Below are 288,358 nucleotides of genomic sequence, written 5' to 3'. Positions count from 1 at the left end.
TCAAAAAACCGCCTGTAACTAGTATAAAGGTGATAGTTCTACTCTAAATAGCCAGAGATTTTACTGGGAAAGCATCCTTTGTGAAGTTATTGGTCAAAATAGAAAACGTGTACAGCAGGCGCTGGGAAGCGTTTTTAAGCAATAAAAAACTGCAAATGTGTGTAAAACTCCAACCAAAGCTTTGGGATTCAAAAAACTGCCTGTAACTAGTATAAAGGTGATAGTTCTACTCTAAATAGCCAGAGATTTTACTGGGAAAGCATCCTTTGTGAAGTTATTGGTTAAAATAGAAAACGTGTACAGCAGGCGCTGGGAAGCGTTTTTAAGCAATAAAAAACTGCAAATGTGTATAAAACTCCAACCAAAGCTTTGGGATTCAAATAACTTCCTGTAACTCGTGTAAAGGGGAGAGTTCTTCTCTAAATAGCAAGAGATTTTACTGGGAAAGCATCCTTTGTGAAGTTATTGGTCAAAATAGAAAACGTGTACAGCAGGCGCTGGGAAGCGTTTTTAAGCAATAAAAAACTGCAAATGTCTATAAAACTCCAACCAAAGCTTTGGGATTCAAATAACTTCCTGTAACTCGTATAAAGGGGAGAGTTCTTCTCTAAATAGCAAGAGATTTTACTGGGAAAGCATCCTTTGTGAAGTTATGAGTCAAAATAAAAAAAAGTGTACAGCAGGCGCTGGGAAGCATTTTTAAGCAATAAAAAACGGCAAATGTGTGTAAAACTCCAACCAAAGCTTTGGGATTCAAAAAGCTGCCTGTAACTAGTATAAAGGTGATAGTTCTACTCTAAATAGCCAGAGATTTTACTGGGAAAGCATCCTTTTTGAAGTTATCAGTCAAAATAGAATACTTGTACAGCAGGCGCTGGGAAGCGTTTTTAAGCAATAAAAAACTACAAATGTGTGTAAAACTCCAACCAAAGCTTTGGGATTCAAACCACTGCCTGTAATTAGTTTAGAGGGGAGATTTCTTCTCTAATAAGCAAGAGATTTTACTCGGAAAGCATCTTTTCTGAAGTTATGAGTCAAAATAAAAAAAAAGTGGACAGCAGGCGCTGGGAAGCATTTTTAAGCAATAAAAAACGGCAAATGTTTGTAAAACTCCAACCAAAGCTTTGGGATTCAAACCACTGCCTGTAACTAGTATAAAGGGGAGAGTTCTTCTCTAAATAGCAAGAGATTTTACTGGGAAAGCATCCTTTGTGAAGTTATGAGTCAAAATAGAAAAAGTGTACAGCAGGCGCTGGGAAACGTTTTTAAGCAATAAAAAACTGCAAATGTGTGTAAAACTCCAACCAAAGCTTTGGGTTTCAAATCACTTCCTTTAACTCGTATAAAGGGGAGAGTTCTACTCTAAATAGCAAGAGATTTTACTGGGAAAGCATCCTTTGTGAAGTTATGAGTCAAAATAAAAAAAAGTGTACAGCAGGCGCTGGGAAGCATTTTTAAGCAATAAAAAACGGCAAATGTGTGTAAAACTCCAACCAAAGCTTTGGGATTCAAAAAACCGCCTGTAACTAGTATAAAGGTGATAGTTCTACTCTAAATAGCCAGAGATTTTACTGGGAAAGCATCCTTTGTGAAGTTATTGGTCAAAATAGAAAACGTGTACAGCAGGCGCTGGGAAGCGTTTTTAAGCAATAAAAAATTGCAAATGTGTGTAAAACTCCAACCAAAGCTTTGGGATTCAAACGACTGCCTGTAACTAGAATAAAGGTGAGAGTTCTACTCTAAATAGCCAGAGATTTTTTTGGGAAAGCATCCTTTGTGAAGTTATTGGTCAAAATAGAGAACGTGTACAGCAGGCGCTGAAAAGCGTTTTTAAGCAATAAAAAACTGCAAATGTGTATAAAACTCCAACCAAAGCTTTGGGATTCAAATAACTTCCTGTAACTCGTATAAAGGGGAGAGTTCTTCTCTAAATAGCAAGAGATTTTACTGGGAAAGCATCCTTTGTGAAGTTATGAGTCAAAATAAAAAAACGTGTACAGCAGGCGCTGGGAAGCATTTTTAAGCAATAAAAAACGGCAAATGTGTGTAAAACTCCAACCAAAGCTTTGGGATTCAAAAAACTGCCTGTAACTAGTATAAAGGTGATAGTTCTACTCTAAATAGCCAGAGATTTTACTGGGAAAGCATCCTTTGTGAAGTTATTGGTCAAAATAGAAAACGTGTACAGCAGGCGCTGGGAAGCGTTTTTAAGCAATAAAAAACTGCAAATGTATGTAAAACTCCAATCAAAGCTTTGGGATTCAAAAAACTGCCTGTAACTAGTATAAAGGTGATAGTTCTACTCTAAATAGCCAGAGATTTTACTGGGAAAGCATCCTTTGTGAAGTTATTGGTCAAAATAGAAAACGTGTACAGCAGGCGCTGGGAAGCGTTTTTAAGCAATAAAAAACTGCAAATGTGTGTAAAACTCCAACCAAAGCTTTGGGATTCAAACCACTGCCTGGAATTAGTAGAGAGGGGAAATTTCTACTCTAATAAGAAAGAGATTTTACTGGGAAAGCATCTTGTGGGAAGTAATGGGTCAAAATAAAAAAAAAATGTACAGCAGGCACTGGGAAGCATTTTTAAGCAATAAAAAACGGCAAATGTGTGTAAAACTCCAACCAAAGCTTTGGGATTCAAACCACTGCCTGGAATTAGTAGAGAGGGGAAATTTCTACTCTAATAAGAAAGAGATTTTACTGGGAAAGCATCTTGTGTGAAGTTATGGGTCAAAATAAAAAAAAAATGTACAGCAGGCACTGGGAAGCATTTTTAAGCAATAAAAAACGGCAAATGTGTGTAAAACTCCAACCAAAGCTTTGGGATTCAAACCACTGCCTGTAACTAGTATAAAGGGGAGAGTTCTTCTCTAAATAGTAAGAGATTTTACTGGGAAAGCATCCTTTGTGAAGTTATGAGTGAAAATAGAAAAAGTGTACAGCAGGCGCTGGGAAGCGTTTTTAAGCAATAAAAAACTGCAAATGTGTGTAAAACTCCAACCAAAGCTTTGGAATTCAAACCACTGCCTGTAACTAGTATAAAGGGGAGAGTTCTACTCTAAATAGCAAGAGATTTTACTGGGAAAGCATCCTTTTTGAAGTTATCAGTCAAAATAGAATACTTGTACAGCAGGCGCTGGGAAGCGTTTTTAAGCAATAAAAAACTACAAATGTGTGTAAAACTCCAACCAAAGCTTTGGGATTCAAACCACTGCCTGTAATTAGTTTAGAGGGGAGATTTCTTCTCTAATAAGCAAGAGATTTTACTCGGAAAGCATCTTTTCTGAAGTTATGAGTCAAAATAAAAAAAAAGTGGACAGCAGGCGCTGGGAAGCATTTTTAAGCAATAAAAAACGGCAAATGTTTGTAAAACTCCAACCAAAGCTTTGGGATTCAAACCACTGCCTGTAACTAGTATAAAGGGGAGAGTTCTTCTCTAAATAGCAAGAGATTTTACTGGGAAAGCATCCTTTGTGAAGTTATGAGTCAAAATAGAAAAAGTGTACAGCAGGCGCTGGGAAACGTTTTTAAGCAATAAAAAACTGCAAATGTGTGTAAAACTCCAACCAAAGCTTTGGGTTTCAAATCACTTCCTTTAACTCGTATAAAGGGGAGAGTTCTACTCTAAATAGCAAGAGATTTTACTGGGAAAGCATCCTTTGTGAAGTTATGAGTCAAAATAAAAAAAAGTGTACAGCAGGCGATGGGAAGCATTTTTAAGCAATAAAAAACGGCAAATGTGTGTAAAACTCCAACCAAAGCTTTGGGATTCAAAAAACCGCCTGTAACTAGTATAAAGGTGATAGTTCTACTCTAAATAGCCAGAGATTTTACTGGGAAAGCATCCTTTGTGAAGTTATTGGTCAAAATAGAAAACGTGTACAGCAGGCGCTGGGAAGCGTTTTTAAGCAATAAAAAACTGCAAATGTGTGTAAAACTCCAACCAAAGCTTTGGGATTCAAAAAACTGCCTGTAACTAGTATAAAGGTGATAGTTCTACTCTAAATAGCCAGAGATTTTACTGGGAAAGCATCCTTTGTGAAGTTATTGGTTAAAATAGAAAACGTGTACAGCAGGCGCTGGGAAGCGTTTTTAAGCAATAAAAAACTGCAAATGTGTATAAAACTCCAACCAAAGCTTTGGGATTCAAATAACTTCCTGTAACTCGTATAAAGGGGAGAGTTCTTCTCTAAATAGCAAGAGATTTTACTGGGAAAGCATCCTTTGTGAAGTTATTGGTCAAAATAGAAAACGTGTACAGCAGGCGCTGGGAAGCGTTTTTAAGCAATAAAAAACTGCAAATGTCTATAAAACTCCAACCAAAGCTTTGGGATTCAAATAACTTCCTGTAACTCGTATAAAGGGGAGAGTTCTTCTCTAAATAGCAAGAGATTTTACTGGGAAAGCATCCTTTGTGAAGTTATGAGTCAAAATAAAAAAAAGTGTACAGCAGGCGCTGGGAAGCATTTTTAAGCAATAAAAAACGGCAAATGTGTGTAAAACTCCAACCAAAGCTTTGGGATTCAAAAAGCTGCCTGTAACTAGTATAAAGGTGATAGTTCTACTCTAAATAGCCAGAGATTTTACTGGGAAAGCATCCTTTTTGAAGTTATCAGTCAAAATAGAATACTTGTACAGCAGGCGCTGGGAAGCGTTTTTAAGCAATAAAAAACTACAAATGTGTGTAAAACTCCAACCAAAGCTTTGGGATTCAAACCACTGCCTGTAATTAGTTTAGAGGGGAGATTTCTTCTCTAATAAGCAAGAGATTTTACTCGGAAAGCATCTTTTCTGAAGTTATGAGTCAAAATAAAAAAAAAGTGGACAGCAGGCGCTGGGAAGCATTTTTAAGCAATAAAAAACGGCAAATGTTTGTAAAACTCCAACCAAAGCTTTGGGATTCAAACCACTGCCTGTAACTAGTATAAAGGGGAGAGTTCTTCTCTAAATAGCAAGAGATTTTACTGGGAAAGCATCCTTTGTGAAGTTATGAGTCAAAATAGAAAAAGTGTACAGCAGGCGCTGGGAAACGTTTTTAAGCAATAAAAAACTGCAAATGTGTGTAAAACTCCAACCAAAGCTTTGGGTTTCAAATCACTTCCTTTAACTCGTATAAAGGGGAGAGTTCTACTCTAAATAGCAAGAGATTTTACTGGGAAAGCATCCTTTGTGAAGTTATGAGTCAAAATAAAAAAAAGTGTACAGCAGGCGCTGGGAAGCATTTTTAAGCAATAAAAAACGGCAAATGTGTGTAAAACTCCAACCAAAGCTTTGGGATTCAAAAAACCGCCTGTAACTAGTATAAAGGTGATAGTTCTACTCTAAATAGCCAGAGATTTTACTGGGAAAGCATCCTTTGTGAAGTTATTGGTCAAAATAGAAAACGTGTACAGCAGGCGCTGGGAAGCGTTTTTAAGCAATAAAAAATTGCAAATGTGTGTAAAACTCCAACCAAAGCTTTGGGATTCAAACGACTGCCTGTAACTAGAATAAAGGTGAGAGTTCTACTCTAAATAGCCAGAGATTTTTTTGGGAAAGCATCCTTTGTGAAGTTATTGGTCAAAATAGAGAACGTGTACAGCAGGCGCTGAAAAGCGTTTTTAAGCAATAAAAAACTGCAAATGTGTATAAAACTCCAACCAAAGCTTTGGGATTCAAATAACTTCCTGTAACTCGTATAAAGGGGAGAGTTCTTCTCTAAATAGCAAGAGATTTTACTGGGAAAGCATCCTTTGTGAAGTTATGAGTCAAAATAAAAAAACGTGTACAGCAGGCGCTGGGAAGCATTTTTAAGCAATAAAAAACGGCAAATGTGTGTAAAACTCCAACCAAAGCTTTGGGATTCAAAAAACTGCCTGTAACTAGTATAAAGGTGATAGTTCTACTCTAAATAGCCAGAGATTTTACTGGGAAAGCATCCTTTGTGAAGTTATTGGTCAAAATAGAAAACGTGTACAGCAGGCGCTGGGAAGCGTTTTTAAGCAATAAAAAACTGCAAATGTATGTAAAACTCCAATCAAAGCTTTGGGATTCAAAAAACTGCCTGTAACTAGTATAAAGGTGATAGTTCTACTCTAAATAGCCAGAGATTTTACTGGGAAAGCATCCTTTGTGAAGTTATTGGTCAAAATAGAAAACGTGTACAGCAGGCGCTGGGAAGCGTTTTTAAGCAATAAAAAACTGCAAATGTGTGTAAAACTCCAACCAAAGCTTTGGGATTCAAACCACTGCCTGGAATTAGTAGAGAGGGGAAATTTCTACTCTAATAAGAAAGAGATTTTACTGGGAAAGCATCTTGTGGGAAGTAATGGGTCAAAATAAAAAAAAAATGTACAGCAGGCACTGGGAAGCATTTTTAAGCAATAAAAAACGGCAAATGTGTGTAAAACTCCAACCAAAGCTTTGGGATTCAAACCACTGCCTGGAATTAGTAGAGAGGGGAAATTTCTACTCTAATAAGAAAGAGATTTTACTGGGAAAGCATCTTGTGTGAAGTTATGGGTCAAAATAAAAAAAAAATGTACAGCAGGCACTGGGAAGCATTTTTAAGCAATAAAAAACGGCAAATGTGTGTAAAACTCCAACCAAAGCTTTGGGATTCAAACCACTGCCTGTAACTAGTATAAAGGGGAGAGTTCTTCTCTAAATAGTAAGAGATTTTACTGGGAAAGCATCCTTTGTGAAGTTATGAGTGAAAATAGAAAAAGTGTACAGCAGGCGCTGGGAAGCGTTTTTAAGCAATAAAAAACTGCAAATGTGTGTAAAACTCCAACCAAAGCTTTGGAATTCAAACCACTGCCTGTAACTAGTATAAAGGGGAGAGTTTTACTCTAAATAGCAAGAGATTTTACTGGGAAAGCATCCTTTTTGAAGTTATCAGTCAAAATAGAATACTTGTACAGCAGGCGCTGGGAAGCGTTTTTAAGCAATAAAAAACTACAAATGTGTGTAAAACTCCAACCAAAGCTTTGGGATTCAAACCACTGCCTGTAATTAGTTTAGAGGGGAGATTTCTTCTCTAATAAGCAAGAGATTTTACTCGGAAAGCATCTTTTCTGAAGTTATGAGTCAAAATAAAAAAAAAGTGGACAGCAGGCGCTGGGAAGCATTTTTAAGCAATAAAAAACGGCAAATGTTTGTAAAACTCCAACCAAAGCTTTGGGATTCAAACCACTGCCTGTAACTAGTATAAAGGGGAGAGTTCTTCTCTAAATAGCAAGAGATTTTACTGGGAAAGCATCCTTTGTGAAGTTATGAGTCAAAATAGAAAAAGTGTACAGCAGGCGCTGGGAAACGTTTTTAAGCAATAAAAAACTGCAAATGTGTGTAAAACTCCAACCAAAGCTTTGGGTTTCAAATCACTTCCTTTAACTCGTATAAAGGGGAGAGTTCTACTCTAAATAGCAAGAGATTTTACTGGGAAAGCATCCTTTGTGAAGTTATGAGTCAAAATAAAAAAAAGTGTACAGCAGGCGCTGGGAAGCCTTTTTAAGCAATAAAAAACAGCAAATGTGTGTAAAACTCCAACCAAAGCTTTGGGATTCAAACCACTGCCTGGAATTAGTAGAGAGGGGAAATTTCTACTCTAATAAGAAAGAGATTTTACTGGGAAAGCATCTTGTGTGAAGTTATGGGTCAAAATAAAAAAAAAATGTACAGCAGGCACTGGGAAGCATTTTTAAGCAATAAAAAACGGCAAATGTGTGTAAAACTCCAACCAAAGCTTTGGGATTCAAACCACTGCCTGTAACTAGTATAAAGGGGTGAGTTCTTCTCTAAATAGTAAGAGATTTTACTGGGAAAGCATCCTTTGTGAAGTTATGAGTCAAAATAGAAAAAGTGTACAGCAGGCGCTGGGAAACGTTTTTAAGCAATAAAAAACTGCAAATGTGTGTAAAACTCCAACCAAAGCTTTGGGATTCAAATCACTTCCTTTAACTCGTAGAAAGGGGAGAGTTCTACTCTAAATAGCAAGAGATTTTACTGGGAAAGCATCCTTTGTGAAGTTATGAGTCAAAATAAAAAAAAGTGTACAGCAGGCGCTGGGAAGCATTTTTAAGCAATAAAAAACGGCAAATGTGTGTAAAACTCCAACCAAAGCTTTGGGATTAAAACCACTGCCTGTAACTAGTATAGAGGGGAGATTTCTTATCTAATAAGCAAGAGATTTTACTATAAAAGCATCTTTTGTGAAGTTATGAGTCAAAATTAAAAAAAGTATTCAGCAGGTGCTGGGAAACATTTTTCAGCAATAAAAAACAGCAAATGTGTGTAAAACTACAACCAAAGCTTTGGGATTTAAACCAATGCCTGTAACTAGTATAAAGGGGAGAGTTGTACTCTAAATAGCAAGAGATTTTACTGGGGAGGCATCCTTTGTGAAGTTATGAGTGAAAATAGAAAAAGTGTACAGCAGGCGCTAGGAAGCGTTTTTAAGCAATAAAAAACGGCAAATGTGTGTAAAACTCCAACCAAAGCTTTGGGATTCAAACCACTGCCTGACTAGTGTAAAGGGGAGCGTTGCACTCTAAATAGCAAGAGATTTTACTGGGAAAGCATTCTTTGTGAAGTTATGAGTCAAAATAGAAAAAGTGTACAGCAGGCGCTGGGAAGTGTTTTTAAGCAATAAAAAACGGCAAATGTGTGTAAATCTCCAACCAAAGCTTTGGGCTTCAAACCACTGCCTGTAACTAGTATAAAGGGGAGAGTTCTTCTCTAAATAGTAAGAGATTTTACTGGGAAAGCATCCTTTGTGAAGTTATGAGTGAAAAGAGAAAAAGTGTACAGCAGGCGCTGGGAAGCGTTTTTAAGCAATAAAAAACTGCAAATGTGTGTAAAACTCCAACCAAAGCTTTGGAATTCAAACCACTGCCTGTAACTAGTATAAAGGGGAGAGTTCTACTCTAAATAGCAAGAGATTTTACTGGGAAAGCATCCTTTTTGAAGTTATGAGTCAAAATAGAAAAAGTGTACAGCAGGCGCTGGGAAGCGTTTTTAAGCAATAAAAAACTGCAAATGTGTGTAAAACTCCAACCAAAGCTTTGGGATTCAAACCACTGCCTGTAATTAGTTTAGAGGGGAGATTTCTTCTCTAATAAGCAAGAGATTTTACTCGGAAAGCATCTTTTCTGAAGTTATGAGTCAAAATAAAAAAAAAGTGGACAGCAGGCGCTGGGAAGCATTTTTAAGCAATTCAAAACGGCAAATGTGTGTAAAACTCCAACCAAAGCTTTGGGATTCAAACCATTGCCTGTAACTAGTATAAAGTGGAGAGTTCTTCTCTAAATAGCAAGAGATTTTACTGGGAAAGCATATTTTGTGATGTTATGAGTCAAAATTAAAAAAAGTGTACAGCAGGCGCTGGGAAGCATTTTTAAGCAATTAAAAACGGCAAATGTGTGTAAAACTCCAACCAAAGCTTTGGGATTCAAACCACTGCCTGTAACTTGGATAAAGGGAAGAGTTCTTCTATAAATAGCAAGAGATTTTATTGGGAAAGCATCTTTTGTGAAGTTATGAGTCAAAATAAAAAAAAGTGTGCAGCAGGCGCTGGAAGCATTTTTAAGCAATTAAAAACTGCAAATGTGTGTAAAACTCCAACCAAAGCTTTGGGATTCAAACCACTGCCTGTAACTTGGATAAAGGGAAGAGTTCTATAAATAGCAAGAGATTTTACTGGGCAAGCATCCTTTGTGAAGATATGAGTCAAAATAGAAAAAGTGTACAGCAGGCGCTGGGAAGCGTTTTTAAGCAATAAAAAAACGGCAAATGTGTGTAAAACTCCAACCAAAGCTTTGGGATTCAAACCACTGCCTGACTAGTGTAAAGGGGAGCGTTGCACTCTAAATAGCAAGAGATTTTACTGGGAAAGCATCCTTTGTGAAGTTATGAGTCAAAATAGAAAAAGTGTACAGCAGGCGCTGGGAAGCGTTTTTAAGCAATAAAAAACTGCAAATGTGTGTAAAACTCCAACCAAAGCTTTGGGATTCAAATAACTTCCTGTAACTCGTATAAAGGGGAGAGTTCTTCTCTAAATAGCAAGAGATTTTACTGGGAAAGCATCCTTTGTGAAGTTATGAGTCAAAATAGAAACCGTGTACAGCAGGCCCTGGGAAGCGTTTTTAAGCAATAAAAAACGGCAAGTGTGTGTAAAACTCCAACCAAAGCTTTGGGATTCAAACCACTGCCTGTAACTCGTATAATGGGGAAAGTTCTACTCCAAATACCAAGAGATTTTACTGGGAAAGCATCCTTTGTGAAGTTATGAATCAAAATAGAAAACGTGTACAGCAGCAGGAAAAAGTCCAGAGACTCCGGGGAGGCCTCCACTGAAAGCTGGATTGCCAATAATTGGGTGATTGAAGTTTCAGCCCACTATCCTGATATTAAGCACACAAAAGTCCTGCCAAAATCATATAGGTCGTCATGTTCCAATTTTGGCAGTAAAGGCCTACTACTGGAGCAAAACCAAGTGCTTTGACGCTCGCCGCTCGGCCCCATGACCTCCGAGAGGCGTAGGAGAAGCCTCCCCTGAAAGCTGGATTCCCACCGATCGTTTGTGTCAAATCTTAGCTCACTAGCTCTTAATTAAGTACCCTAAAATTCGTGCCAAATTCGCAGAGGTTGTCATGTTATAATTTAGGCAAGGAAGGCCTACTACTGGAGCAAAACTGAGTGCTTTGACGCTCGCCCCCACAACAGTCCAGAGACTCGGGGGAGGCCTCCACTGAAAGCTGGATTCCCAATAATTGGGTGATTGAAGTTTCAGCCCACTATCTTAATATTAAGCACACAAAAGTCCTGCCAAAATCATATAGGTCGTCTTTTTCCAATTTAAGCAATAAAGGCCAACTACTGGAGCAAAACCGAGTGCTTTGACACTCGCCGCTCGGCCCCACGACCTCCGAGAGACTTGGGAGAGGCTTCCCTTGAAAGCTGGATTCCCACCGATCGTTTGTTTCTAATCCTAGCTCACTAGCTCTAAATTACGCACCCTAAAAGTCGTGCCAAATTCACAGAGGTTGTCATGTAATAATTTAGGCAAGGAAGGCCTACTGACTGGATCGAAAACTGAGTGCTTTGACGCTCGCCACTCGGCCCCACGACCTCCGAGAGGGGTAGGAGAGGCCTCCCCTGAAAGCTGGATTCCCACCGATCGTTTGTGTCAAATCCTAGCTCACTACCTCTAAATTAAGCACCCTCAAGTTCGTGCCAAAGTCACAAAGGTCGTCATATTACAATATATGCAAGACAGGAACTACAAGACAGGGAGAGGCCTCCCCTGAAAGCTGAATTCTAAAAAAAACTATCTGATTCTACCCCAGACTTATACAATGTTTCAAATGGGCCAGTACGGAATCGCTTTCATCTGATTGGTCCGTAATCTGATGTCATCGTTGTTCTGCAGAATGATGACCATCTGATCTGGCTCCAGACGTCGCCTCCAGATGTCCCCTGCAGACTCCGGCCCACATTCCTGTATTCAATGTTTATTGTAGCTTCCCGCGGTTCCTTCCTTCCTTGACATCTGTTTCTTATTGTCTCCAAATACCCCCCGATGGGGGGGGCCTTCCTGCAATATACTCCTACCCCCATATCTGATTATACTCAATACTAAATTATAACATGACAACCTCTGTGAATTTGGCATGACTTTTAGGGCACTTAACTTTGAGCTAGTGCGCTAAGATTTGACCCAAACAATAGGCGGGAAGCCAGCTTTCAGGGGAAGCCTCTCCCAAGCCTCTCGGAGGTCGTGGGGCAGAACGTCGAGCGTCAAAGCACTCAGTTTCGCTCCAGTAGTAGGCCTTTCTTGCATATATTGTAATATGACTACCTTTGTGATTTTGGCACGAACTTGAGGGTGCTTAATTTAGAGCAAGAGAGCTAGGATTTGACAGAAACGATCTGTGGGAATCCAGCTTTCAGGGGAGGCCTCTCCTACAGCTCTCGGAGGTTGTGGGGCCGAGCGGCTAGCGTCAAAGCACTCGGTTTTGCTCCAGTAGTAGGCCTTTATTGCCGAAATTGGAACATGATGACCTATATGATTTTGGCAGGACTTTTGTGTGCTTTATTTCAGGATAGTGGACTGGAACTTCAATCACCCAATTATTGGCAATCCAGCTTTCAGTGGAGGCCTCCCCCGAGTCTCTGGACTGTTGTGGGGGCGAGCGGCGAGCTTCAAAGCACTCAGTTTCGCTCCAGTAGTTGGCCTTTCTTGCATATATTGTAATATGACGACCTTTGTGAATTTGGCACGAACTTGAGGGAGCTTAATTTAGAGGTAGTGAGCTAGGATTTGAAACAAACGATCGGTGGGAATCCAGCTTTCAGGGGAAGCCTCTCCCAAGCCTCTCGGAGGTCGTGGGGCAGAACGGCGAGCGTCAAAGCACTCAGTTTCGCTCCAGTAGTAGGCCTTTCTTGCATATATTGTAATATGACTACCTTTGTGATTTTGGCACGAACTTGAGGGTGCTTAATTTAGAGGTGGTGAGCTACGATTTGACCCAGACGATAGTTGGAAAGCCAGCTTTCAAGGGAAGCCTATCCCAAGCCTCTCGGAGGAAGTGGGGCAGAACGGCAAGCGTCAAAGCACTCAGTGTCGCTCCAGTAGTAGGCCTTTCTTGCATATATTGTAATATGACGACCTTTGTGATATTTGGCACGAACTTGAGGATGCTTAATTTAGAGGTAGTGAGCTAGGATTTGACACAAACGATCGGTGGGAATCCAGCTTTCAGGGGAGGCCTCTCCTACGCCTCTCGGAGGTCGTGGGGCCGTGCTGCGAGCGTCAAAGCACTCGGTTTTTCTCCAGTAGTAGGCCTTTATTGCCTAAATTGGAACATGACGACCTATATGATTTTGGCAGGACTTTTGTGTGCTTAATATCAGGATAGTGGGCTGAAACTTCAATCACCCAATTGTTGGGAATCCAGCTTTCAGTGGAGGCCTCCCCCGAGACTCTGGACTGTTTTGGGGGCCAGCGCGAGCGTCAAAGCACTCAGTGTCGCTCCAGTAGTAGACGTTTCTTGCCTAAATTATAACATGACAACCTCTGTGAATTTGGCACGACTTTTAGGGCACTTAACTTCAAGGTCGTGCACTAAGATTTGTCCCAAACAATAGGTGGGAAGCCAGCTTTTAGCGGAAGCCTCTCCCAAGCGTCTCGGAGGTCGTGGATCAGAACGGCGAGCATCAAAGCACTCAGTTTCGTGACAGTCGTTGGCCTTTCTTGCATATATTGTAATATGACGACCTTTGTGACTTTGGCACGAACTTGAGGGTGCTTAATTTAGAGGTAGTGAGCTAGGATTTGACACAAACGATTGGTGGGAATCCAGCTTTCAGGGGAGGTCTCTCCTACCCCTCTCGGAGGTCGTGGGGCCGAGTGGCGAGCGTCAAAGCACTCAGTTTCGCTCCAGTAGTAGGCCTTTTTTGCATATATTGTAATATGACGAACTTTGTGACTTTGGCACGACCTTTAGGTTGCTTAATTTAGAGCAAGTGAGCTAGGATTTGAAACAAACGATCGGTGGGAATCCAGCTTTCAGGGGAGGCCTCTCCTACACCTCTCGGAGGGCGTGGGGCCGAGCGGCGAGCGTCAAAGCGCTCGGTTTCGCTCCAGTAGTAGGCCTTTATTGCCGAAATTGGAACATGACGACCTATATGATTTTGGCAGGACTTTTGTGTGCTTTATTTCAGGATAGTGGGCTGAAACTTCAATCACCCAATTATTGGCAATCCAGCTTTCAGTGGAGGCCTCCCCCGAGTCTGTGGACTGTTGTGGGGGCGAGCGGCGAGCGTCAAAGCACTCAGTTTCGCTCCAGTAGTAGGCCTTTCTTGCATATATTGTAATATGACTACCTTTGTGATTTTGGCACGAACTTGAGGGAGCTTAATTTAGAGGTAGTGAGCTAGGATTTGAAACAAACGATCGGTGGGAATCCAGCTTTCAGGGGAAGCCTCTCCCAAGCCTCTCGGAGGTCGTGGGGCAGAACGGCGAGCGTCAAAGCACTCAGTTTCGCTCCAGTAGTAGGCCTTTCTTGCATATATTGTAATATGACTACCTTTGTGATTTTGGCACGAACTTGAGGGTGCTTAATTTAGAGGTGGTGAGCTACGATTTGACCCAGACGATAGTTGGAAAGCCAGCTTTCAAGGGAAGCCTATCCCAAGCCTCTCGGAGGAAGTGGGGCAGAACGGCAAGCGTCAAAGCACTCAGTGTCGCTCCAGTAGTAGGCCTTTCTTGCATATATTGTAATATGACGACCTTTGTGACTTTGGCACGAACTTGAGGGTGCTTAATTTAGAGTTAGTGAGCTAGTATTTGACACAAATGATCGGTGGGAATCCAGCTTTCAGGGGAGGCCTCTCCCACGCCTCTCGGAGGTCGTGGGGCCGAGCGGCGATTCCGTACTGGCCCATTTGAAACATTGTATAAGTCTGGGGTAGAATCAGATAGTTTTGGTTCGATGACTTTATCTGCTAAGAATAAGATGGGGGAGTTACAAACCCAGAGCTCTGCAAAATGTATAGACTCCTCTGTCAGGAATAAATTGGTTGGTTTTTATACATTGTTGTGAACGTAGTTCTTTCACGAAAACAAGCACGCTTGGAACCACGGGAGTAATAGGAGATTTTAAACACAGGTTCCTTCAAATGGTGACCCCGACGTGATCCTGGAAGAACATTAGATAAAAAGACAGAGGAGCGGACAGGAATTCAGTTGGACTGCAAATCTCTCCGGTGCACCGAAATAAAAAAGGTGAGCAGAAGCCTGTTTGATTATATCACGAATTCTGCACATTGGAAATGGCGAAATTTGGGAGACTTGTGGTAAAGTTGTTTTGTTGTCAATAGTTAATAAGACGTTGTGTTGTTAAAATTGCATAATTAAAAGTCAGAGTAACGGAGGACCTGACGTCAGGGTAACAAGGTACCTGACAGACTAGGATCAGAGAAAATCCTGGGAGTAGGGTAACAAGGTACCTACTTGTCCCGTCGTAGACTGACTTGAAATCGGACGCGGTTTCAAATTGTAATGTTTCGGTAGACGGGGATTTTGGGACCCCCAAAAACCGATTTAGAATAAGATGAGTGTGCCACCAAAACTCTGGGTTGGGAATTGGACAGTCGAGTGTTGAGGTAATGAATGTGATATGTATCGGAGTGATTACCAGAAGTCATTGGAGGATTTGTGGAATGAAATAGAAAGTCAGTTGTTAGCGGGCATTGAAAGGAAGACGCATAAAAAGAAACAAGTAGAATTTAAAAGTGTGTGGGCAATGTGGAAAAAGGAAAATAAGATAGAAAGGCAGAAATGTACATTGTTTCATGTAGCGGATGAGTTTCGGAAGGAAGCTAACACGAACGCCGCACTGCTAACGCTCGGGACTTTTCCAAGATGGCGCCTACCAGTGTGGTCACCTCGGTAACGCGCTCTCTAGTATTGTTTTTGTATTTGTGTTTTTCGTCGGTCTTTGGAGTCCGTACACGACTCACTTACAGAAGGGGAGACCTGCTAACCATCAAGGAGGCTACTCCGGACTTTCTGTCACCAACGTTCGCAAATCCGCTCAGTTTTTTCCCCGAGTTACTCACCGGAGCGGCATCCGCGGTTTTCGGCGCATGTAGACGGAAGCGGCGCCACAGAGGGAAACGGGCCGGCATTCAGGTGAAACTCCGCAAGAGAGGACACAGATTGGCGTTCCCGTCGATCCACCTCGCAAATGTACCCAACAAAATGGACGAGCTTCATCTTCTGTTAAAGACCAGTAAAGACTTCGGACGTTCCGCGGCCATGTGCTTCACGGAGACCTGGCTTTGCGACGCTGTACCGATGGTGCCGTTATGCTTCCCGGTTTCCACATTCATCGAGCGGACCGCGACATGGAATCATCGGGGAAAACAAATGGCGGCGGGATATGCCTCTATATCAACGAAAAATGGTGTACGGACGTCACGGTGCTCAGCACACACTGCAGCCCGCATTTGGAGTCGCTATTTTTAAACTGTAAACCATTCTACTCCCCACGTGAGTTCGCATCATTCATCCTGACTGCTGCCTACATCCCGCCTCAAGCTAACACGAACGCCGCACTGCTAACGCTCGCCGAACAAGTCAACGAAATTGAAAAAAAACACCCGGACTCACCCCTCATTATTCTCGGGGACTTTAACAAAGCCAAACTCAACCACGAACTCCCTAAATCCAAGCAGCACATCGACTGTCCTACCAGGGAAAATAATACTTTTGACCACTGCTACACTACGGTAAAAAACGCATACCGTGCTATTCCTCATGCAGCCCTGGGCTCGTCTGATCACTGATTAATTCGCTTAATAACGACGTACAGGCAAGAACTTAAATGCGCGAAGCCTAGAGTGAAAACAGTGAAAAAGTGGACAAATGAAGCCAAGATGGAACTTCAAAGCTGTTTAGACTGCACAGACTGGAGTGTCTTTGAAAATTCAGCTGGCAGCCTGGATGAATATACGGACACTGTCACATCCTATATCAGTTTCTGTGAAGAGGTTTGTGTACCAACAAAATCTTTTCGCACATTCAACAACAACAAGCCGTGGTTCACTGCTAAACTTAAGCAGCTTCGCCAAGCTAAGGAGGATGCATATCAGAGCGGGGACAGGGCCCTGTATAATCGAGCTAGAAACCAGCTGACTAAATAAATTAACATTGCAAAAAGGAACTATGCAGCAAAGTTGGAAAAACAGTTTAGCGCAAACGACTCTAAATCAGTCTGGCATGCATTCCAATCGCTGACTAATTACAAGCGACGATCCCCCCAAGCTGAGAACAATAGCACACTAGCCAATGACTTGAACACCTTCTACTGCAGATTTGAAAAGGACACTTTCACACCACACACCCACCCGGCCACACCCGCGACCACAATCACACCTCTGACTTCTGCGTTAACCATTCATGAACAGGATGTGAGACGCATCTTCAAACAACAAAAGATTAACAAAGCGACAGGCCCGGACCATGTGTCCCCATCCTGCCTCAAAGTCTGCGCGGACCAGCTCGCTCCAATCTTCACTCATATCTTCAATAGATCTCTGGAACTGTTCGAAGTTCCATCCTGTTTCAAACGCTCCACCATCATTCCAGTCCCCAAGAAACCTGCAATCTCGGGTCGCTTTGACATCTGTGGTCATGAAGTCCTTTGAACGTCTCGTGCTGGACCACCTCAAGAGTGTCACAGGTCCCCTGCTGGACCCGCTGCAGTTTGCCTACCAAGCAAACAGGTCTGCGGATGATGCAGTCAACATGGGACTGCACTTCATCCTAGAACACCTCGACAGTGCAGGGACCTACGCGAGGATCCTGTTCGTGGACTTCAGCTCAGCGTTCAACACCATCATCCCTGAACTCCTCTCATCCAAGCTTCTCCAGCTCAGCGTCTCACCTGCCATCTGCCAGTGGATTTACAGCTTTCTGACGGGAAGGACACAGCAGGTCAGGCTGGGGGAGGCCACCTCATCCACACGCAGCATCAGCACTGGGGCGCCCCAAGGTTGTGTCCTCTCTCCGCTGCTCTTCTCTCTCTACACAAACGACTGCACCTCAGCGAACCCGACTGTCAAACTCCTGAAGTTTGCAGATGACACCACTGTCATCGGCCTCATCAATGACGGTGACGAGTCTGCATATCGACAGGAAGTGGAGAGGCTGGAGCTGTGGTGCGGCCGACACAACCTGGAACTGAACACGCTCAAGACTGTAGAGATGATCGTGGACTTCAGGAGGCGTCCTTCGCCACAGCTGCCCCTCACGTTGTCCAGCCGCCTTGTGTCAACCGTCGAGACCTTCAAGTTCCTGGGAATTACAATCTCTCAGGACCTGAAGTGGGCGACTAACATCAACTCCGTCCTCAAAAAGGCCCAGCAGAGGATGTATTGAGAAAGCACGGCCTGCCACCAGAGCTGCTGAGACAGTTCTACACAGCGGTAGTCGAATCAGTCCTGTGTTCTTCCATCACAGTCTGGTTTGCTGCTGCTACAAAAAAGGACAAACTCCGACTGCAACGGTCAATCAAAACTGCTGAAAGGATTGTCGGTACCCCCCTACCCACCATTGAGGACTTGCACGCTGCCAGAACTAAGACAAGGGCGTGCAAAATCCTCTCGGACCCTCCGCACCCCGGTCACCAGCTCTTCCAGCTCCTTCCTTCAGGTAGGCACTACCGATCAATGCAAACTAGAACTAGTAGACATTCCAACAGCTTCTTCCCTCTTGCGATCAACTTCTTAAACACCTAACCTATAATTCCATTACAACAAGCTGGCAATTTTTTTGACTTGAGTTCGTTGTCACATTTCTGTGGGGCCAATTATGTATTACTCGTGCACTCGCTGTAGTTGTCTCGCCATGCTGCACTATTTGCATATACTGGCCACTCATGCCAGAGTAGCATTTGCTCCATTGCACACTGTTTGAGGAGTATCTGTAACATTTGCACAACCAACATTGTCCCAGATTATCGCACTACTCGTCACTTTAAACCGCATACACTCCTTGAAGTCTCAGCGCCCCTTGCACAATGGTCATTGCACCGGTCTATTGCAATATTAGTCATTCGAACTGCTCTAAGTGCTAGAGGACTCTGCATCTTTTTGCACAATTGTTTTTTGTCAATGTCTCTGTCTCCAAAGTGTTCTGTAAATTGACTGTCTGTTGTACTAGAGCGGCTCCAACTACCAGAGACAAATTCCTTGTGTATTTTGGACATACTTGGCAAATAAAGATGATTCTGATTCTGATTCTGAAGAAAGAGTAGTTATTCAGAAGGGAAAAGAAATGAAGGAGAAGTTGGATGCTGCAGGGTGGAGAGAGAAAATAGATTTGAATAAGAAAATAGAAGAGAATGAAAAATTGAGGAGAAAACATTTATGAGATTTGTCTGGTGTGCCCTGCCATGGCAGCTGTTCAGCAAAAAAAAGAGCGACAAATTCCCCCGCTGAATACAATTTACGGACCTTCCCGAAAACGGCCCCAGTGACGTCACTATAACCGGCATTGCCGGTCAAGGGAGCTGCTCAAATGGCAGACCAATTGTAGAGGGGAAATAAAACTCCTATCAATTCCGCACCAGCCCACATTCAAAAAGGTGGGTAAATATACGAAAAATTGTCTTTAAAAGATTTTGAGTTTTTTACAGAAACGGCTGCCCGGATTGGCTGCTGTTGGTGTAATTTGGATCCAGGGGCTGAAGAAGTTGACGGACAACATGAGCCTGGCGTGTGGTGACATAGTGAGATTGATACGCGCCTGTTGCATTTCGGTTCACCAATCAGATGATATTTTGACACGGCCGGGTCTGAATAATGTCGAACCTGAAATTTTATTTGCCCCTTTTGCTCCTATAGTGTTTGCAGTCATCCGCGAATTGTTCCCATCCTCTTCCCCAACGGTGCCGAAGCTTCCGGACTTCAAACCTCTCATGGATCCGAGTTCTCACTTCGAAAACTGCATAAGTATTTGGACAGATAAGACAGGGTCACATCCCTCCCGTTTAAGGGAGGCAAATGTTATTTTTAGAATTGCTTTGCTTGATACATTGCCAGATGAAGTTAGGACTGAACTTTTAAAGACCCTGACCTCATGAAAGGGGGAGATACCTTCTTTAATTGTCATTTGTCACACCATTTGAAAATCTTTGTCGACAGACAATACAAATCATCAGATGAGGTAAAGGACATGCAGGAACAACTTTTGAAGCTACAATTGGCCCAGGCCTGTAAAGTGGCCATTAAAAAAATAAAAAAATAACAAATAAAAATGGAAGCAGATGGAGCAGGGGTCAACGAGGAGACGAGGCAGGAGTAGTGACAGAGTACACCAACGGAGGCAGGGGAAGCGCTCGGCGACCTCCAACGGACCAAGCGTGCGTCAATGGTGGTCAGTATGGACACTGGTATCGCCAATGTACTGTTTACCCAATGATTCAACAGCGACCTCCAGTGGAACCCGGAGAGGCCACACCTCAAAGAGGAGGCTACAAAGCTCCACGAGGGAGAGGTGGGCGCGGACCGGCAACAGCATCCGCAGCAGGCTCCACAGCAACAAGAGCCATCTCGCCAGTACTACTGAGATGAGGACTGGTCCGAATGCCCAATGAGACCGGAGCCAGGGGACGGAGGAAAGACAGAGCCTCTGAACCCCGCTAAGGGAAGACAACCACCTGAATGAGCTGTGCAGGAGTGCCCATGAGTCTGCCGATTACGACACCATTATAGACAGAAATTGCTGGACAGACACATGAACATCAATTTGTCCTCATGAAAGGAGGGGCTCTCGTGAACCTGATGGGCAGAGATCTGCTTATCTAAACCAGGGCTACCATCCTTTGTAGCCCGGACGGACTGACGATATGAACTGAGAGTGGAAAATTGCTGCATGGAACTTCCGGAAGCGACCGCTGCAGAAACCAAGGAGGGAGGAGGCGTTTACTCAACCTTCCTGCGGTGGAAGCCATGGATCGACTCTCTTGCCCCCTATCGCCCTCCAATTGATCCCCTCCATCTCACACTGTTTTATGATAAAAATGACAATTTGATTTATAGGGAAGCTTTTGAGTCGATACAGGAAGAAAATTGGAGGCTCAATAGTACAGGTAAAACATAGGAAAACAAGGTGTGGCGGCTGCCTCCACCTTGGCGACAAAGCAGAGTGACTGGTTTATGATGAGCTTGACATCTTTTCCACACATTTCACTTGCACTAGCATTAAGTCATGAAGCCCGAGAACTGGGACCCATGGTGAGAAAATGCCATTTGGCAAATGATTGGCAACAAGGTCAAATACAATGTGTTGTACTCTCATAGTACTGAATGTTTTTGTATTCAAGGTACCATGGTGGACGGAGGGGTGTTGGAGCATGTGACTTTAGCGCGATTCCATGGCAGAGAGCTCTCGGACCATGAGGACGCCGCACAGCTGTTGAACTCGCTGCCGGACTCACTGTGGTCCGAGTGGCCTGCAGATGGGATCCGTGACTCCGGTAACATTCGAGGTGGACCCGACTGCTTTTGTTAACGTGCCATAGTATCCTTGTAAACAAGAGGCCATAGAAGATATCGCGGAAACCCAAATTCTGAAATCCAAACGCTTTGGTCCATAAATGATGTTATGAAACCCTCCGCTCAAGCTTCAGAACTGCTGGCCATGTGCAGGGCACTAGAGTTATCTGAAGGTCAGAGTGTTACTATTTATTCTGATTCGGCGTATGTGGTAGGATGTTTGTTTGTTGATCTGGCTGCATGGAGGCGACAGGGTTTTATTACGTCCACTGGTGACCCAGTGGCTCACGCAGAGCTGATTCAACGACTGAGTGAGGCTATTGATAGGCCAGTAGAGGTGGCTGTGGTCAAGTGTCCAGGACATGCGAAAGCAGGCCCTCTGGTAGCCCGGGGGAATGGCGCAGCAAATGCGGCGGCGAAAGAAATAGCAGGCTATCGAAAGGATGCTGAAGGTAACTATGTTGTTAAACGGGATCAGTTGATTGACTTTCTCTCTGCAGTGACAGTCGATGTGGTGCGCGACCTCCAGGAGGCGGCACCAGAGGAAGACAAGCGTAAGTGGCAAGAGACAGGTGCTGAGTATGATGACAAGGAGAAGCTGTGGTTTGGCCCGAAAAGAGGACCAAGGAGACTGGTGTTACCTGCAGGGAAGTTCATGGAGTTAATGGTTGAGGAAGCACACGCCCTGACACATGAAAGTTATGTGTCAATGCTGAACAAGCTGCGCTTTTGGTGGCACCCTGATCTTCTGCGTAAGGTAAAAGAGTTTTGTGTTTCTTGTGATATATGTCAGAATTTCAGTGTTGCCCCTACAAACAGAGGGGAATTGCAACGCACTGAGATGGGCCGATGCCCAAATGATGTAGTAGTTATGGACTTTACTGATATGTTATTCAAAGTCCAAGGAAAAAGGTACCTGTTAATGATTGTCGACACTTTTTCTGGATGGCCCAAAGGCTATCCTTGTGCAAAAGAAAACGTGCCGTCTGTCGACAAAGCGCTGGTTAACCATTATATTCCGACGTATGAGTTTCCACGAGTAATCAGATCGGACAAGTGATTCTACTTGTCCCAAACATGTCCTGCGCAGGCCTCTATTGTAAAAAAAAAACGTGGACTAAGTGTGAATGGTATAAATATTCTGTGCGATACATTTTATAAATTGTGTACACAATATAAAGTAAACCTTAGAACTTCGATGAATAAAATTATATGACTATATATGTAAAAAGTTATAAAGCACTTCAAAGGGTACCTATTATATTTATTAACTAAATAAATAAGGCATACATATTGTATGTATAAATAGGTATGCATATGATATTCTGGAAGATAAATTAAATAATAGATAAATGAAGACGTGTGCCCGGCGGATGTGGTCAAGCAAGAGTGGGATCGTGACTTTCTATTTCCGGGTCAGCAGAGCGGACCAGAGCGGCTCTGCGTGCCTGGGATAAAAGCCTGAAAACAGTAAGGGAGGTTTTTGGGGTAAGAAAACTCTTCAGAGTTTGAATAAATGACGTGCAAGTTGCTATCTGAGCTGGTGAATGGGATTTGATATATATTGCTTAGAGAGTGGCGGCACGGTTTATGACTGGTTAGAGCGTCAGCCTCACAGTTCTGAGGACTGGGGTTCAATCCCCGGCCCCGCCTGTGTGGAGTTTGCATGTTCTCCCCATGCCTGCGTGGGTTTTCTCCGGGCACTCCGGTTTCCTCCCACATCCCAAAAACATGCATTAATTGGAGACTCTAAATTGCCCTTAGGCATGACTGTGAGTGCGAATGGTTGTTTGTTTCTATGTGCCCTGCGATTGGCTGGCAACCAGTTCAGGGTGTACCCCGCCTCCTTCCCGATGATAGCTGGGATAGGCTCCAGCACGCCTGCGACCCGCGTGAGGAGAAGCGGCTCAGAAAATAGATGGATGCTTAAAGAGCACTTGAAGTGATAGAGGATTGAGAGAAGCACATTAACGCATACAATGGCTTTAATCTTATGCCGACGAAGAGGAGCTTTGACATAGGTTGCAAAGTAATGAAAAATGTGTTAACTTGTGTGTCAGAGGGAATCATTTTGTTTTTTTTACGGAGTGGCACACAAGTAAGTTGCAGGATGGTTGTGATTGGGAATATACAGGGAGGCTGTGATTTTTGTAAGTAGATATACATAGAAGTTCCTGTTTGTGGCAAACCGGATTAAGAAAATTATGCGAGGTACACCAGTCAACTAAAGACATCCTTACAATATTTAGTTGATACAGTATAGTGACTATTAATACAGCATAGCGAATGCAACTCTTTTCATCACAGAAGTGAAGGGTATGCCAGAGGTGTCAAGTTGAGTTGCTACTTATGGTACATACGTCATGAGACTGTGCCTAATTTGCATCATGTACGAGGGAAATGTGTGGAGTACATGTTTTTGAGAATGGCTAATATGGTATGAGGATTAATCTGTTTGATTGTCTCCCCAGATTCAGCACTAGAGCAGGGAGGACAAAGAGGATTTTTCCATCTGTCTGGCAAGGCAATTTTGAGGAGGTTTATTTATTTGCATTCTGTCTCCTAAGTCAGGATGATTACAACAATTTGTGGACAAGCGGAGAAGTACCTTTTGAGCAATAGGGTAATAGTGAAGCACCATATATAGATGAATAAATACAAGTTAAGTCTTATTGAGGAAATAGCTAACAGAATAATCTGGGATGTCCTTCTGAGACGCAGAGCTCTAAAATTCGCAGGAAATGGGCACCAAATGGTTTATGACAGGACACAGGCGTCCTCAGCTTGGGGGGGGGGGGGCAGCTTTACGACGGGAGTGTGTGAGTTTTACGAGTTTATGGTATTGCAAAGGCCAGGGAGATTTATAATAGGATCGTTTAATTAATGCAATAGATAGAAGCCTGGTCTGTCGTGGTGTAGGTGTTATGGTTCAACCAATAAGTGTGCTGTGTTCAGTTTTGTCTGTGTGGTGTATGTGAGAGGACATTCACTCCTGGGTCCAGGTTAATGTTATTGTCTGTGAAGTCTCGCTTGTCATGTCATGTTAATTGTTTATGTTTTGTGTTTAATGTTTGTGTTGTCTTAATTAAAAGCAGAAATGGAGCACTACTGAGCTGGCTGACAGGAGTAGTGAAGGATGTGATCATGTGAAAGAGACTATAGACCTTTAGTTACCAAGGACAGTGTGACTGACGAGAGAATACGGTCGACAGACTGCTGAATGACTGATTTGTTGAAATAACATTATTTTACAGGACGCCCAGGAGGATGGAGCTTGATAGTGTATTGCATGATGTTGGTGTGCTGACTTAACGCTGATTTTATGTGATTCTTGGTTTATTGACATTAACACTTTTGTGAGACAAATGAACAATTGGTTTGGGGAATAATATCAATGTTGGGTGACAATTGCCGACTTGTCCCTTCTCTGGAGTATGTATACAGGAATTATGTAGTCCATCCCTTTGGCACGGGTATCTTTTGCTGAGTTGTGATTAATTTATATAAGGGTTTGTTTGCAGGTCTGGTCAGGGGCCTCTCCGACGAAGGAGACGACCTGCTTGTTTGTGTATGGTGTTGTGTGTGGATACTGTGTTTTAGTGTTAAATTAGTCATTTAACAAAGGGGGAAAGGACGGTATACCAATTTGATTTGTGTAAGGTGGAAAATCGTGTACGCTGGGGCGACCCGGCGGGAGACGATATTTACTTGTGCGCTTTGAGTACAGGACATGGGGGAGCTGGCCGGTATCCAGTGAACCATAGGTTCAAAGCGAACGAGCAGGTGGATTTGTGTTACAGCTGGAAGCAGGTGATTATCCACTCGAAACCGGGATACTGGGAGCCGACGAAGAGGCTTGGAAGAGAACTCATTTGAAAGGTGGATTCACAACGATCGAATGTGTCGAACGTCAGCCCACTAGCTCAAACGTAAGGGGTCAAAAGTTCTGCCGAAATCACATAGGTCGTCATGTTACAATTGTCAATAAAGGCCTACTACTGGAGCGAAACTGGATTCTTTGACGGTCGCCGCTCGGCCCAACAACCGTCCAGTAACTTGGGGAAGACCTCCCCTGAAAGGTGGATTCACAACGATCGAGTGTGTTGAACGTCAGCCCACTAGCTCAAACGTAAGGGTTCAAAAGTTCTGCCGAAATCACATAGGTCGTCATATTACAATTGTCAATAAAGGCCTACTACTGGAGCGAAACAGAATTCTTTGACGCTCGCCTTTCGGCCGCATGACCTCCGAGAGGCTTGGAGGAGACCTCATCTGAAAGGTGGACTCACAACGATCGAGGGTGTCGAACGTCAGCCCACTAGCTCAAACTTAAGTGTTCAAAAGTCCTGCCGAAATCACATAGGTCGTCATGTTACAATTTAGTCAATAAAGGCCTACTACAGGAGCGAAAAGGAATGCTTTGACGATCGCCTTTCGGCCGCACGACCTCCGAGAGGCTTGGAGGAGACCTCATCTGAAAGGTGGATTCACAACGATCGAGTGTGTCGAACGTCAGTCCACTAGCTCAAACTTAAGGGTTCAAAAGTTCTGCCAAAATCACATAGCTTGTCATGTTACAATTAATCAATAAAGGCCTACTACTGGAGCGAAACGGAATGCTTTGACGGTCGCCACTCGGCCCAACAACCGTCCAGAAACTTGGGGAAGACCTCCCCTGAAAGGTGGATTCACAACGATCGAGTGTGTTCAGTGGAGCGAAACTGAATGCTTTGACAGTCGCCTTTCGGCGGCACGACCTCCGAGAGGCTTGGAAGAGACCTCATCTGAAAGGTGGAAACACAACGATCGAGTGTGTAGAACATCAGCCCACTAGCTCAAACGTAAGGGTTCAAAAGTTCTGCCGAAATCACATAGGTCGTCATGTTACAATGTAGTCAATAAAGGCCTACTACTGGAGCGAAACGGAATCCTTTGACGGTCGCCTTTCGGCGGCACGACCTCCGAGAGGCTTGGAAGAGACCTCATCTGAAAGGTGGAATCACAACGATCGAGTGTGTCGAACACCAGCCCACTAGCTCAAACGTCAGGGTTCAAAAGTTCTGCCGAAATCACATAGGTCGTCATGTTACAATTTAGTCGATAAAGGCCTACTACAGCAGCGAAACGGAATGCTTTCACGCTCGCCTTTCGGCCGCACGACCTCCGAGAGGCTTGGAAGAGACCTCATAAGAAAGGGGGATTCACAACGATCGAGTATGTCGAATGTAAGCCCACTAGCTCAGACTTAAGGGTTCAAAAGTTCTGCCGAAATCACATAGGTCGTCATGTTACAATTTAGTCAATAAAGGCCTACTACTGGAGCGAAACGGAATGCTTTGACGCTCCCCTTTCGGCGGCACGACCTCCGAGAGGCTTGGAAGAGACCTCCCTTGAAAGGGGGATTCACAACGATCAAGTGTGTCGAACGTCAGCCCACGAGCTCAAACTTAAGGGTTCAAAAGTCCTGCCGAAATCACATTGGTCGTCATGTTACAATTTAGTCAATAAAGGCCTACTACTGGAGCGAAACGGAATGCTTTGACGGTCGCCTTTTGGCGGCACCACCTCCGAGAGGCTTGGAAGAGACCTCATCTGAAAGGTGGAATCACAACGATCGAGTGTGTCGAACATCAGCCCACTAGCTCAAACGTAAGGGTTCAAAAGTTCTGCCGAAATCACATAGGTCGTCATGTTACAATTGTCAATAAAGGCCTACTACTGGAGCGAAACGGAATGCTTTGACGATCGCCTTTCGGCCGCACGACCTCCGAGAGGCTTGGAGGAGACCTCATCTGAAAGGTGAATTCAGAACGATAGAGTGTGTCGAACGTCAACCAAAAGGCTCAAACCTTAGGGTTCAAAAGTCCTGCCGAAATCACATAGGTCGTCATGTTACGATTTAGTCAATAAAGGCCTACTACTGGAGCGAAACGGAATGCTTTGACGCTCGCCTTTCGGCCGCACGACCTCCGAGAGGCTTGGAAGAGACCTCATAAGAAAGGGGGATGCACAACGATCAAGTGTGTCGAACGTCAGCCCACGAGCTCAAACCTAAGGGTTCAAAAGTTCTGCCGAAATCACATAGGTCGTCATGTTACAATTGTCAATAAAGGCCTTCTACTGGAGAGAAACGGAATGCTTTGACGCTCGCCTTTCGGCCGCACAACCTCTGAGAGGCTTGGGGGAGAACTCATCTGAAAGGTGGATTCACAACGATCGAGTGTGTCGAACGTCAGCCTACTAGCTGAAATCTAAGGGTTCAAAAGTCCTGCCGAAATCACATAGGTCTTCATGTTACAATTGTCAATAAAGGCCTACGACTGGAGCGAAACAGAATGCTTTGACGCTCGCCTTTCGGTGGCACGACCTCTGAGAGGCTTGGAAGAGACCTCATCTGAAAGGTGGATTCACAACGATCGAGTGTGTCGAACGTCAGCACACTAGCTCAAACGTAAGGGTTCAAAAGTTCTGCCGAAATCACATAGGTCGTCATGTTACAATTGTCAATAAAGGCCTACAACTGGAGCGAAACGGAATGCTTTGACGGTCGCCGCTCTGCCCCACAACCGTCCAGAGACTTGGGGAAGACCTCCCCTGAAAGGTGGATTCACAACAATCGAGTGTGTCGAACGTCAGCCCATTAGCTCAAACGTCAGGGTTCAAAGGTTCTGCCGAAATCACATAGGTCGTCATGTTAGAATTGTCAATAAAGGCCTACTACTGGAGCGAAAAGTAATGCTTTGACGCTCGCCTTTCGGGCGCACGACCTCTGAGAGGCTTGGAAGAGACCTCATCTGAAAGGTGGAATCACAACGATCGAGTGTGTCGAACATCAGCCCACTAGCTCAAACGTCAGGGTTCAAAAGTTCTGCCGAAATCACATAGGTCGTCATGTTACAATTTAGTCAATAAAGGCCTACTACTGGAGCGAAACGGAATCCTTTGACGGTCGCCTTTCGGCGGCACGACCTCCGAGAGGCTTGGAAGAGACCTCATCTGAAAGGTGGAATCACAACGATCGAGTGTGTCGAACATCAGCCCACTACCTCAAACGTCAGGGTTCAAAAGTTCTGCCGAAATTACATAGGTCGTCATGTTACAATTTAGTCGATAAAGGCCTACTACAGCAGCGAAACGGAATGCTTTGACGCTCGCCTTTCGGCCGCACGACCTCCGAGAGGCTTGGAAGAGACCTCATAAGAAAGGGAGATTCACAACGATCGAGTGTGTCGAATGTCAGCCCACTAGCTCAGACTTAAGGGTTCAAAAGTTCTGCCGAAATCACATAGGTCGTCATGTTACAATTTAGTCAATAAAGGCCTATTACTGGAGCGAAACGGAATGCTTTGACGCTCGCCTTTCGGCGGCACGACCTCCGAGAGGCTTGGAAGAGACCTCCCCTGAAAGGGGAATCACAACGATCAAGTGTGTCGAACGTCAGCCCACAAGCTCAAACCTAAGGGTTCAAAAGTTCTGCCGAAATCACATCGGTCGTCATGTTACAATTGTCAATAAAGGCCTTCTAGTGGAGCGAAACGGAATGCTTTGACGCTCGCCTTTCGGCCGCACAACCTCCGAGAGGCTTGGGGGAGAACTCATCTGAAAGGTGGATTCACAACGATCGAGTGTGTCGAACGTCAGCCTACTAGCTAAAATCTAAGGGTTCAAAAGTCCTGCCGAAATCACATAGGTCTTCATGTTACAATTTAGTCAATAAAGGCCTACAACTGGAGTGAAACGGAATGCTTTGACGCTCGCCTTTCGGTGGCACGACCTCCGAGAGGCTTGGAAGAGACCTCATCTGAAAGGTGGATTCACAACGATCGAGTGTGTCGAACGTCAGCCCACTAGCTCAAACGTCAGGGTTCAAAAGTTCTACCGAAATCACATAGGTCGTCATGTTACAATTGTCAATAAAGGCCTACAACTGGAGTGAAACGGAATGCTTTGACGGTCGCCGCTCTGCCCCACAACCGTCCAGAGACTTGGGGAAGACCTCCCCTGAAAGGTGGCATTCACAACAATCGAGTGTGTCAGCCCACTAGCTCAAACGTCAGGGTTCAAAAGTTCTGCCGAAATCACATAGGTCTTCATGTTACAATTTAGTCAATAAAGGCCTACGACTGGAGCGAAACGGAATGCTTTGACGCTCGCCTTTCGGTGGCACGACCTCCGAGAGGCTTGGAAGAGACCTCATCTGAAAGGTGGATTCACAACGATCGAGTGTGTCGAACGTCAGCCCACTAGCTCAAACGTCAGGGTTCAAAAGTTCTGCCGAAATCACATAGGTCGTCATGTTACAATTTAGTCAATAAAGGCCTATTACTGGAGCGAAACGGAATGCTTTGACGGTCGCCTTTTGGCGGCACCACCTCCGAGAGGCTTGGAAGAGACCTCATCTGAAAGGTGGATTCACAACGATCGAGTGTGTCGAATGTAAGCCCACTAGCTCAAACGTAAGGGTTAAAAAGTCCTGCCGAAATCACATAGGTCGTCATGTTACAATGTAGTCAATAAAGGCCTACTACTGGAGCGAAACGGAATCCTTTGACGGTCGCCTTTCGGCGGCACGACCTCCGAGAGGCTTGGAAGAGACCTCATCTGAAAGGTGGAATCACAACGATCGAGTGTGTCGAACATCAGCCCACTAGCTCAAACGTCAGGGTTCAAAAGTTCTGCCGAATTCACATAGGTCGTCATGTTACAATTTAGTCGATAAAGGCCTACTTCAGCAGCGAAACGGAATGCTTTGACGCTCGCCTTTCGGCCGCACGACCTCCGAGAGGCTTGGAAGAGACCTCATAAGAAAGGGGGATTCACAACGATCGAGTGTGTCGAATGTAAGCCCACTAGCTCAGACTTAAGGGTTCAAAAGTTCTGCCGAAATCACATAGGTCGTCATGTTACAATTTAGTCAATAAAGGCCTACTACTGGAGCGAAACGGAATGCTTTGACGCTCCCCTTTCGGCGGCACGACCTCCGAGAGGCTTGGAAGAGACCTCCCTTGAAAGGGGGATTCACAACGATCAAGTGTGTCGAACGTCAGCCCACGAGCTCAAACTTAAGGGTTCAAAAGTCCTGCCGAAATCACATTGGTCGTCATGTTACAATTTAGTCAATAAAGGCCTACTACTGGAGCGAAACTGAATGCTTTGACGGTCGCCTTTTGGCGGCACCACCTCCGAGAGGCTTGGAAGAGACCTCATCTGAAAGGTGGAATCACAACGATCAAGTGTTTCGAACATCAGCCCACTAGCTCAAACGTAAGGGTTCAAAAGTTCTGCCGAAATCACATAGGTCGTCATGTTACAATTGTCAATAAAGGCCTACTACTGGAGCGAAACGGAATGCTTTGACGATCGCCTTTCGGCCGCACGACCTCCGAGAGGCTTGGAGGAGACCTCATCTGAAAGGTGAATTCAGAACGATAGAGTGTGTCGAACGTCAGCCCAAAGGCTCAAACCTTAGGGTTCAAAAGTCCTGCCGAAATCACATAGGTCGTCATGTTACGATTTAGTCAATAAAGGCCTACTACTGGAGCGAAACGGAATGCTTTGACGCTCGCCTTTCGGCCGCACGACCTCCGAGAGGCTTGGAAGAGACCTCATAAGAAAGGGGGATGCACAACGATCAAGTGTGTCGAACGTCAGCCCACGAGCTCAAACCTAAGGGTTCAAAAGTTCTGCCGAAATCACATAGGTCGTCATGTTAAAATTGTCAATAAAGGCCTTCTACTGGAGCGAAACGGAATGCTTTGACGCTCGCCTTTCGGCCACACAACCTCTGAGAGGCTTGGGGGAGAAGTCATCTGAAAGGTGGATTCACAACGATCGAGTGTGTCGAACGTCAGCCTACTAGCTGAAATCTAAGGGTTCAAAAGTCCTGCCGAAATCACATAGGTCTTCATGTTACAATTGTCAATAAAGGCCTACGACTGGAGCGAAACAGAATGCTTTGACGCTCGCCTTTCGGTGGCACGACCTCTGAGAGGCTTGGAAGAGACCTCATCTGAAAGGTGGATTCACAACGATCGAGTGTGTCGAACGTCAGCACACTAGCTCAAACGTAAGGGTTCAAAAGTTCTGCCGAAATCACATTGGTCGTCATGTTACAATTGTCAATAAAGGCCTACAACTGGAGCGAAACGGAATGCTTTGACGGTCGCCGCTCTGCCCCACAACCGTCCAGAGACTTGGGGAAGACCTCCCCTGAAAGGTGGATTCACAACAATCGAGTGTGTCGAACGTCAGCCCATTAGCTCAAACGTCAGGGTTCAAAAGTTCTGCCGAAATCACATAGGTCGTCATGTTAGAATTTAGTCAATAAAGGCCTACTACTGGAGCGAAAAGTAATGCTTTGACGCTTGCCTTTCGGGCGCACGACCTCTGAGAGGCTTGGAAGAGACCTCATCTGAAAGGTGGATTCACAATGATCGAGTGTGTCGAATGTAAGCCCACTAGCTCAAACGTCAGGGTTCAAAAGTTCTGCCGAAATCACATAGGTCGTCATGTTACAATTTAGTCGATAAAGGCCTACTACAGCAGCGAAACGGAATGCTTTGACGCTCGCCTTTCGGCCGCACGACCTCCGAGAGGCTTGGAAGAGACCTCATAAGAAAGGGGGATTCACAACGATCGAGTGTGTCGAATGTCAGCCCACTAGCTCAAACTTAAGGGTTCAAAAGTTCTGCCGAAATCACATAGGTCGTCATGTTACAATTTAGTCAATAAAGGCCTACTACTGGAGCGAAACGGAATGCTTTGACGCTCGCCTTTCGGCCGCACGACCTCCGAGAGGCTTGGAAGAGACCTCATCTAAAAGGTGGATTCACCACGATCAAGTGTGTCGAATGTCAGCCTACTAGCTCAAACTTAAGGGTTCAAAAGTTCTGCCGAAATCACATAGGTCGTCATGTTACAATTTAGTCAATAAAGGCCTACTACTGGAGCGAAACGGAATGCTTCGACGCTCGTGTTTCGGCCGCACGAGCTCCGAGAAGCTTGGAAGAGACCTCATTTGTAAGGTGGATTCACAACGATCGAGTGTTTCGAATGTCAGCCTACTAGCTCAAACTTAAGGGTTCAAAAGTTCTGCCGAAATTACATAGGTCGTCATGTTACAATTTAGTCAATAAAGGCCTACTACTGGAGCGAAACGCAATGATTTGATGCTCGTGTTTCGGACGCATGACCTCCGACAGGCTGGGAAGAGACCTCATCTGAAAGGTGGATTCACAACGATCGAGTGTGTCGAACGTCAGCCCGCTAACTCAAACTTAAGGGTTCAAAAGTTCTGCCTAAATCACATAGGTCGTCATGTTACAATTTAGTCAATAAAGGCCTACTACTGGAGCGAAACTGAATACTTTGACAGTCGCCGCTCGGCCGCACGAAGTCCGAGAGGCTTGGAAGAGACCTCATCTGAAAGGTGGATTCGAAACGATCGAGTGTGTCTAATGTCAGCCTACTAGCTCAAACTTAAGGCTTCAAAAGTTCTGCCGAAATCACATAGGTTGTCATGTTACAATTTCGTCAATAAAGGCCTACTACTGGAGTGAAACGGAATGCTTCGACTCTCGTGTTTCGGCCGCACGACCTCCGAGAGGCTTGGAAGAGACCTCATCTGAAAGGTGGATTCACAACGATCGAGTGTGTCGAACGTCAGCCCACTCGCTCAAACTTAAGGTTTTAAAAGTTCTGCCGAAATCACATAGGTCGTCATGTTACAATTTAGTCAATAAAGGCCTATCACTGGAGCGAAACTGAATGCTTTGACGGTCGCCGCTCGGACGCACGTAGTCCGAGAGTCTTGGAAGAGACCTCATCTGAAAGGTGGATTCACAACGATCGAGTGTGTCGAACGTCAGCCCACTAACTCAAACTTAAGGGTTCAAAAGTTCTGCCGAAATCACATATGTCGTCATGTTGCAATTTAGTCAATAAAGGCCTACTACTGGAGCGAAACGGAATGCTTCGACGCTCGTGTTTCGGCCGCACGACCTCCGGGAGGCTTGGAAGAGACCTCATCTGAAAGGTGGATTCACAACGATCGAGTGTTTCGAACATCAGCCCACTAGCTCAAACTTAAGGGTTCAGAAGTTCTGCCGAAATCACATAGGTCGTCATGTTACAATTTAGTCAATAAAGGCCTACTACTGGAGCGAAACTGAATGCTTTGACGGTCGCCGCTCGGCCCCACAACCGTCCAGAGACTTGGAGGAGACTTCCCCTGAAAGGTGGATTCACAACGATCGAGTGTGTCGAACGTCAGCCCACTAGCTCAAACTTAAGGGTTCAAAGGTTATGCCGAAATCACATAGGTCGTCATGTTACAATTTAGTCAATAAAGGCCTACTCCTGGAGTGAAACGGAATGCTTTGACGCTCGCCTTTCGGCCGCACGACCTACGAGAGCCTTGGAAGAGACCTCATCTGAAAGTTGGATTCACAACGATTGAATGTGTCGAACGTCAGCGCACTAGCTCAAACCTAAGGGTTAAAAAGTTCTGCCGAAATCACATAGGTCGTCATGTTACAATTTAGTCAATAAAGGCCTAAAGTTGAAAAACAAACTTTGTCACTTCTGAATTCAAAAGTAGCTATCAATTTTTTGTGTATATGTAATAACATGAGGCAATCATACATTTATGTAGGTTCAGAGTCATAATGTGTAATGTAAATACATGCAAATGAATACACTGCATGTGGGAAATATGTCTTTTAATTGCAAAATATTAGTTAATACTTGATTGGAGTCAAAGAAATCATTTCTTACTTCAGATGCAAGACAACTAATTGTGTTCCTGAACGAATCATATTTATACCCTTAAAAAAAAAATCTGGGTGCAGCATTTCTGCACACAACTCTGCCTTGAAACACTGACTCTCAAAGTGTGGTATGAGTACCACTTGTGGTCTGCTGGCTCCCTCTAGTGGTACCCAAACAGATCACTGAATTCATTGTGATCACAGTGTGCATAAATGTTTCATGGGCTTCAACTTTTCTTTTTCTTTATCCAGTACAGTACATAAGTACAGTTCAGTTGTATTTCCCTTTTAGGTCCAATATTTTTGCCTTTAACCATTCAGAAATATTTGCTTTTAAACATTTAGGTGACATTTTTATTTAACTTGTACGTGCAATACATTTTAATGAAATCACTTAAGTAATTGTATTCCTCTATTTTAAAGCACAGTGTTAATGTTCAAACTCTGCATGTTACTGTGGCTAATGAAAAAAAAAATCTAATGTTTGGATGCCTCCGTGTTTTAATGTTGGTGATTGTGGTGGAACTTGGAGAGTTCAGTGTTTTTTTTTTAGGTATAACTTTGTGTACAAATTTGAGAATCACTGCCAAGTTAAACCGCAAAAAGATTTAAGTTGTAAACCACTGTAATATGTCTTTTCTCCTGCTCCAGGCTCAGCTTGAACACAAATGAGGTGCTTGAACGCATCATACAATTGCAATGTTACTTTCAACTGTAGCTTCAGTATTAAAACTCGGGATTGCTGCACACAACTATGCTTTAGTCATGTATAAAGCGCAGCAGGATTCCTGCAGTAAACGTCACAAAAGATGCAATTTTTTTAAGTATAAAGTAATATACATGGAATTTCTGCCTTAAAATATGAAAATACAGCATGGTTTCTGGAGTAAACTACATCGTAATAGTAGAAATATTTACACAAAAAAAGAATATGAATTTCCACTTTAAAATCTGGAAATAGAAGATTTTAGGAGAAAATATTATTTAAACAGGTTAAAATAAGAAAACTCGATAAATCAGACTAACTAGAATTACTGTACACAAAAAAGGACTTAATTTTGTGTTGCACATCATTCAAATTTGTTAAACTAACGTAATGTTCCCCTCTTTTCCTCAAAAACATCAAATAATAAAATGTTAGTTTAACACATCAAGACATTTAACCTCATGCTGTCTGCCTTAAAATATGAAAATACAGCATGTTTTCTGGAGAAAATTGTTATATATACAGTTTTAAGAAGCTGAATTCTTATGGGGAAACTTGATAAATGGGAAAAACTAGTATTTTAATGCATCTAAATAATGCAGTGAGATTCCACAAATCTTCCCGGAAAAAAGTTATTTTTCACCTAATTCAGGTGCATCTTGAATCTAATTGGTTACTTAAACATATCATTCCAAGATACAACTATAAAGTCAGGATTTCTGCCTTAGAATCTGCAAATACAGCATGATTTCTGTAGGAAATAGTTCCATACGCAGCTTTTAAGAAGCTGAGAAACTTGATAAATGGGGAAAAACTAGTATTACAGTCCATGTAAATCAATTCCATATATTACAAATCTTCACACGAGAAAGTGCTTTCTCACCAAATTCAGGTGCACATTGAATCTAATTGGTTACGTGAACGTATCATTCCACCAAACAACTATAAACTCATGATTTCTGGCTTAAAATGTTGAATACATTCAAATGACAAAACAAACGAACAAACAAACAAACACAAAAAAAAAAAAAAACCTGGCGTCACCATTATCTGCGCAATGGACAAATTGAACTATGGACCGTTTTGTTTAAGTTAAATTTCTTTCTATGTTCTTTTGCTGTTCTTTTTGACCAACTGGACCAATCATAACCTGTTTCACCAATAAGGTCTTCCCATTTAAAGCCTATAGTTGCATACCAGTCATATCTAAATCCCCAATTCTGCCCATTCTCTTGAGCGTCATTTGTGAGAGCCGCATATGGAATTATGATTAAAGCAGCTTGATTTTGGTGGGCACAAAATATTAAACCTTTTTGCCGCGTTTGGAGGCCATGCCCACAATTTTGATCATCAGCTGTACTCCTTTTGACACGAGTTAATGATTCAAAAATGTTTATTAGTGGGTTTGTCATATTGGTCCACTTGGTAGGTGATTTTCTATCAAAAAAATGGGTTTTATCATTGAGGGTGGGACGTCCCATGTACCACAAAAACAAAACCAACATCATAGTAGCCAAAGTTGCTACGTAACAACTTAGCGAATCTCATAACCAACGTGGGTGTGCCTTTCTGCTGAGTTCTCACTAAAAGGGTTGGTGTCTTTTTTCTTCACTGACCAGCAAGCGTTTTCAGAATCTACACATCTGCTCCCGCTCCGTTATCAGACTTTAGCTCACCTTCCCTATTTGAGTACTCAGCTGAAATGACTCTTTTACAGTGTGTTAAATGAACCCACGTGTTTCTTTCTGCTATTTTTTTAGGGCTGTAAAGTGTCAATCTATCTGTGCCACCATCCCTCCGGTTGAGACATGTGACACAGCATGGCTCAATATAGCAGCCCATTTTGAATAGGTTTTTTTTCTCTTTTTTTTTTTTTTTTCTGTGCTAATGTAATTTTCAATTTGTAGTTTTGCACTTTGTTTTTCACAATAATTACGGTCTTGTTGTGGAATACTCATATTGGCTATCAGTATAGATTGTACCATCTTTATTTTTCATTAGTTTGCATGCCTCGGTTAATGCTACTAATTCAGCAGCTTGTTCAGCCAATTCCTGTCAATCATGCTGCGTGCCTTCATCAAGTAAGGGTATTAGTGTGGCTGGATTTAAGGTTGTGCATCGCTCAACAGTCAAATGTGGTTGTGACAGCAAGATGGCAATGCAAGATAAATGTCTTGCCGGTGATAAAAACGCCATATTGGTTTGCAATAGGAGAGCAGACACTGTATGTGGGACCTTAAGGGTGAACTGCTCTCTAGTTGAAAAATAAGCTATTGGTCTTAGCTTATCACCGTATTGTTGTGTAAGTACGGAGGTCATGCAATAGCTTTTACAATCTACCATTTGAAGGAATGTTTTATCATTAAATTTGGAAGGCCTAGCGCAGCACTGGACACCAAATGTTGTTTAATGTCACAGAAGGCCTTTTCTGCCTCTGTACTCCATTAAACAGGTGATGTCATTTTAAGGTTGTTTTCATACATTAATTTTGACAATGGTGCAACAATTTCTGCATAGTTTGGAATCCATGCTCTACAATAATTTGTCAGACCTAAAAATGATTATTATATGTTTCTTCGTCTGTGGTTTAGGATTTTTTAAGACTATAGGTTTCCTGTCTTCTAATATAGTCCTTCCTCCTATACTTAAATTATGGCCTAGATATTTAACTTGTCTTTTACATCATTGCAATTGTAATAGAATGTACTTTCTCTGTTTTCCAGTGTTACATAGAGGTCCTCTCTTTTTAATTTATGTTTAATTCATGTTTGAGTACAAGTCCTAGTTGGAATAAGCCATCTCTTCCCAACAAATTCACAGGGCACTCCGGGACTTCGAAAATGGGCATTCTACAAGTTTTTCCCTGTGGGTCTCTAATCCACACAGGCTCAGGTTCCATGGCAAAAGTAATTTGTCCATTTGCAGATCTCACTATTGCCTTATGTCCCGATAATCTGGAACCTGGAATCTTTTCCCGACATGCAGTCCTACATGCTCCTGTTCGCAAAGAAATGTCATTTGTTTACCATTTACTGATAAAGTTATTTCAGGTTTTTCAGTGTCCAAACTCAGAATGTCCTGTAAATTAAAATCCACCTCCTCATTATCTGTAATGTTTACATAAGAAGATTTGTTGAGTTGGGAAGCAGGCTGGCTTAGTCATGCAGTAGTTTGTCCGTATTCTCTTTTATTTTTATTAGGGCAATCACGCGCAATGTGGCCTTTGTTTCCACAGCACCAACAGATGGTATTATCATAAGAATTTCGATTTCTATCATTTCTTACTCTCCAACGGCCTCTGCCGCGTCCCCTAAAATTATCTCTCTCTCTGCCTTGATAGTATATTTCTGCTCTTTCGTCGAGGAAGACATCTATTTTTTTTTTTCTTTTTGTCTAACACTCTTTCTGCGTGGAGGGCATGATTAACATATTCCTCCAGAGGGCCAGTTGCTAGGTTTATCCAATGTTTATCTACCCATCTGTTAATGTGTTCTTTCGAATTCGCATGTAAAGCATTTTTTAACTGTTGTTGATAAGGTGTGATGCCGGCTACGGCCTTTTTCACATCCTCATTAGTCCAGGTCCTATAGACCAAAATAGTTTTTTTTCTCTGGTCCTCTTGTATATTTGGATTTGCCACTTCAATTATCGGAAATGAATCCATGTCTCCCTCATCTGAGGTTATATTTGTTATTTTGGGAGTGGGAGAAAATGTTTCTCCCATAGTTTTAGACCAATTCATTTGTACCCCTCCCGATCGTAAAATTCGTTGTGTTTGTGCCTCTTGAGTTGGAGGATTTTCATGAGGTGGCAAAACCGGGTGCAAGGGTGCTGATGCTTTTGTTTCCTTATTTTTTTTACAACTTTCTTCAATTATCTTTTTCTCGCTAATTCTTATTATTGGTCCTGTCTCGTCATCTTCCTGTCTTTGAAACAACATATTTTTATGTCTACCTTCCTGCTCTTTTTGTTCATTTGTTAAGTGTTTCTTATTTTCCCTTCCTTTTTCTCTTTTAGACGCCATGTTTAACCAGAAGAGTAAGTCGTCAAATCCATCTTTTTGTATTTGTGATATATCATTTTTGTGTCGACACTTTATTTCGTTTTGAAGTTGAACTATTTTTTGCGAATTTAGCTGGCCAGCGAAACCGTATTTGGTTATCCACGTGTTTAAATGTTCTATTTTGGAATGGTTTTGTAGTTGAACATATTTCCAATCTTTACACGTTAGGCGCTGTTGGAAATTCAGCTACTGTGGGTCGAAGTCAAAGAAGAAGAAGAAGAGGTGGAAAGCGGGTTCTTCGGCAGAAAGAGAAGAGGAAAACACAGAGCCTAGAACTGAATGTGGGGACTTTGAATGTTGGGACTATGACGGGAAAATCTCGAGAGTTGGTTGACATGATGATTAGGAGAAAGGTTGATATATTGTGTGTCCAGGAGACCAGGTGGAAAGGCAGTAAGGCTAGAAGTTTAGGGGCAGGGTTTAAATTATTTTACCATGGTGTAGATGGGAAGAGAAATGGAGTCGGGGTTATTTTAAAAGAAGAGTTGGCTAAGAATGTCTTGGAGGTGAAAAGAGTATCAGATCGAGTGATGAGGCTGAAATTTGAAATTGAGGGTGTTATGTGTAATGTGATTAGTGGCTATGCCCCACAGGTAGGATGTGACCTAGAGGTGAAAGAGAAATTCTGGAAGGAGCTAGATGATGTAGTTCTGAGCATCCCAGACAGAGAGAGAGTCGTAATTGGTGCAGATTGTAATGGACATGTTGGTGAAGGTAATAAGGGTGATGAAGAAGTGATGGGTAAGTACGGTATCCAGGAAAGGAACTTGGAGGGACAGATGGTGGTAGACTTTGCAACAAGGATGCAAATGGCTGTAGTGAACACTTTTTTCCAGAAGAGGCACGAACATACGGTGACCTACAAGAGCGGAGGTAGAAGCACACAGGTGGATTACATCTTGTGCAGACGATGTAATCTGAAGGAGGTTACCAACTGTAAGGTAGTGGTAGGGGAGAGTGTGGCTAGACAGCATAGGATGGTGGTGTGTAAGATGACTCTGGTGGTGGGGAGGAAAATTAGGAAGACAAAGGCAGAGAAGAGAACCATGTGGTGGAAGCTGAGACAGGACGAGTGTTGTGCAGCTTTTCGGGAAGAGGTGATACAGGCTCTCGGTGGACGGGAAGAGCTTCCAGAAGACTGGACCACTGCAGCCAAGGTGATCAGAGAAGCAGGCAGGAGAGTACTTGGTGTATCTTCTGGCAGGAAAGGAGAGAAGGAGACTTGGTGGTGGAACCTCACAGTACAGGAAATCATACAAGGAAAACGGTTAGCTAAGAAGAAGTGGGACACTGAGAGGACCGAGGAGAGGCGAAAGGAATACATTGAGATGCGACACAGGGCAAAGGTAGAGGTGGCAAAGGCAAAACAAGAGGCATATGATGACATGTATGGCAGGTTGGACACTAAAGAAGGAGAAAAGGATCTATACAGGCTGGCCAGACAGAGGGATAGAGATGGGAAGGATGTGCAGCAGGTTAGGGTGATTAAGGATAGAGATGGAAATATGTTGACTGGTGCCAGCAGTGTGCTAGGTAGATGGAAAGAATACTTCGAGGAGTTGATGAATGAGGAAAATGATAGAGAAGGGAGAGTAGAAGAGGCAAGTGTGGTGGACCAGGAAGTGGCAATGATTAGTAAGGGGGAAGTTAGAAAGGCATTAAAGAGAATGAAAAATGGAAAGGCAGTTGGTCCTGATGACATTCCTGTGGAGGTATGGAAGCATCTAGGAGAGGTGGCTGTGGAGTTTTTGACCAGCTTGTTCAATAGAATTCTAGTGCGTGAGAAGATGCCTGAGGAATGGAGGAAAAGTGTACTGGTGCCCATTTTTAAGAACAAAGGTGATGTGCAGAGCTGTGGCAACTATAGAGGAATAAAGTTGATGAGCCACACAATGAAGTTATGTGAAAGAGTAGTGGAGGCTAGACTCAGGACAGAAGTGAGTATTTGCGAGCAACAGTATGGTTTCATGCCTAGAAAGAGTACCACAGATGCATTATTTGCCTTGAGGATGTTGATGGAAAAGTACAGAGAAGGTCAGAAGGAGCTACATTGTGTCTTTGTAGATCTAGAGAAAGCCTATGACAGAGTACCCAGAGAGGAACTGTGGTACTGCATGCGGAAGTCTGGAGTGGCAGAGAAGTATGTTAGAATAATACAGGACATGTACGAGGGCAGCAGAACAGCGGTGAGGTGTGCTGTCGGTGTGACAGAAGAATTTAAGGTGGACGTGGGACTGCATCAGGGATCAGCCCTGAGCCCCTTCCTTTTTGCAGTGGTGATGGATAGGCTGACAGATGAGGTTAGACTGGAATCCCCGTGGACCATGATGTTTGCAGATGACATTGTGATCTGCAGTGAAAGCAGGGAGCAGCTGGAGGAACAGTTAGAAAGATGGAGGCATGCACTGGAAAGAAGAGGAATGAAGATTAGCCGAATTAAAACAGAATATATGTGCATGAATGAGAGGGGTGGTGGGGGAAGAATGAGGCTACAGGGAGAAGAGATGGCAAGGGTAGAGGACTTTAAATACTTGGGGTCAACCGTCCAGAGCAATGGTGAGTGTGGTCAGGAAGTGAAGAAACGGGTCCAAGCAGGTTGGAACGGGTGGAGGAAGGTGTCAGGTGTGTTATGTGACAGAAGAGTCTCTGCTAGGATGAAGGGCAAAGTTTATAAAACAGTGGTGAGGCCAGCCATGATGTATGGATTAGAGACAGTGGCACTGAAGAGAAAACAGGAAGCAGAGCTGGAGGTGGCGGAAATGAAGATGTTGAGGTTCGCTCTCGGAGTGACCAGGTTGGATAAAATTAGAAATGAGCTCATCAGAGGGACAGCCAAGGTTCGATGTTTTGGAGACAAAGTTAGAGAGAGCAGACTTCAATGGTTTGGACACGTCCAGAGGAGAGAGAGTGAGTATATTGGTAGAAGGATGATGAGGATGGAGCTGCCAGGCAAGAGAGCTAGAGGAAGACCAAAGAGAAGGTTGATGGATGTCGTGAGGGAAGACATGATGGCAGTTGGTGTTCGAGAGGAGGATGCAGGAGATAGGCTCTCATGGAAAAGGATGACGCGCTGTGGCGACCCCTAACGGGACAAGCCGAAAGGAAAAGAAGAAGAGACACGTTAGGTCTATTTTTTGATCCGGTTTACTGTTATTTATTCCCATTTTTGTGAATTTGGAAGTCAGTTCATTTGCACCTAGAGTGACCTAAATACTGACTTTATTCAAAAATGACAGGGTGACAATAAATGTCTGAGTTCTGGCAATTCTCAAGCTTCTACCCCAATTGGGGCGGAGAATTCTTCCAAACCCAGTTGTCACTTACAATCCAGTCTTATACATTCATACGTTTACACATACACACGATATTAATAACGTTTTTATAAACACACGAAAACACGGAAACACGGAAACACAGAAACACAGAAATACGGAATTTAAGTACGTACAGGACCCCGCCATCCCCACGGATTTTATCGGACTCCGTCGTCCATCTGACCACTTGCCAGTGACTAGTATTACACAAGGTTTATTCTGCCGCAGACTTCTTCGTCGCGCAATTCACTCACTCTTTAATCCTTTTTTCCTAAAAATTTTTTTAAAAATTTAACTCACCACTCGTCTTCAATCCTGTGGATTGTCGTCAACCTTCAGATCCCAGTTGAGGAGAACGAAGACCAGTCCCGTAAAGGGTCTTACTTGCCATGGCCACGGTCTCTTAACTGGAAGTCGGCTCCACAACTGGAATCCTCGGGTGTGTTGACATCCGGCTCGAAGGACCAATTTATGTTAGATTTATCTTACCCAACATTATAATAGACACAAAAGGAATGAAGACGCTGGTTTCTTTTTCTCATGAGGAGGGCGTATGGGAGATTGTTCAGATCACAGTCTCTCAACACGCTCTAAACAATCCCCCCCCTCGCTCCTGCATTTATTTGAAATAGGAGGGATTTACAAATGATAATATTCTAAGTAATAAGACACAACACATAATATTGGACCAACACCTGTCACGACCCGACCACATCCGATCACGTCCTTGGTCCAGGCGCCCTTCCATGGATGATGCTGAGTCTTCTTTTTGAAGGCGAAACATCTAAAATTGTCCATTATACTAATGCAAGCTAAGCAAATAAATGATAACTTCTATAATATATTTAACAGTTAGCAATGCGGCGTTCGTGTTAGCTTGAGGCGTTATATAGACTCCAGCCAGTATGAATGATGCGAACTCACGTGGCGAGTAGAATGGTTTACAGTTTAAGAATTGAATATCTTCTACTGCAGATTTGAAAAGGACCGTTTCACACCACACACCCACCCGGCCGCACCCGCGACCACAATCACACCTCTGACCTCTGCGTTAACCATCCATGAACAGGATGTGAGATGCATCTTCAAACAACAAAAGATTAACAAAGCGGCAGGCCCGGAACACGTGTCCCCATCCTGCCTCAAAGTCTGCGCAGATCAGCTCGCTCCAGTCTTCACTCAGATCTTCAACAGATCTCTGGAAATGTGCGAAGTTCCATCCTGTTTCAAACGCTCCACCATCATTCCAGTCCCCAAGAAACCTGCAATCTCGGGTCTGAATGACTACAGGCCTGTCGCTTTGACATCTGTGGTCATGAAATCCTTTGAACGTCTCGTGCTGGACCACCTCAAGAGTGTCACAGGTCCCCTGCTGGACCCCCTGCAGTTTGCCTACCAAGCGAAATGATCTGTGGATGATGCAGTCAACATGGGACTGCACTTCATCCTAGAACACCTCGACAGTGCAGGGACCTACGCGAGGATCCTGTTCGTGGACTTCAGCTCAGCGTTCAACACCATCATCCCTGAACTCCTTTCATCCAAGCTTCTCCAGCTCAGCGTCTCACCTGCCATCTGCCAGTGGATTTACAGCTTTCTGACGGGCAGGACACAGTAGGTCAGGCTGGGGGAGGCCACCTCATCCACACGCAGCATCAGCACTGGGGCGCCCCAAGGTTGTGTCCTCTCTCCGCTGCTCTTCTCTCTCTACACGAACGACTGGACCTCAGCGAACCCGACTGTCAAACTCCTGAAGTTTGCAGATGACACCACTGTCATCGGCCTCATCAAGGACGGTGACGAGTCTGCATATCGACAGGAAGCGGAGCGGCTGGAGCTGTGGTGCGGCCGACACAACCTGGAGCTGAACACGCTCAAGACTGTAGAGATGATCGTGGACTTCAGGAGGCATCCTTCGCCACAGCTGCCCCTCACGTTGTCCAGCTGCCTTGTGTCAACCGTCGAGACCTTCAAGTTCCTGGGAATTACAATCTCCCAGGACCTGAAGTGGGCGACCAACATCAACTCCGTCCTCAAAAAGGCCCAGCAGAGGATGTACTTCCTGCGGCTTCTGAGAAAGCACGGCCTGCCACCGGAGCTGCTGAGACAGTTCTACACAGCGGTCATCGAATCAGTCCTGTGTTCTTCCATCACAATCTGGTTTGGTGCTGCTACAAAAAAGGACAAACTCCGACTGCAACGGACAATCAAAACTGCTGAAAGGATTGTCGGTACCCCCCTACCCACCCTTGAGGACTTGCACGCTGCCAGAATTAAGACAAGGGCGTGCAAAATCCTCTCGGACCCTCCCCACCCCGGTCACCAGCTCTTCCAGCTCCTTCCCTCAGGAAGGCGCTACCGATCAATGCAAACTAGAACTAGTAGACATTCCAACAGCTTCTTCCCTCTTGCAATCAACTTCTTAAACAGCTAACCTATAATTCCATTACAACAAGCTGGCAATTTTTTGACTTGAGTTCGTTGTCACATTTCTGTGGGGCCAATTATGTATTACTCGTGCACTCGCTGTAGTTGTCTCGCCATGCTGCACTATTTGCATATACTGCCCACTCATGCCAGATTAGCATCTGCTCCATTTGCACACTGATTGAGGAGTATCCGTAACATTTGCACAGCCATTGTCCCAGATTATCGCACTACTCGTCACTTTAAACCGCATACACTCCTTGAAGTCTCAGCGCCCTTTGCACAATGGTCATTGCACCGGACTATTGCGATATTAGTCATTCGAACTGTTCTAAGGGCTAGAGGACTCTGCATCTTTTTGCACAATTGTTTTTTGTCAATGTCTTTATGTCTCCAAAGTGTTCTGTAAATTGACTGTCTGTTGTACTAGAGCGGCTCCAACTACCGGAGACAAATTCCTTGTGTTTTGGACATACTTGGCAAATAAAGATGATTCTGATTCTGATAGGTCGTCATGTTACAATTTAGTCAATATAGGTCTACTACTGGAGCGAAACTGAATGCTTCGACGGTCGCCGCTCGACCGCACGACCTCCGAGAGGCTTGGACGAGACTTCATCTGAAAGGTGGATTTACAACGATCGAGTGTGTCGAATGTCAGCCTACTAGCTCAAACTTAAGGGTTCAAAAGTTCTGCCGAAATCACATAGGTCTTCATGTTACAATTTAGTCAATAAAGGCCTACGACTGGAGCGAAACTGAATGCTTTGACTATCACCGCTCGTCACCACAACCGTCCAGAGACTTGGGGGAGAACTCCCCTGAAAGGTGGATTCACAACGATCGAGTGTGTTTAACTGAAGCCCACTAGCTCAAACGTAAGAGTTCAAAAGTTCTTCCAAAATCACATAGGTCGTCATGTAACAATTTAATCAATAAAGGCCTACGACTGGAGCGAAAAGGAATGCTTTGACGCTCGTCTTTCGGCCGCAGGACGTCCGAGAGGCTTGGAAGAGACCTCATCTGAAAGGTGGATTCACAACAATCGAGTGTGTCGAACGTCAGCCCACTAGCTCAAACTTAAGGGTTCAAAAGTTCTGCCGAAATCACATAGGTCGTCATGTTACAATCTGGCACGAAACAGAGTGCTTTGACGCTCGCCGTTCAGCCCCACAACCGTCCAGAGACTCGGGAGACGCCTCCCATGAAATCTGGATTCCCACCGATCTTTTGTTTCAAATATTAGCCCACGAGGTCGTAATTAAGCACCCTAAAAGTCGCACCAAATTCACAGAGGTCCTCATGTTACAATTTAGGCATTAAAGGCCTACTCCTGGAGCGAAACTGAATGCTTTGACGGTCGCCTTTCGGCCCCACAACCGTCCAGAGACGCGGGAGAGGCCTCCCATGAAAGCTGGATTCCCACCGATCGTTTGTTTCCAATCTTAGCCCACGAAATTGAAATTAAGCACCCTAAAAGTCGCGCCAAATTCACAGAGGTCCTCATGTTACAATTTAGGCAATAAAGTCCTACTCCTGGAGCGAAACTGAATGTTTTGACGGTCGCCGCTCGGCCACACAACCGTCCAGAGACTCGGGGGAGGCCTCCCCTGAAATCTGGATTCCCACCGATCTGTTGTTTCAAATCTTAGCCCACTAGGTCGTAATTAAGCACCCTAAAAGTCGCGCCAAATTCACAGGGTTCCTCATGTTACAATTTAGGCAATAAAGGCCTACTCCTAGAGCGAAACTGAATGTTTGGATGGTAACCTTTCAGCCCCACAACTGTCCAGAGACGCGGGAGAGGCCTCCCATGAAATCTGGATTCCCACCGATCTTTTGTTTCACATCTTAGCCCACTAGGTCGTAATTAAGCACCCTAAAAGTCGCGCCAAATTCACAGAGGTCCTCGTGTTACAATTTAGCCAATAAAGGCCTACTCCTGGAGCGAAACTGAATGCTTTGACGGTCGCCTTTCGGCCCCACAACCGTCCAGAGACGCGGGAGAGGCCTCCCATGAAATCTGGATTCCCACCGATCTTTTGTTTCACATCTTAGCCAACTAGGTCGTAATTAAGCACCCTAAAAGTCGCGCCAAATTCACAGAGGTCCTCATGTTACAATTTAGGCAATAAAGGCCTACTCCTAGAGCGAAACTGAATGTTTGGATGGTCGCCTTTCGGCCCCACAACTGTCCAGAGACTAGGGAGAGGCCTCCCATGAAAGCTGGATTCCCACCGATCGTTTGTTTCCAATCTTAGCCCACTAGTTTTAAATTAAGCACTCTAAAAGTCGCGCCAAATTCACAGAGGTCCTCATGTTACAATTTAGGCAATAAAGGCCTACAACTGCAGCGAAACTGAATGCTTTGACGGTCGCCTTTCGGCCCCACAACCGTCCAGATACGCGGGAGAGGCCTCCCATGAAAGCTGGATTCCCACCGATCGTTTGTTTCCAATCTTAGCCCACGAAATTGAAATTAAGCACCCTAAAAGTCGCGCCAAATTCACAGAGGTCCTCATATTACAATTTAGGCAATAAAGGCCTACTCCTGGAGCGAAACTGAATGTTTGGACGGTCGCCTTTCGGCCCCACAACTGTCCAGAGACTCGGGAGAGACCTCCCATGAAAGCTGGATTCCCACCGATCGTTTGTTTCAAATCTTAGCCCACTAGTTCGAAATTAAGCACCCTAAAAGTCGCGCCAAATTCACAGAGGTCCTCATGTTACAATTTAGGCAATAAAGGCCTACTCCTGGAGCGAAACTGAATGTTTTGACGGTCGCCGCTCGGCCACACAACCGTCCAGAGACTCGGGGGAGGCCTCCCCTGAAATCTGGATTCCCACCGATCTTTTGTTTAGAATCTTAGCCCACTAGGTCGTAATTAAGCACCCTAAAAGTCGCGCCAAATTCACAGAGGTCCTCATGTTACAATTTAGGCAATAAAGGCCTACTCCTGGAGCGAAACTGAATGTTTGGACGGTCGCCTTTCGGCCCCACAACCGTCCAGAGACTCGGGAGAGGCCTCCCATGAAAGCTGGATTCCCACCGATCGTTGGTTTGACCTCCAGTCAAATAACTCCAAATCAAGCGACCAAAAGTCCTGCCAAAATCACATAGTTCGTCATGTTAGAATTTACACAATAAAGGCCTACTTCTGGCACGAAACAGAGTGCTTTGACGCTCGCCGCTCAGCCCCACAACCGTCCAGAGACTCGGGAGAGGCCTCCCATGAAATCTGGATTCCCACCGATCTTTTGTTTCAAATATTAGCCCACGAGGTTCGTAATTAAGCACCCTAAAAGTCGCGCCAAATTCACAGAGGTCCTCATGTTACAATTTAGGCAATAAAGGCCTACTACTGCAGCGAAACTGATTGTTTTGACGGTCGCCGCTCGGCCCAACAACCGTCCAGAGACTCGGGGTAGGACTCCCCTGAAATCTGGATTCCCACCGATCTATTGTTTCAAATCTTAGCCCACTAGGTCGTAATTAAGCACCCTAAAAGTCGCGCCAAATTCACAGAGGTCCTCATGTTACAATTTAGGCAATAAAGGCCTACTCCTGGAGCGAAACTGAATGTTTGGACGGTCGCCTTTCGGCCCCACAACCGTCCAGAGACTCGGGAGAGGCCTCCCATGAAAGCTGGATTCCCACCGATCGTTTGTTTCAAATCTTAGCCCACTAGTTCGAAATTAAGCACCCTAAAAGTCGCGCCAAATTCACAGAGGTCCTCATGTTACAATTTAGGCAATAAAGGCCTACTCCTGGAGCGAAACTGAATGCTTTGACGGTCGCCTCTCGGCCCCACAACCGTCCAGAGACTCGGGAGAGGCCTCCCATGAAAGCTGGATTCCCACCGATCGTTTGTTTCAAATCTTAGCCCACTAGTTCGAAATTAAGCACCCTAAAAGTCGCGCCAAATTCACAGAGGTCCTCATGTTACAATTTAGGCAATAAAGGCCTACTCCTGGAGCGAAACTGAATGTTTTGACGGTCGCCTGCTCGGCCACACAACCGTCCAGAGACTCGGGAGAGGCCTCACCTGAAATCTGGAATCCCACCGATCTTTTGTTTCAAATCTTAGCCCACTAGGTGGTAATTAAGCACCCTAAAAGTCGCGCCAAATTCACAGAGGTCCTCATGTTACAATTTAGGCAATAAAGGCCTACTCCTGGAGCGAAACTGAATGTTTGGACGGTCGCCGCTCGGCCACACAACCGTCCAGAGACTCGGGGGAGGCCTCCCCTGAAATCTGGATTCCCACCGATCTTTTGTTTAGAATCTTAGCCCACTAGGTCGTAATTAGGCACCCTAAAAGTCGCGCCAAATTCACAGAGGTCCTCATGTTACAATTTAGGCAATAAAGGCCTACTCCTGGAGCGAAACTGAATGTTTGGACGGTCGCCTTTCGGCCCCACAACCGTCCAGAGACTCGGGAGAGGCCTCCCATGAAAGCTGGATTCGCACCGATCGTTGGTTTGACCTCCAGTCAAATAACTCCAAATCAAGCGACCAAAAGTCCTGCCAAAATCACATAGGTCGTCATGTTAGAATTTAGGCAATAAAGGCCTACTTCTGGCAGCGAAACAGAGTGCTTTGACGGTCGCCGCTCGGCCCCACAACCGTCCAGAGACTCGGGAGAGGCCTCCCATGAAAGCTGGATTCCCACCGATCGTTTGTTTCAATATTAGCCCACGAGGTTGTAATTAAGCACCCTAAAAGTCGCGCCAAATTCACAGAGGTCCTCATGTTACAATTTAGGCAATAAAGGCCTACTACTGCAGCGAAACTGAATGTTTGGACGGTCGCCGCTCGGCCCACAACCGTCCAGAGACTCGGGGTAGGACTCCCCTGAAATCTGGATTCCCACCGATCTATTGTTTCAAATCTTAGCCCACTAGGTCGTAATTAAGCACCCTAAAAGTCGCGCCAAATTCACAGAGGTCCTCATGTTACAATTTAGGCAATAAAGGCCTACTCCTGGAGCGAAACTGAATGTTTGGACGGTCGCCTTTCGGCCCCACAACCGTCCAGAAACTCGGAAGAGGCCTCACATGAAAGCTGGATTCCCACCGATCGTTTGATTCCAATCGTAGCCCACTAGGTTTAAATTAAGCACCCTTAAAGTCGCGCCAAATTCACAAAGGTCCTCATGTTACAATTTAGGCAATAAAGGCCTACAACTGCAGCGAAACTGAATGCTTTGACGGTCGCCGCTCGGCCCCACAACCGTCCAGAGACGCGGGAGTGGCCTCCCATGAAAGCTGGATTCCCACCGATCGTTTGTTTCCAATCTTAGCCCACGAATTTGAAATTAAGCACCCTAAAAGTCGCGCCAAATTCACAGAGGTCCTCATGTTACAATTTAGGCAATAAAGGCCTACTCCTGGAGCAAAACTGAATGTTTGGACGGTCGCCTTTCGGCCCCACAACCGTCCAGAGACGCGGGAGAGGCCTCCCATGAAAGCTGGATTCCCACCGATCGTTTGTTTCCAATCTTAGCCCACGAAATTGAAATTAAGCACCCTAAAAGTCGCGCCAAATTCACAGAGGTCCTCATGTTACAATTTAGGCAATAAAGGCCTACTCCTGGAGCGAAACTGAATGTTTGGACGGTCGCCTTTCGGCCCCACAACCGTCCAGAGACTCGGGAGAGGCCTCCCATGAAAGCTGGATTCCCACCGATCGTTTGTTTCAAATCTTAGCCCACTAGTTCGAAATTAAGCACCCTAAAACTCGCGCCAAATTCACAGAGGTCCTCATGTTACAATTTAGGCAATAAAGGCCTACTCCTGGAGCGAAACTGAATGTTTTGACGGTCGCCGCTCGGCCACACAACCGTCCAGAGACTCGGGGGAGGCCTCCCCTGAAATCTGGATTCCCACCGATCTTTTGTTTCAAATCTTAGCCCACTAGGTCGTAATTAAGCACCCTAAAAGTCGCGCCAAATTCACAGAGGTCCTCATGTTACAATTTAGGCAATAAAGGCCTACTCCTGGAGCGAAACTGAATGTTTGGACGGTCGCCTTTCGGCCCCACAACCGTCCAGAGACTCGGGAGAGGCCTCCCATGAAAGCTGGATTCCCACCGATCGTTGGTTTGACCTCCAGTCAAATAACTCCAAATCAAGCGACCAAAAGTCCTGCCAAAATCACATAGTTCGTCATGTTAGAATTTACACAATAAAGGCCTACTTCTGGCACGAAACAGAGTGCTTTGACGCTCGCCGCTCAGCCCCACAACCGTCCAGAGACTCGGGAGAGGCCTCCCATGAAATCTGGATTCCCACCGATCTTTTGTTTCAAATATTAGCCCACGAGGTCGTAATTAAGCACCCTAAAAGTCGCGCCAAATTCACAGAGGTCCTCATGTTACAATTTAGGCAATAAAGGCCTACTACTGCAGCGAAACTGATTGTTTTGACGGTCGCCGCTCGGCCCAACAACCGTCCAGAGACTCGGGGTAGGACTCCCCTGAAATCTGGATTCCCACCGATCTATTGTTTCAAATCTTAGCCCACTAGGTCGTAATTAAGCACCCTAAAAGTCGCGCCAAATTCACAGGGGTCCTCATGTTACAATTTAGGCAATAAAGGCCTACTCCTGGAGCAAAACTGAATGTTTGGACGGTCGCCTTTCGGCCCCACAACCGTCCAGAGACGCGGGAGTGGCCTCCCATGAAAGCTGGATTCCCACCGATCGTTTGTTTCCAATCTTAGCCCACTAGTTGAAATTAAGCACCCTAAAAGTCGCGCCAAATTCACAGAGGTCCTCATGTTACAATTTAGGCAATAAAGGCCTACTCCTGGAGCGAAACTGAATGCTTTGACGGTCGCCTTTCGGCCCCACAACCGTCCAGAGACGCGGGAGAGGCCTCCCATGAAAGCTGGATTCCCACCGATCGTTTGTTTCCAATCTTAGCCCACGAAATTGAAATTAAGCACCCTAAAAGTCGCGCCAAATTCACAGAGGTCCTCATGTTACAATTTAGGCAATAAAGGCCTACTCCTGGAGCGAAACTGAATGCTTTGACGGTCGCCGCTCGGCCACACAACCGTCCAGAGACTCGGGGGAGGCCTCCCCTGAAATCTGGATTCCCACCGATCTTTTGTTTAGAATCTTAGCCCACTAGGTCGTAATTAAGCACCCTAAAAGTCGCGCCAAATTCACAGAGGTCCTCATGTTACAATTTAGGCAATAAAGGCCTACTCCTGGAGCGAAACTGAATGTTTGGACGGTCGCCTTTCGGCCCCACAACCGTCCAGAGACTCGGGAGAGGCCTCCCATGAAAGCTGGATTCCCACCGATCGTTGGTTTGACCTCCAGTCAAATAACTCCAAATCAAGCGACCAAAAGTCCTGCCAAAATCACATAGTTCGTCATGTTAGAATTTACACAATAAAGGCCTACTTCTGGCACGAAACAGAGTGCTTTGACGCTCGCCGCTCAGCCCCACAACCGTCCAGAGACTCGGGAGAGGCCTCCCATGAAATCTGGATTCCCACCGATCTTTTGTTTTCAAATATTAGCCCACAAGGTCGTAATTAAGCACCCTAAAAGTCGCGCCAAATTCACAGAGGTCCTCATGTTACAATTTAGGCAATAAAGGCCTACTACTGCAGCGAAACTGATTGTTTTGACGGTCGCCGCTCGGCCCAACAACCGTCCAGAGACTCGGGGTAGGACTCCCCTGAAATCTGGATTCCCACCGATCTATTGTTTCAAATCTTAGCCCACTAGGTCGTAATTAAGCACCCTAAAAGTCGCGCCAAATTCACAGAGGTCCTGATGTTACAATTTAGGCAATAAAGGCCTACTCCTGGAGCGAAACTGAATGTTTGGACGGTCGCCTTTCGGCCCCACAACCGTCCAGAGACTCGGGAGAGGCCTCCCATGAAAGCTGGATTCCCACCGATCGTTGGTTTGACCTCCAGTCAAATAACTCCAAATCAAGCGACCAAAAGTCCTGCCAAAATCACATAGTTCGTCATGTTAGAATTTACACAATAAAGGCCTACTTCTGGCACGAAACAGAGTGCTTTGACGCTCGCTGCTCAGCCCCACAACCGTCCAGAGACTCGGGAGAGGCCTCCCATGAAAGCTGGATTCCCACCGATCGTTTGTTTCCAATCTTAGCCCACGAATTTGAAATTAAGCACCCTAAAAGTCGCGCCAAATTCACAGAGGTCCTCATGTTACAATTTAGGCAATAAAGGCCTACTCCTGGAGCGAAACTGAATGTTTTGACGGTCGCCGCTCGGCCACACAACCGTCCAGAGACTCGGGGGAGGCCTCACCTGAAATCTGGAATCCCACCGATCTTTTGTTTCAAATCTTAGCCCACTAGGTGGTAATTAAGCACCCTAAAAGTCGCGCCAAATTCACAGAGGTCCTCATGTTACAATTTAGGCAATAAAGGCCTACTCCTGGAGCGAAACTGAATGTTTGGACGGTCGCCGCTCGGCCACACAACCGTCCAGAAACTCGGGGGAGGCCTCCCCTGAAATCTGGATTCCCACCGATCTTTTGTTTAGAATCTTAGCCCACTAGGTCGTAATTAGGCACCCTAAAAGTCGCGCCAAATTCACAGAGGTCCTCATGTTACAATTTAGGCAATAAAGGCCTACTCCTGGAGCGAAACTGAATGTTTGGACGGTCGCCTTTCGGCCCCACAACCGTCCAGAGACTCGGGAGAGGCCTCCCATGAAAGCTGGATTCCCACCGATCGTTGGTTTGACCTCCAGTCAAATAACTCCAAATCAAGCGACCAAAAGTCCTGCCAAAATCACATAGTTCGTCATGTTAGAATTTACACAATAAAGGCCTACTTCTGGCACGAAACAGAGTGCTTTGACGCTCGCCGCTCAGCCCCACAACCGTCCAGAGACTCGGGAGAGGCCTCCCATGAAATCTGGATTCCCACCGATCTTTTGTTTCAAATATTAGCCCACGAGGTCGTAATTAAGCACCCTAAAAGTCGCGCCAAATTCACAGAGGTCCTCATGTTACAATTTAGGCAATAAAGGCCTACTACTGCAGCGAAACTGATTGTTTGGACGGTCGCCGCTCGGCCCAACAACCGTCCAGAGACTCGGGGTAGGACTCCCCTGAAATCTGGATTCCCACCGATCTATTGTTTCAAATCTTAGCCCACTAGGTCGTAATTAAGCACCCTAAAAGTCGCGCCAAATTCACAGGGGTCCTCATGTTACAATTTAGGCAATAAAGGCCTACTCCTAGAGCGAAACTGAATGTTTGGATGGTCGCCTTTCGGCCCCACAACCGTCCAGAGACTCGGAGAGGCCTCACATGAAAGCTGGATTCCCACCGATCGTTTGTTTCCAATCGTAGCCCACTAGTTTTAAATTAAGCACCCTTAAAGTCGCGCCAAATTCACAAAGGTCCTCATGTTACAATTTAGGCAATAAAGGCCTACAACTGCAGCGAAACTGAATGCTCTTACGGTCGCCTTTCGGCCCCACAACCGTCCAGAAACTCGGAAGAGGCCTCACATGAAAGCTGGATTCCCACCGATCGTTTGTTTCCAATCTTAGCCCACGAATTTGAAATTAAGCACCCTAAAAGTCGCGCCAAATTCACAGAGGTCCTCATGTTACAATTTAGGCAATAAAGGCCTACTCCTGGAGCGAAACTGAATGCTTTGACGGTCGCCTTTCGGCCCCACAACCGTCCAGAGACGCGGGAGTGGCCTCCCATGAAAGCTGGATTCCCACCGATCGTTTGTTTCCAATCTTAGCCCACTAGTTCGAAATTAAGCACCCTAAAAGTCGCGCCAAATTCACAGAGGTCCTCATGTTACAATTTAGGCAATAAAGGCCTACTCCTGGAGCGAAACTGAATGTTTGGACGGTCGCCTTTCGGCCCCACAACTGTCCAGAGACTCGGGAGAGACCTCCCATGAAAGCTGGATTCCCACCGATCGTTTGTTTCAAATCTTAGCCCACTAGTTCAAAATTAAGCACCCTAAAACTCGCGCCAAATTCACAGAGGTCCTCATGTTACAATTTAGGCAATAAAGGCCTACTCCTGGAGCGAAACTGAATGTTTTGACGGTCGCCGCTCGGCCACACAACCGTCCAGAGACTCGGGGGAGGCCTCCCCTGAAATCTGGATTCCCACCGATCTTTTGTTTAGAATCTTAGCCCACTAGGTCGTAATTAAGCACCCTAAAAGTCGCGCCAAATTCACAGAGGTCCTCATGTTACAATTTAGGCAATAAAGGCCTACTCCTGGAGCGAAACTGAATGTTTGGACGGTCGCCTTTCGGCCCCACAACCGTCCAGAGACTCGGGAGAGGCCTCCCATGAAAGCTGGATTCCCACCGATCGTTGGTTTGACCTCCAGTCAAATAACTCCAAATCAAGCGACCAAAAGACCTGCCAAAATCACATAGTTCGTCATGTTAGAATTTACACAATAAAGGCCTACTTCTGGCACGAAACAGAGTGCTTTGACGCTCGCCGCTCAGCCCCACAACCGTCCAGAGACTCGGGGGAGGCCTCACCTGAAATCTGGAATCCCACCGATCTTTTGTTTCAAACCTTAGCCCACTAGGTGGTAATTAAGCACCCTTAAAGTCGCGCCAAATTCACAAAGGTCCTCATGTTACAATTTAGGCAATAAAGGCCTACGACTGCAGCGAATCTGATTGTTTTGACGGTGGCCGCTCGGCCCAACAACCGTCCAGAGACTCGGGGTAGGACTCCCCTGAAATCTGGATTCCCACCGATCTATTGTTTCAAACCTTAGCCCACTAGGTCGTAATTAAGCACCCTAAAAGTCGCGCCAAATTCACAGGGGTCCTCGATGTTACAATTTAGGCAATAAAGGCCTACTCCTGGAGCAAAACTGAATGTTTGGACGGTCGCCTTTCGGCCCCACAACCGTCCAGAGACTCGGGAGAGGCCTCCGATGAAAGCTGGATTCCCACCGATCGTTTGTTTCCAATCTTAGCCCACGAATTTGAAATTAAGCACCCTAAAAGTCCTGCCAAATTCACAGAGGTCCTCATGTTACAATTTAGGCAATAAAGGCCTACTCCTGGAGCGAAACTGAATGTTTTGACGGTCGCCGCTCGGCCACACAACCGTCCAGAGACTCGGGGGAGGCCTCCCCTGAAATCTGGATTCCCACCGATCTTTTGTTTCAAATCTTAGCCCACTAGGTCGTAATTAAGCACCCTAAAAGTCGCGCCAAATTCACAGAGGTCCTCATGTTACAATTTAGGCAATAAAGGCCTACTCCTGGAGCGAAACTGAATGTTTTGACGGTCGCCGCTCGGCCACACAACCGTCCAGAGACTCGGGGGAGGCCTCCCCTGAAATCTGGATTCCCACCGATCTTTTGTTTAGAATCTTAGCCCACTAGGTCGTAATTAAGCACCCTAAAAGTCGCGCCAAATTCACAGAGGTCCTCATGTTACAATTTAGGCAATAAAGGCCTACTCCTGGAGCGAAACTGAATGTTTGGACGGTCGCCTTTCGGCCCCACAACCGTCCAGAGACTCGGGAGAGGCCTCCCATGAAAGCTGGATTCCCACCGATCGTTGGTTTGACCTCCAGTCAAATAACTCCAAATCAAGCGACCAAAAGTCCTGCCAAAATCACATAGTTCGTCATGTTAGAATTTACACAATAAAGGCCTACTTCTGGCACGAAACAGAGTGCTTTGACGCTCGCTGCTCAGCCCCACAACCGTCCAGAGACTCGGGAGAGGCCTCCCATGAAATCTGGATTCCCACCGATCTTTTGTTTCAAATATTAGCCCACGAGGTCGTAATTAAGCACCCTAAAAGTCGCGCCAAATTCACAGAGGTCCTCATGTTACAATTTAGGCAATAAAGGCCTACTACTGCAGCGAAACTGATTGTTTTGACGGTCGCCGCTCGGCCCAACAACCGTCCAGAGACTCGGGGTAGGACTCCCCTGAAATCTGGATTCCCACCGAGCGTTTGTTTCAAATCTTAGCCCACTAGTTCGAAATTAAGCACCCTAAAACTCGCGCCAAATTCACAGAGGTGCTCATGTTACAATTTAGGCAATAAAGGCCTACTCCTGGAGCGAAACTGAATGCTTTGACGGTCGCCTTTCGGCCCCACAACCGTCCAGAGACGCGGGAGAGGCCTCCCATGAAAGCTGGATTCCCACCGATCGTTTGTTTCCAATATTAGCCCACGAAATTGAAATTAAGCACCCTAAAAGTCGCGCCAAATTCACAGAGGTCCTCATGTTACAATTTAGGCAATAAAGGCCTACTCCTGGAGCGAAACTGAATGTTTTGACGGTCGCCGCTCGGCCACACAACCGTCCAGAGACTCGGGGGAGGCCTCCCCTGAAATCTGGATTCCCACCGATCTGTTGTTTCAAATCTTAGCCCACTAGGTCGTAATTAAGCACTCTAAAAGTCGCGCCAAATTCACAGAGGTCCTGATGTTACAATTTAGGCAATAAAGGCCTCCTCCTGGAGCGAAACTGAATGTTTTGACGGTCGCCGCTCAGCCACACAACCGTCCAGAGACTCGGGGGAGGCCTCCCCTGAAATCTGGATTCCCACCGATCTTTTGTTTAGAATCTTAGCCCACGAGGTCGTAATTAAGCACCCTAAAAATTGCGCCAAATTCACAGAGGTGCTCATGTTACAATTTAGGCAATAAAGGCCTACTCCTGGAGCGAAACTGAGTGCTTTGACGGTCGCCTTTCGGCCCCACAACCGTCCAGAGACGCGGGAGAGGCCTCCCCTGAAATCTGGATTCCCACCGATCTTTTGTTTAGAATCTTAGCCCACTAGGTCGTAATTAAGCACCCTAAAAGTCGCGCCAAATTCACAGAGGTCCTCATGTTACAATTTAGGCAATAATACCTACTCCTGGAGCGAAACTGAATGTTTGGACGGTCGCCTTTCGGCCCCACAACTGTCCAGAGACTCGGGGTAGGCCTCCCATGAAAGCTGGATTCCCACCGATCGTTTGTTTCCAATCTTAGCCCACTAGTTTTAAATTAAGCACCCTTAAAGTCGCGCCAAATTCACAAAGGTCCTCATGTTACAATTTAGGCAATAAAGGCCTACAACTGCAGCGAAACTGAATGCTTTGACGGTCGCCGCTCGGCCCCACAACCGTCCAGAGACTCGGGGTAGGACTCCCCTGAAAGCTGATTTCCCAACGATCGTTTGTTTCAAACCGTAGCCCACTAGGTCGTAATTAAGCACCCCAAAAGTCGCGCCAAATTCACAGGGGTCCTCGTGTTACAATTTAGGCAATAAAGGCCTACTCCTGGAGCAAAACTGAATGTTTGGACGGTCGCCTTTCGGCCCCACAACCGTCCAGAAACTCGGAAGAGGCCTCAGATGAAAGCTGGATTCCCACCGATCGTTTGTTTCCAATCTTAGCCCACGAATTTGAAATTAAGCACCCTAAAAGTCGCGCCAAATTTACAGAGGTCCTCATGTTACAATTTAGGCAATAAAGGCCTACTCCTGGAGCGAAACTGAATGTTTTGACGGTCGCCGCTCGGCCACACAACCGTCCAGAGACTCGGGGGAGGCCTCACCTGAAATCTGGAATCCCACCGATCTTTTGTTTCAAATCTTAGCCCACTAGGTGGTAATTAAGCACCCTAAAAGTCGCGCCAAATTCACAGAGGTCCTCATGTTACAATTTAGGCAATAAAGGCCTACTCCTGGAGCGAAACTGAATGTTTGGACGGTCGCCGCTCGGCCACACAACCGTCCAGAAACTCGGGGGAGGCCTCCCCTGAAATCTGGATTCCCACCGATCTTTTGTTTAGAATCTTAGCCCACTAGGTCGTAATTAGGCACCCTAAAAGTCGCGCCAAATTCACAGAGGTCCTCATGTTACAATTTAGGCAATAAAGGCCTACTCCTGGAGCGAAACTGAATGTTTGGACGGTCGCCTTTCGGCCCCACAACCGTCCAGAGACTCGGGAGAGGCCTCCCATGAAAGCTGGATTCGCACCGATCGTTGGTTTGACCTCCAGTCAAATAACTCCAAATCAAGCGACCAAAAGTCCTGCCAAAATCACATAGTTCGTCATGTTAGAATTTACACAATAAAGGCCTACTTCTGGCACGAAACAGAGTGCTTTGACGCTCGCCGCTCAGCCCCACAACCGTCCAGAGACTCGGGAGAGGCCTCCCATGAAATCTGGATTCCCACCGATCTTTTGTTTCAAATATTAGCCCACGAGGTTGTAATTAAGCACCCTAAAAGTCGCGCCAAATTCACAGAGGTCCTCGGTTACAATTTAGGCAATAAAGGCCTACTACTGCAGCGAAACTGATTGTTTGGACGGTCGCCGCTCGGCCCAACAACCGTCCAGAGACTCGGGGTAGGACTCCCCTGAAATCTGGATTCCCACCGATCTATTGTTTCAAATCTTAGCCCACTAGGTCGTAATTAAGCACCCTAAAAGTCGCGCCAAATTCACAGGGGTCCTCATGTTACAATTTAGGCAATAAAGGCCTACTCCTAGAGCGAAACTGAATGTTTGGATGGTCGCCTTTCGGCCCCACAACCGTCCAGAGACTCGGGGGTGGCCTCCCATGAAAGCTGGATTCCCACCGATCGTTTGTTTCCAATCTTAGCCCACGAATTTGAAATTAAGCACCCTAAAAGTCGCGCCAAATTCACAGAGGTCCTCATGTTACAATTTAGGCAATAAAGGCCTACAACTGCAGCGAAACTGAATGCTTTGACGGTCGCCGCTCGGCCCCACAACCATCCAAAGACTCGGGGTAGGACTCCCCTGAAAGCTGGATTCCCACCGATCGTTTGTTTCAATCTTAGCCCACTAGGTCGTAATTAAGCACCCTAAAAGTCGCGCCAAATTCACAGAGGTCCTCATGTTACAATTTAGGCAATAAAGGCCTACTCCTGGAGCGAAACTGAATGTTTGGATGGTCGCCTTTCGGCCCCACAACTGTCCAGAGACTCGGGAGAGGCCTCCCATGAAAGCTGGATTCCCACCGATCGTTTGTTTCCAATCTTAGCCCACGAAATTGAAATTAAGCACCCTAAAAGTCGCGCCAAATTCACAGAGGTCCTCATGTTACAATTTAGGCAATAAAGGCCTACTCCTGGAGCGAAACTGAATGTTTGGACGGTCGCCTTTCGGCCCCACAACTGTCCAGAGACTCGGGAGAGACCTCCCATGAAAGCTGGATTCCCACCGATCGTTTGTTTCAAATCTTAGCCCACTAGGTCGTAATTAAGCACCCTAAAACTCGCGCCAAATTCACAGAGGTCCTCATGTTACAATTTAGGCAATAAAGGCCTACTCCTGGAGCGAAACTGAATGTTTTGACGGTCGCCGCTCGGCCACACAACCGTCCAGAGACTCGGGGGGGCCTCCCCTGAAATCTGGATTCCCACCGATCTTTTGTTTCAAATCTTAGCCCACTAGGTCGTAATTAAGCACCCTAAAAGTCGCGCCAAATTCACAGAGGTCCTCATGTTACAATTTAGGCAATAAAGGCCTACTCCTGGAGCGAAACTGAATGTTTTGACGGTCGCCGCTCCGCCTAACAACCGTCCAGAGACTCGGGGTAGGACTCCCCTGAAATCTGGATTCCCACCGATCGTTTGTTTCGAACCTTAGCCACAAGGTCGGAATTAAGCACCCTAAAATTAAGGCAATAAAGGCCTACTCCTGGAGCGAAACTGAAGTTTTGGACGGTCGCCTTTCAGACCCACAACCGTCCAGATACTCGGAAGAGGCCTCCCATGAAAGCTGGATTCCCACCGATCGTTGGTTTGACCTCCAGTCAAATAACTCCAAATCAAGCGACCAAAAGTCCTGCCAAAATCACATAGTTCGTCATGTTAGAATTTACACAATAAAGGCCTACTTCTGGCACGAAACAGAGTGCTTTGACGCTCGCCGCTCAGCCCCACAACCGTCCAGAGACTCGGGAGAGGCCTCCCATGAAATCTGGATTCCCACCGATCTTTTGTTTTCAAATATTAGCCCACAAGGTCGTAATTAAGCACCCTAAAAGTCGCGCCAAATTCACAGAGGTCCTCATGTTACAATTTAGGCAATAAAGGCCTACTCCTGGAGCGAAACTGAATGTTTTGACGGTCGCCGCTCGGCCACACAACCGTCCAGAGACTCGGGGGAGGCCTCCCCTGAAATCTGGATTCCCACCGATCTGTTGTTTCAAATCTTAGCCCACGAGGTCGTAATTAAGCACCCTAAAAGTCGCGCCAAATTCACAGAGGTGCTCATGTTACAATTTAGGCAATAAAGGCCTACTCCTGGAGCGAAACTGAATGCTTTGACGGTCGCCTTTCGGCCCCACAACCGTCCAGAGACGCGGGAGAGGCCTCCCCTGAAATCTGGATTCCCACCGATCTTTTGTTTAGAATCTTAGCCCACTAGGTCGTAATTAAGCACCCTAAAAGTCGCGCCAAATTCACAGAGGTCCTCATGTTACAATTTAGGCAATAATACCTACTCCTGGAGCGAAACTGAATGTTTGGACGGTCGCCTTTCGGCCCCACAACTGTCCAGAGACTCGGGGTAGGCCTCCCATGAAAGCTGGATTCCCACCGATCGTTTGTTTCCAATCTTAGCCCACTAGTTTTAAATTAAGCACCCTTAAAGTCGCGCCAAATTCACAAAGGTCCTCATGTTACAATTTAGGCAATAAAGGCCTACAACTGCAGCGAAACTGAATGCTTTGACGGTCGCCGCTCGGCCCCACAACCGTCCAGAGACTCGGGGTAGGACTCCCCTGAAAGCTGATTTCCCAACGATCGTTTGTTTCAAACCGTAGCCCACTAGGTCGTAATTAAGCACCCCAAAAGTCGCGCCAAATTCACAGGGGTCCTCGTGTTACAATTTAGGCAATAAAGGCCTACTCCTGGAGCAAAACTGAATGTTTGGACGGTCGCCTTTCGGCCCCACAACCGTCCAGAAACTCGGAAGAGGCCTCAGATGAAAGCTGGATTCCCACCGATCGTTTGTTTCCAATCTTAGCCCACGAATTTGAAATTAAGCACCCTAAAAGTCGCGCCAAATTTACAGAGGTCCTCATGTTACAATTTAGGCAATAAAGGCCTACTCCTGGAGCGAAACTGAATGTTTTGACGGTCGCCGCTCGGCCACACAACCGTCCAGAGACTCGGGGGAGGCCTCACCTGAAATCTGGAATCCCACCGATCTTTTGTTTCAAATCTTAGCCCACTAGGTGGTAATTAAGCACCCTAAAAGTCGCGCCAAATTCACAGAGGTCCTCATGTTACAATTTAGGCAATAAAGGCCTACTCCTGGAGCGAAACTGAATGTTTGGACGGTCGCCGCTCGGCCACACAACCGTCCAGAAACTCGGGGGAGGCCTCCCCTGAAATCTGGATTCCCACCGATCTTTTGTTTAGAATCTTAGCCCACTAGGTCGTAATTAGGCACCCTAAAAGTCGCGCCAAATTCACAGAGGTCCTCATGTTACAATTTAGGCAATAAAGGCCTACTCCTGGAGCGAAACTGAATGTTTGGACGGTCGCCTTTCGGCCCCACAACCGTCCAGAGACTCGGGAGAGGCCTCCCATGAAAGCTGGATTCGCACCGATCGTTGGTTTGACCTCCAGTCAAATAACTCCAAATCAAGCGACCAAAAGTCCTGCCAAAATCACATAGTTCGTCATGTTAGAATTTACACAATAAAGGCCTACTTCTGGCACGAAACAGAGTGCTTTGACGATCGCCGCTCAGCCCCACAACCGTCCAGAGACTCGGGAGAGGCCTCCCATGAAATCTGGATTCCCACCGATCTTTTGTTTCAAATATTAGCCCACGAGGTTGTAATTAAGCACCCTAAAAGTCGCGCCAAATTCACAGAGGTCCTCGGTTACAATTTAGGCAATAAAGGCCTACTACTGCAGCGAAACTGATTGTTTGGACGGTCGCCGCTCGGCCCAACAACCGTCCAGAGACTCGGGGTAGGACTCCCCTGAAATCTGGATTCCCACCGATCTATTGTTTCAAATCTTAGCCCACTAGGTCGTAATTAAGCACCCTAAAAGTCGCGCCAAATTCACAGGGGTCCTCATGTTACAATTTAGGCAATAAAGGCCTACTCCTAGAGCGAAACTGAATGTTTGGATGGTCGCCTTTCGGCCCCACAACCGTCCAGAAACTCGGAAGAGGCCTCACATGAAAGCTGGATTCCCACCGATCGTTTGTTTCCAATCGTAGCCCACTAGTTTTAAATTAAGCACCCTTAAAGTCGCGCCAAATTCACAAAGGTCCTCATGTTACAATTTAGGCAATAAAGGCCTACAACTGCAGCGAAACTGAATGCTTTGACGGTCGCCTTTCGGCCCCACAACCGTCCAGAGACTCGGGAGAGGCCTCCCATGAAAGCTGGATTCCCACCGATCGTTTGTTTCAATCTTAGCCCACGAATTTGAAATTAAGCACCCTAAAAGTCGCGCCAAATTCACAGAGGTCCTCATGTTACAATTTAGGCAATAAAGGCCTACTCCTGGAGCGAAACTGAATGCTTTGACGGTCGCCTTTCGGCCCCACAACCGTCCAGAGACGCGGGAGTGGCCTCCCATGAAAGCTGGATTCCCACCGATCGTTTGTTTCCAATCTTAGCCCACGAAATTGAAATTAAGCACCCTAAAAGTCGCGCCAAATTCACAGAGGTCCTCATGTTACAATTTAGGCAATAAAGGCCTAGTCCTGGAGCGAAACTTAATGTTTTGACGGTCGCCGCTCGGCCACACAACCGTCCAGAGACTCGGGGGGGCCTCCCCTGAAATCTGGATTCCCACCGATCTTTTGTTTCAAATCTTAGCCCACTAGGTCGTAATTAAGCACCCTAAAAGTCGCGCCAAATTCACAGAGGTCCTCATGTTACAATTTAGGCAATAAAGGCCTACTCCTGGAGCGAAACTGAATGTTTGGACGGTCGCCTTTCGGCCCCACAACCGTCCAGAGACTCGGGAGAGGCCTCCCATGAAAGCTGGATTCCCACCGATCGTTGGTTTGACCTCCAGTCAAATAACTCCAAATCAAGCGACCAAAAGTCCTGCCAAAATCACATAGTTCGTCATGTTAGAATTTACACAATAAAGGCCTACTTCTGGCACGAAACAGAGTGCTTTGACGCTCGCCGCTCAGCCCCACAACCGTCCAGAGACTCGGGAGAGGCCTCCCATGAAATCTGGATTCCCACCGATCTTTTGTTTCAAATATTAGCCCACGAGGTCGTAATTAAGCACCCTAAAAGTCGCGCCAAATTCACAGAGGTCCTCATGTTACAATTTAGGCAATAAAGGCCTACTACTGCAGCGAAACTGATTGTTTTGACGGTCGCCGCTCGGCCCAACAACCGTCCAGAGACTCGGGGTAGGACTCCCCTGAAATCTGGATTCCCACCGATCTATTGTTTCAAATCTTAGCCCACTAGGTCGTAATTAAGCACCCTAAAAGTCGCGCCAAATTCACAGGGGTCCTCATGTTACAATTTAGGCAATAAAGGCCTACTCCTAGAGCGAAACTGAATGTTTGGATGGTCGCCTTTCGGCCCCACAACTGTCCAGAGACTCGGGAGAGGCCTCCCATGAAAGCTGGATTCCCACCGATCGTTTGTTTCCAATCTTAGCCCACTAGTTTTAAATTAAGCACCCTTAAAGTCGCGCCAAATTCACAAAGGTCCTCATGTTACAATTTAGGCAATAAAGGCCTACAACTGCAGCGAAACTGAATGCTTTGACGGTCGCCGCTCGGCCCCACAACCGTCCAGAAGACTCGGGGAGGCCTCCCCTGAAAGCTGGATTCCCACCGATCGTTTGTTTCAATCTTAGCCCACTAGGTCGTAATTAAGCACCCTAAAAGTCGCGCCAAATTCACAGAGGTCCTCATGTTACAATTTAGGCAATAAAGGCCTACTCCTGGAGCGAAACTGAATGTTTGGACGGTCGCCTTTCGGCCCCACAACCGTCCAGAGACTCGGGAGAGGCCTCCCATGAAAGCTGGATTCCCACCGATCGTTGGTTTGACCTCCAGTCAAATAACTCCAAATCAAGCGACCAAAAGTCCTGCCAAAATCACATAGTTCGTCATGTTAGAATTTACACAATAAAGGCCTACTTCTGGCACGAAACAGAGTGCTTTGACGCTCGCTGCTCAGCCCCACAACCGTCCAGAGACTCGGGAGAGGCCTCCCATGAAATCTGGATTCCCACCGATCTTTTGTTTCAAATATTAGCCCACGAGGTCGTAATTAAGCACCCTAAAAGTCGCGCCAAATTCACAGAGGTCCTCATGTTACAATTTAGGCAATAAAGGCCTACTACTGCAGCGAAACTGATTGTTTTGACGGTCGCCGCTCGGCCCAACAACCGTCCAGAGACTCGGGGTAGGACTCCCCTGAAATCTGGATTCCCACCGAGCGTTTCGTTTCAAATCTTAGCCCACTAGTTCGAAATTAAGCACCCTAAAACTCGCGCCAAATTCACAGAGGTGCTCATGTTACAATTTAGGCAATAAAGGCCTACTCCTGGAGCGAAACTGAATGCTTTGACGGTCGCCTTTCGGCCCCACAACCGTCCAGAGACGCGGGAGAGGCCTCCCATGAAAGCTGGATTCCCACCGATCGTTTGTTTCCAATATTAGCCCACGAAATTGAAATTAAGCACCCTAAAAGTCGCGCCAAATTCACAGAGGTCCTCATGTTACAATTTAGGCAATAAAGGCCTACTCCTGGAGCGAAACTGAATGTTTTGACGGTCGCCGCTCGGCCACACAACCGTCCAGAGACTCGGGGGAGGCCTCCCCTGAAATCTGGATTCCCACCGATCTGTTGTTTCAAATCTTAGCCCACTAGGTCGTAATTAAGCACTCTAAAAGTCGCGCCAAATTCACAGAGGTCCTGATGTTACAATTTAGGCAATAAAGGCCTCCTCCTGGAGCGAAACTGAATGTTTTGACGGTCGCCGCTCAGCCACACAACCGTCCAGAGACTCGGGGGAGGCCTCCCCTGAAATCTGGATTCCCACCGATCTTTTGTTTAGAATCTTAGCCCACGAGGTCGTAATTAAGCACCCTAAAAGTCGCGCCAAATTCACAGAGGTGCTCATGTTACAATTTAGGCAATAAAGGCCTACTCCTGGAGCGAAACTGAATGCTTTGACGGTCGCCTTTCGGCCCCACAACCGTCCAGAGACGCGGGAGAGGCCTCCCCTGAAATCTGGATTCCCACCGATCTTTTGTTTAGAATCTTAGCCCACTAGGTCGTAATTAAGCACCCTAAAAGTCGCGCCAAATTCACAGAGGTCCTCATGTTACAATTTAGGCAATAATACCTACTCCTGGAGCGAAACTGAATGTTTGGACGGTCGCCTTTCGGCCCCACAACTGTCCAGAGACTCGGGGTAGGCCTCCCATGAAAGCTGGATTCCCACCGATCGTTTGTTTCCAATCTTAGCCCACTAGTTTTAAATTAAGCACCCTTAAAGTCGCGCCAAATTCACAAAGGTCCTCATGTTACAATTTAGGCAATAAAGGCCTACAACTGCAGCGAAACTGAATGCTTTGACGGTCGCCGCTCGGCCCCACAACCGTCCAGAGACTCGGGGTAGGACTCCCCTGAAAGCTGATTTCCCAACGATCGTTTGTTTCAAACCGTAGCCCACTAGGTCGTAATTAAGCACCCCAAAAGTCGCGCCAAATTCACAGGGGTCCTCGTGTTACAATTTAGGCAATAAAGGCCTACTCCTGGAGCAAAACTGAATGTTTGGACGGTCGCCTTTCGGCCCCACAACCGTCCAGAAACTCGGAAGAGGCCTCAGATGAAAGCTGGATTCCCACCGATCGTTTGTTTCCAATCTTAGCCCACGAATTTGAAATTAAGCACCCTAAAAGTCGCGCCAAATTCACAGAGGTCCTCATGTTACAATTTAGGCAATAAAGGCCTACTCCTGGAGCGAAACTGAATGTTTGGACGGTCGCCGCTCGGCCACACAACCGTCCAGAAACTCGGGGGAGGCCTCCCCTGAAATCTGGATTCCCACCGATCTTTTGTTTAGAATCTTAGCCCACTAGGTCGTAATTAGGCACCCTAAAAGTCGCGCCAAATTCACAGAGGTCCTCATGTTACAATTTAGGCAATAAAGGCCTACTCCTGGAGCGAAACTGAATGTTTGGACGGTCGCCTTTCGGCCCCACAACCGTCCAGAGACTCGGGAGAGGCCTCCCATGAAAGCTGGATTCGCACCGATCGTTGGTTTGACCTCCAGTCAAATAACTCCAAATCAAGCGACCAAAAGTCCTGCCAAAATCACATAGTTCGTCATGTTAGAATTTACACAATAAAGGCCTACTTCTGGCACGAAACAGAGTGCTTTGACGCTCGCCGCTCAGCCCCACAACCGTCCAGAGACTCGGGAGAGGCCTCCCATGAAATCTGGATTCCCACCGATCTTTTGTTTCAAATATTAGCCCACGAGGTTGTAATTAAGCACCCTAAAAGTCGCGCCAAATTCACAGAGGTCCTCGGTTACAATTTAGGCAATAAAGGCCTACTACTGCAGCGAAACTGATTGTTTGGACGGTCGCCGCTCGGCCCAACAACCGTCCAGAGACTCGGGGTAGGACTCCCCTGAAATCTGGATTCCCACCGATCTATTGTTTCAAATCTTAGCCCACTAGGTCGTAATTAAGCACCCTAAAAGTCGCGCCAAATTCACAGGGGTCCTCATGTTACAATTTAGGCAATAAAGGCCTACTCCTAGAGCGAAACTGAATGTTTGGATGGTCGCCTTTCGGCCCCACAACCGTCCAGAAACTCGGAAGAGGCCTCACATGAAAGCTGGATTCCCACCGATCGTTTGTTTCCAATCGTAGCCCACTAGTTTTAAATTAAGCACCCTTAAAGTCGCGCCAAATTCACAAAGGTCCTCATGTTACAATTTAGGCAATAAAGGCCTACAACTGCAGCGAAACTGAATGCTTTGACGGTCGCCTTTCGGCCCCACAACCGTCCAGAAACTCGGAAGAGGCCTCACATGAAAGCTGGATTCCCACCGATCGTTTGTTTCCAATCTTAGCCCACAAATTTGAAATTAAGCACCCTAAAAGTCGCGCCAAATTCACAGAGGTCCTCATGTTACAATTTAGGCAATAAAGGCCTACTCCTGGAGCGAAACTGAATGCTTTGACGGTCGCCTTTCGGCCCCACAACCGTCCAGAGACGCGGGAGTGGCCTCCCATGAAAGCTGGATTCCCACCGATCGTTTGTTTCCAATCTTAGCCCACGAAATTGAAATTAAGCACCCTAAAAGTCGCGCCAAATTCACAGAGGTCCTCATGTTACAATTTAGGCAATAAAGGCCTACTCCTGGAGCGAAACTGAATGTTTGGACGGTCGCCTTTCGGCCCCACAACTGTCCAGAGACTCGGGAGAGACCTCCCATGAAAGCTGGATTCCCACCGATCGTTTGTTTCAAATCTTAGCCCACTAGTTCGAAATTAAGCACCCTAAAACTCGCGCCAAATTCACAGAGGTCCTCATGTTACAATTTATGCAATAAAGGCCTAGTCCTGGAGCGAAACTTAATGTTTTGACGGTCGCCGCTCGGCCACACAACCGTCCAGAGACTCGGGGGGGCCTCCCCTGAAATCTGGATTGCCACCGATCTTTTGTTTCAAATCTTAGCCCACTAGGTCGTAATTAAGCACCCTAAAAGTCGCGCCAAATTCACAGAGGTCCTCATGTTACAATTTAGGCAATAATACCTACTCCTGGAGCGAAACTGAATGCTTTGACGGTCGCCTTTCGGCCCCACAACCGTCCAGAGACGCGGGAGAGGCCTCCCCTGAAATCTGGATTCCCACCGATCTTTTGTTTAGAATCTTAGCCCACTAGGTCGTAATTAAGCACCCTAAAAGTCGCGCCAAATTCACAGAGGTCCTCATGTTACAATTTAGGCAATAAAGCCTACTCCTGGAGCGAAACTGAATGTTTGGACGGTCGCCTTTCGGCCCCACAACTGTCCAGAGACTCGGGGTAGGCCTCCCATGAAAGCTGGATTCCCACCGATCGTTTGTTTCCAATCTTAGCCCACTAGTTTTAAATTAAGCACCCTTAAAGTCGCGCCAAATTCACAAAGGTCCTCATGTTACAATTTAGGCAATAAAGGCCTACAACTGCAGCGAAACTGAATGCTTTGACGGTCGCCGCTCGGCCCCACAACCGTCCAGAGACTCGGGGTAGGACTCCCCTGAAAGCTGATTTCCCAACGATCGTTTGTTTCAAACCGTAGCCCACTAGGTCGTAATTAAGCACCCCAAAAGTCGCGCCAAATTCACAGGGGTCCTCGTGTTACAATTTAGGCAATAAAGGCCTACTCCTGGAGCAAAACTGAATGTTTGGACGGTCGCCTTTCGGCCCCACAACCGTCCAGAAACTCGGAAGAGGCCTCAGATGAAAGCTGGATTCCCACCGATCGTTTGTTTCCAATCTTAGCCCACGAATTTGAAATTAAGCACCCTAAAAGTCGCGCCAAATTCACAGAGGTCCTCATGTTACAATTTAGGCAATAAAGGCCTACTCCTGGAGCGAAACTGAATGTTTGGACGGTCGCCGCTCGGCCACACAACCGTCCAGAAACTCGGGGGAGGCCTCCCCTGAAATCTGGATTCCCACCGATCTTTTGTTTAGAATCTTAGCCCACTAGGTCGTAATTAGGCACCCTAAAAGTCGCGCCAAATTCACAGAGGTCCTCATGTTACAATTTAGGCAATAAAGGCCTACTCCTGGAGCGAAACTGAATGTTTGGACGGTCGCCTTTCGGCCCCACAACCGTCCAGAGACTCGGGAGAGGCCTCCCATGAAAGCTGGATTCGCACCGATCGTTGGTTTTGACCTCCAGTCAAATAACTCCAAATCAAGCGACCAAAAGTCCTGCCAAAATCACATAGTTCGTCATGTTAGAATTTACACAATAAAGGCCTACTTCTGGCACGAAACAGAGTGCTTTGACGCTCGCCGCTCAGCCCCACAACCGTCCAGAGACTCGGGAGAGGCCTCCCATGAAATCTGGATTCCCACCGATCTTTTGTTTCAAATATTAGCCCACGAGGTTGTAATTAAGCACCCTAAAAGTCGCGCCAAATTCACAGAGGTCCTCATGTTACAATTTAGGCAATAAAGGCCTACTACTGCAGCGAAACTGATTGTTTTGACGGTCGCCGCTCGGCCCAACAACCGTCCAGAGACTCGGGGTAGGACTCCCCTGAAATCTGGATTCCCACCGATCTATTGTTTCAAATCTTAGCCCACTAGGTCGTAATTAAGCACCCTAAAAGTCGCGCCAAATTCACAGGGGTCCTCATGTTACAATTTAGGCAATAAAGGCCTACTCCTGGAGCGAAACTGAATGTTTGGACGGTCGCCTTTCGGCCCCACAACCGTCCAGAGACTCGGGAGAGGCCTCACATGAAAGCTGGATTCCCACCGATCGTTTGTTTCCAATCGTAGCCCACTAGTTTTAAATTAAGCACCCTTAAAGTCGCGCCAAATTCACAAAGGTCCTCATGTTACAATTTAGGCAATAAAGGCCTACAACTGCAGCGAAACTGAATGCTTTGACGGTCGCCTCTCGGCCCCACAACCGTCCAGAAACTCGGGAGAGGCCTCACCTGAAAGCTGGATTCCCACCGATCGTTTGTTTCCAATCTTAGCCCACAATTTGAAATTAAGCACCCTAAAAGTCGCGCCAAATTCACAGAGGTCCTCATGTTACAATTTAGGCAATAAAGGCCTACTCCTGGAGCGAAACTGAATGCTTTGACGGTCGCCTTTCGGCCCCACAACCGTCCAGAGACGCGGGAGTGGCCTCCCATGAAAGCTGGATTCCCACCGATCGTTTGTTTCCAATCTTAGCCCACGAAATTGAAATTAAGCACCCTAAAAGTCGCGCCAAATTCACAGAGGTCCTCATGTTACAATTTAGGCAATAAAGGCCTACTCCTGGAGCGAAACTGAATGTTTGGACGGTCGCCTTTCGGCCCCACAACTGTCCAGAGACTCGGGAGAGACCTCCCATGAAAGCTGGATTCCCACCGATCGTTTGTTTCAAATCTTAGCCCACTAGTTCGAAATTAAGCACCCTAAAACTCGCGCCAAATTCACAGAGGTCCTCATGTTACAATTTAGGCAATAAAGGCCTACTCCTGGAGCGAAACTGAATGTTTTGACGGTCGCCGCTCGGCCACACAACCGTCCAGAGACTCGGGGGGGCCTCCCCTGAAATCTGGATTCCCACCGATCTTTTGTTTCAAATCTTAGCCCACTAGGTCGTAATTAAGCACCCTAAAAGTCGCGCCAAATTCACAGAGGTCCTCATGTTACAATTTAGGCAATAAAGGCCTACTCCTGGAGCGAAACTGAATGTTTTGACGGTCGCCGCTCGGCCACACAACCGTCCAGAGACTCGGGGGAGGCCTCCCCTGAAATCTGGATTCCCACCGATCTTTTGTTTAGAATCTTAGCCCACTAGGTCGTAATTAAGCACCCTAAAAGTCGCGCCAAATTCACAGAGGTCCTCATGTTACAATTTAGGCAATAAAGGCCTACTCCTGGAGCGAAACTGAATGTTTGGACGGTCGCCTTTCGGCCCCACAACCGTCCAGAGACTCGGGAGAGGCCTCCCATGAAAGCTGGATTCCCACCGATCGTTGGTTTGACCTCCAGTCAAATAACTCCAAATCAAGCGACCAAAAGTCCTGCCAAAATCACATAGTTCGTCATGTTAGAATTTACACAATAAAGGCCTACTTCTGGCACGAAACAGAGTGCTTTGACGCTCGCCGCTCAGCCCCACAACCGTCCAGAGACTCGGGAGAGGCCTCCCATGAAATCTGGATTCCCACCGATCTTTTGTTTTCAAATATTAGCCCACAAGGTCGTAATTAAGCACCCTAAAAGTCGCGCCAAATTCACAGAGGTCCTCATGTTACAATTTAGGCAATAAAGGCCTACTCCTGGAGCGAAACTGAATGTTTTGACGGTCGCCGCTCGGCCACACAACCGTCCAGAGACTCGGGGAGGCCTCCCCTGAAATCTGGATTCCCACCGATCTTTTGTTTCAAATCTTAGCCCACTAGGTCGTAATTAAGCACCCTAAAAGTCGCGCCAAATTCACAGAGGTCCTCATGTTACAATTTAGGCAATAAAGGCCTACTCCTGGAGCGAAACTGAATGTTTTGACGGTCGCCGCTCGGCCACACAACCGTCCAGAGACTCGGGGGAGGCCTCCCCTGAAATCTGGATTCCCACCGATCTTTTGTTTAGAATCTTAGCCCACGAGGTCGTAATTAAGCACCCTAAAAGTCGCGCCAAATTCACAGAGGTCCTCATGTTACAATTTAGGCAATAAAGGCCTACTCCTGGAGCGAAACTGAATGTTTGGACGGTCGCCTTTCGGCCCCACAACCGTCCAGAGACTCGGGAGAGGCCTCCCATGAAAGCTGGATTCGCACCGATCGTTGGTTTTGACCTCCAGTCAAATAACTCCAAATCAAGCGACCAAAAGTCCTGCCAAAATCACATAGTTCGTCATGTTAGAATTTACACAATAAAGGCCTACTTCTGGCACGAAACAGAGTGCTTTGACGATCGCCGCTCAGCCCCACAACCATCCAGAGACTCGGGAGAGGCCTCCCATGAAATCTGGATTCCCACCGATCTTTTGTTTCAAATATTAGCCCACGAGGTTGTAATTAAGCACCCTAAAAGTCGCGCCAAATTCACAGAGGTCCTCGGTTACAATTTAGGCAATAAAGGCCGACTACTGCAGCGAAACTGATTGTTTGGACGGTCGCCGCTCGGTCCAACAACCGTCCAGAGACTCGGGGTAGGACTCCCCTGAAATCTGGATTCCCACCGATCTATTGTTTCAAATCTTAGCCCACTAGGTCGTAATTAAGCACCCTAAAAGTCGCGCCAAATTCACAGGGGTCCTCATGTTACAATTTAGGCAATAAAGGCCTACTCCTAGAGCGAAACTGAATGTTTGGATGGTCGCCTTTCGGCCCCACAACCGTCCAGAAACTCGGAAGAGGCCTCACATGAAAGCTGGATTCCCACCGATCGTTTGTTTCCAATCGTAGCCCACTAGTTTTAAATTAAGCACCCTTAAAGTCGCGCCAAATTCACAAAGGTCCTCATGTTACAATTTAGGCAATAAAGGCCTACAACTGCAGCGAAACTGAATGCTTTGACGGTCGCCTTTCGGCCCCACAACCGTCCAGAAACTCGGAAGAGGCCTCACATGAAAGCTGGATTCCCACCGATCGTTTGTTTCCAATCTTAGCCCACAAATTTGAAATTAAGCACCCTAAAAGTCGCGCCAAATTCACAGAGGTCCTCATGTTACAATTTAGGCAATAAAGGCCTACTCCTGGAGCGAAACTGAATGCTTTGACGGTCGCCTTTCGGCCCCACAACCGTCCAGAGACGCGGGAGTGGCCTCCCATGAAAGCTGGATTCCCACCGATCGTTTGTTTCCAATCTTAGCCCACGAAATTGAAATTAAGCACCCTAAAAGTCGCGCCAAATTCACAGAGGTCCTCATGTTACAATTTAGGCAATAAAGGCCTACTCCTGGAGCGAAACTGAATGTTTGGACGGTCGCCTTTCGGCCCCACAACTGTCCAGAGACTCGGGAGAGACCTCCCATGAAAGCTGGATTCCCACCGATCGTTTGTTTCAAATCTTAGCCCACTAGTTCGAAATTAAGCACCCTAAAACTCGCGCCAAATTCACAGAGGTCCTCATGTTACAATTTAGGCAATAAAGGCCTAGTCCTGGAGCGAAACTTAATGTTTTGACGGTCGCCGCTCGGCCACACAACCGTCCAGAGACTCGGGGGGGCCTCCCCTGAAATCTGGATTCCCACCGATCTTTTGTTTCAAATCTTAGCCCACTAGGTCGTAATTAAGCACCCTAAAAGTCGCGCCAAATTCACAGAGGTCCTCATGTTACAATTTAGGCAATAAAGGCCTACTCCTGGAGCGAAACTGAATGTTTTGACGGTCGCCGCTCGGCCACACAACCGTCCAGAGACTCGGGGGAGGCCTCCCCTGAAATCTGGATTCCCACCGATCTTTTGTTTAGAATCTTAGCCCACTAGGTCGTAATTAAGCACCCTAAAAGTCGCGCCAAATTCACAGAGGTCCTCATGTTACAATTTAGGCAATAAAGGCCTACTCCTGGAGCGAAACTGAATGTTTGGACGGTCGCCTTTCGGCCCCACAACCGTCCAGAGACTCGGGAGAGGCCTCCCATGAAAGCTGGATTCCCACCGATCGTTGGTTTGACCTCCAGTCAAATAACTCCAAATCAAGCGACCAAAAGTCCTGCCAAAATCACATAGTTCGTCATGTTAGAATTTACACAATAAAGGCCTACTTCTGGCACGAAACAGAGTGCTTTGACGCTCGCCGCTCAGCCCCACAACCGTCCAGAGACTCGGGAGAGGCCTCCCATGAAATCTGGATTCCCACCGATCTTTTGTTTTTCAAATATTAGCCCACAAGGTCGTAATTAAGCACCCTAAAAGTCGCGCCAAATTCACAGAGGTCCTCATGTTACAATTTAGGCAATAAAGGCCTACTCCTGGAGCGAAACTGAATGTTTTGACGGTCGCCGCTCGGCCACACAACCGTCCAGAGACTCGGGGGAGGCCTCCCCTGAAATCTGGATTCCCACCGATCTGTTGTTTCAAATCTTAGCCCACTAGGTCGTAATTAAGCACTCTAAAAGTCGCGCCAAATTCACAGAGGTCCTGATGTTACAATTTAGGCAATAAAGGCCTCCTCCTGGAGCGAAACTGAATGTTTTGACGGTCGCCGCTCAGCCACACAACCGTCCAGAGACTCGGGGGAGGCCTCCCCTGAAATCTGGATTCCCACCGATCTTTTGTTTAGAATCTTAGCCCACGAGGTCGTAATTAAGCACCCTAAAAGTCGCGCCAAATTCACAGAGGTGCTCATGTTACAATTTAGGCAATAAAGGCCTACTCCTGGAGCGAAACTGAATGCTTTGACGGTCGCCTTTCGGCCCCACAACCGTCCAGAGACGCGGGAGAGGCCTCCCCTGAAATCTGGATTCCCACCGATCTTTTGTTTAGAATCTTAGCCCACTAGGTCGTAATTAAGCACCCTAAAAGTCGCGCCAAATTCACAGAGGTCCTCATGTTACAATTTAGGCAATAATACCTACTCCTGGAGCGAAACTGAATGTTTGGACGGTCGCCTTTCGGCCCCACAACTGTCCAGAGACTCGGGGTAGGCCTCCCATGAAAGCTGGATTCCCACCGATCGTTTGTTTCCAATCTTAGCCCACTAGTTTTAAATTAAGCACCCTTAAAGTCGCGCCAAATTCACAAAGGTCCTCATGTTACAATTTAGGCAATAAAGGCCTACAACTGCAGCGAAACTGAATGCTTTGACGGTCGCCGCTCGGCCCCACAACCGTCCAGAGACTCGGGGTAGGACTCCCCTGAAAGCTGATTTCCCAACGATCGTTTGTTTCAAACCGTAGCCCACTAGGTCGTAATTAAGCACCCCAAAAGTCGCGCCAAATTCACAGGGGTCCTCGTGTTACAATTTAGGCAATAAAGGCCTACTCCTGGAGCAAAACTGAATGTTTGGACGGTCGCCTTTCGGCCCCACAACCGTCCAGAAACTCGGAAGAGGCCTCAGATGAAAGCTGGATTCCCACCGATCGTTTGTTTCCAATCTTAGCCCACGAATTTGAAATTAAGCACCCTAAAAGTCGCGCCAAATTTACAGAGGTCCTCATGTTACAATTTAGGCAATAAAGGCCTACTCCTGGAGCGAAACTGAATGTTTTGACGGTCGCCGCTCGGCCACACAACCGTCCAGAGACTCGGGGGAGGCCTCACCTGAAATCTGGAATCCCACCGATCTTTTGTTTCAAATCTTAGCCCACTAGGTGGTAATTAAGCACCCTAAAAGTCGCGCCAAATTCACAGAGGTCCTCATGTTACAATTTAGGCAATAAAGGCCTACTCCTGGAGCGAAACTGAATGTTTGGACGGTCGCCGCTCGGCCACACAACCGTCCAGAAACTCGGGGGAGGCCTCCCCTGAAATCTGGATTCCCACCGATCTTTTGTTTAGAATCTTAGCCCACTAGGTCGTAATTAGGCACCCTAAAAGTCGCGCCAAATTCACAGAGGTCCTCATGTTACAATTTAGGCAATAAAGGCCTACTCCTGGAGCGAAACTGAATGTTTGGACGGTCGCCTTTCGGCCCCACAACCGTCCAGAGACTCGGGAGAGGCCTCCCATGAAAGCTGGATTCGCACCGATCGTTGGTTTGACCTCCAGTCAAATAACTCCAAATCAAGCGACCAAAAGTCCTGCCAAAATCACATAGTTCGTCATGTTAGAATTTACACAATAAAGGCCTACTTCTGGCACGAAACAGAGTGCTTTGACGATCGCCGCTCAGCCCCACAACCGTCCAGAGACTCGGGAGAGGCCTCCCATGAAATCTGGATTCCCACCGATCTTTTGTTTCAAATATTAGCCCACGAGGTTGTAATTAAGCACCCTAAAAGTCGCGCCAAATTCACAGAGGTCCTCGGTTACAATTTAGGCAATAAAGGCCTACTACTGCAGCGAAACTGATTGTTTGGACGGTCGCCGCTCGGCCCAACAACCGTCCAGAGACTCGGGGTAGGACTCCCCTGAAATCTGGATTCCCACCGATCTATTGTTTCAAATCTTAGCCCACTAGGTCGTAATTAAGCACCCTAAAAGTCGCGCCAAATTCACAGGGGTCCTCATGTTACAATTTAGGCAATAAAGGCCTACTCCTAGAGCGAAACTGAATGTTTGGATGGTCGCCTTTCGGCCCCACAACCGTCCAGAAACTCGGAAGAGGCCTCACATGAAAGCTGGATTCCCACCGATCGTTTGTTTCCAATCGTAGCCCACTAGTTCTAAATTAAGCACCCTTAAAGTCGCGCCAAATTCACAAAGGTCCTCATGTTACAATTTAGGCAATAAAGGCCTACAACTGCAGCGAAACTGAATGCTTTGACGGTCGCCTTTCGGCCCCACAACCGTCCAGAAACTCGGAAGAGGCCTCACATGAAAGCTGGATTCCCACCGATCGTTTGTTTCCAATCTTAGCCCACAAATTTGAAATTAAGCACCCTAAAAGTCGCGCCAAATTCACAGAGGTCCTCATGTTACAATTTAGGCAATAAAGGCCTACTCTTGGAGCGAAACTGAATGCTTTGACGGTCGCCTTTCGGCCCCACAACTGTCCAGAGACTCGGGAGAGACCTCCCATGAAAGCTGGATTCCCACCGATCGTTTGTTTCAAATCTTAGCCCACTAGTTCGAAATTAAGCACCCTAAAACTCGCGCCAAATTCACAGAGGTCCTCATGTTACAATTTAGGCAATAAAGGCCTAGTCCTGGAGCGAAACTGAATGTTTTGACGGTCGCCGCTCGGCCACACAACCGTCCAGAGACTCGGGGGGGCCTCCCCTGAAATCTGGATTCCCACCGATCTTTTGTTTCAAAACTTAGCCCACTAGGTCGTAATTAAGCACCCTAAAAGTCGCGCCAAATTCACAGAGGTCCTCATGTTACAATTTAGGCAATAAAGGCCTACTCCTGGAGCGAAACTGAATGTTTTGACGGTCGCCGCTCGGCCACACAACCGTCCAGAGACTCGGGGGAGGCCTCCCCTGAAATCTGGATTCCCACCGATCTTTTGTTTAGAATCTTAGCCCACTAGGTCGTAATTAAGCACCCTAAAAGTCGCGCCAAATTCACAGAGGTCCTCATGTTACAATTTAGGCAATAAAGGCCTACTCCTGGAGCGAAACTGAATGTTTGGACGGTCGCCTTTCGGCCCCACAACCGTCCAGAGACTCGGGAGAGGCCTCCCATGAAAGCTGGATTCCCACCGATCGTTGGTTTGACCTCCAGTCAAATAACTCCAAATCAAGCGACCAAAAGTCCTGCCAAAATCACATAGTTCGTCATGTTAGAATTTACACAATAAAGGCCTACTTCTGGCACGAAACAGAGTGCTTTGACGCTCGCCGCTCAGCCCCACAACCGTCCAGAGACTCGGGAGAGGCCTCCCATGAAATCTGGATTCCCACCGATCTTTTGTTTTTCAAATATTAGCCCACAAGGTCGTAATTAAGCACCATAAAAGTCGCGCCAAATTCATAGAGGTCCTCATGTTACAATTTAGGCAATAAAGGGCTACTCCTGGAGCGAAACTGAATGTTTTGACGGTCGCCGCTCGGCCACACAACCGTCCAGAGACTCGGGGGAGGCCTCCCCTGAAATCTGGATTCCCACCGATCTGTTGTTTAAAAACTTAGCCCACTAGGTCGTAATTAAGCACTCTAAAAGTCGCGCCAAATTCACAGAGGTCCTGATGTTACAATTTAGGCAATAAAGGCCTCCTCCTGGAGCGAAACTGAATGTTTTGACGGTCGCCGCTCAGCCACACAACCGTCCAGAGACTCGGGGGAGGCCTCCCCTGAAATCTGGATTCCCACCGATCTTTTGTTTAGAATCTTAGCCCACGAGGTCGTAATTAAGCACCCTAAAAGTCGCGCCAAATTCACAGAGGTGCTCATGTTACAATTTAGGCAATAAAGGCCTACTCCTGGAGCGAAACTGAATGCTTTGACGGTCGCCTTTCGGCCCCACAACCGTCCAGAGACGCGGGAGAGGCCTCCCCTGAAATCTGGATTCCCACCGATCTTTTGTTTAGAATCTTAGCCCACTAGGTCGTAATTAAGCACCCTAAAAGTCGCGCCAAATTCACAGAGGTCCTCATGTTACAATTTAGGCAATAATACCTACTCCTGGAGCGAAACTGAATGTTTGGACGGTCGCCTTTCGGCCCCACAACTGTCCAGAGACTCGGGGTAGGCCTCCCATGAAAGCTGGATTCCCACCGATCGTTTGTTTCCAATCTTAGCCCACTAGTTTTAAATTAAGCACCCTTAAAGTCGCGCCAAATTCACAAAGGTCCTCATGTTACAATTTAGGCAATAAAGGCCTACAACTGCAGCGAAACTGAATGCTTTGACGGTCGCCGCTCGGCCCCACAACCGTCCAGAGACTCGGGGTAGGACTCCCCTGAAAGCTGATTTCCCAACGATCGTTTGTTTCAAACCGTAGCCCACTAGGTCGTAATTAAGCACCCCAAAAGTCGCGCCAAATTCACAGGGGTCCTCGTGTTACAATTTAGGCAATAAAGGCCTACTCCTGGAGCAAAACTGAATGTTTGGACGGTCGCCTTTCGGCCCCACAACCGTCCAGAAACTCGGAAGAGGCCTCAGATGAAAGCTGGATTCCCACCGATCGTTTGTTTCCAATCTTAGCCCACGAATTTGAAATTAAGCACCCTAAAAGTCGCGCCAAATTCACAGAGGTCCTCATGTTACAATTTAGGCAATAAAGGCCTACTCCTGGAGCGAAACTGAATGTTTTGACGGTCGCCGCTCGGCCACACAACCGTCCAGAGACTCGGGGGAGGCCTCCCCTGAAATCTGGATTCCCACCGATCTTTTGTTTAGAATCTTAGCCCACTAGGTCGTAATTAGGCACCCTAAAAGTCGCGCCAAATTCACAGAGGTCCTCATGTTACAATTTAGGCAATAAAGGCCTACTCCTGGAGCGAAACTGAATGTTTGGACGGTCGCCTTTCGGCCCCACAACCGTCCAGAGACTCGGGAGAGGCCTCCCATGAAAGCTGGATTCGCACCGATCGTTGGTTTGACCTCCAGTCAAATAACTCCAAATCAAGCGACCAAAAGTCCTGCCAAAATCACATAGTTCGTCATGTTAGAATTTACACAATAAAGGCCTACTTCTGGCACGAAACAGAGTGCTTTGACGCTCGCCGCTCAGCCCCACAACCGTCCAGAGACTCGGGAGAGGCCTCCCATGAAATCTGGATTCCCACCGATCTTTTGTTTCAAATATTAGCCCACGAGGTTGTAATTAAGCACCCTAAAAGTCGCGCCAAATTCACAGAGGTCCTCGGTTACAATTTAGGCAATAAAGGCCTACTACTGCAGCGAAACTGATTGTTTGGACGGTCGCCGCTCGGCCCAACAACCGTCCAGAGACTCGGGGTAGGACTCCCCTGAAATCTGGATTCCCACCGATCTATTGTTTCAAATCTTAGCCCACTAGGTCGTAATTAAGCACCCTAAAAGTCGCGCCAAATTCACAGGGGTCCTCATGTTACAATTTAGGCAATAAAGGCCTACTCCTAGAGCGAAACTGAATGTTTGGATGGTCGCCGTTCGGCCCCACAACCGTCCAGAGACTCGGGAGAGGCCTCACATGAAATCTGGAATCCCACCGATCGTTTGTTTCCAATCTTAGCCCACTAGTTTTAAATTAAGCACCCTTAAAGTCGCGCCAAATTCACAAAGGTCCTCATGTTACAATTTAGGCAATAAAGGCCTACAACTGCAGCGAAACTGAATGCTTTGACGGTCGCCGCTCGGCCCCACAACCGTCCAGAGACTCGGGGTAGGACTCCCCTGAAAGCTGATTTCCCAACGATCGTTTGTTTCAAACCGTAGCCCACTAGGTCGTAATTAAGCACCCTAAAAGTCGCGCCAAATTCACAGGGGTCCTCGTGTTACAATTTAGTAATAAAGGCCTACTCCTGGAGCGAAACTGAATGCTTTGACGGTCGCCTTTCGGCCCCACAACCGTCCAGAGACGCGGGAGAGGCCTCCCATAAAAGCTGGATTCCCACCGATCGTTTGTTTCCAATATTAGCCCACGAAATTGAAATTAAGCACCCTAAAAGTCGCGCCAAATTCACAGAGGTCCTCATGTTACAATTTAGGCAATAAAGGCCTACTCCTGGAGCGAAACTGAATGTTTGGACGGTCGCCGCTCGGCCACACAACCGTCCAGAGACTCGGGGGAGGCCTCCCCTGAAATCTGGATTCCCACCGATCTTTTGTTTAGAATCTTAGCCCACTAGGTCGTAATTAAGCACCCTAAAAGTCGCGCCAAATTCACAGAGGTCCTCATGTTACAATTTAGGCAATAAAGGCCTACTCCTGGAGCAAAACTGAATGTTTGGACGGTCGCCTTTCGGCCCCACAACCGTCCAGAGACTCGGGAGAGGCCTCCCATGAAAGCTGGATTCCCACCGATCGTTTGTTTCAAATCTTAGCCCACTAGTTCGAAATTAAGCACCCTAAAACTCGCGCCAAATTCACAGAGGTCCTCATGTTACAATTTAGGCAATAAAGGCCTACTCCTGGAGCGAAACTGAATGCTTTGACGGTCGCCTTTCGGCCCCACAACCGTCCAGAGACGCGGGAGAGGCCTCCCATGAAAGCTGGATTCCCACCGATCGTTTGTTTCAAATCTTAGCCCACTAGGTCGTAATTAGGCACCCTAAAAGTCGCGCCAAATTCACAGAGGTCCTCATGTTACAATTTAGGCAATAAAGGCCTACTCCTGGAGCGAAACTGAATGTTTGGACGGTCGCCTTTCGGCCCCACAACCGTCCAGAGACTCGGGAGAGGCCTCCCATGAAAGCTGGATTCGCACCGATCGTTGGTTTGACATCTTAGCCCACTAGACTCCAAATCAAGCGACCCTAAAAGTCCTGCCAAAATCACATAGTTCGTCATGTTAGAATTTACACAATAAAGGCCTACTCCTGGAGCGAAACTGAATGTTTTGACGGTCGCTGCTCGGCCACACAACCGTCCAGAGACTCGGGGGAGGCCTCCCCTGAAATCTGGATTCCCACCGATCTTTTGTTTAGAATCTTAGCCCACTAGGTCGTAATTAAGCACCCTAAAAGTCGCGCCAAATTCACAGAGGTCCTCATGTTACAATTTAGGCAATAAAGGCCTACTCCTGGAGCGAAACTGAATGTTTGGACGGTCGCCTTTCGGCCCCACAACCGTCCAGAGACTCGGGAGAGGCCTCCCATGAAAGCTGGATTCCCACCGATCGTTGGTTTGACCTCCAGTCAAATAACTCCAAATCAAGCGACCAAAAGTCCTGCCAAAATCACATAGTTCGTCATGTTAGAATTTACACAATAAAGGCCTACTTCTGGCACGAAACAGAGTGCTTTGACGCTCGCCGCTCAGCCCCACAACCGTCCAGATACTCGGGAGAGGCCTCCCATGAAATCTGGATTCCCACCGATCTTTTGTTTTTCAAATATTAGCCCACAAGGTCGTAATTAAGCACCCTAAAAGTCGCGCCAAATTCACAGAGGTCCTCATGTTACAATTTAGGCAATAAAGGCCTACTACTGCAGCGAAACTGATTGTTTTGACGGTCGCCGCTCGGCCCAACAACCGTCCAGAGACTCGGGGTAGGACTCCCCTGAAATCTGGATTCCCACCGATCTATTGTTTCAAATCTTAGCCCACTAGGTCGTAATTAAGCACCCTAAAAGTCGCGCCAAATTCACAGGGGTCCTCATGTTACAATTTAGGCAATAAAGGCCTACTCCTAGAGCGAAACTGAATGTTTGGATGGTCGCCTTTCGGCCCCACAACTGTCCAGAGACTCGGGAGAGGCCTCCCATGAAAGCTGGATTCCCACCGATCGTTTGTTTCCAATCTTAGCCCACTAGTTTTAAATTAAGCACCCTTAAAGTCGCGCCAAATTCACAAAGGTCCTCATGTTACAATTTAGGCAATAAAGGCCTACAACTGCAGCGAAACTGAATGCTTTGACGGTCGCCGCTCGGCCCCACAACCGTCCAAAGACTCGGGGTAGGACTCCCCTGAAAGCTGATTTCCCAACGATCGTTTGTTTCAAACCTTAGCCCACTAGGTCGTAATTAAGCACCCTAAAAGTCGCGCCAAATTCACAGGGGTCCTCATGTTACAATTTAGGCAATAAAGGCCTACTCCTGGAGCAAAACTGAATGTTTGGACGGTCGCCTTTCGGCCCCACAACCGTCCAGAAACTCGGAAGAGGCCTCACATGAAAGCTGGATTCCCACCGATCGTTTGTTTCCAATCTTAGCCCACAAATTTGAAATTAAGCACCCTAAAAGTCGCGCCAAATTCACAGAGGTCCTCATGTTACAATTTAGGCAATAAAGGCCTACTCCTGGAGCGAAACTGAATGCTTTGACGGTCGCCTTTCGGCCCCACAACCGTCCAGAGACGCGGGAGTGGCCTCCCATGAAAGCTGGATTCCCACCGATCGTTTGTTTCCAATCTTAGCCCACGAAATTGAAATTAAGCACCCTAAAAGTCGCGCCAAATTCACAGAGGTCCTCATGTTACAATTTAGGCAATAAAGGCCTACTCCTGGAGCGAAACTGAATGTTTGGACGGTCGCCTTTCGGCCCCACAACTGTCCAGAGACTCGGGAGAGACCTCCCATGAAAGCTGGATTCCCACCGATCGTTTGTTTCAAATCTTAGCCCACTAGTTCGAAATTAAGCACCCTAAAACTCGCGCCAAATTCACAGAGGTCCTCATGTTACAATTTAGGCAATAAAGGCCTAGTCCTGGAGCGAAACTGAATGTTTTGACGGTCGCCGCTCGGCCACACAACCGTCCAGAGACTCGGGGGGGCCTCCCCTGAAATCTGGATTCCCACCGATCTTTTGTTTCAAATCTTAGCCCACTAGGTCGTAATTAAGCACCCTAAAAGTCGCGCCAAATTCACAGAGGTCCTCATGTTACAATTTAGGCAATAAAGGCCTACTCCTGGAGCGAAACTGAATGTTTTGACGGTCGCCGCTCGGCCACACAACCGTCCAGAGACTCGGGGGAGGCCTCCCCTGAAATCTGGATTCCCACCGATCTTTTGTTTAGAATCTTAGCCCACTAGGTCGTAATTAAGCACCCTAAAAGTCGCGCCAAATTCACAGAGGTCCTCATGTTACAATTTAGGCAATAAAGGCCTACTCCTGGAGCGAAACTGAATGTTTGGACGGTCGCCTTTCGGCCCCACAACCGTCCAGAGACTCGGGAGAGGCCTCCCATGAAAGCTGGATTCCCACCGATCGTTGGTTTGACCTCCAGTCAAATAACTCCAAATCAAGCGACCAAAAGTCCTGCCAAAATCACATAGTTCGTCATGTTAGAATTTACACAATAAAGGCCTACTTCTGGCACGAAACAGAGTGCTTTGACGCTCGCCGCTCAGCCCCACAACCGTCCAGAGACTCGGGAGAGGCCTCCCATGAAATCTGGATTCCCACCGATCTTTTGTTTTTCAAATATTAGCCCACAAGGTCGTAATTAAGCACCCTAAAAGTCGCGCCAAATTCACAGAGGTCCTCATGTTACAATTTAGGCAATAAAGGCCTACTACTGCAGCGAAACTGATTGTTTTGACGGTCGCCGCTCGGCCCAACAACCGTCCAGAGACTCGGGGTAGGACTCCCCTGAAATCTGGATTCCCACCGATCTATTGTTTCAAATCTTAGCCCACTAGGTCGTAATTAAGCACCCTAAAAGTCGCGCCAAATTCACAGGGGTCCTCATGTTACAATTTAGGCAATAAAGGCCTACTCCTAGAGCGAAACTGAATGTTTGGATGGTCGCCGTTCGGCCCCACAACTGTCCAGAGACTCGGGAGAGGCCTCCCATGAAAGCTGGATTCCCACCAATCGTTTGTTTCAAACCTTAGCCCACTAGGTCGTAATTAAGCACCCTAAAAGTCGCGCCAAATTCACAGGGGTCCTCATGTTACAATTTAGGCAATAAAGGCCTACTCCTGGAGCAAAACTGAATGTTTGGACGGTCGCCTTTCGGCCCCACAACCGTCCAGAAACTCGGAAGAGGCCTCACATGAAAGCTGGATTCCCACCGATCGTTTGTTTCCAATCTTAGCCCACGAATTTGAAATTAAGCACCCTAAAAGTCGCGCCAAATTCACAGAGGTCCTCATGTTACAATTTAGGCAATAAAGGCCTACTCCTGGAGCGAAACTGAATGCTTTGACGGTCGCCTTTCGGCCCCACAACCGACCAGAGACGCGGGAGAGGCCTCCCATGAAAGCTGGATTCCCACCGATCGTTTGTTTCCAATCTTAGCCCACGAAATTGAAATTAAGCACCCAAAAAGTCGCGCCAAATTCACAGAGGTCCTCATGTTACAATTTAGGCAATAAAGGCCTACTCCTGGAGCGAAACTGAATGTTTGGACGGTCGCCGCTCGGCCACACAACCGTCCAGAGACTCGGGGGAGGCCTCCCCTGAAATCTGGATTCCCACCGATCGTTTGTTTCAAATCTTAGCCCACTAGTTCGAAATTGAGCACCCTAGAACTCGCGCCAAATTCACAGAGGTGCTCATGTTACAATTTAGGCAATAAAGGCCTACTCCTGGAGCGAAACTGAATGCTTTGACGGTCGCCGCTCGGACACACAACCGTCCAGAGACTCGGGGGAGGCCTCCCCTGAAATCTGGATTCCCACCGATCTGTTGTTTCAAATCTTAGCCCACTAGGTCGTAATTAAGCACTCTAAAAGGCGCGCCAAATTCACAGAGGTCCTCATGTTACAATTTAGGTAATAAAGGCCTACTCCTGGAGCGAAACTGAATGTTTTGACGGTCGCCTTTCGGCCCCACAACCGTCCAGAGACTCGGGAGAGGCCTCCCATGAAAGCTGGATTCCCACCGATCGTTGGTTTGACCTCCAGTCAAATAACTCCAAATCAAGCGACCAAAAGTCCTGCCAAAATCACATAGTTCGTCATGTTAGAATTTACACAATAAAGGCCTACTCCTGGAGCGAAACTGAATGTTTGGACGGTCGCCTTTCGGCCCCACAACTGTCCAGAGACTCGGGAGAGACCTCCCATGAAAGCTGGATTCCCACCGATCGTTTGTTTCAAATCTTAGCCCACTAGTTCAAAATTAAGCACCCTAAAACTCGCGCCAAATTCACAGAGGTCCTCATGTTAAAATTTAGGCAATAAAGGCCTACTCCTGGAGCGAAACTGAATGTTTTGACGGTCGCCGCTCAGCCCCACAACCGTCCAGATACTCGGGAGAGGCCTCCCATGAAATCTGGATTCCCACCGATCTTTTGTTTTTCAAATATTAGCCCACAAGGTCGTAATTAAGCACCCTAAAAGTCGCGCCAAATTCACAGAGGTCCTCATGTTACAATTTAGGCAATAAAGGCCTACTACTGCAGCGAAACTGATTGTTTTGACGGTCGCCGCTCGGCCCAACAACCGTCCAGAGACTCGGGGTAGGACTCCCCTGAAATCTGGATTCCCACCGATCTATTGTTTCAAATCTTAGCCCACTAGGTCGTAATTAAGCACCCTAAAAGTCGCGCCAAATTCACAGGGGTCCTCATGTTACAATTTAGGCAATAAAGGCCTACTCCTAGAGCGAAACTGAATGTTTGGATGGTCGCCTTTCGGCCCCACAACCGTCCAGAAACTCGGAAGAGGCCTCACATGAAAGCTGGATTCCCACCGATCGTTTGTTTCCAATCGTAGCCCACTAGTTTTAAATTAAGCACCCTTAAAGTCGCGCCAAATTCACAAAGGTCCTCATGTTACAATTTAGGCAATAAAGGCCTACAACTGCAGCGAAACTGAATGCTTTGACGGTCGGCGCTCGGCCCCACAACCGTCCAGAGACTCGGGGTAGGACTCCCCTGAAAGCTGATTTCCCAACGATCGTTTGTTTCAAACCTTAGCCCACAAATTTGAAATTAAGCACCCTAAAAGTCGCGTCAAATTCACAGAGGTCCTCATGTTACAATTTAGGCAATAAAGGCCTACTCCTGGAGCGAAACTGAATGTTTGGAAGGTCGCCTTTCGGCCCCACAACCGTCCAGAAACTCGGAAGAGGCCTCACATGAAAGCTGGATTCCCACCGATCGTTTGTTTCCAATCTTAGCCCACAAATTTGAAATTAAGCACCCTAAAAGTCGCGCCAAATTCACAGAGGTCCTCATGTTACAATTTAGGCAATAAAGGCCTACTCCTGGAGCGAAACTGAATGCTTTGACGGTCGCCTTTTGGCCCCACAACCGTCCAGAGACGCGGGAGTGGCCTCCCATGAAAGCTGGATTCCCACCGATCGTTTGTTTCCAATCTTAGCCCACGAAATTGAAATTAAGCACCCTAAAAGTCGCGCCAAATTCACAGAGGTCCTCATGTTACAATTTAGGCAATAAAGGCCTACTCCTGGAGCAAAACTGAATGTTTGGACGGTCGCCTTTCGGCCCCACAACCGTCCAGAAACTCGGAAGAGGCCTCACATGAAAGCTGGATTCCCACCGATCGTTTGTTTCCAATCTTAGCCCACGAATTTGAAATTAAGCACCCTAAAAGTCGCGCCAAATTCACAGAGGTCCTCATGTTACAATTTAGGCAATAAAGGCCTACTCCTGGAGCGAAACTGAATGCTTTGACGGTCGCCTTTCGGCCCCACAACCGTCCAGAGACGCGGGAGTGGCCTCCCATGAAAGCTGGATTCCCACCGATCGTTTGTTTCCAATTTTAGCCCACGAAATTGAAATTAAGCACCCTAAAAGTCGCGCCAAATTCACAGAGGTCCTCATGTTACAATTTAGGCAATAAAGGCCTACTCCTGGAGCGAAACTGAATGTTTTGACGGTCGCCGCTCGGCCACACAACCGTCCAGAGACTCGGGGGGGCCTCCCCTGAAATCTGGATTCCCACCGATCTTTTGTTTCAAATCTTAGCCCACTAGGTCGTAATTAAGCACCCTAAAAGTCGCGCCAAATTCACAGGGGTCCTCATGTTACAATTTAGGCAATAAAGGCCTACTCCTAGAGCGAAACTGAATGTTTGGATGGTCGCCTTTCGGCCCCACAACTGTCCAGAGACTCGGGAGAGGCCTCCCATGAAAGCTGGATTCCCACCGATCGTTTGTTTCCAATCTTAGCCCACGAAATTGAAATTAAGCACCCTAAAAGTCGCGACAAATTCACAGAGGTCCTCATGTTACAATTTAGGCAATAAAGGCCTACTCCTGGAGCGAAACTGAATGTTTGGACGGTCGCCGCTCGGCCACACAACCGTCCAGAGACTCGGGGGAGGCCTCCCCTGAAATCTGGATTCCCACCGATCTTTTGTTTAGAATCTTAGCCCACTAGGTCGTAATTAAGCACCCTAAAAGTCGCGCCAAATTCACAGAGGTCCTCATGTTACAATTTAGGCAATAAAGGCCTACTCCTGGAGCGAAACTGAATGTTTGGACGGTCGCCTTTCGGCCCCACAACCGTCCAGAGACTCGGGAGAGGCCTCCCATGAAAGCTGGATTCGCACCGATCGTTGGTTTGACCTCCAGTCAAATAACTCCAAATCAAGCGACCAAAAGTCCTGCCAAAATCACATAGTTCGTCATGTTAGAATTTACACAATAAAGGCCTACTTCTGGCACGAAACAGAGTGCTTTGACGCTCGCCGCTCAGCCCCACAACCGTCCAGAGACTCGGGAGAGGCCTCCCATGAAATCTGGATTCCCACCGATCTTTTGTTTCAAATATTAGCCCACGAGGTTGTAATTAAGCACCCTAAAAGTCGCGCCAAATTCACAGAGGTCCTCAGGTTACAATTTAGGCAATAAAGGCCTACTACTGCAGCGAAACTGATTGTTTGGACGGTCGCCGCTCGGCCCAACAACCGTCCAGAGACTCGGGGTAGGACTCCCCTGAAATCTGGATTCCCACCGATCTATTGTTTCAAATCTTAGCCCACTAGGTCGTAATTAAGCACCCTAAAAGTCGCGCCAAATTCACAGGGGTCCTCATGTTACAATTTAGGCAATAAAGGCCTACTCCTAGAGCGAAACTGAATGTTTGGATGGTCGCCTTTCGGCCCCACAACCGTCCAGAAACTCGGAAGAGGCCTCACATGAAAGCTGGATTCCCACCGATCGTTTGTTTCCAATCTTAGCCCACTAGTTTTAAATTAAGCACCCTTAAAGTCGCGCCAAATTCACAAAGGTCCTCATGTTACAATTTAGGCAATAAAGGCCTACAACTGCAGCGAAACTGAATGCTTTGACGGTCGCCGCTCGGCCCCACAACCGTCCAGAGACTCGGGGTAGGACTCCCCTGAAAGCTGATTTCCCAACGATCGTTTGTTTCAAACCTTAGCCCACTCTGTCGTAATTAAGCACCCTAATAGTCGCGCCAAATTCACAGGGGTCCTCATGTTACAATTTAGGCAATAAAGGCCTACTCCTGGAGCGAAACTGAATGCTTTGACGGTCGCCTTTCGGCCCCACAACCGACCAGAGACGCGGGAGAGGCCTCCCATGAAAGCTGGATTCCCACCGATCGTTTGTTTCCAATCTTAGCCCACGAAATTGAAATTAAGCACCCTAAAAGTCGCGCCAAATTCACAGAGGTCCTCATGTTACAATTTAGGCAATAAAGGCCTACTCCTGGAGCGAAACTGAATGTTTGGACGGTCGCCGCTCGGCCACACAACCGTCCAGAGACTCGGGGGAGGCCTCCCCTGAAATCTGGATTCCCACCGATCTTTTGTTTAGAATCTTAGCCCACTAGGTCGTAATTAAGCACCCTAAAAGTCGCGCCAAATTCACAGAGGTCCTCATGTTACAATTTAGGCAATAAAGGCCTACTCCTGGAGCGAAACTGAATGTTTGGACGGTAGCCTTTCGGCCCCACAACCGTCCAGAGACTCGGGAGAGGCCTCCCATGAAAGCTGGATTCCCACCGATCGTTTGTTTCAAATCTTAGCCCACTAGTTCGACATTAAGCACCCTAAAACTCGCGCCAAATTCACAGAGGTCCTCATGTTACAATTTAGGCAATAAAGGCCTACTCCTGGAGCGAAACTGAATGCTTTGACGGTCGCCTTTCGGCCCCACAACCGTCCAGAGACGCGGGAGAGGCCTCCCATGAGAGCTGGATTCCCACAGATCTTTTGTTTCAAATCTTAGCCCACTAAGTCGTAATTAAGCACCCTAAAAGTCGCGCCAAATTCACAGAGGTCCTCATGTTACAATTTAGGCAATAAAGGCTAACTCCTGGAGCGAAACTGAATGTTTTGACGGTCGCCGCTCGGCCACACAACCGTCCAGAGACTCGGGGGAGGCCTTCCCTGAAATCTGGATTCCCACCGATCGTTTGTTTCCAATCTTAGCCCACGAAATTGAAATTAAGCACCCTAAAAGTCGCGCCAAATTCACAGAGGTCCTCATGTTACAATTTAGGCAATAAAGGCCTACTCCTGGAGTGAAACTGAGTGTTTGGACGGTCGCCTTTCGGCCCCACAACCATCCAGAGACTCGGGGGAGGCCTCCCATAAAATCTGGATTCCCTCCGATCGTGTGTTTCAAATCTTAGCCCACTAGTTCGAAATTAAGCACCCTAAAACTCGCGCCAAATTCACAGGGGTCCTCATGTTACAATTTAGGCAATAAAGGCCTACTCCTGGAGCGAAACTGAATGTTTTGACGGTCGCCGCGCGGCCCCACAACCGTCCAGAGACTCGGGGGAGGCCTCCCCTGAAATCTGGATTCCCACCGGTCTTTTGTTTCAAATCTTAGCCCACTAGGTTGCAATTAAGCACCCTAAAAGTCATGCCAAATTCACAGAGGTCCTCATGTTACAATTTAGGCAATAATACCTACTCCTGGAGCGAAACTGAATGTTTGGACGGTCGCCTTTCGGCCCCACAACTGTCTAGAGACTCGGGAGAGGCCTCCCATGAAAGCTGGATTCCCACCGATCGTTTGTTTCCAATCTTAGCCCACTAGTTTTAAATTAAGCACCCTTAAAGTCGCGCCAAATTCACAAAGGTCCTCATGTTACAATTTAGGCAATAAAGGCCTACAACTGCAGCGAAACTAAATGCTTTGACGGTCGCCGCTCGGCCCCACAATGGTCCAGAGACTCGGGGTAGGACTCCCCTGAAAGCTGGATTCCCACCGATCGTTTGTTTCCAATCTTAGCCCACGAAATTGAAATTAAGCACCCTAAAAGTCGCGCCAAATTCACAGAGGTCCTCATGTTACAATTTAGGCAATAAAGGCCTACTCCTGTAGCGAAACTGAATGCTTTGACGGTCGCCTTTCGGCCCCACAACCGACCAGAGACGCGGGAGAGGCCTCCCATGAAAGCTGGATTCCCACCGATCGTTTGTTTCCAATCTTAGCCCACGAAATTGAAATTAAGCACCCTAAAAGTCGCGCCAAATTCACAGAGGTCCTCATGTTACAATTTAGGCAATAAAGGCCTACTACTGCAGCGAAACTGATTGTTTTGACGGTCGCCGCTCGGCCCAACAACCGTCCAGAGACTCGGGGTAGGACTCCCCTGAAATCTGGATTCCCACCGATCTATTGTTTCAAATCTTAGCCCACTAGGTCGTAATTAAGCACCCTAAAAGTCGCGCCAAATTCACAGGGGTCCTCATGTTACAATTTAGGCAATAAAGGCCTACTCCTAGAGCGAAACTGAATGTTTGGATGGTCGCCGTTCGGCCCCACAACTGTCCAGAGACTCGGGAGAGGCCTCCCATGAAAGCTGGATTCCCACCAATCGTTTGTTTCAAACCTTAGCCCACTAGGTCGTAATTAAGCACCCTAAAAGTCGCGCCAAATTCACAGGGGTCCTCATGTTACAATTTAGGCAATAAAGGCCTACTCCTGGAGCAAAACTGAATGTTTGGACGGTCGCCTTTCGGCCCCACAACCGTCCAGAAACTCGGAAGAGGCCTCACATGAAAGCTGGATTCCCACCGATCGTTTGTTTCCAATCTTAGCCCACGAATTTGAAATTAAGCACCCTAAAAGTCGCGCCAAATTCACAGAGGTCCTCATGTTACAATTTAGGCAATAAAGGCCTACTCCTGGAGCGAAACTGAATGCTTTGACGGTCGCCTTTCGGCCCCACAACCGACCAGAGACGCGGGAGAGGCCTCCCATGAAAGCTGGATTCCCACCGATCGTTTGTTTCCAATCTTAGCCCACGAAATTGAAATTAAGCACCCTAAAAGTCGCGCCAAATTCACAGAGGTCCTCATGTTACAATTTAGGCAATAAAGGCCTACTCCTGGAGCGAAACTGAATGTTTGGACGGTCGCCGCTCGGCCACACAACCGTCCAGAGACTCGGGGGAGGCCTCCCCTGAAATCTGGATTCCCACCGATCGTTTGTTTCAAATCTTAGCCCACTAGTTCGAAATTAAGCACCCTAAAACTCGCGCCAAATTCACAGAGGTGCTCATGTTACAATTTAGGCAATAAAGGCCTACTCCTGGAGCGAAACTGAATGCTTTGACGGTCGCCGCTCGGACACACAACCGTCCAGAGACTCGGGGGAGGCCTCCCCTGAAATCTGGATTCCCACCGATCTGTTGTTTCAAATCTTAGCCCACTAGGTCGTAATTAAGCACTCTAAAAGGCGCGCCAAATTCACAGAGGTCCTCATGTTACAATTTAGGCAATAAAGGCCTACTCCTGGAGCGAAACTGAATGTTTTGACGGTCGCCTTTCGGCCCCACAACCGTCCAGAGACTCGGGAGAGGCCTCCCATGAAAGCTGGATTCCCACCGATCGTTGGTTTGACCTCCAGTCAAATAACTCCAAATCAAGCGACCAAAAGTCCTGCCAAAATCACATAGTTCGTCATGTTAGAATTTACACAATAAAGGCCTACTCCTGGAGCGAAACTGAATGTTTGGACGGTCGCCTTTCGGCCCCACAACTGTCCAGAGACTCGGGAGAGACCTCCCATGAAAGCTGGATTCCCACCGATCGTTTGTTTCAAATCTTAGCCCACTAGTTCGAAATTAAGCACCCTAAAACTCGCGCCAAATTCACAGAGGTCCTCATGTTACAATTTAGGCAATAAAGGCCTACTCCTGGAGCGAAACTGAATGTTTTGACGGTCGCCGCTCGGCCACACAACCGTCCAGAGACTCGGGGGGGCCTCCCCTGAAATCTGGATTCCCACCGATCTTTTGTTTTTCAAATATTAGCCCACAAGGTCGTAATTAAGCACCCTAAAAGTCGCGCCAAATTCACAGAGGTCCTCATGTTACAATTTAGGCAATAAAGGCCTACTACTGCAGCGAAACTGATTGTTTTGACGGTCGCCGCTCGGCCCAACAACCGTCCAGAGACTCGGGGTAGGACTCCCCTGAAATCTGGATTCCCACCGATCTATTGTTTCAAATCTTAGCCCACTGGGTCGTAATTAAGCACCCTAAAAGTCGCGCCAAATTCACAGGGGTCCTCATGTTACAATTTAGGCAATAAAGGCCTACTCCTAGAGCGAAACTGAATGTTTGGATGGTCGCCTTTCGGCCCCACAACCGTCCAGAAACTCGGAAGAGGCCTCACATGAAAGCTGGATTCCCACCGATCGTTTGTTTCCAATCGTAGCCCACTAGTTTTAAATTAAGCACCCTTAAAGTCGCGCCAAATTCACAAAGGTCCTCATGTTACAATTTAGGCAATAAAGGCCTACAACTGCAGCGAAACTGAATGCTTTGACGGTCGGCGCTCGGCCCCACAACCGTCCAGAGACTCGGGGTAGGACTCCCCTGAAAGCTGATTTCCCAACGATCGTTTGTTTCAAACCTTAGCCCACAAATTTGAAATTAAGCACCCTAAAAGTCGCGCCAAATTCACAGAGGTCCTCATGTTACAATTTAGGCAATAAAGGCCTACTCCTGGAGCGAAACTGAATGTTTGGACGGTCGCCTTTCGGCCCCACAACCGTCCAGAAACTCGGAAGAGGCCTCACATGAAAGCTGGATTCCCACCGATCGTTTGTTTCCAATCTTAGCCCACAAATTTGAAATTAAGCACCCTAAAAGTCGCGCCAAATTCACAGAGGTCCTCATGTTACAATTTAGGCAATAAAGGCCTACTCCTGGAGCGAAACTGAATGCTTTGACGGTCGCCTTTTGGCCCCACAACCGTCCAGAGACGCGGGAGTGGCCTCCCATGAAAGCTGGATTCCCACCGATCGTTTGTTTCCAATCTTAGCCCACGAAATTGAAATTAAGCACCCTAAAAGTCGCGCCAAATTCACAGAGGTCCTCATGTTACAATTTAGGCAATAAAGGCCTACTCCTGGAGCAAAACTGAATGTTTGGACGGTCGCCTTTCGGCCCCACAACCGTCCAGAAACTCGGAAGAGGCCTCACATGAAAGCTGGATTCCCACCGATCGTTTGTTTCCAATCTTAGCCCACGAATTTGAAATTAAGCACCCTAAAAGTCGCGCCAAATTCACAGAGGTCCTCATGTTACAATTTAGGCAATAAAGGCCTACTCCTGGAGCGAAACTGAATGCTTTGACGGTCGCCTTTCGGCCCCACAACCGTCCAGAGACGCGGGAGTGGCCTCCCATGAAAGCTGGATTCCCACCGATCGTTTGTTTCCAATTTTAGCCCACGAAATTGAAATTAAGCACCCTAAAAGTCGCGCCAAATTCACAGAGGTCCTCATGTTACAATTTAGGCAATAAAGGCCTACTCCTGGAGCGAAACTGAATGTTTTGACGGTCGCCGCTCGGCCACACAACCGTCCAGAGACTCGGGGGGGCCTCCCCTGAAATCTGGATTCCCACCGATCTTTTGTTTCAAATCTTAGCCCACTAGGTCGTAATTAAGCACCCTAAAAGTCGTGCCAAATTCACAGGGGTCCTCATGTTACAATTTAGGCAATAAAGGCCTACTCCTAGAGCGAAACTGAATGTTTGGATGGTCGCCTTTCGGCCCCACAACTGTCCAGAGACTCGGGAGAGGCCTCCCATGAAAGCTGGATTCCCACCGATCATTTGGTTCCAATCTTAGCCCACGAAATTGAAATTAAGCACCCTAAAAGTCGCGACAAATTCACAGAGGTCCTCGTTACAATTTAGGCAATAAAGGCCTACTCCTGGAGCGAAACTGAATGTTTGGACGGTTGCCGCTCGGCCACACAACCGTCCAGAGACTCGGGGGGGCCTCCCCTGAAATCTGGATTCCCACCGATCTTTTGTTTAGAATCTTAGCCCACTAGGTCGTAATTAAGCACCCTAAAAGTCGCGCCAAATTCACAGAGGTCCTCATGTTACAATTTAGGCAATAAAGGCCTACTCCTGGAGCGAAACTGAATGTTTGGACGGTAGCCTTTCGGCCCCACAACCGTCCAGAGACTCGGGAGAGGCCTCCCATGAAAGCTGGATTCGCACCGATCGTTGGTTTGACCTCCAGTCAAATTACTCCAAATCAAGCGACCAAAAGTCCTGCCAAAATCACATAGTTCGTCATGTTAGAATTTACACAATAAAGGCCTACTTCTGGCACGAAACAGAGTGCTTTGACGATCGCCGCTCAGCCCCACAACCGTCCAGAGACTCGGGAGAGGCCTCCCATGAAATCTGGATTCCCACCGATCTTTTGTTTCAAATATTAGCCCACGAGGTTGTAATTAAGCACCCTAAAAGTCGCGCCAAATTCACAGAGGTCCTCGGTTACAATTTAGGCAATAAAGGCCTACTACTGCAGCGAAACTGATTGTTTGGACGGGCGCCGCTCGGCCCAACAACCGTCCAGAGACTCGGGGTAGGACTCCCCTGAAATCTGGATTCCCACCGATCTATTGTTTCAAATCTTAGCCCACTAGGTCGTAATTAAGCACCCTAAAAGTCGCGCCAAATTCACAGGGGTCCTCATGTTACAATTTAGGCAATAAAGGCCTACTCCTAGAGCGAAACTGAATGTTTGGATGGTCGCCTTTCGGCCCCACAACCGTCCAGAAACTCGGAAGAGGCCTCACATGAAAGCTGGATTCCCACCGATCGTTTGTTTCCAATCTTAGCCCACTAGTTTTAAATTAAGCACCCTTAAAGTCGTGCCAAATTCACAAAGGTCCTCATGTTACAATTTAGGCAATAAAGGCCGACAACTGCAGCGAAACTGAATGCTTTGACGGTCGCCGCTCGGCCCCACAACCGTCCAGAGACTCGGGGTAGGACTCCCCTGAAAGCTGATTTCCCAACGATCGTTTGTTTCAAACCTTAGCCCACTCTGTCGTAATTAAGCACCCTAATAGTCGCGCCAAATTCACAGGGGTCCTCATGTTACAATTTAGGCAATAAAGGCCTACTCCTGGAGCGAAACTGAATGCTTTGACGGTCGCCTTTCGGCCCCACAACCGACCAGAGACGCGGGAGAGGCCTCCCATGAAAGCTGGATTCCCACCGATCGTTTGTTTCCAATCTTAGCCCACGAAATTGAAATTAAGCACCCTAAAAGTCGCGCCAAATTCACAGAGGTCCTCATGTTACAATTTTGGCAATAAAGGCCTACTCCTGGAGCGAAACTGAATGTTTGGACGGTCGCCGCTCGGCCACACAACCGTCCAGAGACTCGGGGGAGGCCTCCCCTGAAATCTGGATTCCCACCGATCTTTTGTTTAGAATCTTAGCCCACTAGGTCGTAATTAAGCACCCTAAAAGTCGCGCCAAATTCACAGAGGTCCTCATGTTACAATTTAGGCAATAAAGGCCTACTCCTGGAGCAAAACTGAATGTTTGGACGGTAGCCTTTCGGCCCCACAACCGTCCAGAGACTCGGGAGAGGCCTCCCATGAAAGCTGGATTCCCACCGATCGTTTGTTTCAAATCTTAGCCCACTAGTTCGACATTAAGCACCCTAAAACTCGCGCCAAATTCACAGAGGTCCTCATGTTACAATTTAGGCAATAAAGGCCTACTCCTGGAGCGAAACTGAATGCTTTGATGGTCGCCTTTCGGCCCCACAACCGTCCAGAGACGCGGGAGAGGCCTCCCATGAGAGCTGGATTCCCACAGATCTTTTGTTTCAAATCTTAGCCCACTAAGTCGTAATTAAGCACCCTAAAAGTCGCGCCAAATTCACAGAGGTCCTCATGTTACAATTTAGGCAATAAAGGCTAACTCCTGGAGCGAAACTGAATGTTTTGACGGTCGCCGCTCGGCCACACAACCGTCCAGAGACTCGGGGGAGGCCTTCCCTGAAATCTGGATTCCCACCGATCGTTTGTTTCCAATCTTAGCCCACGAAATTGAAATTAAGCACCCTAAAAGTCGCGCCAAATTCACAGAGGTCCTCATGTTACAATTTAGGCAATAAAGGCCTACTCCTGGAGTGAAACTGAGTGTTTGGACGGTCGCCTTTCGGCCCCACAACCATCCAGAGACTCGGGGGAGGCCTCCCATAAAATCTGGATTCCCTCCGATCGTGTGTTTCAAATCTTAGCCCACTAGTTCGAAATTAAGCACCCTAAAACTCGCGCCAAATTCACAGGGGTCCTCATGTTACAATTTAGGCAATAAAGGCCTACTCCTGGAGCGAAACTGAATGTTTTGACGGTCGCCGCGCGGCCCCACAACCGTCCAGAGACTCGGGGGAGGCCTCCCCTGAAATCTGGATTCCCACCGGTCTTTTGTTTCAAATCTTAGCCCACTAGGTTGCAATTAAGCACCCTAAAAGTCGCGCCAAATTCACAGAGGTCCTCATGTTACAATTTAGGCAATAATACCTACTCCTGGAGCGAAACTGAATGTTTGGACGGTCGCCTTTCGGCCCCACAACTGTCCAGAGACTCGGGAGAGGCCTCCCATGAAAGCTGGATTCCCACCGATCGTTTGTTTCCAATCTTAGCCCACTAGTTTTAAATTAAGCACCCTTAAAGTCGCGCCAAATTCACAAAGGTCCTCATGTTACAATTTAGGCAATAAAGGCCTACAACTGCAGCGAAACTGAATGCTTTGACGGTCGCCGCTCGGCCCCACAATGGTCCAGAGACTCGGGGTAGGACTCCCCTGAAAGCTGGATTCCCACCGATCGTTTGTTTCCAATCTTAGCCCACGAAATTGAAATTAAGCACCCTAAAAGTCGCGCCAAATTCACAGAGGTCCTCATGTTACAATTTAGGCAATAAAGGCCTACTCCTGGAGCGAAACTGAATGCTTTGACGGTCGCCTTTCGGCCCCACAACCGACCAGAGACGCGGGAGAGGCCTCCCATGAAAGCTGGATTCCCACCGATCGTTTGTTTCCAATCTTAGCCCACGAAATTGAAATTAAGCACCCTAAAAGTCGCGCCAAATTCACAGAGGTCCTCATGTTACAATTTTGGCAATAAAGGCCTACTCCTGGAGCGAAACTGAATGTTTGGACGGTCGCCGCTCGGCCACACAACCGTCCAGAGACTCGGGGGAGGCCTCCCCTGAAATCTGGATTCCCACCGATCTTTTGTTTAGAATCTTAGCCCACTAGGTCGTAATTAAGCACCCTAAAAGTCGCGCCAAATTCACAGAGGTCCTCATGTTACAATTTAGGCAATAAAGGCCTACTCCTGGAGCGAAACTGAATGTTTGGACGGTAGCCTTTCGGCCCCACAACCGTCCAGAGACTCGGGAGAGGCCTCCCATGAAAGCTGGATTCCCACCGATCGTTTGTTTCAAATCTTAGCCCACTAGTTCGACATTAAGCACCCTAAAACTCGCGCCAAATTCACAGAGGTCCTCATGTTACAATTTAGGCAATAAAGGCCTACTCCTGGAGCGAAACTGAATGCTTTGATGGTCGCCTTTCGGCCCCACAACCGTCCAGAGACGCGGGAGAGGCCTCCCATGAGAGCTGGATTCCCACAGATCTTTTGTTTCAAATCTTAGCCCACTAAGTCGTAATTAAGCACCCTAAAAGTCGCGCCAAATTCACAGAGGTCCTCATGTTACAATTTAGGCAATAAAGGCTAACTCCTGGAGCGAAACTGAATGTTTTGACGGTCGCCGCTCGGCCACACAACCGTCCAGAGACTCGGGGGAGGCCTTCCCTGAAATCTGGATTCCCACCGATCGTTTGTTTCCAATCTTAGCCCACAAAATTGAAATTAAGCACCCTAAAAGTCGCGCCAAATTCACAGAGGTCCTCATGTTACAATTTAGGCAATAAAGGCCTACTCCTGGAGTGAAACTGAGTGTTTGGACGGTCGCCTTTCGGCCCCACAACCATCCAGAGACTCGGGGGAGGCCTCCCATAAAATCTGGATTCCCTCCGATCGTGTGTTTCAAATCTTAGCCCACTAGTTCGAAATTAAGCACCCTAAAAGTCGCGCCAAATTCACAGGGGTCCTCATGTTACAATTTAGGCAATAAAGGCCTACTCCTGGAGCGAAACTGAATGTTTTGACGGTCGCCGCGCGGCCCCACAACCGTCCAGAGACTCGGGGGAGGCCTCCCCTGAAATCTGGATTCCCACCGGTCTTTTGTTTCAAATCTTAGCCCACTAGGTTGCAATTAAGCACCCTAAAAGTCATGCCAAATTCACAGAGGTCCTCATGTTACAATTTAGGCAATAATACCTACTCCTGGAGCGAAACTGAATGTTTGGACGGTCGCCTTTCGGCCCCACAACTGTCTAGAGACTCGGGAGAGGCCTCCCATGAAAGCTGGATTCCCACCGATCGTTTGTTTCCAATCTTAGCCCACTAGTTTTAAATTAAGCACCCTTAAAGTCGCGCCAAATTCACAAACGTCCTCATGTTACAATTTAGGCAATAAAGGCCTACAACTGCAGCGAAACTGAATGCTTTGACGGTCGCCGCTCGGCCCCACAACCGTCCAGAGACTCGGGGTAGGACTCCCCTGAAAGCTGGATTCCCACCGATCGTTTGTTTCCAATCTTAGCCCACGAAATTGAAATTAAGCACCCTAAAAGTCGCGCCAAATTCACAGAGGTCCTCATGTTACAATTTAGGCAATAAAGGCCTACTCCTGGAGCGAAACTGAATGTTTGGACGGTCGCCTTTCGGCCCCACAACTGTCCAGAGACTCGGGAGAGACCTCCCATGAAAGCTGGATTCCCACCGATCGGTTGTTTTAAATCTTAGCCCACTAGTTCGAAATTAAGCACCCTAAAACTCGCGCCAAATTCACAGAGGTCCTCATGTTACAATTTAGGCAATAAAGGCCTACTCCTGGAGCGAAACTGAATGTTTGGACGGACGCCTTTCGGCCCCACAACTGTCCAGAGACTCGGGAGAGACCTCCCATGAAAGCTGGATTCCCACCGATCGTATGTTTCAAATTTTAGCCCACTAGTTCGAAATTAAGCACCCTAAAACTCGCGCCAAATTCACAGAGGTCCTCATGTTACAATTTAGGCAATAAAGGCCTACTCCTGGAGCGAAACTGAATGCTTTGACGGTCGCCTTTCGGCCCCACAACCGTCCAGAGACGCGGGAGAGGCCTCCCATGAAAGCTGGATTCCCACCGATCGTTTGTTTCCAATATTAGCCCACGAAATTGAAATTAAGCACCCTAAAAGTCGCGCCAAATTCACAGAGGTCCTCATGTTACAATTTAGGCAATAAAGGCCTACTCCTGGAGCGAAACTGAATGTTTTGACGGTCGCCGCTCGGCCACACAACCGTCCAGAGACTCGAGGGAGGCCTCCCCTGAAATCTGGATTCCCACCGATCTGTTGTTTCAAATCTTAGCCCACTAGGTCGTAATTAAGCACTCTAAAAGTCGCGCCAAATTCACAGAGGTCCTCATGTTACAATTTAGGCAATAAAGGCCTACTCCTGGAGCGAAACTGAATGTTTGGACGGTCGCCTTTCGGCCCCACAACCGTCCAGAGACTCGGGAGAGGCCTCCCATGAAAGCTGGATTCCCACCGATCGTTGGTTTGACCTCCAGTCAAATAACTCCAAATCAAGCGACCAAAAGTCCTGCCAAAATCACATAGTTCGTCATGTTAGAATTTACACAATAAAGGCCTACTTCTGGCACGAAACAGAGTGCTTTGACGCTCGCCGCTCAGCCCCACAACCGTCCAGAGACTCGGGAGAGGCCTCCCATGAAATCTGGATTCCCACCGACCTTTTGTTTCAAATATTAGCCCGCGAGGTCGTAATTAAGCACCCTAAAAGTCGCGCCAAATTCACAGAGGTCCTCATGTTACAATTTAGGCAATAAAGGCCAACTACTGCAGCGAAACTGAATTTTTTGACGGTCGCCGCTCGGCCCAACAACCGTCCAGAGACTCGGGGTAGGACTCCCCTGAAAACTGGATTCCCACCGATCTATTGTTTCAAATCTTAGCCCACTAGGTCGTAATTAAGCACCCTAAAAGTCGCGCCAAATTCACAGGGGTCCTCATGTTACAATTTAGGCAATAAAGGCAGACATCCCCTGAAAGGTGGATTCACAACGATCGAGTTTGTCGAACATCAGCCCACAAGCTCAAACTTAAGGGTTCAAAAGTTCTGCCGAAATCACATAGGTCGTCATGTTACAATTCAGTCAATAAAGGCCTACTACTGGAGCGAAACGGAATGCTTTGACGGTTGCCGCTCGGCCCCACAACCGTCCAGAGACCTGGGGAAGACCTCCCCTGAAAGGTGGATTCACAACGATCGAGTGTGTCGAACGTCAGCTCACTAGCTCAAACTTCTGGAAATGGGGAAATGGAGGAAGGCATAATAATTGCTGTGTCCCAGTGTCCAGAACTTTGGGCCAATAGAAATATACAGAGACGTCTCTGTGGGAGGCTTTCAAACTCCCTTTCAAAGCTCCCTGCTCAGCCTGAAATAGACCTCGAAGTGCTCTTCCTGGAACGAGAAAGCTGAAGAACAAGTTTAAACTCAGTTACTGCCGTGAAATTAGTGTGGGATATTCCCATTCCTTGTTTGCTGCTGCGTCACATCCTCCTCGTTAAAAGAAGCAAAGTTTGGAGGCTTTCTTTTCTCTTTTCCAAAGATGACAAATAATGTACATATTGTCAAGTTGCGGTCCACTAGTGGGAAAGCCTAACGACTTCCTTCTGGGCTGATGCAACACCACTTCCAAATATTGGATGGCCGCACCCCCGTTGCTCTCATCGTTGTCGTCCTTTCCATATGAGCAAGTGCAGTGTGAAAAGACCTTAACACCATCAAAGTTAGAGATGAGCTAACACTGACCCCCTATCCCCCCCCCCCCCCCCCCCCACACTCCTTTTACCACCTTCGTTCCAATGATGATGAGTAGATGCTGTCCATCTGGTCGGTTGGAGAAGAGGACTTGACAATGGACAACCTGGAGCCCCTGACACCTGAGTCACTACATTTCCCTCGAGTGAAGACTCCTCGGTGTCTACTTGCCACTCCTGGAATGGTTTATTCACCAAACAGGTGACTGCTTTTTCTCAATTCTGTCCACGCAATTCAGAAAGTGTTGTGTCGCTATAAAATGTTTCCACCTACTAATGGATGATTTAAAGGGGGACAGTTTAAGGGTTTATGACAATTGGCCAACCTCACCGACGTCACACAGTGTCACTACAATATGTACAATATTTTCTACACATTTTGTTTGCAAATTTCTGAATTTGCTTGAATATGTTTACAGTGTGTTTAAAAAGTGTTTTTAATAAGTTTGTGTTTCAAACATGATGGAGGAGGGCTAATACTTTTTTTAAATTATTAATTACGTGGTCTTTTGCAAATTTTTACCTATTGCAGGTGGGTCTGGAATGTATTCCCGCAATAAATGGGGATTCACAGTACAAGTGAAAACCCATTTACCATTTTTACAATTTTTCTGTCAAAATACACGAAGAATTACGTTAATATCCACTTGTCACAAGCTGGTCCAAATCATCACGCAAATACAAAGTACTGCATTTGTTACCATGATGACTGGGGCGGAGCTAGTGCATGGAACTAAGAAAATTGTAAACAGCGTTGCCAACTTTGGCTTTCCAACCTCGCGACATTTTTTCAATAAATTCACACTTGAAGGCACCCCAACTATTTGTATCCAAACAATAAAAAGTACATTTTCCATAGTTTTTCCGCTTTACTAAAATTGATCAAACCTTGAAACTGTTTTTATCAAGTGTCTATCAGTTTTGACTAGTCGGAAGCTGTAATGCAACAGAAATCTAAATGTATGTTCCATAGAACACCCTATTTACTTAGCATCTTCAGAAACCTCTATTTAGTATATCCCTGGCCAATCTGATCATATTACAATTTCTTGAGATAACAGAGTATTAGGATCCGACATTGGTCTCCTTATGTCCTTGTCTGTTTTGACAGTGTTGACTAATTCGATTTTCCCTCTTCCCTAGTTCAAAGAATGAGGACCTGTATGTCTTTCAACTCCAGAAAATGAAGAAACCAAATCAGGTCAACGGCTGCAAACAAGTTCCAGCGAAGGTACTATTGACACCCTAGTAATTCCTTGTCAGTCAATTTTAAGAAGCAGGTTAATTAATACTTTTTTAAATATCCCTTTCAGAGCTTCTCGCCCATACCAGCAGTCAAACGAACAACGGGAAAATTTGAAATCCCAGGTAGGTTTCACTTACAAGGTTCCCATGGAGGTGGATTGCTTCCAATCCAATTCAACTTTATTAACAAATGAATGAAAACAAATATTTCAAAATTAAAACAAATTTTTTTAATACTGTGTGTGTGCGTGCGTGCGCACATACAAGTGAATCAACTGTAAGTAAAGTGACCAGCAGAGAGACCTGTTTGGACGTACTAATAATATATTCTGGTGTGCCGACCTTGGTCACTGGGAGGTAGTACTGTACAGTATAATATAGTCATGTGGACAAACGAAGAAGAATAGACTTCTTCTGCTGTAATACTAACTCAATAAGTCGCTATAATACTCGTTGTTTTTTGAAGGGGTTGAAGAATATATGCCTTGTGATTATTATTTTATCTGCATGTGTTTAAATATCCGTTGCTTCAAGGGTTATAAAATTGTGACTGTTGGTGCTAACGTTAGCATGTCAATGGTGTTTTTCTTTTATTTTTAGTTTTTTCTTTACATCAAGCTGAAGGAACCTGTGTTTAAAATCTCCTATTACTCTCGTGGTTCCCAGCGTGCTCGTTTTCGTGAAAGAACTACGTTCATAACAATGTATTAAAAACCAACCAATTTATTCCTGACAGAGGAGTCTATACATTTTGCAGAGCTCTGGGTTCGTAACTATCCCTATCTTATCCTTAGCAGATAAGAGTAGTCGAACAAAAACTATCTGATTCTACCCCAGACTTATACAATGTTTCAAACGGGCCAGTATGGAATCGCTGTCGTCTGATTGGTCCGTGGTCTAATCTGACGTCATCGTTGTTCCGCAGAATGATGACCATTTGAGCTGGCTCCAGGTGTCGCCTCCAGACGGCGTCCCACATTCCTGAATTCAATGCCTATAGTGGCTCCCCGCAGTCCTCTTCTTCCTTGACATCTGTTCTTTATTGTCTCCAGACACACCCTGATGGGGGGGCTTTCCTGCAATAAACTCCTACCCCCTTATCTGATTATATTGCACTACACATCCTTGCTTACCTTCCAAACTAGTTACACCATGAAACTCTATATTATATTATATTACATATAGAATTACATATTAGAATATAAAGTGTTCTATATTTCCTTCAATGAGCTTTCTTTTTAAAACCAATATACACGTTGCAATCATATGTTCAGAACAAGTTGATGATACAATTTCAAAAAGTTACACATTGTACACAAACATTTTATCTTCATCAATAAGTGATTAATGAGTCTACTTAAGCTTTGGCTTTAAACTTCAAATGGATAACGTGGTTACCATGGTAACACGTTGGCCCAGCGCATCAGTGGACACAGGAGCAGGAACGCCACAGCCATGGATCACATCAATGGGCGTGCATTTTTAAATTACATATTTAATAGTTCACAAATAAAAATTCATATTCTTCACCTAATTTGACGTAAACGCGTATACACGCACATTTCCCCCATCAAGGAGTCTGTAAAGTGCAAGCCCAGACACAGTAAACTTGAAATGAACGCCACATTGCACACACCACTGGAGCGTGTCGCTCTACTTGGCACAACACCACAAAAGCCTGGAAGGCAAAAAGGCAGCAGCGCACACTGGATGCAGAAACAGCACCCGACTACAGTGGAGCTTGGCAATGCTCGACCGTGAGCGGAAATAAGCATGTTCCTGCATGCGCTATCATTTTGTATGCCCCTCACAGCAAGCATCTGCTTACACTAAACATGCTTACGCAAACGACGAATTTGCCCATTTGGCCAACTTGATTTCTTGATTGATCCTATCGTGTTTATGAACGCACGGGGGGGATGGTTGGGGGGACCTAGAGGGTGGTGGGGGATTGGACAGCAAACCCACGAGAGCAAGACGATAAGAACAATTGGGAACTACTGGCAAAGCAAACATTCACATTGGTGCATTACATCTAGAGTCAGATGATCATGAACCACCCCCTTGACCTCTTTAGTTGAGGTCACAACAAGCCAAACAAAGTAAAAACCACTTGAGCACCTTGCATGTGCACATCATTATCAGTATTATTATCAGTAGTATTATTAACAGCTCAACACACAAATACATTCAATGTTTTTCTTTTCTGTTCAACGTCCAAGATTTCTGCACATCGGCTTCTGGTGTCATTGAAGGTTGCAAGATGTAGAAACAAGGTGTCCCCGAAAAGTCTCATTTCAGTCTGAAGGCGGTTTCCATCGTGTTGTTTCTAAAAGATGGCTGTACTCTGCTACATGCAAGCAACGTGTAGACACTGTTTATGACAAAATGACATAATTGTAGGCTCTTTCATTAGCACAGCAGGCCAGTGGAGGAGCAATGCAAGTGACACCGCTTCGAAAAAAAAATGCACAGTAAGGAAACGCAAAACAGCTAATCCTTGCCGCCTACGCTACAGTCAGGACAGCGGGTGCCAGCAGATAAGAGGACGGCATCTCCTCACTCGCGGCGGTCAACGTTAGGGGCCGGAAAAGATCATCAGTTGCCTGCCGATTCTGCTTCAGGAGTCGTACACTTGACATCCCATGTTCCGAAAGCGGCACGACCACAAGCGATTACAAACTCCAAATGCGCGCTCATACAAAAACCACGCTGTATCCTATATGTTGGATATTGCCGTTGGGTGGAATACTTGCATGTCCAAAACCATTACCTTTCAGGAAAACAAAATGACTGTCTTTATTAACACTGCATCATCAAAGAGCAAGCAAGTTACAACGCTCAGTCATTTGTAAGAATAACAGACCCACGTGTGGACTGAACAACAGTATCAATTGGTGAAAAAATATGAAATTGAACAGATTTGGGTAAGTCACTGATGGTGTAGTGGTACACTTGCCTGACTTTGGTGCAGGCAGCGTGGGTTCAGTTCCCACTCAGTGACGGTGTGAATGTTTGTCCCTGTCTATATGTGCCCTGCAACTGACTGGCGACCAGTTCAGGGTGTAGTCTGCCTTTCACCCAAAGTCAGCTGGGATAGGCTCCGGCTGACTTTGGGTGTGTTTTATCGGCTGTTCCAACCTGAGAGCGAGTTGTTTGACTTCTGCTTGTGGAGCTTTTCCTTCTCCCTCTTCACCTTGGCATGATCTTAAGCTTTATGCTGCTTTTACTACTGGGACGCACCAACCCCTGGATGCACACACAATCACACGTGGCACAACGCACACAAGCACGCACGCCAGGGAGTTTCGCAATCCTTACCTCCTCAGCACAGTGCATTAGTGGACAGATCCAGTGGATGTCATCCAGCTTGTGGAGCTCAGCACTCAGGCTGTTCAGGGTTAAGTGGAGCCCCTCTTCCTCAGGGAACTCGGACTGAGGAGGATGAGAAGAAGGGTGCGTGAGAGATCAGATGGCCAAAAAGTGGCAGCAGCTAGTGGCGAGAGAGGTTACCAGATGTTTTCCATCCAGAAGCATGGTTGTCTCTGCCTGGAGAACTTTGCTGCTGTTGACAATTTCCACAGCTGTGCTGCGACTCCAAAACTGAAAATTAACAACACTGGTTTGAGTGATTTATCCAAAACCTACAAAACATGTATTTTTGGGAAATAAAGTCAAACATTTGGGGTTAGTCCTACATCAGAGTTGTGGCGCACTTTTCTTTTTAAATTCATGACATGTCAGGCCACATGTTCTCTGGACTACAGTAAAGTAGTCCTGTAACATTAGTCGAGCCCTGCACTCACTTTATCCGTGTACATCAGATATATGGTACAAAAATGGTATGAAATTCACAAAACACACCGCGCTGCAAAAGCTGTATCACGGGTACTTCATATTGATGCACTGTGGGATGGTTTGGGGTTGACACGTAACAGCGTCCTCGCACATCTCATGTACAAATGTGCATTGAGTGGGTCCAACGGGCCGTCTGTAGTCCCGTCTGGACCCATCTGCCTACACCTGGTGTCCCTACCTCAGGGCTGGACAGCTTGGCCTCGGTCAGCACCATGGCGCTGGCGTTGACAGCGTGTGCCAGCTCCTGCTCCACCAGCTTGTGGGTCTTAGCGGCCTCGCGGATCCTGGGGAGGAGTGAAAACAGGAAGGGATGATATATCAAGTGTTATAATAAAAACAATGGTATGTCAAGTTAGGACATCCTTCTGTTGGATATACATTGATTTATATGGACATTACAAAACATTTGGCCATTATGGGGTTAATTTCTACATTGAAACACTAAATGTTAGTGGTGTAAAAAGAAAAGAAAATACAATGACACCAGAGGTTATATAAGGATGTGCACTCAGTTTGGCTCAATTCGAGTTGGTTCACCAGAGTGCGAACATCGCGAACCTGGTGTGCTGTGACTGTGTGCCATTAGACCTGAGGAAGGCTCAGCGTTGGTGGAAGGACCGTGCACCCCCTCCCGATCCTGGAAGGGGGATTACGTGCCTGTGTCCGGGAGAGGGAGGGCTCGGTTCCCCTCACCTAACCCTTGTAGGTCAGGAGTTCATTCCCCCTAACCCTAACCTTTTCACATTTGGTTATATTGAAGCCATTTGCTAAAATCATTTAAGTTAATTTTTAATGGTTGTTTGTTTATATGTGCCCTGCAATTGGCTGGCGACCGGTTCAGGGTGTACCCCGGCTCTCACCCAAAGATAGCTGAGATAGGCTCCAGCACACCCGCAAACCTCATGAGTATAAGCAGTACAGAAAATTTATGGATGGATGGAAAAAGTTGATGCCACGACTCATCTTTCTTCAGTTAATGGCTGTATAATTAGATTGGGAGATCATCTTCAGATAGTAATGTCTACAAATTACATTGTGTTGGCAACCTCTCCTCTCAGATTTCATACGATCAAATGTCAGTTTCAGTCAACCCATAAAGCATTGCAAAATGGATACACCTCATTTTGTATTTACAGGAACCATGTCTGTTATCTGAAGGGAAAATAAGAAGTTCTTTGTCGTTTACTTGTTGATTATTGTCATACTATCGCAACTCCAACTACCGGAAACAAATTCCTTGGGTGTTTTTGACATACTTGGCAAGCACAGAGGATTCTGGTTCTGATACTGATGGTCGGCCTTTTTAAATCCATACAAGGCAAGGGGAAAACAGCCAGGGTACAGTATATGAAACATTTATATTACAGTACTTATATACATTCATTGCTGTTATAGCCTTTTTGGATTATTTAATGTAAAAAGGGGAGTTTGCAATAATCAAATTGCTAGCAAGATTTTAATTTAGCCTCACTTCACGCCCCCTGAGTCTGAACAAAGCCACGTCCCTCACTAACCCTAACGTGCACAAGACCGTACGAACGCGCATGGTAAACAAGCCGATGTGAGCCACGACTGCTCCATTGCTAGCATGACTTATTCATGATGGAGTGTTGTAAAACATTAAATGTTATCAATTTGATGTTGGATGTGTAGCATATATTGGTGTTGGATAAATTATAATTTATTTAAGGAATAAATTCATCGAAGGTGAACGATTCAATTTACGTTTTAACATCACAATCAAACTACTTTTGTCTCGTAAAGGGCACCATATATCTATTCTGTATGTGTACAATTGGGGAAAAGTGACAAAAAACCTCTTATAAGTCTCATAATCGGAAGTTTGCTACATTTAGGAAATAGGAATTCTACAAACCCAATTACAATGAAGTTGGGACGTTGTCCATCCATCCATCCATCGATTTTCCACCGCTTATCCGAGGTCGGGTCGCGGGGAGAATAGCTTTAGCAGGGACGCCCAGACTTCCCTCTCCCCAGCCACTTCATCCAGCTCTTCCGGGGGGATCCCGAGGCGTTACCTGGCCAGCCAAAAGACATAGTCTTTCCAGCATGTCCTGGGTCGTCCCTGAAGTCTCCTCCCGGTGGACATGCCCAGAACAGCTCACCAGGGAGGCGTCTGGGAGGCATCCAAATCAGCCACCTCATCTGGCTCCTCTCAATGTGGAGGAGAAGCAACTTTGAGATCCTCCCGGATGACCGAGCTTCTCACCCTATCTCTGATGGAGAGCCCTGATACCCTGCGGAGGAAACTCATTTTGGCCGCTTGTATCCGGGATCTTGTTCTTTCCGTCACAACCCACAGCTCGTGACCCTAGGTGACGGTAGGAACATAGATCAACCGGAAAAGTTGATCCTTCTTTACCACAACGGATCGATACAAAGTCCGCATCACTGCAGACGCTGCACCGATCCACCAGTCGATCTCCCATTCCATTCTTCCCTCACTCGTGAACAAGACCCCAAGATACTTCAACTCCTCCACTTAGGGCAGGATCTCATCAGAATCAGAATCAGAATCATCTTTATTTGCCAAGTATGTCCAAAAAACACACAGGGAATTTGTCTCCGGTAGTTGGAGCCGCTCTCGTACGACAACAGACAGTCAATTGACAGAGAACACTTTGAGACATAAAGACATTGACAAAAAAAAACAGTCAATGAGCAATAAAGGGTTAATAGTTATCTGGTAATGCCGGCACATTTTTTATTATTTTTTTTTACAATTGTGCAAAAAGATGCAGAGTCCTCTAGCACTTAGAGCAGTTCGAATGACTAATATTGCAATAGTCCGGTGCAATGACCATTGTGCAAAGGGCGCCGAGACTTCAAGGAATGTATGTGTCATGAACGGAACAGAGGATAGGACCCAAAAATGCACGACTCCAAAACAAATGGACTGTTTCAAAAAAGAGAGGTTTAATATACGGGCATAGGTCGGTACACAGGCAGGCAATCCAAAAAAGGCAACAGTATCCAAAAACATGAGGCAAAGAGGCGAGATCGATATTCGGAACAGGGTCTAATCTTACTGTGAGTCTGTGACGTGGAAACAAAGAATGCTGGAATGCGACGACAAGTTACAACGAACTGGCTACGCGAGAGAATGAGACACGAGGTGAAATGCAAGGGGTAATTAGGGTGAACGAGGCACAGGTGGTGAAGATGCTCTCAAGAGAAGGTGTGTGTGAAACAGGGAAGACAAAAACCGGAACCATGACAGTAAAGTGACAAGTAGTGCGATAATCTGGGACAATGTTGATTGTGCAAATGTTGCAAATACTCCTCAATCAGTGTGCAAATGGGGCAGATGCTATTCTGGCATGAGTGGCCAGTATTGGTCGACAACAGATATGCAAATAGTGCAGCGTGGCGAGACTACTACAGTGAGTGCACGAGTAATGTATAATTGGCCCCACAGAAATGTGACAACAAACTCGAGTCAAAAAATTGCCAGCATGTTGTAATGGAATTATAGGTTAGGTGTTTAAGAAGTTGATCGCAAGAGGGAAGAAGCTGTTGGAATGTCTTCTAGTTCTAGTTTGCATTGATCGGTAGCGCCTACCTGAGGGAAGGAGCTGGAAGAGCTGGTGACCGGGGCGCGGGGGGTCCGATAGGATTTTGCACGCCCTTGTCTTAGTTCTGGCAGCGTGCAAGTCCTCAATGGTGGGTAGGGGGGTACCGACAATCCTTTCAGCAGTTTTGATTGTCAGTTGCAGTCAAAGTTTGTCCTTTTTTGTAGCAGCACCAAACCAGACTGTGATGGAAGAACACAGGACTGATTCGATGACCGCTGTGTAGAACTGTCTCAGCAGCTCCGGTGGCAGGCCGTGCTTTCTCAGAAGCCGCAGGAAGTACATCCTCTGCTGGGCCTTTTTGAGGACGGAGTTGATGTTGGTCGCCCACTTCAGGTCCTGAGAGATTGTAATTCCCAGGAACTTGAAGGTCTCGACGGTTGACACAAGGCAGCTGGACAACGTGAGGGGCAGCTGTGGCGAAGGATGCCTCCTGAAGTCCACGATCATCTCTACAGTCTTGAGCGTGTTCAGCTCCAGGTTGTGTCGGCCGCACCACAGCTCCAGCCGCTCCGCTTCCTGTCGATATGCAGACTCGTCACCGTCCTTGATGAGGCCGATGACAGTGGTGTCATCTGCAAACTACAGGAGTTTGACAGTTGGGTTCGCTGAGGTGCAGTCGTTCGTGTAGAGAGAGAAGAGCAGCAGAGAGAGGACACAACCTTGGGGCGCCCCAGTGCTGATGCTGCGTGTGGATGAGGTGGCCTCCCCCAGCCTGACCTGCTGTGTCCTACCCGTCAGAAAGCTGTAAATCCACTGGCAGATGGCAGGTGAGACGCTGAGCTGGAGAAGCTTGGATGAAAGGAGTTCAGGGATGATGGTGTTGAACGCTGAGCTGAAGTCCACAAACAGGATCCTCGCGTAGGTCCCTGCATTGTCGAGGTGTTCTAGTCCCATGTTGACTGCATCATCCGCAGACCTGTTCGCTTGGTAGGCAAACTGCAGGGGGTCCAGCAGGGGACCTGTGACACTCTTGAGGTGGTCCAGCACGAGACGTTCAAAAGACTTCATGACCACAGATGTCAAAGCGACAGGCCTGTAGTCATTCAGACCCGAGATTGCAGGTTTCTTGGGGACTGGAATGATGGTGGAGCGTTTGAAACAGGATGGAACATCGCACATTTCCAGAGATCTCTTGAAGATCTGAGTGAAGACTGGAGCGAGCTGGTCCGCGCAGACTTTGAGGCAGGATGGGGACACATGGTCCGGGCCTGCCGCTTTGTTAATCTTTTGTTGTTTGAAGATGCGTCTCACATCCTGTTCATGGATGGTTAACGCAGAAGTCAGAGGTGTGATTGTGGTCGCGGGTGCGGCCGGGTGGGTGTGTGGTGTGAAACTGTCCTTTTCAAATCTGCAGTAGAAGGTATTCAAGTCGTTGGCTAGTGTGCTATTGTTCTCAGCTTGGGGGGATCGTCGCTTGTAATTAGTCAGCTGTTTTCAGCAAAGACCTGGCCATTTCTCTTACCCCCCACCGCCCTTACGACTGCACAATTAATCTTCTACCGGGGGTCCCTCTTCCCTCCAGCTGTCTCTTCAACCTTTTCCCCCCTGAGAAAAGAAAAAGCAATGGAGGACTATATCCATGACTCTCTCGGACTCATTCGACCTTCCTCATCTCCAGTAGGGGGTGGCTTCTTCTTTGTTGAGACAAAAGATACCACTCTCCGCCCATGCATAGATTACCGTGGACTCAATGACATCACCGTTAAAAATAAATCACCACTCCCCTTCATCAACCCCTCTTTTGAACCCCTCTGTGACACTCAGATATTCACCAAATCGGACCTACAAAATGCCTACCACCTCATCCGTATCCGAGAGGGGGATGAATGGAAAACCGCTTTCAATAACCCTCTCGGAGACTTTGAATACATGGTCATCCGTTCGGATTATCCAACGCCCCTGCAGCCTTCCAATACTTTACCGGTTTGTTTTTGTGTACTTGGAGGACATCCTCATTTTCTCTGTCTCCCCCGAATAACACCGCAGTCATGTAGGCCAAGTCCTCCAGCACCTCCTTGAAAACCGCCTGTATGTCAAACCTGAAAAATGCGACTTCCACCTCTCCTCCGTACATTTTTTAGGCTACATCATTGCCAAAAGACAGTTGCAACCAGACCCCGCCAAGATCCAAGCAATTATTGACTGGCCATTCCCACCACCCGGAAAGAACTCCAACGTTTCCTCGGATTCTACCGCCGCTTCATCGTTTATCATCTGGACTGATCAAAAGAACCTTTCCTACCTCCATTCCACCAAATGCCTTAAGCTCGCTGGGCCCTCTTCCTAAACCGATTCAATTTCAGCCTCTCCTTCCGACCTGGATCCCGCAACAGCAAAATAGGGTTAGATCAAATCAAGTTTGATGTAAAACCAGATTTCATTGTCAAGATGAGCATCCATCCATCCATCCATCCATCCATCCATCAATTTTCTGAGCCGTTGGTCCTTACTCGGGTCGCGGGCGTGTTGGAGCCTATCCCAGCTATCATCGGGCAGGAGGCGGGGTACACCATGAACGGGTTGCCAGCCAATCGCAGGGCACATACAAACAAACAATCATTCGCACTCACATTCACACCTATGGGCAATTTAGAGTTGTCAATTAACCTACCATGCATGTTTTTGGGATGTGGGAGGAAACCGGAGTGCCCGGAGAAAACCCACGCAGGCACGGGGAGAACATGCAAACTCCACACAGGCGGGGCCGGGAATTGAACCCCGCTCTAACCAGTCGACAACCGTGCCACCTCAAGATGAGGAACACATTTTTTATTTTATTTTGTTTTAAAATTCAGCTCATTGGCAGCATTTCGCAGCATTCACACTCAATTTGTTGCATGTTACAATTCCTACACTAGCTCCAGGTTATTTTGACTACTATTTATTGAAAAATAATTAGGCTGCTTAGCAACTATAGTACCTTTAGTCACTACCTGCTAAAAAAAAAAAGTGATAGGTTAAAAAGTAAAACCAGTCAGAGTGGATTTTGGGATTTTAAAATTGCATGAAATCCACAAGCTCCTCACTGAAGAGCTGAAAGACAATGTGTGTGTGTGTGTGTGTGTGTGCGCGCGCATGTGCGTGCACATGTGTGTTGGGGCCATGAAATCATGATACCAAAAAAGAAAGCAGAAACACAATGTGTACCAAAGTGGGTGAGGGTGGATTATTGGAGAGAGAGAGAGAGGGAACTGCTTTCTTCGGCTTGGATATTGGAGCATCAAAGCAAAGAGAGTAGGACGAAAAACTTTATCTGGATTTTACTTTGTTCTGGTAATATTTTATTCTCATTGGAAATTAACAGTGTGGAGTTACAAAGTCATACAGCTCTTCTATTTTTGGATCTCACTGCTGCTGTCAATGATCAGACCTAAAAATCATGGTTTTTTTTTCAAACAAAATTTTGGGACCAAAAGCTCTAATTGCTAAAGGAATTTCTGCATGCTGCAACAGTTGGAAACCAGCTAAAGCTTCATTATTAATTTAAACACTGTTGAACATTTGCTTGACTTTATTGTTATGTTTTTGTTTCACATTGTGTTCATACTTACTTACACATAGGACGAACATGTGGTCTTGCATAACTGACTTCTTCACCTATGAAACCACAAAGTCAGTGGTAGTCAAGAGCTGGACAATCGGCATCATCAACCGAGCCGTCCAACTCCTCATCTTCACTTATTTCATCGGGTGAGTAGATCTCTATTGCCAAACAAAACTTGTTAAATACCTTGCAATTATATTTCAAGCATTGAGGCTAAAGATGACAGAATCTTTAAACAATAGCCAGTTACATGCATACATATTTTTGGGGGGCAGGTGCTTAAGCCCAAAAAGGGCACCCATCTCCAAAATTATTCATACAACTTAGAAAAACGGTAGTATATATTTAACTTATTTGCAGTATTTCTATTAACACACCCAGCACAGTCAATAATACAATTAAGAAAGGAGCTAAAGGGAAACTATAGTGGATATAAAGCCTACACACGCACACACACACACACACACACACAATAATTGTTTTGTGAAATGTTTGTTTTGTTTTGCCTTTTCTTCTCTCCCATAGCCAACATCATTGTAAGCCATACAAGCAAGTAATTAATTCACATGCCTAATTATAAGTATATTTAACCTTTTATCAAAATTAAATAAAAGTTCTCTGAATTGACTAAATTCCAAATTGCTTTCAATAATTGAATTGACTTGACCATCACACACAGTCAAGGCTTCGCTATGCAGAAAAGGACCAACACAAAGCTATCAGATCACACTATTTTTGGTGTGAGCTGCCAACATAATGTCTTGCACCAAAACGTTGAACATTTGTCGGTAAAAACGGACTCCCGGTCCTGTTCCCCGAGTGCGACAAGCCCGAAGGGCACAGGTGACCCATTGCGTCAAATAAACATTAACAGTCACCAAATTACTCCAGCAACTTGACAAACAAAAGAGACAATAAGTCATTTCGGCCTCTTCTAGGTAATCTAACAGTTAATAACGTCGAACAATTTCACTTGACAACCACACTTGAACGTACGTTCCAATATGACGGACTCGTGGACACTGCAGCAGACATCACAGTCATGTCCGAGCACGTGTTTGACTTACTCCGTGACAAATTACAGGAGGAGACTCGGACACTCAACCTCCAACACTGTGAAATAACAATTCACCCATTTGCCTTAGCAAACACCCAATTAAACTCGCTTGTGTCATTACATTGGATAATTGTGTCCATCCATCCATCCATTTTCTGAGCCGCTTCTCCTCACTAGGGTCGCGGGCGTGCTGGAGCCTATTCCAAATGTCATCGGGCAGGAGGCGGGGTACACCCTGAACTGGTTGCCAGCCAATCGCAGGGAACATAGAAACAAACAACCATTCGCACTCACAGTCATGCCTACGGGCAATTTTAGAGTCTCCAATTAATGCATGTTTTTGGGATGTGGGAGGAAACCGGAGTGCCCGGAGAAAACCCACGCAAGCACAGGGAGAACATGCAAACTCCACACAGCCGGGGCCGGGGATTGAACCCGGGTCCTCAGAACTGTGAGGCTGACGCTCTAACCAGTCGTCCACCGTGCCGCCGATAATTGTGTCATGTTCCATAATTCATCCTGTGTTTGTGTCACCTGTCAAGTCAGTACCTTTGCTCATTGGACAAGATCTGCTAAGTCGTTTCATGCCATTGATTGACTATACTAGACGCGAGATTTGGTCACTGGTCCGGAGAGCCCTGCGAATGTCAAAATGCACCAGAGAAACCACCCAGTGCTACGCCCTGAGCCTCCTTGATGCACTGCCTCTACCAAAACCGCAGCCAGATGACATCCCTACAAAAGGGGGGTCCACACCGGTCATGCCGACAATGTCCACCAGTGGTCGCTCTCATGACACTGGCTCTTCCCTCAACATTTTGGGACCACAAGACTTTGTGGCGAGAAGCAGAATTGCTCCCTCTGAGTCACATATTGCGGGCCGTCCCAAAGCACTGGTCCACTTATTCAGATGTCACGCTAACCTTAATTGTGTCTTTGCTACTTTGGGCCGCTTCTTCAGTGGTCGCTAAGTCAGTTTGCTTCTTTCATTACTTGTACAGATTTATTGCTGCAACAGCAAACGTGGGTTTCGCCTCTCCTCAGAGACCTCAAACTTGACACACCCATCTTCGTTGGCGTGCTGGGTCCCAGCTTTTCTCTTCTCCTCTTCGTTGTTCGTGATGTTGACGTTGCCTGCTTTTCATTTGATCTTTCTGTGGCTTGCCGTGGCGGCCACTCTTTCAATCCTTCCTTCCTGCGCGCTGCGCAAGCTTAACTTTTGTCTCTCCTCGGTGTGGTGCCAACTCATTATTGCATTATTGTGGGCTTTTGTTATTGCGCCTCCGTGAAGCGCACTTCACAGCCATTTGTGGCCCCACGTAGCGAAAGGGGGGTCACACAAGCATCCGCCCACGATGCACCATGCACGAAACAAAGGATGGTCAACACAGTGAGACCGGAACGGTCAAGCAGGCCCAACTTCCGTGACAGCATCCTCGCTACGCCAAGAACTACACCAAGGCCGCCAACGCAGATGCTCAACCAAGGCACCAACAAAACCGAACGCGCTGCTCCGCCGCAAACCGATAACAAAACGACCGAAATAAAACGCATCCACAGTGCCCCCACCGGTGACCCTTGTAACCTTACTTCTATCGAGAGACGACTTCGAGAATTCCAGTCCAAAATCCCCACCACACGACAACACATGGCTAACGAAGTCACCAATTCCTGGTCACTGAGCAACACGCTCAGGGTAGCCATTTTAGTTCTCAACGTTTGCTGTGTAGCTTTAAACTCAACTAGACAGAACATAAGCAAACTACTGTCGGTGGTCCGAACTGAATATGCTCACACACAGATTGATAACATGTTGATGAACAACAGGCTATATGAAATTGCTCCTCTTCTAGACAACTTAGCAATAGATAAAATTCTCCCACATTTGGGACCCCTCGGCTTCATTAAAATTATTCGGTCTACGGCCCTGACAGGCCCCACTAGTTCGGCCCACCGCAGGTTTTTTCTTACAAGCTCCACAGCTCTGCATGTCAATCCTGAGTTCCGAGGAAAAACCTTCATTTTCGCTCGCTCAATCAGCAACGCCCTCAAAGATGCCACTTTGCATATTGAGGATGTCACTCAGTACCACGCAGTTACGACAGCCAAATTGTGATTCCTGTTTTTCAAATAGCACAAATTTGAATTTGACCCCAAAATGCCTGAACAAATTAAACTTGAAGGAACTCAGGAAATTGACATGACCAACGCTAAGACACCAGAACCCCTGTTTGCGCATTCCCAGTCCGCTACAGACTTTAACTTAGTGGCCCTAACCATCCTTGGTCACCACATCATTTTCAGCTTAGCCTACCTGCTCGACCAAAAGACCCAGAAGCTGCGGCACTGCTTAGAACAGCATTCCAATGCTTGCCTGAGGTCTTCCGTAGGAAAGGAAAAGCTGAACCCGAAATTGACCCAACTAAAATTGTGGAGGAGGCCCCCCCCCTCTTCCCGACCTGTGTCTCGCACCTCCTCGCTTCCTCTTATACTTAGGCTAAGGTTTCTCTCCTGTGTCAAGACTAGAACCCTGCCTTTCACCTCTTCTTTTTGTTTACTATTTGAGTACACACCTATCCATCCATCCATTTTCCTCCGCTTATCCGAGTTCAGGTCGCGGGGGCAGTAGCTTTAGCAGGAAAGCCCACACTTCCCTCTCCCTAGCCACTTCATCCAGCTCTTCTGGGGGGATCCCGAGGCGGTCCCTGGGTCGTCTGCGCCTATAAATTTTGTCCATAAAAGAACAAAACAGAATTGTTGAAAAAATAGGGCAGCCTCGTCGGAGTCCAACCCTCACTGGAAACGAGTCCGACTTACTGTGTGGAACAAACTCTGACACTGGGCATACGGGGAACGAACAGCCCGTATCAGGGGGTTCGGTACTCCATACTCCCAAAGCACCCCCCCCCCCCCCCCCCACAGGACTCCAGGTGTAGAGCTGGTCCACTGTTCCACAGCCAGGATGAAAACCACACTGCTCCTCCTGAATCTGAGATTCAACTTCCCGACGGACCCTTCTCTCCAGCACCCCTGAGTAGACCTTACCAGGGAGGCTGAGGAGTGTCTCCCCATTGACTCATAACATCCTGAGTCAAGGTCAACAGTGGTCCATCCCCACAATACACAGTGTTGATGGTGCACTGCTTCCCCCTCCTGAGATGGCGGATGGTGGACCAGAGTTTCCTCGAAGCCATCTGGAAGTCGTTCTCCATGGCCTTACCGAACATCTCCCATGCCCAATTTCTTGCCTCAGCGACCATCAAAGCTCCATTCCGCTTGGCCACCCGGTACCCATCAGCTGCCTCAATAGTCCCACAGGCCAAATACCCCCGATAGGACTCCTTCCTCAGCTTGACGGCATCCCTCACCACTGGTGTCCACCAACGGGTTCGGGGATTGCCGCCACGAGAGGCACCGACCACCTTACGGCCGCAGCTCTAGTCGGCTGCCTCAGCAAAGGAGGCACGGAACATGGTCCACTCGGACTCAATGTCCACCCCCATCCCCTAGGGCGTGGGTGAAGTTCTGCCGGAGGTGGGAGTTGAAACTCCTTCTGACAGGGGATTCTGCCAGATGTTCCCAGCAGACCCTCCCAATACGTTTGGGCCTGCCAGGTCGGACCGGCATCTTCCCCCACCATCGGAGCAAACTCACCACCAGGTGGTGATCAGTTGACAGCTCCGCCCCTCTCTTCACCAGAGTGTCCAAGAAATGCGGCTGCAAGTCCGATAACATGACCACAAAGTCAATCATCGAACTGCGACCTTGGGTGTCCTGGTGCCAAGTGCATGTATGGACACCCATATGCTTGAACATGGTGTTTGTTATGGATAATCCGTGAGGAGCACAGAAGTCCAAGCACCCACTCCAACTTCTGTTTGGTCCCTAGGCACAAACAGCAGTCAGGACCCCCCCCCCCCCCCCCCCCCACCCAAACGTGGAGGGAGGCTACCCTCTCGTCCACCTGGGGGGAACCCCAATGTACACCGAGCCGGGGGGCAATAAGTATACCCACACCTGCTCGGCGCAGCTCACCGTGGGCAAATCCAGAGTGGAAGAGAGTACAACCCCTGTCAAGAGGACCAGAGTCCAACCCGTGTGTGGAGGTGAGCCTGACTATATCTTGCCGAAACTTCTCAAACTCACACACCAACTCAGGCTCCTTCCCTGCCGGAGAGGTGACATTCCACATCCCTAGAGCTAGCTTCTGTAGCCGGGGATTGGATTGCAAGGTCCCTGCCTTCGGCCAACGCCCAGCTCACATTGCACCCAACCCCAGGTGGTGAGCCCAGGGCAAGGGGGACCCACGTTACCCTTTCGGGGTCTGCCTGGCCGGGCTCCATGGGTGCAGGCCTGGCCACCGGGTGCTAACCTTCGAGCCCCACCTCCAGGCCTGGCTCCAGAGGGGGGCCCCAGTGACCCGCGTCCGGCCAAGGGGTCATGACCGTGTCAGGCTGAAAGTGTGCAGATTGGTTTTCGCCTAATTAGCTGCCTTTGAAATAGATTCCGATAGCAGTGTTGCAAGTCTACTGGGCACTGCCCCTCTAATAATGCAAGTGTAACACCTGCGTCTGGCGCGGTGTTATAGAATTTTAAACAATGGCAGCATAATCAATTAGCCCAGTAGGCTCGCGACACAGTTGAATGTTGTAATGGAAGATAAACTGGGTTTGTCATGAACTGTTTTGGTCACCAGCCTCTGTGGCCACCAGACACAATTTTCGAATGTAAGTTTTCCCCATCCAAGTGCATCAGTGAACTGGGGTCTTTGGTGCTGTGCAAACTTTCTCATTCGTCAATGGGGTGGGGGGGGGGGTCTTGTTGGGGTGGGGTGCGAGGTCAAGATTTGGCTGCTGAGTGAAGCCCCATATCCGAAATGCACCACCCACTACTGGCTTTACTGATTTTCATTGTTCCTGTGACAGTGACAATAAAGTTCTATTCGATTCTATTCTATTCTATTCTATTGTGTTGCATTGCATAGTGACGTAATGTCAAGCTGGGTGACAATTTGGCGCCAGTTTATGTCACTGTCCAGTCTTGTTTTTGACGGATTTGGTCAATCCCATGAGCCGCCTGAGTCGTCATGGTAATGAAAATCATGCTCGTGTTGGCACGAACTGCAGTTGAGGGGGACAAATTTTCAGTGGCTCATTTACATAAGAAAGTATTGACCCCTAAAAACAGGCTGATTTCAACCAGGGTCTAACATACCTAATGGTATATTTACAAGTTAGACTGAAGAAGTCAGTCACCTACCAATCACTCACCTCAAACCACGTAAGCGATGTGACCTATACTGTTTCATGCTTTCATTTTTTTTCACATTGCATTTCAGGTGGGTATTTGTTTATGAAAAGGCTTACCAAGTGAGGGACACAGCAATTGAATCTTCAGTGATGACAAAAGTAAAAGGTTTTGGAGTCCACAATGACAAAGTCATGGATGTTGCAGACTATGTCACGCCAACACAGGTATGAAAAATTATATTGCTGACATTCTGTGGCATACTATACGTTGGTGATGTTCTCGTATATTTGTTTAGGGAGCTTCTGTCTTCTGCATCATTACCAAATTGATAACAACGGAAAACCAAGTCCAAGGCCACTGTCCAGAGGTCAGCCCCTGTCAATATCATGATTGCAAAACAGTAAAGCACAATTATGTCTCTCTCTCCCTCTCCTTCTTGCTCTCGTTCATCCTCACAAGGCCTTCTGTTCTTCCTATATGATTGGGGCTGGTAAAAACGGGTCACCGGGTTAATTGTTCGATGGAGGAGGCCAGTTTTGCAATTAGAATAGTAATGGGGAATGGAGCACCTGACTTTCTTGCATGCATGGAAAAAATAGTCATGTGGTGCTATCAGTAGAGGTCTGCAGTTCCAACACTGAGGACAATACGATATGTATCACTTTACACTGCCAACAATAATACATTGCAGATGTGTTTTCACAGGTCACAATGTCATACAATTCAATAAGTTTACGATATAATACGATAATTCATTTAGGATACAATATGAGGAGAGAATTGGATACAACACAATATAAGATAATGCAGCGCAAAAACTATTGACGTGCTAATTGGAACTGTACAAAGGGCTTGCAGTTTTTTCTCTGTTTTTACTTTTAAAGCAGACATTTAACAATGATGACGAAAAGGTTAACTTTCATATGTGCAAATAAACTGTATATACAGTACCAGTCGAAATTTTTTATGCACTTTTTTGTTGAATAGATTAAGTGGTGCTACTTCCTCAATGACACTTGCAATAGTCCCTGATTTCGCAGAGATTTGAGAGAGCCTTGACGAAATTTGACCACTGACAGCAGAATTATTTTGAGATGCAACTAAGGATGAAAAGATGTCAATGTAATTAAAAGACGTCTACATCCACTGTAATAAAACATATCTTTAAAAGATAGAAGAAAGAAAATAGTTTTGAGTTTTAAGTGATGCGCCTCAAACCGGAAAATTACATTTCTGTAGTAATTGCATGTGAAAGCTGAACAGCTGACACTTAACTGAAGAGCTTAATCCAGACGCCGTCTACAGACGCCATCCCACAGTCTTGCATCTCATGTTTACAGTGGCTCCCCGCAGCCATTGTCTTCCTCGACATCTGGTCTCTGCTGGATCAGTATCCACCCTGCTGGGAGCTTTCATGCATCACACCCCCACACCCTTATCTGATTTACATGTTATCTTCCCTGCAATAAACTCCCTTGGTCACCCCCAGACTTTTCACACCCTGAAACTTTATATCACCTTCAAAAGATAACTGGAAGCTCCCCACACTTTGTACCAAACATGGCAATTTGAGGTAACAGTTAAAAGGGGACAGAACTCTAGGACAAGCTGTTCATCCATTGAAAAGGAAGACTCAGTAGTCTTGACTCGGCTGAATTCCAGCATGCTGTAAAAACTTGGTTGTATGATTCTGATAATTTGATTGATACAAAATTGGATTTATTTCTTGGTCTGATCTTTGACTCGTTCCGCGAGCTTATCAACAAAAGAACCAAAGAAACTACAATACCGATTAAGATTTTACATCATGCCCTGTGGTCCATTACCAAATGAGAATTGATGATATGGTAACAGTTGATATGTGAACATACACCAAGATGCAACATGAGTAGCACAACCGTGATGGCCACCCAATAAGGATTTTACATCATGACCTGTGGATGGGTACAATTTGAAATCAGTATTATAAAAATGCTAACATGCTCACAATTGGAAAGCTGGAATATGGCAAGATAGCAAATCCGAATACAGAAAGCCATAGGATGTTTGAGATAAGGATGTTTCCATCCATCCATTTTACCATTTATCCTCATTAAGGTCACGGGTGTGCTGCAGGCTATCCCAGCTGACTTTGGGCGAGAGGCAGGATACACCCTGAACTGGTTGCCAGGCAATCACAGATACCTTTTTATACAGGGATAATTTTTCTGTGCAGCAGGGAGTTTGGTGTACTCCCTTTGTAGTAAATTATATTGTGATGGATATGTATTGGAAAATGCAGTCAGACAGTGAAAAAAGATAAAAAGAGACAAAAAAAAAACCTGACACAAAAAGTCTGAGAACAGCAGTATAAAACTATGACTATTGTAACTCATCTCAACGATCAATATAACACTTTAACAAAAACCGCAGCTGTAACAAAGTACTGTTCATAAAAGATAAGACAATTCATCCATCCATCCATCCATCAATTTTCTATCGCTCATCCAAGGTCGGGTCACGCGGGCAGTAGCTTTAGCAGGGACGCCCAGACTTCCCTCTCCCCAGCCACTTCATCCAGCTCTTCCGGGGGGATCCCGAGGCGTTCTAAGGCCAGCCGAAAGACGTAGTCTCTCCAGCGTGTCCTGGGTCGTCCTCGGGGTCTCCTCCCGGTGGGACGTCCCTGGAACACCTCACCGGGGAGGTGTCTGGGAGGCATCCAAATCAGCCACCTCATCTGGCTCCTCTCAATGTGGAGGAGAAGCAACTCTGAGATCCTTCCGGATGACCGAGCTTCTCACCCTATCTCTGATGGAGAGCCCGGACACCCTGCGGAGGAAACTCATTTCGGCCGCTTGTATCTTGTTCTTTCGGTCACAGCTCGTGACCATAGGTGACGGAAGGAATATAGATCGACCGGTAAATTAAGAGCTTTGCATTTCGGCTTAGCTCCTTCTTTACCGGAACGATATAAAGTCTGCATCACTCCAGACGCTGCACCGATCCGCCTGTCGATCTCCCGTTCCATTCTTCCCTCACTCGTGAACAAGACCCCAAGATACTTGAACTCCTCCACTTGGGGCAGGATCTCATCCCCGACCTGGAGAGGGCACGCCAGCCTTTTCCGACTGAAGATCATGGTCTCAGATTTGGAGGTGGTGATTCTCATACCAGCCTCTTCACACTAAGCTGAGAACTGCTCCAGTGAGAGTTGGAGATCATGGCTTGGTGAAGCCAACAGAACCACATAATCTGCAAAAAGCAGAGATTTATTACTGAGGCCACCAAACCAGACCCCCTCTACGCCTTGGCTGCGCCTTGAAATTCTGTCCATAAAAGTTATGAACAGAATCGGTGACAAAGGGCAGCCTTGGCGGAGTCCAACCCTCACCGGAAACAATTACGACTTACTGCCGGATATGCGGACCAAACTCAGACTCCGGTCGTACAGGGACCGAACGGCCCGTATCAGGGGATTCGGTACCCTATACTCCCGAAGCATCCCCCACAGGACCCCCGAGGGATATGGTCAAACGCCTTCTCCAAGTCCACAAAACACGTGTAGACTGGTTGGGCGAACTCCCAACACCCTCGAGGACCCTGCCGAGGGTGTAGAGCTGGTCCACTGTTCCACGGCCAGGACGAAAACCACACTGCTCCTCCTGAATCTGGGATTTGACTTCCCGACGGACGCTCCTCTCCAGCACCCCTCAATAGACCTTACCAGGGAGGCTGAGGAGTGTGATCCCCCTGGAGTTGGAACATACCCTCCGGTCCCCCTTCTTAAAAAGGGGTACCACCACCCCAGTCTGCCAATCCAGAGGCACTGTCCCCGATGTCCATGCGATGTTGCAGAGGCGTGTCAACCAGGACAGCCCCACAACATCCAGAGCCTTTAGGAACTCTGGGCGAATCTCATCCACCCCGAGGAGCTTTTTAACCACCTCGGTGACCTCAACCCCAGAGATAGGAGAGCCCAAATCAGAGAACCCAGACTCTGCTTCCTCATGGGAAGGCGTGTCGGTGGAATTGAGGAGGTCTTCGAAGTATTCTCCCCACCCGCTCACAACGTCCCGAGTCGCGGTCAGCTGCGCCCCATCCCCACTATACACAGGGTTGATGGTGCACTGCTCCCCCCTCCTGAGACGCCGGATGGTGGACCAAAAAGCGGCTCAGAAAATGGATGGATGGATGGATGGATAATTAAAATATACATGCGCTCCTTTTACATTTACCTTACAGGAGGTGCAGAGTTTTAGTCTCCCTTGTTGCACGTGTTGTTTATTTTTAGGTAGTTGTTAGTTATTCCCTCGTAGTAGAAGACATTATTTGAGTTCATCCAAATCCTTTTATTTTATTAATGCTCACTAACTGGCGCTTTATTTATTTAAGCACCGTGAGTGAGTGTCGTGTTGTGATGAATGAGCTGCCTTGTTGTCGCTCATTAGTTAGTGACCAGTTTCTGCTATTGCATTTTCCTCAGTGACAGTGGTGATGCACTGCTTGATGGACCTCCATCCTGGTGATTTGGGGCCAGTGGCTCCAGGCAAGACCCTAGGCCTTAGCAGTGAGACGGTTAACTTAGTGTTTGCTAGGGCCCTGCACTGCTGCCTGTCTGTGTTGCCGTCCAGTTACACAACCCTTGCCTAAACAGCTGCAGCTACATTCGGCTGCAGGACGTATGCTGCAGAAAGTGCTTGCAGGTCCTGGGAAGTACCTCTCTGGTTGGCGGGGGTTTCTTGTCACCTCATCAAGGAGCCCCCGGCCGCAGGAAGTGCTTCTCACTCCCATGAAATGCTCTTGAAGGCGGGGCTTGCTCCTCACATTGTGACCATCCATCCTCAATCCATTCCTTGTCTTCTGTCAATCACGCTATGAAGTCCTCAAACCTTTGGAGTGTGGTCACCATCTGCAATCCCCATTCTGACACCAGTGTGGTGATGGGATGTCGTGAACATGAGAAAGACACACTCTGTCATGAACGGAGCAGAGCAAAGGACCCAAAATGCACGACTCCAAAACAGATGTACAGTTTTCAAAAAAGAGAAGTTTAATAAATGAGCAGAGTTCGGTATACACGCAGGCAATCCGAAAAAGGCTACAGTATCCAAAAAACGTGAGGCAAAGAGGCAAGGTCAAAAATCAGAACAGGGTCTAGTCTTACTTTGAGTCGGTGATGTGGAAACAAGGAATGCTGGAACGTGACAACAAGGTACAGCGACCAGAAAGAATGAGACAGGAGGTTAAATGCATGGGGTAATTAGGGTAAACGAGGCACAGGTGCGGAAGATGCTCTCAGGATAAGGTGTTTACGAGACAGGGGGAAGACAACAACCCTAAAACACACCCATGACACACTGTGGCTTTGCTGGAGAGCTTTACTTCAAAGAAGCGGTATTAAGAATCCGACAAGCGTTCCTGGCAAGACACGCCCCGCTGCAACATGATTGGCTCCCGCATCGCGAGAAGGGCAGGCTACGCAGATGTAACAAGATGACCATCCCAAAAGTATCAAATTTGAATGGAATAAAAACAAGTTGGTTATGGTTAAGTTTAGGGCTAGTGTTGGGGCTAAGGCGGTTTAGGATGGGTTAAGGTTAGGATAAGGAGGATTAGGGTTAGTGGGATTCATATTATTGCTGCCACAGTTAAATCTACTGACATCTTTTCCCGTCAGGAAACAGTAGGGTGTGTTCTACCGGGATACAGCAGCCAATCATAGGGCAGCGACATGTGTCCTGGAGCCAATAATATTGTAGGAGGGCGTGTCGTGCCAGGAACGCGCATGGGAGTCCTTTTTTTTTGGTCCTGTTCAGCTGTTAGGTCAAGTAGAATGTATTATCTTTATCCCTTTCATCCCAGAACAGTTCTATTGGGCCACAGTCGAGTTTTTAAACTGCCACTGTGGTTCTTTGTATTCTGATGGAAAATTTATTGCAAATTTGTTTCACAGTTTTAAAGGGGAGTGACAGAAAAAAGACAGTGTAAAGGTAACTAAATAATATAGGAAGAGAAGACGACAAAAGACAAGACACCAACTGTAAAAAAGATGAGTAAAATAAATCAAATGCCTAGGACAATGATAGATTACTTTTGTTATATTGGGCAGTAGTGCTACACCCTGTGAAGGAATGATACGACAATTTAGGACAGGACTGGACAGAACAAGGACAGGTGGGGAAACATGCAGGTCAGAGGTAGTGGACCCGGCTGTAAAACTGAAGTGTGGTGGGAGTGGCTATATAAATTCTAAACCTCTATAGAAACAGAGTGCAAGTGAGGGGATACCCAGGAAGTTCGCATCGTGATGAATACTGTATTTATAGCAATGAGTGGCTCCACACCAAGCAAATAAGTCCCAGGTGTGTGTGTCTATGGACACATGCAAGGGAATAGACACCGTCTTAAAGCCCACAGGGGCTGAAGACCCCACCCCACCAACCTGAGAAGTGTGGGTCGGGCCCAGAGCATCTAGGGACCTAGGGTGCTCCACCGGCTCCAGCAAGGCGCCCCAACACTGGCCAACCAGAGGAGGCTGCAGGGGCCCAACACCACCCAGCAAACCACCATTCCCTCTGTTGGCCCACGTGCCCTGCCAGCGCCACCCCACCCCTAGGAGAGTGAGGTGCCCCCCACCAACGCTAGTCCCCACACAGCCAGATGGTGAGATGGTGGAAAGAAGGGCAGATAGGGGTGCCTAACAAGGGAACGATAAGGGGTCACCCCAGAGAGCAGCCACTGACGCCCCCACCACAAGCACCCGCCCAGCCAGAAGGACACCCCAGAAGCACCACCATGAGCCCAGTGAAAACCCACCTCCTCCCCGTTACTATGACTGCCATTAAAAGAAAAAAGGGGATGAGTGTGTGTAATGTATTAAAACACTTGGGGGGCAGGCAGGGCGGAGGAGCAAATGATCTAGACTGGGAAACAGCACTGATGTACTGAATCCTGGTCCAACACCCGCAGCACTGATGTACTGAATCCTGGTAAAACACCCGCATCATCCTGACCCCACATCAACCTCCCCAAGAAGTCCTGATTATGTGTGTATGCCCAGATGTGACTAATGAAAAAATATTTACAGTTAATGGTGTGTGTGTGTGTGCTAAGTGAGTGATTTAAGAAGCATGGTGGGAAAACAACAGGGAGAGAAGACCGCCACACCCAGCCCCGCAGTATGGGCCCCTGGAACCTCCCCCATTTCCAGCCAGCACCCGCTACACGCCACAGAGTGCAGAAAGTGGACCCACCCCCAGACCAGGCAGCGACAAAACCGCACAGCAGGCACATGGCCAGGATAGAACCCCCTGCCCCCGTGCGAGGAAGCAGGCCTGAGAAGTAACAGTGGGCGCCATCACCCCCCACTGGCGGCCGGAACGGGGAACCGAGGCGCCCATGAGTGTGTCCACCACCAGCGCACACCCGGAGGCCAGCCCAGTCATCCATACCTCCTTATCAAAGACCAGGAAGGAATAAAGAAAATCTCACCCCCACAGACGCCGGCACCACAATCATAGGGGCAAGAAGATCGCCAATCCATGTATCTGTCCTTTAATTGTGCAAATCAGTTTAAAATGTGAGCAAAAGTAGGTAAAATGTATAAATAAATACATAAATAAGAGGGGAAAAAATAAACAACAACAACAACAAAGAATACAGAAGACAAAACTTTACTTTCCATTTACATCACAATGTTGTTATTGTCAGATGGCACTCTACTCAGGCAGAGGAATAAAATATCTAGGTTCAGCATGTTGAAGAAGGGTGAGAAGCTATCTGTGTAATTATGAAATAGATAATTTTTGTATTTTTAGCATATATTTTTTCTAATGTAATACAGGTATATTCTGTGATGAAATTTAACCAGGTGCTAATAATGATAGATTATATATTTTTCCAGTGTGGTAAAATTGTTTACTTGGCGATAGCTAACGCAACAAGTATTGATTGTGAATATTTTTTGGGGAGTTAGATTATGTTTTATTCACCAAGTACACAGAATCTTGGGGAAAGTAGAATCCCTCAGTTCAAAATATAGGAGAGTTTCTGCATAACCAAAGTCCAAAAGCATTGAATAGGTGTGCATTCCCATATAGCACGAAAATAGGTGTCTGGAGTATTTTTAATGCATTGCGTGCATATATTAGATGACGAGAATCCCATTTTACACATAGTGTATTAAGTAAAGTGTGTTCCATGGACGGCGGCACGGTGGCCGACTGGTTAGAGCGTCAGCCTCACAGTTCTGAGGTGCGGGGTTCAATCCCCGTCCCCGCCTGTGTGGAGTTTGCATGTTCTCCCCGTGCCTGCGTGGGTTTTCTCCGGGCACTCCGGTTTCCTCCCACATCCCAAAAACATGCATTAATTGGAGACTCTAACTTGCCCGTAGGCATGACTGTGAGTGCGAATGGTTGTTAGTTTCTATGTGCCCTGCGATTGGCTGGCAACCAGTTCAGGGTGTACCCCGCCTCCTGCCCGATGACAGCTGGGATAGGCTCCAGCACGCCCGTGACCCTAGTGAGGAGAAGCGGCTCAGAAAATGGATGGATGTTCCATGGACCACTTAATGTTGTATTAGAGGGAAATTTGTATTTTTTGTCATCCTAAACGTATTATTTAAACGTTACATATCTACATCCAGTAATTACAGTCAGCAGACATAGGAGAGGCTTCCTCCCATTTAGTGATTGGTAAGTGCATTGATTTTGTACTAGAGATTAATAGATGAACTTTTGAGAGTTTTTTTTTGTTCTTTGTGGGAGAATCTTCACTATTGGTTGGAGGGTGCTCTGACATGTTGGGGTTCTATTTTTTTATTGCTGTTTTTAATTTATTGTATTGAAGGAATTTGAAATTCTTGGAACAATTCATCACGTGTCATAAAAATGTTATTCTTAAATAGTGGTTTTAGGTGGTCAATTCCACATTGTTCCCATGTGCTAAAATAAACGGGTATGAAGTTGATTTAAAAATTGAGATTGAGATTGTGCCAGACTGGCGGCACGGTGGCCGACTGGTTAGGGCGTCAGCCTCACAGTTCTAAGGACCCGGGTTCAATCCCCGGCCCCGCCTGTGTGGAGTTTGCATGTTCTCCCCGTGCCTGCGTGGGTTTTCTCCGGGCACTCCGGTTTCCTCCCACATCCCAAAAACATGCATGAATTGGAGACTCTAAATTGCCCGTAGGCATGACTGTGAGTGCGAATGGTTGTTTGTTCCTATGTGCCCTGCGATTGGCTGGCAACCAGTTCAGGGTGTACCCCGCCTCCTGCCCGATGACATTTGGAATAGGCTCCAGCACGCCCGCGACCCTAGTGAGGAGAAGCGGCTCAGAAAATGGATGGATGGATGGATGGAGATTGTGCCAGACTGGGAGAGCAAACTGGGGATAATTGAAGTTCTGTAGCTTCTCAGCTTTTCCACCAAGCTGTTAAGGTGAATGCGATTATTGGGTTCCTGAAACAGTTATAGCGTTTGAGTCTTGTAGAAATAAATGGGAGTTTTGAGAGTTTAATGTTATTGTAGTCTATCTGTTCCAATTTTACCCAAGAATGATGCTCCTCATTGTGGTGCATCCATAAGAGGAGGTATTGTAATTGGTAAGGTAAATAATAGGGTTTAAATTTGGGAGCATTTAGGCCTCCCTCTTGTTTACTTTTCTAAAGAGTGGATAAACATTCTATTTTTCTTATTCTTCGGATAAAATATTATTATGGGAGAATCTAAAATTTTTAACCATTTTAATGTGGGTTTAAATGGAATAATTGAGAATAAATAGTTTATATGAGGTAAGGTGTTCATTTTTACTGTAGCTATTCTTTCCAAGCGTGATATCGGTAAATTATTCCAGCATTTTAAGTGAGATGAGATTTATTCCAGAAGTGGTGTGTAATGAGTTTTGGTGAAATATTAATACCTAAATACTTAATTTTTCCTATAGGACTGGAGCAATCTGGGATTTGATCCGCTGTTAAGGAGTAGTGTCAATTTTGTCCAATTGATAGAGTAATCTGATAATTGTGAAAATGTCTTGATTAGATTGAAAAAGGCTTCAAGAGATGATTAGGGTTTTTGTAAATAAAATCTGTATATTTAAGACTAGCACTCTGACGCATCGCGGTTGCAAGTGGTTCGATGAATATTGCAAATAGCATTGGTGAAAGTGGGCATCCTTGTCCTCTTTGTAGAGTAAAACTTTGTGATGTGATCCCATTCGTGGTCACTGTCGCTTTTGGCGAGTTGTATAATGCTGCTATTCAATGTACTATAAATGAGTCTCCCAAGCCAAATTTGCAAAGTACTGGAAACAGGAAAGACCAGTTAACTTTACCAAAAGCTTTCTCTGTCAAGTGACATCATGATTGCTTTTAGATTTTTACGCTGTGACATGCTTATTAAATTTAATAGATGTCTGACAATATTTGTGGACCTTTAATGAAACCTGTCTGGTCATTGTGGATTATCGACGGGAGTACCTTTTCAAGTCTCGCTGGAAGGGCTTTCGAGATAATCTTGATATCTACATTAATCAGTGATAAGGGCAAATAATTAGCCGGTTTTAGTTGTAGTTTGATCGTACCTGTTGTTGTGGCGACTAATTTGACTTTATCTTTTATCTCCTTGACTGTTCTGAAAAATAGAGGTACTTGTATTGACCAGAAACGTTTAATAAATTTGACCGAAATTCTGTCCGGGCCAGGCACTCTTCCTGATTGCATATTTTTAATGCACAATGTAATTCTGTGATAGTTAAAGGAGGGTCAAGACTGTCTTTAGTTTCTGTGTTTAATTGAAGAATGTTTAGATCATTAATAAAAGTTTCAATTTCTTTTTGACCTGGGTTGTTCTAAGTTGCATATAGGCTGCAATAATAAAAGTCAAATATTTCATTTATTTCTAGCAGTGACTGTTGCACAGTTGCTGTTTGAATCTTGAATGGCTGTGATTAATGATTTTTCTTTATTGCATTGAAGTTGGTTTGCAAGAAATTGGTCAGATTTGAAAGATTTTTAGATTTTATTTATTTTTTTTAAATTGTACTCAGTTGGTGAATCTTGTAGAAAAACCTATTTTTGATATGATATCTAATTGACTTTGAGTTGTCTTTTGAAGTTGGTTTCTGAGCATATCTGTCAGTTTCATTGCATATTCTTCCGAGATGTTTAATTCTTTCCTCAATTTCATTTTGTAATTTTAGTTCTTGTTTTTTCTTGTACGAAGAGTATGATATGATTCAACCTCTCATTACAGATTTGTCGGTTTCCCAAAGCAGAGATGGGGATATGGTTGAGCATTCACTGAATTTCAAAAGTCATCTCATTCCTTCATCACAAATTTTAATCAAGAGGTTTCAAAGTGGCATGTTGGTGGAGGTACCCGACTTGACTAAATTTTTAGAGCCATTTTGGTAGAGGTACCAGATTTGACACAATATTTAAGTCAAGAGAAATCTGTGCTTGGTCACTGATGTTTGAGAGGGGAAATAAATTAGGGGGAAAGAGCAGTATACCGATGAAAATAATGTGTACTCTCTTATTTATGCTATGCTATTTATGCTAGATTTTAGCAATCTACGACGAGATTAAGAGTAAGTTAAAGTCGTCTTCCATGATAATTGCAGAATGGGCTGACAAGTTAATCAAGTGAAATTAGCGTGAAGAAAAAGGCCTGCGTGGGTTTTCTCTGGGCACTCCGGTTTCCTCCCACATTCCAAAAACATGCATAATAGGTTGATTGAAGACTTTATATTGCCTGTAGGTGTGAATGTGAGTGTCAATGGTTTTGATTGATTTATATTATACTTTTGGTTTTTGATCTAATTTAGTTTAGTTTATTTGTTTATATGTGCCCTGCGATTGGCTGGCGACCAGTTCAGGGTGTACCCCGCCTCTCGCCTGAAGATAGCTGGGATAGGCTCCAGCACACCCGTGACCCAAGTGAGGATGAGTGGTGCAGAAAATGGATGGATGGATGTTTAAATTTAGCCATGATCGGACGTGGTCAGTTTCCTGGACAGGGTCCTTCTAATCAATGAACAGGGTGAAAGGTAATCTCGTCGACTGTATCTTGTTGTATCTTGAGTGGGGATATCATGAACTTTGTAACCTGCGCCTCAGGGTTTTCCAGTGCATTTTCCGGAATGCCCTAGAAAATTAGATTGTCGCGCATGCTTCTTCGTTGCATGTCCAGCATGGTTCCTTTCATGATTTTATTTTTGGCATTTATTTATTTTTTATTTTTGGCATTCTCCGTGACAGACTGGCTAGCGTTGATGTAACTGTCAGTGAGATTATCAAATGGTTACCTGCTAGTTATGGCTATTAGTGAATCTGGTGAAGAAGGAAAAAAAGAGGTGAAAAAAACCCTTTCTGAAATACTCAAAAACATAAAATTGTTCTGCATGCTTCAAGCTCAAACTGGAACAATACTCATATTTTGGAGCTTTTTAAGCTGCTCAAGCTCTTTAAGTCCCAAGGTCTTAGAGAGCTCAGTATTTGTTAGCCTGAACCATTTCATACCAATCACAGGATGTATGGGCAACTAGTCCGCATCCTCTTTTGAATGGATGCATTGAAAATTGGCTCAAATGAACAAGCAAGCTACACAGAAAGAGAGAGTTCAGAATACAGACATTATCAACCGCGAGGTAAATGTGCTAACCACTACCGACTGTGCAGTGATGCCGGTAAGGCGTGACTCCAAAATTCCGCCATTTTGAGTAACGAACAAAGTAACGCATTACTTTCCCCGGGATAGTAATCAGACGACAGTTACCGTATTTTCGCGACCATAAAGCCCACTGTATTAAAAGGCGCAGTCTCAGTTACGGGGTCTATTTCTGTATTTAACACATACATAAGGTGCACCGTATTATTGGGCGCAGGTATGGTAAAACATACGCTAGCTTAAAACATATGGTAGCATGCATGCACTCTAAAACATACGCCCCGTTGTGTGTATCGCACCCGTGCTGGTCCCCTTCTTCTCTACAGTGTGGTTCACCGGGAAAAAGTGAGGGGCACCTCGTCCATGTTGGTGATGTGGTTGGGCTGGATGTGTTTGTCGGCAATCTTTTTACTGCAATAGGAGCGGAAGATGGCCAGGTTTTCCTTGTTATCCGCCGGAAGTTGCTGCGCCACAGTAGTCCTTGCCCGGATGGATAGATGGCGCCGTTTCATAAAACGAAAGCACCAAGACGGACCTCCTTGAAAATGTTCGATTTTAATTTCTTCTGCAAGCGTTATTGCCCTCAGTCGAATGGTGACTGTAGAGATGCTTCTCCCAGCTGCTCTTTGATCATTAATCCATTGCTTGAGTTGGTCTTCCAACTCAGGCCACCTCGCCTTGTTTCCGCAGAAACTCAGCTTCGTCTTCTTGACTTGGCAAAGCTCGTTTTCCTGCTTCCTCCACTTGCGAACCATGGATTCGTTGATCTTGAATCCTCTCGCGGCTGCTCAATTCCCATGTTCCTCCGCGAAACTGACAGCTTGCAGTTTAAACTGTGCTTCGTAAACGTGTCTCTTCGTAGGTGCCATTTTCGGGGGTCCTTAGCCAAACCGATGTTGTTTTGCACAATGCACATACCGGCACTATATACCAACCGGGGGCGTGCCCTTAGCGTCCTCTTTCACGTGCACCCTTCCTCCTTTAACGGCCGCATGCTGTCCTCACCCCTCCTGGAAGCCATCACCTTATCGTGGTGGAGGGGTTTGTGTGTCCCAATGATCCTAGGAGCTAAGTTGTCTGGGGCTTCACGCCCCTGATAGGGTCACCCATGGCGAACAGGTCCTAGGTGAGGGACCAGACAAAGCACGGCTAAAAGACCCCTATGATGAAAACTATAAATGGATCTAGGTTTCCCTTGCCCGGACACGGGTCACCAGGGCCCCCCTCTGGAGCCAGGCCTGGAGGTGGGGCTCGAAGGCGAGCACCTAGTGGCCGGTCCTGCACCCATGGGGCCCGGCCGGGCACAGTCCGAAAGGGTAATGTGGGTCCCCCTTCCCATGGGCTCACCACCTGTGGGAGGGGCCATAGAGGTCGGGTGCAGTGCGAGCTGGGTGGTGGCCGAAGGCGGGCACCTTGGCGATCCGATCCCCGGCTACAGAAGCTGGCTCTAGGGATGTGGAATGTCACCTCTCTGGCAGGGAAGGAGCCCGAGCTGGTGTGTGAGGTCGAGAAGTTCCGACTAGATAGAGTCGGACTCGCCTCCACACACAGCTTGGACTCTGGTACCAGTCCTCTCGAGAGGGATTGGACTCTCTTCCACTCTGGAGTTGCCTACGGTGAGAGGCGCCGAGTAGGTGTGGGTATACTTATTGGCCCCCGGCTCGGCGCCTGTACGTTGGGGTTCACCCCGGTGGACGAGAGTGTAGCCTCCCTCTGCCTTCGGGTGGGGGGGACGGGTCCTGACTGTTGTTTCTGCCTATGCACCAAACAGCAGTTCAGAGTACCCACCCTTTTTGGAGCTGGGGACTCCATCGTTCTGCTGGGGGACTTCAATGCTCATGTGGGCAATGAGAGTGAGACCTGGAAAGGCGTGTTTGGGACGAACCCCCTCCCCCGATCAGAACCCGAGCGGTGTTCTGTTATTGGATTTCTGTGCTCATCACGGGTTGTCCATAATGAACACCATGTTCAAGCATAAGGGTGTCCACACGTGCATTTGGCACCAGGACACCCAAGGTCGCAGTTCAATGATCGACTTTGTGGTCGTGTCATTGGACTTGTGGTGGACACCAACGGTGAGGGATCAAGCTGAAGAAGGAGTCCTATCGGGCCTTTTTGGCCTGTGGGACTTCTGAGGCAGCTGATGGGTACCGGCTGGCCAAGCAGAATGCAGCTTTGGTGGTCGCTGAAGCAAAAACTCTGGTATGGGAGGAGTTCATTGAGGCCATGGAGAAAGACTTCCGGACGGCTTCGAGGAAATTCTGGTCCACCATCCGGCGACTCAGGAGAGGGAAGCAGTGCACCATCAACACTGTGTATAGTGGGGATGGGGGACGGCTGAGCTCGACTCGGGACGTTGTGAGCTTCGAAGACCTCCTCAATTCCACCGACATGGCTTCACATGAGGAAGCAGAGTCTGGGTTCTCGGAGGCGGGCTCTCCTATCTCTGGGGTTGAGGTCACCGAGGTGGTTAAAAAGCTCCTCGGTGCAAGGCCCCAGTGGTGGAGGGTTAGCCTCCCTCGTAAGGTATATTCAGGGGTGCTGGAGAGGAGGGTCCGTCGGGAAGTCGAATCTCAGATTCAGGAGGAGCAGTGTGGTTTTCGTCCTGGGCGTGGAACAGTGGACCAGCTCGTCACCCTTGGCAGGGTCCTCGAGGGTGCATGGGAGTACGCCCAACCAGTCTACATGTGTTTTGTGGACTTGGAGAAGGCATTCGACCGTGTCCCTTGGGGGTCCTGTGGGGGATCCTTCGGGAGTATGGGGTACCGAACCCCCTGATATGGGCTATTCGGTCCCAGTATGACCGGAGTCAGAGTTTGGTCCGCATATCCGGCAGTAAGTCGGACTCGTTCCCGGTGAGGGTTGGACTCCGCCAAGGCTGCCCTTTGTCATCGATTCTGTTCATAACTTTTATGGACAGAATTTCAAGGCACAGCCGAGGCGTAGAGGGGGTCCGGTTTGGTGGCCTCAGTATTGCATCTCTGCTTTTTGCAGATAATATGGTTCTGATGGCTTCATCAAGCCGTGATCGCCAACTCTCACTGGAGCAGTTCGCAGCTGAAACCAAATCTGAAACCATAGTTCTCCAGGTCAGGGATGAGATCCTGCCCCAAGTGAAGGAGTTCAAGTATCTTGGGGTCTTGTTCACGAGTGAGTGAAGAATGGAACGGCAGATCGACAGGCGGATCGGTGCAGCGTCTGCAGTGATGCAGATATCGATCTGTTGTGGTAAAGAATGAGCTAAGCCGAAAAGCGAATCTCTCGATTTACCGGTCGATCTATGTTCCTACCCTCCCCTATGGTCACGAGCTGTGGGTCGTGAGCGAAAGAACAAGATCCCGGACACAAGCGGCCAAAATGAGTTTCCTCCACAGGGTGTCCGTGCTCTCCCTTAGAGATAGGGTTAGAACCTCGGTCATCCGGGAGGATCTCAGAGTAGAGAGATCCTCCACATCGAGAGAGGCCAGATGAGGTGGCTGGGGCATCTGATTTGTTTGCCTCCTGGACGCCTCCTTGGTGAGGTGTTCCGGGCACGTCCCACCGGGAGGAGAACCCAGGGACGACCCAGGACACGCTGGAGTGACTACATCCTTCGGCTGGCCTGGGAACGCCTCGGGATCCCCCCGGAAGAGCTGGATGAAGTGGCTGGGGAGAGGAAAGTCTGGGCGTCCCTACTAAAGCTACTGCCCCCGCAACCCGACCTCGGCTCAGCGGTAGAAAATGGATGGATGGAAGCTGTCCTCAGTCATGTCCGCCTTTCCTCTATATAAGCACCGTGTCAGCAGGAAATGCTCCCTGTCAGTCAAGCGGAGCGCTCATCAAAGTCACACAAGAACATTTACAGATTTTGGAAATCGGTGCACACATAAGGCGCGCCGCATTGTAAGGTGCCCAGTCCATTTTGGAGAAAATGTAAGACTTTTAAGTGCAGCTTATGGCCATGAAAATACGGTATTTTTTCAAACCAGAAATAGTTGCTTTTGAGTCATCAATGAAGTACTGATTTGTGACTGGTGACTTGGAAAAACCGCAGTCCAGCAATTCAATAGCATTTAACTGTTCACGCAGACTGCTGATTTCTCAATAAGTGGCAGAAAGCGATTAGGAGGTGATTGTTGATTCTACAATGCACAGTGAGGGTGCAGTCCCATAAAAGCGCAAAAAAAATGCACGATTTCACTATCGCCACTTTATTTTTATTTTCCTTTGTAAAATGTGTATTTGATTGTTGTTACTTTTTTGTTTATCCTAAGAATACCGTTGTATTGGCGTATTAAGTGCGCAATGCATTGTGGGTTAATTATTCATAGTGCGTGGTCATAAATCGGTTATGGTCATGGAGGTTAAGGACTGACTCACTGAAAGACTTACACTACTTAAATAATATTTACAATGAAAAGTAGGTATGCCCCCAATATCAAACCGGCACTACATTTTACATTTATGTACACGCACACAGAAGCCCACGCACACACACGCAAGCACACGCACACACACGCACACACCCACTCACCCACCCACCCACACCCACACACACACACAGTTGCCTTCATGGACCACAAACGGCATCCATCTATCTATCTATCAGTTAAGACTCTTGTGTGCTGAGAATGGTGTGCTTGTTTACATGTAGGTACTTACTATACTGTGTTGGCATTTCAAGTCTGCACTAAGTTTCTCATTTAATGTGGCTTCAACTACACTAATATTTTAAGTTATTGGTTCATGTTGATGACATCATTCTGTAATTTGTGTGGCGTACATTAGCAAGTAATGGGTACGGTAAATGCTTTTTTTGTACTGTGGATAATATTCCTGCCACTTGGCAGCTGCTGAAAGTAACTAAAATGTTACTTTTTTCTAACTTACCTTTGGAATCAAGTAATCAGTAAAGTAAATAAGTTACTTTTTCAAGGTAACTGTGGCAACACTGTGTAGCGTACACGGGTTAAATACAAATTTAATTAATTTAGGAGAAAAGAATGAGCTGGAAGTGACGCCTGCTACTGGATGGTTTTTGATCTATCCATCCATCCATCCATCTTCTGAGCCGCTTCTCCTCACTAGGGTCGCGGGCGTGCTGGAGCCTATCCCAGCTGTCATCGGGCAGGAGGCGGGGTACACCCTGAACTGGTTGCCAGCCAATCGCAGGGCACATAGAAACAAACAACCATTCGCACACGCAGTCATGCCTACGGGCAATTTAGAGTCTCCAATTAATGCATGTTTTTGGGATGTGGGAGGAAACCGGAGTGCCCGGAGAAAACCCACGCAGGCACGGGGAGAACATGCAAACTCCACACAGGAGGGGACGGGGATTGAACCCCGCACCTCAGAACTACGAGGCTGACGCTCTAACCAGTCGGCCACCGTGCCGCGGTTTTTGATCTAATTTATTGAAATTTGCAACTCTCTATGGTCATAAACTCCCCATTTACCAATCAATCTACATTCCTACCTTCACCTACCTGTATGGTCATGAGCTGTGGGTCGTGACCGAAAGAACAAAATTGTGGATACAATAAGCCAAAATGAGTTTCCTCTGTAGGGTGTCTGCGCTCTCTCTTAGAGATAGGGTAAGAACCGCAGTCATCCAAGAGGGACTCCGAGTAGAGCCACTGCTCCAAATTGAGAGGAGAGAGATGAGGTGGCTTTGGCATCTGGTTAAGATTCCCTCTGGAGACCTCCCTGATGAGGTGTTCTGGCCATGTCCCACCGTGAGGAGGCCTCAGGGATGACCCAGAACACGCTGGAGGGACTATATCTCCTAGCTGGCTTGTGAATGCCTCGGAAGCTCCCCGAGCTGGACCATTTGGCTGGGGAGAGGGAAATCTGTGTTGCCCCGCTTAAGCTGCAGCTTCCGCGACCCGACCCCGGATAAGAAGAAGAAAGTGAATGGCTGGATAAACTCTTCTATGGTGGTAGAGAGTAGTAGGGGGTGCATGATCACAATCTAGCCCTCAGGGGTTTAGAAAAACATTTGTAGACTTTGTGGTGTATGGATTTGGTCCAAAAAAAATGTTAATAGATGTTATCTCCCTGTACTTTCTTTTCTTGTCCTTTCTCTGTATAGGGATCTACCCACCTCATATTTCGCATATCTTCACTTCTACTATAAGGCACACCACTGGGTTATTGACCTTGCTTCCTCCACTTTGCCTTTGTATTGGATTCATTGTGTTGCTTTTCTACACGTATTAGTTACACTAAACATGAAGGGTGCTTGATGGCTTTGAATCTTTTTTAGCGGAAAAACATTCATCTTGTCACATTTTTGCTACAAAGTTAAAGGGGAAAAAATACAATGTGACATAGATGTCTAAAAAACATTTGCTATAACTCAAAGAAATCCATCCATCCATCCATTGTCCTTATCGCTTATCCTCACTAGGGTCGCGGGCTGCTGGAGCCTATCCCAGCTATATTCGGGCAGGAGGCAGGGTACACTCTGAACCGGTCGCCAGCCAATTGCAGGAATAGAAACAAACAACCATTCGCACTCAGATGCACACCAACGGGCAATTTTGAGTCTTCAATCAACCTACCACGCATGTTTTTGGGATGTGGGAGGAAACCGGAGTTCCAGGAGAAAACCCACCCAGGCACGGGGAGAACATGTAAACTCCACACAGGCGGGGCTGGGATTTGAACCCAGTCCCCAGAACTGTCAGGCAGATATGCTAACCAGTCACTACCGTGCCTGTCCCAAATAAATCATACAAGCAAAACCAGCAGCACTTCAATTTAGACTGTGGGAAAAAAAATTACAATTAAAATTTAATTAATGTATATTTTTTTAAATTAAAATTATTTAAAAAGAACTACAATGAACCCTTACATGGTAACGCCATACAGAAACGTTCAAACCTGAGTCAAACATGTATCTGTATTGATATATTGTTAATTTATGCAGCTTTAATAATTTTGGGGAATTGTGTGTTTTTTTTAGAGTGAGGATAAATATATTTGTACCCATGACAGCAACTGCACACGGTTTGTTAACAAGCCAGGAAGTTATGGTGAGTTTATGGTCTCTTTGTACGAGTCTATTAAAAGCTCAATCTCACCAGTCGTCTATACTTTACATGCAAATGAAAGTCTACAAAACTAAATTAAACAACTGTTTATTCTTTTGCTGCTCAGGAATTCTTACAGGAAGATGTGTTGCTTTCAAAGCCACTATCAAGACCTGTGAAATTAAAGGGTGGTGTCCTGCTGAGATTGATACCATAAAAACGTAAGATCCTGTGACTTACAGTATGTACAGTATATGTATTCTTCGCGCACTCGGGAAGAAGACACCAAGATACTTGAACTCCTCCACTTGGGGCTGGATCTCATCCTAGCCTGGAGAGGGCACCCTTTTCTGACTGTTTAAGATTGTCATGAAACCAACATAATCACTGTAAAAAGAAGAGACACAATACTGAGCTCACCAAATCGGACCCCTCCACACCTCAGCTGCACCTAGAATTTCCGTCCATAAAGCAACAGAATCTGTGACAAAGGGAAGCCTTGAGCGAGTCCAACTTACAGTCAGTAATGCTGAGCAAATTCTGATTCTAGCTGTACAGGGACCAAATAGCCTGTATCACAGGGTCCTGTAGCCAATACCGCCAAAGCATCCCCTACAGGACTCCTCAAGAGACACGGTTGAATGCCATCTCGATGCTGCTGTGAACAAAACACACCTAAGGACCCTCTAGGACTCTGTTGAGGGCTGTTAGAGCTTGTCCACAGTTCGATGGCCAGGTAGAAAGCTACACTGCTCCTCCTGAATCTGAAATTTGATTTCCCAATAGACCCTTGTAGCGTATATGGGGGTTAAATAAACATTTAATTAATCTGGAAAAGATCGGTAAACGCCTGCATTCACTTCCGGGTTAGTCCGATTTACGCTTTAATGTGAAAATCAAACTAATTTGTCTCGTAAAGGAGCACCACGTCACCTTTTAGATGTATAAAACTTCAGGACAAAGTGACGACAAACCTTTTATCAGTCTCGTAATTTGAAGGTTGCTACATGAATTAGATAAGAGGTAACCAGAGGTCGTTTGTCGAACCCAAAGACACACAAATGATACAGGTAGTGAATTTTTAAAGAAAATTTAATGAAATCTAACATGGGAATCTACAAGGGAACAGGGTGGAATGAGCATGTACCGGCAATGCATAGAGCTGGGGTTCCAGTTCTCGTTAATTTAAACCTGGTAGCGAGGTGTAGCTTCTGGTCAACAACGCAACCCATCCTTCATGCGCTTTAGGCCACAAATCCCATCCGCTACATCTCGGATGAACGGCTTACTGGGACACAGGTAATGGATGTCTTTTGTGAGGATGCATGTGAAAATTTGGCGCCAGATACAGTTTAGGATTACTATCATGATAGGCGACGACCGCAGGAGTACTGACTCGGACATAAGTGTAGCCCTGCCAGATGCCAATATAAATTACGTCTTTTAGGCGATAGATGTTGCGGGAGTCGATAATTGGGAGAGTAACAAGGAAGGCTATTTCTCGGAACTCAAGGTTGACATACAAGACAGTGGAACTCGCGAGAGAAAAAGTAAAGTGAGCTTGGATAGGGCTAATGGGGTTTGCTCGAGCTTTAGAAAGGATGCTTTCAACTAAGCTCAGGGGTACTCAACCTGTGAGCATAATCCGTTAGGGGCAGCGACAACAGAGTGGTTATGATCTGCCTATTTTGGTTAAGGGTTGCACTGCAAGCGTTGAGAACTAAAATGGTTTCTGTCAGCGTGTTGCTTAGCTACCAGGAATTGGTTACTTCGTTAGCTATGCATTGTCCTGTGGTGGGGATCTCGGACTGGAAGCCCCGAGGTTGTGTCTCAATGGTACTAAGGGACGACCCAGGACATGCTGGAGAGACTACGTCCTTCGACTGGCCTGGGAACGCCTCGGGATCCCCCCAGAAGAGCTGGATGAAGTGATTGGGGAGCGATAAGTCTGGGCGTCCCTGCTAAAGCTACTGCCCCCTCGACCTGACCCGGATAAGCGGTAGAAAATGGATGGATGGATGTTTTTAGTTTGCGGCAGCGCTGCGCATTCGGTTTCACCAGTGTCTCGGTCGAGCTTCTGCATTGGCGGACTTGGTGTAGTCTTTGGCATACCATGGAGGCTGTCACGGAGGTTGGACCTGCTTGACCGGTCCGGTCTCCGTGTGTTGACTATCATTTGTTTCATGCTAAGGTTGGGCAGGGGGGGGTTAAAATGGCACAGAGGACTCGGCGGTGTCATCAGTGGGGGTGTCATCACTTGAAGATGGGCGGCCTGACAGGTCTGGTCCAACACCAGGCACCCGTCTGAGGACAGTTCCCATGTTGGTGGTGGTAATGCCTGTTCCACCTGCGCCAACAGCTGAAGATTTTTGTAATAAATTACTGGCTTGAAGCGGCAGAGCAGGTCTTGGCCGATGAGCAAGGGGACAGATTCAATTGGAAACATGTTGACCGGATGGACTAACGTCATGGGGCCAATTGTCCAGTGGAGCATAGTTAAGGTGTTTGGCTCAGTCACTGAAAATGCACAGATAGTGCGCAACATTGCAGCTGAAGGTCACGGCCACTGGCTTGTAGCAATGTCAGAAGTTGTCCTCTGTGGCTCTGGTCAGGTCTGGTCCTACTGGTGGGTCCCGCTTTTTGTTTGTGGACAGGCTGCACCTCAAGTAATTCTTCTGCCACGGCGCTACGTTCCCTTTGAGAGCTGTTAGTTCGGGAGCCTTTTTCCCGGTTGTCACTAGTTGTTTTAGGGTCTCGGTTAGACGAGTCAGATTTAGGCTGGTCATTGCATGTACCCTGTTTCGACATGTAAGTGTGGCGCGAAATAGAGTTGCGGTCATTCCATTATTTTGATATATCATTGGATTGACATGGTTACGAGGACCATTGTTGTACGTGGGCCGAGATTGTTTTTTTGGATTAAACGACTTCTTTTGATTGTCAGGTTTAACATCGCCAGAACGTTGTGTGTCAGTCGCATGCGTGCTGCACGTAGCTCCCTCTAATTCCATCTGCGGTGGTTCGTTTGTGAAGAGGATTCCCGAGTCTTGTGTTTTAGAGGGAGGGTGTTTTTGTTTAGTGAAAGCCTTGGTGGCCAGTTCACGTAGTTGGGCACTGGACATTGTGTGCAGGCACGCTGCTACACCCAGCTGGTGCCTGGTGTTCGGATTTAGGTTTTCGACAAAGAGTGTTTTGAAATTTTTGTCCTCTTACATATTCGGTTCATTTAAATTTCCAAAGTACGCTTTACGCAACCGGCAGTAATAAGCTTGGGGTGTCTCAAGTCTCCCCTGTTTAACTGTGAGGGCTGCAGATAAGCCGGTTGCGGCCTCTGGATCATCAAAGTCTTGAGACAATGTTTGGCAGAGGTCCGGGTAATCGGCCGGCACATAAGCTGGTTGTCGTTCAATTAAGCTACTTACTTCTCGGCTAGACGTAACTTTAATAAGGTAGAATCTGTCATCAGTAGTAGCGGAAGGGAATCATTTAAGGTGAAATTTGAGGTCTCTAAGGTACGCGGTTGTGTCGTGTGACCCGTTTGGGTTAGGTGCAAACCTCGGAAGGTAGCGCGCAACTTTGTCTAAATCTTTTAGAGTTATACCTGGAGCGGCGCTGGGTAGAGGAAGAGTCGGGGGTGAGTCAAAAAGGTAAGCTGTGACTTGTGGGGCCGCCACCCGTGAGGAGGTTGCACGGCGCCACCTGAAGGTGGGTTCTGGCCCAAAGGTTGGAGTTTTGTCGGGCCCTGTGACACTTCTGGCGAGGGAGGGCCCCCGGCTGTCTGTAGCAGGGGCCGGAGCGATTGGATGAGTCAGAGAATCAGCGGACACCTATCGAGCTAATTATAGCTCACGCCTGACATGGGCTAACTCATCGTCTTGGTCCCGGAGCTGTTGTTGGAGGCGGGACAGCTCCATCTCCAGGACTGCCATCTGTGTCTTGAGCTCGGAAGGACTGTTCCATCTCTTTGGTGCGTTCTGGTTTGAGCGTTTCAGTGTGTTGGGTGAGCCGCTGGATGTCACCGGAAGCTTGACGCAGCAGAAGAGTTGCTTGCTGCTGTTCGGCCCGTAATTCAAGCACTTGGTCATTAGACGGTCGCTCGGCGAATTCTACCAATTTGGCTTTTAAGTGGGTAATCTCGCCATAAGCGTCTTGTAGCTGTTTTTGTTGAACTCTGGAAGTTAGTTCGCTCGAGATAGGGGCTTGGGATGTCTTTTGACGGCAACTGTGCAGCATCAGCTGCAGCAGTTAGGTCGGCTATCCGAGCCTCCGCCTCAACGCATTGCATTTCAACATCAAGGAGCCGGGCTTCAGCCAAGTTTAAACGCGCGGTGGTGTCTGTCAATTGTGCAGTGATGAAGAAGAAGAATTTTTTTTTTACTTTTCAAGAAACTTTATTTAGCACACCTTTTGACAAAAAACGATCCCAATATGCATTTACTTTAAAAACATGAAAAATATATTGCCAGAAACATAATTGAAACATAACAAAAATTTACACAAAATAAATAAAAAGAAAAATTAAAAATTCAACACCAGTGATCCATATTCATCTACTGAACACAAAACATTCCCAATAGCCCACCGATCCACAAAATCATCCAGATGGTAACCGTATAAAAGGTGTGCTCCACCCTTAAACGGGCTGCCACCAACCCTCTCAAACAGTAAAGCGGATCAGTCCAACTTGCTCCAACCATCTTGTTTTTCATACTTTTCCATATAGCCAATTTAGCACTTGCAAACATTAAATTTATTAACACCACAGTTTTCTTCCTTTTTCTGGAATAAGTTGGTCCAAAAATAAATAGATGGAAAGAGAAAACCTCTCCCAACCCCCCCACCCACTGCTTTAATATTTTAAAGAAAACAGCCAACCGGGGACATAGAAGCACTAAGTGGTCCAACCTCTCTGCATGTAAACAAAATGGACAACCTTCCCCAGTGCCAGGGTCAAAGTGAGCTCTATATCTGTTCGTAGCTATTATTCCATGTATAATTCTCCATTGGATGTCACCCATCCGTTTTTCAACAGGAGGTTTATACAGGACCCACCAGCTTCCTTTTAGGGAAAATTCTGAACCAAACACCTCTGTCCACCTCGACTCTCTGACTCCAGTGAGCGATCCATTGTTCAGCACCTTTACACAACTCTCATACAGCCGCTTTCCACTACAGGAGCTGAAGTTCCCAAGTTGTGGAGTTTTTACGGACAGTACGATTCCACTCTGCTCCCTCCATTCCCCCACAGCAGGAATCACGCCAAGAGGAGGAAAAACTTACTCAGCCCCCTCACTCCACTGGTGAGCTAAATCACAGTTCCGTATAAAGTCCTGGTGTTTTGCTGACAGCGACTGCCACACCTCTTTCACCAGACCCTGTAGAACTCGGTTGGAGTGGACACCAGTCCTCTCAGCCAGTGTCTCTGGGGATGTCCTCATTAGGTGTCCCATAGTCCTTTCAAAGTTTTCCTAAGTCTAAAAAGGAGAGGCTCGATAGCAAAACTAAACAATAGTCCCGAAATAGGACAGCCTTGTCTAAACCCTCTCCCGACCATGACTGGTCTGTTCAGTCCTCCCCCAACCTTAACTACACAACATGCACTCTGATACAGGAGTTTCACCCATGATACAAAATGCTCCCCAACCCCAAATGCGCGCAATGTGGAAAATAAGAAAGAAAGATCCACACGAACAAAAGCTTTTTCCTGATCAATAGAAATAATGCCTACATCAACACCGTATGCCTTGCACACGTCAAAAATGTCTCTCATTAAAAATAAATTGTCCAACAAAGATTTGCCAGGGATGCAGTACGACTGGTCTGCACCAATTACAATGTCAATATAAACTTTTAGTCTATTTGCCAAAACTTTGGATAAAATTTTATAGTCCGTACATAGTAAGGCAACAGGTCTCCAATTCTTGAGCAAAGTTAAATCCTCCTTTTTTGGCAGAAGAGAGATCACTGCACGTCGACAGGAAGCTGGAAGAGTCCCTTTCCCAAAGGAGTCCTTGAAAACCTCCAACAAGTCAATCCCAATTATATTCCAAAAGTGTTTATAGAGATCTGCTGGTATTCCATCCAAACCTGGGGCCTTACCAGAGGTCAACTGGGTCACCGCAGTCGTCAATTCGTTCAGAGTAATGTCAGAGCCCAGGACATCTTGTACATTGGATCCCAGCTGAGGGACCCCCTGAAGTAGTGTCTCTGTAGCCTTTCCATCGCACCTTTCTGCCTCAAACAGGTTGGAGGAGAAAGACACCGCGAGCCTTCTCATCTCTGCAGAATCTGAAGTCAGTGTCTCATCAGGCCGCTGAAGGCACACCATTTGTTTCCTCTGTCCAAAAGATCTCTGCAGGTTAAAAAAGAAGGAGGTGGGTGCATCGATGTCCCTCAGTGTGGTAAAATGTGACCGGACCAGAGCTCCTTTAGCCTTCTCTTGAAGAAAACGGGTCAAGGGTTAGGCTGTCTTTTTTTATTTAACTGCTCTGTATTTTCAGCAGCCACACTCTCCAAAACCTCAATGTCCTCTTCTAGTTTCTCTATAGCCTTCCTAGTATTAATACTAGAGAAGGATGCGTACTGTTGGCAAAACACTTTCACTTGACTTTTTCCTACCTCCCACCACTGATTTAAGGAGGAAAAAAACTCTTTCTTGGCTCTCCAATTACTCCAAAACAATTTAAAATGTTCACAAAAAACAAAATCATGTAAAAATATAACATTAAAATGCCAGAATGATTTCGGCTTGTTCACGTGCGACAAAATTAGTTCCAATAATAGCAAATGATGATCTGTAAAACCAACTGTGGAAATTTGACAATTAATTGCCCTGGTGTTAAAAGCCACAGACATATAAAATCTAATCTGGCTGCAGTAACCACGCCATCAAAAACTTTCAGTCGGGTATATTGTATGTCGGTTTAATGCTTTGTCCTTCACACATCAGCTAAATCCAACTCCTTGGTCATCTTTGACAAGAAACAGGATGACTGGGTATGGTGCTCCTGTCCTATTCTATCTAAAGCGGGATCGGTGCAACAGTTCCAGCCCCCCCAACTAAAACACATTCTCCTTTATCACAGCTGTCCAAATTTTCCTTTAGTACTTGAAATAACCTCAAACGGTCCCGCCCGCAATTTGGTGCATATACATTCACAAATTTAAACATAATGTTTAAGATGTCCCATCTTCACAATCCCTGCCTCCCTGAAAGCCCTTCTCATTGTGTCAGACAAAAAAGCACTCTCAGGTAGAAAAAACATTATTGAATAGTGGCTCTTCAAACAACCACAATCCAGGCTCTGCAGAGGCTCGAGTAAAGTCCAAAGTCTGCCAAGCATCAAGGACAGAGCTGTAAAAAGGTGACAGTCCATCCAAACTGGAGCGAGAGGACAGCAGAAACAGATGTTTGTCATAACCTAGCCGTCCGGCCCTCCGGAGCAGCAGCCGAGCGACTGCTGACCAGCAGATTGAGTCTTTGTACAACAGCCTCTGTGCCGTCTGTAAATGAAAAACAGCCATTCTGGAGGCAATGTCTATAAGGCCCTGTCCCCCTTCCGTCACAGGGAGATACAGGACTGACGCTCTCATCCAGTGATGACCAGACCAGAAAAAGTCCACCAGCATCTTCTGTAGCTGTTTAATGAGTCCTGGTGGTGGTGCTAACACCTGAAGTCTGTGCCACAAAAGAGAGGCGACGAGATTGTTTACAATCAGAGTTCTTCCCCTGTAGGACAGCTGAGGTAGCAACCATTTCCATCTCGACAACTTAGCTTGTACGTTTCCCAGCACTCCCTCCCAATTTTTAACAACCATCGTCACCCAAATAAATCCCCAGAATTCTCAACCCACTATTTCCCCATGTAATTCTCCCACCAGGGAGACCATACGGAGTCGCCTGTGTTGGATCACCAACCCAGCATGCCTCACTCTTTTCCCAATTTATCTTAGCTGAGGAAGCCTTTTCATACAGCGTTAGACATTCTCTCAGTGCCTCTATGTCACCATGTCCCTGGACCATTTCAGTAATGTCATCAGCATAGGCTGACACAACTAAGGGAAGGCGATAAGTCATCTCTGACAGACATAGACCTTTCAAAGTTTTCCTAAGTCTCAATAGGAGAGGCTCGATAGCAAAACTATACAATAGTCCCGAAATAGGACAGCCTTGTCTAATCCCTCTCCCGACCACGACAGTTCTGCTCAGTCCTCCCCCAACCTTAACTACACAACATGCACTCTCATACAGGAGTCTCACCCATGGTACAAAATGCTCCCCAACTCCAAATGCACGCAATGTGGAAAATAAGAAAGAAAGATCCACCCGATCAAATGCTTTTTCCTGATCAATAGAACACATCAAAAATATCTCTCCTTAAAAATAAATTGTCCAACAAAGATCTGCCAGGGATGCAGTACGACTGGTCTTCACCAATTACAATGTCCATATAAACTTTTAGTCTAGTTGCCAAAACTTTGGATAAAACTTTATAGTCCGTACATAGTAAGGCAACAGGTCTCCAATTCTTGAGCAAAGTTAAATCCCCCTTTTTTGGCAGAAGAGAGATCACCGCACGCCGGCAGGAAGCTGGAAGAGTGCCTCTCCCAAATGAGTCCTTGAAAACCTCCAACAAGTCAATCCCAATTATATTCCAGAAGTGTTTATAGAAATCTGCTGGTATTCCATCCAAACCTGGGGCCTTACCAGAGGTCAACTGGGTCACCGCAGTCGTCAATTCCTTCAGAGTAATGTCAGAACCCAGGACATCCTGTACATCAGATCCCAGCTGAGGGACACCCTGAAGTAGTGTCTCTGTAGCCTTTCCATCGCACCTTTCTGCCTCAAACAGATTGGAGTAGAAAGACACCACTAGCCTTCTCATTTCTGCAGAATCTGAAGTCAGCGTCCCACCAGGCCGGTGAAGGCACACCATTTGTTTCCTCTGTCCAAAAGATCTCTCCAGGTTAAAAAAGAAGGAGGTGGGTGCATCGATGTCCCTCAGCTTGGTAAAACGTGACCGGACCAGAGCTCCTTTAGCCTTCTCTTGAAGAAAACAAGTCAACTGCTGCCTTTTTTTATTTAACTGCTCTGTATTTTCAGCAGCCACACTCTCCAAAACCTCAATGTCCTCTTCTAGTTTCTCTATAGCCTTCCTAGTATTAAAACTAGAGAAGGATGCGTACCTTTGGCAAACCACTTTCACTTGACTTTTTCCTACCTCCCACCACTGAATTAAGGAGGGAAAAAACTCTGTCTTGGCTCTCCAATTATTCCAAAACAATTTAAAATTTTCACAAAAAAATAAATCATGTACAAATTTGACATTAAAATGCCAGAATGATTTCGGCTTGTCCATGTGGGACAAAATTAGTTCCAATAATACCAAATGATGATCTATAAACCCAATTTGACAATTAATTGCCCTGGTGTTAAAAGCCACAGACATAAAATCTGTCTAATCTGGCTGCAGTAACCACGCCATCAAAAACTTTCATTTGGGTATATTGTCTGTCGGTCGGATGCTTTGTCCTCCACACATCATCTAAATCCAACTCCTTGGTCATCTTTGACAAGAAAAAGGATGACTGGGTATGGCGCTCCTGTCCTATTCTATCTAAAGCGGGATCGGTGCAACAGTTCCAGTCCCCCCCAGCTAAAACACATTCTACTTTATCACAGTTGTCCAAATTTTCCTTTAGTACTTTGAATAAACTCAAACGGTCCCGCCCGCAATTTGGTGCATATACATTCACAAATTTAAACATAATGTTTTGGATTTCTGCCTCAACCATTACAATCCCCCTGCAACTATTTCTGTGATCGATAGAACATTAACACTAAGAGTGGGACTAAATAATATACCGACCCCCGCACTAAGATTAGAGCCATGACTGAGAACGTACTGACCGCCCCAACATAGCCCCCAGTCCGTTTCATTTAAATTATCACTGTGTGTTTCTTGCAACATAGCAATATCTATTCTTTTTTGTTTTAGCATTTCTAACACTAGCGCCCTCTTCTGTGCATTTCTACCCCGTTAATATTTAAGGATGCAACATGTAAAGAATTCATATTAATAAAAAGAGAAAAAAATAAACAGCCAAAAGACCACAGCAGAGAAAACACCCAGTGTTGTCGTTCCATTTCTAATTTAATAATCAACTCTCAATTTTTTCTCTTTTACCACTTAAAATTTTCCTGTCAGCAGTCACATGCTTCCTCAGGCGATATCTCTTCTTGTCACCAAGCAAGTCTGTTCCTACCACCTTTTGTAGGGTACTCACAGTCTTCACAAACTTTCTAACATCTGGAAAATATTCTTGTACATCAACCGTCCAAAAACTCATCTAATTCTTTCAAAGGGTATAAATCCTTACTCTGGGAAACGCTGTCAGCAAATGAAGCACCATCAGAGTCACAATCAGTCTCCAGCCCCATAGCCTGGCTACCATCACCATGCTGAACCTGGTCTACTATATCATCATCAATGTTTACCCTGTCAGCAGCCTTCAGCTGCTGTCTCACATCACTAGCCTGTGACATTTTCATCCGATCAACAATACTATTCTGTTCGATAATTTGCATGTCATTCTTACTTTCATCATTCTCAACAATAGCACGTTGTCCCTCTACCTTCTCCGCCACCGATCCACGGGTTTCAGCAAGGGGTACCTCCGCCGTCGAGACGGCATTCACACTCATAGGGCCCACTCCAACGGAGTCAGGCTCAGCCGTCCGCTTCTCAACGTCAACGACCCCGTCCACAACCGGACCTGCCTGGGCGTGATCCTCGGGGCTATCAACAGCAGCAGGTCTCACTGTAGCATTGTTATGCGGGCACGCCACCCGTTTATGACCAACATCTCCACACTCAAAACATTTGATGCTTCCCGAGCTTGCATACACCATATACATTCCTTCCTCATGACGAACACGGAAAGAAACATCGAAAGTCTGCGTCTGAGAGTCTAAAAACATGAAAACCTGTCGTCTAAATGACTGAACATGCTTCAGTTTTTCATCCTTACATCCTAACCCAACATTATGAAATCCGCTAGCAAATTTACCAAAACGCTTCAGCTCCCTTTCCAGCGCCTCGTTCGAAATAAACGGAGGGACGCCCGAAACAGTGATCCGTGTTGACGGTACGGCCAGCGGGGAAACTGGGATAAACTCGTCATTTAGAATTAATCCATTCTCTATAAGTTCCGTTACATATTTTTGATGCTTAAAAAACACGACCACCGCTTTATTCATGCGGGATGCATGTGAGATATGCATATATCCCACCTGTTCGCCAACAGCTAGCAGCAAGCTAGGCTGTGGCACAATCCGCACGCCGTGCCTCAGAGACAGTGGCGTCTCAGGCGGCGCCATCCTCGCCACGAGGCACGGGCAAAACCTTACGAAAAAAAAAAAACTAACCTCTATTAATACACAAAAGCCTACACCGTGAAGATACAATAATCACACTGTGAGAAAACATGTATTTACTTAAATATACAAATTTTTCATTCCAACTCTCCCTCACACTTCTCTGAAACACACCACCACAGAAGAAGAAGAAGAATCACCTTTTATTGTCATGAACATGCATACATGCAACTTGTTTATGCTGTTCAGCTTCCAGTTTGCGCCTCACCAGAGCGTCCTCTCAGTCGCTCCATTTGAGTTGGGACACCAAGTTCAGCACCATGCAACCAAGCGTTCGAGCGAGATTTTTATCTTTTAAGGTTTTGTGCTCGGCGTCACTCATAAGTTGTGCAGTGTTGTCATTGAGGGCTTCAAGGCCAGCATTTTCGACAGAGTCTGCATAGCCCGGGACAAGGTCCCTAGTTAAATTATTGACGAGCTCTTCCAGTGTGTCAAGGTTGTCGTATTGACTGGAACTTTCTGAAAGTTCCGCGATCATTGCATTGCTTGTGCAGTCGCTGTACGCGGTACGCAAATGAGTTGTTTGTAATGTAAACTCGTTTGAGCGGTACGTCTAACTTGGAATAGATGCACAATATAAGCGATGTAATTAATTGTTAAACAATGAAATAGTGTTTGCATATTATGGTGTGAGGGTTTATCACGTAACTTTAAAGGTGTTCGAGAATGTGCAAATACCACAAAAGTGTTGACAGTGTCAAGCAAAGCGCACAAAATGTCTATCCATCCATTTTCTGAGCCGCTTCTCCTCACTAGGGTCGCGGGCGTGCTGGAGCCTATCCCAGCTGTCATCGGGCAGGAGGCGGGGTACACCCTGAACTGGTTGCCAGCCAATCGCAGGGCACACACAAACAAACAACCATTCACTCTCACAGTCATGCTTACGGGCAATTTAGAGTCTCCAATTAATGCATGTTTTTGGGATGTGGGAGGAAACCGGAGTGCCTGGAGAAAACCCATGCAGGCACGGGGAGAACATGCAAACTCCACACAGGCGGGACCGGGGATTGAACCCAGGTATTCAGAACTGTGAGGCTGACGCTCTAACCAGTTGTCCAAATTGTTGAAATTGTTGCAGATTTATTAAAAAAGAAAAACTGAAATATAAGTATTCAGACCCTTTGCTGCGACACTCATATATTTAACTCAGGTGCTGTCCATTTCTTCTAATCATCCTTGAGATGGTTCTACACCTTAATTGGAGTCCAGCTGTGTTTGATTACACTGATTGGACACACCTGTCTCTATAAAACCTTACAGCTCACAGTGCATGTCAGAGCAAATGAGAATCATGAGGTCAAAGGAACTGCCTGAAGAGCTCAGAGACAGAATTGTGGCAAGGCACAGATTTGGCAAAGGTTAAATAAAAAATTTGGCTCTATTCAAGGTTCCGAACAGCACAATAATCCTTTAATGGAAGACGATTGGGGCGACCAGAATCCTTCCTAAAGCTGGCCATCTGGCCAAACTGAGCAATCGGGGGAGAAGAGCCTTGGTGAGAGAGGTAAAGAAGAACCCAAAGATCACTGTGGCTGAGCTGCAGAGATGCAGTCGGGAGATGGGAGAAAGTTCTCGAAAGTCAACCATCACTGCAGCCCTCCACCACTGGGGCTTTATGACAGAGTGGCCCGACGGAAGCCTCTCCTCAATGCAAGACACATGAAAGCCCGCATGGATTTTGCTAAAAAAAAACAAAAACACCTGAAGGACTCCAAGATGGTGAAAAATAAGATGCTCTGGTCTGTTGAAACAAAGATAGAACTTTTTGGCCTTAATTCTCAACGGTATGTTGAGAAAACCAGGCACTACTCATCACCGGTCCAATACAGTCCCAACAGTGAAGCATGGTGGTGGCAGCATCATGCTTTAGGGATGTTTTTCAGTTGCAGGGACAGGACGATTGGTTGCAATCGAAGGAAAGATGAATGTACAGGTCCCAAGTACAGGGATATCCTGGACGAAAACCATCTCCAGTGTGCTCAGGACCTCAGACTGGGCCAAAGGTTTACCTTCCAACAAGACAATGACCCTAAGCACACAGCTAAAATAACAAAGGAGTGGCTTCAGAACAACTCTGTGACTGTTCTTGAATGGCCCAGCCAGAGCCCTGCCTTAAACCCAATTGAGCATCATTGTAGAGGCCTGAAAATGGCTGTCCACCAACGTTCACCATCCAACCTGACAGAACTGGAGAGGATCTGCAAGGAGAAATGGCAGAGGATCCCCAAATCCAGGTGTGAAAAATGTGTTGCATCATACCCAAAAAGACTCATGGCTGTATTCGCTCAAAAGGGGGCTTCTACTAAATACTGAGCATCCATCCATCCATCCATTCTCTACCGCTTATCCGGGTCGGGTCGCGGGGGCAGTAGCTTCAGCAGGGACGCCCAGACTACCCTCTCCCCAGCCACTTCATCCAGCTCTTCCGGGGGGATCCCGAGGCGTTCCCAGGCCAGCCGAAGGATGTAGTCTCTCCAGCGCGTCCTGGGTCGTCCCCGGGGTCTCCTCCCGGTGGGACATGCCCGGAACACCTCACCAGGGAGGCGTCCGGGAGGCATCCGAATCAGATGCCCCAGCCACCTCATCTGGCTCCTCTCAATGCGGAGGAGTAGCGGCTCTACTCTGAGATCCTCCCGGATGACCGAGCTTCTCACCCTATCTCTAAGGGAGAGCCCGGACACCCTGCGGAGGAAACTCATTTCGGCCGCTTGTATCCGGGATCTTGTTCTTTCGGTCACGACCCACAGCTCATGACCATAGGTGAGGGTAGGAACGAAGATCGACCGGTAAATTGAGAGCTTCCCCTTTCGGCTTAGCTCTTTCTTTACCACAACGGACCGATACAAAGTCCGCATCACTGCAGACGCTGCACCGATCCGCCTGTCGATCTCCCGTTCCATTCTTCCCTCCCTCGTGAACAAGACCCCAAGATACTTGAATTCCTCCACTTGGGGCAGGATCTCATCCCCGACCTGGAGATAGCATGCCACCCTTTCCCGACTGAGGACCATGGTCTCAGATTTGGAGGTGCTGATTCTCATCCAAGCCGCTTCACACTCGGCTGCAAACTGCTCCAATGAGAGTTGGAGGTCACGGCTTGATGAAGCCAACAGAACCACATCATCTGCAAAAAGCAGAGATGCAATACTGAGGCCACCAAACCGGACCCCCTCTACGCCTCGGCTGCGCCTAGAAATTCTGTCCATAAAAGTTATGAACAGAATCGGCGACAAAGGACAGCCTTGGCGGAGTCCAACCCTCACCGGGAACGAGTCCGACTTACTGCCGAATATGCGGACCAAACTCTGACTCCGGTCGTACAGGGACCGAACAGCCCGTATCAGGGGGTTCGGTACCCCATACTCCCGAAGCACTCTCCACAGGACTCCCCGAGGGACACGGTCGAACGCCTTCTCCAAGTCCACAAAACACATGTAGACTGGTTGGGCGAACTCCCATGCACCCTCGAGGACCCTGCCGAGGGTGTAGAGCTGGTCCACTGTTCCACGGCCAGGACGAAAACCACACTGCTCCTCCTGAATCTGAGATTCGACTTCCCGACGGACCCTCCTCTCCAGCACCCCTGAATAGACCTTACCAGGGAGGCTGAGCAGTGTGATCCCCCTGTAGTTGGAACACACCCTCCGGTCCCCCTTCTTAAAAAGGGGGACCACCACCCCAGTCTGCCAATCCAGAGGCACTGTCCCCGATGTCCACGCGATGTTGCAGAGGCGTGTCAACCAGGACAGCCCCACAACATCCAGAGCCCTTAGGAACTCCGGGCGAATCTCATCCACCCCCGGGGCCCTGCCACCGAGGAGCTTTTTAACTACCTCGGTGACCTCAAACCCAGAGATAGGAGAGCCCGCCTCAGAGAACCCACACTCTGCTTCCCCATGGAAATGCGTGTCGGTGGAATTGAGGAGGTCTTCGAAGTATTCTCCCCACCGACTCACAACGTCCCGAGTCGAGGTCAGCAGCGCCCCATCCCCACTATACACAGTGTTGGTGGTGCACTGCTTTCCTCTCCTGAGACGTCGGATGGTGGACCAGAATTTCCTCGAAGCCGTCCGGAAGTCTTTCTCCATGGCCTCACCGAACTCCTCCCATGCCCGAGTTTTTGCTTCAGCGACCACCAGAGCTGCATTCCGCTTGGCCAGCCGGTACCCATCAGCTGCCTCAGGAGTCCCACAGGCCAAAAAGGCCCGATAGGACTCCTTCTTCAGCTTGACGGCATCCCTCACCGTTGGTGTCCACCAACGGGTTCGGGGATTGCCGCCACGACAGGCACCGACCACCTTACGGCCACAGCTCCGGTCGGCCGCCTCAGCAATGGAGGCGCGGAACATGGTCCACTCGGACTCGATGTCCCCCGCCTCCCCCGGAACATGAGCAAAGTTCTGTCGGAGGTGGGAGTTGAAACTCCTTCTGACAGGGGATTCTGCCAGACGTTCCCAGCAGACCCTCACAATACGTTTGGGCCTGCCACGTCGGACCGGCATCTTCCCCCACCATCGGAGCCAACTCACCACCAGGTGGTGATCAGTTGACAACTCCGCCCCTCTCTTCACCCGAGTGTCCAAGACATGCGGCCGCAAGTCCGATGACACGACCACAAAGTCGATCATCGAACTGCGACCTAGGGTGTCCTGGTGCCAAGTGCACGTGTGGACACCCTTATGCTTGAACATGGTGTTCGTTATGGACAATCCGTGACGAGCACAGAAGTCCAATAACAGAACACCGCTTGGGTTCTGATCGGGGGGGCCGTTCCTCCCAATCGCGCCCTTCCAGGTCTCACTGTCATTGCCCACGTGAGCATTGAAGTCCCCAAACAGAACAATGGAGTCCCCAGCGGGAGCGCTCTCCAGCACCCCCTCCAAGGACTCCAAAAAGGGTGGGTACTCTGAACTGCTGTTTGGTGCATAGGCACAAACAACAGTTAGGACCCGTCCCCCCACCCGAAGGCGGAGGGAGGCTACCCTCTCGTCCACCGGGGTGAACCCCAACGTACAGGCGCCGAGCCGGGGGGCAATAAGTATACCCACACCTGCTCGGCGCCTCTCACCATGGGCAACTCCAGAGTGGAAGAGAGTCCAACCCCTCTCGAGAGGACTGGTACCAGAGCCCCAGGTGTGTGTGGAGGCGAGTCCGACTATATCGAGTCGGAACTTCTCGACCTCACACACACACACAAAGAGTCTGAATACTTTTTTAATAAATCTGCAGAAATTTCAACAATTCCGTTTTTTTCTGTCATTATGCTATGTGCTATATGTACATAAATGAGGGGGGGAAATGAACTTAAATGATTTTAGCAATTGGCTGCAAATACCAAAGAGTGAAAAATGTTTGGGGTCTGAATACTTTCCGTACCCACTGTAAGAGTTCTTGATAATCAGAGGTCTTTTGTCAAACCCAAACACACACAAATGAATACAGGTAGTGAATATTTATACAAAATTTAATGAGATATAACATGGGAATCTACAAGGGAACAATGCAGGAAAGAAAACACAAAGGACAGACAAACATTGGCAAAGGAGACTGACTTGTGATATGAGGGTGGAATGAGCGTGTGGTGACAATGCATAGAACTGGGGTTCCTGTTCTCGTTAATTTAAACCCAAATATGCACTAATCTGTACTTTTAGTAGACCGCAAGTTGGATATACGTGCGTGGAACACAATTGAGGCAAGCTGGTTGCGCTCCCGAATGTTTGGCCAGTCCAGTCCGCATGGAGAACAGGTGGCTTTGGCAGGAAAGGAGGGAGAAAAAAAAAAGAAGAGCAGGAAAAACTAAAAGTTTCCAGGCAGGGCGGCCGGGGCCCGTATGCCGCTGTTCGCAAGACGTTTGGAGCAGGCGTGTGCTGCCCGCTTCCTTCCCCGCGGAGTTTGCCCAGGCACCCAAAAAGGGTAGCTTGGAGCACTGGCAGGTTGCTTTGCAGCGGGGACGGGTCCGATGTGTCCTCGTCACCTTGTGGTGCGAGGTGGGGCTTCCTGGCTGAGCCAGTCTTGGGCAAGTTGGTCGTATGAGAGCCAGCACTCAACAAAGGGGGTTCCGGCCTTTATGCCTCCCCTGCGGGACCAAAAGGGGAGATTGACCGCCTCTTAATGTTACTTTCCCATGCTAAGATTATTTTGTGGTTTAAAACCAGTGGGATGAAATATTAATTATTGGATTTAAGATAGGCGGCACGGTGGACGACTGGTTAGAGCGTCTGCCTCACAGTTCTGAGGTCTGGGTTTCAATCCCCGGCCCCGCCTGTGTGGAGTTTGCATGTTCTCCCCGTGCCTGCGTGGGTTTTCTCCGGGCACTCCGGTTTCCTCCCACATCCCAAAAACATGCATGGTAGGTTAATTGACAACTCTAAATTGCCCGTAGGTGTGAATGTGAGTGCGAATGGTTGTTTGTTTATATGTGCCCTGCGATTGGCTGGCAACCACTTCAGGATGTATCCCGCCTCCTGCCCGATGATAGCTGGGATAGGCTCCAGCACGCCCGCGACCCGAGTGAGGAGAAGCGGCTCAGAAAATGCATTTTCCAGCCTTGCATTGTCATGCGCACATCCTTTTTAATCCTTTTAACGAATGTTTCAATTGTATGTGGTTGTTGAGAACACTGTAATATTTGCAAAGTGGCATTTGTGTTGTGTGGGGTGAAACATTTCATCAGGTTCAGTTGACAAACAGATTTGACATCAGACATTCAAATTTGCAGAAATACAATCACTTTGCTATTGCGATGGTACCACTGGTGGCGTTCATGCAAAGTTCTTAAAATATTATGTAACTTTCAAATCCAGTGAAGATTGCGATTAGTTAATCCGGGGTTGCATCTGATTTCCACTACCTGTGGGTGTCACTAGTGCTCCATCCATTGTCCCAGACAGGAGGAACAAATGTCACTGAAAACAGCAGGAAAAAGAAGTATTTGTTGGTGAGACTCTTCAGGCTGGCTGGGGGTGGAAGTTAATTAATTTAGCGTCCGGGTGAGAAACCAATGTCTGTGTCTCAGCTTTGATGAGCTACTTGGGACTGGGCTGTAATTCACTTAGCGTCCGTGCGCGAAGTAAAGCCTCCTCTTGCTTTGTCTTTGATAAACAGACAAAGTTTGCGTTAAATGTCTTGTGTACGCAGACTGACTCAGCGGGCAGCCGAGGTAGGTATGCGGAACAGCATACTGGGGGTTGCTGGGTGTCATCTTTAGTGGTGTGTCCGTTACACCCTCCTCTCTAGAATCCCTGAATAGACCTTACCAGGAAGGCTGAGGCGTGTGGGCCCAAGATGTGTGTTGAGTCAGGCCCAATCATATCTGGCTGGAACCTCTCGACTTCCCACGCAAGCTGAGAATCCTTCACAGAGGTGACTTCCCATATCCTTAAAGCCAGCTCCTGTAGCCGCCAAGGTCTCTGATTTTGGCAGCCACCCGGCTCACTTTACAGCTCACATTGCACCCAACCGCATTGGCCCCTCACATGGTGATAAGACAATGGTAAAGGGGATGCATGTTTTCTCTTCGGGCTGTGCCTGGCCATCAGGTGGTACCAATTAGGCCCAACCTCTAAGGTTGGCTACAGAAGGGGACCCTGCTGACCTGCATCTGGCGAGGGAAAACATAATCCAACGTTGTTGGTCAAAATAGTGGTTCTGAGCCATGCTTTGTCTGGTGCCTAATCTTGGAGCTGTTCACCCTAGGTGGCCCTACCAAAGGCATAAAGGTTGAATTTCATTTTTTTTTTTTTTTTAAAGATTGATTAAATAAGGATTTCCTGTGCATAAATGTCACCAACAGTTTGCACCATTTGCACTGTTTAGTCTCTCTGTATTTAGGGTATCCCTGTTGTAGAGTTTGACAATTATAATCCAGTCCTTCTCCAGAATATTCTTGATTTCTAGTGATGTTGTCAAGTGTTTATTTTTTTTATTCACCCAAAAAACGTTCTTCCATCACCTGCTTTAGTCTTCCTACACGTGACTGTAAAAAGCAAATCGTGACTTTTTTTAAGGCAAATGAATGGAATACGATAATTGCTCGATTATAACGTGCGCTTGATGATAACGCACACAATATATTTTGTCAAGATTTGTGCCTGAAAACACAGCACTGTACTGTCTCAGACAACTCAAAAATGTCCTTTATTCAAAGTTTTAATCAATGAAATTTCAGTATTTTCACAGTAAATACACTTTTCTCAGATCAAGTTTACTGAGTGTCCAGTAGACAAAGAACAGGTTTCAGAACGTTGAACTACATTCTTTGAAGGGGGAGCAGTAAACTTATGGATCCCAATACAAATGGTTCTATTTCTAACAAACCAGATTATTAAGAATTGTCTTTTGTTCACTTGTTTCTTTAATTGCGCTGTCCCTAAAGACCATCAAATGATGAGTCAGAATCTGATCTGAAGTCTCTCTACAGCAGACATGCCCAAAGTCCGGCCCCGGGCCAAATCCAGCCCGTGTTCATATTTCCACAGGCCCGAAGCCTCTGTCATAAAATCAATAATATGTGGCCCGGCAGTACAAAATACACAAGCAATTTTATATTTCACCACAGGATGGCAGTAAACTTGTGGCCGAACTCTCGCGGGGCCGTTTTATGCATGATCTGTTTTTTTGCCCATTTCTAAAATGGCAACTGAAAGTAAGAAAAGGAAAGTTGATAGCGAGGGCCGCCGTTTCCAGGACAAATGGAAGTCTGAATATGTTTTCACTGAATTTAGAAACAACTGCATCTGCCTAATTTGCCAAGAGACTGTGGCTGTGTTCAAGGAGTTCAATATAAAGAGGCACTACCAGACGAAACATGCTAATTATGACAAGCTAACTGGGAACGAACGCAGTGAAAAATTTAAGCAACTGGAAGCTGGTTTAATGGCACAACAACACTTTTTCACAAGAGCCAGTGAGTCGAATGAAAATCCAACAAAGGCAAGCTATGAGGTGGCAACGCTGATTGCCAAGCACTGCAAACCTTTTACTGAGGGTGAATTTATTAAAGACTGTGTGATGAAAATGGTGGAGAACATTTGTCCTGAGAAAAAGCAACAGTTCGCCAATGTTTGCCTGGCTCGTAGCACTGTGTCACGAAGGATCGAAGAAGTTTCTTCTGATATTAAGAGACAGTTGGATGCAAAAGAAGTGAGTAGAGATTGAATTTTTTTCGTTAGCCTGTGACAAAAGCATGGAGGCATCCGACACCGCTCAGTTACTGATTTTTTTTTAGAGGAGTGGACAGTGAAATGAACGTGCGTGAAGAGCTACTTGACCTCCAGAGCCTTAAGGACCAAACAAGAGGGAAATATTTATTTGCTTCTGTTTGTTCCGCCGTAGATGACATAAAATTACAGTGGAATAAAATCAAGGGAATTATTACGGATGGCACACTTGCCATGGTTGGCGAGCACAGTGGATTATCAACCCTAGTGTGTAACAAAGTAAGCGAAGAAGGAGGTAAAGCTATAAAACTCCATTGTATTATTCACCAACAAGTTCTGTGCCAAACATCTGAAATATGATCATATTATGAAACCGGTGATAAAGGCTATTCATTATATTCTCGCCAAAGCCCTGTGCCACCGCCAGTTTCAACAGTTTCTACTGGATATCCACGCTGACTACGGAAATGTTATGTATCACACCGATGTAAGATGGCTCAGTCGAGGGTCTGCACTGCAGCGTTTCTACTCACTCAAAAAGGAAATTGTACAATTCTTGGCAAAAAAGAGACAACCGATGCCAGAACTAACCGATCCTGTTTGGCAGTCTGATTTTGGATTTTTAGTTGACATAAGCCGACATCTGAACGCCCTGAACACGAGCCTTCAGGAGCAAAATGCATTGATAAGCCAACTGTATTCACATATTAAAGCCTTTCGGACCAAGCTGCTACTTTTCCAAACCCACCTGTCACAAACGCAGCCCAATACCACACATTTCCAATCTCTGCAAGAAATAATGACCTGTTTTCCAGCGCACAATATCAGAGCGTAAATGAGGAGGTATGCCCCAAACATCTCATCTCTGACTGAGGAGTTTCAACAGCGTTTCAGGGATTTTGCAACTATTGAAAATGAGATCACACTTTTTTCTTCTCCTGTTTCTGTGGCTCTCAGTGACGTTCCAGCCCACCTGCAGTTGGAGCTCATTGAACTGCAGTGTGACACGGAGTGTCGCAGCCGATACCAACAACTCCCTCTCGTCAACTTTTACCAGCAGCTGGATAAAGACAGGTTCCAAGAGATTTGTACATTTGCTAAGAAAATGTTGAGCTTGTTTGGCTCGACATACTTGTGCGAGAAGACATTCTCAGTCATGAACATGAATAAGAACTGCGTGAGGAGAAGAGTAAGTGACTCCCACCTGCGTGACATCCTGCGCCTTAAAATCAACGCTTTTGAGCCAGACCTGCCCCATTTACTGCAGTCGAGATCTCAGTATCACCCTTCACATTAATGCAAACATGTTTGTTGATTCTGATAAATAAAGTTTGAGTTTGAGTCAAATTTCATAAAAATACTTTATTTTGCATTTAATAATTTTTTATTTTAACCTTCATTTATCCAGGTCAGGCAGTTATCAGATCTACCTAGCAGCAGACAGCATAGTAAAACAAAGTAAAATAAAAAATAAATACAAAAAAACGTTCCCCTCGTCGGTAGCATGTAAAATTAATGCTGGCCCGTATGACAATTTTTTTACGTCAATGTGGCCCCTGAGCCAAAAAGTTTGGGCACCCCTGGTCTCGATGATAAAGGGTACTTCAGTCCCCTCCAGTCAGTGCCAGGTCTTTGCTGAACACCGGGGAAAGATCATGATATTCTTCGGGGACTCAGCAGAGGTCTGGTGTGGCAGATGGTGGGGGTTTGCAGCAGGGGGGTATAGCAGAGAGCAGGCAGTGAGAATGGCAGTGAGGGCTCCACCCAGTGATGGATAAGTACGTCCAGTCTATGGCGGGGTTTTGTTTTTTGAGTGTTGGATTTATCTTACCCAACATTATAAAAAATAGACACAAAAGGAATGAAGACACTGGTTTCTTTTTCTCATGAGGAGGGCGTATGGGAGATTGTTCAGATCACAGCCTCTCAACACGCTCTAAACAATCTCTCCCGTCGCTCCTGCATTTATTTGAAAATAGGAGGGTTTTTCCCAGACATAATGTTCTAAACAATAAGACACAACACAAAACATTGGACCAACACCTGTCACGTCCCCGACCACATCCGATCACGTCCTTGGTCCAGGCGCCCTTCCATCGGATGATGCTGAGTCATCTTTTTGAAGGCGAGACATCTAAAATCGTCCATAATACTAATGCAAGCTAAGCAAATAAATGATAACTTCTAGAATATATTTAACATTGAGCCAGGGAATTCCGAGGACTAATTAATGGGGTCTCAGGGGAAGGGATGACAAAAAGAGAGATGTTCTCGTGGTGATTTCCAGAAATCAGCAAGGTGAACAGCACTGTTTGGTTGTGACAGGTAGCTAAGTCGGCCATCCAGGGCTGTGACTTTCTTAGGAGATGGGAGTGGTTGGAGAGAGAGTTGGAGCTGATGTGCTATACATTCGTGAATAAAGTTATTGTTTGCACAGGAGTCTATAAGGGCTACAATGGGTGTGTTGTGAGTGGAACATAGAATGCAAGCAGGAACAGTCAGACAGGAGGGAGCGCTAGAGTAAATGCTGGTGTGGCTCACCACGGTGCTCTCGGATTGTAGTGAGCCTGGTCTTTTGGTTGCAGAGGGCACGTGGAAAGGAAGTGACCTGATTGACTGCAATAAATGCACAGCCGCTGGGTGACGCGACGTTGACGTTCCTGGGGATCTAGTCGTGTATTACCAATTTGTATGGGCTCATCTGGTGCAGTAGGTGGTTACAAAGGGGCAATAGGAGGTGCAGAAGGCGGGTGAGATGCTAACATCATGGTGCTCACGGGGGAAATGACCTTACGCACTCTAACCCCCCTCTCTCTCTCGAGCTATTTCCCGCAGTCTGTTGTCAAGGCAAATGGCGAGTTCAATAAGATCCTCGAGAGAGAAGGACTCATCCCGGGCAGCGAGCTCGTCCTTTAACTGCTCTTACAGCCACTAAGAGCAACGTCATCCCACCCACATTCACCCGCAAGTATCCTGAATTCGATAGAATAAGCTGCTACGGAATTAGATCCCTGAGTGAGCCTAAGGAGGCGGCAAGTGGCTTCTCTGCCCTAATGGGGTGTTCAAAGACTTTTTTCAGTTCGGGGGAAAACGAATCAAATGACTGGAGTACCGGGGAGCCGTTGTGCCATAACGAGGTGGACCATTTAGCTGCTTTACCGCGGAGGAGGTTAGTGACAAATGCGACCTTGGATTGTTTGGTGGGATAACTGTACGGTTGGAGGTTGAAAACTAGAGAGCAATTAATTAAAAACTGGCTACATGCACCTAGGTCCCCGGGGTAGGGCTCGGGCGGAGGGACATGAGGTTCTCTGCACGGGAGGCGGAGTGGCTCGGAGCCTGCAGGCTCGGAAGGAGTACTTATGGGTGGGTGGTCGGTTTGCATTTTTGAAGAAACGAGGGAGACTTGTTGCATAAGGGAGTGTAAGAATTCAATGATTTCCTGAAGAGCTTTGTCTTGTCACTCTATGTGGGCACCTTGGAGGGTGAGTGCAAGATTCAGGGCCTGCGGGGTTGCTGTGTCCATTTGTGGGCAGAGTATTCTGTCACGTTGGAATGGAGACTGGACCCAAGAGCAGGCGGAGGCTGAGAGGTTGTGATGAACAGTTTATTGAAAAGGGGAAATGTAGATGGCCCTTGAGGTGCGCTGGCGGGTAGTCGAAGCAGGGAATGCATGGCAGGTGGTGACGAGGGCCGGCGGATGGCTTGACGGCGTGGCGGGAGTAATTCACTTGGCGATGAACACGGAGGAAACATTGAGGACAAGGAGAGACACGGAGGTCAGAAAAGAGACAAGGAATTGTGTCACTTATGTGGAGACTGGGAAGTCGTTGTACCGCTGGAGAAGCTGTAATACTCATGCAAGAGTTTCCGGGATCTGGCAGGCTTTTATGCAGGTGGTAACGAGGGCTGATTGGTGACAGGTGCGCGGCTGAGGAAGGTGCTGGAAAGAGAGAGAGGGAAGGAGAGAGAGAGATAGGGCAAGCTGGCGCAAGGCGCCACCCAGGCTTCAACTATGGTACTGCAGGGTGGCTCATGACACATGGCTGGGAACAATTAGGATGCACAGCATGGCCGGAAAACAGCTAGTAGTCACAACATGCAACAATAAAGCATGTGAAGGTTGTATAAACTAATAGAAGTAATATTTGTTATATATGAAACCAAATCAGTTGCTACTCTATTTTTGTGTCTCAAATTATCCCCTCCGGAATCGGGTGACGCCTTCTGGTGAGTCGCAGTCTCGACCTCCGTCTGTGCTCCTGCACCTTGGGCCACTCCCCTCAGAAGATGGTGGTCAGATGATGGACTTGAATTTGTATTTAACACTCAAAGTTTTAAGAAGTAAACTTGGACTAAGACTTTAATAAAACCAAAAGACAAAAAGCTTGAGCTGATCCCTCAATGTTTAGGCCTCGAACAAGTAATTCGTAGAGTAATTCGCCAAGATGTAAAAAACAGCTTGTTTAGATTCGTTTGTGAGAGAGACAGGAAATTTGGGTTCTTTATCCGCCCTAGCTTTTATGTACATACGTATTTTTCCAGCCGTCACACCTGGTTTTACTCTTTTGTTTATCCGATAATTAAATCTTAGCTCCTCGGCGTCACCTTCTCTTTCCAGATGCCCAAATTTGCCTATTTCCCACTGCACCTTTCTGGGAACCATCGATATGCAATGTCGCGGATTATTTGCACACCTATCAACTCTGTTTGATGCTTGGCACTCAGACTGCCCAAAACTGTTTTTATTAATATAGTGGCTGAGTAGTGCGGATTGTGGCAGAGATACTCCAAGGGTGGAGCTAAATATTCTACAATCCACAATCGATAAAGCAGCTTGTCCCAATTTGTTTCAGGAAAAGCCCGCTTTGCTTCTGGCAAACTTTATTTTCCACAATTTTAGACTTATAAATTATTTACTTTGCCGGAGCTCTTCGCTGTTTTTATTTTTTATAAGTTCACTCTAACCAGAAATGGGTTTTTATACATCGAGTCTCAGGATCATTCTTTGGAGGTAGATGAGACAATGGGATTAATGCACCACTGTCCTGAGGTCTGTTTTCCATTCACTTTGTAGCCACTACTTGTATTATTACTATCAAGCCTGACATTTAAAATGTATGATTATCAATATCAGTATTAGTTCAAAATATTATTATTTAGTATTTTTATCGGGCTTAGTTAGTTCATTAATGAAGTTGTTTCTTAATATTTTATATTCCAGGTTCGATATAGAAATATACGCACAGGCATCTTATAATTGTAGTTATTACTTCAACAAGAGACGAGCGTGTACATTTTTGCACCGCACGATTCTATTATCACAACTTTATATATTTTACCTTGTATACTTATATCATACTATACAGTACCATACCATATTACAATATCATACTATATTATTTTATTTATGTAAACCACAATTCCTTATTTTCTAGCATAATTATATATATAATCTATCCTATAATTATATGACTCACAACTCCTTATCCTCCAATTTAATCATCCCACTCACAACTCCTTATCCTTCAATTTAATCATCAAACACAACTCCTTATCCTTCACCTTACTTATACAACTCACAACTTTATTTATTCCAACTTAATTCTACAACTCACAGCTCCTTATTTCTCCAACTTGAATATACAATTTACATCTCCTTATTTCTCCAACTTGAATATATTTTTTACCACTCCTTATTTTTCCAACTTAAATTCTCCTTCTATCACAAATCAATACAGTAGCCTATTTACAAAACTACTTTCCAGAAGCATGCATACTACCCTACAAGTACAAGACAAACAAATGCGATTCTATATACTTCTTCACACACAGTTGTTAATGCCTCGCCCGACGCCCTACAGAGCTGTTTTTAGCGCCTAACTTGACCCCTTAAGGCCTCTTTATACTCCTGCGCCCGCGCGCCCGACAACACCCGCATTGCATCACATCTCCGACGCATTGCCCCACGCAGCCCCTCTGCATCACTTGACGCGCACATGGCAAAAATTGTTGCTGCGCGTAGAATGCTGCGGAGATCATCTCTCGTGATTGGTCCGTTTTAGTCACATGCTGTGATGACGTACTCACCGTTCCTCTCGGTTCTGCATACCACCTACGCCGCCGCGTGTCGGGATACAAAAAAATGCAAATATTTATTTGTGAATGTAGAATCACAGACAAAAAGTCGGGCTTCATTTGCTTGTCTTGCACTATGGCAAACGGGGCATTTTTCCACAGGCTGGAGGAGCTGGGAAGTTTAAAAAAAATGTTTTTCCCTCGCGACTGAATGGATTGGACCATCAGAACGTCCCCACCGGCCAGCCTCAAGCCGGTGTTTGTCTCCTCTGGCCCGGCCGAGGAAGACACACAATCCTGCTTGGGCTTGGACCGCCGCTCCTTAGCGGGATAAGTCGGCCAGCGGCGGACTTCGCCACCGAATCCGCCACGGCAGCTCACCACCGAGCCCGGCTTTGGCCTGGCGACGTAAGCTTGGGTAGCACAAAGTTTTGTCCAGCCCAGTCCTTGTCCACCAAGTTTGGCTCAGTGGGAAAACATAAAGATCAGTGTTTGGAAGCTTCAAGCCCCTCAGCCCCGGCCGAGGAAGACGCACATGCCCGCTTGGGCTCGGACCTCCACTGCTTAGTGGAACCGAGTCAGCCAGCAGCGAAGCTTGCCGCTGTGGTGGTTGCAGATCTCGCCATGAGCCCGTGGCGAGGTCTGCCACGCTCAATTATTTATGCTTTTCAATGTATTTTAATCTCTTATTACAAGCCTTGAGTAATGCCGCATTCAGTAATGCTGGTTCTGTGAATGAAAAAGTAAACTCCTACATATGTCAGTCAACTTATAAATATTCATCAGCACAGCCCATCCCCTCATAGAGTTCGGATGTAAAAGCTGGCTATGGGGATGTGGAATTCAGCACCGTGGCAAAGGGAGGCTGAGCTGGTGTGCGAAGTTCCAGTGAGAGACACGCTGACTCGCCTCGACCCATGGCTTTGCTCTGGAATCTGTTTTTTATGAGAAAATCTGTGTCAAGTTGCAGAACTGGGGTCCTCGGTCCGAGACGATGTCAATGGGGATTCCGTGGTGATTAACAAGGAGGTTAACAGTTTCAAACCAGAAGGTAGCTTTGGAAGGGGCATGTAATGGACATATTTAGAAAATCGATCGACAGTGAAAATCATGATGTTGCCTTCAGAAGGTGGCAAGCCGGTGATGAAGTCCAAAGCGATGTGGGACCAGGGGTGGCTTGGGATGGGTAAGGGACGCAGCTGACCAGCTGGAGGCCGGTATGAAGACTTCCCTCGTGCAGACGGAGCCGGCTTTGATAAATTCCCGGGTGTCTTTAACAAGGCTGGGCAACCAGAAGTGCTGCTGGATGAACTGAATCGTGCGGATGATGCCGGGATGACACGTGAGCTTGGAGTTGTGGGTCCACTGAAGGACGTCAGAGCGTGCGGAATCGGGTACGAATTGATGGTTCGGAGGTCCGGTCTTGGGGTCAGGGTTTGTATGTAGGTATGTTTGTTGAGCATGTTTGACAATTTGTTCTATCTTTCATGAGGCAGCACCAACAAAGCAGGAGGAAGGGAAGATAGTCTCGTGTTCAGCAGGGCTGGAGGGGGGTGAGAACATGCGGGATAGCGCATTAGGTTTACTAGTGTGGTATCCAGGTCGGAAGGAGAGGCTGAAATGGAATCGGCTTAGGAAGAGGGCCCAGCGAGCTTGTCGGGGGTTAAGGCGTTTGGTAGAACGAAAGTAAGAAAGGTTCTTGTGATCAGTCCAGATGATGAACAGTACTTCAGTCCCCTCCAGCCAGTGCCTCCACTCCTCCAATGCCCATATGATGGCTAGCAGCTCTCGGTTGCCAACGTCGTAATACCTCTCGGCAGGGGACAGGTGACTGGAGACGAGGAAGGGAGAATGACTCCAGAAGCCAGGGAATCACGGATGTAGTCATCCATCGCCTTTTTTTCCAGGCGGGAGAGATTGAAGAGACGGCTGGAGGGAAGAAGGGCTCCCGGGAGGAGATTGGCCAGGTCTTTTTACTGAACACCGGAGAGAGATCATGATACTCTTCGGGGCCTCGGGAGAGGTCAACGGGCGTGGCAGATGGTGGTGGGTTTCCAAAGGGCAGTATAGCAGCGAGCAGGCAAAATGAATGGCAGTGAGGGCTCCATCCAGTTATTGACAAGTGTGTCCAGTCTATGGCGGGTTTATGTTGTTTAAGCCAGGGAATTCAGGGGACTAATGGGGTCTCAGGGGAAGGGATAATGAAAAGAGAGATATTTTCGTAGTGATTGCCAGAAATAAGCAAGGTGAGAGGCGATGTTTGGTGGGGATATGACTCGGCCATCCAGGGCTCTGACCTTTTTGGGAGACTAGAGTGGTTGGAGAGGGAGTTGGATCTGATGTGCTATACCTTCATGAATAAAATTATCGTCTGCACTGGAATCTATTAGGGCTACTATGGATGTGTGGTGAGTGGAACCTAGGATGCAAACATGGACGGTCATACGGGAAGGAGAGTTGTAGGAAATAGTGGTGTGGCTCACCACAGCGCTCCCGGCTCATGGCGAGCCTGGATTTTTTGGCCGCAAGGGACATGTGACGATGAATATGACCTGATTTACCGCAATAAACCGCAATAAATGCACAGCCACTGGATGACACGACACGTTCCTGGGGATCTAGACGTGTGTTACCAATTTGCAAGGGGTCATCAGGTACAGCGGGGTGTGACGAAGGGGCAGTAGGTGGTGCAGAAGGCAGGTGAGATGCTGATGGGGCGGTGCTCATGATGGGAATGATCTTACATACTGGGACCCTGCTCTCTCATACTCTCTCGCACAGTCTGTTATCTATGCGAATGGCGAGTGCTATGAGAGCCTCGAGAGAGGAGGGCTCGTCCCGGGCAGCAAGCTCAAAGTCAATTTAGAACAATCCCCCTAAGCGCAGCGTCATCCCACCCGCATTCACCCGCAAGTATCCTGAATTCAATGGAATACGCAGCTACGGAACTAGCGCCCTGAGTGAGCGTGAGGAAACGGCGGGTGGCTTTTCAGCCCTAAACGGGGTGATCATATACTTTTTTAAGTTCAGTGGAAAACAAATCGAATGACTGGAGTAGGCGGCATGGTGGACGACTAGTTAGAGCATCACCCTCACAGTTCTGACGAGCAGGGTTCAATCCCTGGCCCCGCCTGTGTGGAGTTTGCATGTTCTCCCCGTGCCAGCGTGGGTTTTCTCCAGACACACTGGTTTCCTCCCACATCCCAAAAACATGCATGAATTGAAGACTCTAAATTGCCCGTAGGTGTGAATGTGAGTGCAATTGGTTGTTTGTTTGTATGTGCCCTGCGATAGGCTGGCAACCAGTTCAGGGTGTACCCCACCTCCTGCCCGATGTTAGCTGGTATAGGCTCCAGCACGCCCGCGACCCTAGTGAGGAGAAGCGGCTCAGAAAATGGATGGATGACTGGAGTACTGGGGAGGAGTTGTGCCATAAAGCGGTGGACCATTTGGCTACTTTTCCGCGGAGAAGGTTAGTGACAAATGTGACCTTGGATTGTTTGGTGGGATAACTGTACAGTTGAAGGTTGAAAACTAGTGAGCAATTAATAAGGAACTGGCTACATGCACCTAGGTCCCCGGAGTAGGGCTCGGGCGGAGGGACATGAGGTTCTATGTGGGCACCTTGGAGGGTGAGTACATATTTTTTGCTGGGTCCATTTGTGGCCAGAATATTCTGTCACGATCGGATGCAGACTGGACCCAAGAGCAGGCGGAGGCTGAGAAGTTATGATGAACAGTTTATTGAAAATGGAAAGGTAGGTGGTCCTTGAGGTGTGCTGGTGGGTTGTTGAGGCAGAGAATAGGTGGCAGGCAGTGACGAGGACGGGCGGCTGGCTTGACAGCGAAGGGGCAGAGATCCACTTGACGAGGGACATGGAGGATACACTGAGGACAAGAAAGAACCCGAAGGTCAGAACGATGGCAAGGAATTGAGTAGTCTTACTTGGAGACTGGGGAGCCATTGTACCGCTTGGAAGCTTCAATACTCTGGCAAGATTTTCCAGGATCAAGCAGATTTAAATGCAGGTGGTAACGAGGACTGATTGGTGACAGGTGCGCGGCCGAGGAAGGTGCTGGAAAGACAGAGGGGAGGGGAGAGAGAGACCAAGAGGGTGCAAAGCGCCACCCAGGCTCCAACAGAAGAACTGCAGGATGGCTGATGACAATCTCCCCATTAAAATTAATGGAAATGCAATAAATCCCTTCCATTCCCCCCAAAAACACCACCATTTTAAAAATGTAAAAAAAAAAACAAGAAGCAGTATGTTGTAAAATATAGTCATCAAAAAATATTATGTAACCCTATGGGGGGCACAAGCCAGTGCAAACTGTAGGCCGGTCCCAAGCCCGGATAGATGCAGAGGATTACGTCAGGAAGGGCATCTGGCTTCAAACTGTGGCAAACAAATATGAGCATTCATCAAAATAATTTGATACCGGATCGGTTGTGGCCCGGGTTAACAACGTCCGCCCCTGACGGCGTTAACCTGCAGGGCGCTGGTGTAAATTCAGATACTGTGGGTCGAAGAAACATGAGAGGTGGAAAGCGGGTTCTCAAGCAGAAAGAGAAGAGGATTGCACAGAGCCTAGAACTGAATGTGGGGACTTTGAATGTTGGGACTATGACAGGAAAATCTCAGGAGTTGGTTGACATGATGATTAGGAGAAAGGTTGATATACTGTATTGTGTGTACAGGAGTGCAGGTGGAAAGTCAGTAAGGCTAGAAGTTTAGGGGCAGAGTCTAAATTATTTTACCATGGTGTAGATGGGAAGAGAAATGGAGTCGGGGTTATTCTAAAGAAGAGTTTGCTAAGAATGTCTTAGAGCTGAAAAGAGTATCAGATTGAGTGATGAGGCTGAAACTTGAAATTGAGGGTGTTATGTATAATGTGATTAGCGGCTATGCCCCACAGGTAGGATGTGACCTGGAGGTGAAAGGGAAATTCTGGAAGGAGCTAGATGACGTAGTTCTGAGCATCCCAGACAGAGAGAGAGTCGTGATTGGTGCAGATTTTAATGGACATTTTAGTGAAGGAAACAGGGGTGATGAAGAAGTAATGGGAAAGTATGGCATCCAGTAAAGAAACTAGGAGGGACGGATGGTGGTAGACTTTGCAAAAAGGATGGAAATGGCTGTAGTGAACACTTTTTTCCAGAAGAGGCAGGAACATAAAGTGACCTACAAGAGTGGCGGTAGAAGCACACAGGTGGATTACATCTTGTGCAGACAATGTAATCTGAAGGAGGTTACTGACTATAGTGGTAGGGGAGAATGTGACTCGACAGCATAAGATGGTGGTGTGTAAAATGACTCTGGTGGTGGGGAGGAAGATTAAGAAGACAAAGGCAAAGCAGAGAACCATGTGGTGGAAGCTGAGAAAGGAATAGCTTTTCGGGAAGAGGTGACACAGGCTCTCGGTGGACAGGAGGAGCTTCCAGAAGACTGGGCCACTACAGCCAAGGTGATCAGTGAGACAGGCAGGAGAGTCCTTGGTGCATATTCTGGTAGGAAAGGGGAGAAGGAGACTTGGTGCTGGAACCTCAAAGTACAGGAAATCATCCAAGGAAAGAGGTTAGCTAAGAAGAAGTGGGACACTGAGAGGACTGCGGAGTGGAGAAAGAAATATATTGAGATCCGACATAGGGCAAAGGTAGAGGTGGCAAAGGTCAAACAAGAGACATATGACGACATGTACACCAGGTTGGACACTAAAGAAGGAGAAAAGGATCTATACAGGTTGGCCAGACAGAGGGATAGAGATGAGAAGGATGTGCAGCAGGTTAGGGTAATTAAGGATAGAGATGGAAATGTGTTGACTGGTGCCAGTAGTGTGCTGGATAGATGGAAAGAATACTTCAAGGAGTTGATGAATGAGGAAAATGAAGGAAGAGGAGAAGAGGCAAGTGTGGTGGACCAGGAAGTGGCAATGATTAAGGGGGAAGTTAGAAAGGCATTAAAGAGGATGAAAAATGGAAAAGCAGTTGGTCTTGATGACATTCCTGTGGAGGTATGGAAGCATCTAGGAGAGGTGGCTGTGGAGGTTTTGAACAGCTTGTACAAGAGAATTCTAGCAGGTGAGAAGATGCCTGAGTAATGGACACGGTGGTGCCCATTTTTAAGAGCAAAGGTGATGTGCAGCGCTGTGGGAACTACAGAGGAATAAAGTTGATGAGCCACACAATGAAGTTATGGTAAAGAGTAGTGGAGGCTAGACTCAGGACAGATGTGAGTATTTGCGAGGAACATTGTGGTTGCATGCCTAGAAAGAGTAACATGGATGTATTATTTGCCTTGAGAATGTTGATGGAAAAGTACAGAGAAAGTCAGAAGGAGCTACATTGTGTCTTTGTCGATCTCGAGAAAGCCTATGACAGAGTACCTGAGAGGAACTGTGGTACTGCATGCTGAAGTCTGGATATGACTTCCGTAAGACAGAATATATGAGCATGAATGAGAGGGGTGGAGAGGGAAGCGTGGGGCTCCAGGGAGAAGAGATAGCAAGGGTGGACAAATTCAAATACTTGGGGTCAACAGTCCAGAGCAACGGTGAGTGTGGTAAGGAAGTGATGAAAAGGGTCCCAGCAGGTTGGAACAGGTGGAGGTAGGTGTCAGGTGTGTTTTGTGACAGAAGAGTCTCTGCTAGGATGAAGGGCAAGTTTCATAAGACAGTGGTGAGGTCAGCCATGATGTACGGATTAGAGACTGTGGCACTGAAGAGACAACAGGAAGCAGAGCTGGAGGTGGCGGAAATGAAGATGTTGAGGTTCTCTCTCGGCGTGACCAGGCTGGATAGGATTAGAAATGAGAGCCAAGGTTCGATGTTTTGGAGACAAAGTTAGAGAGAGCAGGCTTCGATGGTTTGGTCACGTCCACAGGAGAGATAGTGAGTATATTTGTAAAAGGATGATGAGGATGAAGCTGCCAGGCAAGAGAGCGAAGACCAAAGAGAATTTTGATGGATCTCGTCAAGGAAGATCTGTGGGCAGTTGGTGGATGCAGGAGATAGGCTTACATGGAAAAGGATGACACGCTCTGGCAACCCCTAATTGGACAAGCCGAAAGAAAAAGTAGATTGTCATCAATAATATATTAGATGATAATTTAAAGATATTAACTGGTTTCATGAAGTGTGATCAGGCCAAGTCTCACACATGCAAACACGCACACACACGCGCACACACACACAATGAAGTTTGCATGCCTGTCCCTTTAAGTGCTCTCTCTCTCTCTCTCTCTCTCCTCTCTCTCTCTCTCTCTCTCTCTCTCTCTCTCTCGCTCTCTCTGTCTCTCTCTCCCACACTTGTTTGACCCCTGACCCCCACCCTATCATGAGCAGGAAAGCTCTAGTCAGCGAGCAGAAACATGCCCAAAACGTTTGTTTTCCATATCTTTGAAGAAAAGAAACCTTGCACTAAATACTACAGCACGGTGTACACACACAGTTACATTTGCATCTCCCATGACATTCAGTTCTTCCTTATTAAGGTTCTGCGTGCCGATCAATCTACTTTCAAGTGAATCCGCCACATCAATGTTTCGCATCTTCTGCAGACGTAGCTCTGTATCATCTCCGGTGATCTCTTTTCCACACCTTGAAATTGTTTTAAACATCCGGCTGGCATTATTGTATTTCATTTTTGAGTTGTTAATTGTTAGCCCTTGTGGCTGTCATCATATGCTTGATGGAGGCTGTGGTTGTTTCAAAAACACGTGTCATTATCTTTGTTTTACAGTAAGTTTTCCAGTAAACTCAACTGGTAGTGGTAATGTATTGTTTGAAGCCTCTTTTTTGAAGAATATTTATGACTTAAAGCAACTTGTTGTCAAGTAAATGGAGCCTTCTGCCACCATACAGCACTCGTTTCTCAAGTTTGGGCTCCCACGCTAAAGCAAAAACTCGTATCTTTAAAATCTCGTAATTCGGGTCACTCGTATCTCGACGCAAAACTGTACATATCGGCAGGGTCTTACAGCTGAATTGCATTGTTTATACAAACCAATACACAGACATGCAATTAGAAAGAATGACTAATTATATTCCCCTTTTAACATGGAAGAAATTGTTGCTGTCAAGGTGCGACAGTGTCAAGAAGCAGACTAACTTCTCTCTAACAACTAGTGTCAATTTATTTTTTCCTCAGTGGGACTCAAACTGTGAGTTTCTAAACATTCTTCAAATCACTTTTTACTAATTTTATTTTCCTCCCTTTCTGTCAGCACACCAATGATCGAAGTGGAAAATTTCACGATTTTCATCAAAAACAGCATTCGATTTCCAACCTTCAATTACACAAAGTAAGTTGATGAGATTCAACAAGAAATGCTTAAATTATGATCTGAATTATATTTTGTATTTATTATGATACTGTATATGGTGTATAATGTGATACGATATATAGGGTTTTCTCTTTGTCTACAGAGGCAACTTCCTCCCCAACATCACCGACGAGTACATCAATAAATGTAACTTTGACATGGTCAACAATACTTATTGCCCCATCTTCAAAGTGGGAGATGTAGTCCGCTATGCACAGCAGAACTTCACCAAACTTGCAGACAAGGTAGAGTGCAGATCCAATGCTTTTCCCAATGACTCTGCCTTTTAAAGTTAGGTGTTAAAATTGTTCATACAATTTGTATTACAGCTAAGCCATACAGTATGTGTGGATGATGACTGTCAATATACCATGAACAGTTTCCTCTTAAACCAGTGGTTCTCAACTGTTGTCACCCTGGGACCTGCATTTTTCTGTTGTTGCTAAGTCGCGAGTCTTGCGACCCACTTTTACAGAAGTTAGGGCCAATAAAGTTACCTGTACATGTATTGTTCAAAAATAACCTTTGAAAACATCTGAATGTAATATTTTTCAATAAAACTACTCAGGCTTAAATATTTAAAGTGCCTTATTAAGAAGTTGAAGATGAACATAACTGCAGTGTTGGGAAAGTTCATTTTCTACGCGAACTACTTCAAAATGCAGTTCACCGTTCCAAAAATTACCTAGTCAGTTCATAGTTCATAATTAAAACTTTTGAACTAAGTTCAACATTCCAAAAATGAACTAGTTCATAGTTCTTTTTTTCCAATATGTTGCTGACTGGCTGTTACCCTCAAAATACTGGTATTTAATTTTCCCATTGTTGCCATCCATTCAGTCCACGTAGCCAGCTGCAGCTTTCACCCTGCAATCTCAAAAACATGAGGGTTGCTTGAATGGTCTTTTTTAAAATGAGGAAATAAAACAAAAACAGGACTTTTGTCCTTAATGTGCAAACAAAAACATCCAATACTGAATGACAGGAACAATGGTGAAAGGACTGATCATTTTGCATTCTTAACAGCTTTGGCTGATCATATTAACAAAATATTTGATCTATTCTTATATCCATCCATCCAACTTCCGTACCACGTATCCTCACTAGGGTCATGAGCATGCTGGCGCATGTCTCAGCTGACTCTGGACGAGAGGCGGGGTACACCCTGAACTGATCGCCAGCTAATCGCAGGGCTATTCTTATATTACAAAAACATAATAAATTCCATATTATCGTACAGTGTTTTAACCTAAAGCCTTCTGCTACAAATAATTTTGCTGGTAAGCCATCCACTATTCCAAAAGAACCAAAGGACACATTCACTCGCATTTATGCAGTGTCCCTGAATGAACCTCACACATTCACGCAGCCAGCCTATGGAAACATGATTGGCGGCAGCCGCTGCACTGCATCGGTTGCCAAATACGGCGTTTATTCCTCGACATATGGAGGATCAGATGGGGTTTGTCCTGAAAGTCCCTAATAAAACCTGGCACTCTTGAATGAAAATTAACTGTCGCTCAAAAAACGTTCACAGACGCCAGACTGAACGCATTCTCAATAACGTTCATCAGGCAGAAATGAACTATGTTCAGTTCACGTGCGCCCAAAATATGAAGAACAAGTTAATGAACTTTTGTTCATTGAACTCATTTGGTACAATACTGCATAACTGTATGCAAACATTTATACTTGGCACTGATCTCTTTTTTTTTTTTTTCATGAAAGTGTAACAGTTTTTTTTTTAGTCTTTTTTTAGGAACTGAAGGCTCCAGACCAAAGCAACTGTAATGGTTTTAACAATCTGAATTATGCTATAAATATAAATATGCTATAATTATGTTTTACTACTTGCCCACAACCCACCCAAAATGCCTACGTGAGCTACTTTTGGGCCCTAACCCATCAGTCTTAAACTATTGGAACAAAAAGTTTTGTGCACTGAATAAAAAGAGTTTAAATTCCAAAAGAATAAATGAGACAAAGAGACTTGAAATAGATATGTTAGGGTTCGTGACGCAGGAGAGGACCCAACAGCAGAGCAAAACAAGTAAACGTGGAGGCCGTTTATTTCTTTGCAATAGGTGATCAAGGGGAGATGACACCCAGGTTAGGGGTAGCAAGGACTTCGGGTACTGAGTCTCGACTAGATAGGTGTGCAGGCGAGGTAGCAGGCGTGGACGTTCTGAGCGACAAGAGAAAATGCTGATCAGTATCTTTATACGTAGTAGGAAGAGCCTCGTGAGCTAGATGCGACTGACAGTATGTCTAATCAAGACGATCTGGTGACAAGGTGGCGTTCGGGACCGGCTTAAGTACACCGTTGATGATGATGAATTGCAGCTTGTCCCAGCTCCAACTCATCTCTCCACTCCTGCACATAGATAAACCAACGAACACACACACACACACACACACACATGCACACGCACACACAGCAGCCCTGACATGATATGGGAATATTAATTTGTATTTATATTAATGTCCACAATATCATTTCCAAATAAAGGTTTTGGAACCACAGGTGTACTGCACTGAAAGTAGAAGACAGGCAGGGCAGAGGAGAGTAACAAGGGTGCCAGGGAACAGCACCTAATTGTTCTGCTTCCCAACCCGCCGTCCACATCCCTCAATGTATTGTGCTCAAAAGTGCCTTACGAGGATTATATACATAGTACCGTGTATGTATGTGGATTTGTGAAAAGTGTGTCAAATGTTTACTGTTTAAGAGCCCAGCTGTCACATCATTCTGTTTCACCATCACACTTGCAAGCTGGCTAAAGCTAACTGTGGATGCAAACACATTTTTTTAGTCAATTCAAATAATTACATTCTTTTGTGTTTTGGCCTCTCAAACCCCTAAGATGTCAGGTGTCCGAGCAAGTAAGCACACTAATAAACCTACTAAAAATGTTATCTTGATGATGACAAAGTCAAAATAAAACACTCTGCCATTATTTTATGTTCGAAGTCTTTTGGATAATGATTTCCCCTCATATCAATAGTTATAAAGCTGTTAACTTCCAACTGTCCAGCAATTTACATTTCCTAAATGTCAGGGTGCCATAAACATTGAACTTTTGTTTCGAAGTAAAGTGACAATAGCTGTAAACAGGATGTTGTATCAGCCAGATGACCTCAAGTGACCCTTGTGACTGAGCTAAACGTTTTGTAGATCTGTATCAAATACTGATAAAATAACTACTTGCAACTCATGGTACAACCAATGTAAAACAAAAAAATAAATAAAAAATGATCATAAGTTCTTTATTAAAAAAACAAAACAAAAAAACAGTATGAACTTCATGGCAAGGGTAATGCTAGCATCTAAACAGAAGCCAGATTAGTTGCAATAGTCAGGTGGTGCAACCAGTTAGACAGAGGGCACAACTGCAAGGAATGTCACTATATAGCTATTCAAAGCTCTAAGATTATCCATGAAACGTCTAAAATGTTTACTAGTTTTAGAATTAAAGATATTACACATTTTAAATCATTTTCCATGATAATTTGTACATATTAAATAATATTTAAAGAGATTTTAAATATATGATAAAAGTATAATTTTATATTTCAGAAAACTTCAATAGAGACGGTCCGACGCTGGCCAACTGGTTAGCACATCTGACTCAGAGTTCTGACAGTACTCCGGTTTCCTCCCACATCTCAAAAACATGCGTGGTAGTTTGATTGAAGACTCTAATTTGTCATGAACGGAACAGAGGACAGGACCCAAAATGCACGACTCCAATACAGTTGGACAGTTTCAAAAAAGAGAGGTTTAATAAACGACCAGAGGTCGGTACACAGGGAGGCAATGCAAAAAGGCAACAGTATCCAAAAAACGTGAGGGAAAGAGGCAAGGTCAATAATCAGAACAGGGTCTAGTTTTACGATGAGTCAGTGAGGTGGAAACAAGGAATGCTGGAATGTGACAACAAGGTACAACGAAGTGGCGACCAGAAAGAATGAGACAGGAGGTTAAATGCATGGGGTAATTACGGTAAACGAGGCACAGGTGGGGAAGATGATCTCAGGAACAGGTGTGTATGAGACAGGGAGAAGACAACAACCCTAACACACACCCATGACAGCACCCCCCCCCCCCCCCCCCCCCTTAACGACCAGCCCCAGACGGCCCCGGAGCCCCAGGATGCGCAACGTGGAAGTCCCGAATGAAGGAGTCATCCACGATAAACCCAGACGGCACCCATGATAGCCCTCCCAGTCTACCAGATATTGAAACCCCCTCCTCCTCCGACGAGACGACAACAGCCACCTCACCGTGAAGATAGGGCCCCCATCCACGAAATGGGGGGGAGGAGAGGGCCTGGAAGGTGGGACAAGAGGGGACTCCCGGGCGGGCTTGAGCAGGCTGACGTGAAATGCAGGGGGGACCCGCATCGACCTTGGGAGCCTATGCTTCAAGGTGACAGGGTTGATGACGTTTGTGATGGGGAAGGGCCCAACTAACCTGGGAGCGAGCTTCCTGGACTCCATGCAGAGTGGAATATGCTTGGTGGAGAGCCAAACTTGCTGACCCACTTTGTAGTTCGGGGCCGGTGTCCTCCTATGGTCAGCTGCGATTTTGTAGGACCGGCCTTGGCGCAGCAGTATCTGGCGGACTCGCTCCCAGGTCCTCCTGCAGCATCTCACCAAGGTTAATGCAGCTGGAACCGTGGATTCTGGGGCTATGGCAGGAAACAGAGATTTGTTGGTAACCATGCACAATGTGAAAAGGCGATAGATCAGTGGATGCAGAGGGGAGAGAGTTGTGAGAGAACGCAACCCAAACCAATTTCTGAGACCAGGATTGTGGCTCCTGTGAAGCGAGACATCGGAGCCCAGTCTCCAGGTCCTGGTTCAGCCTCTCGGTTTGTCCGTTAGTTTCAAGATGAAATCCAGATGACAGACTGACGGTAGCACCTATTAGACTGCAAAACTCCTTCCAAAATTGTGAAATGAATTGGGGGCCCCTATCAGATACCACATTCTTGGGGAAACCATGAAACTTGAATACCTGGTTTATCATCAACTCGGCAGTGTCTTTAGCTGAGGGGAGTTTCGGAAGTGCAATGAAGTGTGCCGTCTTGGAGAACCTGTCAACAACTGTGAGAATGGTGGTATTTCCTTTAGAGGCCAGTAATCCTGTCTTAAAGTCTACGGAGATGTCTGACCAAAGACGTTGTGGTATTGGCAGGGGTCGCAACTCCCCAGAAGGGCGTTGCCGAGAGGGCTTGTTAGCAGCGCATACCTGGCAAGCATTGACTTAATTGATAACATCCCTCCTAACATTAGGCCACCAAAAGCGCTGTTCGACCACAGATTGCGTCTTGGCAATGCCTGGGTGACATACAGTCCGGTTAGTATGAGCCCAGTGGATGACTCTTCTCCTTAAGGTCGGAACCACATAAGGTCTGTTTTCAGGGCAAACTTCAGGGCTGAGAGTGCTATTCTGAGCCTCCTTTACCACAGTTCCAACGTCCCAAACAAAAGCAGAAAAAAAAACATGACTTGGGCAAAATAGTCTTAGGGTCGGACAAAGAATTCTCTTCGCAGAAAATACGTGACAAAGCATCCGGCTTACCATTTTCAGAACCAGGTCGGTAGGATAACATGAAATTAAATCTTGTGAAGAACAGAGCCCATCGAGACTGTCTCTCAGTTAATCTTTTAGCAGACTTAAGATACTCAAGGTTCTTGTGATCTGTCCATACTAAAAACAGAGTCTGTGTCTCCTCTGGCCAGTGCCTCCGCTCCACCAAAGCCACCTTGACCGCCAGCAGTTCACGGTCACTTATGTCATAATTTCTCTCGGTTGGAGTCAGTTTTTTTAGAGAGATTCGCACAAGTATGTAACTTACCATCCTTTAGACATTTCTAGGAGAGCACTGCTCCTATTCCGGCATCAGACGCATCAACTTCTACCACAAACTGCTGTTTGGGATCTGGCAAAGTGAGGATGGGAGTGAAGGTAAAGCTCGATTTTAGTTTCTGTAAAGCTGACTGACAAACTGGGTTCCACACAAAGGGTCTGTGTAGCGAGGTAAGCATGCAAAAGCGAGGCTATAGAACTGAAATTTCTAATGAATTTTCTGTAGAAATTTGCGAACCCTAAGAACCTTTCTACATCCTTGCGTGACGTGGGAGTGGGCCAATTAATCACTGCATCGACTTTGCAAGGGTCCATTTTGACTTCACCTTGAGCCAGCACGAAACCCAGAAAAGAAACGGACGCCTTGGAGAACTCACATTTCTCACCTTGACACAAAGTTCATTCTGCAGTAAGTGCTGCAACACAAGAGCCGACATGAATAATGTGAGTCTCCTCATCCGAGGAGAATATCAAAATAACGTCCAAATAGACAAAAACATACACATTCAACATGTCATGCAAGACATCATTGACAAGGTTTTGGAAAACAGCTGGAGGATTAGTGAGTCCAAAAGGCATTACCAAATACTCATAATGTCCCGTTGGTATGTTGAATGCTGTTTTCCATTCATCCCCCTCCGTCATCCTGATGAGATGATACGCATTTCTTAAGTCCAGTTTGGTGAAAACCTTGGCTCCCTCCAGGAACTCAAAGGCGGTGGAGATGAGAGGAAGAAGGTACCTGTTTTTCACAGTTATCTCGTTGAGACCCCGGTAATCGATACAGGGTCTTGTCCTTTTTGTCCATAAGGAAAAATCCTGTCCCGCAGGGGATGAAGAGGGCCGAATGATCCCAGCTGCTAGTGATTCTTCCACATATTCCTTCATAGCCTTGTGTTCCGGCCCTGAAAGAGAGAACAACCTCCCCTGTGGAGGTATGGTTCCAGGCAGCAAGTCAACTGCACAGTCACAAGGTCTGTGAGGTGGAAGGGATTTGGCTCTGGAAAAAAACGTCTTTAATGTCATGGTAACAGGTGGGCACTTGAAATAAGTCAGGATCCCCAGATGGGGTCTTTGGAATTTCATTAGAAACATATACCTGAACATTACATGGGGGCATGAAACAGTTCTGGGCGCAATTGCTGCCCCATGACATAACATGCCCAGAGGACCAGTCAACATGGATGTGTGTAATTTCAACCAAGGGTTCCCTAAAATAAGGTCATAATTCATAGCGTCAAAAACATGAAAACTAATGCGTTCCAAGTGAGAATCAGGAAATGTCAATGTGAGTTTTCGGGTGCGGTGAGTGATCTTGCCCATAAAACTGCCGTCTGCAGCATAGGTGTTGCAGTGGCGTTTTACTTGAAAGTTTCTAAGGTGCATACGTCTAACGAGGATGGAGTTGAGTAAATTTGCGTCAGAACCAGAGTCAATCAATACAAATGTATGAATCTCTTGATCTGGAGAGCATAGTGTCACTTTAGGAACAACCCAGGTAGGGTTTTCCTTAATAAAATTTAGACTCACAGCTGTCGTACCCTTGTTACCGGTACCGCCAACCTTGACGTGACAGTTGCTCATGGAATGACCCAACTGACCGCAGTAGAAGCACCGCCCTACCCTCAGCCAGCGTTGACGTTCCTCAGGGGAGAGACGGAACCTGCCCAGTTGCATGGGTTCATCCGTGGTGACGCTAGCCAGTGGATTGAGACCGGCAACATGGGATCTGCCTTGGTTTGGCTGGTCACCGAGGCTCGTCCTCCAGGTGCGCGGTGACGCATCCCTCAGCCGATCTCCGTCCAGCTCGCGATCCAAAAGCCTTTTGTCGATCATTACGGCGAGAGTGATGAGAGTGTCCAAGTCAGTCGGCAGGTCTAGTGGTACCAAACGATCTTTGACGGCGGGGGATAGTCCTTGAAAAAAATACATCGAGTAGTGCCCTGTTGTTCCACTGACTCTCAGCTACTAGAATGTGAAACTCAATCGCGTAATCTGACACCCTACGCTTGCCTTGTTGTAAGGTGACAAGAGAGCGAGCTGCCTCACGATCTGGTGTGGAACACTGAAAAACTGGCTCCATAGTCTTTACGAAAGAAGCCCAAGAATGACACGCGGCGGAATTGCGGCTCCATTAAGCAGTAGCCCACGCCTCCGCACGACCAGTCAGGTGGGAAATGACAAAAGCGATCTTTGCCCGCTCGGTGGGGAAGACAGCTGCCGGCGGCTCCAAGTGGAGTTGGTACTGAGTGATGAACGGCTTAATATTCCCAGAAACTCCAGAGAACCTCTCCAGTCGTGAGAGCAGTGGTCAGACAGCAGCGGATGTGGCAGGTGGCGGCATGGTGACTGCTTCACATGGAAACGATGGTACAGTGGCAGCATTGGGTGGTGTGCCAGCTGGTTCCTTCTTCTGAACCATATTTATTTGAACTTCAAACTGTGAGGCCACCTTTCTCATTATAGTGTCCTGATGATCTGACAGTCCCTTTAGATGAAGGTGGAGGGCAGCAAGCTGCTCATCCTGCTTTGATATGCATTGACCCTGCGCTGGAAGGGCTTTGCGCACCGGGTCTGAGTCTGCTGGGTCCATGTTATGGCCAGTTCGTTCTGTCATGAACGGAACAGAGGACAGGACCCAAAATGCACGACTCCAATACAAATGGACAGTTTCAAAAAAGAGAGGTTTAATAAAAGAGCAGAGGTCAGTACACAGGCAGGCAATCCGGAAAGGCAACCGTATCCAAAAAACGTGAGGCAAAGAGGCAAGGTCAATCATCAGAACAGGGTCTAGTCTTACTATGAGTTGATGACGTGGAAACAAGGAATGCTGGAACGCGACAACAAGATACAACGAACTGGCGCCCAGAAAGAATGAGACAGGAGGTTAAATGCATGGGGTAATTACGGTAAATGAGGCACAGGTGAAGAAGATGCTCTCAGGAGCAGGTGTGTACGAGACAGGGGGAAGACAACAACCCTAACACAGCCCCATGACACTAAATTACCCATAGGTGTGAATGTGAGAGTGAATGGTTGTTTGTCAATGTGGGCCTTGCGATTGGCTGGTGACCAGTGCAGGGCGTACCCTGCCTCTCACCCGTAGTCAGCTGAGATAGGCGCCAGCACGCCCGTGACCCTCGTGACGATAAACGGTATGGAAAATGGATGGATGGATAAATAGAGACTGATGAATAAAACACCATCATGTTACAGTTTGAAATGAAAATGCATTTTCTTTGCATATTTCATGTAATAACTAATTGTTGCCAAGTGGTACAACCAATATTCCTCAGGTGGTGCAACCAATCTAAACCAATAAATTACAGGATAAAGCAACCAAATGGTTATGTAATGTGTGTAGTTATTATACTAAACAATTGAATGTGTGTATTCGTGTAATTATTTTCCTGTCTTTAGATGTAAAATTGGATATCAACAATACTTAAAACCTGACCTGCAGAATGCAAAAAATTTATATTTTTGAAAAATAAAAATCCCACAATGATAAAGAAATAATGTGTTACCTAGTGCAGATACCCAAAGGCAGGGGTATCAATCTAATTTTTGTCACGGGCCAATTTGTTGGTAGGGTTTCCCTCAGAGGGCCATTATGACCACCAAAATTAGTTAAAACAGAAACGTTATTCAATGAATGAGACTTATTCAGCCACATTTTTCTGGACTCAAAAATATGCCATCCATCCATCCGTTTTCTACCGCTTATCCGAGGTCGGGTCGCGGGGGCAGTAGCTTTAGCAGGGACGCCCAGACTTCCCTCTCCCCAACCACTACATCCAGCTCTTCCGGGGGGATCCCTAGGCGTTCCCAGGCCAGCCGAAATACGTCGTCTCTCCAGCGTGTCCTGGGTCGTCTCCTCCCGGTGGGACTTGGTTCTCAACAGGGAGGCCTCCGAATCAGATTCCCCAGCCACCTCATCTGGCTCCTCTCGATGTGGAGGAGCAGCGGCTCTACTCTGAGATCCTCCCAGATGACTGTACTTCTCACCCTATCTCTAAAGGAGAGCCCGGACACCCGGCGGAGGAAACTCATTTCGGCCACTTGTACCCGTGATCTTGTTCTTTCAGTCACAACCCACAGCTCATGACCATAGGTGAGTGTAGGAACATAGATAGACTGGTAAATTGAGAGCTTGGCCTTTCGGCTTAGCTCCTTCTTTACCACAACGGACCGATACAAAGTCTGCATGACTGCAGACGCTGTACCGATCCGCCTGTTGATCTCCCGTTCCATTCTTCCCTCACTTGTGAACAAGACCCCAAGATACTAGAACTCCTCCACTTGGGCAGGATCTCATCCCTGACCTGGAGAGGGCACACCACCCTTTTCCGATTGAGGACCATGGTCTCAGATTTGGAGGTGCTGATTCTCATCCCAGCCGCTTCACACTCGGCTGCAAACTGCTCCAGTGAGAGTTGGCGATCACGGCTTGATGAAGCCAACAGAAACATATCATCTGCAAAAAGCAGAGATGCAATACTGAGGCTACCAAACCAGACCTCCTCTATGCCTCGGCTGTACCTTGAAATTCTGTCCATAAAAGTTATGAACAGAATCGATGACAAAGGGCAGCCTCCAACCCTCACTGGGAACGAGTCCGACTTACTGCCGGATATGCGGACCAAACTATGACTCCGGTCGTACAGGGACCGAACAGCCCGCATCAGGGAGTTTGGTACCACATACTCCCGAAGCACCCCTCACAGGACTCCCCGAGGGACACAGTCGAACGCCTTCCCCAATTCCACAAAACATATGTAGACTGGTTGGGGCGAAGTCTCATGCAACCTCGAGGACCCTGCTGAGGGTGTTGAGCTGGTCCAATGTTCCACGGCCAGGACAAAAATCACGCTGCTCTTCCTGGATCTGAGATTCGGCTTCCCGACGGACCCTCCTCTCCAGTACCCCTGAATAGACCTTACCAGGAAGGCTGAGGAGTGTGACCCCCCTGAGTTGGAATACACCCTCCGGTCCCCCTTCTTAAAAAGGGGAACCACCACCCCAGTCTGTCAATCCAGAGGCACTGTCCCCGACATCCACGCGATGTTGCAGAGGCGTGTCAACCAGGACAGCCCCACAACATCCAGGGATTTTAGGAACTCTGGGCAAATCTCATCCACCCCAGGGGCCTTGCCACCAAGGAGCTTTTTAACCACCTGATGACCTCAACCCCAGAGATAGGAGAGCCCACCTCAGAGAACCCAGACTCTGATTCCTCATGGGAAGGCGTGTCGGTGGAATTAAGGAGGTCGTCAAAGTATTCTCCCCACCGACTCACGTCCCGAGTCGAGGTCAGCAGCGCCCCATCCCTACTATACACAGTGTTGATGGTGCACTGCTTCCCCCTCCTGAGACGCCGGATGGTGGACCAGAATTTCCTCGAAGCCGTCCGGAAGTCTTTCGCCATGGTCTCACCGAACTCCTCCCATACCCGAGTTTTTGCTTCAGCGACCACCAAAGCTGTATTCCGCTTGGCCAGCCGGTACGCATCAGCTGCCTCAGGAGTCCCACAGCCCCAAAAGGCCCGATAGGACTCCTTCTTCAGCTTGACGGCATCCCGCACCATTGGTGTCCACCAACGGATTCGAAGATTGCCGCCACGACAGGCACCGAGCAACTTACGGCCACAGCTCCGGTCGGCCGCCTCGGCAATGGAGGTACGGAGCATGGTCCACTCGAACTCAATGTCCCTCGCCTCCCCCGGAACATGAGCAAAGTTCTGTCGGAGGTGGGAGTTGAAACTCCTTCTGCAAGACGTTCCCAACAGGCCCTCACCATACGTTTGGGCCTGCCACGTCGGACCGGCATCTTCCCCCACCATCGGAGCCAACTCAGCACCAGGTGGTGATCAGTTGACAGCTCCGCCCCTCTCTTCACCCGAGTGTCCAAGACAAGCGGCTGCAAGTCCGATAACACGACCACAAAGTCGATCATTGAACTGCGACCTAGGGTGTCCTGGTGCCTCGTGCACGTGTGGACACCCTTATGCTTGAACACGGTGTTCGTTATGGACAATCCATGGTGAGCACAGAAGTCTAATAACAGAACACCACTCAGGTTCTGATCGGGGGTGCCGTTCCTTCCAATCACGCCCTTCCAGGTCTAACTGTCATTGCCCACATGAGCATTGAAGTCCCCCAGCAGAACGATGGAGTCCCCAGTGGGAGCGCTCTCCAGCACCTCCTCCAAGGACTCCAAAAAGGGTGGGTACTCTGAACTGCTTTTTGGTGCATAGGCACAAACAACAGTCAGGACCCGTTCCCCCACCCGAAGGCGGATGGAGGCTACCCTCTCGTCCACCGGGGTGAACCCCAACGTACAGGCGCTGAGCCGGGGTGCAATAAGTATACCCACACCTGCTCAGCGCCTCTCACCGTGGGCAACTCCAGAGTGGAAGAGAGTCCAACCCCTCTCAAGAGGACTGGTACCAGATCCCAAGCTGTGTGTGGAGGCGAGTCCGACTATATCTAGTCCCTAGAGCCAGTTTCTGTAGCCGGGGATCGGATCGCCAAGGTCCCTGCCTTCGGCCACCTCCCAGCTCGCACTGCACCCAACCCCTATGGCCCCTCCCACAGTTGTTGAAAAAAAATCCCGCTTCCTCCCATTCCCATAGAGATTGATTCCAGTCCTGAGCCAAACATTTACAGGATCCCACTCACTTTAGTCCCAGTCAATCTTGCTTAGTTTTTCTTCCTCTGTATAATGTATGTAGTACACCTCTGCCTGAGTCACACATTGAATTACCGTAACGATCAAAAAACAAAACAGTTTATTAATAAAAGCCGTATTAATCCCTTAGTTTAGCAATGTTGAGCTCAATGCTGATGGGAAATGTTAAAAAAAACAAAAAAAAAACAACTATCTGATTAAAAATAAAATAAAACTGCATCATGGTTTCACTCCTGTCCATTCCCAATGACTTTGTTATCATAGTTACCGCTGCCACCCACTCCTGATGACCTTTGCTCCCGCTCCGCTTATTGTTTGGATATTTTTTTCGCTTTTTGTGGTATAATTGCTTCCCCCAGAATGAAATACAGTATAAGCTGTTTATGATTCTGTGAGTGTGTCGATGTCTGCAAAATGTCTTTTTAACTCATCTGTTGCATCCCTGGACAGGATATGTGTAGCCTTTTTTACTGATTTGGTCAACTCACCCATCCATCTATTTTCCAAGCCGCTTCTCCTCACTAGGGTCGCGGGCGTTGTGGAGCCTATCCCAGCTATCATCGGGCAGGAGGCGGGGTACACCCTGAAGTGGTTGCCAGCCAATCACAGGGCACATACAAACAAACAACCATTCGCACTCACAGTCACACCTACGGGCAATTTAGAGTTGTCAATTAACCTACCACACATGTTTTTGGGATGTGGGAGGAAACTGGAGTGCCCGGAGAAAACCCACGCAGGCACGGGGAGAACATGCAAACTCCACAGAGGCGGGGCCGGGGATTGAACCCCGGTCCTCAGAACCGTGAGGCAGACGCTCTAACCAGTCGTCCACCGTGCCCTGCTCAACTAACCCAAAAAACAAACAAACAAAAACTCTTGTACATGAGAAGAATGTGGACTGACTTAAAGTGAGAGGTACCGAGTGGTGTTCTTTGGGCTGTATGTGCCTTCTACAGTGTATGTTGCCATATTATTTGTCCAGTGTGTTACTCTTCTTCGTACCACACGTAACATACTGTTGGAAGCCTGGCAGGTGCCTATCCTTTCCCAGCATGAGAACAGGTTTGTTTTGTAGATGGTGGTGTACACACTACACAGTCGCTGATCTGGCTAGCCCTTCTGTATGCATTAGCATCCGGTGGAACATACAGTATATGAATCACCCTCTCTCAATGTGCCTCCTTGTTAGGGGGGTGTGATAGGAATAAAGATTGGCTGGATGTGTGATTTGGACAAATCAGACGACCAGTGCAACCCTTCATACTCATTCACTCGACTGGATGCGATGTCACAGAAGAACACTGTCTCACCTGGTTACAATTTCAGGTATTTAGATCCAAGGTCGGGTAAATGTTTTATTTTTGTCAAGGTTTATTGACCAAATGAAACATATCCACTAAGCTTTGTCAAAAGCGTTTATACATCACGAGTTAAAATATCCTTAGAACTCTGCCTCCATATAGCTAGCATGGAATGTTATATTGAATAAAATGAGTAAAAATGAAAAAATAAATGTTCAAAGCATCAGCTAGTGACACACGAATTAATGAGGTCTACTTTGCTTTACATAACTCAAATTTTTGGTTTTCTTTATTGGAGATTTGCCAAATATTATAAGATGGAAAATGGGACCGACTACCGTACATTGGTGAAAGCCTATGCAATAAGGTTTGATGTGCTCGTCAATGGAAATGTGAGTACTGTATACACTTTGTTGTTAAAAGATTTTTCATCATCAAATTTAGAGTTGTGTTTTCCATTTTAGGCAGGAAAGTTCAACATGATTCCCACACTTATCAACATGGTAGCAGCCTTCACTTCAATTGGTGTGGTGAGTGTTGCGTGTCACATGACTCAAGTCAGACTCGAGTCATGAATTGGATGACTTTAGACTCGACAATATGTTACAAGACTTGCAACTTGACTTGAACAGCAATGACTCGTGACTTCACTTGGACTTCAACCCATTGACTTGAAAAGACCAAAACACTTTGAAACCAAAATCATAGCTTCTCTTTCTATGACTATTTGTGTAATTTACTGTTGTACTACAGGAAAATAAATAGACAACATAATGCTGTGGAACTTACTGATTATTTATTAGGTCAAACTGTACCACACTATTATTGCTATACGCTCCAGACCTTAACTTAGTGCCCCTAACCATCCTTGGTCACTGCATGATTTTCGGCATAGCCTACCTGCTCTACCAAAAGACCCAGAAGCTGCGGCACTGCTTAGAACAGCACTCCAATGCTCGCCCCAAGCTCTTCCATAGGAAAGAAATGGCTGAACCCGAAAATGACCCAGCTCAAACAGTGGAGGAGGTACACCACTGCCACCCCCCACGCTCCGCCTGACCTGTGTCCCGGACCTCCTCACTTCCTCTTATACCTAGGCTAAGGTTTCTCTCCTCTGTCGAGACTAGATCCCTTGCATTTCACCTCTTCATTTTGTTGACTAAGTCACCCCAAATAGTTTCTTTTTCTGTTTTTTTTTTAGACTCCCTCTCTTTTGCTTGGAAGGAGCTGGGCTGACTTAGTTTTTTTGATACCCTTTTTTCTTTTCTTCTTTTCTCTTGCTAATGTTTTCCCATTTTTGGAGAACGCTACAAATATTCTTTGTTAACGTTAGTGTTAGCCTTTTACTTTCAACTTTGCAATCTCTTGATCTCACAACATAGATACACCTACAGTACATTGATGTCTATATTCACATATAGACACACACCTTGAGTAAGAAGTTGTCATGGACAACTGTTATCGCCGTAAAGGGGGATGGTATGCACTAATGTTGTACTCTTTAACTGCATTGTTGTGTTCACCTGCCAACGTGTGCCATCTTTCATGAAGTCGCCGTCCGCATCACCACCGAGCTGCTCCAGCTGGAGAAAAGGAGGATATGTAGTGACGACACCTGATGTCCCGGTTGTCATGACAACCACAAGAACTGATAAACTGTTGCATTCCTGCCTCCTTAACCTCAACCAGCAAGTTTGCTTTCACAAAAGATAGGAAACCTGGTTTGCATTATCTGGAGCCATAAAAGTCTCCTCAATGACTGGCACAGCATGGGTGAGGGAGGGGGGGGGGGAACTGATGACTGCTGAACAATGGAATATGGTCAACCCCCCCCGCCCCTCCAGTGGTAGTTAGGGACGCTGGCCGTGGACATAAAAAGGATATTCAAGAAATCCCACGTTTGTAGTGACGTTTGTAGTGACCAAACAAACTATATTCCTCCCCACCACCAGAGTCATCTTACACACCACCATCTTATGCTGTCGAGTCACACTCTCCCCTACCACTACAGTCAGTAACCTCCTTCAGATTACATCGTCTGCACAAGATGTAATCCACCGGTGTGCTTCTACCTCCACTCTTGTAGGTCACTTTATGTTACTGCCTCTTCTGGAAAAAAGTGTTCACTACAGCCATTTCCATCCTTTTTGCAAAGTCTAGCACCATCTGTCCCTCCAAGTTTCTTTACTGGATGCCATACTTACCCATTACTTCTTCATCACCCCTGTTTCCTTCGCCAACATGTCCATTAAAATCTCCACCAATCACGACTCTCTCTCTGTCTGGGATGCTCAGAACTACTTCGTCTAGCTCCTTCCAGACTTTCTCTTTCACCTCTAGGTCACATCCTACCTGTGGGGCATAGCCACTAATCACATTATACATAACACCCTCAATTTCAAGTTTCAGCCTCATCCCTCGATCTGATACTCTTTTCACCTCCAAGACATTCTTAGCTAACTCTTCTTTTAAAATAACCCCGACTCCATTTCTCTTCCCATCTACACCATAGTAAAATAATTTAAACCCTGCCCCTAAACATCTAGCCTTACTGACTTTCCACCTGGTCTCCTGGACACACAATATATCAACCTTTTTCCTAATCATCATGTCAACCAACTCCCGATATTTTCCTGTCATAGTCCCAACATTCAAAGTCCCCACATTCAGTTCTAGACTCTATGCATTCCTCTTCTCTTTCTGCCAAAGAACCCGCTTTCCACCTATCCTTCGTCTTCGACCCACAGTAGCTAAATCTCTACCGGCGCCCTGTAGGTTAATGGCGCCGGTGGCGGACATTGTTAACCCGGGCCACGGCTGATCCGGTATGAAATTCTTTGGATGAACACTCATATTTGTTTAGCAAATTTTCAAGCCGGATGCCCTTCCTGACGCAACCCTATGCATTTATCTGGGCTTGGGACTGTCCTACAGTTTGCACTGGCTTGTGCCCCCCATAGGGCTGCATTGGGCAACTGTTCATTGTGGACACACCGTTATATTAATTTTTATTATTATTTTATCTGGGCTTGGGACTGGCCTACAGTTTGCACAAGCCGCTGTTTTGGCTTGCGTCATAACAACATCCTGTTTCGGCCGTTTTTTTTCTGTGAAAAAAGTCGATCGGTCTGAAACTGAAGATGCACTTGCTTTTGGGCTATTTTTGGCCGAAACATTTCGGTGGCTGAAATTTCAGTGCATCACTAATATAAATGTTTCATCGTCTGATCAAATTATCAAATATACACAACAAACAAATTGATGGATAACTGGTTTTGAAATCAGAAATCATGGGTTGTAGTTTGATTCTACTGTTCAAGTTACTGGTTAAAGGTGTTTGGTAACCAAAAAAAAAAATGCTTGCAATATCTCAAAGTTATCATTTATTGTATATGATCATTAGAAATTTTGGTACAGATTTTACCAAAAATCATGGAAGTTGATTTACATGATTATCTTTCGTGGGCAACATTAAATTATGCGGTGGGTCCGATCTAGCCCCCAGGCCATGAGTTTGACACCTGTAGTGTTGAATGATATTAGTTAATTAGTACAATTCAATCGGACTAGTTTCTGCACGAATGCGACGTAACATCAGGGAGACAATTCAACACCAACAATTAAACGATTCAGTCACTCAGAATTTGTCATAATTAAAACACAGTTGATTTTATGGCAGGTCTTTTATCTCGTGTGTTTATGAATTCATTAAAGATTCACCAAATTGAAGCAGACTTGCAGACTTCAGTTCCCCAATTAGTGGCATCTGCTCAAATAAATGCTATGTCTTGCTCAAGTTGTAATTGTTTCCTAATTTTTTATTTTTACTATCATTTAGGGTACTGTGCTATGTGACATCATACTGCTGAACTTTCTGAAGGGAGCAGAGCTGTACAAGGCCAAGAAATTTGAAGAGGTAAAATTAATCACTTTTTGGATTGTTGTAGATGCTGGTCCGGGAGCTTGAGACCCCAGTATATGAAATTTGTGTATTATGGTCAGTTATCTTTTAAAATTGGTTATATACAGTACAGGGTTTGAGTTACATTCACCAAGCGCGCACCTTAGCTCACATAAAGATAAAATCCTCAAGCTTCTGTTTTTTCCCCCACTTTGTCAATATTTATTTAAAACCTAATTCAACCTGTAGTTGAGTCAAAAGGGATCTGGAACTCTTGGACATTTGACCTTTCATACAGCTGTCAAGCGTTTGTTGTGGTGGAGGGGAGGTAAAGGCAGGTAGACACAAGCGCACAGAAGCAGGCAAGACTCGATGTTCATTAAATAAGCAAACAAGGGTGCTGACAGCTAGGGTCAAATTGATAATTATAAGTCCAAAACAAAAACCAAGACACTTGGAGCACAGGGAATATACTCACATTTATGTCAATGACAGGCAACAAATGACATGACAACAGACAACAGACCTATTCCCTAAAAAATGAATAGAAATATTTTTATTCTGCTCACAAGTTCAGCATTTATGCAAAATAACCATCGGATGCTTGATGTGTGCACTGGCCAATTTTCTTCTCACCACCGTGCGTATGTCGGTGAATCAGAATTCATTCTAAATTACGAATTTGTGCCCATGAGCTCCAATCTGGAACTGTGCGAAATTCCATCCTGTTTCAAACGCTCCACCATCATTCCAGTCCCCAAGAAACCTGCAATCTCGGGTCTGAATGATTACAGGCCTGTTGCTTTGACATCTGTGGTCATGAAGTCCTTTGAACGTCTCGTGCTGGACCACCTCAAGAGTGTCAGAGGTCCCCTGGTAGACCCCCTGCAGTTTGCCTACCAAGCGAACAGGTCTGCGGATGATGCAGTCAACATGGGACTGCACTTCATCCTAGAACACCTCGACAGTGCAGGGACCTACGCGAGGATCCTGTTCGTGGACTTCAGCTCAGCGTTCAACACCATCATCCCTGAACTCCTTTCATCCAAGCTTCTCCAGCTCAGGGTCTCACCTGCCATCTGCCAGTGGATTTACAGCTTTCTGACGGGCAGGACACAGCAGGTCAGGCTGGGGGAGGCCACCTCATCCACACGCAGCATCAGCACTGGGGCGCCCCAAGGTTGTGTCCTCTCTCCGCTGCTCTTCTCTCTCTACACGAACGACTGCACCTCAGCGAACCCGACTGTCAAACTCCCGAAGTTTGCAGATGACACCACTGTCATCGGCCTCATCAAGGACGGTGACGAGTCTGCATATCGACAGGAAGCGGAGCGGCTGGAGCTGTGGTGCGGCCGACACAACCTGGAGCTGAACACGCTCAAGACTTTAGAGATGATCGTGGACTTCAGGAGGCATCCTTCGCCGCAGCTGACCCTCACGTGGCTTCTGAGAAAGCACGGCCTGCCACCAGAGCTGCTGAGACAGTTCTACACAGCGGTCATCGAATCAGTCCTGTGTTCTTCCATCACAGTCTGGTTTGGTGCTGCTACAAAAAAGGACAAACTCCGACTGCAACGGACAATCAAAACTGCTGAAAGGATTGTCGGTACCCGCCTACCCACCAATGAGGACTTGCACACTGCCAGAACTAAGACAAGGGCGTGCAAAATCCTCTCGGACCTTCCCTCAGGTCGGCGCTACCGATCAATGCAAACTAGAACTAGTAGACATTCCAACAGCTTCTTCCCTCTTGCGATCAACTTCTTAAACATCTAACCTACAATTCCATTACAACATGCTGGCAATTTTTTGACTTGAGTTCGTTGTCACATTTCTGTGGGGCCAATTATGTATTACTCGTGCACTCACTGTAGTTGTCTCGCCATGCTGCACTATTTGCATATACTGGCCACTCATGCCAGAGTAGCATCTGCTCCATTTGCACACTGATTGAGGAGTATCTGTAACATTTGCACAACCAACATTGTCCCAGATTATCGCACTACTCGTCACTTTAAACCGCATACAGTCCTTGAAGTCTCAGCGCCCTTTGCACAATGGTCATTGCACCGGACTATTGCAATATTAGTCATTCGAACTAGAGCTGCTAGAGGACTCTGCATTTTTTTGCACAATTGTCAAAAAAAAAAAAAAAAAAGTACCGGCATTACCAGATAACTAGCAACCCTTTACTGCTCAGTGACTGTTTTTTTTTTTTTTTTGTCAATGTCTTTCTGTCTCCAAAGTGTTCTGTAAATTGACTGTCTGTTGTCGTACTAGAGCGGCTCCAACTACCGGAGACAAATTACTTGTGTGTTTTGGACATATTTGGCAAATAAAGATTATTCTGATTCTGATTCTGATCTGCATAAATTGCACCCTATTTCCCTCTGAAAGTGCATCTGTTTGATGCATCAAAGCGGATGTGAGGAGGTTTAAAGTTGCGAGAGATGTCCCCAAAACTGTCAGATCTCGCTTAATCCAGGCTTCCCTACAGTTTAGGGACTAAGGGAGTCGTAACTGGCTCTCCCTTTAAAGGAGTAAAGCGCCCCGTTGTCCCTCCATACTACACAGTGCCGCGTAAAAGGTGACGGGAGCTTGATTAAGCCAGTGTCGAGAGAGATTCGCCTCGGTTCTCACAGCTGCTTATGAAACGTCGGCCCCACTCACGTTAGGCCACACCTCGACAGAGTAACCTGAGCAGATGCCGGGTGAAACTCTAACCACGCTTCTTTGAGGCTGCTCCCTCTCTAATGATCTTTTGCACTTGGTACTGACCGAGGAAAGTTTGACTGTCTTTGTATGACCGTCAGGACCTTTTATTATTTGGGTAATAGCCGAAACAACCTTTCAAGAATAGGAGTAAAAGAGTCATAGGCTATGTTGGTAACTTGTTATGTCTGCCAACCTGGTTAACACCGTGCCTTCTTCTTCTTTTCCTTTCGGCTTGTCCCTTTCAGGGTCGCCACAGCGCGCCATCCTTTTCCATGTAAGCCTATCTCCTGCATCCTCCTCTCAAACACCAACTGCCCTCATGTCTTCCCTCACGACATCCATCAACCTTCTCTTTGGTCTTCCTCTCGCTCTCTTGCCTGGCAGCTCCATCCTCATCATCCTTCTACCAATATACTCACTATTTCTCCTCTGGACCTGTCCAAACCATCGAAGTCTGCTCTCTCTAACTTTGTCTCCAAAACATCAAACCTTGGCTGTCCCTCTGATGAGCTCATTTCTAATTGTATCCAACCTGGTCACTCCGAGAGCAAACCTCAACATCTTAATTTCCGCCACCTCCAGCTCTGCTTCCTTTTGTCTTTTCCGTGCCACTGTGTCTAATACGTACAACATGACTGACCTCACCACTCTTTTATAAATTTTGCCCTTCATCCTAGCAGAGACTCTTCTGTCACATAACACACCTGACACCTTCCCCCACCCGTTTCAACCTGCTTGGACTCGTTTCTTCACTTCCTGACCACACTCAGCATTGCTCTGGACTGTTGACCTCAAGTATTTAAAGTCCTCCACCCTCGCTATCTCTTCTTCCTTGAGCCTCACTCTTTCCCTTCCTGCAGCCTCACTCTTTCCCCTCCACCCTTCTCATTCATACACATGTATTCCGTCTTACTTCTCTCCTTCTCTCATTTTCCTCATTCATCAACTCCTCAAAGTATTCTTTCCATCTATGTAGCACACTACTGGCACCAGTCAACATATTTCCATCTCTATCCTTAATCACCCTAACCTGCTGCACATCCTTCCCATCTCTATCCCTCTCTCTGGCCAGCCTGTATAGATCCTTTTCTCCTTCTTTAGTGTCCAACCTGCCATACATGTCATCATATGCCTCTTGTTTTGCCTTTGCCACCTCTACCTTTGCCCTGTGTCGCATCTCAATGTATTCCTTTCGCCTCTCGTCGGTCCTCTCAGTGTCCCAGTTCTTCTTAGCTAACCTTTTTCCTTTACTGTGAGTTTCCACCACCAAGTCTCCTTCTCTCCTTTCCTGCCAGAAGATACACCAAGTACTCTCCTGCCTGCCTCTCTGATCACCTTGGTTGCAGTGGTCAAGTCTTCTGGAAGCTCCTCCTGTCCACCGAGAGCCTGTCTCACCTCTTCCCGAAAAGCTGCACAACACTCGTCCTGTCTCAGCTTCCACAACATGGTTCTCTGCTCAGCCTTTATCTTCCTAATCTTCCTCCCCACCACCAGAGTCATCTTACACAACACCATCCTATGCTGCCTTGCCACACTCTCCCCTACCACAACCTTACAGTCGGTAACCTCCTTCAGATTACATCGTCTGCACGAGATGCAATCCACCTGCGTGCTCTTGTAGGTCACCCTATGTTCCTGCCTCTTCTGGAAAAAGGTGTTCACTACATCCATTTGCATCCTTTTTGCAAAGTCTACCACCATCTGTCCCTCCAGGTTTCTTTCCTGGATGGCGTACTTACCCATCACTTCTTCATCACCCCTATTTCCTTCACCAACATGTCCATTACAATCTGCACCAATCACGACTCTCTCTCTGTCTGAGATGCTCAGAACTACTTCGTCAAGCTCCTTCCAGAATTTGTCTTTCACCTCTAGGTCACATCCTACCTGTGGGGCATAGCCACTAATCACATTATACATAACACCCTCAATTTCAAGTTTCAGCCTCATCACTCGATCTGATACTTTTTTCATTTTTAGCCAACTCTTCTTTTAAAATAACCCCAACTCCATTTCTCTTCCCATCTACAACATGGTAAAACAATTTAAACCCTGCCCCTAAACCTCTAGCTTTACTGCCTTTCAACCTGGTCTCCTGGACACACACAATATATTAACCTTTCTCCTAATCAAGGGACAGTACGATTCCGCTCTGCTCCCTCCATTCCCCCACAGCAGGATTCACGGCAAGAGGAGGAAAAACGTACTCAGCCCCCTCACTCCACTGGTGAGCTAAATCATTGTTCCGTATAAAGTTCTGGTGTTTTGCTGACAGCGACTGCCACACCTCCTTCACCAGACCATGTAGAACTCGGTTGGAGTGGACACCAGTCCTCTCAGCCAGTGTTTCTGGGGATGTCCTCATTAGGTGTCCCATCTTCACAATCCCTGCCTCCCTGAAAGCGCTTCTTATAGTGTCAGACAAAAAAGCACTCTCAGGTAGAAAAACGTTATTGAATAGTGGCTCTTCAAACAACCACAATCCAGGCTCTGCAGAGGGTCAAATGAAGTCCAAAGTCTGCCAAGCATCAAGGACAGAGCTGTAAAAAGGTGACAGACGATCCAGACCGGAGCCAGAGGACAACAGGAACAGATGTTTGTCATAACCCAGCCGTACGGCCCTCCACAGCAACAGACGAGTGACTGCTGACCAGCAGAGTGAGTCTTTGTACAACAGCCTCTGTGCCGTCTGTAAATGAAAAGCAGCCATCCTGGAGGCAATGTCTATAAATCCCTGCCCCCCCCCTTCCGTCACAGGGAGATACAGGACCGACGCTCTCATCCAGTGATGACCAGACCAGAAAAAGTCCACCAGCATCTTCTGTAGCTGTTTAATCAGTCCTGATGGGGGTGCTAACACCTGAAGTCTGTGCCACAGAAGAGAGGCGACGAGATTGTTTACAATCAGAGTTCTTCCCCTGTAGGACAGCCGAGGTAGCAACCATTTCCATCAAGACAGCTTGCACTTTTCCAGGAATCCCTCCCAATTCTTAGCAACCATCTTGTCATCACCCATATAAATCCCCAGAATTTTCAACCCACTATTCCCCCATGTAAGGCCACCAGGGAGCCCATACGCAGTCGCCTGTGTTGGATTGCCAACCCAACATGCCTCAGTTTTTTCCCAATTTACCTTAGCTGAGGAAGCCTTTTCATACAGCGTTAAGACTTTCTCTCAGCGCCTCTATGTCCCCATGTCCCTGGACCATTACATTAATGTCATCAGCATAGGCTGATATGACTATGGGAGTGCTATAAATCATCTCTGGCAGACATAAACCTTTAAAATGTTTCCTAATCTAAATAGGAGAGGCTTGATAGCAAAACTATACAATAGTCCCGAAATAGGACAGCCTTGCCTAATCCCTCTCCCAACCATGACTGGTCTGCTCAGTCCTCCCCCAACCTTAACTACACAACATGCACTCTTGTACAGGAGTTTCAAACGATCAAATGCTTTTTCTTGATCAATAGAAATAATGCCTACATCAACACCGTATGCCTTGCACACGTCAAAAATGTCTCTCATTAAAAATAAATTGTCCAACAAAGTTCTGCCAGGGATGTAGTACGACTGGTCTTCACCAATTACAATGTCAATATAAACTTTTAATCTATTTGCTAAAACTTTGGATAAAATTTTATAGTCCGTACATAGTAAGGCAACAGGTCCCCAATTCTTGAGCAAAGTTAAATCCCCCTTTTTTGGCAGAAAAGAGATCACCGCACGCCGACAGGAAGCTGGAAGAGTCCCTTTCCCAAAGGAGTCCTTGAAAACCTCCAACAAGTCAATCCCAATTATATTCCAAAAGTGTTTATAGAGATCTGCTGGTATTCCATCCAAACCTGGGGCCTTCCCAGAGGTCAACTGGGTCACCGCAGTCGTCAATTCCTTCAGAGTAATGCCAGAGCCCAGGACATCTTGTACATCAGATCCCAGCTGAGGGACACCCTGAAGTAGTGTCTCTGTAGCCTTTCCATCGCACCTTTCTGCCTCAAACAGGTTGGAGTAGAAAGACACCGCTAGCCTTCTCATTTCTGCAGAATCTGAAGTCAGCGTCCCATCAGGCCGCTGAAGGCACACCATTTGTTTCCTCTTTCCAAAAGATCTCTCCAGGTTAAAAAAGAAGGAGGTGGGTTCATCAGTGTGGTAAAACGTGACCGGACCAGAGCTCCTTAAGCCTTCTCTTGAAGAAAACAAGTCAACTGCTGTCTTTTTTTATTTAACTGCTCTGTATTTTCAGCAGCCACACTCTCCAAAACCTCAATGTCCTCTTCTAGTTTCTCTATACCCTTCCTAGTATTAATACTAGAGAAGGATGCGTACTGTTGGCTAAACACTTTCACTTGACTTTTTCCTACCTCCCACCACTGATTTAAGGAGGAAAGAAACTCTTTCTTGGCTCTCCAATTACTCCAAAACAATTAAAAATTTTCACAAAAAACAAAATCATGTAAAAATTTAACATTAAAATGCCAGAATGATTTCGGCTTGTCCATGTGTGAAAAATTAGATCCAATAATACCAAATGATGATCTGTAAAACCAACTGGGGAAATTTGACAATTGCCCTGGTGTTAAAAACCACAGACATAAAATCTGTCTAATCTGGCTGCAGTAACCACGCCATCAAAAACTTTCATTCGGGTATATTGTCTGTCGGTCGGATGCTTTGTCCTCCACACATCATCTAAATCCAACTCCTTGGTCATCTTTGACAAGAAACAGGATGACTGGGTATGGAGCTCCTGTCCTATTCTATCTAAAGTGGGATTGGTGCAACAGTTCCAGTCCCCCCCAACTAAAACACATTCTCCTTTATCACAGCTGTCCAAATTTTCCTTTAATACTTGAAATAAACTCAAACGGTCCCGCCCGCAATTTGCTGCATATACATTCACAAATTTAAACATAATGTCTTGGATTTCTGCCTCAACCATTGCAATCCCCCTGTAACTATTTCTGTGATCGATAGAACATTAACACTAAGAGTGGGACTAAATAAAATAGCGACCCCTGCACTAAGATTAGAGCCATCACTGAGAAGGTACTGACCGCCCTAACATAGCCCCCAGTCCGTTTCATTTCAATTATCACTGTGTGTTTCTTGCAACATAGCGATATCTATTCTTTTTTGTTTTAGGACTTCTAACACTAGCGCCCTCTTCTGTGCATTTCTACCCCCGTTAAAATTTAAAGATGCAACCCGTAAATAATTCATATTAATTAAAAGAGAGAAAAAAACAACCAGCCAAAGACAACAGCAGAGAAAACCCCCAGTGTTGTAGTTCCATTTCTAATTTAATAATCAACTGTCAATTTTTTCTGTCTTTTACCACTTAAAATGTTCCTAGCAGCAGTCACATGCTTCCTCAGGCGATATCTCTTCTTGTCATCAAGCAAGTCTGTTCCTACCACCTTCTGTAGGGTACTCACAGTCTTCACAAACTTTCTAACATCTGGAAAATATTCTTGAACATCAACCGTTTTACCGAATGTATCCTCCAAAAACTCATCTAATTCTTTCAAAGGGTATAAATCCTTACTCTGGGAAACGCTGTCAGCAATTGAAGCACGATCAGAGTCACCATCAGTCTCCAGCCCCATAGCCTGGCTACCATCACCATGCCGAACCTGCTCTATTATATTAAGATCATCAGGGTTTACCCTGTCAGCAGCCTTCAGCTGCTGTCTCACATCACTAGCCTGTGCCATTTTCATCTGATCAATAATAATATTCTGTTCTATAATTTGCATGTCATTCTTACTTTCATCATTCTCAATAATAGTACGTTTTCCCTCTACCTTCGCCACCACCGATCCACGACTTTCAGCAAGGGGTACCTCCGCCGTCAAGGCGGCATTCACACTCATAGGGCCCTCTCCAACGGGGTCAGGCTCAGCTGTCCGCCCCTCAACATCAACGACCCTAGCAATATACTCACTATTTCTCCTCTGAACGTGTCCAAACCATCGAAGTCTGCTCTCTCTAACTTTGTCTCCAAAACATCGAACCTTGGCTGTCCCTCTGATGACCTCATTTCTAATTTTATCCAACCTGGTCACTCCGAGAGCGAACCTCAACATCTTAATTTCCGCCACCTCCAGCTCTGCTTCCTGTTGTCTCTTCAGTGCCACTGTCTCTAATCCGTACAATCATGGCTGGCCTCACCACTGTTTTATAAATTTTGCCCTTCATCCGAGCAGAGACTCTTCTGTCACATAACACACCTGACACCTTCCTCCACCCGTCCCAACCTGCTTGGACCTGTTCCTTAACTTCCTTACCACACTCACCATTGCTCTGGACAGTTGACCCGAAGTATTTAAAGTCCTCCACCCTTGCTATCCCTTCTCCCTGTACCCTCACTCTTCCCCCACCACCCCTGTCATTCATGCACATATATTCTGTTTTACTTTGGCTAATCTTCATTCCTCTGATTTCCACTGCATGCCTCCATTTTTCTAACTGTTCCTCCACCTGCTCCCTGCTTTCACTGCAAATCACAATGTCATCTGCAAACATCATGGTCCACGGGGATTCCAGTCCAGCATCATCTGTCAGCCTATCCATGACCACTGCAAACAGGAAGGGGCTCAGGGCTGATCCCTGACGTAGGCCCACCTCCATCTTAAATTCGTCTGTCCCACCTACAGCACACCTTACCACTGTTCTGTTGCCCTCGTACATGTCCTGTATTATTCTAACACACTTCTCTGCCTCTCCAAACTGACACAATGTGTCTGTAGCTCCTTGTGACCTTCTCTGTACTTTTCCATCAACATTCTCAAGGCAAATAATGCATCTGTGGTACTCTTTCTAGGCATGAAACAATACTGCTGCTCGTAAATACTCACTTCTGTCCTGAGTCTAGCCTCCACTACTTTTTCCCATAACTTCATTGTGTGGCTCATCATCTTTATTAGTTCCCACAGCTCTGGACATCACCCTTGTTCTTAAAAATGAGCACCAGCACACTTTTCCTCCATTCCTCAGGCATCTTCTCACGCGCTAGAATTCTATTGAACAAGCTGGTCAAAAACTCCACAGCCACCTCTCCTTGATGCTTCCATACCTCCACAGGAATGTCATCAGGACCAACTGCCTTTCCATTTTTCATCCTCTTTAATGCCTTTCTAACTTCCCCCTTACTAATCATTGCAATTTCCTGGTCCACCACACTTGCCTCTTCTCCTCCTCCTTCACTCTCATTTTCCTCATTCATCAACTCCTTGAAGTATTCTTTCCTTCTATCTAGCACATTACTGGCACCAGTCAACATAGTTCCCTCTCTATCCTTAATCACCCTAACCTGCTGCACATCCTTCCCATCTCTATCCCTCTGTCTGGCCAACCTGTATAGATCATTTTCTCTTTCTTTAGTGTCCAACCTGGCATACATGTCATCATATGCCTCTTGTTTGGCCTTTGCCACCTCTACTTTTGCCCTGTGTCGCATCTCAATGTATTCCTTTCGCCTCTCCTCTCCTCCCCACGACCAGAGTCATTTTACACACCACCATCTTATGCTGTCGAGTCACATTCTCCCCTACCACTATAGTCAGTAACCTCCTTCAGATTACATCGTCTGCACAAGATGTAATCCACCTGTGTGCTTTTACCGCCACTCTTGTAGGTCACTTTATGTTTCTGCCTCTTCTGGAAAAAAGTGTTCACTACAGCCATTTGCATCCCTTTTGCAAAGTCTACCACCATCTGTCCCTCCAAGTTCCTTTCCTGAATGCCGTACTTACCCATCACTTCTTCATCACCCCTATTTTCCTTCACCAACATGTCCATTACAATCTGCACCAATCACGACTCTCTCAGTGTGGGATGCTCAGAACTACTTCATCTAGCTCCTTCCAGAATTTGTCTTTCACCTCTAGGTCACATCCTACCTGTGGGGCATAGCCACTAATTATAACACATTATGTGAGCGTGAAATGAGTGGATGTGGATTGAGCGATGATAAAGATGGGAGTTTTATCCAAAATTATTATGCACTAATTTCTGCTTGGTAATCAGCAAGTTATACTCACATTGGAAAGATCAAATTAGGCAGGCGAGTCTTCCTGCCTGGTTAAACTTGCTGGTGACTCAACCCTCACACCAAAGCATAGTAGGGGAGATGGGCAGAATGTCTCTGTAACCCAGCGAGTATTGAGGCGGCTGGGAAGGGTTTTACCGGGCCGAGCCTGGGTGGCTCACCCCCTCGTGGCGTGGTGAGGAAAGGAGGGGGCTTTGGCCCGGAGCCCAGGGTCTTAGGCGAAGCAGGAAAACAAGAGGAGACGGTCTTTTGTACTTTGAGGGAGTTGCCAAAAGACCAGCGCGGGAGAATAGACCACACCTCTGATATTGAATTTCACCCTAAATCAGTGGTGGGCAAACTACGACCCGCAGGCCACATCCGGCCCATTGATCATTTCAATCCAGCCCGCCAAAGATTGGTACAGAATTGTCCAAATCATATAAAAATCATGACTACATTCACCTTGTCCTGTAATGCCGAGTGATTCCACCAGGTTGTGCTGTAATGCACAGTGGTTCCACCATGTTGTGCTGTAATGCCCATTGGTTCCAGCAGATTGCGCTGTAATGCCCTGTGGTTCCACCAGGTAGCGCAGTCGGTACACTGATACATTGACTTGACTTTGGCTGTTCTGTTTTTATTCTGCTACTGTGGTCTCAAAAGGACAAGAGAAAGTTCACGGGAGCGCCCTCTGGTGGACATTACCGGCACCACCGGTGCAGTACCCCCTTTCGTAAGCTTGTCATCTGGCTGCTTTTGTAGTAGAGGCGGTGCTCCAAGGAGGCTCAGTGCGGAGCCCTGGGAGTTTCTCTCGTGTGTGGTGACACTGGCAAGGGCCGGCACACTTGCGCCCAATTTCCGCGCCGCTTATAGTCAATCAACGGCATGAAACGACTTAGTTGGTCTTGCCCAATGAGCAGAGATACTGACTTCGTGACCCCAAGACAGGGTGGACCCCAAGACAGGGTGGACCACCTTATACGGCCCAATTGTCCAATGTAACGATACCACGGAGTTCAGTTGGGTGTTTTTAAGGCGGAGGGCCGTATCGTCACCACACAGTGTCGGAAGTTGAGGGTCCGATTCTCATGCTGTAACTTGTCATGAAGTTGGTCGAACACTTCCTCGGACATAATCGTGAAGTCGGCCGCAGTGTCGACGAGTGCGTCATCTTGGCGTGCAAGTTCAAGAGTGGTTGTTAAGTAAAACTTAACGTGCCATTAACGTTGAGATTACCCAGAAGACGCGGAAATGGCGCTTTTTCTCTTTTGCTTGGCAAGTTGCCGGAATCATTCGGTGATTCACATGAAATGGTGGGTGACTGTTTGTCAAAATGGATTTTTGTTTGTACGATTTGGGTTTGTTGCGTTCGGGCGAACAGGACCGGGAGTCCATTTTTACCGGCGAGCTCTCAAAGTTTCGGCGCGAGTCATTATTGTGATAGCTCATACTAAAAATATTGTGATGCGATGGCTTCATGTTGGTCTTTTTCTGCAAAGCAAAGCAAAGCCTTTAGCAGCCAAGTCGCATAGTTGTGAGCTGGACAGTGTGCAGGGGCATGCTGCCACCCCCAAATGGTCTTTTTTCACATTTGGGTACAGGTTTTCAACAAACAGTGTTTTGAAATGTATGTCTTCTTCCATGTTCGGTTCATTTAGAAACCCAAAATAGGCTTTGCGCAAGCGACAGCAGTATGCCTGTGGCGTTTCGAGGCTCCCTTGTTTAACAGTAAGAGTGGCCGGTCAGCCGGTAACGGCTTCCTGGTCTTCAAATTCACAGGACAAAGCCTAGCAGATGGCCTGATAGTCTGACAATACATGTGCTGGTTGTTGTTGAATTAGGCTACACACTTCTTGACGAGACGTGACCTAGATAAGGTAAAGTTTATCGTCAGTGGTAGCGAATGGGAACCGTTTAAGGTCACATTTTATGTCTTTAAGGTATGCTGTCGTATCATGGTTTAGGTTTGAATCTCTGAATATTGCCGTAACTTTGTCTAAGCCTTTCAAGGTCATACCTGTTGGGGCACCAGAACAAAGGAGAGACGCGGGGGAGTCCAAGAGGTCAACTGCAACTGGCGTGGCCGGCTCTTAAGTTGGCGCTGTCAAATCCGGAGCGGGGCCAGGCAAAGTGGCAGAAACCTTTGACATCTCCCTGTGGGGTTAATGACCAAATGCTGGAGAGGTTTTGTAAAGCCTTGTTGGGGGACTGAAAGTTGAGATTTGGAACTTCAGTTAAGTCTAAGAAATTGTATTTGTTTAATTTTGGTAAAGAATTTCAAAATACATATAGTTAGGCATGTGAATTAATTAATTGCTTGTACAACTTACAATGATGACTTTGGCAGAAGAGAAAAAATGAAAAAAACATTTTTATTTTAAGAAAATATAAATTAAAAAAATACACATTTTTTTTAAAATAAAACCCCGAAGTGATTAAAAATAAACAAGCAATTAAGCAATAACTCCACTCGTGAGTGAATCTGTTAAGTAACTGTATTTAAACTGTTAAAGCGTTCAAAGCGAACAGCTTGTTAGGTATGTGTAGTGACCGTAAGTGACCAGAAGATGGTGGTGTTAGCTTAAAAATATAACGTCCGTCGCTGGTGTAACTTGTAATCAGAATCAGAATCATCTTTATTTGCCAAGTATGTCCAAAAAACACACAAGGAATTTGTCTCCGGTAGTTGGAGCCCCTCTAGTACGACAACAGACAGTCAATTGACAGAGAACACTTTTGAGACATAAAGACATTGACAAAAAAAAAAAAAAAACAGTCACTGAGGAGTAAAGGGTTGCTAGTTATCTGGTAATGCCGGTACATATTTTTTTTTTTTGACAATTGCTCCCAGGTCCTCCTGCAGCGTCTCACCAAGGTTAATGCCGCTGGAACTGTGGATTCTGGGACTATGGCAGGAAACAGAGATGGTTGGTAACCATGCACAACGTGAAAAGGCGATAGACCAGTGGATGCAGAGGGGAGGGAATTGTGGGAGAATTCGACCCAAACCAGTTTCTGAGACCAGGATCACGGCTCCTGTGAAGCGAGACATCGGAGCCCCGTCTCCAGGTCCTGGTTCAGCCTCTCGGTTTGGCCGTTGGTTTCAGGATGAAACCCAGATGACAGACTGACGGTAGCACCTATGAGATTGCAAAACTCCTTCCAAAATTGCGAAATGAATTGGGGACCCCTATCAGACACCACATTCTTTGGGAAACCAGGGAACTTAAAAACCTGATTAATCATTAGCTCGGCAGTGTCTTTAGCTGAGGGGAGTTTTGGAAGTGCAATGAAGTGTGCCATCTTAGAGAACCTGTCAACAACTGTAAGAATGGTGGTATTGCCTTTAGAGGCTGGTAATCCTGTCACAAAGTCTACGGAAATGTCTGACCAAGGACGTTGTGGTATAGGCAGGGGTCGCAACTCCCCAGAAGGACGTTGATGAGAGGGATTGTTAGCAGCACATACCTGGCAAGCATTGACGTAATCGATAACATCCCTCCTAACATTAGGCCACCAAAAGCGCTGTTCGACCACTGATTGCGTCTTGGCAATGCCTGGGTGACATACAGTTCGGTTTGTGTGAGCCCAGTGGATGACTCTTCCCCTTAAGGTCGGAACTACATAAAGCCTGTTTTCGGGGCAATCTTCAGGGCTAGGATTAACCGCAGTTTCAATGTCCCAAACAAACGCGGAAATGAAACATGATTTAGGCAAAATAGTTTTAGGGTCGGACAAAGAATTCTCTTCGGAGAAAATGCGTGACAAAGCATCTGGCTTACCATTTTTAGAACCAGGTCGGTAGGATAACGTAAAATTAAATCTAGTGAAGAAAAGAGCCCATCTAGCCTGCCTCGCATTTAATCTTTTAGCAGTCTTGATATATTCAAGGTTCTTGTGATCTGTCCATACTAAAAACAAAGTCTGTGCCCCCTCTAGCCTGTGCCTCTACTCCATCAAAGCCACCTTGACTGCCAACAGTTCACGGTCACCAATGTCATAATTTCTCTCAGCTGGGGTCAATTTTTTGGAGAGAAAAGCACAAGGATGTAACTTATCATCCTTGAGAGATTTCTGGGAGAGCACTGCTCCTATTCCGGCATCGGACGCATCGACTTCTACCACAAACTGCTGTTTGAGATCTGGCAAAGTAAGGATGGGAGCGGAGGTAAAGCTCGACTTAAGTTTTTGAAAAGCTGCCTGACAAAGCGGGTTCCATACAAAAAGTTGGTGTGGCGAGGTAAGATCATGCAAAGGAGAGGCTATTGAACTGAAATTTCTAATGAATTTTCTGTAGAAGTTTGCGAACCCTAAGAACCTTTGTACATCTTTGCGTGACGTGGGAGTAGGCCAATTAATAACTGCATCGACTTTGCAAGGGTCCATCTTGACTTCACCTTGAGCCAGGACGAAACCCAGAAAAGAAACGGACGCCTTGTGGAACTCACATTTCTCAGCCTTGACATAGAGGTGATTCTGCAGTAACTGCTGCAAAACAGAGCGGACATGAATAATGTGAGTCTCCTCATCCGGGGAGAATATCAAAATGTCATCTAGATAAACAAAAACATAAACATTCAACATGTCACGCAGGACATCGTTGACAAGGTTCTGGAAAACAGCTGGAGCGTTAGTAAGCCCAAAAGGCATTACCAAATATTCATAATGTCCCGTTGGTGTGTTGAATGCTGTTTTCCATTCATCCCCCTCCCTTATCCTGACTAGATGATATGCATTTGGTGAAAATCTTGGCTCCCTCCAGGAACTCAAAGGCGGTGGAGATGAGAGGAAGAGGGTACCTGTTTTTTACCGTGATCTCGTTGAGACCCCGGTAATCGATACAGGGTTGCAGGGTCTTATCTTTCTTGTTCACAAAAAAAAATCCTGCTCCCGCAGGGGATGAAGATGGGCGAATGATCCCGGCTGCCAGTGATTCTTCTACATATTCCTTCATGGCCTTGTGTTCCGGCCCTGAAAGAGAGAACAACCTCCCTCGTGGGGGTGTGGTTCCAGGCAGCAAGTCAACAGCACAGTCATAAGGTCTGTGGGGTGGAAGGGATTTGGCCTTGGACTTGGAAAAAACATCTTTAATATCCTGATAACAGGTGGGCACTTGAGATAAATCAGGATCCCCAGATGGGGTCTGCGGATTGTCCTTAGAAACATGACCCTGAACATCACATGGCGGCTTGAAACAGTTCCGGGCGCAATCGCTGCCCCATGACATAACCTGCCCATAGGACCAGTCAATGTGGGGGTTATGTAATTTCAACCATTGGTTCCGTAAGATAACGTCATGATTCATGGCGTCAAAAACATGAAAACTAATACGTTCCGAGTGAGAATCAGGGAATGTCAATGTGAGTGTTTGGGCGCGGTGAGTGATCTTGCCCATAAAACTGCCGTCTGCAGCATAGGTGTTGCGGTGGCGTTTTATTCCAAAGGTTCTAAGGTGCATACGTCTAACAAGGCTGGAGTTGAGTAAGTTTGCATCAGAACCAGAGTCAATTAATACAGGTGTATGAATTTCTTGATCAGGAGAGCATAGTGTCACTCTAGGAAGAACCCGTGTAGGGTCTTCCTTAATGAAATTCAGACTCACCTCTCCCGTGCCCTGGCTACCGGCACCGGCAACTTTGACGTGACAGTTGCTCACGGAATGACCCAACTGACTGCAGTAGAAGCACCGCCCCTCTCTCAGCCGGCGTTGACGTTCCTCAGGGGAGAGACGGAACCTGCCCAGTTGCATGGGTTCATCCGTGGAGACGCTAGCCAGTGGGTTGAGACCGGAACCAGGGGATCTGCCTTGGTTTGGCTGCTCACCGAGGCTCGTCCTCCAAGTGCGCGTTGACGCAGCCCTCCGCCGATCTCGATCTAGCTCGCGATCCAAAAGCCTCTTGTCGATTTTTACGGCGAGAGCTATGAGAGTATCCAAGTCGATCGGCAGGTCTAGCGGGACTAAATGATCCTTGACGGCGGGGGATAGTCCTTGAAAAAAGGCATCGAGTAGCGCCCGATTATTCCAATGACTCTCAGCTGCTAGAATGCGAAACTCAATCGCGTAATCTGACACCCTGCGCTTGCCTTGTTGTAAGGTGACAAGGGAGCGAGCTGCCTCACGATCAGGAGTGGAAAATTGAAAAATTTGTTCCATAGTCTTTACGAAAAAAGCCCATGAATGACACGCGGCGGAATTGCGGCTCCATTCAGCAGTAGCCCACGCCTCCGCATGACCAGTCAGGTGGGAAATGACGAATGCGATTTTTGCCCGCTCGGTGAGGAATGCAGCTGGCTGCAGCTCAAAGTGGAGTTCGCACTGCGTGATGAATGGCTTAATGTTCCCAGAATTTCCAGAGAACCTCTCCGGTCGAGAGAGCTGTGGGCAGACAGCAGCGGAAGTGGCAGGTGGCTGCTTGGTGACTACTTCACATGGAAATACCGTGGCAGTACTGGGTGTGGTGCCAACTGGTTCCTTCTCTTGAAAAAATTTCATAAGAAGTTCAAACTGCGAGGCCACCTGTCTCATCATATTGTCCTGATGCCTTGACAGTCCCTCTAGATGAAGGTGGAGGGCAGCAATCTGCTCATCCCGCTTCGCGAGGCGTCGACCCTGCGCCTGAAGGGCTTTGCGCACCGGGTCTGAGTCTGCTGGGTCCATGTTAAGGCCAGTTCGTTCTGTCATGAACGGAACAGCGGATAGGACCCAAAAATGCACGACTCCAAAACAAATGGACAGTTTCCAAAAAGAGAGGTTTAATAGACGGGCATAGGTCGGTACACAGGCAGGCAATCCAAGAAAGGCAACAGTATCCAAAAACATGAGGCAAAGAGGCAAGGTCGATAATCGGAACAGGGTCAAGCCTTACTGTGAGTCTATGACGTGGAAACAAGGAATGCTGGAACGCGACGACAAGGTACAACGAACTGGCAACGAGAGGGAATGAGACACGAGGTTAAATACAATAGGTAATTAGGGTGAACGAGGCACAGGTGGTGAAGATGCTCACAGGACAGGTGTGTGTGAAACAGGGAGGGGGCGACAAAACCCGGAACACACACACACATGACAGACGTGGTGGAGGAGGATTTCTGTGCATGTCCAGAATTAGTGACACGTTATAGAAAACCTCAAAGGCCTTTTAACAATAATCTGTGTCGGAGATCCTACCACATGACAGATGCATACAATAATAATAACCAAATAGATTCCGTGGTAATTCTTTGACTTTCAATGTCAGAATACCATTTAACACGTCTACATAGTGCTCCAGTTAAACTGGGTAAAATATGTCGTATGTTATTTGTGACTTCCACAGTCCGAATAACGTTTGTCTCTTTAGTTTAGAAAATGCTCTCTATATTAAAATTCACTGCACTCTAACCAGGTGCTTGTGTTCTCCTTTTTTTCTCTCACGGTTACGTGTAGTGTTGCTATGGTAACAGAATGACACACACACACGCACACACACACACACACACACACACAAACAAAGGCTACAGGAACGCTCTTAGCGGAAGTGTACTGCACCGGATACGTTGCATAAAGTTGAATAAGAATATTGTGAATGTTGTGTTTGAGTTCAACGAGCCTTCCCATGGGCTCACCACCTGTGGGAGGGGGCATTGGGGTCGGGTGCAGTGTGAGCTGGACGGTGGCCAAAGGCAGGGACCTTGGCGATCCGATCCCCGGCGACAGAAGCTGGCTCTCAGGACGTGGAATGTCACCTCTCTGGCAGGGAAGGAGCCTGAGCTGGTGTGTGTGAGGTGGGAAAGTTACGACTTGTCGGGTTCGCCTCCACACATGGCTTGGGCTCTGGTCCCAGTCCTGTTGAGAGGGGTTTGACTCTCTTCCACTCTGGAGTTGCCCACGGTGAAAGGCACTGAGCAGGTGTGGGTATACTTATTGACCCCCGGCTCGGTGCCTGTACGTTGGGGTTCACCTCATTGGACAAAAGGGTAGCCTCCCTCTGCCTTAGGGTGGGGGGATGGGTCCTGACTGTTGTTTGTGCTTATGGACCAAACAGCAGTTCAGAGTACCCACCCTTTTTGGAGTCCTTGGAGGGGGTGTTGCATTCTGCTGGGGGACTTCAATGCTCACGTGGGCAATGACAATGAGACCTGGAAGGGCATGATTGGGAGGAATGGCCCACCTGTGCTCATCACAGATTGTCCATAACGAACACCATGTTCAAGCATAAGGGTGTCCACACGTGCACTTGGGACCAGGACACACGAGGTCGCACTTCGATGATCGACTTTATGGTTGTGTCATCGGACTTGCGGCCGCATCTCTTGGACACTCGGGTGAAGAGAGGGGCGGAGCTGTCAACTGATCACCACCTGGTGCTGAGTTGGCTCCGATGGTGGGGGAAGATGCCGGTCCGACGTGCAGGCCCAAACGTATTGTGAGGGTCTGCTGGGAACATCTTGCAGAATCCCCTGTCAGAAGGAGTTTCAACTCCCACCTCCGACAGAACTTTGCTCATGTTCTGGGGGATGCGGGGGACATTGAGTCCAAAGGGACGGTGTTCTCCGCCTCCATTGCTGAGGCGGCTGAATGGAACTGTGGCCGTAAGGTGGTCGGTGCCTGTCGTGGCGGCAATCCCTGAACCCGTTGGTGGACACCAATGGTGAGGGATCCCGTCAAGTTAAAGGAGTCCTATGGGGCGTTTTTGGCCTGTGAGACTCATGAGGCAGCTGATGGGTACCGGCTGGCCAAGCGGTATGCAGCTTTGATGGTCGCTGAAGCAAAAGGTTCGGTGAGGCCATGAAGAAAGACTTCCGGACGGCTTCGAGTAAATTCTGGTCCACCATCCAGCGTCTCAGGAGGGGGAAGCAGTGCACCATAAGCACTGTGAATAGTGGGGATGGGGCGGTGCTGACCTCGACTCAGGACATTCCGAATCGGTGGGGAGAATACTTCCAAGACCTCTTCAATTCAACCGACACACCTTCCGATGAGGAAGCAGAGTCTGGGGCGGGCTCTCCTCCGTAGTGTGTCCAGGCTCTCCCTTAGAGATAGGGTGAGAAGCTCGGTCATCCGAGAGGGGCTCAAAGTAGAGCCGATGCTCCTCCGCATTGATAGGAGCCAGATGAGGTGGCTCGGGCATCTGATTAGGATGCCTCCTGAGCACCTCCCTGGTGAGGTGTTTTCCAGGCACGTTCCATCGGGAGGAGACCCCGGGGACAACCCAGGACACGCTGAAGAGACTATGTCTCCTGGCTGGCCTCGGAATGCCTTGGGATCCCCCTGCAAGAGCTGGATAAAGTGGCTGGGAAAAGGGAAGTCTGGGCGTCCCTGTTAAAACTACTGTCCCCGCAACCCGACCTCGGATAAGACGAAGAAAATGGATGGATTTTTTTGCATGTTCCTTTCATAAAACCCCAAAATCCCAAAGATTGATGGATGGATGAATGGATGGATGGATGGTTATATTGAGTTTTGTAATTGCTTAACTTTGCATACTTACCTGTGTCTCATATATTACAGGTGTCGGACAACTCACTGGATTCTCAAAACAGCAGGCTTTATCGCAGCCAGCTGTCACATCAAAACAATGAAGCCTTTATGAAGTCCAGTGATTTGGGATCTTATTCCACTGAATATTACAGCTACCAGTGAGAGGGTCCAAATCAGTGGTGTGTTTTTAAAATGTAAATTAAGAATGTATTTTAAAAATATATAAAAATGTTTGCATGGTGAAAGTTAGTCTGATTTTCATGAATATTAATTAATTATTAAATTTTGCTAATGGAATTACATGTTTATCCTTTACAGTTACTGTATTATCATGTAATAGAATATCTATGTTATGATAATAATTGTTACTCCAGTATTAAACAACAGATACATTGTGACCTTTGTGTCATTATATAATAATTATATAGTGTCAATTCAGTTATCTCAAGAGATTTTTCATATGGATTAGGTCTCGGATTACGTGCAGCACAGATTAATGAAAAACAACTGAATGCTAAATGAGCAAGCACATTGAGACGAATGCAAGGGAATTCAATTTCAATGGTAATGGAGATCTGCTTTCAATTGAACTATTGCTGGTGTTGACAGATTTACTTTTCCAAAGGAAACCACGTTTCATTTGTATACAGTGTAAAAACATTCATATTGACATATATTAGCAGCTCAGATCAAGCTATCATTCAAAAACGTGGATTGTGGGATAATTTGTAATGGGAAAGTTGCTTGGGTGGGGCGTCTTACTTTGACTTTTAATTTACCGGTACTTTTACTTATTACTGTAGTACTGTAATGTTCCCTGTCAAACTCAAAGCCCAGGTGTCAGATCCAGCTGCAAACGCAAATCATGTGCTTCTACTTCATGCTTCTTGTAAAAATCTGTACTAAAATTGCAACCTTTCTTCACTTTGAATAAAGTTGTCACGACATTTAAAAAACCTTTTTGAGAGATATTGAACTGGGGAGAGGGAAGTCTGGGCTTCCCTGCTAAAGCTACTGCCCCCGCAACCCGGCCTCGGCAAAGCGGTAGAAAATGGATGGATGGACAATTACAAACTTTTTTCTTGACTTCTACTTTCAAAGCTAGTTATCTATAAATTTGTTATGTACATATAATAACAAGACAAGGCGATTACAGTTTATCCCGGATGCCCTTCCTGATATCACTCACCCCTTTTATTTCCAGGCTTGAGGCATTGGGGCACTGGCCCGGAATCGAACTCGCGCCATCTGCATTGGGCAGCTGCATGTGCTACTGCACCACAGTGCATTCAAAATAACTAAGTTACCAAATGATAATTAAGAAAGCAATCTATTGTTCAAATATTTAAAAATGAACAAAAATGGAATGTCATTGTACATTTTCTGCGCACAGTAAAGCGTGTGGCTAGAATATCTGCCTCACAGTCAAAGGTTCTTGGGGTCGAATCGTGACTCTGTTTGCATATTCTCCCTATGCTTACATGACCTTTTTTCTGGCTACTTGGGGTTCCTCCCATATTTTAAAAACATTCATGGTAAGATAATTGAAGAATCTAAAATGTGTGAAAAAGTCAGAAATTTACAGTGCATCATTCAACAAAAACCTAACCAGGATTGCCCTTTTCTGGAATTTGTCGTCTTTTATCTTTGTCACTTTGCCCACAATGTGTGGGGAATTTCCATTTGTTATATCTCGGGAGCATACAGTAACTTCCCATTAGGAGGGTTAGTGACACGAATAGAGAGTGGGTGGATCCAAGAGCAGTTGGGGACAGATGTCAAAGGATGAATAGTTTATTGATGAAAGGTAATGGCGGTGGTCCTAGGTGGGTTGGCAGGCGGCGGTGTGGACAGGTGGAAGGCAGTGGTGACGACAGGCGGCTGGCTTGGTGGCAGGAATTACGTGGATCAGGAAGACAGGGGGAAAACACACTGGAACAAGGAGACACAGGAGTCAAAAAGGGAACGAGGAATAGGGTGACTTACGGGAGGTAAATGGAACTAGGTACTGGTACTCCCCCTAGGCCTCATGTCGAGGATGCTCGACACCGTGAATGCCGGATGGTCGTTAATAATCCGAGGGGGTGGAGGGGGTTCGGCCGGAGGGCTCAGGGCGCAGGTGGCGACAAGCTTAAGCAACGAGACGTGGAATGTTGGGTGAATTTTCAAGGACAGTGGAAGCTTCAACCGGACGGAAGTGGGATCGATGATTTTGGTAATCGGGAAAGGACCAATGAAACGGGGAGTGAGTTTACGGGATTCAGTCTGAAGTGGGAGGTCGTGAGAAGAAAGCCAGACAGATTGGCCCACCTTGTATTTGGGCGTCGGGGAGCGATGACGGTCCGCGAGCTGTTTGTTGCATGTGGCAGACTGGGTCAATGCCGCACGGACGTCGTTCCATACAGCCTGGATCCACTGGAGATGATCCTTGACTGCGGGGAGTGCCACTGCCCGCTCCTGCTCCTTGAACAATGGCGGTTGGTAACCATAGCAAGGCATGAATGGGGACATACTGCTAGCGGAACTGGTGAGGGAGTTGTGGGCGTACTCAATCCACGGGAGGAATGAGCTCCAGGAGGAGGGGTTGCGTGCGGCAACACAACGGAGGGCTGATTCCAGGGATTGGTTTGCCCGCTCCGTCTGGCCGTTGGTCTGTGGATGATATCAAGCTGGCTGCTGCGCCCACCGCTTTACAGAATTCCTTCCACACCAGGGATGAGAACTGAGGACCTCTGTCAGAGACAATATCGATGGGAATACCGTGGAGTCTAAAGACATGCTGGACAAGGAGGTCAGTTGTTTCGAAGGTGGATGGTAGCTTGGGGAGAGGTATGTAATGGACAGATTTGGAAGAACGATTGACAATGGTGAGAATGACAGAGTTACCTTCAGAAGGAGGTAGACCGGTAACGAAGTCCAGAGCAATATGGGACCAAGGGGGACTACGGATAGGCAATGGACGCAGCAGCCCAGCTGGGAGCAGGTGTGAAGACTTCCCTCTGGCACAGACGGAGCAGGCTTGGACGAACTCGCCTTGTCTTGAATAAGGCTGGTCCACCAGAAATGCTGCCGGATGAACTGAATGGTGCGGGTGATGCCAGGATGACAGGTGAGTTTTGAGGTATGAGTCCACTGAATAACGTCAGAGCGTGCAGAATCTGGTACGAACAGGCGGTTTGGAGGCCCAGTCTTGGGATCTTGGGAGTTTTTTGGGCCTCCTTAACCACCAGTTCGATTTGCCAAGTGGCAGAACCAACGAAGCACGAGGAAGGAAGAATGGGTTCTGATTTGTCAGGGCTGGTGGGGGGGGTGAATAAAGTCGAGACAGGGCATCAGGTTTGCCGTTTTTGGAGCCAGGACGGAAGGAGAGATTGAAATTAAACCTGCTCAAGACGAGAGCCCAGCGAGCTTGTCGGTGGTTAAGGCGTTTGGCGGAACGGAGGTAAGCGAGATTCTTGTGGTCAGTCCAAATGATATATGGTTGTTCAGTCCCCTCCAACAAGTGCATCCACTTTTCCAAGGCCCATATAATGGCCAGTAGCTCTCGGTTGCCGACATCGTAGTTCCTCTCGGCAGGGAACAGACGATAGGAAAAAAAGGCACAGGGGTGCAGTTTCTGAGTCGTGGGGTCCCGCTGCGAGAGGACAGCCCCTGCCCCCGTGTCCGAGGCGTCAACCTCGACCACGAACTGGATGGAGGGGTCGGGTGGCGAAGAATGGGCGTACTGGTGAACAGGGTCTTGAGTCGGTTGAATGCTTGGGATGCTGCCGGGGTCCAACGAAAGAGGGAGCTGGTGGATGTGAGGCTACTGAGGGGAATAGCGACCTTGCTGTAATCACGGATAAACCGACAGTAGAAATTGGCGAAAACAAGGAAACGTTGTAGTTCTTTGCGGGTGGTGGGAGTGGGCCAGTTAACAATTGCATGGATCTTGGCAGGGTTGGGTTGTAGTTGACCTTTGGAGATGACATAGCCCAGGAAGTGTACGGAGGAGAGGTGGAATTCACACTTTTCAGGGTTTAACATATAGCCGGTTTTCAAGGAGACGCTGAATGACTTGGCGTACATGAGGCGGTGTTCTTCGGGGGAGCGGGAGAAAATGAGGATGTCTTCAAGGTGTTCATATACGAACCGGTTGAGCATGTCACGGAGGACGTCAGTAATAAATGTCTGGAAAACTGCACGGGCGTTGGTTAAACCGAATGGCATGACCAGATACTCAAAGTGTCCGAGAGGGGTATTGAAGGTGGTGTTCCATTTGTCCCCCTCTTGGATACGGATGAGGTTGTAGGCGTTCCGTAGATCCAATTTGGTGAATACCTGGGTGTCACAGAGGGGTTCAAACGAGGGGTCGATGAGGGGAAGCGGAGATTTATTCTTTACGGTGATATCATTGAGACCACGGAAGTCAATACATGGGCGGAGAGTGGTGTCTTTCTTTGCAACAAAAAAGAAACCGGCCCCAACTGGAGAAGAGGAAGGTCGAATGAGTCAGAGACTCATGGATATAGTCCTCCATAGCCCTCTTCTCAGGTTGGGAAAAGTTGTAGAGACGGCTGGACGGAAGAGGGGCCCCCGGCAGCAGATTAATAGCACAGTCATACGGGCGGTGGGGGGTGGGGGGAGGGGGGTAGAGAAATGGCCAGGTCTTTACGAAATACCGGAGAGAGATCATGATATTCTCCAGGCACTCCGGAGAGGTCAACGAACATGGAAGAGGGTGGTGGTGTACCAGAAGGAGGTGTAGCTGAGAGCAGGCAGTGTGAGTGGCAGTGAGGGCTCCATCCGGCGATGGCTAAGTGTGTCCAGTCGATGGTGGGGTTATGTCTTTTAAGCCAGGGAATTCCAAGGACTAATGGGGTATCAGGAGAACGGATAACAAAAAGGGAAATGTTTTTGTGGTGATTTCCTGAAATAAGCAAGGTGAATGGCACTGTTTGGTGTGTAACAGCGGAGATGATACGGTCATCCAGGGCCTTCTTCGGGGACGGAAGTGGTTGGAGAGGGATTTATGAATTATGGCTTCATAAATGAAATTGTCATCCGCACCGGAATCAATCAGGGCAGTGATGAGGGTCTTAAGACCCGAAACTATAGTGCAAGCGCGAATGGTCATGCGAGAAGGAGAGCTTGAGGGGATGGAGGTTCGGCTCACCACGACGCTCTTAGGTTGCGGTGAGCCTGGTCTTTTGGCCGGAGATGACATGAGGAAATAAAGTGACCGGTTTGACCGCAGTAGATACACAGCCGCTGGGCGATACGACGCTGACACTCCTGTGGATCTAACTGTGTCTTAGCAGCTTGCATGGACTCTTCAGTGGCTACGGGGAGTGACGGAAAGCCGGAAGACTGTGCGGGAGGCAGGTTTGAAGCTGACAGCGCAGCGCTCGGAGTGGGAGGGTTTTTTGCGCGAGCGAACCCCCCTCTCTCGTGTACGCTCTCACAGTCTGTTATCCAGACGGACGGAAAGGCCGATAAGGTCCTCGAGAGAGAGGAGGGCTCGTCCCGGACTGCTAGCTCATCCTTGAGCTGCTCGGTAAGGCCATTGGAAAAAATCCCCCGAAGTGCCGCGTCATCCCACCCACATTCACCCGCCAATATCCGGAACTCTATGGAATATTCCACTGCAGACTTAGCACCCTGCGTGACCGTGAGGAGACGACGGGTGGCTTCTTCGCCCTGAACGGGGTGATCGAACACTTTATGAAGTTCATCGGAAAATGAATTGAATGAGTGGAGTACCGGGGAGGAGTTTAGCCATAAGGAAGTGAACCATTTAGCTGCTTCGCCGCAGAGGAGGTTAGTGACATACGCTACTTTGGATTGTTCGGTATGATAACTCTGTGGTTGAAGGTTCAAAATGAGTGAGCAATTGAGTAGAAATTGGGTACATGCACCTAGGTCCCCGGAGTAGGGCTCAGGCGGCGGAACATGAGGTTCTTTATACAGGAGGCATGGTGGCGCTGAGACTGCGGACTCGGAAGGCGTACTTACAAGTGGAGGGTTAGCTAGGATCATCGAAGAAAGGAGGGATACCTGTTGTGTGAGGGAGTGTAGGGATTCCAGGAGTTCTTGGAGAGTATTTTCTTGTTTTCCCATGTGGGCTCCTTGGAGAGTGAGTGCGTTCATCAGTGCCTCCGGAGTTGCTGGGTCCATAATGGCCAAAGTATTCTGACACGAATAGAGACTGGCTGGATCCAAGCGCAGTCGGAGGCAGGTAATTGATGAAAGGTAATGGCGGTGGTCCTAGGTGGGTTGGCAGGCGATGGTGTGGACAGGTGGCACACTACGACAAGACATGCAGACTACAGAATAGAAAACAAAAATTTCAACAAGTAAAGCACGTACTAACTATTTTAATCAGATACCCTACTCCTATTAGACATCTAAACAAAAGAAAACACAACCCCCTGACGGGCCGGTTCTGGCCCACGGGACGTATGTTAGACACCCTGCTTTATGTGGAGTCTGTTAAGATTATGGAGACGCTGTCCAACTCATACACTGTGTGCGCTTGTTTCCGTGTGCTTGACTGACTCAGCTATCCCCGGGAGGACGTCAGGACGAGCGGTTAAAATCACTCATGAGTACGTTCACTCCGTAGTACGTCATTCCTTGCGCAAACGAATTTCTCATCGTACTAGTATATTGCTCCTTAGTGGCTCACGAACAAAGTTCAACAAACGAATCACTCATGTTTAACGGATCAGGAAGGAAGAAGTTCAACGAACGATTCACTCTTCAGTTCTTCAGTACACCAGTACATTCAGTTCAAGTAAGTGCCTCCCCCGCCTGCACGGCACTGCCTGACACTGGCTGCTCATTGGATATTCGCCAAAGTGCATGACAATGCTGGCAAATCACAAATCACATGGCAGTACGTTTGATGAAGTCCTCTCCCCACCTGCACACTGGCTGCTCTTTGGTCATTTGCTGAAGATTCAGAAGGGAGTGACAGAACGCTTCAGTAGTTCCGTTTCCCCTCCCAGCTGACTCGCTCGCCTCACGGCGGCGGGCTACGCCCAAGTTCAAAGAATAAATCATTTCATAAACTGTTTCAGTTCAGTATGTTCACTAAAAAGATTCGTTCTTCTGAACGAAACGTTCGCAAATGAAACAACTTGACACTGGTTCACTGTACAGTGCATGATGAAAGCATTCACAGCGCTTCCATATTTTATCAGACTCAGAATCATCTTTATTTGACAAGTATGTCAAAAGCACACGAGGAATTTGTCTCCGGTAGTTAGAGCCGCTCTAGTACGACAACAGACAGTCAATTGACATACTTTTGAGACATAAAGAGTTACTGAGCAGTAAAAGGTTACCGGTCATGTAGTAATGCCGGTACAATTTTAATTTTTTTAATTTTTGACAATGGTGCAAAAAGATGTAGAGTTCTCTAGCAAGTAGAGCAGTGTGAAATGACTAATAGAACAATAGTCCGGTGCAGTGACTATTGTGCAAAGGCAGCAGAAACTTCAAGAAATTGATGCAGTTTAAAGTGACTAGTAGTGCGATAATCTGGGACAATGTCAATTGTGTAAATGGTGCAGATGCTACTCAAGCACATGAGTGGGCAGTATTGGTCAACAAAAGATATGCAAATAGTGCAGCGTGCCGAGACTACTACAGTGAGTGGACGAGTAATTTATAATTGGCCCGACAGAAATGTGTCAAAATTGGCAGGATGTTACAAGTTAACTGTTTAAGAAGTTAATGGCAAGAGGGAAGAAGCTGTTGGAATGTCGGCTTGTTTTAGTTTACATTGTTCGATAGCGACTACCTGAGGGAAGGAGCTGGAAGAGGTGGTAATGTTACCACGTTATTCTAAAATGAAATGAATATGGTACTTTGAAATGGCTAATAAACTAGAATGGGCTAAGAAATGACATTGTCACACCCTGTGGTTCACTTATCCAAACATTCACCAAATTTAATCACACACATTCGCACGTTTGCACGCACACACATACGTAAAGATTTAAGGTGTGATTTGTTATTATTCCACGACCGATTGTCATCATTCTAATTAGTAATCGTGTTGTCAATCTTAAAGCATACATTGGTCTCAATAACTAAGAAGACTGAGGCATTAAATATGATAAAATTATGTTTAATAAATTTTAAACAGGCGGCACAGTGGATGACTAGTTAGCACGTCTGCCCCACAGTTCTGAGAACCTGGGTTCAAATCTGGCCTGTCCTGTGTGGAGTTTGCATGTTCCCTCCGTGCCTGTGTGGGTTTTCTCCGGGTACTCCGGTTTCCTCCCACATCCCAAAAACATGCATGGTAGGTTAATTGAAGTGAGTGTGAATGGTTGTTTGCCCTTTGATTGGCTGGAAACCAGTTCAGGGTGTACCCTGTCTCCTGGGATACACTCTAGCATACCCGTGACCCTAGTGAGGATAAGCGGTGTATAAAATGGATGGATGGAAATCTAAACAGTTAAAAAGCAGGGGTCAAACAATGAACCTGTTTGGAATAGTAAGACAAGCGGTTCCCCCCCAATAGGCTGGAGACACCCTTTTTGGGGTGAGGCAACACAAAGAGCGAGATAAAAGGCTGATCAGGGTTTTTGTTCTCATCTCACGCTTCTCTCTCTCATGGCTCTTCTCTCAGTCCTCTTACATTGCTGTTTTTAACTGCGCTGATTTCGGGTCAATGCCATCTTGCTGACTTGGCAGATCCACGACGGGCAGTTGCAGAATAGCCCAACCCTCAAGACAGCTCAAGAAGCTCAACTGGGAAGCGCTTTTATGTAAAAAGTGCCTGAGCAGGTAAAAAGAAAGTTTGCATACCTGAAATCCCCTGAGAGAATCACGTTCAGAGCATCCATATGCTGACATTCTCCTTCTCCTTGCATTCCACGACCGAAGAAAATGCATCAATCCAGCCAAGTGTAAGTTCAACTTGCATTTACCAGAATAACAGGTTGATGCAAAAAACACAAAACAAAAAACAAAAAAACAATATAATACACCTTTCGTCAAACTCTTGAGAGGTAATGTTTTGACAGGTTTATGGCTTTTACGTTGAGGTTTGTTTTGATCACGTGATGTCATTACAGCTTTCTCCAGTGGTCATAAAACAATAAAACAGATACTTTAAAGGGTTATAAAACAATAAAACTGGTACTTCAAACGGTCATGTGCAGTCACCCGTCACTTCAAAGGGTTATAAAACAATAAAACCAGTACTTCAAAGGGTTATAAAAGTGTCACTTGGTATAAAATCTGGCGCTTCAAAGGATCACGTGAGGTCAGACAGGGACATGTTGTGTCATGTTGAAGGATGGTATCTCTCCGCCAGTCCTTCGCATGTTCGTTGAATTTCGGATGATGAGAATGTTGGAGTCCGAATCAGAGACTGGAAATGAACTTCTTTAAGATCTTTTATTGCAGAATATTCTGGGTACAAATGTTCTACAGGCAAAGGTTGCAGCTGCACAAAGTGTGCTCAAATGTGCACTTTCTCAGCGTTTAGTGCGAGGTTATATACAGTGTTCAGGGCGGTGTTTAAAGCTTGAGCAGGTTGGATCCAAGGTCACAGCATTATCTCTTCTTGGGACAAAACATCCTGTTTTGTAGTTTTCACAGTTACGTGATTATCAGAACATTTTAATACTGAGGTTAGGTTACACAACATAACAGTGCACAAATAAGTCTATGTATGATCATGACATCAGTATATCACGTGCGAGGGCCTTCAATCCCCCTTTCGGACTCGAAAGAGTCCGACACCAGGATATGTTAAATAGCATGTAAGAGAATGTACGATTACAAAAATATGCCCGCGGGGTCGTCGAGCATCTCAGGGGATTCCCCTGAAGACAGGAGTGGCATCATCTGGGCGGGGTTATTAACATCTCTTTTTTCGATAGCTGCTGTAATGAGTCGCTGGCTAAGAGAGCGCAAGCAAGGAATGCAACAACATCCACATGTTGTGAGAAAAGCAGCAAACACAGCAATAGAAATAAAAATAGAAGATACCAGAGCCTTATAACGTCCAAAAACACTCATCCAATTGTCCCAAATAGAAGTATCTACCCCTGAATGTACTTTCATTTTTTTGTTTAATGTTCTGAGCCCTTCAATTGCAGAGGTTAGGCTGCCATCAGAAGCTGTGTTTTTAGGAATACAAGTGCAACATTGTTCGCCAAACATGGAGCATACGCCTCCTTTTTCTGCCAGGAGCATATCTAAAGCTGTGCGATTTTGGAAAGCCATCAGAGAGGTGGCGGCCAGTTGACCATGTACCGCTTCAAATCCGCTTTGTGTCCAATTTCCTAAGCGTTGCACGTTGTAATGTATGTAATTAATTCTATCTGTGTTTTTATTTATAGTACACCACCAACAAAATGTGGATTCAAATCCTGCGGCTAACTCTCTTGAGATGTTAATATAATAAAAAGGGTTGTGATGTAACAACAAATTTAAACATTTTCCACTTGCGGGCCATTGTTGGGTGGTGTTTTTCAGGATTGTTGCTAGAGAGCGCTCTCAGCTTCTTCAGGACCTGGGGTTAGACTACCCGGTCCTAGGTTGAGTCACCGGGATTATTCTGCCCGTGTACCGTGATCTCAACCTTTGATGCGTGATGTCGTCACTGGGATGGGATCTGGTCTGGCGTTGACGTGCAGTCAGTACTTGCGGCAATGATGATCTGTCGGGACGGGGTCTTTGCTGGTCGTGTAGAGGTGAGGTGGTACCACGTCTCCCCCTTTCCTTGTAGGCGGACAGCAGACGATGTTCTCTCCGTCACTTTATGAGGACCTGTCCACCTGGGTTCAGACCACTTTCTTTTGATTACTTTCAACCATACAAATTCACTTTCATGCATTACCAAAGGACCATCGGGTTGTTTTGCAGTTAGTTGCGAAAAAGCAAGCGTTAGTTGTTTGAGCTCCGGAGGGCCGGACACATCTGTTGTCTCCAGTGGAGCTGTTGGAGCCGGAAACGGTCTGTTAGTATGACATTCAAATGGAGTCCAGCCTTTGGCTGAATTGAGTGACATTCGTACATTCATCAAAGCCAAAGGAAGGGCTTGTAGCCAATTGAGATTTGAAGTAGCTAAAGCTTTGGTCAATTTTTCCTTAATGTTCCGATTCATTCTTTCTACTCGTCCTTGGGACTGTGGGTGATATACTGAACCAAATGTGTGTTTCAGTCCCAGGGCTTTTTCTACTTCCTGCAAATGTTTGTTTTTAAAATGGGTCCCATTATCAGACCTTATTTTATTTGGGAACCCATGAGATGGAATATAATGGTTAACCAAATGTTTAACCACTATGTTTGCCATTTCTGTTTTGCAGGGATAGACTTCAGGCCAACTGGAGAAGGAATCCACTATTACTAGTAGATACCTGTAACCGGACACACTTTTAATCATGTCTGTAAAATCCATCGAAACCACCTGCCTAGGTGCCGTCACGTCCGGATCGTGAGTTCCCTGGGGTGGTTTCGTGGTATGTATTCTGTTATATCTGCTACAGACACTGCAATCCTGTAGTTCATTTTTAACAATTGCTCCCATGAAAGGATGCCACCAGGTGTGGAGTCGTCTCAGTGTTTCTTCCACGCCTACATGGCATGCTCCATGAGCTTCGCTTATCAACAGTTTTAATTGCTTCTGAGGTAGTTTCCATTTTCCTCCTTTTCTCCAAATATCTTTCTCATCTCTCTCACCCCCTTTTGATTTCCACATACTCCTTTCTTCGGGACTCCCATGTTCCTGCCATATTTTAACTGTCTCTTCTGTTACTTCCTGTCTGTCTTTTAATTCTGTTTCACTTACAACTAGTTGTGAGGTGGGAAGATAACCAGCCGCTGCTTTCGCCGCTTTATCCGCTGCGTCATTTCCTGCTGATACAAAATCATCCTTTTTAGTGTGTCCTTTACATTTTAAGATTGCCACTGCTTTGGGCATCATTAATGCTTCTTTCAATTTTAATATTTCTTGATAATGTTTTATGGGGACTCCCGTTGCAGTCATGAAGTAATTTCTTTGCCATTCGGCCATGGCTGTATGTACTACTACATGAGCATATGCCGAGTCAGTGTAAATGTTGGTCGTTTTGTCTTGGGCCAGCTGGAGAGCGGCTGTTACTGCCGTTATCTCTGCTCTTTGGGCAGATTGTTGCCCTTTGAGTTTTTCCGCTTCTATTGTTACAAATCCTGTATCAGTTAGTTTTGTTACAGCAAACCCTGACTGGAGCCCTTGTTCTCCTTTAAAACAGCATCCGTCCGTGAATAGTATCAAGTCAGGATTTTGCAAGGCCATGTCATATAGATCTTCCCTAAGTGTGTTATCTGTTATGATTCGTTGGGTACAGCAATGAGGCTGTCCTTCAAAAAGCCCTTCAGCCATGTTAATGCCTTCGTGTGTAAAAAGTATATGTGGCTGTGTGAGTATTACCTCAATTTTCCTTTGTCTTCCTCCTGTCATGGTGAAAACATGGCTTGTCACGTACTGTACTGTACTGTGAGAAGTGCGTACTGTCAATGGATGATCTAAGACAATGTGTGAGGTTTTTTGAATGAGTCGGGCTAACGCAGAGGGAAACGCCGCGCATACTGGATGTCGCTTTTCGTATTTTTCAAGTGGCGTAGAGGCATATAGACAAATTCGTCTTTCTCCTGATTCCCCCTTCTGATAAAGAGCAGCAGATACACTGCTGGTATTTTCAGAAACATCCAGGAAAAACATTCTGTTGTAATCAGGAATAGCCAATGCGGCAGCTGAGGACAAGTGCTGTTTGAGGTTTACAAAAGAGTTTTCCGCTTCAGTGGTCCAAGTGAGGATATGTGACAAATTTCTCATTCCTTCAATGTTAACCATTTGGGGAAGAGGATGTGTAAGTTCTGCAAACTCTGGGACATGATGGCGTGAGTAGTTGCACAGTCCTAAGAAGGCGAGCATTTGTTTGACATTGACAGGTTTCGGGTGGTGTAAGATGTCATCTTTGTGTGAGGGAGCCATCCCTGTGCCTTTGCATGAAATAAGGCGTCCCAAAAAGGAAACTTGTGGCCTTGCAATTTGTAGTTTGCTTTTGGAGCACTTAAGTCCTACTGACGCTAGATGAGACAAGAGTTGCTGGGTGGCTCGAAGACATAAGGACTCGGAAGAGGCGGCCAACAATATGTCATCTACATATTGTATTAAGAGCACACCTTCCGGAAGTTGAAGTGGTGATAAAAGTTGTCTGAGATGATCATTGAACAGTCCTGGTGACAGAACAAAGCCTTGTGGAAGTCGGTTGTAAGAATAGTATTCATTATTCCAAGTAAATGCAAAGTATTGCTTCATAGATGGATCAAGAGGAATGCAGAAAAATGCATTAGACAGATCAATGCAAGTAAAATGGGTGTGAGACGGAGAGAGCTGAGACAGGGCTGAGTGCGGATTGGGTACTGGAAGTGTTGGTGTCAAGACCGCTGCATTTATTGCCCTAAGGTCATGTACCATTCGGAATTTTCCAGTATTTTACTTTTCAACTGGTAGAATGGGTGTATTATACTCTGACTCACGTATTTTGCCCAATACTCCTGCTTTTAGCAAGCCTTCAATGGTTTCTGTAATGCCAATTCAACCTGCTTCCTTCATTGGATACTGTGGTATCCAAATAGGATCAGGCTTCATTTTGAATTTCACCGGCTGTACTTGACACAATCCCACGTCTGTTGGGTCTGTAGACCACAAATGTAGAGGCAAAGATTGTACCATAGGATTGGCGAATTCACTGTCAGTTGTTTCTCGTCCATGTCGTCTGTCCAACAAGCAATGCTCCAGGGTTGATGTTGGTGTATACAATGCTGACTGTATCCAGTACGCATCGAGAGACCGAGAAAATAGCAATGTGTCATGAAAAGTTGGCTGCCAATCAGTAGCCTGTGTGCAGCTTCGGACGAACGGACCCAAATCCTTTGCGGTATGCTGTGGTGATACCATCAAGGACACATGAGGATGACATGGTGGCACAGTGGGATCTGATGGATGAGTCATCATATACCATTTTTGTTGTTCAGGTGTTAGTGAAATTGAAAAAGCCACACCTGGTTTTCCCACGAACAGGTCACCCATTTGTAGTTCCCAGATGTTGCCTTCTACATTTTGGAAAGCCTCGCTGTACACCTCATCTCCCGTCCTGTCATAGTACAGAGTGCAATGCATACAATCAGAAACCATATCATAGGGTCTGAGGTGACGAACCCACGGCGACCATTGAGTCCAAAAGGTCTCTACTTCCGTCCATCCGGGTGAGTCAGTGTCCATTTTCACCCAGTAGATGTCTGCGGTGGCACACGTCATGCTTGGTAGTTGTCGCTCTGAGTCCTGCATGTAGATGTTTGATGTGTCGTCACCGGAACAACAGTAGGTGTGTCCATCAGGAAACTGTAATATCAGTCCATCCGGGCTGCACAGTATTGTTGGAGCTGTTTTGATGAGGGCGGCACGGTGGCCGACTGGTTAGAGCGTCAGCCTCACAGTTCTGAGGACCCGGGTTCAATCCCCGGCCCCACCTGTGTGGAGTTTGCATGTTCTCCCCGTGCCTGCGTGGGTTTTCTCCGGGCACTCCGGTTTCCTCCCACATCCCAAAAACATGCATTAATTGGAGACTCTAAATTACCCGTAGGCATGACTGTGAGTGCGAATGGTTGTTTGTTTCTATGTGCCCTGCGATTGGTTGGCAACCAGTTCAGGGTGTACCCCGCCTCCTGCCCGATGACAGCTGGGATAGGCTCCAGCACGCCCGCGACCCTAGTGAGGAGAAGTGGCTCAGAAAATGGATGGATGGATGTTTTGATGAGAAGATCCCTTCCCAACAGGTTGACAGGGCAATTGGGCGCATACACAAACGAGTGTAAAAGAGTTTGTGTAAAACACTGAGTATGTACGGGTGTAGTCATGTGCAGGATGGTTTCTTCACCCCGCAATCCAACAAGTGAAATGCCTTTTGCAGTAAGGGAACTTTCAGGTGGTAATGTTATAATGGTTGAATGTCTGGCTCCCGTATCGACCATAAAAGGTAAAATAGTTCCTCCTACCGTCAGTCCGATCATTGGTTCCTGCAGACCGTGGCATGTGGATTCGGGGCCCCATCATTGCGAATACTGGTCCCCAGACGGTGGCAGGTGCTGTTGGTTCGGCACTTGATGGTAAGACTGCTGCTGCTGCGGCGGATATTGGTGAGCCATATCCTGCTGCTGTTGCTGTCCGTATCCTCTTCCTCTTTGCTGGCCATAACCACGCCTGTTGAATCCTCTAGGCGGACCCCTTGTTCCTCTGCCTCTGCCCTCCAGGGGACGCGCTCTGCAGTCTATTGCCCAGTGTCCGTTACGACCACAGTTGAAGCATTGATTTCTGCCAGCAAACGGAGCACCTCGACCCATGAATGGCCCTGTTTGATACATCATGCACTCAGAAACAACATTAGGTAGCGAGGCCCCAACGGAAGCCACAGGTGTGATTTTAATATTTTCTTCTTGTTTTTTGAGACTTTGTAGTTGCATTATAGCTAATTGCGATTCGGTGGTTCTGTGTTTCTCATGCTTTGACTCTTTTTCTCTTGCATGTCTCCTCAGGTGATGTTTCAGATGTGACAACCAGCGAGCATGATCCGCTCCGGGAAGGTCCGGATTTGTCTCCATGGCTTGCACCACAGACTTGGGAACGCCCTTCAGCACTGCTGTTCTAAATACTTGAGAATACAGAGCAGAGTCAGTTGGCAAATAGCCTGTTTTTGAAGAATATTCGACAAGAGCGCGGTCAATATATGCCGCTGCTTCCTCATCTGTTCTAGGAGCAATTCTAAGTCGGAGATGACTAGATCAGGAATGGGAAACAATGCGTTTAGTGCAGTGAACAATGTTAAGTAATACTCTCTTGTGAGTGCCTCATTGTCCATTATACTTATCAGACCAGAATTCTTCATCAGTGTTTCCAGTTGGGAGAGAGGACACGCATGTGTCAACAATGCACGCATGTCTCCTGCTGTTAAAATTTGTCCTGTGACAGCCCTTTATACCGATCTCAGCCAGTTGTCTCCTCCATTCTGCATTGGCGGAAGTTTCTGCATCAAAACACTTAGATCAGAAGGAGAAAGAGGTTTATAAAACATGGCAGTGGCTCCAGTAGCCGGATCAACCTTGGCCAGCATTGGAGCTTGGACAACAGGTTGAGAGTGTGTCATTGGTCGCAGTGGAGTGGATTCAGCAAAAGGGGGCGCACTTTTATTTTCTTGTGTCTGTTGTAACAGGGAGTGTTCCTGACAAAGTCTGCACTTGGCACTTTAAGTCAGCCACCTGATTTTGCAAATATGCGATGTGATAAGTGTTTGCGACTGCATGGGGAGCCCCCTTCTGAGCTTCCTCTGCTGCTATCTCCTGTTCCCTTTGTCCGAATATTTTATCTCGTTCCGCTTTTTCACACTGCATCTGTTCTGTTATTTCAGCGTTAACAGTTTTCTCAAAACGGGAGGCACGCGCTAAAAGCTGCTCTCTTACCTTTTGTGGCACTTCAGGGTGTCTATTTAATTCCATCGTAAACGCTCCTATTTGGTGTAACTTTTTTTTTTTTTTTTAAATACAAATATATAATTTCAATTATTATTATTTTTTTTTTTTTACATATAAAATCAAGCACGAAGCAGGCTCAAATTATTACAAATGTTATTCAGAAAGAAAAGGGGGCAGATCTATTTGGCTTTGAAAAAAATAAAAGTATACGTCTTAACTGTCAGTTGTCACTTTTGGTTGCTGTCCAAAAGTGACAACTGACAGTTAAGACGTATACTTTTTTTTTTTTTTTTTTTTTTTTTTTTTTTTTAAACTCACTCTCTCGACTTCCTTCATCAGTGTAACTAAACAGGCAGCAATTGATAATGCAGGAAACCAGCCATCTTCACAGCATTCATCCATCCATTTATTAAGTTCTTTCTTTCCCTGTCTATCTTTCTCAGATAGACATACACATTCTCCCACACATACATCACATGCATTCTTTACTTGCTCTCTTAACAGTATTTTTTGACCATGGTCTGGAATGACACGCAAGTCGAACCATTCCGATTCTCGATTGAATTCCCCTTCCATTTTTCAGCTGTTTTTTTTCTTCTTAAGTACTTATTTTTTGTGGATCCACAATATACCTTTATTTCTCATTTCAAAGACACTTGCTTAATAGCCAAACGAAAGCGTCCGAGCCTTAATTTCGCAAAAGTGGTCGAAACTCTTTTCTTAAACAAAAGTACTTGACATTAAATCCAAACAAAAGTACTCGAACCTTAATTTATCAAAACCACTCGATACTTATTCTTCAAAGACACTTGCTTAATAGCCAAACTAAAGCGTCCGAGCCTTAATTTCGCAAAAGTGGTCTAAACTCTTTTCTTAAACAAAAGTACTTGACATTAAATCCAAACAAAAGTACTCGAACCTTAATTTATCAAAACCACTCGATACTTATTCTTCAAAGAGACTTATCTCCTTGTTACTTGTTTCACCGGTATTTTGTACAGAATTTCCTATATAAGGCTTTACGGACTTTAGGATTTCACTGTAACATGAAACAAGTCAACCTTATATACCAAATTATGTTATTTAAAGTTCATCCAGTCAAACATTCAATTTAGATTCCAATAGAACATAAATTCTTGCCTTGTATCAGTCGACAGACAGAAGATCAATTGGGAGGATAAATGTCCTCTTACCTTACATTCGTGTGGGCCCGATGTTCTGTCTGTCGCCCAACACCTCAGCCCGAAATCACGTTCGGGGTCACCAATTGTTGAAGGATGGTATCTCTCCGCCAATCCTTCGCGTGTTCGTTGAATTTCGGATGATGAGAATGTTGGAGTCCGAATCAGAGACTGGAAATGAACTTCTTTAAGATCTTTTATTGCAGAATATTCTGGGTACAAATGTTCTACAGGCAAACGCTGCAGTTGCGCAAAATGTGCTCAAATGTGCGCTTTCTCAGCGTTTAGTGCGAGATTATATACAGTGTTCAGGGCGGTGTTTAAAGCTTGAGCAGGGTGGATCCAAGGTCTTCTTGGGACAAAACATCCTGTTTTGCGGCTGACATGTAGTTTTCACAGTTACGTGATTATCAGAACATTTGAATACTGAGGTTTGGTTACACAACATAACAGTGCACAAATAAGTCTATGTATGATCATGACATCAGTATATCACGTGCGAGGGCCTTCAGTCACGTGGTGTAATTAGGGCAAGGGTCATATGAGGTCAGCCCAAGAACATGCCCAGGCAAATGTCAGGGAGAGGGGAGGTTGGGAGGAGAGGGGTAGGGGGTCACGCACAGTTGCTACGTAACCACTTATCGAATCTCATAACCAACGCGGGTGTGCCTTTCTGCTGAGTTCTCACTAAAAGGGTTGGTGTCTTTTTTCTTCACTGACCAGCAAGCGTTTTCAGAATCTACACATCTGCTCCCGCTCCGTTATCAGACTTTTGCTCACCTTCCCTATTTGAGTACCCAGCTGAAATGACTCTTTTACAGTGTGTTAAATTAACCCACGTGTTTCTTTCTGCTATTTTTTTTAGGGCTGTAAAGTGTCCATCTATCTGTGCCACCATCCCTCCGGTTGAGACATGTGACACAGCATGGCTCAATATAGCAGCCCATTTGAATAGGTTTTTTTTCTTTTTTTTCTTTTTTTTTTTTCTGTGCTAATGTAAATTTCATTTTGTAGTTTTGCACTTTGTTTTTCACAATAATTACGTTCATATTGGCTATCAGTATAGATTGTACCATCTTTATTTATCATTAGTTTGCATGCCTCGGTTAATGCTACTAATTCAGCAGCTTGTTCAGCCAATTCCTGACAATCATGCTGCGTGCCTTCATCAAGTAAGGGTATTAGTGTGGTTGGATTTAAGGTTGTGAATCGCTCAACAGTCAAATGTGGTTGTGACAGCAAGATGGCCATGCAAGATAAATGTCTTGCAGGTGATAAAAACGCCATATTCGTTTGCAATAGGAGAGCAGACACTGTATGTGGTTTTTAAGAGTAAATGGATGAAATAACACAATTGTGGAACTGCTTTCGACTGCCGTCAAGGCTGTCACAACTGCTTTGACACAATGTGGTAATGCACACGTTACGTTGTCCAATTTAGTTGAAAAATAAGCTATTGGTCTTAGCTTATCACGTATTGTTGTGTAAGTACGGAGGTCATGCAATAGCTTCTACAATCTACCATTTGAATGAATGTTTTATCATTAAATTTGGAAGGCCTAGCGCAGTAGTCGACACCAAATGTTGTTTAATGTCACAGAAGGCCTTTTCTGCCTCTGTACTCCATTAAACAGGTGATGTCATTTTAAGGTTGTCTTCATACATTAATTTTGACAATGGTGCAACAATTTCTGCATAGTTTTGAATCCATGCTCTACAATAATTTGTCAGACCTAAAAATGATTATTATGTTTCTTCGTCTGTGGTTTAAAAATTTTTAAGACTATAGCTTTCCTGTCTTCTAATATAGTCCTTCCTCCTACACTGAAATTATGGCCTAGATATTTGACTTGCCTTTTACATCATTGCAATTTATTTTTGTTAACTTTATGTCCCTCTTCTGTTAGATGATGCAGTAAGGCCAATGAATCCTTGCATGTCTCTCCATCTGTAGATGCCAGAAGACATGCGTGTTGTCATAACTTGTGAATAAATAGTTGGACTTTCACAGTAACCTTGCGGTAATCTAGTAAATGTATATATTTTTTTTTTTTCTCAAATGTGAAGGCAAACCAAAATTGACTGTTATTTTCTATTGGTACTGAAAAGAATGCATTACTTATGTCCACTACTGTAAACACAGTAGCGTCTGGTCTTAATGAATTTAACAATGTGTGTGGATCTGGTACGCATGCTGCTCTCTGTATTACTGCAGTATTTACTGCCTGTAAGTCTCCAACCCACTGAAGGTGGGGCCTTTTTTACAGGGAAAAATGGGTGTGCTACATGGTGATTCTGGACACTCCACTATAACTCCTGCCTTAATTAGTGCTTCAATTACCGGTTTGATTCCTTCATGTGCATCTGGTTTTAATGGATATTGACGAATCCCTGGTCTATATTCTGTTTTGGGTCTAATTTATACTGGTAAAGCCCCTTTAATAAGGCCTACATCAAATGGTCCCGTGGACCATAATCTTTTTTTTTTTTGCAACTTTTTTCAATATTTCTTCATCAATTTCAGTGAGAATCATTTGGTCTAATCAAACAGGTTGCATGTGTTTCCCTTCATCACCCTGTATTGTCCAAAACATCGCCTTTCTAATTAGACCAGTTGATGCACTGTATTCCAGTTTGTTTTATGCAGCTCATCACATTCTTTTTTTATCTTCTATTTTTGTGATAAGCTGCAAGGCTGCAGACAACAGGGCCTTTCCCACGTTTAACGATGGTTTGTCTGGGATATCGATTGTGTATTTAACCAACCATTAAAGCCGTGTTCGGTTATCCCTGTCTCTAAATATAAAATTTTATCAGGATCCTATTTTTTTTTCTTTTAAATTTAGTTTAATGAACCTCCAACCTTTACACTGCAGTGTATTCCTGTTTTTTATTTTACTACTTCCTTTCCCCATTTGAAAGAATTTGGTTCAGTGTAATACTACCTAGGGTAGTCTAGAACACTGTTTCTTTTCAGTACGACGGTGATTCAAATTTACTTTTATGGTAATTCTCACTTCAACTCTTTCGAGTGGAGAATTCTTGCCTTTGCATCCACAAAAGTCCACCGTTTACTTTCCCACTGTTTTGGTATGGAATGAAAAACCTAGTGGTTTCCCATTTCCCATTTACACTCTCATTCAAACAGTTTTCATTCACACTGGCTCGTTAGAGGACTCCGCCGTCCTATACGGAATTTAACTACGTCTGTCAACAGCTCGTTAGAGGACTCCGCCGTCCTATATGGAATTTAACTACGACGCCACGAAACTTTCCTTGTTTCTTTATTTCACCCGCCATTAACTAGTATTCACAGGGTTTATTAAACACGGAATTTAAGTACGTACAGAACTCCGCCGTCGTCGCGGAATATATCGGACTCCGCCGTCCCTTTTCCTAAAAACATTTTTAAAATTTAACTCACCAGTCGTCTTCAATCCTGTGGATTGTCGTCAACCTTCAGATCCCAGTTGAGGAGAACGAAGACCAGTCCCGTAAAGGGTCTTACTTGCCGTGGCCACGGTCTCTTAACTGGAAGTCGGCTCCACAACTGGAATCCTCGGGTGTGTTGACATCCGGCACGAAGGACCAATTTAATGTTGGATTTATCTTACCCAACATTATAAAAAATAGACACAAAAGGAATGAAGACACTCGTTTCTTTTTCTCATGAGGAGGGCGTATGGGAGATTGTTCAGATCACAGTCTCTCAACACGCTCTAACCAATCTCTCCCGTCACTCCTGCATTTATTTGAAAATAGGAGGGTTTTTCCCAGACATAATGTTCTAAACAATAAGACACAACAAAAAACATTGGACCAACACCTGTCACGTCCCCAACCACATCCGATCACGTCCTTGGTCCAGGTGCCCTTCCATCGGATGATGCTGAGTCATCTTTTTGAAGGCGAGACATCTAAAATCGTCCATAATACTAATGCAAGCTAAGCAAATAAATGATAACTTCTAAAATATATTTAACACACCCCAAGTCCCCTTGTCCACTATGTCTGTCCTTTAAAACCCTTTTCTCTCCGGGTGCATTTTCAATAAACCTCAGAATAATTCCATCCATCCATTTTCTGAGCCGCTTATCCTCACTAGGGTCGCGGGTGCGCTGGAGCCCATCCCAGCTATCATTGGGCAGGAGGCGGGGTACACCCTGAACTGGTTGCCAGCCAATTGCAGGGCACATATAAACAAACAACCATTCGCACTCACATTCACACCTACGGGCAATTCAGAGTTGTCAATTTATCTACCATGCATGCTTTTGGGATGTGAAACCGGAGAGCCCGGAGACAACCCACGCAGGCACGGGGAGAACATGCAAACTCCACACAGGCGGGGCAGGTGATTGAACCCCGGACCTCAGAATTGTGAGGCAGACCCTCTAACCAGTCATCCACCGTGCCGCCCAGAATAATAAAAAAATGTAAAGATAAGCAGAGGGAGTATTTCAAACTCACAACAAAATTGTTCCACCACAAAGGCATCCAGATCCACCATTCTGCAAGGCCAAGCAGCTTAACAGAACAGGTTTAAAAAGAAAAAAATGTTTTATTAAAATGAATTGTGTCAGCTGAGAGATTGCTGAGAGCGATGGAGTCAGTCTTTCGATGATGTGTACACCATGCAGCTATCAGTAATTTAATTAAATCAAATACATATCAAGCTATTTACTAACAATGTTTTTCTTCGTAATGCAAGATGATTTATCTTTACATTGATTCCTGTATTTGGATGGACCTGTCTTATTATTTCATGTTTGAGGGCTATACTAAAGGAATGGCATTGGTGGAGGGATAAGCGGTGATAAGGGCGAGTGAAAACAGTTATGGTCATGCACTGGAGCTGCGCGGCTGAAGAAGGATTCCTCTGGAGCTTTTCGCTCTCCATGTGCTGTTCTTTCACCCACGTTCGACTTTGTATAACACAAGCTCCACCACTAAAGTAGAGTGTTACAAAAGCCGGAATTGGTGAACATATGGCAAATGCTTGCGGATTTGCAAGTGTGTGAGGGAAAAGACCCGAAGCATGGCAGCCGCTACATGCGAGTCAATGCAATGTTTAAAACCTTTTTTTTTTTTTTAAATAAATACTGTGTGGATTTAAGTAAAAAGCAGCTGATAAGGAATATATGAACATTTAAAATATAATAGTGAAGCGATTATGTATGAAATAAGAATTGTAATTAATTTAGGATAAAGTAATAAGCCAGGAGCAACGTTTGCGTTACTTTTTTATTTAATTGCTAAAAATCAAACTAAGGTCTCGAAAAGGGCACCATGTCAAATTTTTCAAGCTTAATTTTAGGCGAAATGACGACAAACCTTTTTAATCAGTCTCACAATCTGGAGGTTGCTACTCTCTACGACATTTTGAGTCCGAGGTTACAGAGGTTTACTTAAATTCAGAACACACACAAAATACAACCACGAGTGAAATTTTATGGTATGTTTAATGAAACACACAACTACAACTACAAACTACAACAGTAAATAACACTAATGGTAAACGAAAGAAAGAAAATAAGGCGTACGCAAGTTTTAAGTCTCAAAATTGGTTAAAAATAAAAAAGGCACAACGCTTCAATTGTACAATTGTAGCGGTTGTGTTTAAGCAAATGAGCGACAACGGGAACGTTTAAATTAATCACAATCGTGATCGTTGCGCGGTTGGATTGAATGGCTTTAGCCATTTTGCAAACAAGAGAAAAATAAAAAAATTACCTTTAATTTAATGAAAGCAATCGCGGCTCTCTGTGTTTTTAAACAGATCGCAAACGGAAGCCTTTAAATTAATAGACGCAATCTTGGCGATCGGCATATGCGGTAGTTTAGCGGCTAGTTAGTGGGCTAACGGTTGCTAGGTTACGAGGAAGGCTAGGCTACGTGACAGTGCGGTGGCTCACGGCGCGCAGCGTGGTTAAAACTAGTCGAAAAAGCACTCGTAAAACAACAGAAAATCATGTGGTGCGACAGACCAGCTAAGTTTATTGTTCCCAAAGTAACAATCATCGATTGGTCGGGCGTCTTTGTAGGTGATCGTAGCTTGCTCGCGGGTAGGTGGCTAATGGATAACTTCGAGAGGGGGGGAGGTCAGAGGTTATGTCATGACGCAAACATCCATGAGGTGGCAGTCGAGCGCACAGACCAACCGAAGAAGAGCCACATGACGTCACGTGGACGGCAAAGATGACGGGCTACAGAAGCCTCTAAGTGTTACGCGAACGACCACATTGCCGAGTGGTTGCAATACACAAAGCAGACAGACAAAATGGTGGCCGCCGCAAATGCCACGTGTTTTACCCCACACAAAAGAATTAAAACTCTAGTTTTACTGAGAGGCTAATCTTAGTTTTCTCACGTTTGCAAGCACCAAAACGCTGTGTCTACGATATGGAATGCTGCTCAACACAGATTACGTTTAGACATGCCAGACACAAGATGGCGGGCGACGTGTCGATCTTACTGAACATATCCTGCATTTTTGTGGGTTCTGAATTCAAAACTTGAAATCTTCTCACTCGGGGCACCAATCTTCTTTTCCTTTCGGTTTGTACCTTAATGGGTCGCCACAGTGCGTCATCCTTTTCCATGTAAGGCTATCTCCTGCATTCTCCTCTCGAACACCAACTGCCCTCATGTCTTCCCTCACGACATCCATCAACCTTCTCTTTGGTCTTCCTCTAGCTCTCTTGCCTGGCAACTCCATCCTCATCATCCTTCTACCAATATACTCACTATTTCTCCTCTGGACGTGTCCCAATTCATCGAAGTCTGCTCTCTCGAACTTTGTCTCCAAACCATCGAATCTCGGCTGTCCCTCTGATGAGCTCATTTCTAATTTTATCCAACCTGGTCACTCCGAGAGCGAACCTCAACATCTACATTTCCGCCACCTCCAGCTCTGCTTCCTGTTGTCTCTTAAGTGCCAGTGTCTCTAATCCGTACATCATGGATGGCCTCACCACTGTTTTATAAACTTTTCCCTTCATCCGAGCAGAGACTCTTCTGTCACATATTACACCTGACACCTTCCTCCACCCGTTGCAACCTGCTTGGACCCGTTTCTTCACTTCCTGACCACACTCACCCTTGCTCTGGACGTTTGACCCCAAGTATTTAAGGTCCTCCACCCTTGCTATCTCTTCTCCCTGTCCCCTCACTCTTCCCCCACCACCCCCCTCATTCATGCACAAATATTCTGTTTTACTTCGGCTAATCTTCATTCCTCTGCTTTCCAGTGCATGCCACCATCTTTCTAACTGTTCCTCCACCTGCTCCCTGCTTTCACTGCAGATCACAATGTCATCTGCAAACATCATGGTCCATGGGGATTCCAGTCTAACCTCATCTGTCAGCCTATCCAGCACCACTGCAAACAGGAAGGGGCTCAGGGCTGATCCCTGATGCAATCCCATCTCCACCTTAAATTCGTCTGTCACACCTACAGCACACCTCACCGCTGTATTATTCTAACATACTTCTCTGCCACTCCAGACTTCCGCATGCAGTACCACAGCTACTCTCTGGATTCTCTGTCATGGGCTTTCTCTAGATCGACAAAGACACAATGTAGCTCCTTCTGAACTTCTCTCTACTTTTCCATCAACATCCTCAAGGCTAATAATGCATCTGTGGTACTCTTTCTAGGCATGAAACCATACTGTTGCTCGCAAATACTCACTTCTGTCCTGAGTCTATCCTCCACTACTCTTTCCCATAACTTCATTGTGTGGCTCATCAACTTTATTTCTCTATAGTTACCACAGCTCTGCACATCACCCTTGTTCTTAAAAATGGGCACCAGTACACTTTTCCTCCATTCCTCAGGCATCTTCTCACGCACTAGAATTCTATTGAACAAGATGGTCAAAAACTCCACAGCCACCTCTCCTAGATGCTTCCATACCTCCACAGGAATGTCATCAGGACTAACTGGCTTTCCATTTTTCATCCTCTTTAATGCCTTTCTAACTTCCCCCTTACTAATCATTGCCACTTCCTGGTCCACCACACTTGCCTCTTCTACTCTCCCTTCTCTCTCATTTTTCTCATTCATCAACTACTCGAAGTATTCTTTCCATCTAGCTAGCACACTGCTGGCACCAGTCAACATATTTCCATCTCTATCTTTATTCACCCTAACCTGCTGCACACACTTCCCATCTCTATCCCTCTGTCTGGTCAGCCTGTATTGATCCTTTTCTCCTTTTTTAGTGTCCAACCTGCCATACATGTCATCATATGCCTCTTGTTTGGCCGTTGGCACCTCTACCTTTGCCCTGTGTCGCATCTCAATGTATTCCATTCGCCTCTCCTCGGTCCTCTCAGTGTCCCACTTCTTCTTAGCTAACCTTTTTCCTTGTATAATTTCCTGTACTGTGAGGTTCCACCACCAAGTCTCCTTCTCTCCTTTCCTGCCAGAAGATACACCAAGTACTCTCCTGCCTGCCTCTCTGATCACCTTGGCTGCAGTGGTCCAGTATTCTGGAAGCTCCTCCCATCCACCGAGAGCCCGTCTCACCTCTTCCCGAAAAGCTGCAGAACACTTGTCCTGTCTCAGCTTCCACCACATGGTTCTCTGCTCTGCCTTTGTCTTCCTAAACTTCCTCCCAACCACCAGTCATCTTACACACCACCATCCTATGCTGTCTAGCCACACTCTCCCCTACCACTACCTTACAGTCGGTAACCTCCTTCAGATTACATCGTTTGCACAAGATGTAATCCACCTGCTTGCTTCTTCCTCCACTCTTGTAGGTCACCCTATGTTTGTGCCTCTTCTTGAAAAAAATTACAGCCATTTCCATCCTTTTTGCAAAGTCTACCACCATCTGTCCCTCCAAGTTCCTTTCCTGGATGCCATACTTACCAATCACTTCTTCATCACCCCTATTTCCTTCACCAACATGTCCATTACAATCTGCACCAATTACGACTCTCTCTCTGTCTGGGATGCTCAGAACTACTTCGTCTAGCTCCTTCCAGAATTTCTCTTTCACCTCTAGGTCACATCCTACCTGTGGGGCATAGCCACTAATCACATTATACATAACACCCTCAATTTCAAGTTTCAGCCTCATCACTTCATCTGATACTCTTTTCACCTCTAAGATATTCTTACCCAACTCTTCTTTTAAAATAACCCTGACTCAATTTCTCTTCCCATCTACACCATGGTAAAATAATTTAAACCCTGCCCGTAAACTTCTAGCCTTACCGCCTTTCCACCTGATTTCCTGAACACACAATATATCAACCTTTCTCCTAATCATCATGTCAACCAACTCCCGAGATTTTTCTGTCATAGTCAGAACATTCAAAATCCCCACATTCAGTTCTAGGCTCTGTGCTTTCCTCTTCTCTTTCTGCCAAAGAACCCACTTTCAACCTCTTCTTCTTTGACTTCGACCCACAGTAGCTGAATTTCCAACGGCGCCCTGCAGGTTGACGGCGGCGGTGGCGAACGTTGTTAACCTGGGCCACGACCGATCCGGTATGGAATTCTTTGGATGAACGCTCATATTTGTTTGGCAAAGTTTTAAGCCGGATGACCTTCCTGACGCAACCATCTGCATTTATCTGGGCTTGGGACCGGCCTACAGTTTGCACTGGCTTGTGCCCCCCATAGGGCTGCATTTCGGGGCACCAATAATATAGCGATTAAGTATGAAATAAGAATTGTAATTAATTTAAGATAAAATAATAAGCCGGGAGCGATGTTTGCGTTACTTCTGGTTTGTCGTAATTTTGATTTAATTGTTAAAAATCTAACTAAGGTCTCGAAAAGGGCGCCACGTCAAATTTTTCAAGCTTAATTTTAGGCAAAAGGATGACAAACCTTTTTCATCGGTCTCAGAATCTGGAGGTTGCTACACTCTATGACATTTTGAGTCCTAGGTTACAGAGGTTTACTTAAATTCAACTACAAACTACAACAAGAAAATAACACTAAGGGTAAACGAAAGAAAGAAAATAAGGCGTACGAAAATGGAAATTAGGACATCGTGTGTGGTCGCTGGGCTAAACTAAATGAGCGTGTGAGCATTTAATGCATTGAGTCAGAGTGAGAGAAGGCAAAGTTGGGATTTCATATGAAGCTAGTAATTTCCCCACAATTATTACATCATAGTAAGGATTGCAGTGTCGACTCACGAACGCAGATCAGCTGGTCTTTGGGGCTGGTCTTCCTCCAGATCTCAGGCGGAATTGAAGAAAGTTCGGTTGAAGAAAACCCACCCATCCATTTTCCGAGCCGCTTCTCCGCACTCGGGTCACGGGCGTGCTGGAGCCTATCCCAGCTATCATCGGGCAGGAGGCGGGGTACACCTTGAACTGGTTGCCAGCCAATCGCAGGGTACATACAATCAAACAACCATTCGCACTCACATTCACACCTACGGGCAATTTAGAGTTTTCAATTAACCTACCGCACATGTTTTTGGGATATGGGAGGAAACCGGAGTGCCCAGAGAAAACCCATGCAGGCACGGGGATTGAACCCCAGTCCTCAGAACTGTGAGGCAGACGCTCTAACCAGTCGCCTACCGTGCCGCCTGAAGAAAACCCAGATGCACAAAAAGAAAAAAGAAATAGGAAAGGAAAGATGTTGTCCCATTTGAGATGCGCTTGCCGATCGACCTGGTGGCGAGCCAAGCTCTGGCCCTCAGAGGCGTGCGAGATCCATCAGGGATCCCAGCAGCTGCTTGTTGAGGCGCATTTGAGTTGACAAGATAAAGCCCAATGATCGTAAAAAACGGGATGCGGTGGTATCGGAATACAAGATTTTATTGCAGTAGTCTGAAATAGTGCAAGCGTGAAAGAGCAAATTTGTCTTGTGCTCTGATCGGGTATTACGTGTTGTCTGTTCCACACCGCTGACATGTTGTTTTTTTAATAACTTCATTGGCCGTCAGATATTTACAGTACTACGTCAAATACACGTGACAAGGTTAAAAATAAACTAGCCTTTGGATTAAAATATACTGTGCACGCGGCGACGCGGAGTTAATGTCTTCCAGAGCCGATCAATGACGTCATTGATCGGATCGGCCAATTATGACATTAAAGCCGATCAGCCGATCATTATAAAATGCTAAATATCGGCCGATACCGATCGGTGAAGTCTACTTTTGGGGTATTTTCTGTTCTCTCTCTCTCTCTCTCTCTCTCTCTCTCTCTCTCTCTCTCTCTCTCTCTGACACGCACACAAACACACACACTTGATCAATAAGCCTAGTCAGCAAACAGCTTCTTCATTCAGTCCTTTTAGTAAATGTGTCTGTAACGACCCATGCATGTGTTGTTGTGTTTTCCACTGAAGAATTAAAATGGTGGCAGGTGTGTGTGGACGTCCGTTGAACATGAGTTTGAATGTGATCTGTTACTTCTGAACACAGCCACATGCCAGTTATAAGAGGGAGTGCATCCTTGTGTAACCAGATTTATTTTATTTTATTTAAACTTTAATTAACCAGGTAAAAGACCAGATAAAAAAGAACATCTCTTTTGAAATGGTGAGGCAGATGTGCTAAGTTAACACAGTTCCGCCCCATAATAATCCATCCATCCATCCATTTTCCGAACTGCTTCTCCTCCCTAGGGTCGCGGGCGTGCTGGAGCCGATCCAAGCTATCATTGGGCAGGAGGCGGGGTACACCCTGAACTTGTTGCCAGCCAATCGCAGGACACATACAAACAAATAACCATTCACACTCACATTCACACTTATGGGCAATTTAGAGTTGTCAATTAACCTACCATCCATGGTTTTGGGATGTGGGAGGAAACCGGAGTGCCTGAGGAAAACCCACGCAGGCACACGGAGAACATGCAAACTCCACACAGACGGGGCCTGGGATTGAACCCCGGTCCTCAGAACTGTGAGGCAGACACTCTAACCAGTCGTCCACCGTGGCGCCCCAAAAATAATAATAATAATAATAATAATATTAATAATAATAACAGGTAAGTACGGCATCCAGGAAAGGAACTTGGAGGGACAGATGGTGGTAGACTTTGCAAAAAGGGTGAGGAGGTAGAAGCACACAGGTGGATTACATCTTGTGCAGACAATGTAATCTGAAGGAGGTTACCGACTGTAAGGTAGTGGTAGGGGAGAGTGTGGCTAGACAGCATAGGATGGTGGTGTGTAAGATGACTCTGGTGGTGGGGAGAAAGTTTAGGAAGACAAAGGCAGAGCAGAGAACCATATGGTGGAAGCTGAGACAGAACGAGTGTTGTGCAGCTTTTCAGGAAAAGGTGAGACAGGCTCTTGGTAGACAGGAGGAGCTTCCAGAAGACTGGACCACTACAGCCAAGGTGCCTCATAGAGGCAGGCAGGAGAGTACTTGGTGTATCTTCTGGCAAGAAAGGAGAGAAGGAGACTTGTTGGTGGAACCTCACAGTACAGGAAATCATACAAGAAAAAAGGTTAGCTAAGAAGAAGTGGGACACTGAGAGGACCGAGGAGAGGCGAAAGGAATACATTGAGATGCGACACAGGGCAAAGGTAGAGGTGGCAAAGGCCAAACAAGAGGCATATGATGACATGTATGCCAGGTTGGACAGTAAAGAAGGAGAAAAGGATCTATACAGGTTGGCCAGACAGAGGGATAGAGATGGGAAGGATGTGCAGCAGGTTGGGGTGATTAAGGATAGAGATGGAAATATGTTGACTGGTGCCAGTAGTGTGCTAGCTAGATGGAAAGAATACTTCGAGGAGTTGATGAATGAGGAAAATGAGAGAGAAGGGAGAGTAGAAGAGGGAAGTGTGGTGGAAAAGGAAGTGGCAATGATTAGTAAGGGGGAAGTTAGAAAAGCATTAAAGAGGATGAAAAATGGAAAGGCAGTTGGTCCTGTTTTGGGAAGACATGAGGGCAGTTGGTGTTCGAGAGGAGGATGCAGGAGATAGGCTTACATGGAAATGGCTGTGGAGTTTTTGACCAGCTTGTTCAATAGAATTCTAACGCGTGAGAAGATGCCTGAGGAATGGAGGAAAAGTGTGCTGGTGCCCATTTTTAAGAACAAGGGTGATGTGCAGAGCTGCGGGAACTATAGAAGAATAAAGTTGATGAGCCACACAATGAAGTTATGGGAAAGAATAGTGGAGGTTAGACTGAAGACAGAAGTGAGTATTTGCGAGCAACAGTATGGTTTCATGCCTAGAAAGAGTACCACAGATACATTATTTGCCTTGAGGATGTTGATGGAAAAGTACAGAGAAGGTCAGAAGGAGCTAAATTGTGTCTTTGTGTCGAGAGAAAGCCTATGACAGAGTACCCAGAGAGGAACTGTGGTACTGCATGTGGAAGTCTGGGGTGGCAGAGAAGTATGTTAGAATAATACAGGACAAGTACGAGGGCAACAGAACAGTGGGGAGGTGTGCTGTAGGTGTGACAGATGAATTTAAGGTGGAGGTGGGACTGCATCAGGGATCAGCCCTGAGCCTCTTCCTGTTTGCAGTGGTGATGGATAGGCTGACAGATGAGGTTAGACTGGAATCCCCGTGGACCATGATGTTTGCAGATGACATTGTGATCTGCAGTGAAAGCAGGGAGCAGGTGGAGGAACAGTTAGAAAGATGGAGGCATGCACTGGAAAGCAGAGGAATGAACATTAGCCGAAGTAAGACAGAATATATGTGCATGAATGAGAGGGGTGGTGGGGGAAGTGTGAGGGGACAGGGAGAAGAGATAGCAAGGGTGGAGGACCTTAAATACTTGGGGTCAACCGTCCAGAGCAAGGGTGAGTGTGGTCAGGAAGTGAAGAAACGGGTCCAAGCAGGTTGCAACGGGTGGAGGAAGGTGTCAGGTGTGTTATGTGACAGAAGAGTCTCTTCTAGGATGAAGGGAAAAGTTTAGAAAACAGTGGCGAGGCCATCCATGATGTACGTGTTAGAGACAGTGGCACTGAAGAGACAACAGGAAACAAAGCTGGAGGTGGTGGAAATGAAGATGTTGAGGTTCGCTCTCGGAGTGACCAGGTTGGATAAAATTAGAAATGAGCTCATCAGAGGGACAGCCAAGGTTCGATGTTTTGGAGACTTCGTTAGAGAGAGCAGACTTCGATGGTTTGGACACGTCCAGACGAGAAATAGTGAGTATATTGGTAGAAGGATGATGAGGATGGCACTGCCAGGCAAGAGAGCTAGAGGAAGACCAAAGAGAAGGTTGATGGATGTTGTGAGGGAAGACATGATGGCAGTTGATGTTCGAGAGGAGGATGCAGGAGATGGGCTTACATGGAAAAGGATGACTCGCTGTGGCGACCCCTAAAGGGACAAGCCGAAAGGAAAAGAAGAAGTTTAACATTATTGAAACAGCTGTATATCATTGTGGGAGATATCTGAGATGAGGACTGGAATGCTGAGATGGAATATATATATCCATCCATTTTCTGAGCCGCTTCTCCTCACTAGGGTCCCGGGCGTGCTGGAGCCTATCCCAGCTATCATCGGGCAGGAGGCGGGGTACACTCTGAACTAGTTGCCAGCCAATCGCAGGACACATACAAACAAACAACCATTCACACTCACATTCACACCTACGGGCAATTTAGAGTCTTCAATTAACGTGCATGTTTTTGGGATGTGGGAGGAAACCGGAGTGCCCGGAGAAAACCCATGCAGGCACGGGGAGAACATGCAAACTCCACACAGGCGGCCGGGGATTGAACCCCGCTCCTCAGAACTGTGAGGCTGACGCTCTAACCAGTCGCCCAACGTGCAGCCTCTCTCTCTCTCTCTCTCTCTCTCTCTCTATATATATATATATATAAACAACACTGTCAACTAATGTGCAATAGTGTGTTGGTTGGCTCATTGTAAGTCCTACACAATCACAACAAGCAACTCAAGTGAAGGAAAGAAAATATCTACAGCTTCAGGATAGGAATTGTTAAGCCACCCATCTTAAGCTTTAAGTCACATTTTTTAATCGTTCAGCCCTTGATTGATCTACACAGGTCAAATTTGGATTATGAATTTTAGGTTGCAGGAAACCTAAACAAAGCCACACTTTGACAGTTTGTAAAAGGTTGTAATAATAATAAAAATAACATTAATGTAGGTCATTGGTTGCTGGAATAAAGCAAAAGTCGTAAGTCTCGTGTTTCCTCAGTCGCATACAACAACGATAAATCAATGTCAACAAGTACACATTATCAAGTAAAGAAGGTGGCCAGACAAATACATTAGCAAATTACTGTATATTATTATAAATGACGTTTCCTGTGCTGTATCTGACCCGTTGTCATGCTAATGATGTATGAACATGATATTTGTTATGCGTCTGTGTGTGTTTTGTTGTGAAGTTTCTTTGGTGAGAGTTGGTGGGCGTAGTCTTTTGTCACACCTGCTGTCTGTCGCAATCAGCGAGATTTATAAGGGCAGCAGTGGCAGAAATGAGATGATAGATTACTTTCAGTTGTTTACTGTCATTGTCTTGTTGCTACCTTCTTCCTCAAGGTTTAGTTTTTGTAAAACCTTCAGAGTACTTTCTATTTTGGCTTGTCTTTGGTTACAGTAAGTACGTCTGTGCTTTCTGTTGTTTAGCATTTTCGATCATTGCATAGGTTCTATTATTATTATTATTAATCAGTTTATTTGAAAGGGGACAATGCAATTTCATAAAACACATGAAGTACACATGGTTAAAAAAGCCAGAATGTCCCCTGGCCATGATGTAAAAAAGCAGTAAAATACATCTACAAGACAATAAAATACAGGATACATAATCAAACTATACTATTAAGAGAGAATAAAACCACAAATTTTTTGATCATAACAAAAAAACAACATAACATACTTGTCTTTTAGTGTTGGCAGCTATAGGTGTTAACTAGCCACATTTTCAGTTTTTTTGTGAAGGCCTTGTATGTTGTAAGCAGTTTAACCTCCTCAGGTACTGAGTTCCACTCACCAGCGCTCCTCACTGACCAGGCTGACTTACTGAAAGTGCTCCTGCGCAGAGGAATGAGACAGTCACCTCTGACAGAGCCTCGAGTGACACGCTCAGAGCTGTTTCTTTGGCTGATGAACTCAGCCAGAGGAGCTGGGGCCAAATCATGCAGTACTTTATAAATCAAATTTAAATCTGCAAATATGTGAAGACTGTCCCAGTTTAAAAGACTGTATTTTTTTTTAAATTGCACAGTGATGATAGTGCCTTGGTTTTTTATCCATCACTTTAATTACTTGTTTGTACAAAACTTCCAATGGTATTTTTGCATTCTGACCAGCCTGGGACCAACTGGTTATGCAATAGTTAACGTGACAAAGAATCATTGAATGCAAGTAAATTTTTGCGGCTTCAGTTGACATTTCATTTCGAATTGCACGAAAATTTGCGAGGTTTAATTTGATATTTTTACACAATTTGTCAATATGGGCTTTAAAGGAAAGCTGTGAATCTATTATTAACCCAAGATATTTGTATTGGCTGACAATTTGCATTTTTTCTCCATTAACAAGTATGTCGGGGTCAGGTGATACTCTATTTGTTTTAGTGAAATACATGCCTACAGTTTTAGAAACGTTTAGCTGTAGACAGCACTCCTGCAACCAAGTTGTCACACAGGACATTGTATTAGTGAGTTTAGCAGCAACAGTATCTTTAGAGCGACCATGAACAAAGAAAACCGTGTCGTCTGCATACATTACGCACTCTGCTTCAGAGCAAACAGTGGGCAAATCGTTGATATAAAGACTAAATAAAAGGGGGCCTAATATTGATCCCTGAGGGACTCCAGAGGTTAGCCTAAAAGACTTTGATCTGCAGTTGTTAACTGATCCAGATTGTGTTCGGTCATGCAGATATGATTCAATCCAGCTCACAGCTTTGCAAGAGAAGTTAAATTTTGAGAGCTTGGTAAGAAGAACAGAGTGATTTACTGTATCGAAAGCTTTCCTGAGGTCCAAGAACACCGCCCCTACAACTCCACCCTTGTCGAGAGAAGATTTTATTTTCTCAATGAAGAGGCATGTAGCCATTTCAGTGGAATGCTTGGATCTGAAACCAAACTGCATGGCGTGGAGAGAGGGGGAGCTGCTGATTAAATAATGGACAATCTGCTCTGACAACCATTTTTCTGCAACTTTGGAAATGGCCGGAAGAATGCTTATAGGTCGGTAGTTATTCAGAGAAGTTGAGTCACTGGATTTAAAGACAGGGGTAACAATAGCAGATTTCCAGGCCTTTGGAAAATGACCAGATGAAATTGAAAGATGAATGATTGAGGCAATAGGAGTAGCAAGAGTTGAACCTAGATCTTTGAGCATGCTCGTGTCCATTCCAAAAACATTCTTTGGCTTAGATGGTTTGAGTGAATGAATTAAATCGATAACTTTGGTCTCAGTAATATTTGTAATAGTAAAGAACTGCGTTGCAGACAATGCAGGGTATTCCTTCCTTTGTTTTACTGCAAACTTAGAAGAGATTTCTGACACAGATTCAATGAAGTATTTGTTAAAAGCATCAGCGCTCACTTGAGGTTCCGTCAGGATGTTTCCATTTAATTTAATTTGCATTAGTTTTGTTTTGTTATTTTCTGTATCACCCAATAGTTTTTTAATATAATTCCAGGTTATTTTTTAATTTCCCTTCGCACTATTCAAAGCAGTAATGAAAAAGTCAGCTTTAGATTTTCTTATTTCTTTCACTACCCTATTTCTCAGTGAAATAAAGTGGTGTCTATTGTATCCTGATTTGACCGACAACTTCAAGGAATGAAGTTCTTTCATCAGTTTCAGAATAAATGTGTTTAACCAAGGAAGGCCATTCTTTTAGTTTAATTATCCGTGTAAATTGTATAATAATTTCTTCTATTTTGTTGGCAAATTTAGAAAAATCCTCATCTAAATTTTTACCAGCGAGTAATACATCCCAGTTTACTTCTTGGATAGAATCTTGGAAATTTTGTTGTTCATGTTTTGGTATCCTATTGGATTCAGTGGTGGTCAAGGGTGTGAAGCGCTTTTTATTTAATTTTCTTGTGACCATTATAAGATTGTGATCAGACAATCCTGTGAGCATAATGTATGGCTTCAAGATCCTTTCTGGCCTATTAGTAAAGGCTAGAGCAATCTGAGTTCGGGTGGAGTTTGTAATTCTCGTAGGGCCATTAATTACCTGAGTCATATCCATATCATCCATAACCCTTTTCAATTTTTTCCTAACTTTGTTAACTTCCCAATTAACATTTAGGTCACCCATTATTATCACCTCTTTTGCAAGATTGAGTTGTTTCAGTAACATTTCCAGCTTTTCATAAAAAGCGGTATTTGATGATCGAGGCCTATAAATAACTACAAGAATAAAAGACATTTGCTGTGACAAAGAAACAGTTAGTCCAAGAAATTCTAATCCATTCTCATCTGTAACATGTATTTCATTACAATTAAAAGTGTCCTTGGCATAAATCATAACACCTCCTCCCTTAGAACACTGTCTGTCGTTTCTAAACATTTTATAACCAGGTACAGATAGTATTGCTGAGGGTGAAGATTCATGGAGCCATGTCTCAGGTAGGCAGAGGAAGTCAATATTTGAGTCAGTGAGAAGGTGATTGACCTGATCACTTTTCGTTAAAATGCTTCGTATATTTAAGTGTGCACAAAGAATGCCTTTTGGTTTACGTGTTGAGTCCCATATTAATTTAGAGTTATTAACGGTTTGGAATGCCCTCCATTTCCGGTGCTTTTGTATTGCGGGGTTTGGCAGGCCCCTGTTTCTTTTATTGGCAATGTTTGCATATAGCTTTACGCTGCCAGCTTCCGCATCAGCCAGCAGTGGTGGAGGCCCAGCCGTCAGTGGTGGTGGAGGCCCAGCCGTCAGTGGTGGTGGAGGCCCACCCGTCAGTGGTGGTGATGGCCCAGCCGTCAGTGGTGGTGGAGGCCCAGCCGTCAGTGGTGGTGGAGGCCCATCGGTCAGAGGTGGTGGAGGCCCAGCCGTCAGTAGTGGTGGAGGCCCAGCCGTCAGTGGTGGTGGAGGCCCAGCCGTCAGTGGTGGTGGAGGCCCAGCCGTCAGAGGTGGTGGAGGCCCAGCCGTCAGAGGTGGTGGAGGCCCAGCAGTCAGAGGTGGAGGCCCAGCCATCAGAGGTGGAGGCCCATTGGCACACATGGTAACACAGCAAGACAAGAAGAAACCGCGTCAAAAAGGTTGTTTGGAATCATACGCCCAATATTGAGCCATTTTGACAAGAAAGCAGTTGAAGAAGTTGCGACTTTTGCGAGGACCAGGAAAAGCCCACTTGGCACGCCAGCTAGCTAGCTAGCTAGCTGGCTGGCTGGCTGGCTGTCGACAAGTTCCAAAATACAGAGTGGCGTCCAAACACCAGAAAGTTTACCTTGCCTTTGCGCGGCTGGGCTTCGTCTTCGACGGAGCCGGCAAATTCGGCTACTTCGTCCTTCGTGCCCCGCCGACGAGGACCTCCCTCCGCCGCGGTGCGACCAACTAGCTGGCGGCACGTTAGCTCGGCGGCTAGCGAGGTTAGCCGAGGAGAAAGAGGAGGACGCGTTTCACTTCGGCGGACTTCGCTGCCTCGCCAAAAGGTCCATTATTCTGTGTAATGTTTGTATTATTTTTGGCATCTTCTTTCTGCTGTGGTTCAGTCCACCTCCTTAGCTATTTATTATATTGCTTGTTATTTTCTGTTTCTAATTGGTTTATGTCATGCAGGTTATACATGCTTCCTCATTTAATTCATTTATATTTTATTGTCCTTTCGGTGTCAAGTCTGCTTTGGGATCCTAGATTTAGCTATCCAATTTTTTTAAATTTTTGGACTAGCACACCATCCATTGCAGCAACTTTAGCTACTGTAAGTGTTATTTATCATTAGAACTGTAACTGCCAGGCAGGGGGCCCTAAATAAAATACAACAAAAGTATAACATTGCTACATTATTACAGTTTTTTGTGTGCTCGTAACAGGAAAAGAAAGACTTGCTCCACAGAGAGACAAATATTTCTAAGTTGATATAAGTTTTTGCATTGAGAGCAGAATCGAGCTAACCTTCACCCATCCCTATCCCATCCGGCCCATTTTTCAAAAAGATACTGGACTGGATTCAGGCCGAATTTTGTAGCACACCTGGCTCATATCTTGGCCAGATAGATTTTGCTATCCGGGAAGGGTGATAGCCAATGTAATTTATTTGGGGGTGCGGGGGGTTGTTTAAAATCTGTTAAAGGTTATTCAGACAAACAACTAAAACTACACAGTGGAAGGTGGTCGCAATGCATACTTTTGCATTTACAAATGTATGAAAAAGACAGTTACAGTAATGTTGCTCCACCGAGTGCAAAGCTTGATCAAATAGTATGATTGTTTTTTTTTTTTTGTCTTTTTTGTTGTTGTTGTAATAATCAATGGGAGCTAAATGAATGCAAACCCCCCCCCCCCCCCAAAAAAAAAAAACAGCACAATTAAATCCAATCCAGTTTTAACACAGTATACCATGAACAAAGAAAATAAAAACACAAGAGGAACAATAAATGTAAATCGAAAGAATACTAGGGATACAAGACCCATATAAAACAATGGTAAAAAAAAAAATCATAATTTTGACAAATAGTAGAAAACAATACAACAACAATGAAAAAATAAGGTCAGGTTAAAGCTAAATGGGAAAAAAAAGTGTTTTAAGAGAGGATTTAAAAACAGGAAATAAATGGGTCTTTATGGTGCAAGTAAAACCAAGGACCAGAACACGGTCAATGGCAGTTAATTGCCTGCATTTCATCTGCAATAATTGTTCTTTTATTTGTTAATCTCTCTCCACTTCCTCCTCGGCCACCTCTTACTGTTACTCTGCCCTGCTGATTATTTCTATCCATGGTGAAGCTTCACATCCTGAGCTACAATTGTGATCAATTTTGAGTTGCTGTGTTGAAGTCGAGACATCTGTGGCTTAATTGAGTTTAACTTTTGTCCTAACCATTATGCAACACAAGTGCATCACAGTGAAAAATGCAAATTGTCTAACAAGGTGAAAAGAGCTAATGGTTCTACCAAAAGGGGCACTTATTGAATCCAGACAATTAGCTTTATTGTTTTAACAATTGGGAACTACTGTAAATCACTGCAGTTGGAACACTGACTATTAGCATTATTATAAATTGGAATGGATGACGACAAACTATGGACTCAGTTTTCCCTTTCCCGGACGCGGGCCACCAGGGAACCCCTTTGGAGCCAGGCCTGGAGGTGGGGTTCGAAGGCGAGCGTCTGGTGGCCCCTCCACCCATGGGGCCTAGCCGGGCACAGCCCAAAAGGGTAACGTGGGTCCCCCTTCCCATGGGCTCACCACCTGTGGGAGGGGCCATAGGGGTCGGGTGCAATGCGAGCTGGGCGGTGGCCGTAGGCAGGGACCTTGGTGATCCGATCCCCGGCTACAGAAACTGGCTCTAGGTACGTGGAATGTCAGCTCACTGGCAAGGAATGAGCCCGAGCTGGTGTGTGAGGTAGAGAAGTTCTGACTCGATATAGTCGGACTCTCATCCACACACAGTTTGGGCTCTGGTACCAGTGCTCTCGAGAGGGCTTGGACTCTCTTCCACTCTGGAGTTGCCCACGGTGAGAGGCGCCAAGCAGGTGTGGGTATACTTATTGCCCCCCGGCTCGGCGCCTGTACGTTGGGGTTCACCCCGGTGGACGAGAGGGTAGCCTCCCTCTCCCTTTGGGTGGGGGGACGGGTCCTGACTGTTGTTTCTGCCTATGCACTAAACAGCACATCAGAGTACCCACCCTTTTTGGAGTCCTTGAAGGGGGTGCTGGAGAGTGGTCCCGCTGGGGACTCCATCGTTCTGCTGGGGGACTACAATGCTCACGTGGGCAATGACAGTGAGACCTGGAAGGGCGTGATTTGGAGGAACGGGCCCCCCAATCAGAACCCGAGCGGTGTTCTGTTATTGGACTTCTGCTCACCAAAGATTATCCATAACGAACACCATGTTCAAGCATAAGGGGTTCCACACATGCACTTGGCACCAGGACACCCTACGTCGCAGCTCGATGATCGACTTTGTGGTCGTGTCATCGGACTTGCGGTTGCATGGACACTCGGGTGAAGAGAGGGGCAGAGCTGTCAACTGATCACCACCTGGTGGTGAGTTGGCTCCGATGGTGGGGGAAGATGCCAGTCCGACGTGGCAGCCCCAAATGTATTGTGAGGGTTTGCAGGGAACGCCTCCATTGCTGAGGCGGCCGACCGGAGCTGTGGCCGTAAGGTGGTCGGTGCCTGTCGTGGCGGCAATCCCCGAACCCTGACCAACGGTGAGGGATGCCATCAAGGTGAAGAAGGAGTCCTATTGTGCCTTTTTGGCCTGTGGGACTCCTGAGGCAGCTGATGGGTACCGGCTGGCCAAGCGGAATGCAGCTTTGCTGGTCACTGAAGCAAAAACTCGAGTACAGGAGGAGTGCGGTGAGGCCATGGAGAAAGACTTCCAGATGGCTTTGAGGAAATTCTGGTCCACCATCCGGCGTCTCAGGAGGGGGAAGCAGTGCACCATCAACACTGTATATAGTGTATACTATAGTCGGTGGGGAGAATACTACGAAGGCCTCCTCAATTCCAACGACACGCCTTCCCATGAGGAAGCAGAGCCTGGGTTCTCTGAGGCGGGCTCTCTTATCGCTGGGGTTGAGGTCACCGAGGTGGTTAAAAAGCTCCTCAGTGGCAAGGCCCTGGGGGTGGATGAGATTCCCCCGCAGTTCCTAAAGGCTCTGGATGTTGTGGGGCTGTCCTGGTTGACACGCCTCTGCAACATCATGTGGACATCGGGTACAGTGCTTCTGGATTGGCAGACTGGGGTGGTGGTGGTCCCACTTTTTAAGAAGGGGGACCGGAGGGTGTGTTCCAAGTACAGGGGGATCACACTCCTCAGCCTCCCTGGAAAGGTATTTCAGGGGTGCTGGAGAGGAGGGTCCGTCGGGAAGTTGAATCTCAGATCCAGGAGGAGCAGTGTGATTTTCGTCCTAGCCATAGAACAGTGGACCAGCTCTACACCCTCGGCAGGGTCCTCGAGGGTGCATGGGAGTTCGCCCCAACCAGTCTACATGCGTTTTATGGACTTGGAGAAGGCGTTCGACCGTGTCCCTCGGGGAGTCCTGTGGGGGGTGCTTCGGGAGTATGGGGTACCAAACCCCCTGATATGGACTGTTCGGTCCCTGTACGACCGGACTCAGTGTTTGGTACGCATATCCGGCAGTAAGTCTGACTCGTTCCCGGTGAGGGTTGGACTCCGCCAAGGCTGCCCTTTGTCACCGATTCTGTTTATAACTTATGGGCAGAATTTCAAGGCACAGCCGAGGCGTAGAGGGGGTCCGGTTTGGTTGCCTCAGTATTGCATCTCTGCTTTTTGCAGATGATATGGGTCTGTTGGCTTCATCAAGCCGTGATCTCCAACTCTCACTGGAGCAGTTCGCAGCCGAGTGTGAAGCGGCTGGGATGAGAATCACCACCTCCAAATCTGAGACCATGGTCCTCAGTCGGAAAAGGGTGGCGTGCCCTCTCCAAGTCGGGGATGAGATCCTGCCCCAAGTGGAGGAGTTCAAGTATCTTGGGGTCTTGTTCACGAGTGAGTGAGGAATGGAACGGGAGATCGACAGGCGGATCAGTGCAGCGTCTGCAGTGATGCAGACTTTGTATCGGTCCATTGTGGTAAAGAAGGAGCTTAGCAGAAAGGCAAAGCTCTCAATTTACCGGTCGATCTATGTTCCTACACTCACCTATGGTCACAAGCTGTGGGTCGTGACCGAAAGAACAAGATCCCGGATACAAGCGGCCAAAATGAGTTTCCTCCGCAGGGTGTCTGGGCTCACCCTTAGAGATGAGAGGTGAGAAGCTCGGTCAACTGCGAGGATCTCAGAGTAGAGCCGCTGCTCCTCCACATTGAGAGGAGCCAGATGAGGTGGCTGGGGCATCTGATTCGGATGCCTCCCGGACGCATCCTTGGTGAGGTGTTCCGGGCATATCCCACTGGGAGGAGACCCCGGAGACGACCCAGGAAACGCTGGAGAGACTATGTCTTTCGGCTGGGAACGTCTCAGGATTCCCCCGGAAGAGCTGGATGAAGTGGCTGGGAGAGGGAAGTCTGGGTGTCACTGCAAAAGCTACTACCCCCGCGACACGACCCTCGATAATCGGTAGAAAATGGATGAGTGGATAAATTGGAATAAAGGGAAATAGCATACCTGAGCAGTGGTGCTACTTCTAAAGTAAATGTCTGTTTATATATCTGAAACGAGCACTGTTTCCTTGTCATTTGTAACAGAGAATCGTGAAACTATTCACTCTACTTCTCACTATCCTACATTTATTTTTCTTTCTACTCCTCCTACTTACAATTTATAAATGATTTACTTATGTTTGTCGGCATGGTAGACAACTGGTTAGCACATCTGCCTCACAGTTCTGAGGACCGGGGTTCAAATCCCGGCCCCGTCTGTGTGGAGTTTGCAGTTTCTCCCCGTGCCTGCGTGGGTTTTCTCCGGGTACTCCGGTTTCCTCTCACATCCCAAAAACGTGTGGTAGGTTGATTGAAGACTCTAAATTGCCCCTAGGTGTGAATGTGAAGGAGAGTAGTTGTTTGTTTGCCATGCGGTTGGCTGGCGACTAGTTCAGGGTGTACCCTGCCTCTCGCCCGAAGATAGCTGGGATAGGTTCCAGCACACCCGCGACACTAGTGAGGATAACCGGTTCAGAAAATGGATGGATGGATGGATACTTATGTTGCCCCTGGTGTTGTATGTCATGAACGGAACAGAGGACAGGACCCAAAATGCATGACTCCAATACAAATGGACAGTTTCACAAAGGAGAGGTTTAATAAACGAGCATAGGTCGGTAAACAGGCAGGCAATCCGAAAAGGCAACAGTATCCAAAATACGTGAGGCAAAGAGGCAAGTCAATAATCGGAACAGGGTCAAGACTTACTTTGACTCGGTGACGTGGAAACAAGGACTGCTGGAACGTGACAACAAGGTACAACGAACTGGCGACCAGAAAGAATGAGACACAAGGTTAAATGCAAGGGGTAATTAGGGTAAACGATGCACAGGTGGGGAAGATGCTCTCAGGAGCAGGTGTGTATGAGACAGGGGGTAGACAACAACCAGAACACACACCCATGACAGTACGCCCCCCTTAACAGCCGGCCCCAGATGGCCCCGGAGGCCCAGGATGTGCAACGTGGAAGTCCCAAATGAGTGAGTCATTCACGATAAACCCAGACGGCACCCTCTCGGTTTCTCCGTTGGTTTCAGGATGAAATCCAGATGACAGACTGACGGTAGCACCTATTAGACTGCAAACTCCTCCCAAAATCGTGAAATGAATTGGGGGCCCCTATCAGACACCACATTCTTGGGGAAACCATGAAACTTGAATACCTGGTTTATCATCAACTCGGCAGTGTCTTTAGCTGAGGGGAGTTTCGGAAGTGCAATGAAGTGTGCCGTCTTGGAGAACATGTCAACAACTGTGATAATGGTGGTATTTCCTTGAGAGGCCAGTAATCCTGTCTCAAAGTCTACGGAGATGTCTGACCAAAGACGTTGTGGTATTGGCAGGGGTCGCAACTCCCCAAAAGGACGTTTATGAGAGGGCTTGTTCGCAGCACATACCTGGCAAGCATTGACATAATTGATAACATCCCTTCTAACATTGGGCCACCAAAAGCGCTGTTCGACCACAGATTTGGCAATGCCTGTGTGACATACAGTCCGATTAGTGTGAGCCCAGTGGATGACTCTTCCCCTTAAGGTCGGAACCATATAAAGCCTGTTTTCAAGGCAATCTTCAGGGCTCAGAGTGTTATTCAGAGCCTCTTTCACCACAGTTTCAACGTCACAAACAAAAGCAGAAATAAAACATGACTTGGGCAAAATAGCTTTAGGGTCGGACAAAGAATTCTCTTCGCAGAAAATACGTGACAAAGCATCTGGCTTACCATTTTGAGAACCAGGTCAGTAGGATAACATGAAATAAAATCTCGTGAAGAATAGAGCCCATCTCGCCTGCCTAGCATTTAACCTTGTAGCAGATTTAAGATACTCAACTTTCTTGTGATCTGTCCATACTAAAAACAGAGTCTGTGTCTCCTCTGGCCAGTGCCTCCACTCCACCAAAGCCACCTTGACCGCCAGCAGTTCACGGTCACCTATGTCATAATTTCTCTCGGCTGGAGTCAGTTTTTTAGAGAGATAAGCACAAGGATGTAACTTACCATCCTTGAGACATTTCTGGGAGAGCACTGCTCCTATACCGGCATCACACGCATCGACTTCTACAATGAACTGCTGTTTGGGATCTGGCAAAGTGAGGATGGGAGCGGAGGTAAAGCTCGATTTTAGTTTCTGTAAAGCTAACTGACAAACCGGGTTCCAGACAAATGGTCTGTGTGGCGATGTAAGATCATGCAAAGGCGAGCCTATTGAACTGAAATTTCTAATGAACTTTCTGTAGAAATTTGCGAACCTTTGTACATCCTTGTGTGACGTGGGTGTGGGCTAATTAGTCACGGCATCAACTTTGCAAGGGTCCATTTTGACTACAACTTGAGCCAGCACAAAACCCAGAAAAGAAACGGACGCCTTGTGGAACTCATATTTCTCACCCTTGACATAAAGTTCATTCTGCAGTATCCACTGCAACACAGAGCAGACATGAATAATGTGAGTCTCCGATATGTGAAAATATCAAAATATCGTTCAAATAGACAAAAACATACACATTCAACATGTCACGCTGGACATCATTGACAAGGTTTTGGAAAACAGCTTAAGCGTTAGTGATTCCAAAAGGCATCATAATGTCCCGTTGGTGTGTTGAATGCTGTTTTCCATTCATCCCCCTCCCTCATCCTGACAAGATGATACGCATTTCTTAAATCTACCTTGGCTCCCTCCAGGAACTCAAAGATGGTGGAGATGAGGGGAAGAGGGTACCTGTTTTTCACAGTTATGTCGTTGAGACCCCGGTAATCAATACAGGGTCGCAGGGTCTTGTCCTTTTTGTCCACAAAGAAAAATCCTGCTCCCGCAGGGGATAAAGATGAGCAAATAATCCCAACTGCCAGTGATTCTTCCACATACACCTTCATAGCCTTCTGTTCTGGCCCTGAAAGAGAGAACAACCTCCCCCGTGGAGCTGTGGTTCCAGGCAGCAAGTCAACTGCATAAGGTCATAAGGTCTGTGGGGTGGAAGGGATTTGGCTTTGGATTTGGAAAAAACGTCTTTAATGTCATGGTAACAGGTGGGCACTTGAGATAAGTCAGGATCCCACGATGGGGTCTTTGGAATTTCATATCCCTGAACATTACATGGAGGCTTGAAACAGTTCTGGGCACAATTGCTGCCCCATGACATAACATGCCCAGAGGACCAGTCAATGTGGGGCTTATGTAATTTCAATCATGGGTTCCCTAAAATAAGGTCATAATTCATGGCGTCAAAAACATGAAAACTAATGCGTAGCGAGTGAGAATCAGGAAATGTCAATGTGAGTGTTTGGGTGCGGTGAGTGCAAAAGTGTTGCGGTGGCGTCTTACTTACAGCATAAGTGTTTGCGGTGGCGTCTTACTTGAAAGGTTCTAAGGTGCATACGTCTAACGGGGAGGAAGTTGAGTAAATTTGCGTCAGAACCAGAGTCAATCAATAAAGATGTATGAATCTCTTGATCAGGAGAGCATAGTGTCACTTTAGGAAGAACCCGGGTAGGGTCCTCCTGAATGAAATTTAGAATCACCACTCCCGTACCCTTGTTACCGGCACCGGCAACCTTGACGTGACAGTTGCTCACGGAATGACCCAACTGCCCACAGTAGAAGCACCGCCCTTCCCTCAGCCGGCGTTGACGTTCCTCAGGGGAGAGATGGAACCTGCCCAGTTTTGTAAGGTTAGCTTTAGTCATCATATAGTGTGTCGATTTAAAATTCTTCTTTCATAATTTTAAGTTATATTGCTTTCCCCTTGAGAAGCATCATTTAATTTTTGACAGGGTCCTTACAATACATAGATATAATGACCATAAAAGGTAGCTGTAGAACATACACCTACACCACACATCCACCAACCAGCCAATATTACGTTATATATAAAGTATAATGTAATTATATAAATATATAAATATATATATATATATATATATATATATATATATATATATATATATACATATATATATATAGTAAGTAATTGTACAGAAGACGGGGCGATATGCTTCTACTGTACAGTGCAGAGTACAGCCAATCAGGGGCAATGGAAAAAATAACGACGCCCTAATTGGCTGAATGAGTTGATAGGGTATTCATTATATGACATGCAAGAGTTAAACTTATAAACAATGTTGTGAAATTATGCAAAGTGGTGAAAATATGCATGATATTAAAATTAATAACACTTATTAGTGTACAGTAGTAAAGTACAGTGCAGCATCCTGTAGGGACTATTATCAATTGCCTTACCTGGTTGAATGTTTTTTTTTTTAAGTTTTAAAAAAAATATTAAAATAATAACGTGTAGTGGACATGCTCCCCGCAAACGGAGGTGACACAGTGGCTCCACGCGGTTTGATAAACTGCAGCCTTCGAAGCTGCCCTGCTGTGAGACTTCCTCCAAGGAAGACGCCTCGTGGGCTCTCGACTAATTAACATCTACCCTTGAAGTCTGAACTCCCAAGCATCAAAGGTGCCCAGATGTTTGTGAATAGGAACAATTGCTCCGACCATGCGACACCTGCTGGTGACGAGAGGAACTACAGGCGAACCGGCCGGACTCTCATTTGATGTTTATCCATCCATCCATTTTCTGAGCCGCTTATCCTCACAAGGGTCACGGGAGTGCTGGAGCCTATCCCAGCTATCATCAGGCAGGAGGCGAGGTACACCCTGAACTGGGTGCCAGCCAATCACAGGGCACATATAAACAAACAACCATTCGCACTCACATTCACACCGAAGGGCAATTTAGAGTCAATGAACCTACCATGTATGTTTTTGGTAGGTTAGGTGCCGCCCGTTGGATGTTTAACCAAGGTTAAATGTCTGTTGGCGGCATGGTGGCGACTGGTTAGAGCGTCAGCCTCACAGTTCTGAGGACCCGGGTTCAATCCCCGGCCCCGCCTGTGTGGAGTTTGCAAGTTCTCCCCGTGCCTGCATGGGTTTTCTCCGGGCACTCTGGTTTCCTCACACATCCCAAAAACATGTTAATTGACAACTCTAAATTGCCCGTAGGTGTGAATTGGTGGTTGTTTGTATGTGCCCTGTGATTGGCTGACAACCAGTTCACGGTGTACCCCGCCTCCTGCCTGATGACAGCTGGGATAGGCTCCAGCACGCCCGTGACCCTAGTGAGGAGAAGCGGCTCAGAAAATGGATGGATGGATAAATGTCTGTTTTGACATTTCATGAACTGCAGAAATTTTCCACATGCGATTTGAATCATAAGCAGTTCAGTTGCCAAAACTAAAGTATAAACATTCCATGTGCTTGACTTGTGAGTAAAGAGAGTACCAAGTTGAGGTTATTTTATACAAGCCCAATTCCAATTAAGTTGGGACGTTGTGTTAGACATAAATAAAAACAGAATACAATGATTTTCAAATCATGTTCAACCTATATTTAATTGAATACACTACAAAGACAATATATGTAATGTTCAAACTGATAAACTTTTTCGTTTTTAGCAAATAATCATTAACTTTGAATTTTATGGCTGCAACACATTCCAAAAAAGCTGGGACAGGTGGCAAAAAAGACTGAGAAAGTTGAGGAATGATCATCAAACACCTGTTTGGAACATCCCACAGGTGAACAGGCTAATTGTGAACAGGTGGGTGCCATGATTGGGCATAAAAGGAGCTTCCCTGAATTGCTCAGTCATTCACAAGCAAAGATGGGGCGAGGTTCACCTCTTTGTGAACAAGTGCGTGAGAAAATAGTTGAACAGTTTAACGACATTGTTCCTCAGCGTACAATTGCAAGGAATTTAGGGATTTAATCATCTACAGTCCATAATATCATCAAAAGGTTCATAGAATCTGGAGAAATCACTGCATGTAAGCGGCAAGGCCGAAAACCAACATTTTATGCCCGTGACCTTCGATCCCTCAGACGGCACTGCATCAAAAACCGACATCAATGTGTAAAGGATATCACCACATGGGCTCAGGAACACTTCAGAAAACCAATGTCAGTAGATACAGTTCGGCGCTACATCCGTACCTGCAACTTGAAACTCTACTATGCAAACCAAAAGCCATTTATCAACAACACGCAGAAACGGTGCCGGCTTCTCTGGGCCCCTAGCTCATCTAACATGGACTGATGCAAAATGTAAAAGTGTTCTGTGGTCCGATGAGTCCACATTTCAAATTGTTTTTGGAAATTGTGGACGTCGTGTCCTCCGGGCCAAAGAGGAAAAGAACCATCCGGACTGTTATTGACGCAAAGTTCAAAAGCCAGCATCTGAGATGGTATGGGGGCTGTGTTAGTGCCAATGGCATGGGTAACTTACACATCTGTGAAGGCACCATTAATGCTGAAAGGTACATGCAGGTTTTGGAGAAACATATGCTGCCAACCAAGCAACGTCTTTTTCGCCCCTGGTTATTTCAGCAAGACAATGCCAAACCACATTCTGCATGTGTTACAACAGCGTGGCTTCGTAGTAAAAGAGTGTGGGTACTAGACTGGCCTGCCTGCAGTCCAGACCTGTCTCCCATTGAAAACGTGTGGCGCATTATGAAGCGTAAAATACAACAACAGAGACCCCTAAAATTAGAAATGTGCTCATCAGAGGGATGGCCAAGGTTAGATGTTTTGGAGAAAAAGTTAGAGAGAGCAGACTTTGATGGTTCGGACACGTCCAGAGGAGAGACAGTGAGTATATTGGTAGAAGGGTGATGAGGATGGAACTGCCAGCCAAGAGAGCTAGAGGAAGACCAAAGATAAGATTGATGGATGTTGTGAGGGATGAGGGCAGTTGGTGTCATACTGTGTTGCGTGTTTTTGTTTGCATATTAAGGACAAAAGTCCTGTTTTTGTTTTAATTCCTCATGTTAAAAAAACACCATTCAAGCAACACATGAATCCTCATGATTTTGAGATTGTTGGGTGAAAGCTGCAGCTGGTAACTCGTGGACTGAATTGGTGGCAACAATGGAAAAATGAAATGCTAGTATATAGGGTAATAGCCTGTCAGCAATATCCATGCATTTCCTTCTGCTTATCCGATGTCAGGTTGCGGGGGCAATAGCTTTAGCAGGGAAGCCCAGACTTCCATCTCCTCAGCCACTTCCTCCAGCACCTCCGGGGGACCCTGAGGTCTTCCCAGGCCACCAAGGAGACATAGTCTCTCCAGTGTGTCCTGGGTTGTGCCCGGGGTCTTCTCCCCGTGGGACATGCCTGGAACACCTCACCAGGGAGGCGTGCAGGAGGCATACTAATCAGCTGCCTGAGCCATCTCATCTGGTTCTTCTCAATGTGGAGGACCAGCTGCTCTACTCTGAGCCTCTCCCGGTTGACCGAGCTTCTCACCCTATCTCTAAGGGAGAGCCTGGACACCCTACGGAGAAAACTCATTTCGGTCCCTTCTATCTGGGATGTTGTTCTTTCGGTCACGACCCACAGCTTCTGACTATAGGTGATGGTAGGAATCTAGATCGACTGGTAAATGGAGAGCTTCCCCTTTCAGCTTAGCTCCTTCTTCACCACTATGGACCGATACGAAGTCCGCATCACTGCAGAAGCTGTACCGATCCAACTATCGCACTCCCGTTCCATTCTTGAATCACTCGTGAACAAGAACCCAAGATACCTGAACTCCTCCACTTGGGGCAGGATCTCATCCCTGACCTGGAGAGGGCAATCCACCCTTGTCCGACTGAGGACTATGGTCTTAGATTTGGAGGTGCTCATTTTCATCCCAACTGCTTGTTGGGGAATGGCAACATATATGCAGTTGAATGGAAATATACCCTATAAGTCGAAGTCAGACCGCAGAGGGTGAAGAGTAATGGGAGACAGCTGCGTGAGGAGCTGAGCACAACAGACCACACCCTGCCCTGAAACAAAACAAAAACAGAGGCAACACAGGAAACAAAACAGTAATGATTTCGAAATAAAACAGAACAAAAAATGACTCACACCAACTAAGACTTAAAAATAACTGAACGATCTCTCCTGAACAACAGTGTAATGTTCAAACTGATAAAATTTGTTGTTTATTTGCAAATATTCACTCATTTTGAATTTGATGCTTGCAATACCTTTCTTGGGACCAGGGTCATGTTTATCGCTTTTAAGAAGACTCAACAAGCGTTGGGGAACTGACGACAATAATTTTTGAAATTTTGTAGGTGGAATTCTTTCCCATTCTTGCTTGATGAACAACATCAGTTCGTCAACAGTCTGGGGTCTCTATTCTCATATTTTGCGCTTCATCATGTGCCACACATTTTCATCGGGAGACAGGTCTGGACTGCTGGCAGGCCAGTCTAGTACTCACACTTTTACTACAAAGCCATGCTGTTGTAACACATGCAGAATGTGGCTTGGCATTGCTTTGCTGAAATAAGCAGAGACATCCCTGAACGAGGTGTTGCTTTGATGGCAGCATACTGTCTTCTTCTTTTCCTTTCGGCTTGACCCTTTTCCATGAAAGCCTATCTCCTGCATCCTCCTCTGGAACAGCAACTGCCCTCATGTTTTCGCTCACGACATCCATCAACCTTCTCTTTGGTCTTCCTCTAGCTCTCTTGCCTGGCAGTGCCATGCTTATCATCCTTCTACCAATATACTCACTATTTCTCCTCTGGACGTGTCCAAACCATCGAAGTCTGCTCTCTCTAACGAAGTCTGCTCTCTCTAAAACATCGAACCTTGGCTGTCCCTCTGATGAGCTCATTTCTAATTTTATCCAACCTGGTCACTCTGAGAGCGAACCTCAACATCTTCATTTCCGCCACCTCAAGCTCTGCTTCCTGTTGTCTCTTCAGTGCCACTGTCTCTAATCTGTACATCATGGCTGGCCTCACCACTGTTTTATAAACTTTGCCCTTCATCCGAGCAACGACTCTTCTGTCACATAACTCACCTGACACCTTCCTCCACCCGTTCCAACCTGCTTGGATCCGTTTCTTCACTTCCTGACCACATTCACCATTGCTCTGGACGATTGACCCCAAGTATTTAAAGTCCTCGACCCTTGCTATCTCTTCTCCCTGTAGCCTCACGCTTCCCCCACCACCCCTCTCATTCATGCACATATATTGTGTCTGACTTCTGCTAATCTTCATTCCTCTGCTTTACAATGCATGCCTCCATCTTTCTAACTGTTCCTCCACCTGCTCCCTGCTTTCAGGGTTTTCATCTGCAACCATCATGGTCCATGGGGATTCCAGTCTAACCTCATCTGTCAGCCTATCCATCACCACTGCAAACAGGAAGGGGCTCAGGGCTGATCCCTGATGCAGTCCCACCTCCACCTTAAATTCATCTGTCACACCTACAGCACACCTCACCACTGTTCTGCTGCCCTCGTACATGTCCTGTATTATTCTAACATACTCCTCTGCCACTCTAGACCTCCGCATGCTGTACCACAGTTCCACTCTGGGTACTCTGTCATCGGCTTTCTCTAGATCCACAAAGCTCCTTCTGACCTTCTCTGTACTTTTCCATCAACATCCTCAAAGCAAATAATGCATCTGTGGTACTCTTTCTCGGCATGAAACCATACTGTTGCTCGCAAATACTCACTTCTGTCCTGAGTCTAGCCTCCACTACACTTTCCCATAACTTCATTGTGTGGCTCATCAACTTTAGTCGTCTATAGTTCCCACAGCTCTGCACATCACCTTTGTTGGGCTGTTTTTGAACTGTAAGCCATTTTACTCGCCTTGCGAGTTCGCATCATTCGTTCTGGCTGGTGTCTACATTCCGCCTCAAGCTAACACGAACGCCGCACTGCTAATGCTCGCCGAACAAGTAAATGAAATTGAAAAAAAAACACCCGGACTCACCCCTCATTATTCTCTGGGACTTTAGCAAAGCTAAACTCGACCACGAACTCCCTAAATACAAGCAGCACATCGACTGTCCCACCAGGGAAAATAACATTTTAGACCACAGCTTTACTACGCTAAATAACGCATACCGTGCCAAACCTCGTGCAGCCCAACATACAGGCAAGAACTTAAATGCGCGAAGCCTACAGTGAAAACAGTGAAAAAGTGGACCAATGAAGCAAAGATGGAACTTCAAAGCTCCTTAGACTGCACAGACTGGAGTGTCTTTGAAAATTCAGCTGGCAGCCTGGATGAATATATGGACACTGTCACATCCTATATCAGTTTCTGTGAAGAGGTTTGTGTACCAACAAAATCATTTCGCACATTCAATAACAACAAGCCGTGGTTCACTCCCAAACTTAAGCAACTTCGCCAAGCTAAGGAGGACGCATATCAAAGCGGGGACAGTGCCCTGTATAATCGAGCTCGAAACCTGCTGACTAAAGAAATTAACATTGCAAAGAGGAACTATGCAGCAAAGTTGGAAAAACAGTTTAGTGCTAACGACTAAATCAATCTGCCATGCATTACAATCGCTGACCAATTACAAGTGACGATCCCCCCAAGCTGAGAACAATAGCACACTAGCCAACGACTTGAATACCTTCTACTGCAGATTTGAAAAGGACACTTTCAAACCCCAAACCCACCCACCCGCACAACCGACCACAATCACACCTCTGCCATCTGCCAGTGGATTTACAGCTTCCTGACGGGCAGGACACAGCAGGTGAGGCTGGGAGAGACCACCTCATCCACACGCAACATCAGCACTGGGGCACCCCCAAGGTTGTGTCCTCTCTTTGCTGCTCTTCTCTCTCTACACGACTGCACCTCAAACTCCTGAAGTTTGCAGATGACACCACTGTCATCGGCCTCCTCAAGGACGGTGATGAGTCTGCATATCGACAGGAAGTGGAGTAGCTGAAGCTGTGGTGCGGCCGACACAACCTGGAGCTGAACACGCTCAAGACTGTAGAGATGATCGTGGACTTCAGGAGGCATCCTTCGCCACAGCTGCCCCTCACGCTGTCCAGCTGCCTTGTGTCAACCGTCGAGACCTTCAAGTTCCTGGGAATTACAGTCTCTCAGGACCTGAAATGGGCAATCAACATCAACTGCGTCCTCAAAAAGGCCCAACAGAGGATGTACTTCCTGCGGCTTCTGAGTTAAGCACGGCCTGCCACGGGAGCTGCTGAGGCAGTTCTACCCAGCGGTCATCGAATCAGACCTGTGTTCTTCCATCACAGTCTGGTTTGGTGCTGCTACAAAAAAGGACAAACTCCGACTGCAACGGACAATCAAAACTGCTGAAAGGATTGTCGGTACCCCCCTACCCACCCTTGAGGACTTGCACGTTGCCAGAACTAAGACAAGAGCGTGCAAAATCCTCTCGGACCCTCCACATCCCGGTCACCGGCTCTTCCGGCTCCTTCCCTCAGGTAGGCGCTACCGATCAATGCAAACTAGAACTAGCAGACATTCCAACAGCTTCTTCCCTCTTGCGATCAACTTCTTAAACAGCTAAATTACAATTCCATTGCAACATGCTGCCAATTTCTTTTTTCTGAGTTTGTTGTCACATTTCTGTCGGGCCAATTATATACTACTTGTGCACTCACTGTAGTAGTCTCGGCATGCTGCACTATTTGCATATCTGTTGTTGACCAATACTGGCTACTCATGCCAGAGTAGCATCTGCTCCATTTGCACACTGACTGAGGAGTATCTGCAACATTTGCACAATCAACATTGTCCCAGATTTGCGCACTACTCGTCACTTTAAATTGCATACACTCCTTGAAGTCTCGTCGCCCTTTGCACAATGGTCATTGCACCGGACTATTGCAAGATTAGTCATTCTGCTCTTAGTACTAGAGGACTCTTTTTGCACAATTGTCAAAAAAAAAATAATAATTGTACCGGCATTACCGGATAACTAGCAACCCTTTATTGCTCAGTGACTGTTTTTCTCAATGTCTTTATGTCTCAAAAGTGTTCTCTGTCAATTGACTGTCCTGTTGTCGTACTAGAGTGGCTCCAACTACCAGAGACAAATTCCTTGTGTGTTTTTTGGACATACTTGACAAATAAAGATTATTTTGACTTCTTCAGGGTCATCAGGTGGGCACCCTCCTTCTTCAGTGTTTCATTGAGTTGGAATCCTTCCTTTTGTTTCAAATCCACCGTCTGCTCCACTCCGCTGCTTCCGACAGTGACCTGATGGCTTGCTTGAAGGCCTGACCTCGAACTCCCATCTTCAAGATAATTTAATTAATCAATTTCCACCACGAGGACGCTCCGCAGCTTGTGCGACTCGTGTAGCTTACCAGGTTGTTTGAATGTGTATGAGGAGTGAGGGATTGATTTGTTTCCTAGTATTTTCTGCTGAGGACAGTAGTAAACAATTATGGGAACTTTGTGGGAGTTTACTGTGCTCTATGTCATATTTTTTGGTATAGTTTCCCCGGATGTGAACGCTGCCAGGAAACCCGGAGTAGCCTTGCAACAGGTCCGGTGAGAATTTCCTTCAGTCGGGAGTTTTTTGCTTTCTCTGCGACAATCATCATATGGCATGAAGCCAAATATACCAAGTGAACTTTGCCCGATTATTATTAAGAGGACAAAACGAAGGAAATGGGGAAGACGAGGAGGTAAACAGAGAAGGCTCAAACATATGGACCTAAGCAACTGTCGCAAGCTTCCCACACTGTCTACGGTCCTTCTTTCCACCTTGCAGTCTATCTGTAACAAGCTTGATGAGCTGGAGGCCTGGGCTAAATTTACGACGGAAGGAGCGCAAACCTGTCTCCCCGCTTTCACCGAAACATGGCTAGGTGATTTGGATCGAGATGAAGTGCTGTCATTAAGTGGATTTGGAAGCCCATCTTGGCTTGACAGGTCACCGGAGATCACCAACAAGCATCGCGGAGGTGGCGTGTGTTTCTATGTGAATCAAAGGTACTGCAACACTGTCATCGTACGGGAACCAATATGTACTGTGGACATCAAACTGCTGACTATCTCCCTTAGACCCTTTTATTTACCTCGAGAGTTTCAGCAACTTTTCTTCACGGTCATATACATTCATCCGCGAGCTTGTGCTTCCACAGCGGCACCGCTGATTGGTGACGTCACGCACAGTCTTGACTCCATCTCTCCTGATGCCCCGAAATTCATCCTTGGAGACTTCAACCAATGTAATTTAAACAAATACTTAAGAACATATGAACAATATGTGTCCTGTGACACCACAGCAAATAATTCAATGCTTGATTTGTGTTATGGATCGATGAGTGGCACGTATAAATCCGTGCCTGCACCCTCCTTTGGTACGTCCTATCACAATAGTGTGTTTCTCACGTCTGGGTACAAACCCGTGTTTAGGCGCATACAGCCTGTGGAGAAATTGTAAAGTGTTGGTCTGAGTGTCGTATCTCAGCTCTCCAATCATGAGTGCACAGACTGGGGTTGTTTTTATGATTCAACAGAAGATATCAATGACTATTTCTGCCTATATCACATTTTGTGTCGATTTAGTCATCCCCACGAAGAAGGTGATTGTTTACCCAAATAACAAGCCATGGGTAAAAAAGAACTGAAAGCAGTACTCAACAAAAAGAAACATACATATTTTGTAGGAGATCCTTATGAGAAAAAAAACTATGGCTAGGGAAGACAGAAATTAAATTAGGAAAGCTCAATTAAAGTATAAAGAAAAAATACAGTTGCAGTACAGCAGTGAGAATCTCCATGCTGCATGGCAGGGAATCAAAATGATGGCATCCATAAATCAAAAACATAAATGAGGGGAAGCAACTAATGAAGATCAGAGGAGTAGACAACATTGACATCACTTTTAATAAAAAAAATTCTCGATTTGAAAAGGATGATTTTCTTGATGATGTGGCGAACTTAAAAAATACACTTGTACCTTTAAAAGACATTACACTATCACAATCTTGTATTACCTTGTGGCTCAAACGGGTCAATATAAGGAAATCTGTAGGTCCTGATGCCATTTGTGGTCACACACTGCGACACTGTGCTGATCATCTTAGCGGCGCTTTCACAAATTTATTTCAAATGTGTTTGGTTCGTGGACAAATATCCACAATTTGGAAAACATCCATTATTATACCAATTTCCAAATCAAAAAGTCCAGGTAGCTGAGTGACTTTAGACCAGTAGCGCTTACATAACCATATTTTCACGACCAACGGGCACACCGTATTAAAAGGCGCAGTCTCAGTTACGGGGTCTATTTGTGTATTTAACACATACATAAGGTGCACCGTATTATCGGGCACAGGCATGGTAAAACATACTCTAGCTTAAAACATATTCTAGCATGCATGCACGCACGCTAAAACAATGTTTTTAAAAAGGCAGTGGGAGCAAAACTTGAGTTCGGTTGTACTTTATTGAAGTATTTAACAATGTACTCACGTTATTTTTTAATCATTCCTCATCCACAAATCCATCAAAGTCGTCATCTTCTGTATCCCAAATGAACAGCTGGGCAAGTTCTCCATCAAACACGGCAGGTTCGAGTCAGTCTCGTTGCCGTGCTGCTCCTCAGAAATGATGCCGGCTTTTACGAAAGCTCGAACAACAGTGCAATCAGACTCCTTAGCCCAAGCATCCACAATCCATTCACATGTTGTTGACCAATACTGGCCACATGACAGAGTAGCATCTGCTTCATTTGCACACTGACTGAGGAGTATCTGCAACATTTGCACAATCAACATTGTCCCAGATTATCGCGCTACTCGTCACTTTAAACTGCATACACTCCTTGAAGTCTCGGCGCCCTTTGCACAATGGTCATTGCACCGGACTATTGTAATATTAGTCATTCGAACTGCTCTAAGTGCTAGAGGACTCTGCATCTTTTGCACAATTGTCAAAAAAATAATAATAATGTACCGGCATTACCAGATAACTATTAACCCTTTATTGCTCAGTGACTTTTTTTTGTCAATGTCTTTATGACTCAAAAGTGTTCTCTGTCAATTGACTGTCTGTTGTCGTACTAGAGCGGCTCCAACTACCGGAGACAAATTCCTTGTGTGTTTTTTGGACATACTTGGCAAATAAAGATGATTCTGATTCTGATTCTGACAAATTGTGGCGTAACTCGCCCGGCGCTGCCTCCTAGTCTTAGTAAAGCTGTGTTCGCCATCTGTAATCGCTCGCTCCCACGCCGCTCGCAACTTCACTTTGAACGCCCTGTTTACCAGTCCAGCGGTTGGAGTTGATTAATCCATTGCTCAAGTTGGTCTTCCAACTCGGGCCACCTCGCCTTGTTTCCGCGGAAACACAGCTTCGTCTTCTTGACTTGGCGAAGCTCGTTTTCCTGCTTCCTCCACTTGCGAACCATGGATTCGTTGATCGTGAATTCTCTCTCGGCTGCTCGATTCCCATGTTCCTCCGCGTAACTGATAGCTTGCAGTTTAAACTGTGCTTCGTAAGCGTGTCTCTTCGTAGGTGCAGTTTTTGACTGCGGTCAAGCCAGCCTCCACTCGTAAAGTGGCAGTTGAAGGAACCACTATTTTATAATCACCTATTACTCTCTCTGGTCGTGAAAATATGGTAATCATAGATATGGTGGTCCCCCTTATAGATGTCAAATTAGACCCTTTACAGTTTGCTTATCAACCTGGTGAAGGTGTGGAAGATGCAAAACTTTTACTTTTGGATCATCTATACAAGCACCTTGAGAAACCCAAGGCTTATGCACACATTTTATTCGCAGATTTTTCGCAGCCCCATATTTTAATTGAGTGTCTTGCATCTTATTTTAAGTTACCTGATCAGCTTTTGTTGTTGCAGGTTTGGGTGAATGGATCTATGTCAAGCACCAAGTGTGCATGTACAGGTTAACCTCAAGGCTGTGTGATGTCACCATTGCTTTTTGTAATGTATACTGACAGTTGTAGAACATCACAGGAGGGCAGTTATATGGTGAAGTTCTCTGATGATACTGCTCTCCTGTCCCTTCTTCAAAGTCCAAATCATGATCATGGATCATGGATCATGTTTGGATCTTAATGTTTCAAAAACTAAGGAAATGATCATTGATTTTAGACAGAACACAGAAATACCAAAATCAAGTATTATTCAAAATGAAGAATCTCATACAATCTTACAAGTACCTTGGCACTGTGTTCGATTCCAAATTAAAGTTTGACTTGAACACAGATGTAGTGGTAAAACAAGGTCAACAAAGAATTTACCTACTACGAAAGCTCAACTCATTCTCTGTCTGGCCGTTGCCGTGTGCCCCTAACGAGGATAAACAGATATTCAAAGTCCTTCATTCCTTCTGCTGTCAGGCTGCTCAACACTAGAACCGCTCTCTTTAAATGAAACCATCTCCCCGCACCCCCTGTATATGGTGTTGTCTTATTGTGTTGTATTGTTCTTAAATTATAGTTTTATATATGTATCCTTTGCAATGGTCCGGAAACGTTTTACTTTGTCCTGATGTGGTCACTCTTGTTTGTTGTGGCTGAATGTGTACCTGGATCTGGGATTCGAACCCCAGTCCTCAGAACTGTGAGGCAGATGTGCTAACCAGTCGGCGACCATGCCGCCATATTGTTGTGTTGTTTACATTAAAATATGTATAGAAATACAAAAACAAGCCAAATTAAATAAGACCAATTCTACAATAATGTCAGAAAGGATACTGGAAATGTATGTTGTATTTTGACAGTATGGATTGTAATTGCTCAGAATGGCAATCTAAAGAGTGGGGGGAAAAAGGTTTATCTGATACTGTATTCGTCATACCTCTTTCAAAAATTCCCTCCCCTGATCAGAGATGACTGTTGACTATACCAAACAAATACAATTTTGAAGTGCTGCTGAAACCTCCACAGCAGACTTTGACCGTAGAGGTTCAGCGACAACAAACTGGCTAAACGAATCGGTCATTTTCAGAATCCATTTAATGTTTTTGTCTGGCAGTCTCCTTGAGTGGGCCAATCAGGTTCATCCCAACGAACACTCCAGTTTTATTTCACGTGTGAATATACATTTCACAGTTAATCGCCACAGCTGCCCCTCGCGTTGTCCAGATGCCTTGTGTCAACCGTCGAGACCTTCAAGTTCCTGGGAATTACAGTCTCTCAGGACCTGAAGTGGGCGACCAACATCAACTCCGTCCTCAAAAAGGTCCAGCAGAGGATGTACTTCCTGCGGCTTCTGAGAAAGCACGGCCTGCCACCGGAGCTGCTGAGACAGTTCTACACAGCGGTCATCGAATCAGTCCTGTGTTCTTCCATCACAGTCTGGTTTGGTGCTGCTACAAAAAAGGACAAACTCCGACTGCAACGGACAATCAAAACTGCTGAAAGGATTGTCGGTACCCCCCTACCCACCACTGAGGACTTGCACGCTGCCAGAACTAAGACAAGGGCGTGCAAAATCCTCTCTGACCCTCCGCACCCCAGTCACCAGCTCTTCCAGCACCTTCCCTCAGGTAGGCGCTACCGATCAATGCAAACTAGAACTAGTAGACATTCCAACAGCTTCTTCCCTCTTGCGATCAACTTCTTAAACACCTAACCTACAATTCCATGACAACATGCTGGCAATTTTTTGACTTGAGTTCGTTGTCACATTTCTGTGGGGCCAATTATGTATTACTTGTGCACTCACTGTAGTTGTCTCGCCATGCTGCACTATTTGCATATACTGGCCACTCATGCCAGAGTAGCATCTGCTCCATTTGCACACTGATTGAGGAGTATCTGTAACATTTGCACAACCAACATTGTCCCAGATTATCGCGCTACTCGTCACTTTAAACCGCATACACTCCTTGAAGTCTCAGCGCCCTTTGCACAATGGTCATTGCACCGGACTATTGCAATATTAGTCATTCGAACTGCTCTAAGTGCTAGAGGACTCTGCATCTTTTGCACAATTGTCAAAAAAATAATAATAATGTACCGGCATTACCAGATAACTATTAACCCTTTATTGCTCAGTGACTTTTTTTTGTCAATGTCTTTATGACTCAAAAGTGTTCTCTGTCAATTGACTGTCTGTTGTCGTACTAGAGCGGCTCCAACTACCGGAGACAAATTCCTTGTGTGTTTTTTGGACATACTTGGCAAATAAAGATGATTCTGATTCTGATTCTGACAAATTGTGGCGTAACTCGCCCGGCGCTGCCTCCTAGTCTTAGTAAAGCTGTGTTCGCCATCTGTAATCGCTCGCTCCCACGCCGCTCGCAACTTCACTTTGAACGCCCTGTTTACCAGTCCAGCGGTTGGAGTTGATTAATCCATTGCTCAAGTTGGTCTTCCAACTCGGGCCACCTCGCCTTGTTTCCGCGGAAACACAGCTTCGTCTTCTTGACTTGGCGAAGCTCGTTTTCCTGCTTCCTCCACTTGCGAACCATGGATTCGTTGATCGTGAATTCTCTCTCGGCTGCTCGATTCCCATGTTCCTCCGCGTAACTGATAGCTTGCAGTTTAAACTGTGCTTCGTAAGCGTGTCTCTTCGTAGGTGCAGTTTTTGACTGCGGTCAAGCCAGCCTCCACTCGTAAAGTGGCAGTTGAAGGAACCACTATTTTATAATCACCTATTACTCTCTCTGGTCGTGAAAATATGGTAATCATAGATATGGTGGTCCCCCTTATAGATGTCAAATTAGACCCTTTACAGTTTGCTTATCAACCTGGTGAAGGTGTGGAAGATGCAAAACTTTTACTTTTGGATCATCTATACAAGCACCTTGAGAAACCCAAGGCTTATGCACACATTTTATTCGCAGATTTTTCGCAGCCCCATATTTTAATTGAGTGTCTTGCATCTTATTTTAAGTTACCTGATCAGCTTTTGTTGTTGCAGGTTTGGGTGAATGGATCTATGTCAAGCACCAAGTGTGCATGTACAGGTTAACCTCAAGGCTGTGTGATGTCACCATTGCTTTTTGTAATGTATACTGACAGTTGTAGAACATCACAGGAGGGCAGTTATATGGTGAAGTTCTCTGATGATACTGCTCTCCTGTCCCTTCTTCAAAGTCCAAATCATGATCATGGATCATGGATCATGTTTGGATCTTAATGTTTCAAAAACTAAGGAAATGATCATTGATTTTAGACAGAACACAGAAATACCAAAATCAAGTATTATTCAAAATGAAGAATCTCATACAATCTTACAAGTACCTTGGCACTGTGTTCGATTCCAAATTAAAGTTTGACTTGAACACAGATGTAGTGGTAAAACAAGGTCAACAAAGAATTTACCTACTACGAAAGCTCAACTCATTCTCTGTCTGGCCGTTGCCGTGTGCCCCTAACGAGGATAAACAGATATTCAAAGTCCTTCATTCCTTCTGCTGTCAGGCTGCTCAACACTAGAACCGCTCTCTTTAAATGAAACCATCTCCCCGCACCCCCTGTATATGGTGTTGTCTTATTGTGTTGTATTGTTCTTAAATTATAGTTTTATATATGTATCCTTTGCAATGGTCCGGAAACGTTTTACTTTGTCCTGATGTGGTCACTCTTGTTTGTTGTGGCTGAATGTGTACCTGGATCTGGGATTCGAACCCCAGTCCTCAGAACTGTGAGGCAGATGTGCTAACCAGTCGGCGACCATGCCGCCATATTGTTGTGTTGTTTACATTAAAATATGTATAGAAATACAAAAACAAGCCAAATTAAATAAGACCAATTCTACAATAATGTCAGAAAGGATACTGGAAATGTATGTTGTATTTTGACAGTATGGATTGTAATTGCTCAGAATGGCAATCTAAAGAGTGGGGGGAAAAAGGTTTATCTGATACTGTATTCGTCATACCTCTTTCAAAAATTCCCTCCCCTGATCAGAGATGACTGTTGACTATACCAAACAAATACAATTTTGAAGTGCTGCTGAAACCTCCACAGCAGACTTTGACCGTAGAGGTTCAGCGACAACAAACTGGCTAAACGAATCGGTCATTTTCAGAATCCATTTAATGTTTTTGTCTGGCAGTCTCCTTGAGTGGGCCAATCAGGTTCATCCCAACGAACACTCCAGTTTTATTTCACGTGTGAATATACATTTCACAGTTAATCGCCACAGCTGCCCCTCGCGTTGTCCAGATGCCTTGTGTCAACCGTCGAGACCTTCAAGTTCCTGGGAATTACAGTCTCTCAGGACCTGAAGTGGGCGACCAACATCAACTCCGTCCTCAAAAAGGTCCAGCAGAGGATGTACTTCCTGCGGCTTCTGAGAAAGCACGGCCTGCCACCGGAGCTGCTGAGACAGTTCTACACAGCGGTCATCGAATCAGTCCTGTGTTCTTCCATCACAGTCTGGTTTGGTGCTGCTACAAAAAAGGACAAACTCCGACTGCAACGGACAATCAAAACTGCTGAAAGGATTGTCGGTACCCCCCCTACCCACCACTGAGGACTTGCACGCTGCCAGAACTAAGACAAGGGCGTGCAAAATCCTCTCTGACCCTCCGCACCCCAGTCACCAGCTCTTCCAGCACCTTCCCTCAGGTAGGCGCTACCGATCAATGCAAACTAGAACTAGTAGACATTCCAACAGCTTCTTCCCTCTTGCGATCAACTTCTTAAACACCTAACCTACAATTCCATGACAACATGCTGGCAATTTTTTGACTTGAGTTCGTTGTCACATTTCTGTGGGGCCAATTATGTATTACTTGTGCACTCACTGTAGTTGTCTCGCCATGCTGCACTATTTGCATATACTGGCCACTCATGCCAGAGTAGCATCTGCTCCATTTGCACACTGATTGAGGAGTATCTGTAACATTTGCACAACCAACATTGTCCCAGATTATCGCGCTACTCGTCACTTTAAACCGCATACACTCCTTGAAGTCTCAGCGCCCTTTGCACAATGGTCATTGCACCGGACTATTGCAATATTAGTCATTCGAACTGCTCTAAGTGCTAGAGGACTCTGCATCTTTTTGCACAATTGTCAAAAAATAAATAAATAATAAAATAAAATGTACCGGCATTACCAGATAACTAGCAACCCTTTAGTGCTAAGTGACTGTTTTTTTTTTGTCAATGTCTTTCTGTTTCCAAAGTGTTCTGTAAATTGACTGTCTGTTGTCGTACTAGAGCGGCTCCAACTACCGGAGTCAAATTCCTTGTGTGTTTTTGGACATACTTGGCAAATAAAGATGATTCTGATTCTGATTCTTTTTAGATGTGTTTCAGCACCCACCCACCCCCACAAAAAAGGGCTCCAAACAGACATCTATGCCAGTCTGTAAGATATTTAGTGGCCTTTCATATTATCTCACGTACATGACACAACTTACTTCTCTAAATCCAGTTCAAACAGAGAACAGTGGTACTTTCTGACCACCTGAATCGTTTCCTACAACTAGAAAAATAATGTCAGCTAACTCCTACCTAACAACATGAACAGTGACTTATGATTAAATACAGCAAAAATGAGGACAGCTAAAGACAATAGTGTGTTGAGAAATGCACAGCATGTCTTGGTTTAAAATGGTATATGGTCATATCACTGGAAGACAGGTATTGCTGTGTGTAGGGAGACCCCAGTCAGTCAGAGACGGGAAGGATTAGTGGAGCAAACCATTTTTGAGGCAATGTGGGGGAGGGGGTTTGAAGCGCTGTACACCCAAGTACTATGGTTTTACCCTTTTCTAGCTTGTTTAAAAGCAACATAGCCTACATTTTAAAGATTATTTTTTGATTTCTGAAATTTTAGTGGCGCTTCAGCACTCCCAAAATTGAGCTCGAAACACCCATGGGAGTGTGTACTTGTGTGATCGCCATTACCTTTATGGGATGTACAGTAGCTCATGTGCCACTGTTTTTATTGGGACGTTCATGGCATATGTGACAGCTCCTGACCTGAAACAGAAGTCAACTGTACTTGCAAAGATAGCTCATGTGCATATAGCCTATCCATCCATCCATTTTCCAAGTCGCTTATCCTCACAAGGGTGGCGGGAGTGCTGGAGCCTATCCCAGCTATCTTCGGGCAGGAGGCGGGGTACACCCTGAACTGGTTGCCAGCCAATCGCAGGGCACACATAAACAAACAACCATTCGCACTCACATTCACACCTATGGGCAATTTAGAGACTTCAATCAACCTACCATGCATGTTTTTGGGATGTGGGAGGAAACCGGAGTGCCCGGAGAAAACCCACGCAGGCACGGGGAGAACATGCAAACTCCACACAGGCGGGGCCGGGGATTGAACCCTCAGAACTGTGAGGCAGACGCTCTAACCAGTCGGTCACCGTGCCGCCCATATGGCCTAACATTTAATAAAAAAGAGTTTGGACATTCTGTAGTCCATATGTCAAACCTTGCCTTACCCAATCAACAGCATCCTGCTTAATGGCATAGTAGTAGCCAGCCAGTCTATTGTGCATCTCTGTGGTTGCCGGTGCCCTTCTGGTTATGGCATTCATGCAAAACTGGTCTTTTCTTCCTCACACATTCTAACCAGGTACAACAGTAAAACAGTCTGCCATCTGCGTAGATTATTATTATTATTATTTTAAGAAAAACTCAAACATAAACCAGTAATCTGAAAAATATGGACAGGGAAAAAGTTGATTACCTACCTAGCTATTATTTACTAATTAAAGAACTGAGTTCAGCTGACATAAATAATAATGTAAAATAATAATAATAAAACACACTGCTATGGTTGTTTCTTACAGTCATTTCTTGTTGTTGTACACTATTGTGGTTGTTACTTATTGTTGGGAGGCATCAGCCAGGGTTATGTGGGGAGGAGAAGGAGTCAGTAGACCATGTATTACTGAGGGCGTAGAAAGAGCAGGGGAGGGTGATTAGGGACAAGATGAGGGGAGGTACTGAGTGATGGTAAAGCGGCTAAAGAAAAGCTGGTGGTGGAGTTTTGGAATGGTGCAGAAGTATTTGAAAGAGTATGGAGAGGGGGAGGGGCTCTATGTTAATCGTTAGTATCAGTGCTAAAAACAGTGACAAAAGCATTAGAATTTTTTAATTTCAAAACGATTTTTTTTTGCTGATCGACCAATGGCGGTCCCTCCTTGTCCGTGGCATAAACTCAATCGGTATCCTCATTTTGGTCAGACACGTCACTAATGTGCGTTTTGTTTCACACACGGATATGAAAAGAGGACATGATTCGCCAGCGCGCTGTTGCAGCCCAACGAACCGACGTGACTACGTGACGGCCATGTTGGCAGGGGCAATGTTCCCATCAAAGGCAATGCATGGACATTGAAATGAAGTCGTAACATGCTCATTTCTGACTCGATGTTAATGAGGTTTACTTTTTTGTCTATGCCAAAGCATGTGCTATAAATACAGAACATTTGGGGAGGAAAATATTTTAAGGACAATTTGTCCCCTAGAAAGGTTGTACAGCGTATGCAGCACAATTTTCCGGCATCCTTGTTCTTTAGGTTTCCCTGTTGTCCGGAAACATTGAATGTGCAGATAACTTTGCCACTACTATCTTAACGTCGTCGTACGCATGCACCTTACAGGGGGTGTGTCTTATCTACGTATGTTCATATCTATGCTTTGACTTCACCCATGGCAACGGAAAATAACACACGCGTTAACTTACTGTAGGGTATGGTGGATAGCAAGATGGACAAAGATACACTGGCACAGGAAAGAGTTTTTATCAACGATATTGACTCATTTGCATCTAAATATATTGCAAAGGTGAAATCTGGCATTAGTAATTAAAGCGTTGTCATGAAATTTGTGCCGTAAAAGCAAAGGTGTTTCTTGTTGACAGTGTCTTGCCAAACATACGCTTGAAGGCGATGGCTCAGCTGAGAAAGAGGGTCGGACTTTGAAATCAAACGACTCTGGGTCACAAAGTTACAGGGTCGTTGGGACGATTTCAGACGGTTCAGAGGAGGACAGACCCTATGTGTTGGAAGCATACATTGTAAGTACCAACAAAAGTGCAATATAAAATAATAAACCCACAAACTGAAAAAGTGACGTATTGCTATTTTGTATGCAAGCGACCGAGTAGGGAAAAGATTCTTCAAAAACTGATGGAATGTGACGTGATCATCTACAACATTACTCAGCATCCTGAGCAGGTAGATGAAGCCTGCTGGGCAGTTACAGGTAGGCATTTTGCATGTTGAATAATAAAGTATATGTTTTAATATGTTTGTGTATGATAGCAACGTGTGTGTGTGTGTGTGTGTGTGCGCGCATCTACATGATTGCGGGGCGTCAGCATTCAGAGTTGTGGGTAGAGGACAGAAGCGGTGGAGAGCGCAGAGCGGGCAGAGATTTCAGATTCCTGAGAGTCTGATGAATCCAACTGTCTTTGAGTCGGCTAGTCCTGGCCCGCAGACTCCGCAGTCTCCTGCCTGATGGCAGCAGACTGAAGAGGCTGTGTGACGGATGGGTGGCCTCCGTCACACATCTGCTATGTGGAGGGCTTTGCGGGTGAGGCGGGTGCTGTAAATGTCCTGCAGGGAGGGAAGAGAGATTCCGATGATCTTCTCAGCTGCCCTCACTATGCGCTGGAGAGTCTTGCGGCAGGATGCGGTGCAGGCACCGTACCACACAGTGATGCAGTTGGTCAAGATCCTCTCTATGGTCGCTCTGTAGAACGACCATAGAGAATAATAATTATAGCAAGCAAGGTTGGAATGTAATTATTAACTAATGCTTTTATCACAGAGGCAGCATCCTCCCTTTTACAGGGATAAGCCTCGGGCCAACGAGTATACGCATCTACAATTACCAACAAACAGCGTTGGCCCCGTATACATTCAAGCATGTCTGTAAAATCCAATTGAATTTCCTCCCCCGGGTGTCTAGGCAATGGAAAAGTGCCCTGAAGTGGTTTCATTGTTGGCCGTATATTAAATAGTTGGCACACCTCGCAATTTTTCACCAGATTCTCAATTGCGTCCTGTAAATTGAGGGCACCAGTGAATGAGTGCTCGTATCATTCGCGCCTTACCCACATGAGTCGCTCCGTGAGCCTCCTCAACCAGGACCCGGAGCCGAACCACCAAGGGAACAGGACGACCGTCAGGGTGGCGCTACAAGCCTGTGGCATCTGGGGAAGCCTTGTTGGGTTTCTCTTCTGGGGATGCACGTTTTTGATCCTCCAGCAATGTCTCTCACATCACCTTTGGAAAAAGTTTAACTGGTCCTAACTCAGCACACACCATCTGATATGCTGGCACTGTCTGTTTTCCTGCCTCATTTCCCTCTTCGACCAAGCAATCACCCTTACTATGTCCCTTACATTTCATTGTAGCTACTTTTAAAGCCTCCCAAAGCCAAATAACCTTGTCCTGATGCTTTAGCTGCGTTCCCGTGGCTGTCATAAAACCTGCTCTTAACCATTGTGCCAGTTCTATGTGCACTATACCATAAACATATTTTGAGTCTGTATAAATGTTCAGAATTTTCCCTTCTGCTAACTCCAAAGCCCTTACCATTGCTCTCAACTCTGCAAATTGCGCCGATTGCTTCCCTTCCACCTTCTCTGTTTCCTTCAACTCAACCACTGTCCATGACCACTGTCATCTTGCTGCACCACTGCATATGCTGCCTGAAGCATATGATGGTTCGATTGATGGTTGGCTCCGACAGATCAAATCCCATAGTACCCTATGCCTATAGGAAACATTAAGTACTTAGGTATTAATATTTCGTCAAAACTCACAGAGCTATCCATCCATCCATCCATCCATTTTCTGAGCTGCTTCTCCTCACTAGGGTCGCGGGCGTGCTGGAGCCTATCCCAGCTGTCATCGGGCAGGAGGCGGGTTACACCCTGATTGGTTGCCAGCCAATCGCAGGGCACATACAAACAAACAACCATTCGCACTCAGTCACACCTATGGGCAATTTTAGAGTCTCCAATCAATGCATGTTTTTGGGATGTGCAGAAAATGCAGAAAATGGGCTTCTCTCCATCTAATATATGCGTGCAATGCACCAAAAATAGTTGTTTTAGCGGACGTCATGGGAGACGACCAAGAAGGACACCAGAATCAGAATCATCTTTATTTGCCAAGTATGTCCAAAACACACACTCCGGTAGTTGGAGCCGTTCTAGTACAACAGACAGTCAATTTACAGAACACTTTGGAGACATAAAGACATTGACAAAAAACAATTGTGCAAAAAGATGCAGAGTCCTCTAGCACTTAGAGCAGTTCGAATGACTAATATTGCAATAGTCCGTTGCAATGAACATTGTTCAAAGGGCGCTGAGACTTCAAGGAGTGTATGCGGTTTAAAGTGACGAGTAGTGCGATAATCTGGGACAATGTTGGTTGTGCAAATGTTACAGATACTCCTCAATCAGTGTGCAAATGGAGCAGATGCTACTCTGACATGAGTGGCCAGTATATGCAAATAGTGCAGCATGGCGAGACAACTGCAGTGAGTGCACGAGTAATACATAATTGGCCCCACAGAAATGTGACAACGAACTCAAGTCAAAAAATTGCCAGCTTGTTGTAATGGAATTATAGGATAGCTGTTTAAGAAGTTGATTGCAAGAGGGAAGAAGCTGTTGGAATGTCTACTAGTTCTAGTTTGCATTGATCGGTAGCACCTACCTGAGGGAAGGAGCTGGAAGAGCCGGTGACCGGGGTGCGGAGGGTCCGAGAGGATTTTGCACGCCCTTGTCTTAGTTCTGGCAGCGTGCAAGTCCTCAAGGGTGGGTAGGGGGGTACCGACAATCCTTTCAGCAGTTTTGATTGTCCGTTGCAGTCGGAGTTTGTCCTTTTTTGTAGCAGCACCAAACCAGACTGTGATAGAAGAACACAGGACTGATTCGATGACCGCTGTGTAGAACTGTCTCAGCAGCTCCGGTGGCAGGCCATGCTTTCTGAGAAGCCGCAGGAAGTAAATCCTCTGCTGGGCCTTTTTGAGGACGGAGTTGATGTTGGTCGCCCACTTCAGGTCCTGAGATATTGTAATTCCCAGGAACTTGAAGGTCTCGACGGTTGACACAAGGCAGCTGGACAACGTGAGGGGCAGCTGTGGCGAAGGATGCCTCCTGAAGTCCACGATCATCTCTACAGTCTTGAGCGTGTTCAGCTCCAGGTTGTGGGAATGACCCGAAACACACAGCTAAAAACACCCAAGAATAGCAAAGAGCAAAATGGTGGACTATTCTGAAGTGGCCTTCTAAAGGCTTCTTTATACTCGCGCGGGCAGCGTCACTGCGTAACTGTCCCGCAGTGCTCGAGCGCGACCCACGCGCGCAGTTTTGAAAATGTACTGTAGGCAGTTCACCTCAAAGTCGGCGCGTCGCTACGGCTGTTATTGGATAGGACACCACAGGCTAGAGTTTCCTCTTTTTGGGCCATTTCCAGTAGCCCTTTTTACTTTCCATAACAAGGAACAAAGCAACAACAATGGCAACCGTGGAACAGTGTCTGCTAGAACACATTGACCTAAATGACCAGATGATACGTTTCATTATGCTGCAAAATCGATCAAGAAGGCGGCGGCGTAGATGGTATGTAGAACCAAGTGGCACGCTGAGTACTTCATCACAGCATGTGACTAAAACGGAGCAATCACGAGAGATGATCTCCGCGGTGTTCTACGCGCAGCAACAATTTTTGCCGTGTGCACGTCAAGGTACGCAGAGGGGCCGCGCGGGCCAATTCGATAAAGAGGCCTTAAGAGCCCTGATCTGCCGTAAATCCTAGGAGCTGAAACATGCCGTCTGGGGAACGCACCCTTCAAACTTGAGACAACGGGAGCAGTTTGCTCATGAAGCCTCGATGGCAGTCATGGAGTTGGTAGAGGGGATATAAACATAGACAACAGAGAATACACTGTTAGTGTTTTTATAGGCTTAAAAAGCATTTGACACTATTGATCATTGTATATGAATGAAAAAATGTGAACGATATACCATATGAGGTCTGGCATAATTGGTTTAAAAGTTACTTGGATGACAGATTTCAATATGATAATATTTCAATATTTCACTTCTGCGGTCTCACAAAGATCTGTGCTGGGCCACAAGTTATTTATGCTATATATTAATGATATCTGCAATGTTTCCAAAATCTTCAAATGTTTCTTATTTGCTGATGGCACAACTCTCTACAGTGCAAGGAAAAACCTAGAAGAGCTTCTAACTACTGTGGAAAATAAATTAAATATATATATTTCTTAAATGGTTTGACGTCAACAAATTATCATTAAATTTAACTAGACATTTTTTGCACTAGACAGATAAATAAACAGGCAAAAATCATGATTTATTCTACTAAAATAGAAATAGTATATGAAAATAAATTCCTTTGAGAAATTATTGATGATAAACTATGTTGGAAATTTCATGTAGACTGTGAAATCCAAGATATAAAAAACCATAGCTATTTTACATAAAACTATAGGGCGTCTTAAATAAAAGGTCATTATAGACAGTACTCAGACGCTGTTCGAAAAAAGACATAATATAATATATTATTATTATGATTATTATATATATTATAATTTGAGAGGAACGGATATTTAAAAAATCCAAGACTAGAACAAATATTAAACAAATGTACCGCCATTAGAGGAATTAGCTTTTGGAATGATTATGATAATGAACTGAAAACATGTAGCTCCCTAACTTTGTTTCAAGATATGTTTAAAACAAGAGTGATAAATACAAATCTGGTATAAGGAGAAAAAAGTGTATACCTGTATGTATGCATAGATTATTTTTCACTCAAGACGATGTGAGTCCCGGGATGCACATGTCATGAAAAGAATGAGCTCCAACTCAGGAACAGTGAGTCCCTGCAACTTCACGGAGTACAGAAACAGTAATCCTCCGCTATATCACGGTTTTTGCTATGCGGTCCTGGTATATTGCTGATTTTTATTACAGTTGTTACTCTATTTTTTGTTTGTGCAATATGTTTTGTGTTATCCATTGCCCTTGCTGTTTCTATATATATTATATGTGTTTAGGCCTGTCACGATAGCAAGTGTTTTAGGATGAAGTAGTTTCCCCAAAACTATAACAACAAACGATAGCATCGTTGATTTTTTTTAATGCAACTGATATAATGATATTAGAGCATAATAATGCAAGTTAATCCTTTTTAAGAAAAAAATCACTTTTATTTATAATTCTAAGTACAATGAACATTGACATTGTAATGTAGAACAATAAATAAAATATCTTAGATACTAATATAAATAAAACAAAGGCTCTGTTCACAAAAATTGCACTTAAACAAATTATAAACTTTTGGCACAGAGGTATAAACAGTCATTAATGCCTTAACAGGCAATATACTGCCAATCAAGTTTCCAGTTGCTTAAAAAAAAAGTAGCAACATTAATAACACCAGTACTGTCGATCAAAAGCAACCTGATTTGATTCAAGATTTGTACTACTTTTTAAAAGTCTGCTGCCTTTCTTTAAAAGCTTCTTTGTCAACATGTTCAATGACTGCATCTCTTACAATAGTAATACTATACTGTATATATATATGCACCATATATAGTACACTGTCACGTCTTTGCATTGTTGGGCAAAGGGTGCCATAATTGCAAGCTGACGCGAAACGGGAATTGCTGAAGAAATTGGGTGGGATGGTTGTGTCTAAGATGGATTTCGTCACTTTGAGACAAATTCGAGACACCAGCTCATTGGTAGCGGGATGGCCGCATTCATCTGGCTTGAATCCAAAATGTTCCACCACATTGCATTGGCATCAGGTTTTGGAAGTAATTCCATTTATGCCGCCCAACTTTCTGTAACTGTGCAGCTACCGGCTTGCTGTCTGAAAACTTAGCTTCGTGTACGCAAGCATGCGCATTTCAAAAGCGCTCAGACAAGCACACGGCCAATCAGATGGAGGGTCCCTGCCCTTCACTATTTCTGATTATTTTTGAGACCACGATGGGTGTCATGTATCTGCTTTCAAATTGCAGAAATTCATTTTTTTTTTCCTCAAATGACTGGGCACCTGTACGCACCGTCTGTTTTTTTTTTTTGGCACACCATTCAGAAATTAGGCAGCATATGCAACCAAATTAGTCACACTCTGGAGTGCTGTCCTGTCAAAAAATTTAAAATTCATATGCCAGATTTCCAGCACCACGGCAGAGTACGAAGCCATAGCTCTGCATCCTAAACCGAAAATGTATCGTACTTTATGCGTTCCTGCTCATTTTTGTACGTCTCAGATGCAGGATGCACATCAAATGAGATCCCTGTTTATGTGTATATATGTGTATGTACTGTATATATACAGATCCTTTCCAAAAAAATCGAGTATCATGGAAAACTTTGTTTATTTCCATAATTCCATTACAAAATGTAATCTTTCATAGATTATAGATTCAGGGTCCACAATTTAAACAATTTCAAGTATTTGTTTGTTTATTTTTACATAATTTGGGCTTCCAGCTAATAAATCCTACGAAATCAGGAATTAAAAAAATGTGAATACTGTGAAGAAATCAGCCCAAATTTTGCAGGCCATAAATGTAAACTGAGTGTCACACACTAATCATCAACTAAACTCAAATCACCTGCACAGGTTTCTCCAGGTGTCATTAAATTGCTTCAGTTTGCTTCAATTGTCTCAGGCTTCAATATGGGGAAGACTGCAGACGTGAAAACTGGCCAGAAGACCATCATTGATACCCTCCATAGGATGGGTAAGCCACAAACGTTCATAGCTAAGGAGGCTGGCTGTTCACAGAGTGCTGTGTCCAAGCATATCAATGGAAAGTCTAGTGGAAGGACAAAAATGTGGCAGGAGAAGATGCACCAGCAAAAGAGATGACCTTGGGCTTCAAGCGGAAGTGAAGATTCAAGAATCTAGTAGAGATCCAGAAAGAGTGGAATGAGGCGGGAGTCACAGCTTAAACAATTACCACATTCAGACGCATCCGGGAGACAGGCTACAACTATCGGGTTCCTCGGGTCAAGGCACTTCTGAGCGTAGGAAGCGTCACAACTTGGTCAAGGAGAAGAAGGACTGGACTGTTGGCCAGTTGACCGAGGTCCTCTTTTCCGATGATAGTAAAGTGTGCCTTTCATTCGGGAATCACGGTCCAAGGGTTTGGAGGAAGACCGGTGAAGAACAGAACTCAAGCTGCTTGAGGTCCAGTGTGAAATATCCAGAGTCAGTCATGATTGGGGGTGCAATGTCCAGTGCAGGCCCCTGCCCATATCGCCAGAAGCACCAAAACCAGGTTTGATGCCCATGCCATCACGGTGCTTGATTGGCCAGCCAACTCGCCGCCTCTGAACCCCATTGAGAATCCATGGGCTATTATCAAGAGGAAAATGAGGGGCACCAGACCCAAAAATAAAGAACTGACAGCAAGCATCAAGGAAATCTGGGCTTCCATAACTCCCAGGCAATGCCACAGGCTGGGTGCCTCAATGCCACGGCGCATCGAGGCAGTGATTACAGCAAAGGGATTCCCAACCAAGTATAGAAGATTAATGTATCGTTTTAAAAGTATCATATTTTGATTGATTTAATGTGAGCCTAATTTCTTTCTTTTTTTTCCTCTACAAAAACTGTGAAGTAAATGATTTCTTCACAGTATTAAATTTTTGGGAATTCCTCATTCCTCATCAAACAAATAAATGCTTTGAATTGTTTAAATTGTGGGCCTTGAATCTATAATTGATGGAAGTTTAACTTTTTGAATGGAATTATGGAAATAATGGAAACTTTTTAGAGAGGGTCTGTGTGTGTGCATGTGTGTTTGTGCGTGTGTATAAACGCAACACTTGTTTTTGCTCCCATTTTTCGTGAGCTGGACTCAAAGATCTAAAACTCCTGTTCATTGGCTGTGTTGGATATAGTCAGGAACGGGAACACGCGGTCATATACGCCGATCCAGAGCATCCCAAACATGCTCAATGGGTGGCATGTCCGGGGAGTATGCTGGCCATGCAAGAACTGGGATGTTTTAACAAAGAAAAAAAAAACACAAAACGGACCAAAACTTGTCCCCTGGTGAGCCATCGGATTTCTGTATGTAGTAACAGGTCACCATATTCAGCTGACAGCTCCTCCAAAGCACCTTGAATGCTCTGTGCTGTTTAGCCCTGGAGCAGATGCTGTTTATGATCTTCATCATAGGAGTCATCACATGCTCAAAGCCGATCACTTTTGTACATAATGCCTGCTGGTAAATTATGATGCAATGGTACTGCAGAAACTTTGGGAACTGTGTCACCTTAACAGTGAAGGAACCTGTGTTTTAAAATCTCCTATTACTCCCGTGGTTCCACGCGTGCTCGTTTTCGTGAAAGAACTTCGTTCACAACAATGTATAAAAACCAACCAATTTATTCCTGACAGAGGAGTCTATACATTTTGCAAAGCTCTGGGTCCGTAACTATCTTATCCTTAGCAGATAAATTAGTCGAACAAAAACTATCTGATTCTACCCCAGACTTATACAATGTTTCAAACGGGCCAGTATGGAATCGCTGTCGTCTGATTGGTCCGTAATCTGACGTCATCGTTGTTCTGCGGACTGATGACCATCTGATCTGGCTCCAGACTTCTCCTCCAGGTGTCGCCTGCAGATGTCGCCTGCAGATTCCGGCCCACATTCCTGCATTCAATGTTTATAGTAGCTTCCCGCAGTTCCTTTCTTCCTTGACATCTGTTTTTTATTGTCTCCAAATACCCCCTGATGGGGGGGGGGCCTTCCTGCAATATACTCCTACCCCCTATCTGATTCTACTCAATACACATCCTCGCTTACCTTCCAAACTACTTATCCCATGAAACTCTATATTATATTCTATTACATATAGAATTACATATTAGAATATAAAGTATTCTATATTCCCTTCAACAGTGAGCAATGAATCCTCTATATCGGCCAATCATAGCAGGAGCCCTGTCTGTAGTCACAGATAGCAGTTTTTCTAACAGTACCTTTTTCTCCGCAAAACGTTTGCATGGAAGCTTGTGTGACAAGTTCTGAAATGTCTCTCCACATTGTGCTGCTTTGGCATCACCACAGTCACTCCACACACACACTATTTTTTCACATTGGTAAAAAAATAAAAAGTAAAAAAAAGTACTCGGCCTCCCATTCACTGTGAAATTTATGTTGTCGTTCTTTTGTGTTGTGTTTTGTGTTTTTGGGGGATTAAATCACCTCAGCGTCGCTGTGCCTGCTAGCTTCTCTCCACTAATGCTACGATTTGGTCACGCGCTACAATATGACCTTTGAACTCGACTGTTGTTGTTTTTTAAAATACTGTCATTTCCAAATTTACACCAATTTATCAACAAAAAATATCGATGCAGCACACTGTTAAGTGGCACTTTTTTTTTTTTTTAGAATAACATTTTTGAAAAATAGTTCACTGGTGAACTATTTTTAGAACAGTCGACTCATAGGGTTCCTGCAGGGCGACACGGGCACCGCATTGGTGACCCCTGGCCTTTTGTATAATACGTAATGTATCATGGGGCCAACTCCACTGAGACAAGAATCTCTGCAGAACGAAGCGCCCCATGAGAACCTGCACGAATGTTAATGGCAGACTATGACCACGGCAGATGAATGCAAGATTCATTTAACACATCATGGCAGATGATTGACGAGAGCCACTGCTCACTAAAACTAAACTGGTAGTAGACAAGATGTTGCCAGCCAGCATGGCGTACATGTTTTTTGGAACCGAGTCCTGCTTTCACAGATCTTGGTCATGGCGAGGGATCATGATGATTAAAGTAAGCCATTTTAAACTAACAAGATGATTCAAGAACAGTTACAGAGTTGTTATTTTAGCTGCAGGCTTCGGGTCATTGTCTTGTTGGAAGGTGAGCCTTTAGCCCAGTCTGAGGTCCTGAGCACTCTGGAAAAGGTTTTCGTCCAGGATACCCCAGTACTTGGGCGCATTCATCTTTCCTTCGATTGCAACCAGTCGTCCTGTCCCTGCAGCTGAAAAACACCCCCACAGCATGATGCTGGCACCACAATGCTTCATAGATGGACTGTATTGGACAGGTGATTAGCATTGCCTGGTTTTCTCCACACA

General features: G+C 46.0%; 5 protein-coding genes and 1 long non-coding RNA gene across 10 annotated transcripts in view; 4 read left to right on the top strand and 2 right to left on the bottom strand.

Moving 5' to 3' along the window:
• Positions 1–38,533: 38,533 nt before the first annotated feature.
• Positions 38,534–43,443, top strand: LOC133487877 (uncharacterized). Its single transcript, XM_061795099.1, has 2 exons — positions 38,534–41,705; positions 42,870–43,443. Exon 1 carries the CDS (start codon positions 38,886–38,888, stop codon positions 41,664–41,666), a length of 2,781 nt encoding a protein of 926 aa, XP_061651083.1. The 5' UTR covers positions 38,534–38,885; the 3' UTR covers positions 41,667–41,705; positions 42,870–43,443.
• A 56,601-nt stretch (positions 43,444–100,044) lies between these two features.
• LOC133488072 (mis18-binding protein 1-like) lies at positions 100,045–103,736 on the top strand. Its single transcript, XM_061795516.1, has 4 exons — positions 100,045–101,542; positions 102,484–102,571; positions 102,654–102,708; positions 103,511–103,736. Exons 1-4 carry the CDS (start codon positions 101,400–101,402, stop codon positions 103,513–103,515), a joined length of 291 nt encoding a protein of 96 aa, XP_061651500.1. The 5' UTR covers positions 100,045–101,399; the 3' UTR covers positions 103,516–103,736.
• Positions 103,737–105,479: 1,743 nt separating this feature from the next.
• On the bottom strand, positions 105,480–106,242 carry LOC133487458 (uncharacterized). The gene is made up of 3 exons (XR_009791338.1): positions 106,099–106,242; positions 105,907–106,020; positions 105,480–105,834 (listed from the first exon to the last, which is right to left on the bottom strand). It is a non-coding gene; the product is annotated as an uncharacterized LOC133487458 (long non-coding RNA).
• Positions 106,243–112,577: 6,335 nt separating this feature from the next.
• On the top strand, positions 112,578–228,238 carry LOC133488257 (P2X purinoceptor 3-like). 3 transcript variants are annotated; one of them, XM_061795898.1, is made up of 13 exons: positions 112,578–113,729; positions 119,979–120,114; positions 120,186–120,257; positions 139,485–139,554; positions 139,679–139,772; positions 174,450–174,527; positions 174,652–174,793; positions 188,306–188,442; positions 188,716–188,809; positions 188,882–188,947; positions 192,256–192,333; positions 227,830–227,990; positions 228,112–228,238. In XM_061795898.1, the coding sequence occupies exons 1-12, from the start codon at positions 113,608–113,610 to the stop codon at positions 227,965–227,967; spliced, it is 1,227 nt and encodes a 408-aa protein (XP_061651882.1). In that variant the 5' UTR covers positions 112,578–113,607; the 3' UTR covers positions 227,968–227,990; positions 228,112–228,238. The 3 variants fall into 3 exon arrangements, with proteins under 3 accessions (XP_061651882.1, XP_061651883.1, XP_061651884.1); XM_061795899.1 differs by lacking the exons at positions 227,830–227,990; positions 228,112–228,238 and adding an exon at positions 212,557–213,357; XM_061795900.1 differs by lacking the exons at positions 227,830–227,990; positions 228,112–228,238 and adding an exon at positions 207,963–208,096.
• Positions 221,887–224,932, bottom strand: LOC133488256 (uncharacterized). The gene has a single exon (XM_061795897.1). It carries the CDS (start codon positions 224,894–224,896, stop codon positions 223,133–223,135), a length of 1,764 nt encoding a protein of 587 aa, XP_061651881.1. The 5' UTR covers positions 224,897–224,932; the 3' UTR covers positions 221,887–223,132.
• A 49,657-nt stretch (positions 228,239–277,895) lies between the features above and the next one.
• Positions 277,896–288,358, top strand: part of ak7b (adenylate kinase 7b) — a 224,280-nt gene continuing 213,817 nt past the window's right edge. For all 3 annotated transcript variants that reach the window (XM_061795579.1, XM_061795577.1, XM_061795578.1), the window contains exons 1-3: positions 277,896–278,022; positions 278,099–278,254; positions 278,334–278,442. In XM_061795579.1, coding sequence (XP_061651563.1) covers positions 277,930–278,022; positions 278,099–278,254; positions 278,334–278,442 — 358 coding nt within the window. In that variant the 5' untranslated portion in view covers positions 277,896–277,929. The remainder of the gene's footprint in view (positions 278,023–278,098; positions 278,255–278,333; positions 278,443–288,358) is intronic.

This window comes from Phyllopteryx taeniolatus, chromosome 13 (assembly GCF_024500385.1).
Source record: "Phyllopteryx taeniolatus isolate TA_2022b chromosome 13, UOR_Ptae_1.2, whole genome shotgun sequence".
Classification (NCBI taxonomy): domain Eukaryota; kingdom Metazoa; phylum Chordata; class Actinopteri; order Syngnathiformes; family Syngnathidae; genus Phyllopteryx; species Phyllopteryx taeniolatus.
Note: the sequence above shows the minus strand (reverse complement) of the source record. Positions and strands in the feature narration are given on the sequence as shown.

What these genes read in the sequence shown, in the direction of transcription:
- LOC133488072 (XM_061795516.1), top strand. Translation starts at nt 101,400, where the DNA reads ATGCTGTCCATCTGGTCGGTTGGAGAAGAGGACTTGACAATGGACAAC. An exon ending in ATGGTTTATTCACCAAACAG is followed by an intron (nt 101,543 to 102,483) that starts GTGACTGCTTTT and finishes CCTCTTCCCTAG; the next exon opens with TTCAAAGAATGAGGACCTGT. An exon ending in GCAAACAAGTTCCAGCGAAG is followed by an intron (nt 102,572 to 102,653) that starts GTACTATTGACA and finishes TATCCCTTTCAG; the next exon opens with AGCTTCTCGCCCATACCAGC.
- LOC133487877 (XM_061795099.1), top strand. Translation starts at nt 38,886, where the DNA reads ATGACGGGAAAATCTCGAGAGTTGGTTGACATGATGATTAGGAGAAAG.
- LOC133488257 (XM_061795898.1), top strand. Translation starts at nt 113,608, where the DNA reads ATGTGGTCTTGCATAACTGACTTCTTCACCTATGAAACCACAAAGTCA. An exon ending in ATCTTCACTTATTTCATCGG is followed by an intron (nt 113,730 to 119,978) that starts GTGAGTAGATCT and finishes ATTGCATTTCAG; the next exon opens with GTGGGTATTTGTTTATGAAA. An exon ending in ACTATGTCACGCCAACACAG is followed by an intron (nt 120,115 to 120,185) that starts GTATGAAAAATT and finishes ATATTTGTTTAG; the next exon opens with GGAGCTTCTGTCTTCTGCAT.
- LOC133488256 (XM_061795897.1), bottom strand. Translation starts at nt 224,896, where the DNA reads ATGGCTGAAGGGCTTTTTGAAGGACAGCCTCATTGCTGTACCCAACGA.